Below are 248,268 nucleotides of genomic sequence, written 5' to 3'. Positions count from 1 at the left end.
CTGCCCTTGATATCCAATGGTCTTACCATTACTGAATCGCCCATCATCAACATCCTTGGGATTACCGTTGAACAGAAATCAACTGGACTCATCACATAAACACAATGGCTACAGGAGCAGGTCACCCCCTCAACCACCTACACTCCAGCAAAAAAAAAGTTCCAGAGTATCCAGCCAATTTTTATAACTATGCTGCATCTCTATTCATAACAACATCCTAGTAAGTTTTTTCTGAACCCTCTCCATTTAATAATATTCTTATAACTATTCTCAAACCTCTTCTGCTTCCCGGATATGTTCACATTATTTTCGAAGTGTGCACAATATATGCACAATACTCCATCTGATGTCTAATTAAAGTTTTACATAAATTCATCTTCAGCTCCTTTCTCTTACATTCTGTACCCTCATAATAAAGCCTAGGATGCTCTCTCCATCTACCTTTAATGATTTATGCACACGTACGTGCAGGTCACTCTGCTCCTGCACAGTATTTAGAGTAACATCTTTTACTTGACACTATGCAAATTATTTCTACCAAAAGGTATCACTTCTCACTTCTTCACATTAGCAAGTTGATAATTTGGGCAGATAGGTGGCAGATAAAGTTCAATGTTCTTTTGGAGGTTTCTTTAATCTGCAAACTTTGAAATTATCCTCTGTGACATGCATTGGGCAAAGCAAAGTTCCCAATATTGAAATCTATGTACCTCACTACAAATCTTCCTCCAGCCTGAAAAATAATACTTAACCGGTACTCTGTTTCCTATCACTCAGCTATTTTGTACCACATCTACTGTTGCTTTTATTCCATGAGCTCTAACTTTTCTCACAAATCTGATGTACAACATTGTATGAAATACATTAACAACACTACCCTCATCAATCTTCTAGTTATCTCAAAAGAGTGTGAAGATATTTAAACACGATTTTTCCTTATGAATTCCTTGCAGGCTCTCCTTAATTAACCATGTGACTAAAAATTCAATTCCAAATTATTGTTTCCAGAAGTTTCTGCACCCCTGAATTTAAACTGACTGATCTGTAATTGCTGGGCTTATCTTTACACCTTCTTTTGAACAAGGGTCTGATGCTTGTAATCCTGTGGTGCCCAAAGGCCACTTCCAAGACTAAGAAACTCTGAAAAACCATGGCCACTACTTCTGTACTTTCCACTTTCATTTCCTCAGTACCCTTGGATGCATCCCATCTGGTCCTATTGCCTCAACAACTTTAGGTACTAACAATTTATTCAATATTTCTAGTGCCTGAATTTCTTTCTCTGTTGCCTTGGCCTGGGTAGCATTGGTTTGCTCGGTAAAATATTTAACACCTCAATAGCCTAATTTCTTCTCTTACTATTTACGGCTTATAGGAGATTGAGATTCCCTTTCTCATTAGCTGCCAGTTTTCATTCATTATCTGACTTTGCTCCTCTTCTTTGTAGATAGCCCACTGTTTAGTTATAGTTTGTCCCATCAACCTTTGGCTCTATCTATGTAGCTCAATCTGTTCGTGACCCAGAGGTTACCTTTCTCCCAGTTCATTATTCTTACTCTGGATTGCTCATTGTTCATTTGCACCATCATGCAAAACCTTATGATTCAACGATCGCAGTCTATTAAATGATCCCAAGTGACATTTCATTTACTTGGCCTATCTCATTCCCAAGAACCAGATCTAGCAATGTGTCCTTTCTCATTGGACTGGACACAAATTGCTGTAGGAAATTCTCTTGAACACAATTTATAACAGTTGCCTCCTCTTCCATTTTACATTAATTATTTGAATATAGTCTAGAATAGTGGTAAAGTCTCCCTTTAGACTTTTAATGTTTGCTGTGATCCATGTCATCTGTACCTGTAACTCACCAGTCTAATTGTCTATATTTGGTGTATTCACAGTAATTGCTATGCAGAATATTTCTATCCTTATTTCAACTTTATCTATTAACTTACTATCCTCTATTGTTGTGTTATCTGTCTCTCACAGTATTTTATGCGCCCTGGTATTCCTCTCTGATATTCTTTCTCCTTGCTCCCATACCACTGAATTAGTTTAATCCCTCCACAGCATTAGAAAAATGCTGCACAAGGAACTCAATCCCAGTTCTGTTCGGGTCCATTTTCTCTAAAGCCTCTCCCAGTGTCCCTGAAACCTCAAGCCCTGCCTCCTGCATCAGCTTTCCAGCCACATTCATTTGTCTTATCTTCCCATTTAAGTGCTAAAATCAATGGAGCCGGGATCAGGAACCCCTCAAAGTCATTTTCTGAAGAGACTGGTCAGCCCCACACTCTGTGTGGAGTAGTATGCCTAAGTCAGAATGACATAGGAGTACTCCAGTGTGTGTATGTTTCAGCAATTCTAAGTGAATTTTATATGGCATGAGGAGCAATCTGGATATTATTTACTAGTGAGATTCTAACAACTAATTTTCATGCTAGCTCCCTAACTTCTGACTGCAGCAGTACATTTCCTTCCTATCCACACTGGTATCAATATGCACCATGACCTTTGGTTAATCACCCTCCCCAAATTGTGTGTCCTGCTGCTGCTGTGACATTTTTGAGTCTGGCACTAGGAGACAACATAGCATTCTGAAGTCATGTCTGGAGCCACAGTAGCATGTGCCTGTTCCCTGCTCATCTATGCTCTATCCAATGCAATTCTTTGCTTTGCAGATGCAGCACAGAGACTCCAACCTGGAGCTCATATTTCCGCAGATGGTGATACTGGCTGAACATGCTAATTTGAGTTCCATAAAATGTTCATGAATCCCTCACCAACATTCCACATGCCTGAGCTGCCATGCTTTAAGTTGTACTTTTAGACTATTATTATAAACTAATGATTAAAGAGTAGAAAGCAGAATTACTCCCCAAACAACTCCCCTTGGACCTATAAATCGGATGCTTAAGGGTAAGGGTGAGAACCAATTCCTACAGTACAAAAATGGTTTTAAAAATAAAGCAGCACCTCCTTCCAATTCTCTTTTAACTCCCTCATCTCACCCACCTCCTGGCACCTGTTCAAGTCACACTCCATGTTAAATCGCACTGGGACACTATATGTTTTGAACTGAAAAATTTTCTGAGTCCCCAGTTAAAAAAACAAACATTTTAAATCAGCTTCCTTAATTAACTGTTGCTATCAAACAGTTTATAGTGGACCTTTATCTGAGCATGACCCACCATTTTAAGTTATACAGAGTTTAGTTAAGCTGGAATTATAAAGACATTGTAATTTTATTTATGCCAGGTATTAAAATCAAAATGATATCAATATAATTCTCATGTTCACTGTGCCCCTCACAGGGCAGACTCTAATACAGAGGAAGGAGCTCTTCAGTCACAGGGAGAAGGTGACTGAGGAGGATGCTTGTAATAACTTTCCATGTGGCTGATAACAGGGCAATTCCGGTGTAGCTACTGCTGTTGGGCCTATCACTTTTCTTGAAGGAAGTCACAATTACGGCATTTCTGAGATCTCCTGGCATACTTGCCTTCTCTCTGATGTGGGAAATGAGGTCATGTAATAATATTAAATAGTGCTTCTCTACCGTATTTTAAGCACTTTACTGGGGACCTGACTTGCCCCTGATGCCTTGTTGTTCTTTAGCTGTCGAATGGCCTTTTCTATCTCCAGGTTGCAGTTGTGTTGAAATGGTGATAAGATGAAGTAAGGATATCTGTGTTAAAGACAGTCTCTCTCGAGGAGATTTTCAATGTGCTCCATCCAGCCAGTGTTGACAGCTTGTCTACCTCTGCCTCAGAGTCTTGGCCAGCATGGAGTTGGGCTTGGGTGTATGGATCATATAGTCTTCATTATGCTAAAAGCATCAGGCACGTCATGACTACCAGCTAACCGCTGCATCTGCTGTGCTCTCTCCATTCACCATTTCGTCAGAGGATTTTTTTGCTGGGCCTCAGCCTTCAGCCATTTCTGGAGCTAATTTAAAGTTTTCAAGATGAGTTGCTGTTTCAAATTCAAAAATGCACGTGTTTGTGACCCAGTAAGTAACTCACGGACTGTCCGACTGAACACAGTCTTATTGCTTTATGATTGAGTCAGTAAGCATCTCCTCGTAGATACATATTGAGGAGACCTTGAGGCAATCAAAGTTCAGTGAACACTCTATATCACTAGTAGCCATCAGGATGGTGGTGGTGTGTGGGCAGGATAGTGGTGAGGTGTGGGCAGGATGGTGGTGAAGTGGGGGCAGGATAGTGGTGAAGTGGGGGCAGGATAGTGGTAAGGTGGGGGCAGGATAGTGGTAAGGTGGGGGCAGGATGGTAGCAGGGTGGTGGTGAGGTGTGAGCAGGGTGGCGGTGAGGTGTGAGCAGGATAGTGGTGGTGTGTGGGCAGAATGGTGGTGGTGTATGAGCAGGATGGTGGTGGTGTGTGGGCAGGATAATGGTGAGGTGTGGGCAGGATGGTGGTGGTGAGTGGGCAGGATGGTGAGTAAGAATTTGTACTTGCAGGGTTACATTGTACTTTGCTCAAAAACTACATGAATTCATGTAAAACTCCGTTATCTCACTTTTTAAATTAGAATCAATCTAAACTTCATAGCATAGGCAGAGACCACAGGGGGCCAACACCTTCAATGTATTATCTAGCTAACACCGTTGTTAACAGCTAACCGGAGAATGCAACTTCTTAAAAAAAGGTTTTGTGATTTACATATGAAAAAATTAACAGATGAAAGGCTTAACAGACAATCAATTTTTTAATGTATAATTTCAGTTACATCACATTGTAACTTTTTGCTATAAATTCTGTGTGTTAGGATTGAGCCCTCCACTACCACCTGATGAAGGAGCAACGCTCCGAAAGCTCGTGTGCTTCCAATTAAACATGTTGGACTATAACCTGGTGTTGTGTGATTTCTAACTTAATTATAACCACATTTTCCAGCACCTTTGGCACTGTTATAGAATGACATCACAATAGTGAATAACCATTTAAAGGCAGAGTCCAACAATGTTAGGCTAAACTAGGTTAAACCTGAAACAAAACTAATTTTCACATTGGCTAGATTTGTTTTGTGAAACAGCTGTTATCTTGAGGAAGTTAAAATGAAGCCTGTCAAGTTGAACAATACAATATGGTAAGAATACTATATACAGTGGTTGGTATTGAACTATTGGCTATTAAATAAAAAATTACAGCCAACTTCCATAGGTCATCGAATGAGCCAGCAACAAACTATTACAATGAACTATATTAGCATACACAATATGAGAAAAAAACATTAAAAACTCTTTCCAGTTACCAATAATAAATTGAAACAAAAACTTGCATACAATAAGGAAAGGTTTCTCATAATAATAGTTCATTCTTTAACAGCAAAAAACTGAATTAAATTTTCTGTCTATTTCCATTGCTTAAAAGTTAAAATCCCTATATTGCAGTGCTGAGAATTGGAAAATATGCACATATAAAAATTTACTATGAATAAGCAAAAGCATGTAACCAATCTCCACATTAACAGCATCTCATAAATCAAATTGCACATTGTATTTTTAGCAGCATATTTATACCAATTAAGGCATGGGATATAATAAACAGGTGCAACTTCGAACAGTTTCTCTTTTGAAACATCTCCTTTTTTACTAATATATACTAAATTTACATATTGACAGAAAATAGAATTTCATTCTAACAATGGTGGATCTGAGAGACTGATACCAGGTGTGGCATGAAACTGCTACAGCTTACTCATATGTTCCACTTTGGTGATATGCTTGCAGTTTATTGTTGTTTTGCAACGACAAGTAAAGTCTTGAATTATCAGTTCACAGCTTTAGCGATTTCTTTAGGGATGCCAGATTCGTTTCACTGACAATAGTGAAAATTTCAATTACCACAAAATCTGCCAACACTTGGAGTGCTGTTACTTGCTGGCTGATCATATTCTGCTTTGCCATTCTTTGAATAATTAGTAACACCTTGTGGTATTTTATAAAATACACTACAAGGGTGTAGTCCATTACCGTTAGGAATGTTGGGTTCAATGTGAAAATCAGTCACTTGAGAAGACAAAGGTGGTTTTGTTAAAGATGTTACTGGCACATTATAGGAAGCTTCTTTTGAGCATTGATTCTTTCTTGTAGAAGAACTGAGGTGTTGCACTTTGTCAACAATTGGGGTTGCATATACTGGTTCCTGATTAGTTAAAGGTTCTGCATATTCATGTTGGTTTTCAATAAGTGGGATGACATAATGGCACATTGAATCTGTTCCACCAGTTCCATCATTATCGTCTGTGTCGATTGGTTTAAAGGTGGAGCCTTTTCTCGCCACTCTTACTGTTCCAAACATCACGGAGAGCTGGTAATCTTCAAAACAAAGGCCAAATCAAACACTTAGTGCATAATTTCACTCCTCCATACTATTCCACACTGTAAGACAACATTTCTCAGCCTTAATACACAAATAGATTTTAGAGCTGTTTTAATGGTTATTGTTTATGGGACTTGCCAAGAAAGGAATTCTGTACATTGTATAAGCAATTGCGATCTCAAAAGTATTATAAGTACTTGGGTTTCAGCATGCAGCCAGTAAAAAATGCATAAGTTTACTTTGGTTTTATCAGTTTAAGGATGTGGGCTTCACTGACTGTGCTAGCATTTTTTTGCCTATCCACACTGGGCATGTGATTAGTTTCTTTTTCTAGTTTTTTTAAAAATCCAGTCTTGAGGCTGCCAGTTTTGAGGAAGTGTACCTGCACAAACTTAAATAAATAGGCTTTCAGGGTGTCTAAGTTCACAATAGTTCCTTTTACCTGATGAGTCACTCCTGACAATGTCAAGTTTCTGCAAGATCTCCTTTTCATGGCTGTAGTTAATGGTAAACTCAGTTGACTGGGGTCTTTTGAAAGACTGTTTGAATTGTTTCCAGCAAGCTGCGTTAAATAATATGAATATTGTTTCAATTCATTTTAAGTGAATGAATATTTGAAAATATTGATTGATAGAGAAGCAAATCATTGACTTGTGACATTGACTCAAAGATTCCATGATCAAGTACTGGATCTACAAACATAGCAGCTCCAAAGAAAGAGGCATAGGTTGTGAGTAACTCATGGAAACATGGTAGGGGAGGGGAGAATGGAAAAAAGAAAGGAAGGGAGGCGATGGCCTAGTGTATTATTGCTGGACTATTGATCCTGATAATGTACAGTCCCACCAATGCCCTGTATACTAAAGCATACCATCCTTAATTTATAAGACCATAAGACATAGGAGTGGAAGCAAGGCTATTTGGCCCATCGAGTCCACTCTGCCATTTAATCATGGTTGATGGGCCTTTCAATTCCATTTACCCGCACTCTCCCCATAGCCTTTAATTCCTTGCCAGATCAAGAATTTATCAATCTCTGCCTTGAAGACACCCAATGTCCCAGCCTCCACTGTGCTCTGTGGCAATGAATTCCACAGGCCCACCACTCTCTGGTTGAAGAAATGTCTCCTCTTTTCTGTTCTAAATTGACCCCCTCTAATTCTAAGGCTGTGCCCACGGTCCTAGTCTCCCCGTCTGGAGGAAACAACTTCCCAGTATCCACCCTTTCTAAGCCATGCATTGTCTTGTAAGTTTCTATTAGATCTCCCCTCAACCTTCTAAACTCTAATGAATACAATACCAGAATCCTCAGCCGATCACCATATGTTAGGCCTACCATTCCAGGGATCACCTGTGTGCATCTCCACTGGACACGTTCCAGTGCCGGTATGTCCTTTCTGAGGTGTGGGGCCTAACGTTGGACACAATATTTTAAATTGAGCCTAACTTGAGCTTTATAAAGTCTCAGAAACACATTGCTGCTTTTATAGTTCAATCCTCTTGAGATAAATGACAACATTACATTTGCTTTCTTAATCATGGACTCAACCTGCAAAACAACTTCAGACAATCCTGTATTAGCACTCCCAGATCCTTTTGTAGTTTGGCTTTATGAATTTTCTCGCCGTTTAAAAAAATAGTCCATGCCTGTATTCTTTTTTCCAAAGTGCAAGACCTCACACTTTCTAATACTGAATTTCATCAATCATTTCCTGGACCACTCTCCTAAACTGTCTAAATCTTTCTGCAACCTCCCCACTTCCTCAGTACTATCTGCCTGTCTGGCCTAACTTCGTATCATCGGCAAACGTTGCCAGAATGCCCCCTGTCCCTTCAGCCAGATCATTAATAATATAAAGTGAACAGCTGCAGCCGCAACAATGTACCCCGTGGAACTCCACTTGTCACCGGCTGCCATTCCAAAAAAGAAACTTTTATCCCAACTCTCCACCTTCTGTCAGATAGGCAATCCCCAATCCAGGTCAGTAGCTCCCCTGAACACTATGGGCAGCCTCCCGTGAGGCACCGTATCAAAGGCCTTTTAGAAGTCTAGGTAGATAAAATCCACTAGGTTTCCCTGGTCTAACCTATTTGTTACCTCTTCAAAGAGTTCTAACAGGTTTGTCAGACATGACCTCCCCTTACTAAATCCATGCTGACTTGTTCTAATCAGATTCTGCACTTTCAAGAATTTAGAAATCTCGTCCTTAATGAAGGATTCTAGAATTTTACCTACAACTGAGGTAAGGCTAATCAGTCTATAATTTTCCATCTTTTGTCTTGACCCTTTCGTGAACAAGAGGGTTACAACAGCAATTTTCCAATCATCTGCAACTTTCCTTGACTCCAGTGATTTTTGGAAGATCACAGTCAGCGCCTCTGCTATTCCCTCAGCCACTTTCCTCAGAGCTCTAGGATGTAACGTATTGGGGCCAGGAGGTTTATCGATTTTTAGACCTTTTAGCTTTTCTAGCACTTTCTCTTTTGTAACAGCTACCATACTCAACTCTGCTCCCTGACTCTCCTCAATTGTTGGGATATTACTCATGTCTTCACTATGAAGACTGACATAAAGTACTTATTAAGTCTTCAGCTACTTCCTTATCTCCCAGCACTAGCCTTCCAGCAGCAATTTGGAGTGGTCCAATGTCTACTTTTGCCTCTTGTTTGTTTCTTATGTATCGAAATAAACTTTTACTGTCATTTCTAATATTACTGGCTAGCTTACCTTCATATTTGATCCTTTCGTTCTCTATTTCTCTCTGTTATCCTCTGTTTGTTTTTGTAGTCTTCCCAATCTTCTGATTTCCCAGTGCTCTTGGCCAGTTTATAGGCTCTCTCTTTTTATTTGACACATTTCCTGATTTCCTTTGTCAGGCATGGCTGTCTAATCCCTCCCTGGATAATGTTTCTTTTCTTTGCGATGAACATCTGATTTATGGCCAATTTCTCTCATAATGAAAGATAGCATCTATTTAGTTTTCTTGACTACAGGCTATACCTGCAAAATAACATTTTATAATTCATGCATAACCCCTAACTCCCTGTACAGCTTGGAATTCTGCAATTGTCCTCCATTTTAGTCATTCTCTCCTTACTTATTCTTCCTGCTGAGGTGAACTACTTCACATTTTCCCACATTTATCCTTCATTTATTAGAGTTTTGATCACTCGCTCAAACTATCTATATTTGTCTGCAAATTCCTTATGTCTGCATCACAATATACTATCCTACCTATCTTGGTGTTGTCCGCAAATTTTAGCTAGGTAAAAACAAGGACTGCAGATGCTGGATTCTAGATTAGAGAGTGGTGCTGGAAAAAACCAGCAGTTCAGGCAGCATTCAAGGAGCAGGAAGTTTAGCTACCATGACATGGCCCCTTTCCGTTAAGTGATTGTTGTAAATCATAAGAAATAAAGGCCCAGCACAGACCCCTGTGAGATTCCTCTCGTCACATCCTTCCAATCATTCCCATTTCTCCACTGTATACTGTTAACTCCTCATTCCCTCGTGCTCTTTAGAGGCCCAACACCCACTTTACTTACTCTCTTACATTTTAAATATCTGTAGAAATTCCTGCTGTTTTTACATCCCAGGATCACTTTCCTGCATACTCTTAGTTGATCCTCCTTAACCTTTAAATCATTTAAAAAATATTTCGACTGAACATCTGACCTGCCACTCAGATTTGCAATTTTTTTTTCTTAAAATTTATGCATTAACTTCTTTAGTTGATGGGTCCTTAAGGAATATATTCATTCTGAGTAGTTTAAAATACCCACCTTAAAAATCTGTCAGTGTGTCTTTATTGATCTATCCCTGAGGCTAATATCCCTGTTCATTTCAGCCAGATGAGCTTTTAACCCACACAGTTGTTCTTATTTAGGTTTAAAATACCAGTCTTAGCTACAGTTTTCTCCCTTTCAAATTGCATATGACTATTAATTCCATTTCAAATTTTTGTTTCTAGAAGCTTCCCCACTGCTGAAGGTGAACTAGCTTCTCTGTAAATGCTGGCCATGTCCCTTATACTTCTTGTTTTAAACAAGAGCATTAACGTCTACAATTCTCCAATCCAATGCCCACACTGTAAAATTATTTTGTTGGCCATAAAGTTCATTGAGAAATGCAAGTCCAATATCAATGTATTTAGTTCTTCCTAACCTGTTTTTTGACCAAAGGTGCCAGTATCTTGTGTCTTCCTTCTGCAAGGTAATAGCAACTCTTAAAATTACAACAAAATAGAACAACAACTGATTTTTACATGACAAGAAACAGTCTCCAAGACTACTTTGTAGAATGCGTAACTGGAGAAATAATATCGGCCAAGTATTTGTGACTTTATCATCCTGCAAAAGAAACAGATCTAGACCAAAGATCTGCCTAGACTTTAAAAAAAAGCAACATGTTCTCCTCATGATCTTAACTAAAAAAGATTTTCTAAATTAACATTCCTGTAGTAAATATAATACACTATGGAAGAAAACATTAAAATTGTTTCATTGGGGACTGGGATAAGGAGTAGAAAAAGTGAACGGTAGTGAGAAAATTCAGACTTGAAATTCTTATTTGGCATGTGTAAAAGAATATTTAATAAAACATGAATTATATGCTCATTGTAAACTATTCTCCTTCAGTCAATTTATGAAGTTATGGAAAATACTGGTTAAACTTTGCAGTCAGTTACTTTCTTAAACTCTCGATAATGTAAATTCCTAATATTATTAACTTACTTTTTTAAACTCTTGAAAGTGTAAATTCCCAATATTGTAAGTACTACAAGAAGTACAAACGGAACCACAATGGCTATGAGTAATATTCCTGAACGGGGAGAGAAGAAAAATAGGTAAATCATATAATTCCTTCCTGGATCTAATGGTCGCAGCATTTTTCTCAAGAATTATGGTTTCACACAAAACAATTATCTTATCAAAGCAAAAAGCATCAGAAAATCAGAAACCAAATCTTCATAGCAGAAAATTTCTGACTGAATCAAATGCTCATTTGTCAATAAATTTAAAATCTCTGAAATGGTCCATTTTTAGCTGAACTGACAATAAGATGAGCACTGATCCCTGGAAGTTGGTTAACGTTCTATCAGTTTATCCATCCATAACTCTGATGAAATATCCTTAATACAGCCAGGGAAATATGACAACATCCACTTATACACCTTCTCTTAGAGTTCTATGGTCACCTGCTGGCATTTTTGCAGTAGACCGGGAGAACCCTGGCCGAGTTTCAGAACTTCAAACTTTAATTTTAACAGAAAAAAAATCTTATATAACATCCATGTATTTATGTTACAAGCTCACCAATTCAGGCACAAAGCCCTGACAATCAGTTGTTTAACCTGACTAAAATAAGCGAAGAAAGAGATTATACTAACATCTTACCACAATTTATATCTTTTGTAATTACACGATCTGTACTGTTCACATTTTCTTTGTCCTGTATGTCAATAGGATGAGTAGGTTTTTGTTTATTACCTGTAATTGCTAGAAAAATGCAAAACAATTTGTCTTATTAAAATTACACAAACTTAATTACATCAATTCTCAGTTAGCAAATGCAGATCATGTTTCCTTGCAAGGGTTACCTCACATCTGTGGTGTTCAGGTGGAAAAACCCACATATCCATTACACAGAGATAACAGGTAAACATGTAAGTGATAGTGATATTTTAACTTTAGCTAGATCTTTCCTCTGCTCATTAATACTAAGAGCACATGTTTGATAAAGATAATTCACCATCTTCCCTACATTTTTCATTTTATTTTGCTTCTTTTTGATGACGCTATTCATTCATTTCCCCAATCTCCTCCTTTCTCAGCTGCATTTATGATTCAACGGTCTTGTTTTCAAAGAAGGGTTGGAATTCCAGCAGTATTATCTTATGTAATATTAACATTGGAACACTGAATGCGCACTGATATCTGATAATTTAAACAAATAGACTAATCCACCATTAATGTTATGAATGCATGGATTTGGGGTGAATAAATACTATTAATTAAAAATTGAACAGAAATATTGACATGGTTGATATCCAATTAATTTTTATCAACAGAACACTTTTGAAGAAACGTTACTAGCTGATGCTCAGCATCGCTGTGCGTGGAATGTCAAGGCTAAATTTGGTATTTGGTTGAAGCAAGGATAGGGAATATTTGGACCCTGGTGGTACATAAGAATGAAGGTGGAGAATAACAGTAAGAATTGAAAGTGCACAAGGTGCATGGGAGAAACATGGGAGGCTTGAAGGGGAGAGAAAGGGTATGAGAGTACAAGGGAATGAAGAGGAAAAACATGATGGGGGTGGGGAGAAATGGAGGAAAGATGGTGAGGCAATGGCATACTGCTATTATCACTAGACTATTAATTCTGAGTCTCTGTAGTGTTAGAACATAGAACAGTGCAGCACAGGAACAGGCCCACGATGTTGTGCTGAGCCTGAAGTCTAATTAAACTAATTCCTTCTGCCTGCCCTTGGTCCATATCCCTTCATTCCTTGCATATTCATGTGCTTATCATGGGCTTAAATGCTCCTATTTGTATCTTGTCTCTACCACCACCACCCAGGTAGTGCATTCCAGATTCCTGCTACTCTGAAATAAAAACTTGCCTTTCACATCTCATTCGAACTTTTCCCCCTCGTAATTAAATTCATGCCCCTAGCATTATACATCTCAACTCTGGGAAAAAAATTCTGACTGTCAACCTTATCAATGTACCTCATAATTTTATAGATTTCAATCAAGACTCCCCTCAGTCTCTACTGCTCCAGAGAAAGCAACCTGAGTTTTTCTTAAAGTTCATACCCTCTAAATCAGGCAGCATCGTGGTAACCTGTTCTGCACCTTCTCCAAAGCCTTCACATCCTTCTGGTAATGGGGTGACCAAAGTCTTATAAAGCTGGAAAATGGCATCCTGACTCTTGTACTCAGTTCCCCGACCAATAAAGGCAAGCTTGCCATATGCCTTCTTTACCACTCTAACTTTCAGGGAGCTATGGATTTTAACCCCAAGATCCTTCTATATGTTAATGCTGTTCAGGGTGCTACCATTAACTGTGTACTTTTCCTTAACATTTGATCTCCCAAAACGCAGAACCTCAGTTACTTGGATTAAACTCCATTTGCTATTTTTCCACCCATATCTGCAACTGATCTTGTTCAAAGCCTTACTAAAATCCATGCAGACACTATCCACTGCACCACCTTCATCGGAGGACCAGGGTTCAAATCCTGTCATGGCAGATGGTGGAATTTGAATAATGTTTTTAAAAAATCTGGAATTCGAAATCTAATGACGCTTAATAACCTAATGAGACTTAATGATAGGCAGAACAGCAGCCCAGTGCCTCATGGTGCCAGGGACATGGGTTTGATTCCACCCTTGGGTGACTGTCTTTGCGGAGTTTGCATATTCTCCCTGTGTCTTCGTGGTTTTCCTCCAGGTGCTCCAGTTTCCTCCCTCAGTCCAAAGATTTGAAGGTTAGTTGGATGGACCATGCTAAATTTCCCACAGGGATGTGCAGGTTAAGTGGATTAGCCATGGGAAATGTAGTGTAACAGGGAATGAGGTGGATCTGGGTGGGATGCTTTTGGGAGGGTTGGTATAGGTTCAGTGGGCTAAGTGGCCACATAGAGCACACTGTCGGGACTCTATGAAGTGGAAGGTAACCTCTCCTTCCCCGGACTTGAATTCCCCGCTCAGGAGCCCACCCCAAAAATCTATCTACTTTTATCTTAAAAATATATAAAAGTATTCAAGGCCTCTGCTTTCAGGAAGAGGGTTCCAACCCTTAGAAAAAAAAACATTTGCCCAATTTCTGCTTTGAGTGTCCAATACCTGATTTGTGACAATCAGTCTCACAAGGAAAATCCTCTTCATAGAATCAGTCTTGTTTCAATCAAGTTACCTTTCACTCTTCTAAACGCCAACGGAAATAAGCTTAGCCTATCCAAATGCAGCAACACCTAGATAATATCCAGGTTTGGGCCGACAAATGGCCATACAAATATCAGTTCTTTTCCCTGGGGTGGGGGAGTTTAGAACTAGAAGGCATAGGTATAGGGTGAGAGGAAAAATTTAAAAGGGACCTAAGGAGCAACTGTTTCATACAGAGGGTGATGCAAGTATAGAATGAGTGGCCAGAGGAAGTGGTGGAGGCTGGTACAAGTACAACATTTAAAAGGCACCTGGATGGGTATATGAATAGCAAGGGTTTAGAAGGATGTGGTCAAAGTGCAGGCAAATGACTCTAGATTAATTTAGGCTAGCTGGTTGGTATGAATGAGTTGGACTAAAGGGTCTGTTTCATGCTGTACATGTCTATGACTCTAATAACCATCTCTGAAAGGACCTAGCTCTAGGCCTTGACATTCAATGGCAATAAAATCACTGTATCCCTTACTATAAAGTTGGGGGAGGGGTTTACAATTTACTAGAAGGTGAAGTGGACTATTCATATAAATACAGTGGTTATAAAAGCAGGGCAGAGGCTGTGAACCCTGTTGCGAATAATTCACTTCTTGATTCCCTGAAACCTGTCCACCATTTACAAAGGAGTGGAATGGAATGCTGCCCTCTTGCCTGGATAAGTACAGTTCCAACAACATGCATGAAGATTGAAATTATCCAGGATAAAGCAACACTCTTGATTGGTGCAACTTCTATATACATTCACTCCCTCCACCAGATATGCTCAGTAGCAGTGGTCTGTACTACCTACAAGACGCACTGCAAAAATTCACCATAGCTCCTCAGACAGCACCTTCCAAACTCCTGACCATTACCATCTAGAAAGACAAAGAAAGTAGACACATGAGAATATCATCACCTGCAAGTTCCCGTCTAAGCTACTCATTCTCCTGTCTTAGAAATAAATTGCCATTCATTCTGGGATGTTGGGTCAAAATCCTGGAACACCCCAACAGCATTATGGGTCAATCTACAATATTTGGACTGCAATAGTTCAAGATGGCAACTCACCATCACCTTCTCAATTCTAACTAGGGATTGACAATAAATGCTGGCTCAGCTAATGAATTAATAAAATAAACTTTTTCCCATAGGAATAACCTAATAATTCTAGGGATTAGTCTAGATTAAGGGCGGCACGGTGGCACAGTGGTTAGCACTGCTGCCTCACAGCGCCAGGGACCTGGGTTCAATTCCCGCCTCAGGCGACTGACTGTGTGGAGTTTGCACGTTCTCCCCGTGTCTGCATGGGTTTCCTCCGGGTGCTCCGGTTTCCTCCCACAGTCCAAAGATGTGCGGGTCAGGTGAATTGGCCATGCTAAATTGCCCGTAGTGTTAGGTAAGGGGTATATGTAGGGGTATGGGTGGGTTGCGCTTCGGCGGGTCGGTGTGGACTTGTTGGGCCGAAGGGCCTGTTTCCACACTGTAAGTAATCTAATCTAATCTAAAAAAAAAAAATCTACTAAATTTTGTCTGAACCGCTTCAAAAGTACTTACATCCTTCCTTAAGTTGACCAATACCATGCACAACATTTTAGATGTGGTCTCACAAGTTATTTGTATAACGGAAATATAACTCTCTACTTTTGTATTCAATGTCTTTCACAATAAGTGATTAGATTAGATTACTTACAGTGTGGAAACAGGCCCTTTGGCCCAACAAGTCCACACCGACCCACCGAAGCGCAACTCACCCAGACCCATTCCCCTACATTTTATCCCTTCACCTAACACTATGGGCAATTTGGCATGGCCAATTCACCTCACCTGCACATTTTTGGACTGTGGGAGGAAACCCACGCAGACACAGGGAGAATGCAAACTCCAAACAGTCAGTCGCCTGAGGCGGGAATCGAACCCGGGTTTCTGGCGCTGTGAGGCAACAGTGGTCTGTACTATGCCGCCCATAACATTCTATTCATTTTTCTAATTATTTGCTGCACCTATATACAAATCTTTTGTGATTCATGTATGAGGACACCTAAATCCCTCTGCATCTCAAAACTCTGCAATTTCTCACCAATTAGATTATATGTTTCAGTTTTATTCTTCCTCCTAAAACAGACAACTTCACATTTTCCACACCATACTGAATTTGCCATACCTTTGCCCACTCACTAAAGCCCTATATATTTTTAAACCTTTTCACAATTTACTTTCCTACCCATCTTAATATTGTCAGCAATAGAACTTAGCAACCATCTCTTCCTCTAAGTCAGTTATATAAATTTTAAACAGTTGAGGTCCCGGCACCACTCATTACATCTTGCCAATGTGAAAAAGACCCATTTCCTGTTAGCAAGCCATAATACTATTTGGGCCAATACGCTTCTCTCTACTCCACATTTGATCACTTATAGGAGCTTGGGTGAATATTGGCTGCCCGTTTTGGCTGCTTTACAAAATATTTCGATGTTACTTAATAAGCAATGACACTTTTAAACTGCATCAGGATGTGTGAAATTAAAGTTCTTAAAAGTGGCAGGTCAGCAATATTTGACAATCTTTATTGCATTTTTTGAAGAGGTGACCGAGGTAGTGGTTAAATGAATGTATTTGATTGTTGTTTATATGGACTTTAATAAAGGCATTTAATAAAGTCCCACATAACTAAGGTAGCAGCCCATGCATTTGAGGGAAAATTACATAGCTGGAACAGACACAACTGGGAAACTGGTAGGCAGCAGAAACTAGGAATGATGGGTGTGTACTCAGATTGGCAGGATGTAACCAATAAGGATCTGTGTGAGGACCTCAACTATTCACATTATTTATTAATAATTTTGGTAACTGATTTTGATATAATGTTAGGCAGCATAGTAGATAGCACAATGTGTATGATAGCACAAAATTATAAAAAGGGATATTAATAGACGAGATGAACAGGCAAAATTGTGACAGGTGGAATTTAATGTGAGCAAGTGTGAGGATATCATTTTTGGACCGCAAACATGACAGATTAGCGTTCTGTCTAGATGGAATGAAGTTAATGCTAAAGAGACTTGGTTGTTTAGACACACAGATCTTTAAAATGTCATAAACAAGTGCAAATACTAATCAAGAAAGTTAATGGAATATTGGCCTTTATATTTGAACGATGGGGTATAAGGATGCAAACGTTATGCTGCAGTTATACAAAACCTGGTTAAACCCCAGCTGGAATATTGAGAGCCAATTTGGACACCGTATCTTAGGAAGGATATATTTTTCTAGAATTTAGAAGGTTATGGGGTGGTTTGATTAAAGTCTTCAAGATATTAATAGGAAAATACAGGATAGGTAAAGATAAACTATTTTGACTGGTTGGAGATTGTAGAACTAGGGGACATAGTCTGAAAATTATGGCTAGACTGTTCAGAAGAGATATTTGGAAGCACTTTAGCACACAAAGTCTGGTAGAGTTTTGGAACTCTCTTTCACAAGTGGCAGTTGATGTTAGAACAATTGTTAGTTTTAAATCTAAGATCGATAATTTTTTGCTATGCACAGGTTTTAAGGGATATGGGCCAAAGGTAGGTCTACTGAGTTCGGTAACAAATCAGACAGGATCTTTATATAATGTCAGAACAGGTTCAATGGGCTGAATGGCCTACTCCATACTCAGGATCAATCTATCAATCAATCTTTGGTTGCTTCAAATGACAGTATGTCTTTTCTTAGAATGAGGGGACAGAACTGTTCCCAATACTGTAGCATCTGATTCGCACCTGGTATGGTTTGAGCAAGATCTCTCTATTTTTATACTGCATTTCATTTGCTTTCCTGGTTACCTGCAGAACTTGGATGTTAGCTTTTTGTGAATTATGCATGAGGACCTCAGATTCCTTTACTGCAGCTTTCTGCAGTATTTCCCCATTTAAACAATATCCAGCTCTTCTACCTATCTTCTATTAGTATGCCAATCCTCCATCTATGCTAATGTACTATCCCCAATGCCATAAACTCTTATCCAATTAAGTTGCCTTATGAGCAGTACTTTGTCAAATGCCCTTTGGAAATGCAAATATATTTCAACTCCTGGTTACTCCTTTATCTACCCTGCTTGTTACATCCTCAAAGAATTTTAATACATTTTTAAGACAAAATTTCCTCTTCGTGAACCCATACTGACTTTGCTCGATTATATTTTGGCTTTCTGAATGCTCTGTTACTACATCCTTTATAATAGATAACTAACATTTTCCCAACAAAAGATGTTAAGCTGGCCTATAGTTTATTGTCTCCCTCCCTTTTTGAATAGGCAATTCAAACATTGCCTATTCGAATAATAGGCAAGCTTTATTTGTCTTTAAACTGCTTCGTGTTAAGTACTGTACAAATATAAATTCTTCCTTTCTAATGGTCTATGAACATCAGATTAAGTCACAAGAACATTCAAACAGCAGGATTAATGACTATAACAAAAAAACTGCAGGTAAAGATCGATTATGTGCCAACATATTTCAAAACTACACATCAAAGTGCTTTGATCGGATTTGGTTGAAAAGATCTAGTCAATTTCATGCCAACACACCCTTCATATTTTGATTTCAATCCAAATGTTCTCACATTGTATTTGCTGGCATCTTATTAACTCCACTTTCATGTCTATTCTCTGATTCCAGCTTTGAGGAATGACAGGAATGCAACATGCAAAGATGGCAGGGATGAAATTATTGTGGGTCAGTTGATTGACTGTTTTCCAATCAACCAGTTACATTGGCTGTCTTCTAATCCTCGGAAATGTTTCCATAAGCTAAGTATTCTTGGGAGATTATTTTCAAAGCATTCACTATCTTTGTAGCTATTTTCTTTAAAAAATCACAGGATGCAACCCATCATGTCTAAGGGATGTATTGGCCTTTAGACCCATTAGTTTCCATTGTACCTGTTCTCTGGTGATAGTTATTGTGTTTATTTCTTTTCCCCTCTTTTAGGCCCTTCATTACTTCACACATTTATAATGCTATTATGCTTAACTGTGAAGACTGACGAAAAATATTTGTTCATCCTCTCTGCAATTTCCTGGCTCCCCATTATTAGTTCCTCAGCCTCATTCACTCAGTGTCCAAAGTTCACTGTTGCGTTTCTCTTCCTTTTTAGCTAGTTGAAGAAACTCTTATTATCCATTTTTGCATCACTTGCTAGTTTGCCTCAGTTTATTCATCATTTTATTGGTACTTACTGGTTGGCTTTTAAAAATTCCCCAATCTTCTGATTTACCACCAATCTTTGCTTGTTATATGTTTTTTACTTTCAATTTGATGTTGTTTTTGTCTTTCCTGGTTAACCATGGCTGGTGTATTTTCTTCCTAGAATCCTTCCTCCTCACATATATCCTTGCTTTGCATCATGAACTATTTTTCCTAAAGGTTCATCAATCATCTGTTCTGTGAAACTCCTTTCCCATTCGACTTCAGCGAAATGTATCTGCATTCCCACATAGCTACCCTTATTTAAGCATATAATGCAGTTGTTTCTGACCCAACTTCCTCATTCTCAAACTAAATTCTCCCATGCTATGAACACTGTTCTGAGGAAATATTTTACTTTTGACATTATTTATAAAACCTGTCTCAGTACACATTACCAGATCCAAATTCACCTGATCTATGGTTGAATTCCTAACATATTGTTCTAGGAAACTATTCCAAATGCAATTTATGAATTCTTCCTTATGGCTTCCTCTATCAATTAGATTTTTCCAACCTACATGATGATTAAAATCACCCATGATTAATGCAATTCAGTTTAGCAAGACTTCATTACCTTCTGATTTATTCTTCGTCCTGTAGAACTACTACCGCTAACTGATCAAAAACTTCACCTATCAGTGTCTTCTTTTCTTTGTTATTTCTTACCTCCATTCATTTGGATTCTACATCATCTAACCCATTATCATTTTGTGCTAAAGTAATAATTCCATCTTGTACAAACAAGGCCACCCCACACCCTTCCCATAGAGACATAGAGATGTACAGCATGGAAACAGACCCTTTGGTCCAATCCATCCATGCCAACCAGATATTCCAACCCAACCTAGTCCCACCTGCCAGCACCTGGCCCATATTCCTCTAAACCCTTCCTATTCATATACCCAGATGCATTTAAATGTTGCAATTGTACTAGCCTCCACCACTTTTTCTGGCAACTCATTCCATACATATTCTGTGTGAATATGTTGCCCCTAGGTCTCTTTTATATCTTTCCCCTCTCACCCTCAACCTATGCCCTCTAGTTCTGGACTCCCTGACCCCAGGGAAAATACTTTGTCTATTTATTCTATCCATGCCCCTTATGATTTTATAAACCTCTATAAAGGTCACCCCTCAGCTCCAGGGAAAACAGCCCTAGCCTATTCAACCTATCCCAATAGCTCAAATCCTCCAACCCTGGCAACATCCTTGTAAATATTTTCTGAACCCTTTCAAGCTTCACAACATCTTTGCAATGGGAAGGAGACCAGAATTGCATGCATATCTTGCCTGTCCTTTCAAAGGTCGCAGACCCTGAATGCTCAGTTCTTAACTTTGATCTCAATATAATTATTTCAAACTCTCATCCTTAATAATGTAAAACTAACTTGTAGTTTTGCTAAAAAGCTAAGAAGCTATTAGTTGCTTTTAAACTGCTTAGAGTCAAGTACTGTATAAATGCAAATTCTTCCTTTCTAATGGTCAATGAACATCAGATTAAGTTAAAAGAACATTCATACGGAACAATTGATTACTATAATAGAAAAATTGCAGATAAAGTGATTTAAAAACATCGATTTTGTGCAAATATATTTCAAAACTACACATCAAAATGCATTGATTGGATTTGGTTGAAAAGCTCTAGTCAATTTCATGCCAACACACCCTTCATATTTTGATTTCAATCCAAATGTACTCACATCTTATTTGCTGGCATCCTATTAACTCCACTTTCATGGCTATTCTTTGATTCCAGCTTTGAGGAATGACACGAATGTAACGTGCAAAGATGGCAGGGATGAAATTATTGCGGGTCAGTTGATAGTAATCAGTATTGCCCTTAAATATCTGCAATTAACATTAACATTTATTTATTCTCTTTTGTGAAGAGCACTAAATACACCCTAAATATAAGTCAATTTTCACTAAGCATGAGACATTGGCAGCTGTAACTTTAGAACATAATGAATTGCTTACAGCAATTTAATATTTGAAAACAGAGAAATAATAAATAATAATAAATAGCCTATTACAACAAATATAGATTTACAAGAGTGTTTTTTAAAAAGATGATGTTTAAGCAAAATGCAGTGAAATATTGAACTGCTATGATCAGCTGAGATTTCCAAATTGTTGGGAAATATATTTTCCTAAGCACACTTGCCTGTCCAACATTATTGTTGCTGTCTTTGTAGATCTTCCATTTTTGGCCATCTTTACTGAAGGATACCTTATAAGTTTCTACATAAAAGTGAAAGCTTGGAAGTGTGGAACCTGTGGTTATGATTCCTGAAAAGATCACAAAATAATAAATATAGCACTTTCATGAAATATTATTTCTGCCTATAAAAATATTCATGGTGAATCTACATGGTTCACAAAAGAGAAGACAGAAAAATACAAATTCTTTTTAACATTGGTTTTTATTAAAGATTTCCAATGGAGTCATATTGCATATAGGATTATCTTCACATTCCAATCAAATTACAATAATCTAATTACCAAGTACATCCTTGATCTTCCCTAATCCATGATTTAATTCTGACCTTGGTATACAATTAGCATACAACACTCCAGCATATGTTAGCCATATTTTCTTCATTCTCTTCTCATTCTATTCCATATTTAGCTAAAGTTCAATTAAATCCTAACACTTGTATTTTAACACCATAGCTTTTTTTTTGCAGAGATCACATTCACAGCAATTAGAATGGGAGGTTGGGAGAGATGGTTGATACTTAATTTCTTAAGCATTGTCCAAATAAAAAGGACATTAGAAAATTAAACATTCTTCCACACTTAAAACTTTTTCCAAGTTACTTTTCAGGAATTTAAAAAAAACATACTGGAAGGATTCACGAAGGCAGGCCACATTTGTAATGAAAGGAAAAATGCTGATGTTTCAGGCACAGCCTTTCATCCAAATATATACTTTCTGGTTTTGTTTTAGGAAACATTTCATAGGTTTTAAAATTTTTGTTTTGTCAGAGTTTATAAAAATGTAGATAACTTGCATTAACAATGCAATATTTGATAGTTGATTTTATTTAACCGTTGGCTTTGTCAATTAAAAAGAAATTACAATTGGGCAGCATGGTAGCTCAGTGGTTAGCACAGTTGCCTCACAGCACCAGGATCCCAGGTTCGATTCCAGCCTCAGGCTAATCTCTGTGTAGAGCTTGCACATTCTCCCCGTGTCTGTGTGGGTTTCCTCCTGGTACTCTGGTTTCTTCCCATAGTCCAAAGATGTGCAGTTAGGTGAATTGATCATGCTAAATTTTCCACAGTGTTCAGGGATGTGTAGGTTAGGTGCATTATCCATGGGAAATGTAGAATTATAGGTTACGTGGATGGGTCTGGGAGGGATACTCTTTGGAGAGTATGTGTGCATTTGTAGGGCCAAATGATCGGTTTCCATACTGTAGGTGTTCTATGTTCTATAGAAAGACATTACTTGAGCCAATGTGTTAGTGTTTATCCTCTACATGAGGATACCAATGTGATATCTCTGTGCATTTATCTAGCTATTCTTTATTTTTCAATTTTCATTTTATTAAATGTTGCTATGGTCTCCAATAACTCTTCAATAGTGTATTCAACAATCTCACATCTCTGGATGTAAAGATTTTTCTCCTTCTGTCTGCCCAAATCTCTCCAGAATTAATCATTACAGCTTCCTCAGTTTATTTCCCACTTATTTAGACCCTTTCATATACTCAGCTTCAAATTACTATGATCATGGCAATACCATGTGAATAAAGCAGCAATTTCACTGATACTGTGAATTTTCTATCTTTGCTACAAAACACAAACATACCTGACACGTTATGCTTAATACAAAACAAAAACAGAAATTGGTGGAGAACCTCAGCAGGTCTGGTAGCATTTGTGGAATGAAAGCAGAGTTAACGTTTCAAATCCAGTGCTCCCTCTTCAGAGCAGCACTTTTTGAGAAGTTCTACAGAAGGGTTAGTGGATTGAAACATTAACTCTGCTTTTTCTGCACAGGTGCTGCCAGACCAGCTGAGCTTCTCCAGCAATTTCCGTTTTTGTTCCAGATTTTTAACATCCGCAGTTATTGGTTTTATTTCAGTGCACTACTGTACAAAGTCTACCTTGGAATGTGATTCAACCACCATTAAACGCTTGGTGTAAGACCAGGAGATGATTCCTTAAGGCAGCATTTTTACAGGATAACTATTCAATTGAATGGCAATATTAACTGGTGTGATTTTTCACAGATGAATTTTTTTTTTGCTGGAGAAACTCAGCAGGTCTGGCAGCATTTGCAGAGAAAAAAAGGAGTTCTGTCACTCTCAGGACTTGCTTTACATTACTTGGATCTGGAAATTGATATTGCGATTTGGGTTTTTCCATTATTGTCTTACAACAAACTCACTAAACAATATTTCACAGGATCACATAAACAGAACTTTACGAGTATTAAACAGACCTTATAGAGGTTTATAAAATCATGAGAGACATGGATAGGGTGAATAGTCAAGGCCTTTTCTCCAGGGTAGGGAAGTCCAAAACTAGAGGGTATAGATTTAAGGTGAGAGGGGAAATATTTAAAAGGGACCTAAGGGGTAATGTTTTCACATAGAGAGTGGTGAATGTATGAATGAACTGTGTTATGGACCAGGCCAGACTCCCTCAAAACATTTCAAGGAGGCAGCCCAGACCCTAACTTTTCTCGTTGTTTTAAGCAGGTGTCAAGTGGATCTTCCAGGGGTGATGCAGCTGGCCCAACCATTCAATTTTAAACAAAAACAGAATTTATTTACAGACTACTAAATGAAACACGAACAAAAGAGAACTAAATTTAGAATAACTTAACCTAACTGAAAACTTAATCGACTCTATCGCAACTTAATGATGCTATTACAAATACTTGCAACATCTCCGCAAACACCTCCTTGGCAAAAAAAAAGGGTAAAATCAAACACAGGTTCTTACAGGAGAGATGTCAGAGAGCGAGGATCAGCATGGAGCTGCTTCTCTGGGTCCCCAGCTAAAACTTGACCAGCAGCTACAAACAAAATAGCTTGCTAAAACCAACGCAAACCAAGCCCAACCCTGAAATGAGAGAACTGGCCACTCCCCTTTCATTGTACAAGTGTTTTAAAAAAAACACTTCAAAGCATTTTCAAGTAAATATTCCCAGACATAACAGACCCCCTTTACAACCCCTCTGGGGGGAAAAAAACAAGGACAACATAACCTTGTTAAAGGAGCAGCACCATCACAAACTGCCAGAGAAAATGGTGGGCGGTTGACACAATTACAACATTTAAAAGGTATGGATAAATGAATAGGAAGGGTTGAGAGAGATCCTGGTCAAATGCAGAAAAATGGGACTAGATTAATTTAGGATATCTGGTTGGCATGGGTGAATTGGACCAAAGGGTGTGTTTTTGTGCTGTACATCTGTATGTTTCTCAACCAAATGGTACTAAAAGTGTAAATTTTGCTGGTATTTATAATGGTATTCATGTAACAGTTTGAAAAGAAACAATTCCCTCAGAAGCAGTAACAGACCTTCTTATCCTATTATATATACTAGAAAAAGCAAATTCAATTGCTTTTGCTTATGAGACCAATCATTTAGTTATTTGTTTACAACTCTCAAAGAACAGTTTTCCCTGCTGTTCACATGGTGGAAGGAACGTTTTCTCCCATTTTCTTCCTGATTCTACAACAAAGTAATTTATAGATTACTCCTAGTTGCACATGTTAGTGATACAACAATGAAAGAATAAGACAGATGAATGCATGACTCAGGAGTTGATACAAATGACAGGGTTTTAGATATTTTGACCACTGGGACCCTTTCTGTGTACAAGTGAAATGGTCAGCACCTGAATCAGAATTGGAGCAACATCCTGGTGGGTAGGTTTATAACTGGGAAGACCCTAACCTAGTTCAGCAGGGGAGGACAGATAGGGCTTAACATAATGGGGATACAGTATAATATAGTAAAGAAATTAGGAGAGACAGAGCTCAGCCATGATGCAACTCAATGGAGTAAGATGAGACTTGATGGCCTGTATTTTAATACTAGGAGTATGATAGGTAAGCCTGTAGAGTTAACGGCATGTATTGACACATGTAATCTTCAAGTAAGACAGAGGACGTGTTGCATTATTAATTAATTAAAGAGTCTCATTCTGTAGTAAGCAGGGATGTTCTTTTAAAGATCTTCAACTGAACCTTTGTGGGTGGAATTGTAGAATAAAAAAGGTCAGTCACACTATTGTTGTTTTATAAATCCTCAAACAATAAGTGGGCAATAGAGGAGCAATTCATTGAGGTGTGTAATACCAAAATTTCATTTGGGGATTTCAAATTTCCAAACATTATTTGAGATAGTCGTAATGTAAAGGGCTTGGAGAAGGTAGAGATCTTGAAATATATTTAGAACAGCTTTTTATGTTAACACATAGAAGGCCCAGTGCAGAGCTGGACCCAATTCTGGGGAATGAAGCTGGAAGGCTGGTTGAGATGGCAGTGAGGGAACATTTAGCAACCACAACACTTTAATGGAAATAACAGAGACAATCTGCACAAAATGGTCTTGGATCGGGGAACGCAGATTTTATTTTTTAAATTGGACAGGATCCAGCCAGAGTAAACTAGGATGACCAGTCGATTAGTACACCCAAGTTGTGGGAAAAACTACAGCAACACAGTGTGGAATGTGCAAAAAGGAGGAAAAGGGGGAGAGAACAGATCCTTTAGGGGGAAATGTAGAGCAACAAATCAGGAGAAGCCTGATTGCCTGACAATATTCAGGACAGGATTAGAAGGGAAAAGCAGGCTTGCAGATGGGGCACAGGGAGAGCAACTCAGGAGGAGGCCCTAGTGGAGTATAACAAGTTCAGGAGGGAACTTTAAAAAAAAAAATTAGGATACAAAGAGGGAGCATGAAAGAACCCTGGTGGGTAAAATGATGAAGAATCCCAATAGCATGGGATCCCAATCCCAATAAGGCGGCATGGTGGCTCAGTCGTCAGCAGTGCTGCCTCACAGCGACAGGGACCCAGGTACAATTCCCAACTCGGGCAACTGTCTGGGTGGAGTTTGCACATTCTCCCATGTCTATGTGGGTTTCCTCCGGGTGCTCTGGTTTCCTCCCACAGTTCAAACATGTGCAGGTAGATGAATTGGCCATGCTAAATTGCCCGTAGTGTTAGGTGCATTAGTCAGGGTGAATGTAGGGGAATGGGTCTGGGTGGGTTGCTCTTTGGAGTTTTGGTGTGGACTTTTGGGCCAAGGGCCTGTTTCCACACTGTAGGGAATCAAATCTAATCTAAGCATATAAGTATATTAAGGAGAAGAGGTTAGCCAAGGAAAGAGTGGGTGTATTTGGGACCAAGTGGACAATCTCTATGTGGAGCCAGAGGACACTGGTAGAGTATTTAAGAGATTTCTTCACTTCTGTCTGGGGGAAGGAGATGTAGATACAGAATTCCAGCAGAGCAAATGTGAGGTTCCTGAGCAGATTGACACAGGGTATGAGGACGTGTTGTTTTTGGCAGGCTTAAAAGTGAATAGATAGGATAGTGAAGAAGGCGTTTGGTATGCTTTCCTTTATTGATCAGAGTATTGAGTACAGGAATTGGGAGGTCATGTTGTGGCTGTACAGGACATTGGTTAGGCCACTGTTGGAATATTGCATGCAATTCTGGTCTCCTTCCTATCGGAAAGATGTTGAGAAACTTGAAAAGGGTTCAGAAAAGATTTACAAGGATGTTTCCAGGGTTGGAGGATTTGAGCTATAGGGAGTGGCTTAACAGGCTGGGGCTGTTTTCCCTGGAGCATCGGAGGCTGAGGGGTGACCTTAGAGGGGTTCACAAAATTATGAGGGGCATGGATAGGGTAAATAGACAAAGTCTTTTCCCTGTGTTTGGGAGTCCAGAAGTAGAGGGCATAGGTTTAGGGTGAGAGAGGAAAGATATAAAGAGAGACCTACGGGGCAACTTTTTCCACGCAGAGGGTGGTACATGTATGGAATGAGCTGCCAGAGGAAGTGGTGGAGGCTGGTACAATTGCAATATTTAAAAGGCATTTGGATTGGTATATGAATAGAAAGAGTTTGGAGGGATATAGGTCTGGTGCTGGCAGGTGGGACTAGATTGGGCTGGGATATCTGGTCGGCATGGACAGGTTGGACCGAAGGGTCTGTTTCCATGCTGTACACTTCTATGAATATATGAACAAATTCCCAAGTGTGGATAATTGTATCTCAGGCTGCTGTGGGAGGTAATGGTGGGAATTGCAGGAACTCTGACCCAACTGTTTAATTCCTCTGCCCACAGGGAAGGTACCAGAAAATTGCAGTACGGCTAATTGGTTTCCACTTTCCAAGAAGAGTGGTAGAGATAAAGCAGGGAATTCCACACCAGTGAGTCTCACATCAGTGATGGGACAATGTTAGTGAAAATTCTGAAGGAGAGATTAGACAGGCAAGGTTAGATCAGGGATTGTCAGCATGGCTTTGCCAGAGGGAGGTCATGTGTCAGAAATTTGATAGAATTTTTCAAAGAGGTGATCAGGTGTGTAGATGAGGGTCATGTAGTTGATACATCATATAGGTTTCAGCAAGGTCTTTGACAAGGTCCCACATGGGGGATTGAGAAAAAAAGGTAAAAGGACTGGGTAATTTGTCAAAACGGATCCAAAACTGTCTTAGAAGTTGGAGACAAGTAAATGATAAAGATGCGAATGTGACGGTGGCAAATGGAGTAATGATAAGTAAGTTTGTGGATGACATGAAAGTGAGGATTTGCTGGTGGTTGACAATGAGGAAGAAGGTTACAGGAGATTGATCAGCTGGAAAGATTAATAATAGATGGAATTTAACCTTGAAAAGTGGGAGGTGATGCACTTTTGATGAAATAACAAGACAAGGGAGTACAAAAAGAATGGCAGGGTACTAGGAAGCTCAGAAGAACAGAAGGATCTTGGAGTGCTCATCCACAGAAGGTGGGAGGACACAATAATAGGAGGTTACCAAGGCATACGTGACACTTGCTTTCTTCAATTGAGGAAAAGATTGTAAGAGCAGGGAGGTTAGATTGGAGCTGGACAAAACATTGGTTAGGCCATAGCTGGAGTATTGTGTGCAGTTGTGATAACCTCACTAAAGGAAGGATGTGATTGTGTTGGAGAGTGCACAGAGGCGGTTCAGCAGGATGTTGCCTGGGATGGAATGTTTTAATTCCAGAGAGGCTGGATATGTTTATGGTATTTTCCTGAGAGCAGAGAAGATGGGGGTGGGTGGGATATGACTGAGGTCTGTAAGATTATGAGGGGCAAGGGGAGAGTGAATAGGAAGCAGCTGTTCCCCTCAGTTGAAGGGTAAATAACAAGGGGTCATAATTATAAAGGTGAAGGCCAAGAGGTTTAGAAGGGATTTGAGGACACCATTTTTCACCCCCAGGATAGTGGGAGTCTCAGAGGCACTACCTGGGGAGGGTAGTTAGAGGCATAAACCTCACATCCTTTAAAAAGTGCCTGGTCGAGCACTTAAAATGTCATGACATTCATAGGTATGGGCCAGGTGCTGGAAAGTGGGATTAGATAGGCCAGTGCGGACTTGATGGACCCAAAAGGTCTCTTCTGCGATACATTTGTTTTTGACTTGAAAGAACTTCATTAACACTGCCTCGAGACATATTTTCCCACTAGCAGATCTCCAATGGCCACTCTGCTTCTTTAATTCAAGACCATCAGCAAAGCACTTCAGAAATCATAAACATTAGTTCCTACCAGAGGTAAAAAAATGAGGTCTGCAGATGCTGGAGATCACAGCTGAAAATGTGTTGCTGGTCAAAGCACAGCAGGCCAGGCAGCATCTCAGGAATAGGGAATTCGACGTTTCGAGCATAAGCCCTTCATCAGGAATGAGAGAGAGTAGCCAAGCAGGCTAAGATAAAAGGTAGGGAGGAGGGACTTGGGGGAGGGGCGATGGAGGTGGGATAGGTGGCTGAAGAGTTTCTGTGCAGAGGAGATGACCTGGGGGGTGTAGTGAGAGAGAGACTCATTGAAATCCTTGTAGAGGGAGGAAGAGAGCTTCTTCAAGGAAGGCATCCTTGCAAGAGGATTCGCAGTAGGTTAAAATCTTAAAACCCTTCTGAACACTATCCTTGTGCTGACTGAAAGAGTGTATGGTCTATGGGATATGTTTCCTCAGGCAAATCTGTGATCTGGAATGAGGATCAGAAAACAAAATGGAAAAAGCACAAACCAAATATGTCGATGCCCACAGCCTATCCATTCACCATTGGGTTGGGATGGGGAAAGACTTTCAAACCTGGCCTTAAAAAAATTATGGTAATTCCACACCTCACACCAAATCAAATGCTTTATAGTTTTTGATTTCCACTAAGAATCACCATAGTATTAAGTTTTATTATATACTGAGAGGACCAGAAATTGATCAATTCATGATGCTGGTTAAGTGCTAATAATTTATACATTTGAAATGAGGATCTTTGAATATTATTATACTCACTCAATTTGCAACATTATGATTTCAGTATTTACAATTTTAAGGGTGAATTTATTTTAAATTTTAGTTAATGCTAAATCTTACAATAGTAGGCAACGGGATTTCAGTCAATCTTGTTTCAGTGTGACACGTTAAAGCTTTAAATTTATTTGTAATATTCATTGAACAAATTTGGACACTTGTTTTAGACTGAAGAAACTCTTGGTTGCTATGATCCACCAGGTAAATATGAGTGAGTGTACTTATACAATCATGTAAGCAGCATCTTTCTTCACTAATTTTAGGAGCACAGCTATTAGACAAGAACACCATAAGAAATAGGAACAGCAGCAGGCCATTCAGCCCCTCGAGCCTGCTCTTCCATTCAACAGAATCATGACTAGAACAATTCCACATAAATTTATCACCCTTTTAGAATGAAAAAGTTACTTCATGGTGATCAATAAAAATGCATGCTTGTCATCAACTACATTTGAACCAGCATATATTTTCAACATCAATAATCTAGAAAATATTGACTAAACTCTTATTTTGTATAATTAAAAATGGAAGACTAACCTGTGAGGCATTTCCTGTCTCCTAAATCTATTTGGAGCCACTGCTGGTTCTCACCTTCAGCAGCAGCCCAGCTAGGTCCTAGAACATTAAGTCGTGCTTTGTTTGGTGACCAACTGAGAGTTTGACCATTTGCGTCTGTCCGTTGCCAGAATGACGTGGCATTGATCTGATGTTCAGCAATGTGTCCCAATTCCATTCCCAATGGTTGATTACAACCTAAGTAATGATAAGATGCATATATGAGAAAAGTGTGGAATTGGTGTTCAAAAAGAACATGGACTGATGGACATTAGCCAACTGGATTATTGTAGTAGAATCTAGTTTTAACTCAGTTTGCACCGAGGACTAGATAGTGGGCAAATATTACACCATTGAGAAAAATACTGAACTCACATCATTCAACGACTCCTGATAGCTACCACAATTACAAGTTTGACTTTATTCATATACACAAACGCATCTTTGTAGAGAATTGTGCCAACCCTCCAGTGTCTCAACATTTCATAGGTTATGTGGAAACATTCCTGAGGATTTCAGAGGTTGTACTCTGATACCTTGTTTTCACCATCATTATGCATAATGAGCAAGAAATGGAACAGTTTGGTTAGCACATTATTCACAGTTGTCTGTCCTTTCTCTTATTGGCTCTTGGATTCTCTTGCGCCTGTAAACCATGGGATAACTTATCATTTATGAGGAACAGTGGGAAATAATTCACTCAGTAACCAAACTGCCTCAACATGCCTCCTGGATAAAACAAGTCTGACGAAACGGCCGAACTCACTATCTGCCTCTGGCAAACTCTTCCTCAAAGTCAGCTTGTGGCAATTACTGCAGTCCAGTTGAGCTTACCTTAACCGGATTCCTCAGATAGACAATAATTGCTATTGGCTCCTTAAGACTTGTCACTGCACTCTTCACTTCTACATTAATTTTACTCAAATGAATAAAGACCCTGGACCAGTCCAATTCAGGCCATCTCAGCTATGGATCCAAAAGTATCCAAGTCACACTTTCACTTCTAGAATCTTCCCAAGCCTACATGTCTTAATGAACATTAGTTTATCATATTGATAACTCAAATAGCTAAAAAAAAAAGTCCCCAGCAGAATGAGGAGGTGATGCCCTTTAATGGCACAAGGCTACCACATAATCTTTGGGAAATAAGAGTTTAAATGGGGTATGGATGTACAAATAATTTCAGGGAACAATGCAGGTTGACTAGGTTGTAAAATATAGCAACAGTGCATTGGAGTTCAGTTAAGATGATCAGACTTGAAAAGCCAAGAGTTATTTTAAATTTGTACAGAATCTTAGAAAAGTGAGGCTTGGCCAATATTCGTTCCCTCACTCAATATTTGAAAAAACAAATAATTAAGTTCTATCGCATTATTGTTTGAGAGAGCTTTCTGTGCATGCAATTGGCTGCTGTTTTCAACATCACAAGATGAACTACACTGCAAAACAAAGTATACTTAACTGATTATAAAACGCTTCATGACATCTTGAGATTATAAATGATGTTTCATAAAGATATCTTGTATATATAAAGATGCACTAGAGAAAGTGCAATAAAGGTCTGCAAAGATAAGGTTAGAACTGAAGGCAGGATTTCCCCGTTTTCAGCTGAAGTGTTTTGGTGAAAGATTCACGGATCCAGTCTTGCATGGCTCAGAGTGACTTTTCTCATACAATCATCTGCTCCTCACCTTATTACGAATGCATCAAAGTGACTCAGCAGCATTTTTTTAATACAGCTGGAGAGGTGGAAATGCTCATCGCTGGCCGGCCTTTCCGGCATTCACTCTGTGGGCAATATATCTAAAGCCCAGCAACCCGCCACTTCAGATGTTGCAAGTCAGGAACTGGCTCTCACGTTACTATCCCCAAGAATATGGCTCAGAAAGGCAGGTTGGTTCCCTGGAAGTCAGGGACCTACAGGCCCTGATGCATGGAGTAATGGAGACTAGCTACATTTTTTCCAGCAGAGGTTTTAAAACCTTCACTTATTCAATGTGGATGTCGCTGGCTGGGATGGATCATCCTAAGTACCCTTGAGAAGGTGAAGGCGAGGACATTGCAGTCCACATGTAGGTAGACCCACAATGACATTAAGGAGGCAATTCAAGGATTTTGACCTAAAGATACTGAAGAATCTGAATGAGTGGCCTGGAGAGGAACTTGTAGGTGGTGGTGCATCCATAATATCTGCTGCTCTGGTGCTTCTGGATGGAAAAGGTTATGGACTTGGTATGTGCTATCTAACACCTTGGTGAATTTTTACAGTGCATCTTGTTGATAATACATACAGCTGCCACTGAAAGTTGCTGGTGAAGGCAGTGGATATTTGTGGATGTGGTGCCAAATCAAGAGACTGCTTTGTCCTCTATTGTGTCAAACATTTTGAGCGTTACTCATCCAGGCAGGTAGAAAGTATGCCATCACACTTCTGATGTGTGCCTTGTCGATGCTGGACAGGCTTTAAGGAACCAGGAGGTGAGATGCCTCTGATCCAACTCTTGTAGCCACTGTATTTATATTGCTAGTCCAGTTCAGTGGTCAATGGTAACCCACCAGATGCTGATAGCAAGGGAATTCAGTGATGGCAAATCCATTTAATGTCAAGTAATGGTAGGAAGATTCTCTTTTGGAGATAATCATTGCATTTTTGTGGTGCAAATGTTACTTGTCACTTGACAGCGTAAGCCTGGTTATCCTTTTGGCTTTTTTAAAAGATCTGGAGAGCGGCAAGTGCTGTAAATCAGAAATAAAAACAAAAATTGCTGGAAAGCTCAGCAGGTCAGGCAGCATTTGTGGACAGAAATCAGAGTTAATGGTCTGAGAAAGGATCATTTGACCCAAAACTTTGATTTCTCTCCACAGATGCTGCCAGACCTGCTGAGCCTTTCCAGTAATTTCTGTTTTTGTTATTGTCCAGGTCTTGTTGTATTTGAACATGGACTACTTCATTACTTGAAAAATCATGAATTATACTGAATATTGTGCAATCATTGGCAAACATCCCTATTTCTGACCTTATCATGGAAAGAAGGCATTGATGGAGCAGTTGAAAATGGTCTGGGAGAAGGCCACCTTGAGGAATTCCTGCAAGTATGACATGGACTGATTGACCTCTAAGAAACAAACTGTCTTGTGTGCCAGATATGACTCCAAACAGCACAGAGTTTGCTCTCTGATACCCACTGATTCCAGTTTGGCTAGGGCTTCATTGAATGCGGCATTGATGGGAAGAACTGTCATTTTCACCTCATCTCTGGAATTCATCTCTTTTGTCCATGTTTGAACCAAGGCTGTAATGACGTCAGAAGTTGAGTGGCCACAGGCTAAACCTAAACTGGGTGTCACTGAGCAGGTTATTACTGAGCAAGTGTGCTTAATAGCACCGTTGATGACACCTTCCATGACTTTACTGATGATCGAGAGAAATGTGATAGGACAGTAATAGGCTTGTTTGGATATGTGCTGCATTTTGGATACAGAACATACTTGGACCATTTTCCACATTGTCCGAAAGATGCCAGTATTTAGCTGGAACAGCTTGGTGAGGGATAGGGAAAGTTCTGGAGCACAAGTCATCAGGATTATTGCCGAAATATTAGTGCAATGAAGTCTATCCCCAGATCTGAATGGACCTTTGGACTGCCAGTTGATAAGCCCTTTGACCATTATTGGACAAGACTTTGGAACTGAGCCAGGTCCATGCCCTGACTGACTTTGCAGGTCAACTCAAACTGAGCAAGGCTCAGCCACCGGTCTGAAATTTCCACGGTGGCCTGACCAACAGAACTGTCATCCCAGGATTGGTTGCACTTGACCCAATAGATTGACTGCAAGGATATAGATCCATGGAATCTAGGAAGTCAAAGTGTCTGACTGACTGTGACCAATCGCCTGGATTGGAATCAGACAAACTTCTTTACATAATGTAACAATGCCCCCTCTTTCATCAGACTGCACCCTTTTGACTTTCAGACATAGTCACTAAGTTGAAGCAATGCACAGTGTTTGCCATTTAAGTTGCTGGGGCATACTGTAGCTGTGATATAGTGCCATACAGCAACATGTCCACTCCCTTTGACAGTTCTTTGCTCACCACCATGACCAGCTGGATACCTTTCCCACTGCACTAAAAGACAAGAAAGTGTCAAGTTAGAAATCAAGTTAAGAGCTAGAAGATGTATCCTTTGTAGATGCCTGAGAAATGGCTTTGTCACTGTGTATAACATGATCCGACAGAAGTTTTCAACTTATAGGTGACCCTTTACTCCAATGAAAAGTGTGAAGGGCTGGAGTGGTGTAACAGTTTATCTGAGTGCCACTGTAGGTGCAGGGAGGCTGGTAGTTTGCTGCTACCAATTTGTCAACAAAAGCTTAATGAAGATAGCAGCCACACAACATGGGAGTGTGCAATACATAATGCTGGAGACACAGATAGATGATGCCAGGACTAACATTTAGTGAGCCGTGCCTGTCAGGTATCTGCTTCATTTTTACATATCGGTGTTTAGTTTCTCAGGAAGAGGAGGAGATTTGGATATGGCAAAGAAACAAGGTGAGTGTGGCTGATGACAAGACACAACGCATAAAAATAATCATAAGAATCTGAAGTTGTCTTTCAAAGCTGGAGGGGAAAATTGCAAAACCTTTTCCTGACATCCAGGTTCAAGATTTCTACACTCTTGAATTTTGTAAACTTCCTCAGCATTGCAGGGAGGGGAAATACAGCCTGAAATGTTTACAATCAGGGAAGGGTGAACCAACTGAATCTCTTCTCTACAGAAGATTGATAGGTAATCTGAAAGAGTTAAATTATAAAGGAGATTTGACAGGGTAGACAGGGGTGAGTTGTGGCTATTTGTGCACAGTTGAAAACCAGATGGTCCAAATTTAAGGCAGTAACTAGTAAATCCAATCAGGAGTTCAGGATAACTCCCTTCTCTATTGGTATAGGAAGTTCACCACACAGAGCAACTACCACAAACTGCATAGATGCCTTTAAGGGCAGCTGGTACCTGGGAATAATATGCTGAAATGTTTCAGTGAAATAGGGGTGGGGGAAGCTCATATAGAGTAGAAACAATGAGATCAATCCACTAAGTCAATTGACATTTACATGTGCTATAAATTCTTTGTTGATCTTTTAAAATCATTCTTCTGTATTACTTTAGCAAATATTGTTTCAGACTGGCATTATTCTCATTTGAGTTACATCAAATCTAAACCTGTACGGAAAAACCTATTCAGCACTGGATGGAACCATCAGTGTGACTTCGAATAGATTTTCTGCAAAGAAACCAAGTTGGTGATAGTCTCCAGGAACCCATACACCCACTGAGAAGGTAATCAAGTCCCAGTGTCCTGCAAACCACAACTACCACACTGAATATTTATTGGTTTTTGCTGATCCTTTTACATCAATGTCCTTTTTAATTCTGCTGTTAATGTTCTGCACAGGAACAGCTCTTGAAATTTAATAAATAAGGACCTCACCAAAAAAAAGCATATTCTGATATTCATTATTTTATGACTAGACTGAAAATGATGTGATTGAAAATTCAAACTATTACATCTTGCTTTCAGATAGTAGCAGCCCTGAATGACAAAACTTCAAGCAGCCTGTACAGTGGTAAAGACTGAACAATATCAATTTCTAAAATTAATCTATAACCATTGTTTCCTGATAGCAGTTGCAGTATAGTTAACGTTAAGATAATTGATGCTGTGCAAGAAAGCAAGCTTTGCCGTGGAAGGTAACAGTAGTCAGCAAGTTTCATCTGCAATTTTTTTATACACAACCTTTTGACTTTATGCACATGAAAATGTATTTGTCACACTCAGTTCAATTCCATAGTCTCTCTGGAGAGAATCATTCTTAATTTTTCTCATCATTTGCCCACGAGGTTTTGCACCATTGGCATATTTATCAAATTACAAAAACTCAGTTGCCAATCATTCACATTGCAAACAGATTTCTGCAAAGATTCCTGTGGAGCTGCACTCTCGCCAACTTGTCTTCAACTGCCACATCAGTTAGACTACTGACTATTCCACAAGCTTTAAGATGTTTTCATGAGCCACACATGAAGAAATTTGCATAAGGCTTTCTGAAAATATGTTACATAAGAATAACAGTCATAAATTAGCATTCTTAACTCCTCAAAGCACTGCAGAAGGCTTTTAAGTTATGGTGCATTATGTCTCAAAATGAGGAGTAGAATTTCTCAGTGGTGTTCCAATAGGTTTGCAGGTGGGAAAGGGCCTATAGAATTCCTCTGATGACCATCCTAGCACCCTTTGCTTCCTCTTGACTTCTTTGCAATTTTATGTGAGTCAGGTGAGGCCTAAGGCGGCCTATAAGCCATTGTCCTAAGTCAGGCTGTTAAGTGACCTAATAATTGCAGCAAAACAAATTAGTATTCATCCAGTATTGTTTCTAATTTTGTAGGCAAATTGTACTTTAGTTTTAGAAGTGAACTTCCCCTGAAAGGGGGGAACTTTTAGAATGATTTTAAGTCCTTTCTGTGATTATAGTTTATCCTGACCCTTAAGTGAACACTTCATTCTGCAGAAGCCAGTCCAAAGCTGGTCTAAGCTCCTGATGGCTTGCTTCCCTTTTCCACTTGTCAAATTCAAATCCATGAACTGACTCTGGTGCTGATGGTTTCTCTGGACTCCTTTCCTTGAGTCAAAGGCTAATCTTCCAGCTTCATTTAAATCTTCCTGGAATTGGTCTTTGCAATCAAAGCTCTTACCTATATTTTATGTGGTAAACAATACACATAGGCTGCCTCTATTCCTCCACTCTCTCACCCTCAAATTCTCATTTGTCTTGTCTGAAAGGTTCAAGAACATTCTAGGGAAGTCCTAACAAACATTACATCACAATAGCTTTCCATTACCTGTTTCAGGGGTGGTGTGGTGGCTCAGTGGTTAGCACTGCTGCCTCATAGCACCAAGGACCAGGTTCAATCCCAGCCTCAGGTGACTGTCCATGTGGAGTTTGCACATCCTCCCAGTGTTTGCATGGGTTTCCTCCAGGTGCTCCAGTTTCGTCCCATAGTCCAAAGATGTGCAGGTTAGGTGAATTGGCAATGCTAAATTATCCACAGTGTTTGGTGCATTAGTCAGAGGGAAATGGGTCTAGGTGGGTTAGTCTTTGGAGGGTTGGTGTGGACTTGTTGGGCTGAAGGGCCTGTTTCCACATTGTAGGGAACTGAATCATTTCCCTTCCACATCCACAGCAATGTGAATCACACATACTTTGTATCTAGAACAAATGCTGATTAACTACCTTCTAAATCCAAGTCCATTCTTTCTTGGAATGAGTAGAATCATTCATGAAATCTGATATTCTTAACAGCTCATTGTGAGACTTGGGAGACCAAATGACTATACAAAGTCATCACAGATGCCCTTATTCCAGAACGTGAATATCTTGTACTTTCTTCCCAGGATAAATAACCTGGGTCACACTTTAACTTTTCGATAACCAAGCAGTCCAAGCTTATGTCAGGGAAGAAGTTAGAACTGCTCATATGACCTCCTTCATTCCTCCATTTTACCCAAAATGAAGAGTCATTCACAAACATAACAATTTATAAAGTTAATATTTTTAACAATACTAGCTTACCATTAGTGTTAAACACAATCCGTTTATCTGACAGAGATCCACTGAAAATGCAACAAGAGGAGGAGAAATATTATTACAATATATTTTCAGTCAGACATTTAAATAAAGTAAACATAAATGACTTCTACCCCAAATGGTAGCTTGGGCTCAGTGCTCTTACTCTTTTGTAGCTTCAAACCTTGCTACAGATTTCAGTGCACAATCTAAGACAACACTGGAGTGAAATACTAAATAAATTTTGACTGCTCTTTTTCTTTTCCTTTCTTTAAGGTAACGAGAGACAAAGATGTGTTGGCGTAGAATTACTTTAAGCGGAGTTACTCTGACTGTAGTGATTCCCTGGGGCAGATGGCACAACAAGCAGTTATCTGCAAAGTCCATGCGTTGCTTGGCAACAATATCAATGAGGAAATCTACAAGGGAGTGCTGATAGCAACCTGGAGTACCTTCTGCCACTGAAGAGTCAATGTAAAGCTGTATAGCTCTGCTTGAAGATTTGTTGCACAAGCTAATTATTCCCAATCTTCTAAAAAAATTATTACTGAAAATGATACATTTGATTCAATTCTCAACAACAATTTTTGATTTCCAAGTTGCCTTGGATTAAGGGGCTGTGGGGAGAAACTAAACATTTCAATTTATCTTAAAATATTTTGCTACCACAATAAATTTATTTCTTCATTAACAGATTTGAATCTGAACTTGAACTGAAACAAAGGAAACTTATTACTTACTCTTTTGACAAAACACCATTTGCCAGGATACCTGGATATCGACTCAGACCTTTATGCTGAACAACGTCTATATTGCCACCTAGTCTGTCTAGTATTACACCAGCATGAATGGCAGCTTTGCAAAGGGGTGACGTCTGAAAGAAACAAAGTTAGTTAGATGGGCAACTTCAATGTGCTAATAAATTTGTTATTTCATTTACAAAAAGGTAAACAAATATTTCATAATCAAAGTTTCCCATCATTTGCATTATTCTGTTTTTGACCATGATAAATCGATTCTTGAGATCCTGGGACTACCCTCATTGAAATAGGGACAGTTAAAGGGAAATCCAAAGTTGGTGAAGAATTTCAGTCTTGCCAAAGGCCTCATCTCAGTGGTAACACTTCACCTCAGAAACTTGAGTTCGAGTCCTGCTCTCGATACTGAACCAATAATTAAAGTTTCACTCCCAAAACAGTACAGAGGGGGTGCTGCCATTTAGATGAAACATTAAATCATAGCATAATGTGCATTCTAAGGGGGGGGGGGGTGAAAATATCACACATTTGATTAAGACTAGGATTACACCTCCTATCCTGCTCCCACTTTAACAAATATCAATCCACCTACTGGTTTCCCGGAATGGTGACGCACAGTTAGGAAATCTCAGTTATATCGCAACCTCTGATACATCTCCTGACCTACTCCGCATGTACAAAAGTTTGCTGAATTACAAATATTAAGTTGACTCCTCATTTGTGTCAGCTGCTAAATTACTAGACAGCTGACAGGATGAGTAACGATGACCTTTGTCTAAACCACAACCTGTGGCTAAGAACGCCACATTCCAACTATCTTGTGTGGGAAGAACTGGCAATGAAGTATTGCTGAAACATTCACTCTTGACTTTGTTTTCTCTAGAATTTCCTACTCCAATGGTTATGTTCCTGATCCAGGAACACCTCAAATTTAAAATTCTCATTTTTTTTTTCTAAATCTCTCCATGTACTTCTCTATCCACAATCTTCAATCCCTATGATCCTCTGAGACATCTCGAATTCTTGTGTTTTATGCAGCCCAGGCAAACTCTCTCTCATTCCTGATGAAGGGCTTATGCTCGAAACATCGAATTCTCTATTCCTGAGATGCTGCCTGGCCTGCTGTGCTTTGACCAGCAACACATTTTCAGCAATGCCTCCACATGCCTTACTTTTAGGCCCTGTTATTCCCTCTGCCTTCCTCTTTCCCCTTTCTTAAGGAGAATCCTTAAAGCTTACTACAAAAACAAGTTGTCACGAAAGAGAAATTTGACCTGAAATATTAATTCTGTTTGCAGATGCTCTCTTGTCTACTGAGTTTTGGCAGCTTTCCTTTTGTGTTCAGTTAATTATTAAAATGTACCTTGCTAACCAATCTTTTGGGTGTTTCTCCGAAACACTCATCATGTGGATCTGTGATGGATTTTGCAATAGTTTACTATTTTAAAAGGTGTCATGAAAATGTAAGTTGATGTTGTATTTAAAATATTATTCACCTTGTCAAGGCCCCTTGGCGTCTTGTATGTTCCAACGAAGTCAGCTCCTACACTGCTAAACTATAGCAGGAAAAATCTAGCCTGAGCATCCTTTCTCATAAGCCAACCTGTCCATTCTATGTTTTAGTCTGGTAAACATTCTCTGTCCTGCTTCCAACACATTCACAAGCTTCCTAAAGTGAGGTGTTCAACAGCACGAGATGAAGTCTCACCACTGCTTTGTATAACTGAAACATAACCTTCCTACTTTTGTACCAATCCTTCTCACAATAATTTATAATATTCTACTAATTTTCCTAACTATTTGTGGTACCTCTGCACTATTATTTTATGATTCACTGACTAGAACACCCAGATTCCCCTCTATCTCAGAGCTGTGCAATCTCCTACCGTTTGGAAAATAAGATTCTTTTTATTCCTGCGAAAAAAAATGACCATTTACCCACATTATACCTCATATGCCAGATCTTTACACACTCACTCAACATACCTCTCTCCTTTTGTAGCCTTCTTACATCCTCTTCACAGCCTACCTTTCTGCCTATCTTTGATCAATTGCAAAACCTGGATCAGTTTCGGTATAGCTTTGAGCTCCCCATCATTTTATTTTCATAAGCAGAATCTATGAAATGTAACAGTTAGAGAATTAAAAAGTAAAATTTTCTCATTTGTTACTCACATGCCTATATCCTTGAGAAAAATCACCAGAGACTTCTCCTATCACAGCTTTGCAACCAGCAGGACAATTCTTGCTAAAACAAACATGAAAAGTATCAAATTAATTTGTTTCCCTAAACGGCAGTATAACTGGAGGTCTGCTCCAGGTTTAGAATCAGAAAAATTCCAACAGACAGATTACTATGCTTTAAAATGATCATCATCCACAAAGATCTACTCATGTAGAAGACACTGCAACTCACTCGTCAAAGATGACATTAATTACTTGGCCTGAAATGTAACTCAAGGTTTGTAACAGGCTAAAACAGTCCTTGAGTTTAAAACTTGTCTACACAAAGTACTTGGCTGAGATTCTAAGTTTGAAATGTCTTGGATGTGAGGAACAATAGTTTTTTTTTTAAAGAGATTGGTAAATAGGTTTCTATCAGAAATTGCTTCAAAACATACTTCTTTAAAAGGACTGGCATTCTCCCAATCTTTCCATCTCAAAGCAGATAATGTTACCTTCCAAAACTAATGCCTGTAAAATTTCCTCCTTTACTTTATGATGAGAATTCCATTCCATTGATAAACAGGCTCTTCAATCTGTCTATCCAATTTCCTGCACTGCCATTCACTTTTTTTCCCTGCCCTATCAAATCCATTATATTGTTTCCTCGTGTTCTTTCTTTTACACCAACAGCTTCTATCCTTTACCATTTAGGTATGATCCCACAAATGTTTCTTCCACTTCATTTCTTGTCAATTTCTCCACCATCCCAAAACCTGCTCCCCCACCTCCCAGAGCTGCAAGAACTGTGAACAATGATTCCCTTGTATTTCTTACAATTTAATGCGATGCATTTACCATTCACAATGTGGTCTCCCTTGCACAGGGTAGATCATTTACCAAACACCTTGCTATGGTTCACATGAGGCCTTGAGCTTCAGGTTGCTTGCCATCTTAATTCTCTATCTCACTCAATTCTGACTTCAGCCTCATACACTGTTCCAACAGAGCCCAATGCAAGCTTAGAAACAGCACATCACTTTTTGATTAGACACTTCATAACTTTCTGAATGCTATGTGGAGTTCAACAATTTCTTCAGGGAATAGATGCTCACATGAGCTCTGTCTGTTGTTAGAAACACTTTGTCGAGATCTACCTTTTTTTTAAAACTTGCAGCATCACCATCATTTTCCACCTGCAACACCCTTTTATCATTTAGTCACACTTTCCTACCATTCTATCACAGATTTCCCTCACTGTTCTTTCCTCCAATCCTCATAACCTTGGCTCTGCATTTGCCTATGATCTGCAATCTTCTTGCAGTTCAAATGAAAGCTAACTGGAAATGTAGACTCTTCATCCCTCCCCTCACCCATTTACTCAATGGTGATTAGACCTATCAGGTATTTCCACTAATTTCTGCTTCCACCTCAGTGATTTTTTTGTGGTAGATGATGTAGCATTCACTCAACTCTTCACTATATACGTGGGTCACTATATAGTGATCACAATATCCAAATTAATCCAAACTTAGTACTTTAATTTGCTTAGATGCGAGCTATAAAGCACACATATTCTGAAGCAGAAAATGTTTCAGAGAAAGCTCAATTAGTCTGACATTTCAGTAAAGAGTTTTAAATAAGTTGGAAGCATTTCTCCACGGTTGAAGAGTAAGAGGGAAACAATAAATTCATTAAAATCTGGCTTGATTGTCTTTGAGGAATCACGAATGTTTACATCGCAAATGAAGGCCATTTTGTCTCCCGTTTCTGTATTAGCCCGCAGAACGACTCACCAAGTGCCCTTCTTTTCCTTTTCCCCAGCAGCCCTACAAATCTTTGGATTTCAGATTAAGATCCAAGTTCCCTTTTGAAAGCCTCAGTTGAACAGCTTGTGAACAGGTTGTTCATTCCAGATCCTAACCACTCACTGCATCAAAACATTTACAAGTTGCCACTGCTTTCATTGCCAATTACTTCAGATTTGTACCCACTGGTGCTTCAACCCTCCATCAACAGGAACAGTTTCACCTACCTATTCTATTTTGTACGCTGATCAAATTTCCATTCAGACTTCTTATCTCTATGGGATAAGTCTGGGCTGTTCTCCATCTTCACACATGTCCTGGGGCCATTCTCATGAATCTTTTCTCTATCCTTTCCACTTTCTTTCTAAAATGTTTGCTTTTGTATTTTATACACATATCAGCAAAGTCCAGGCTACTGTAGGTTTTATTAACTGTGCTTGCAATCTGTCCTGCCAGCTTCTATTATTTATGCAAATATATATCAGATCCCATTGCTCCTGCACCTCCTTAGAATCATAATTTTCAAATTTTCTGTTACCTATGTCTAGTCACGAAAAATCACTTCTCGGTGCTAACTTTTACCAGAGTTTAGATTAGAGTGGTGCTGGAAAAGCACAGCAGGTCAGGCAGCATCCAAGGAGCAGGACGATGCTGCCTGACCTGCTGTGCTTTTCCAGCACCACTCTAATCTATACTCTGGTTTCCAGCATTTGCAGTCCTCACTATTGCCTAGTTAACTTTTACCAGCCATTTCACTTCACCAACCTGTCGTTAACCTTTTGAGGTTCGACACTGTATTCTTCATGGTCCACACACTTGAAAGTTTTGTACCCTCCACAAATTTTGCTGTGTACATTGAGGCCATTAATATCGATCAGGAAGAACAGACATCCTATCACCGATCCCTGGGGAACTCCAATATATACCTTCCTTCAATTTATAAAATAATTGCTTCACCATTAATTACACTTTACTTCCAGCCTCTCAGCCAATTTTCCATCCATTCACTGGACTTTTCATGCTTCTACCAGGTAATTACTTTACTCATGTGAAAATGTTCGTCTGGTACCTCAGAGTTTTGAAAATTACTGCCAGAGATCCGAATGTCTTCTGCCTTACCTGCTTCAACAGCCTTGGCCACATGTCATCTGGGCTTGTGGATTTATACACTATGGGGCTGCTAAAACCAGTACTTCATCACTCTCTCTATGTTAAATTCTTTTATTATTTACACAGTCCTCAACCCTGATGTCTATACCTGTATCCTCCTTTTTCATTGTGAAGACTGATGCAAAGTATTCAGTGAGTACTGTTCACATCCAGATTACCTCTATGACATCCAGTGGGCCCAACTCTTTAACTTTGTGTATTTCTCCCTTTATCCTATCCACCAGTGCTTTTTCATGCACTCTCTTACCTTTCCTAACTTCCATAATTACCCCCTTGAACTTTTTATACTCCTCCTGGAATTCTCCATTATTGACCCCTCAATATCTGCCATAGCTTTGCTATCTTTCTTAATCCTAATCTTGACATTTAAGGAACTCTGGTCTTGGATCCACTCTTTGACTTTGAGGGAATATATTTGTCCTGGTACTCTCACGATATCCCCCTTGAATGCCTCCTAATTCTCTATAAGACAGTTTTATCTGCACGTGACTGCTCCTAGTTCACTTGCATATTAATCCTTAATAATTAATGTTAATAAAATTTACCTTTCCTCAGTTTAGATTATTTTTACTTTTGGCCCATCCTTATCCCTTTCTAAAAGTAAACTAAATCTAGCTAGGCAATGATGACAGTCTCTAAAATGCTCCCCAACTGATATGCCTTCATTCTGCCCCAGCTCATTTCAAATTTAATATCCAGAGCTGACCCCTCCCTTCTTGGGCTATATACTGGCTAAAAACGTTCTCTTGGATGCAATTTAAGAATTTTTCCCTCCTTATTCTGCACACTATAACTACCCCAGTTAATATCAGGCTCATTAAATTTTTATGCCATTCCTTCCTTATTATTCTTAAACTTCTCTGAAATTTGCTTACATATTTGATTCTCTATCTCTCCTTGACTATTTAGAGTCTTACGGTGACACCCAACGGAGTTTGTCCCTTTTATGTATTTCTTTTTATTTCTACTCACATGCTTTCATTTAATCATCAAATAAAAGCCTCCTTACTGTTATAATTGATTCCTTGATTGCAAACCCTCGCCTATTCTATCATCTGGTCTATCTTATCTGAATGTTTTACAACCAGGAATGTTGAACTACCAATCCTACCCATCTTTCGGCCAAGTCTCAAACATAGCTATGATATCACACTCCCCAGTGTCTATCTGTACCCTTAGTTAATCTACTTTATTCCTCAAACACCTTGCATTAAAATGTACTCCATTTAGAATTGAGATGAGCAAGGCCCTATCTAACCAATATTTCCTTTGCATCCTCACTCACTTGAGTTTTAATTCCATCTGAATCACTTGCTCCTCTGAACTACTTACAAGAATCCAAGGTCCCTGACAATTGAGTTAAATCTAAGCCAACAGCATTTGCAAACCTCCCCACAAGGATGTTTGATCCCGTTTCTTCTCATACGTAAGCTGCTCAATGTGTACAGTTCCCACCTCTCTAGGAACAGTCCCATTGCCTCAGAAATTTAAATCCCTCTCTCCTGCAACCTCTCCTCATCCAGACATTCATCTTTCTATCCTTCTTCTGTTATACTCAATTCTGCATGGTACCAGGAGTAATCTTGCTTTTTGATTTATGACCCCTAACTTCCTATCATTAGTTTTCAGGTCCTCATTTCTCTTTCTTCTGATCTCACTGTTCCCAACATGGACCATGACCTCTGGTGTTTCACCTGTCCTCTTCAGAACACCCTATAACCATTCCATTCCATGACACCCTGGACCCTGGCAACAAGTAGGCAATGAACCATCCTGGAATCCCATCTATAGCCACATAAGTGCCTGCCTACTCTCCTCACTGATAAATCTCCTACCACTGTTGTCCTTCCACATGTTTTCCTCCCTGACTCTGATCAGCTGGACCACCTACAATACCTAGTTCTGGTTTTTGGCTGGCCTCCGCAGAAAAACCTTCACTCTTAGCAATTCCTAAGGCCAAGAGATAGTTTGTAAATGAAATGCAATCAGGGATTCCCTCACTACCTGCCTTCTGCCTGATGGGCATCCATCCCTCTCTGCCGGTAGGTTTTTAAGCTGCAAGGAGAGGATATCCTGAAACCTGTTATCCATGAATCTCTCAGCCACGTGAATGCACTACAGTGGTCTCCAACAGGTGGCACCGCCTGTTCATTGGTCATCCAAGAGTGACCAGCATTTCCCACGTAGTGCAGAATGTGCAAATCACTAGCTGGAGCTTCCCCTTAACAAAACAGAATACACACCATTCGGCTGCTCATAGAATTGTAGAATCATAGAATCCCTACAGTATGGAAACAGGCCATTTGCACCAACAAGTTCACACTGACCCTCCGCAGAGGATCCCACCCAAACCCATTCCCTATTACTCTACATTTACCCCTGACTAATGCACCCAACCTACACATCCCTGAACACTGTGAGCAATTTAACATGGATAATTCACCTAACCTGCACATCTTTGGCTTATGGTGAGAAACTGGAGCACCCAAAGGAAACCCATGCAGACACGGGGAGAATGTGCAACCTCCACACAGATAGCCACCTAAGGCTGGAATTGAAGCTGGGTCCCCGGTGCTGTGAGGCAGCAGTGCTAATCACTGAGCCTCTACGTTATGTTAGTCCTACTTAAGTACAGACTAAAACATTTTTTTTTTAAGATTACTTACAGTGTGGAAACAGGCCCTTCGGCCCAACAAGTCCACACCGACCCGCCGAAGCGCAACCCACCCATACCCCTACCCCTACATATACCCCTTACCTAACACTATGGGCAATTTAGCATGGCCAATTCACCTGACCCGCACATCTTTGGACTGTGGGAGGAAACCGGAGCACCCGGAGGAAACCCACGCAGACACGGGGAGAACGTGCAAACTCCACACAGTCAGTCGCCTGAGGTGGGAATTGAACCCAGGTCCCTGGCGCTGTGAGGCAGCAGTGCTAACCACTGTGCCACTGTGCCGCCTCTTCTTCTTGTTCAGGTCTCGAGTTCTTCCAAGTCTGCTGCCAGTTTGTCTGCTTCTCTGTGAGAAACCTCACCCTTTCCTGCGTCTCTCACTGACACTGACTAGTTGTCACAGGGTCCTCACCTTGCCCACTGCTCTTCAACACAAGAGAACATCTGAGCATGGAGATTATGCTGGAAGTGTATAAAATGCTGGTTAGGCAACAACTGGACAACCATGTGCAGCTCTAGTCAGCACAATACAGGAAAGATGTGATTGCACTATAGAGGATGCTGAGAAGATTTACCAGGATATTGCCTGGGCTGCAGGATCTAAATGTGAGGCAAGATTGGATTGGCTCCAATGGTTTTCTTTGGAGCAGTGAAGGTTTGGAGGGGTAATAAAAACAGGAAGTGCTGGAGAAGCTTAGCAGGACGTGTATCATTTGCAGAGATACATCGTTAATGTTGAATCTGACTGATTTACTTTGCTCTGTAATCCATTGAGTCTTCTTTGTGCTCTTTCCTACAGTCCTGGCAGCAAACATCAAGTTCTAGGCACTGCCAGAACTGTTGGCAGAAACTCCAAAGGGGTACTTCATTTCAGTGAGGGGGCCACAGAGTCTGAGGAAGTCTGACTCGCTATTAACTTAGCTCACCTGTGGTGCAGGAGGGCTGCCATTCAGGCTTCACCAAATCAGCACCTGAGGGGCTGTAATAAATGCTACATTAAAGACTTGTGAGCACATGGAATAAGAGGGAGAGTTGCAACACAGGCAAGAATTTTATGGGGGATGTCGCCAAAACACTTTGCCCTATGTAGTTGCTATCCTTCTTATAATTGAGCACACAAGTCTGTTATGTAGCACTTGATCAAATGTCTTTTGGTAGTCCTTATCCTCACATCAGCAGAATTATCCTCATCAATACACGCTGTTACCGCATCAAAAAGACTCAACCAACTTAGTTAACCATGCTTTCCCTTGAAAAGTTGTATGTTGGTTTTTCTTAATGAATGGCATTTGCCAAAATGACTGTTAATTTTGCCCAAGTTATCACTTTGAAAAAATTCCCCAATGAGGTTAAAATGAGTAACCTATAGCTGGGCTCATTTTTACATCCTGTTGTGAACATGTATGCCTTCAAGACATTAACAGGAAAAGACAGGGTGGATAAAGATAAACTATTTCCACTGCTTGGAGATTCAAGAACTAGGGAGCACAGTCTGAGAATTAGGGTCAGATGGTTCAGGAGAGATGTTAGGAAACACTTCTGCACACAAAAAGTGGCCGATTTTGAAACACTCTTCCACGAATAACAATTAATGCTGCACCTCCTGCACCATGTGAATTTTAATTCTGAGAGAGATTAATTTTGTCAATCAAAAGGTATTAAAGGATGTTGGTCAAAGGCAGAGAGATGGAGTTTGGCCAAAATCTAACTGAAATGCAGAACATGCTTGATAGGCTGAATGGCCTACTCCTGGACCTCCTTCCCCATCGGCCCAGTCTTCCAGCATCATCCAAGTCTCCAGAAGACTAGAAAATTATGGCCAGTGGCTCTGCAATTTTTACTATCACTTTTCTCAGTAGCTTTGGATCTCTCTCATCCAGTTCTGGTGTTTTATCAAATTTAAGTACAGATAGCTTATGAAATACCTCTTCATTCTAAATTTTAAATGTTTCAAGTGTTTGAGCTACCTGCCAGTACACTGCAACCTGGGCAGCATTTTACTTAGTGAAGACAAATGCAAAATATTCATTTAATCCTCAACAGTGCCCCTGTCTCCATGAATGAGAAACAATCTCGCTGAAACATACAGAATTCTTAAGGGGCTTGACAAGGTAAATGCTGAGAGGATATTTCCCCTCATGGGATAGTCTAGGACTAGTGGGTATAGTCTCAGAATAGAGTCTCAGCATGTTTAACCAATTTAAGACTGAGATGCGGAGGAGTTCCTTCTCTTCGAGGGTTGAAGGTCTTTGGAATTCCTGATGAAGGGCTCTGGCCCGAAACGTCGAATTTCCTGTTCCTTGGATGCTGCCTAACCTGCTGTGCTTTAAGCAGCAACACATTTTCAGCTCTGATCTCCAGCATCTGCAGACCTCACTTTTTACTCTTTGGAATTCCTTGCCAAAGAGAACTGTGGGAGCAGAGCTCTTGTGTATATTTAAGGTGGAATTGGAAAGAATGTTAATCAGCTAGGGAAATCAAAAGGAATCTTGACATTTATTGCAAAAGGACTGGATTCTTAAAGTGAAAAAGCATTGTTACAATTTTAAAAGGCATCAGTGAGATTACACCTGGAGCACTGTGTCCAGTTTTGGTCTCCCGACTTGAGGAAGAATATGGTGACAATGGAGGCAGTTCCAGGAGATTCACCAGATTTATTCCAGAGACGAAAGGCCCTTCATAGAAGAAGCAGTTGAATAGTTTGGGCTTGGATTAACTGGAGTTCAGAATAATGAAGGGAGTTTCATGGAGTGTATGAAATGCTGAAGGGGATTGATAAGATGGACATTGAGTTGATGCTGCCTCTTGTGGGTTGGTCTAGAATAAGTAGTCATAGACATTGAGTGAGAGGAGGGAGGCTCAAAACTGAGAGGAGGAGAAACCACTTCTCTCAGAGGGTTGTGAATCTGTGGAACTCACTGCCACAGAGTGCAGTGGAGGGAGAATCAATCAACAGATTCAAGAAAGAAATAGATATGTTTCTGATGAAAAGCAGGATAAAGGGCTATGGGGAGCAGGCAGGAAAGTGGAATTGAAACCAGAATAAGATCAGCCATAATCATGTTAAATGGTATAGCGGGCTCGAAGGACTGCTTATTGCCTAATCCCACTTCTAATTCTTCTGTTCCCATCAAGGGTTACGGAAAAAGGACAGGAAAATGGACATGAGAAATGGTGGATCAACCATGATCCTACTGAATGGCAGAACAAGATCAAGGCGCTGAATGGTCTACTCTTTGTTCATTTTTTCTTATGGACTTAGTATCGTCCAGGGAACTCCAGACTTCCTGGTTCATTTCCTTACATGTGAAAGCTTCATGACTATATTTGAACTCTCTCTTTCTCAAGGGCAATACTTTCTTCAGTTACAAACTTGACTGATAATTTTTCATCCAATTTATGAGTCATCGATTTTGTAAAATTCTTTCACTGGATATGGGTGTCATTGGCTATGCCATGATTTATTGCCATTAAGATGATGAGCTGGCTGCTTGAACCACTGCAGTCTATTTGGTGTAGGTATCTAGTCAATGACGTTTGGGATGGCTTGTTGGAATTTTGATTAAGCCAAAGAAGGAACACTGACATACTTGCTAAACAGGATGGAGACTGAAATCAGAGGAACTTGCAGGCAGTATTGTTCCCATGTAGCTGCTGCCTTTCTCTTCCGAATCATAATGGTTATCAGTTTGCAAGGTGCTGTCCAAGGCACTTTGGTGAATTTCTTGTACATGGTAGACACTGTGGTTACTAAGCATCAGTGGCAGAGGGAGAGAATATTTATAGATTTGGATTAATCAAGCAGACTGTTTTGTCCATAATGATGTCAAGCTTCTTGAGCGTTGTTGGACCCGCACTCATTTAGCAAGTGGACTGCATTCCATTGCACTTCTGGTGCATACCTTGCTCATGAAGGACAGGCTTTGGGATGTCAGGAGGTGGGTTACACACTGCAGGATTCCAAACCTCTGATGTACTTTGTCCTTTTTAATTTACACGTGGGATGTTGGCATCGCTAGCTGGCCAGGAGTTCATTTATTGCCCGTCCTTAATTGCCCTCGAGAAGGTGGTGGTGAGATGCAGTCCACATGCTGTAGCTCGACCCACAATGCCCTTAGCAAGGGAATTCCAGGATTCTGACCCAGCAATACTGAAATAATTGTGATATATTTTCAAGTCAGGATGGTAAGTGGCTTGATGAGGAACTTGAAGGTGGTGAGATGCCCATGTGTCTGCTACTCTTGTCCTTCTAGATGGAAGTGATCATGTGTTTGGAAGGTGCTGTGTGAGGAAATTTGGTGAATTTTTGCAGTGCACACTGCTGCTACTGCTTGTAGGTGGGTGAGGGAATGGATGCTTATGGATGTACTATTAATGAAATGGACTGCAATGTCCTGGATGTTGTCAAGCTTTTTGAATGTTGTTGAAGCTGTACTTATTCAGGAGAGTCATACTCCTAAGTTGTGTCTTGTAGGTGAGTTACTCATTGCAGTATTTCTAGCCTCTAACCTGCTCTTGTCGCTACATGACGTGTCCAGTTGAGTTCGTGGTCAATGGTAACCTCCCAGGTGTTGATAGTGAGGCATTCAGTGGTGGTAATGTCATTGAATGTCAAGCAATGATGGTTAGATTGTTTCTTAATGGTGATGGTCATTGCCTGGCATTTGTGTGGTACAAATGTTATTTGCCTTTTGTTAGCCCAAACTTGTATATTATTCAGGTATTTCCACATTTGGATGCGGACTGCTTCAGTATCTGAGGAGTCATGAATGGTGATTATTAACAAACATCCCTCCTTCTGACATGATGGAGGTTGTATTATTTATGAAGCAGCTCTAGATGGTGAATCGTAGAATACCATTTTACCCTGTTGAAATTGGCTTTCCCCGATTAGTTATTTTTAAATTATTTTGTAGGATGTGGATATTTATTATCCATCCTTGACTGCCCTTAGAATGGTGTTATAAATCACACAACACCAGGTTATGGTCCACAGGTTTAATTGGAAGCAGTAGCTTTCGGAGCGCTGCTCCTTCATCACAGCAACCTGATGAAGGAGCAGCGCTCTGAAAGCTAGTGCTTCCAATTCAACCTAGTGCTTCCAGTTGGACTATAACCTGGTGTTGTGTGATTTGTAACTTTGTACACCCCAGTCCAACACCAGCATCTCCAAATCATGACTTAGGATGATGGGTTATGAACCCTCTTCTTAAACTCTGCAGCCCATTGGGAGGTAGGTACACTCACAGTACTGTTTGGAAGGCAGCTTTAGGCTTCTGACCTGGTAATAGTAAAGAACAGCAATACATTTACAAAGCAGGATGGTGTGTGGATTGGAGGGGAACTTGCAGCTTGTGGCATTCCCATATATCGACTGCCTTGGTCTTTCTAGGCGTCAGCAGTCTCATGTTTGGAAGGTGCTGTTGAAGGGGCGTTGGTTGATGCAGGACATTGTTAGATGGTAAACACTGCTGCCACTGTGTATCAGTGATGTGAGGGATGAATGTTGAAGTTTAGGGATGAGGTGACAACCAAGTGGGCTGCTTTAATCAGTTGCTCTTTCTCTGGGTATTCTTCCTTGCCATTCTCCATAACCAAATTCACAAATAAATCTTACAATGCAACGATCATTGTCCTTGAGATTTTCCTGATTGCGACTTGACCCACTTGATCCTCCTCATTCTCATGAAAGAGTTCGAGCAATGTCTGCTTTCTCATTGGACAGGAGTGGTATTACTGCAGAAAATTTACCTGAACACAAGCTAGGAATTCTCTGCCCTTTACACAATGAGGACATGATGCCCAAGTTGTAGTGTCACTAGATTACAAATCCCACTAGCTGATGTTCTGGGGACATGGATTCAAGTTCCACTAGGGCACTGATGGAATTTGAACTCAATTATTAAATCTGGCAAATAAAGTTACTTTTAATAAATTTTGACCATGACACTTATCATCAATTATTGTAAAAGCCCATTCTTTTTGTTTTTTTTAAATTTAGTCTACATGTGACTTGAAATCTACAGCAATGATTCTCAACTCCTCTCTCTAATAGTCCAGGCAAACCATGCAGTTCAAGGGCAGTTGGAATAGGCAACAAATGCTTAGAGACCTTGATTAATACAGTCACTGGACTGAGGAGCGGCAGATGGAGTTTAATTTGAAAAAAACACGGGGAATTGCATTCTCGTAAAACAAACAAGGGCAGGACTTATGCAGTTAATGGTAGGACCCTGGGCAGTGTTGTAGAACAGAGACACCTAGGGGTCCAGGTACATAATTCTTTGAAATTTGCATCACATGTAGACAGGGTGGTTAAGAAAGCGTTTACATGCTTGCCTTCATTTGGGTATAGGAGTTGTGATGTCACGTTGAAATTATGCAGAACATTGGTGAGGTCACTTCCGGAGTACTGAGTCTAGTTCTGGTCACCCTGCCACAGGAAGGATATTATTAAATTGGAGCGGGTTCAGAAAAGATTTACCAAAATGTTGCCGGACATGGAAGGTTCGAGTTATAAAGAGAGGCTGGATAGACTAGGACATTTTTCACTGGAACATAGGAAGTTGAGGAGTGATCTTAGAGAGGTTTACAAAAACATGAGGGGCATAGATAAGATGAATAGCAAGGGTCTTTTCCCTAGGGTGGGGAGTTCAAAACTAGAGGGCATATTTTTTAAGATGAGAGAAAAAAATTTACAAAGGATATGAGAGACAATGTTTTAATACAGAGTGTGGTTTGCATGTAGAATGAACTGTCAAAAGGAATGGTGGCTTCAGGTACAGTTACAACATTTAAAAGACACTTGGATAATACATGAATAGGAAAGATTTGGAGGGAAATGGGCCAAACATAGGCCGGTTGGGACTAGTTTGGTTTTGGAACATGGTCGCCATGGATTAGTTGGACTGAAGGATCTGTTTCCATGCTGTATGACTCTATGCCTCTATAATATCCAAATCTCTTATAAGTTAGAATAAATTATCAGTATCCCAGTCTAATTTTGAACAATTAAAGACCCTATTATATCTACTGTATAATTTTTCCACTTCTCTGTAACTTCCTTGCAAATTTATTTCCCTACATCTTCCCCATTACCTGGTGGTCTATAGACGACACTGAGCAATGTAACTGCACCTTTCTTATTTCTTAGTTTCAGCCAAATAGATAAATTATTTCTTCAAGAATGTTCTTTCTCTGTAGCACCATTAGTTCTCTGAAATCATACTGCCACCCTTCCCTTCTAATACATCCTTAGTACCTTGCATCCACGAATACTTAAAAGCCAGTCCTGCTTCTCTTTGAGCAAGGCATCTGTTAACATCAAAACTAATGACCCCATTCTGACCCTGACCTTCTCACCACCTTATCAAGTTGCAGGTTCAACCTGATATTTCTTAAATTAATGCAGAAAACCATGGAAACTCAATTTTCACTGATTTAAGTTGTATTTCTTCATGCAATGTCTTGCACTTTTTTGGCCACTTTCCCATCTAACCGTGACAAAAATAACTAACACAACCATTTGAAACACCCAGCCAAAATGTCATAATTAATACTGCAGAATAATATACAGAAGAAAGTAAGTATCTATTCAGAGAAAAACAGTTGATTTGAACCTTACCTGAACTGTGGCTCATCATAATGGTTTCCTTTATCCAAACAGGTAATTAGATCTGCATAGAATAAAAATCTATGTCAATGCACATTATAATTCCAGCCTGTACTACAGCTACAACGACCTTTGAAAGTGAAATATCAAATCAGAATATCTTTTTACAAATCCATAATGCATAACACATAACGGAGGGCAGTTAATTAAGTCAACTGTGTATTTTATTACATGGGGATTCTACTGTTAATGATTCCACCCACTTCTCTGTGAATATAAAGTTAATGAGTTCAATAATTTAAAAATTTTAATTCAACCTCATTTATATTTCAGAGACTGCCTACACTATTTAAAAACTGTAAAACAACTGGAATAACTAAACAATGTGACAGTTAAATAATAAGACATCACATTTGACTAGATTACTGGTACATAAATTGCCAACTTTCAGCATTTACATTACGTATTATCACAGTTGCACCAATATTAGTCATTCCTATGAGTGGACCTCAGGTCCCTAAGATTTGGAGTATATTGTTTGTTATGGACCATACCAAAGTTCCTCAAAATATTTTGAGGAAGGTAGTCCCTAGTCACTAACTTTTTCTTACTTTAAAAGCAAATGTGAAGTGCTGCGTTTCAGATACAACGTGACTGGTCACACTACTCGATGGTAAGCAAAACACAATTTATTCAAACATTATAGTTAAAATACAACAAAAGAAAAAAGAACTTAAAATAACTTAACTCTACTGGAAAACATAACTGAATAATTGATATAGCAACTATTACTAAGTAACTATCCAAAAAAGTAACATTCAATCAACAGCCCTTGGCAAAAAGGCAAATTCAGAAATCAGATTTTCTCACATGCAATGTTCACATTGGAAGAGAAACCCCAACTTCTAGTTGTGACCAAGAGGGGGGAAAAAATAGCTTTTACTTCTTCAAAATTCCAGCAACTTCTGCCGAATCTAAAATCTAAAGAAAAGCTAGAAATCCTGGCATGTAAGAGCAGCCCACACTCATCCAGTATGCTTCTTTGTTCCAACTTTCAAAAATACCTAAGGCCTTATGAGCTGTTTATGTTACCACAGGCTTCACGCCGCCTTTTGTTAAATCGCTCTCTTAAAATAAACCAGGACAAAGTACGCCTCTTAAAGTCACAGCATTGCCACACTTCCATTGTGTAACAATTTGTCAAATGACAGTATAACCTGGGATTTGTTACTATTAAATATTTTTGTGAACTTTGCCCCTGCAATCTCATACGTGTTACCACTGTTCTGTATTCTTAAGCCCAAAGTGAAACACTGAAATGGTATATATATATTGGTCTAACCAGTCCATGCCAAACATTATCCCAAACTGAACCAGTCCCACTTGCCAGTTCCCAGCCCAAATCCCTCCAAACATTTCCTATTCATGTATCCATGCAAATGTTTTTTAAACATTGTAACTGTACCTGCATTCACCAGTTACTGAGGAAGTTCATTCCACATGCAAACCACCCTCTATGTAAAAATAAAATTGCCCATTATGTCTTTTTAAAATTTCTCTCCTCTGAATTTAAAAAAGTGCCCCTGTAGTCTTGAAATTCCCCATCTTAGGGAATAGACAAGTACCATCAACTCTATCTATATCTCTCACTTTATAAACTTCTATCAGGTTACCTCTGAACCTCCTACACTCCAGTAAAAAAAAAGTCCCAGCTTATCCAGCCTTTCTTTATAACTCCAGCCTTCCATACCCCACAACATTCTGGTAAATCTCTTCCAAACTCTCTCCAGCTTAAACTCTCTCTTTTAAGCTTTGCACCAGTGTGTTCGTATGCTTGATACTGTGCCTGTGTTATTTTGCTCAGGGTTAACACCTGGTAATAGTCTCTGTACTGATAGGGTATACATTGGATATGTACACTGTGATTAGAGAAAGGTATAAGCTAAAAATAGCATTAAAATATTTGTTGCGACCCACAGAGTTCATGATTCATCCCTCACCTGGCCATTTACACAGTTCAAACCTGAACCTTGTTATGCAACATGTCTACTCTAAAAGTGAATACATTTTAGAAAATCCTTAAATCTCAAAATAACTTCAAATAAACAGCATTGATGTGGAAAACTGATAAAGGCAGATTTGGAATTGATGCAAGCAAATTTTTCAGTGTACAATCTGACAGCACAGAGATGATTTAAAACTGGGTGGAAGAGACAAAAGCATTCATGTCATTTAGGAAACACTGACAGACAGTACAGTCCCTTTCTGACAAAGTAAAGAAATTGGTTAAGTGTCACTCTTCATTTCAATTCTGTTACGATCTCAACCAAGATAATTATCTTCAACCATACATTAACTAGTTTAAAGTAAGTTAAAATAGTTAATAAGTTCGGCTTAGGACATTCAACTATTTGACTTATATGTAGAAAAGACTGTCATTCATTTCACAGAATCTATAACTTGAAAGTGAGCAGTTCAGCCAATTGAGTTCACAGTGATCCTCCGAACAGCATCCCAGACCCACCTCCTTACTCTATTGCTGTAACCCTGCATTTCCCATGGCTAATCCATCTAGTTTGCCCATCCCTAGACACTATGGGCAATTTAGCATGGCCAATTTACCTCCGCTGCACACCTTTGGACTATCGGAGGAAACCGGAGCACCCGGGACACAGGGACAATGTGCAAACTCTACCTAGTTGCCCGAATTGAACCTGGGTGCCTCGTGCTGTGATTGCTGGTTGTCTTTTAAAATCATTTTACTGAACCAAATAAAATATTTTTTAAAAAGTGCTGGAATCAAGGTAATCCTTGATTTTTAATGTCTTACCTGGATGGCTACTTGTAGCATATGACAGTAAGAATCCACGTCCTGATATATGGGAGCCACTTTTAAACTGAATGCTTACTTCATTGCTGTCTATGTGGATTTCTCTGGAGTCCAGGTTTAGGCTTCCACAATAAGTACCTATATATACATAGAAAACTATTTAATGACACTTACATTAGTGCAAATTTACATTCTTAAAATAGTATTTGAATACATAATAGCCACAACACTTCAAATAATCACTGTAAGGCATTTTGAGGGCCTGGTAAAGTGTGGCAGAAACATTAGCTTTTCTTTCTTATTGGCGCGTTTACTTTTTAAGCAGATTTCTGCATTATGAAAAGCACTGAATTTCTCTTAGAAAGGATTTATAATTTTAAAAGGGTACCTGCTAAAGAAGATAGAATGATTAATTTTAGACTGAGCTAACAAAACAGGTTGCAGGTTTTCCCGCACTATAAACATCCAGGATTCACAATTAGTCAAAACTGGTCCACTTTATATTACTTCCTCCAATCATAAAGCAAGAACTTCCAAATGTAAACAACTTCAACAAACAAAAAAAAATCTACATTCATTAAATCTGATATAATTAGATTTGGATTATAGATTATATTTGAACATTCTCTTTGTATGTCATAAAAATAAACTACTTCTAATGGAAAAACAATACTGATCACTGGCACAGCTTTATTTGAATTTCTCAGCATTTGACTGTTTTTAAAAATGCGCTTAAAAATATGGCATATTACAGCAAAATATATCATCATCATAATGTGCATGTGCAATTATAGGATATTAATTTTTAGTTTCACTATGTGGTAAAATGCTTAGAGTTGTTTTAACAAAAAGGGAAGGAAGGAAACAACTTGAGCTGCATAGACATGATTTTTAAGATGACTGCAAAAAAACACTTGCCTGCAAGTCACAGCCACACAAGTGAATTTACCACGGAGCATGTTTGGGCAGTTCGCCTGCAAAGTTTCATACCTGCAATTGATTCAACTCTCTTAGAAAATACACACAAAAACAATCAAAGGACAAAAAGCCACCAGACACCTTGACAAGGACAAAGCAGATCTATCATCACTAATTATACAAAGAGTGGCTGAGGACACCCCCTATCTGTTTCAATGGCATTTTTAACAGCTTTCACAGTGTCAGATTAAAATGCCTTAATTGATACAGATTGTCTTCAATATGTGACAATAGTCAGTTAGCATATGCCCGAAACCCACACTTACGAGAAGGGATTTTTATAATAAAATGCAGGAAATCTGAAGTAAAAACTGAAAATGCTGGACTCAAAATGTTAACTTTGTTTCTCTCTCTACAGATACTGCCAGACCTGCTGCATTTCTCCAGTATTTTGTGTTTTTATTAGCTTTGATTATAAACTTCTAACAGGCAGCAACATTCAAGATGACCTGCAATATCGAACGGTAACATTAGCTGCCTCTTAATACATTTATCTTTAAAGTTGGTCCATATTTCTGTTACAGTTTGGAATACATCACAAGACTTAAAGAATTCTACTTGAAAGGAACTTCATATGCCACTCCGAACAAGGTCGGATTAGAGTTTAAAAGAGACTGTTTTCAGACAAACAGCAGCTTGCATGTCCCAAAACATCACTGGAATTTGAGTCTGACTCTGTGTTGTATGATTCAGGAGAGTTTTACCTATTAATGGCCCTTATATTTTTAACTGAGGGAGCTTTTCAAAAAAAAAGCAAACTCTCCACTTAATAATTCATGAGATTTAGCTTAGTATTGTCAAGTTCATACCAGTTTGGGAATTTAAATAATCTTTTTAAAAAATCCATTTGCGCTATAACCAACCCCAGGATTGAAAGGGAGTAATGTTATCAAATGCAATATAATCTGAATGATTGTCTAATGCCAGATAATAATTTACATATTTGGCAAACAATATTGACAATGTGATAACCTTGCAGAGAAGATTGGAACTGGCATTTCTGGTAATCACCACAGATGTTCAAATGATTATCCATTTGCATGCTAACCATATGCATATTAACACATTCAAGCTTTTTATTTGCAGCAGGTTGCAAATTCACACTGAAGAAGTTCTTTTGAAACGTAGTTACTGCGAGCTTAGTGAATACAATAACATTTTGCTTACACGAAGGATGGATACATACAGACTCCTCCTCCCACCCCACCCAACAATTGTCTGCATGAATGTGTTTAGTTAACGGATAAATCCAGTCAACAATCAAACAGAATTCCAATTCTTCAAACACAGTGAAATAGCATCTTGAACATTCATGAGAAAGGAAAGAGGAGGAGTCAGTTTAACATCATATTTGTCAAACTGCTGGAAGTTCAATCACTTATCATGCTCTACTTGATCTGGAAGACTAAAATCAGCAATCATGTAACTTTCTTTTTTCCAGAGAGAACATGTCCATGCTCAAGTTATAACTTTGTATGGATCTAGGGGATGGCTACTGACAAAGCTGAATGCTGAATACAGGATTAAAGATAGGATTCTTGGCAGTGTGGAGGAACAGAGGGATCTTGGTGTTCAAGTAAATAGATTCTTCAAAGTTGCCACCCAAGTAGATAGGGTTGTTAAGAAAGCATATGGGCATTTTGGCTTTCATTAACTGGGGATTAAGTTTAAGAGCTGTGAGGTTTTGCTACAGCTCTACAAGTCCCTGGTGAGACCACACTTGGAATATTGTGTCCAGTTCTGGTCATCCTACTATAGGAAAGATATAGAGGCTTTGGAGAGGGTGCAAAGAAGATTTACCAGGATGCTGCCTGCACTGGAGAGCTTGTCTTATGAAGGGAGGTTGACTAAGCTTGGACCTTTCTCTCTGGACAGAAGGAAGAAGAGAGGTGACCTGATCGAGGTATACAAGGTAATGAGGGGCATGGATAGAGTCAATAGCCAGAGACTTTTCCCCAGGATAGGGTTGACTGGGACGAAGGGTCATAGTTTGAAGATATTAAGAGGAGACATCAAAGGTAGGTCCTTTACACAGAGTTGTGAATGCATGGACTGTGTTGCCAATGATGGTGGTGGAAGTAGAGTCATTAGAGATATTTAAGCACCTGCTGGATATGCACATGGACAGCAGTGAATCGAGGGGTGCCTAGGTAAGGTTATTTTATTTTACATTAGGATTAATCCTCGGCACAACATCATAGGCCGAAGGGCCTGTTCTGTGCTGTACTTTTCTATGTTCTAAAGCAGACCATTCAATCAAATGAATACATACTGGAGTAACTTATCTAGTTCCACTTCTTTGTCGTTTCCTAATAGCCCTGCAAGTTAATTTTGATCAGAATATTATCTAATTCCTTTGGGAAGACTGAAATTGAAACTGCCTCCAGCACACCTTCAGGCAGAGTACTTCAGACTCGAGCCAAAAGCAAAACACTGTGAATGTTGGAAATTTGAAAATAACACAGACTGCTGGAGAAACTCAGCAAGTCTGACAGCATCTGAGGAGAGAAAAACAGAGTTAACCTTTCAAGACGAGTATGACACATATTCAGAAGTGCAGTCTCTCCAGTATTCTCTGTGTTTGCTTAAGATTCTAACCGACATAAAAATACTTCATGGTGTCATTGTTTCTTTCGCCAATCATTTTAAATCACTATCCTGTATCCTCAACCATTCCATTAATAGGAACAGTTTCGCCTCATCTGCTCCATCCAAATTGCTCATCACGTTGCATGTCTCTATTAAATGTCCTCTCAATCTTCTCTTCACCTTGAAAACAATCCTACTTAATTCATCAGAAGCAGTGTTGCTACAGTGTCATTCATGGCCAGTGAGGTCAGGAGCGGGTCTCTCACATTGGCGTGGATTGGGCCCCTGAAGATGGCATGGCACGGATTGGGAAACCTGGAGCAGGACTCTCCAGGCAGCACGGCGTGGGCTGGGAAACTCCGGAGCCGGACACTCCCAGCAGGATGGTGTGGGCTCGGAAACGCAGTGCGGGACACTCCCAGGAGCATGGTGTGGGCTGGGTGACCCAGAATGGGATGGTCCCAGCAGGATGGTGTGGGCTGGGAAACTCTGAGCAACACTCTGGCAGTTTTTTCTAAGTGAACGTGAATGGAGCTTATATATGGGCGACAGTAAACACTTTTCACCGTATTTTATATTGAATGCCTGTCACAGGAAAGAATATTCTAATTCATTCTAAGGTAACTGGAGTTCCTGATTGCTACAAATATTTGCTTGATGAGTTCCGGCACCCTCTCTTCCAATCTTTCCTGAAGTACTCCAGTTGAGGGCAAACCATTACAGTATCCAGCTTCACCATGAATTCTCACGCTCTGGTATTATCTGCCCCAGTTTATAAAACTCAGGATTCCTGCCTTGCAGGGTGATTCAATGATTTGTATTGAAATATTTCTGGTTCCCACTGCTCCTGCACCATATTTAGAACTTATTTATTTATATCACCCCTCCTCTAAACCTTTAATCCTCTTAAGCCCTATAAGTGTCACTGCTACTTAAATGTACATCAGATGTTTTGGTTGAGTATCAATTGAGCAGACCATTAGATTACAAATTCCTCCTGATGGATCAGATTTGAACATTGAAGGAATGAGTTTTTCGGGTAGCAAAGGAACAAATGAATTCAAGTGATTTCTTGTCATGGACTTACATAAATGTTTGTGTATTCAATTAATTTAATACTCTGTTCTGCCAAACACTTGTACAGTATAAATAAATATTTCAGATGGTTCTCCATTATTTTCACCAGCTAAAGATTCAGCATGGAAGACTGACATACTGCAATATTTACAGAGCATGTTGGGAGGTTGAGCTGATTAGTTTCAGATTGAGCTAGCAAACCAGGTTGCATTGTTTTCCTGAACTAGAAACATCCAGGAACCACAACGAGTCAAACTAGTTGCACTGCCGATAACTTCATCCATTTGCAAACCCAGAGAGTCTAAATATAACCAACTTCAACAGACAAAACAAAAACACTTATTATAAATTATTTAATTAGATTTGGATTCCAGAACTTGAGCGTTCTCTCATAGAAGTACATCAATTCTAATGAAAGAATGCTGATCACTGACCTGGCTTGATAGTGAAATTCTCAGCACTTGGCTATTGGAACATTATGCATAAAAATATAGAATATTGCAGTAACATACATTCCAATTATGTCTTCATGATGATGCGTCAGGTGAAATTATGCAATATCAATCTTTAAGGTTCCTCACTTGGTATATTGCTCAGGGTTGTTTAATTTAAAAGAGAAAGAAACAACTCGAGCTGCAAAAGAACGATTTCAGGGAAATGGTGCTTGGATAATGGTTACCAACTACTTTATCTTGTTATATTCTTCCTTAAATAGTACTCATTCTATCGTGGAAGGCAGATCACAAATGAATACAGAGATCAAGAATTAGCAGCGCAACACACTTGAGCCCAGTTATAAACTGTTTCATTGATCATCTTCAGACACAGAACAATACTAGAGATAGGGGTAGTGCTGGGTCAATAGCAATCTTTCAGTAACACGATTGAGACTCCATATCACCAGACAAATAATTACAAATACCAACTGAAGATATTCGACTTGGTCAACAACTTGAGTGAGATAAGATGCAGATGATTCCATGGGACAAACCAATCTCCACACACCCAGGTCATGGTCAAGAAGAAGAAACTGCTGGTGCAACCATCCAGGAAAGCATAGAAAAGAAAATCACTACCAATTGGAAAGTAATTGCCTGCTCCAAAAATCCAGAATATTGCAAGGAACAAAGTGTTTATTTCAACAGGGCAGCTGTCATCCATAATTGACATTTACAAGATTGAAGATGCCCTCGATGATATTATAGGACAACTACCTGCGTTAGCAGAGAGGGGTTCCTTAGCTCACAAGGTTAACAATCCTCCATATAAGGGAATGGGCCAACTACAAAATTTACAAGGAATGATAGGGATGTATCTAAGAGATAAAAACAAATCTTACAGTAGAGAAGTGCTGTAGATAGACCCACAATGTTATTAGAGAGGGAATTCTCGGATTTTGACACAGGGACAATGAAGGAACGGTGATATATTTTCAAGTTCAGATGGGGAGTGACTTGGAGGGGAATTTGCAGTTGGTGGTGTTGCCATGTATCTGCTGCCCTTGCCCCTCCAGATGGAAGTGGTTGTAGGTTTGGAAGGCATGCCTGGGGATCCTTGGCAAATTTCTGTCGTGCATGTTGTAGTTCGCACACATAGCTGTTACTGAGAGTCAGTGATCGAGGGAGTGGATGATAGTGGCTGCAGTGCCAATCAAGTGGGCTGCTTTGACCTAGACATTATCAAGTTTCTTGAATGTTGTTGGAGTTACACTTATCCAGGGAAGTAGGAAGTATTCCATCACACTCCTGACTTGTGGTTTGTAGAGGGTGTATGGGTTTTGGGGATTCAGTAGATGAATTACTCATTGCAGTGTTCCTAGCCTCTGACTTGCTCTTGTAGTCACTGTGTTTATACAGTGAGTTCAGTTTCTGGTCAATGGTAATTCCCCAGATGTTGGTGGTGGTGGGGATTCAGTGATGGTGATACTATTGAATATCAAGGGGAGGTGGTTTAATTGTCTCTTATTGGAGATGGTCATTGTCTGGCATTTATGTGGAGCAAATGTTATTTGCCATCTGTCAGTCCGAGCACATATTGTCCAGATCTTGTTGCAGTTGAACATGCTCTGAGGAGTTGCAAATAGTGCTAAACATTAGGTTGTAAGCCTACTTCTGACCTTATGATGGAGGGCAAGTCATTAATGAAGCAGCTTAAGATGGTTGGGCCCAGGGCGCTATTCTGAGGACCTTCTGTAGCGATGTCCTGGAGCTGACTGACCACAAACCATCAACCACAACTGGTGGAGTGTTTGTCCCTTAGTATGTATTGACTCAAATTAATCTGAGTGTTCCCAACTGGAAGCCATGGATGAACTGGAAGACCCACTCCCTACTGAAGTCCAGGTCTGAGGCGTTCAAGTCAGGTAAGCCTGACCTATACAAGATATCTAAAGATGATCTTCGCAAAGCCATTAGGGACTGTTAGGGTTGCCCATGACAGAGCAGCACAAAATGCCCCACCTAACTCTGCAGTAATGGCTGACCGTAATTGAGAGCCTTGGGAAAATATTTTCTTAATGTAGTCTCAGTAAGGTGGACATTAGCAAGACTGTTTAATCAAGGTTACTGGCGAGGCTGGAATGTACAGTTGCACGTTCTTATACAGAAAAGGATATTTTGCACTAAGAAGTTGTTTCTCGAATTTTTTTAATCAATCCGTTTCAATATCAAAGTGGATTTTAGTTAGGGTTCTTCACATAATCATAGATATAGATTCCATGATAGCTGTAGATCCACATATAGATGAAAAATCACCAAATGATTCAGCCAATAGAAATGCCCCCCCCCCTTTATCACTGAAGTCATGGCCAGGGCTGGACCAACAGCCTGCCCATCTCTGCACCAAAGAGCCAATCACACAGGGATAACCCAGGGTCATTGGCAGATGATAGGGGTCCTGCACTCTAAGCTTCAATTGTATACACTCTGAAGGTTTTGTGTGCCTCACTACGAAAAACAAAAATCTGAAGTTGTAACAAAGTTGTACCTGAAGCTACCACCGGACTTTGACTCTCCTTCGAAAATGAGATCTAACAGCGATGCCAAGAGACGATATCAGACTAGTGTCCCAGACTAACCACACAAACACATAGTGACTGTACCAAAGTGTATTTCATACAATGGGCTCCGGATGGAGTCCCCAGCTGTGCATTCAAATCCCGTGTGGACCAGCTGGCGTGAGTATTTGCAGACATCTTTAATCTCTCTTTTCTATTATGTGAAGTTCCCATCTGCTTCAAGAACACCACTGTCATCCTGATGCCAAAGAAAAATTAGGCATGTGCCCTAATGACTATTGTCCTGTGGGTCTGACATCTATTATTATTATGTGCTTTGAGCGGTCACTATTGACACACATCAATTCCAACCTCCCAGATTACCTTGATCAACCACAACTTGCCTGCTGTCACATAAGTCCATGACAGACAGCATCTCCTTGGCCCTGAACTCATCCCTGGAAGATCTGGATCACAAGAACACCTATGTCAGATACCTATTTATTGATTTTGGCTCCCCCTTCAACATCATCATTCCAATAAAACCTACCTCCAACCTCTGGTGCCTCAGACTCTGCAACTGGATTCTCAACATCATGACCCAAAGATCGCATTCAGTAAAGACAGGCGACAACATCTTCTCCACACTAATCCTTAACACCAATGCTCCACATAGCTGTGTACTCATCCCCTTAGTATGCTCCTTATACACTCATGACCATGTGCTCAACTTCAGCTCTAACTCCATTTACAGATTTGGTGATGGCCAAATTGTGGGTCAGATCTCAAACAATGACAATCTCTTTCCAGTACTCGGTCTTGACAGTTTAATGGAAATGTGTAAAGACAACAATCTTTCCCTCAATGTCAGCAAAATGAAGGAGCTGGTCATTGATACAGACTGGTGTGTGTACTCCACTCCATTTGTGAATACAATGTGCTGAGGTGGAGATAGTCAAGAGCGTCAAGTTCTGAGGAGTAAATATCACCTACAATCTGTCCTGGTCTATTCACGTAGAAACAACAGTCAAGCAAGCACATCAACGCCTCTACTTCCTCAGAAGGTTCATTAAATTCAGCACATCCACAACAACTCTTTATTTTTTTATAGACGCACCATAAAAAGTAGCCTATCCGGATGCATCACTGCATGGTATGGTAACTGCTCTTTCCGAGTTCAAGAAATTACAGATAGTTGTGAACACAGCACAGTCCATCACTAAAGCTAGCCTTCCATCCCAGTTATACTCTCTTCAATCGGGCAGAAGATACAAAACATATGTCAACAGATAAAAAGAACAGCTTCTTCCCCACTGTTAGCAGATTTATGAAAGGACCTCTTAAATATTAGAGCTAACCTTCCTCTGCACCTTCTCTGTAACTGTAACACTATATTTTCCTTTCTGTTCTAATATCCTGATGTACTTATATAAGGTATGCTTTGTCTGAATAGCACACAAAACAATCCTTTTAATTTCGTCTCCACACATGTGACAATAAGGACTCAAATCAAATCAAGTGATTCCAGTTTTGCTCAGGCTCCTTGATGCCATGCTTGGTTCAACATGACCTTGGTGTCAAGGCCAGTCGCTGTCACCTCACATCTGGAATTCAGCTGTTTTGTCCATATTTGAACCAAGGCTGTAATAAGATCAGGAGCTGAGTGGCCCTGGCAGAACCCAAACTGGGCATCACTGAACAGGTTATTGCTCAGCAGATGCTGCTTGATGGCACTGTTGATGAGACCTTCTAGCATTTTACTTACAATTAAGAGTAGACTGATGGAGCAGTAATTGGCTGGGTTGGATTTGTCCTGCTTTTTGTGTAGAGGATATATCTCGGCAATTTTCCACATTGTCAAGAAGGTGCAGTCTTGTAGCTGTAGCAGAACAGCTTGGCTGGGGTGTGGCAACCTTTGCTGCAGAAGTCTTCAGTATTATAGCCAGAATTTTGTCAGGGCCCAAAACCTTTGTAGAGCCTCCAAACATCACGTGGAGTGAATCAACTCGGCTGAAGACTGGTATCTGTGATGCAGGGAAGCATTGGAGGAGGCCGAGATAGATCATCCACTCAGCACTGCTGGCAGGAGATTGTGTAAATGCTTCTGCCTTATCTTTTGCACTGATGCGCAGCTGTCTTCCATCATTGAGGATGGGGGTATTTTTCGAGCCTCCTCCTCCAGTGAATTGTTTAATTGTCCGTCACCATTCATGACTGAATGTGGCAGGAGTGCAGAGCTTAGATCTGATCCATTGGTTGTAGAATTGCTTAACTCTACCTATAACCTGCTGTTTGGTGTGTAAGTCTACCGATTTGGTAATTTCATCAGGTTGACATCATTTTCGGTGCTGCTCCTGGCATAATAATAAACCAAAAACCGTGGATGCTGGAAATTTGAAACTTGAAACTAGAACAGAAATTGCTGGAGAAACACAACAGGTCTATGGAGAGAAAGCAGAGTCAACAATTTGGGTCCAGGCACCTATCATTATAACACATACTCTGGCATACCCTCCTGCATTCATCATTGAAATGGAGTTGTTCCCTTGGCTTGATGGTAATGGTTGAGTGGGGAAAATGCTGGGCCACGAGATTGCAGATTGTGCGCGAATATAATTCTGCTGCTGTTGATGGCCCACAGCAGCTCATGAATGCAGCTTTGAGTTGGTCAATTTGGCCAAAGGGTGATTCATTTAGCACGGTGATAGTGCCACACGACTTGTTGGTGGGTATTCCTAATGTGAAGGCAGAACTTCATCGCCATAATGATTGTGCAGTGGTCACTGTTACCGATACTGCCATGGACAGATGCCTCTGCAGCAGACAGTTTGGAAAGAACTAGGCCAAGTATGTTCTTTCCTATTGTTGGTTCCCTCACGAACTGTCACAGACCCAGCCTAGCAGCTATGAGCTTTAGGAACCTGACCAGCTCGATCAAAAGTGCTGCTGTCAAGCCACTCTTCGTGGTGGGTATTGAAACCCCCCATTTGGGGGGCATTTTGCACCCTTGCCACTCTCACTGCTTCCTTCAAGTATTGGTTAACATGGAGGAGCACTGATTCATCAGCTGACAGAGGACAGTGTATGGTAACCGACACCTTATTTATGAGACTGCATGGGGTCTGGAGTTAATGTTCAGAACTGTGATGGCAACTTCCTCCCTCTACATCATTGTGCCATCTCTTCTGCTGGGTGTGTCCTGCTGGTGGGACAGGACATACCCAGGGATGGTGATGGTGGTGTCTGGAACATTGTCTGTAAGGTATGAATATTCTGTGAGTATGAATATGTCAGGCTGCTGCTTGGTTAGACTATGAGACAGCTCTCCCAATTTTGACACCTGCTTCCAGGGGTTCATAAGGAGGTGTTTGCGGGCTCGACAGGGCTGTTTCTACTGCTGTCTTTTCTGGTGCTTTGGTCAATGCCAGGTGGTCCATCCAGTTTCATTTCTTTGTTGAGATGACACAGTGGTTGATACTGAGAATATTAGCTGAGTTTCTGGATTAATAGTCCAGTGATAATAATAAAAATTATGAGCTAATTTGTTTTATTCACAAGTTTACATACCTGCCACAGGCTCAAACAAACAGTGTGCCTATATTAATCAGGCCAGAGGTCAAACACGAAGTGCCAAATTTCTGAAGGAGATCAGCAAACAAATAGCCACTTAGAATTTCAATGTCAGCAAATAATATCACGAAGTAAACAACATATGACTAACATATCATATTTGACTTGGTGGATAATAATGATGAGATCAACAGCACTCATCATTAGCATGGATTAAGTTAGATAGCAGCTTCTTCATGATATAGAGTCAATTGCAGCAAAAATTGAGGTGGGAAAATTGGCGAGCAATTGAAGTCGATGACAGGGCAATTTAGAACACATCTGTGTCAACTGGAATTTTCCAATGTGCAGACACGTCCCAAACAGCAGCCAAACCAAAGTTCAGCAAAGTGGCCCTTCAGGGCGTGGCTCAAATCCCATAGTAAAGGCCATGCAACTAACACTTGTACAAATTAAAGATCACACAACACCAGGTTATAGTCCAACAGGTTTAATTGGAAGCACACTAGCTTTCGGAGCGACCCTCCTTCATCAGGTGATGAAGGAGCGTCGTTCCAAAAGCTAGTGTGCTTCCAATTAAACCTGTTGGACTATGACCTGGTGTTGTGTGATTTTTAACATTGTACAAATTCGTTTTCTTCTATCTCCTTTCTCTCTCTCTCGCTTTCCCCTTTTGTTTGCATTAACAGCTCTTATCTCAGGAAATGAAGATACTGATGAGTCATTGCCTCCTATTGGTTCTTCAGTTTTGGAAGTCAGCCAACCAGCCTTAATTTTAGATAGCAAACATCCCCTTTGGTACAATCCAGTCAAATTCAATGTTGGATTACTGGACAATTTACACCGAACATGAGGCAGCGCAACCTACATTTGACCCCAATGTCAAAGTAAATCTTGTCCCTGATGTGCAGATAACCTAAGGAATCCAGATGGGTCTGTCAAAAATCCCTACTTTGACTGTATGCTGTGTTGCAGACTTTGCTGACAAACTCAGTATTAAAGTGAATCCTAATCACTTGAACTTACACAACAAAAACTACTGATGTTAGAATTGGGCAAAGCAACTGATTGTTTAAATCTCAGAATAGGTAATAATTACTTCTGAATGATCTATGAGTCTGAAAACTAATTTTAAGAGTGTCAAGTGAAGTACCTCAAGAAAATTAATGGAGGTTTTAACAAAATTATAACATAATTTTAATTATTTTGTCATCACTTAATTCCATCTGTATTTTCAAACCTATATTTTGGTTTCTGTAAATGATTTAATTACAACTTAGATGTGCCATCTTATAATTCCTTATACTTGCAAATTTAGAATTTGCAAGTTGGATTTCCAATGAGGAAGAGTCCAGATGCAGGGGAGTGGAGGTAAGATTGTGTGCTCAGAAAACATCATTGGTTCCCAGTGCCTCAAGGGATGCATTTACACTTTCAAAGCTTTGGGGGTGGGGGTTGAGGGAAGCTGGAGAACATGGCAGTGTGCACAGATGCAACTAATTGTTTGTAAAGCTCAGCAGATTTGGGAGCATCTGTGGAGAGGTATCAGAGTTAATGTTTCAGGTCCTCAAGGAAGGGTCACTGGACCCGAAACATTCACTCTGACTTCTCCTCACAGATGCTGCCAGTCCTGCTGAGCTTTCCAGCAATCTCTACGTATATTTCTCACCTGTGACTATCGATGATACAAATATCTCAGCAAGGAGCCCAGCAATCACTCCCTAGTTTCCCACAGAGTTCTAGGGTACACCTGATCAGGTCCTGAGAATTTATCCACTTTTATGTCATTGAGTCAGAGAGCTGTACAGCATGGAAACAGACCTTTTGGTCCAACCCATCCATGCCGACCAGATATCCCAACCCAATCTAGTCCCACCTGCCAGCACCCGGCCCATATCCCTCCAAACCTTTCTTATTCATATACCCGTTCAAATGCCTCTTAAATGCTGCAATTGTACTAGCCTCGACCACTTCCTCTGGCAGCTCATTCCATACATGTACACTCTCTGTGTGAAAATCTTGCCCTGTAAAACTCTTTTATATCTTTCCCTTCTCACCCTAAACCTATGTCTTCTCATTCTGGACTCCCCAATCCCAGGGAAAAGACTGTCCATTTATCTTATCCATGCCCCTCAATTTTGTAAACATCTATAAGGTCACCCCTCAGCCTCCGATGCTCCAGGGAAAACAGCCCCAACCTGTTCAGCCTCTCCCTATAGCTCAAATCCTCCAACCCTGGAAACATCCTTTTCTGAACCCTTTCAAGTTTCACAACATCCTTCCGCTAGGAGGGGGACCACAATTGCACACAATATTCCAACTGTGGCCCAACCAATGACCTGTACAGCCACAACATGACCTCCAATGCCTGTACTCAATACTCTGATCAATAAAGGAAAGCATACCAAATGCCTTCTTCACTACCTTGTCTACCTGTGACTCCATTTTCAAGTGGTAATGAACCTGCACTCCAAGATCTCTTTGTTCAGCACCATTCCCTAGGACCTTACCATTAAGGTGTATATGTCCTGCTAAGATTTGCTTTCCTAAAATGCAGCAACTTGCCTTTATCTAAATTAAACTCCATCTACCACTTCTCAGCCATTGGACATTCTGTGTTTCAAGACGTCCAGCACCCCCTCCTCTATAATATGGACATTTTTCAAGATGTCACCATCTATTTCCACATTCTATATCTTCCATGTCCTTCTCCACAGTAAACACTGATGCAAAATACTCATTTAGTATCTCCCCCATCTCCTGTGACTCCACACAAAGGCTGCCTTGCTGATCTTTGAGGGGTCCCATTCTCTCCATAGTTACCCTTGTGTTCTTAATGTATTTATCAACTCCCTTTGGATTGTCCTTAACCATATTTGCCAAAGCTAATTCATGTCCCCTTTTTCCCCTCCTGATTTCCCTCTTAAGTATACTCCTATTGCCTTTATAATCTTCTAAGGATTTATTGGATCTCTCCTGTCTATACCTGGCATATGCTTCCTTCTTTTTCTGAACCAAACCCTCAATGCCTCTCATCATCCGGCTTTCCCTATACCTACCAGCCTTTCCTTTCACCCTGACAGGAATATACTTTCTCTGGATTCTTGTTATCTCATTTCTGAAGGCTTCCCGTTTTCCAGCCGTCCCTTTACCTGTAAATATCTGCCTCCAATCAGCTTTTGAAAGTTCTTGCCTAATACCGTTAAAATTGAGTTTCCTGCAATTTAGAACTTCAACTTTTAGATATGGTTTATCCTTCTCCATCAGTATTTTAAAACGAATAGAATTATGGTCGCTGGCCCTAAAGTGCTCCCCCACTGACACCTCAGTCACCTGCCCTGCCTTATTTCTCGAGGGTAGGTCAGGTTTTGCACATTCTCTAACAGGAACATCCACATACTGAATCAGAACATTTTCTTGTACGCACTTAAATGCCTCTCCATCTAAAGCTTTAACACTATGGCAGTTCCAGTCCATGTTTGGAAAGTTAAAATCTCCAAACATAACCACTGAATTATTCTGACAGATAACTGAAATTTCCTTATAAATTTGTTTCTCAATTTTTCACTGACTATTAGGGGGTCTATTATACAACCTCAATAAGGTGATCATCCCTTTCTTATTTCTTAGTTCCACCCAAAAGGACTTCCCTGAATGTATTCCGAGGAATATCCTCCCTAAGTATAGCAGTAATGCTATGCCTTATCAAAAATGCCACTCCCCCTCCTCTCTTGCTCCTTCTTTCTGTCCTTCCTGTAGCATTTGTATCCTGGAACATTAAGCTGCCAGTCCTGTCTATCCCGGAGCCATGTCTCTCTAATTATTATAATGTCCCAGTCCCATGTTCCTAACCATACCCTGAGTTCATTTGCCTTCTCTGTTAGCCTCTTGCATTGAAGTAAATGCAGTTTTATGTATCAGTCCTACATTATTCTCTGCTTTGTTCCTGCCTGCCCTGACAATTTGACTTGCTCTTTTTCCCAACTGTACCAGTCTCAGATTGATCTTTTTCCTATCTCGCAGGGTCCCTCCGCCCCAACATTACTTGTTTAAGTCCTCCCAAGCAGTTCTAGTAAATCTCCCTGCCAGTATATTAGTCCCCTTCCAATTCAGATGCAATCCATCCTTCTTGTACAGGTCATTTCTACGCCACAGAAGTCTCCTGCATTACCTGCCTTCCCCTCATACCTTTCCTGGAGTGAACCCATCTTACCTGACTGTATCTGCAGTTTTTTACCCCTTCCAATAACCGCCATCCATCTCTAGCTGTTTCAAATTCCTTACTGCAAGAAATTCCAATGATCGCAAAATGTGAACCCTTCTCTCCTGCACCAGCTCCTCAGCCATGCATTCATTTGCTCTAGGAGAAAGTGAGGACTGCAGATGCTGGAAACAAGAGTTGAAAAATGTGAAGCGGGAAAAACACAGCAGGAATTCCTGAAGGGCTTATGCCTGAAACGTTGATTTTCCTGCTCCTCGGATGCTGCCTGGCCTGCTGTGTTTTTCCAGCATCACATTTTTCAATTCATTTGCTCTATCCTTTTACCCCTACCCTCACTAGCTCATAGCACCATGACTGTTCCTGATACTACTTTCATTTTTAAATTCCTGCCTAACTTCCAATATTCTCCCTTCAGAATCTCATCCTTTTGCATCCCTATGTTGTTAGTTCCAATGTGCACAATCACCTCCTGCTGGTCCCTCTCCCCATTGAGAACATTCTGCACCCTCTGAGGTATCCTTGATCCTGGAACCAGGGAGGCAATACATCATTTTGATTTTTCCTTGTCTGTGCCTCTGTATAGAGAGTACTGTATCACAATTGATCGCGTGGAACCTGACATACCCCTCTTTACATTAGAGCCAGTTTCGATACCAGAAACTTGGCTGTTTGTGTTTCATTCCATCACCCTCCTTCATTTTCTAAAACAGCATACTTGTTTGAAATGGGGATAGCCACAGAAAACTCCTGCCCTACCTGCCTACCCCTCCTACCTTTCCTGGAGTTAACCCATCTACCTGACTGTATCTGTGATTTTTCTTTCCCCCTTCCAATAACTGCCATCCATCACACCCCCAGCTCTTGCAAATTCCTTATTGCCTCTAACTGCCACTACAACTGATCCATGCGATCTGATAGGATTCTCAACCAAAAACTCTTCCCGCAGACATAATCATCAATAACATGGAAACTCCCTAAACTCCCACATCCGACAGGAAGTGCATATCATTCGAAAGGCCATCCTTGCTCCTTCACAATCTACAGACCCAGAAAATAGCACCATAGTTTTGCTCTTTTAAAAAAAAGTGCTCCAGTACTTATGTTTTATATTTTTAAAATTTAATCAAGAGACAGATCTCATTAAAACATATATTCAAGAAAGAAGCCACTCTTCTCTCTACTGTAGACTTACAGCAAGTTAACACCTAAAAACTATGCACCTATCTGTTCCTGTTCTGAGAGCTCCCCACATAGGTTCCTCCAAGATCAACTGTGAATTTTACCATTTGTTAACTTTTCCTGGAGGCACTCCGATATCCAGAGATATATGAACTCAAACAGCAAAGACAGTAACTATATTGATTCACTGCTATGTTAGTTAGCAGTGTAGGTTTCTTTCTCTCTCTCTCTCTCCCCTCACTGACCATGTGGTCACTACCTTTTGTCCTTTTCAAAGTGTCGTTGTTTTGATCTTTTTCCCCAAAGTTCCTAAACAATTCAACAGCATACAAAACTGTAATTGCTGCTCCTTGAATTTGACGAAATCACCTGGAACACCTAACATGCCTCAAAAAAGGAGTTAGAAATGACACAACATCAGGTTATAGTCCAACAGGTTTATTTGAAAGCACTAGCATTTGGAACGCTGCTCCTTCAACAGGTGGTTGTGGAGTATGATGAAGGAGCAGTGTTCCGAAAGCTAGTGCTTCAAAATAAACCTGTTGGACTATAACCTTGAGTCGCGTGATTTTTTAACTTTGCACACCCTGGTCCAACACCAGTATCTCCAAATCAAAAAAGGAGCAACTCTTACAACCAAAACCTTTTCCAGTTTAAATAAACTTCAGTGATTGTGTAATGGGTAAAAGAAAACCTTCAAGTGTATGTAAGAACACATCTGGATATGGAAAGAGAGAACAAAGTGACTTACAAGACCTTTTCAGAGGGGATTAAAATTCAGCCAAATTTCTGTAGCATCACATGGAGGCCAAACTAGATCAAGATGCCAGATTTTGCTTTTTTTTAAAATGGGTTAAGGGTTGGAGCGGCTGCTGCTTGACTTGCCTCTGAGTCACCCTTCCCAATTTTGCCACTCGCCCCCACACGTTGGTATGGAGGACTTTGCCGGGTCCATAGGGCTGTTTCTGCCATTTCTTGGTTGATGTCAGGTGGTCTGTCCAGTTTCATTGCTTCATTGAGCCATTGTGACTGATACAACGGAGTGGCTTCCTGGGCTATTTTAGAGGGCAGCTGACAGTCAACCACATTGCTGTGGGTCTGGAGTCACATCGGCCACACCAGGTAAGGATGGCAGATTTCTTTTTCTGAATGACATTACTGAGCCAGATGAATTTTCCCCAACAATCAGAATGGTTTCCTGGTCATCAGTAGATTTTTTATTCCAGTTTTTTTAAAAATGGAATAATTTTGTATTAAGTTTCTGTATGAATCGTCTAACATTAATATCACCAGGCCATCACCTCCACTTTTTAAACATTATTTTAAATAAATACATTAAATCAATATCTAATCAATTTGTGATTGCTTTTTATCCCTGAAATTGGTGTTTACTATTGTGAAAAACCTTGCCTTTCTGTTTCTGCTGATTGCACATTCCATTTGAAATAAAGGCCAACATTCCATTGGCCTTCCCTATGACCTGAACCTGTATGCTGGCATTTTGTGATTCATGTACAAGGAGCAGAACTCCTTTGGGCTTCAACTTACTGCAATCTTTTTCCATTTAAATAATGTTCAGCTCCTCTATTATTCCTGCAAAAGTGCACAACATCACATTTTCCCACATCATATTCCATATATTCAAGATGGGAGTTTTAAATATTCGTGTATCAATGGGATGAAAGAATGAGTGGTGATCTTATTGAAACATGAGTGTTAATGGGACTGAATGAGGTAGATACCAGGAAGATGTTTAGTCTTCTGTGGCAGACCAAAACTATGGGACACAATTTAAAAATAAGAAGTTTCATTTTTGAGACAAAAATGAATTTTTTTTTCTTAGATGGTCATTAGAATGTGAAATTCTCTTTCCATAATGGGAATGGAGGCTTGGTCTTTAACTTTATTCAAGGCTGTGTAAGATAGACTGAGAAGAGAGTCAAAGGTTATGGGAGGCAGTTAGGTAAGTGGCTTTTTATATCAGATATAAAACCAAAAAAAAAACTGTTTGTTGAGCTGGTGGATTCCGCGTTGGATGTAGAATAGTAGAGGCCCTCCACACATTTGGGAAAGGGAGGCCTTGAGCTGAGGGAGGGATGAAGAGAGGGAAGGGAGGTGCCTTTGCATTGCCAAGAGGGTGGAACAGAGAATCGGGAGAGAGAATTGGTTGTGGAGGCATTGAAGGCATTGCAAGTATGGAGCATGAAAGGTGGGCCCAAATTTGGACGGTTTAAAATGTACCTGTAGGCCTTGAGGAGTGAGATAATTGGGAAGCCAACAGCTGTAGTAGCGAGTTTGTTTCATTGTATGGTCAAAGAATTGAAGGGCACTGAGGCACTGTGGCAGTGAGGAAAGGACTCACTGAGTGTACATCTGAGGGAGACCAAGAACTTCTTCAAAGTGAGCATCCTTTGAAGAGACATTGCAGTGGAACAAACTTTCATCTCTGTAAGATAGGTAAGTGGAGCTGAGATCACACAATCAGATTAGCCATGTTCTTATTGAATGATGGAGCAGGTCTGAAAGGCCAAATACCCCAGAGTTTCACTCTATCAGAGATTAGTGAGCTGCTGCTGCATCCACCTCCAAGTAGCGCTGCATATCACTTTTCACGAGGTTGCTCACTCTCTCAAGGAAGGAGCACACATACTCAAACTTCAGCCCACTGACCAAGATAGATACATAGATGCTTCCATTGTCCACCAATCCACAATATCTCTGGGAACTCCATCATATTGGAGGAAATCTGCCAGAGAAAGATCCCCTTTGTATTCGGGGGGGTCAACTTTTGACTGGCCGAACAGCCTTTTTGTGTGGTAGACCTCTGTGACTGTGACCCAAGGCCCAGACATCTCCATCCAGGGAGCATAACTGTATTTATCCTCCCTCCTCTAAGGGGCACTGACAAGGGTACTCTCATTCAGAGTGACCATTAAAAGATGTCATGTCACTAGTTCATACAGCAAAGATATTCTCTCTGCTTCCCTCGCCAATATTTATCCCTCAATCAGGAACAAAAACAGAAATCAGTTACAAAAGCAGATCATTCCCTCATTACTGCTTGTGGCATCCTGCTACATCCAAACTGACCACTGAATTGAATTGAATTTGCTTTGCTGTCACATGTAATCAAATGTGTACAGTGAAAAGTCTATACATCACCATTTGCAGCACCATACAAAGATACCTTGGTACAATCCTTAGTTACAGGATAGAGAAAAGAAGAAAAAAGTTACGTCACAGCAATACACAGCATAACCATAGGTCAGAAAAAAAACAAGACAAAAAAAAAAGACAAATATCACAGTCTCTCTCCAAAGGCTCTCCACAGCAGGGCACCTCCATGTGGTCTGAACGCTGGCTGCTGCCATGCTCTACAATGGGCTATCTCCACTTCCACACCGGGCCACTGCACCCCTGTTCTGGTCACTGCTGTCCCTGCTCCTGTCTCTGGCGTCTCCACCGATCTCACTTCAGAGGCCGGGGCTGGGAGTCCGAGGCTGAGAGATAGGAGGAGAGAGTGAGGAAGAAAAGAAAGAGTCGCAACCAAACAGGTGGAGCTGAAGAGCTCCGGCTAGAGCCTCCTACTCCACTGCAATCTTACCAGAGTTTGTGAACAATACGACAAAGAATGCATTTCATTCCTGATGAAGGACTTTTGCCCGAAATGTTGAATTTCCTACTCCTCAGATGCTGGCTGACCTGCTGTGCTTTTCCAGCACCACTCTAATCTAGACTCTGATTTCCAGCATCTGCAGTCCTCACTTTTGCATTTCAAAAAGGTACTTTGTGAACTGTAAAGCCCTTTGACCTAACTGGAAGTCATTGCTTTATAAATGCAAGCTTCCTTGTTTATTTTTCTTGAGTCTTTTATTAATCATTCAAACATCAAGGTGAAAACAATGACTGTTTATTAATGAGGGAACTGATGAACATCTAAAGTAAATCTTATCACAACAGGACTTGACTCAGCATCCTTCTTTCTCACAAGTAAACAACAGGAGTCAGCAATAATTTGAACTCTTCAGCAGTACCTACCATTAATTCCCTGAATATAACTCATTTTCAGAAGGATTTGTGAATGATCCACAGGAACAGTTTAACATCATCACTCTGTCCCACTCCTTTATTCACCCCATTAGATTGGAATGATCAGTCCATCCAGTTTATCCACGCACTGACTTTCTCCTTTCCTCCTTCTGCCTCCAGACCTAGCTACAGGCAGGGAATTAAATATTTCTGGTTTTCAGTATGAATCATACCTAAATGCTTCCTGAAATATGACACATGCCAAAGTTTCTCAAACTTCATTCACAACGTAGTACAAATAGGTGTTCCAGGTGTTCAATAAAAGGTAGTGAGTAGCATTCTAAAAAAAATGTTTTGCTCAAAGTGCCGGTCTGAGGTTTGAACACTGTCCTATCGGTCGTCATGGCCTTGCCACCTTTTGATTTGATGATAGGTTGTTTTATATTTTCTAACCAATTAGAGTCATAGAGTTGTACAGCAAGAAAACAGACCCATTGGTCTAACTTGTTCATGCCGACAAGATATCCGATATTAATCTAATGCCATTTGCCAGCATTTGGCACATATCCATCTAAGACCTTTCTACTCATATACCAATCCAGATGCCTGATAAAGGTTGTAATTGCACCCACCTCCACCACTTCCTCTGGCAATCCATTCCCCACACACACACCATCCTCTGCATGAAAAAGTTGCCCCTCAGGTCCATTTTATATCTTTTCCTCTCTCACCCTAACCTATGTCTTCCCCTAGCCTGGGGAATAAGGCTTTGGCTATTCACCCCATCCCTCATGATTTTATAAATCTCTATAAGGTTACCCCTCAGCTTCTGACACTCCAGGGATATTACAACACATTTGTGGAGCAGTGGGACTCGAACCTGGCTTAGAGGCAGTGACTCTACCATTGTACCACAAAGATCATTTGGTAAACATGAATAAATTAATCTCTAATGCTGGATTTTCAGTTACATTATCTATTTTTCTATGATGTTCAAAAAGTGAGATTTTGAAAATAACAGAAGGACAGATTAACTTTTTGAGGAGGTCGAATCTTGCTGGTGTATGATGCCCCAGGTTCCAACCAATCAACATAAGAGGCTCTCGCATTTGTGGGAGCCTAGACAACAATGGTCAGCAGGTTTTTCCTCAACCAGGACAACACCAAATATCAATAGATATCATTGTCCAACTGGAATCGAAGTTGGTGAATAGGGCAGAAACACAAGTCCACCAACTTGTCAATGTTCTTTCAAAGTTCCACACCGACTTCCTCACATTTTATGATTCTTTTAGGATTTGTACTTTGAAATTGGCCCAGCACACTGGTTGGGTTTGGGAGGGGGGATGCTCTTCGAAGGCTCAGTGCAGACTCGATGGGCTGAAGAGACTCTTTCTGTACTCCACGGATTCTATGATTGGCCTTGCAATCGCTGGGATTACCCTGACAACGTTTGTTAGAAGAAGGTTGAAATGTTTGCAATCCTTCAGGCCTCTGAATCCTTCCTCGAGTCCAGGGATGACTGAAAGATTGTGGCCAGTGATCTAAAGTTTTTACTCTCACTTCCTTCAATCTCCTTGGACGCATCTCATCCAACACTGGTGCCTTACCAACTTTAAGTACCAACAACCTATCCAAGAAGTCTTCCTTGTAAACTTTGAACCTCCTCTGTCACCATGGCCTGGGCGACACCCTCGTCTTTTGTGAAGACAGATACCAAGTATTCATTTAACACCTGAACTCTGGCAGCTGCCTTCATGTGTTAACCTTCTTGTTGGTTTTGAAGAAGGGTTACCGGACCTGGAACATTAACTCATTTTTCTCTCGACAGATACTGCCAGACCTGCTGAGTTTCTTCAGTTATTTCTACTTTCATTTCTTTTTTTCAGTGTTTGATACTCTCCATTCCTCCTTTAACCACTCCTAGTGTTTCTGTGCCGATAGAAGATGAAGGTATTTCCCTTTAGGTTAGCTGCTAGTCATCTCCCATAATTCCTCTTTGCTTCTCTTATTTGGTTTTCCACCTTCTCCCTAAACCTTCAGTATTCCTGTTGATTCTCAATTGTATTTCCAGCTTTACACTGGTCATAATCAAACATTTTCTTTCTCCTGGTAATTTCTACCACCTTTGTCATCCTGGGAATTCTGGATTTATTTATCCTACCTTTTCCATTAGAGGGAACATATTTCACTGTATCCGAACTGTTGCTTTTTACAGGTAGCCCATTGTTCTGTTATAGTTTTTCCTGGCAACTTCTTGCTCTAGTCAATCCCGCTCAACTCTTCTTACTCCATTAGAGTCAGCTGTCATAGAGTCATAGAGATGTACAGCATGGAAACAGACCCTTCGATCCAATCCGTCCATGCCGACCAGATATTCCAACCCAATCTAGTCCCACCTGCCAGCACCCAGCCCATATCCCTCCAAACCCTTCCTATTCATTTACAAATCCAAATGCCTCCTAAATGTTGCAATTGTACCAGCCTCCACCACTTCCTCTGGCAGCTCATTCCATACACGTACTACCCTCTGTGTGAAAACGTTGCCCCTGAGGTCTCTTTTATATCTTTCCCCTCTCACCCTAAACCTATGCCCTCTAGTTCTGGACTCCCCGACCCCAGGGAAAAGACTTTGTCTATTTTTCCTATCCACGCCCCTCATAATTTTGTAAACCTCTATAAGGTCACCCCTCAACCTCCGACGGTCCAGGGAAAACAGCCCCAGCCTGTTCAGCCTCTCCCTGTAGCTCAGATCTTCCAACCCTGGCAACATCCTTGTAAATCTTTTCTGAACCCTTTCAAGTTTCACAACATCTTTCCGATAGGAAGGAGACCAGAATTGCATGCAATATTCCAACAGTGGCCTAAATAATGTCCTGTATAGCCGCAACATGACCTCCCAACTCCTGTACTCAATACTCTGACCAATAAAGGAAAGCATACCAAATGCCTTCTTCACTATCCTATCTACCTGCGACTCCACTTATAAGGAGCTATGAACCTGTCCTCCAAGGTCTCTTTGTTCAGCAACACTCCCTAGGATCTTACCATTAAGTGTATAAGTCTTGATAAGATTTGCTTTCTCAAAATGCAGCACCTTGCACTTATCTAAATTAAACTCCATCTGCCACTTCTCTGCCCATTGTCCCATCTGGTCCAGATCCTGTTGTAATCTGAGGTAACCCTCTTCGCTGTCCACTACACCTCCAATTTTGGTGTCATCTGCAAACTTACTAACTGTATCTCTTATGCTCTCATCCAAATCATTTATGTAAATTACAAAAAATAGTGGACCCAGCACCGATCCTTGTGGCATTCCACTGGTCACAGGCCTCCAGTCTGAAAAACAACCCTCTACCATCACCCTCTGTCTTCTACCTTTGAGCCAGTTCTGTATCCAAATGGCTAGTTCTCCCTGTATTCCATGAGATCTAACCTTGCTTATCAGTCTCCCATGGGGAACCTTGTCGAACACCTTACGCAAGTCCATATAAATCACATCTACTGTTCTGTCCTCATTAATCCTCTTTGTTACTTCTTCAAAAAACTCGATCAAGTTTGTGAGACATAATTTCCCACGCACAAAGCCATGTTGACTATCCCGAATCAGTTCTTGCCTTTCCAAATACATGTACATCCTGTCCCTCAGGATTCCCTCAACAACTTGCCCACCACCGAGGTGAAGCTCACCAGTCTATAGTTCCCTGGCTTGTCATTACCGCCCTTCTTAAACAGTGGCACCACGTTTGCCAACCTCCAGTCTTCCGGCACCTCACCTGTGACTATCGATGATACAAATATCTCAGCAAGAGGCCCAGCAATCACTTCTCTAGCTTCCCACAGATTTCTCGGGTACACCTGATCAGGTCCTGGGGATTTATCCACCGTTAACCATTTCAAGACATCCAGCACCTCCTACTCTGTAATCTAGACATTTTGCAAGATGTCACCATCTATTTCCCTACAGTCTATATCTCCCATATCCTTTTCCACAGTAAATACTGATGCAAAATATTCATTTAGTATCTCCCCAATTTTCTGTGGCTCTACACAAAGGCCGCCTTGCTGATCTTTGAGGGGCCCTATTCTCTCCCTAGTTACCTTTTTGTCCTTAATATATTTGTAAACCCCTTTGGATTCTCCTTAATTCTAATTCTAAAGCTATCTCATGTCCCCGTTTTGTCCTCCTGATTTCCCTCTTAAGTATATTCCTACTTTCTTTAGACTCTTCTAAGGATTCACTCGATCTATCCTGTCTGTACCTGACATATGCTTCTTTCTTTTACTTAACCAAACCCTCAATTTCTTTAGTCATCCAGCATTCCCTATACCTACCAGCTTTCCCTTTCACCCTGACAGGAATATACTTTCTCTGGATTCTCGTTGTCTCATTTCTGAAGGCTTCCCATTTTCCAGCTATCCCTTTACCTGCAAACATCTGCCTCCAATTAGCTTTCGAAAGTTCTTGCTTAATTGGCAAATTGGCCTTTCTCCAATTTAGAACTTCAACTTTTAGATCTGGTCTATCCTTTTCCATCACCAGTTTAAAACGAATAGAATTATGGTCGCTGGCCTCAAAGTGCTCCCCCACTGACACCTCAGTCACATGTCCTGCCTTATTTCCCAAGAGTAGGTCAAGTTTTGCACATTCTCTAGTAGGTACATCCACACACTGAATCAGAAAATTGTCTTATACACACTTAAGAAATTCCTCTACATCTAAACCTTTAACATTATGGCAGTCCTAGTCTATGTTTGGAAAGTTAAAATCCCCTACCATAACTACCCTATTATTCTTACAGATAGCTGAGATCTCTTTGCAAGTTTGTTTCTCAATTTCCCTTGGGGGTCTATAATACAATCCCAATCAGGTGATCATCCCTTTCTTATTTCTCAGTTCCACCCAAATAACTTCCCTGGATGTATTTCCGGGAAAACTTCCCTCAGCACAGCTGTAATGCTATCCCTTATCAAAAATGTCACTCCCCCTCCTCTCTTGCCTCCCTTTCTATCCTTCCTGTAGCATTTGTATCCTGGAACATTCAGCTGCCAGTTCTGTCCATTCTTGAGCCATGTTTCCGTAATTGCTATGATATCCCAGTCCCATGTTCCTAACCATGCCCTGAGTTCATCTGCGTTCCCGGTTAGGCCCCTTGCATTGAAATAAATGCAGTTTAATTTATTTGTCCTACTTTGTCCCTGCCTGCCCTGACTGTTTGACTCACTTCTGTTCTCAGCTGTACCCGTCCCAGATCGATTCTTTCCTCACTATCTCCCTGGGTCTCCCCCCCCTTACTAGTTTAAATCCTCCCAAGCAGTTCTAGCAAATCTCCCTGCCAGTATATTAGTCCCCTTCCCATTTAGGTGCAATCCGTCCTTCTTGTACAGGTCACTTTTACTCCAAGAGAGATTCCAATGATCCAAAAATGTGAATCCTTCTCCCATACACCAGCTCCTCAGCCATGCATTCATCTGCTCTATCCTCCTGTTCCTGCCCTCACTAGCTTGTAGCACTGGGAGTAATCCAGATTACTGGAGGATCTCCTTTTTAAATTTCTGCCTAACTCTCTGTAATCTCCCTTCAGAATCTCAACCTTTTCCCTTCCTATATCTTTGCGTTCCAATGTGGACAATGACCTCTTGCTGGCCCCTCTCCCCCGTGAGAACATTCTGTACGCTCTCTGAGACATTCTTGATCCTGGCACCAGGGAAACAACACACCATTCTGCTTTTTCTCTGCTGGCCACAGAAATGTCTGTCTGTACCTCTGACTACAGAATCCCCTAACACAATTGATCTCTTGGAAGCCAACGTACCCTTCGTTGCATTAGAACCAGTCTCAATATCAGAAACTTGGCTGTTCATGCTATGTTCCGCTGAGAATCCATCACCCCCTACATTTTCCAAAACAGTATACCTGTTTGAAATGGGTATATCCACAAAAGACTCTCACCCTTCCTGGAGTTAACCCATCTATGTGACTGTATCTGAGACATTCCCCCCTTCCAATAACTGCCATCCATCACATACTGTTGCTGTTGCAAATTCCTCATCGCTTCTATCTGTCTCTCCAACCGATCCACTCGATCTGATAAGATTTGCATCCAACAGCATTTATGGCACATATAATCCTCAGTAACCCTTAAACTCTCTTCAAACTCTCACTTCTGACAAGAAGTACATATCACTGCAAAAGCCATTTTTGTTCCTTCAAATCTACAGATCCAGAAAATAACTCTGTCTTATCCCTCTACAAACACTGCCCCAGGTTAAATTAATAGCTATGGCTTATATTTTAAGTTTAATCAAGAAACTTACCTCCAAAAACTTACAATCACGAAAGAATCCACTATACTCACTACTGCAGCCTTTCTCCTGGACAGACTTAAAACAACAATTAACTTATCTGATTCTGTGCTGTGAACTTCGTCCAACAGTTCCTCCAAGATTAGTTGTGAATTTCACTGTTCCACCAATTGATTATTCTCACTCTGAATTGTTGCATGTCATTCTCCATCTTTTAAAACAACAATCATTACGGGTGGCACGGTGGTTCAATAGTTAGCACTGCTGCCTCACAGCACCAGAGTGCCAGGTTCGATTCCAGAACTCGGGTATCTGCCTGTGTGGAGTCTGCACGGGTTTCCTCCGGGTGCTCCGGTTTCTACCCACAGTCCAAAAATGTGCAGCTCAGGCAAATTGCCCATGTTAAATTGCCCATAGTGTTAGTCGCATTAGTTAGACGGAAATGGGTCTGGGTGGGTTACTCTTTGGAGGGTCAGTGTGGAGTTGTTAGGCTGAAGGGCCTGTTTCTACACTGTAGGGAATCTAATCTAATTTATTTCTGAAATGTTCCTTCAGACACTTGATCCACTTGGCTCATCTCATTTCCAAGGACCAGGCACTACAATACATTACTTATTGTTGGACTGGAACACAGAGTCATAGAGATGTACAGCATGGAAACAGACCCTTAGGTCCAACCCATCCATGCCGACCAGATATCCCAACCCAATCTAGTCCCACCTGCCAGCTCCCGGCCCATATCCCTCCCAATCCTTCCACTTCATATACCCATCCAAATGCCTCTTAAATGTTGCAATTGTACCAGCCTCCACCACATCCTCATTCCATGCACGTCCCACCCTCTGTGTGAAAATATTGCCCCTGAAAATATTGGTCTCTTTTATATCTTTCTCCTCTCACCTTAAACCTATGTCCTCTAATTCTGGACTCCCTGACCCCGATATATCCTGTCCATGCCCCTCATAATTTTGTAAACCTCTATTAGGTCACCCCTCAGCCTCCGACGCTCCAGGGAAGACAGCCCCAGCCTGTTCAGCCTCTCCCTTTAGCTCAAATCCTCCAACCCTAGCAACAGCCTTGTAAATCTTTTCTGAACCCGGTCATGTTTCACAATATCTTTCTGATAAGAAGGAAACCAGAATTGCATGCAATATTCCAACAGTGGCCTAATCAATGTCCTGTACAGCAGGAACATGACTTCTCAACTCCTGTACTCAATACTCTGACCAGTAAAGGAAAGCATACCAAACCCGCATTCTTCCTTATCCTATCTACCTGCGACTCCACTTTCAAGGAGCTATGAACCTGTACTCCAAGGTCTCTTTGTTCAGCAACACTCCCTAGGACCTACCATCAAGTGTATAAATCCTGCTAAGATTTGCTACCCCAAAATGCAGCATCTCACATTTATCTAAATTAAACTCCATCTGCCATTTCTCAGCTCATTAGCCCATCTGATCAAGAACCCGTTGTAATCTGAGGTCACCTTCTTTGCTGTCCACTACACCTCCAATTTCGGTGTCATCTGCAAACTTACTAACTATACCTCTTATGCTCGCATCCAAATCATTTATATAAATGATGAAAAGTAGTGGACCCAGCACCGATCCTCCAGCTCAGACTTTTTCTTAGTCCTCCTCACGGCTTGTACAAAATAGAAACCAATACCTTAGGTCCCTAATACTAAATATGAGAAACTGATTTTTACATTATTGATCATTGAAAGAACAGCTGATCTTTGCAGTTGAGCCAAGAATAAATGCTTAGCCAATAAAGTGGAATACAACAAATGACTTTACATAAGCAAAATATTGCAGATATTGAAAATCTAAAACACAATCAGAAAAAGTGATAAGTATTCATCAGGTCTGGTGACACTGGTGATGGTAAACAGAATTAACACTTCTGGTTGACGGCCTTCCATCAGAACTGGGAAAAGTATGAAATGTCTGTTTCCGTCCTGTACATCTCTATGATGGATTAAGATGTGGAGATTTGGAAGAAGGGTTTTTGAAAAGGGCAGATCGGTATTAGTATGGAGGGCAGGAAAGACTACGTATAACAAATAGTTTCATACAAGAACTGGTATTAGAACAGACAAGCATGACAAACAAAGTCCAGTGATAAGGGCAGGGTAATGATTTGATTATTGGAATAATATGGTAATTTAGAGAACATGCATCTTGAAATTAACAGAAATCTTCAATAAAATTAATCACAAAGCCATCAGATTCCGAGTAAAATCCCTACTAGTTCATTCTTTTCCTTCAGGGAAACCAATCTGCCTTTCCAGATCTATACATGAATTTAGTCCCTCACTAATCTCCTTAACTTTTGACTTGATCTCTGAAAGCCAACACCACCTTCTCAGGGGAAATATGGGTGGACAATACATGCCAGCTTTGCTAACAACATTCACTGTGGAAAAATGAATGTACTGAAAAAAGATTTAATGCTGACAAAGGGTCACCAATCCGAAAGGTTAACTTAGTTTCTCTCTTCGTAGATGTTGCCAGATGTGTTGAGCATTCGCAGTTTTTACTTTTCAATTTGAAGAAATTACAGTAGTTTGTTTTTATATCAGATTTGAACATACCCATTTCATAGTGTTCCACACATTTGCTTCAAAAGGCAGACAACTAACTGCACGCTGATGAGCAAAGAAAACAGCCGGGCCTGTTGATTCAAAGTGTTCGCTGACTAATGGAAGGTGGGGGTTGGGTAGAAGCTAATACCAGTTAATTATCAAATTGAAGTAAGTGTAAAGTATCAGGAGAATATGCCAAATGCTTATTCTGACATGCATCGAGTCTGACTGAGTCATAAATCACTGTTTATTAAACACAGTTGGATACATTTGATTCGGTTCAATTCCACAGTCACTTTTTCTCCAGGCTGAAAAGCGATATGAATAAATTTAGATTAGATTAGATTACTTACAGCGTGGAAACAGGCCCTTTGGCCCAACAAGTCCACACTGACTCGCCAAAGTGCCACCCATCCAGACCCATTCCCCTAACGCTACGGGCAATTTAGCATGGCCAATTCACCTAACCTGCACATTTTTGGATTGTGGGAGGAAACCAGAGGAAACCCATGCAGACACGGGGAGAATGTGAAAACTCCATACAGAGAGTCGCTTGAGGTGGGAATTGAACCCAGGTCTCTGGCACTGTGAGGCAGCAGTGCTAACCACTGAGCCACCGTGCTGCCCACAAACTTTAATTTGAGAAAAATTTGTAAAATCAAGAACAGTCTATCTTTAAGAGGGAGTACATGTCAAAGCATGAATATGAAAACAGCCTGTTTTTGGGTGGAAACACAAAGCTATGTGTTTCCTTAAATTTGCAAACTAACTGAGTGACAAATAATTTTAAAAGTACCAAGTTGAGTGTTGCTGTAAGCCTAGAAAAGTGGTAAAATAAGTCCCTTTTCCACTTTTTAACACTTCTGCATTAAAGAGCTGTGCCCATGCACATGCAGACCAATCTAACAGTTTACCTGTTTTGGGTTTGTGCATAATATTTCCCTAATAAATGGCCATGTGCATATGGTTGTAACTTTTCACAAGATGGGAGAAATCCTCACTTTAGTAAATCAATAATGAAACGCAGTCAAGTTCTCTGCAGCATCTGACTGGCTGCAAAATATAGGTGGTTATTGAGGTAGGTGATGAGAAAGGGCACAAAGAATCGCAGCTTTCTCTGATTTTTCTCACCCAACCTCCAATGCACAATCCATCCATCAACAGACTCAGTGCAGCAAACCATACAAAGTGCATTAGAGTGAATCATAGCTGAAGCCCTTTTTATAGCAGTAGCTGCCATATTACAGTCAGTAAACACAGTTCGAATCTCCCAAAGCCATTAAGTTACAAAGCTACTGGGTGAAGGCAAGAGTACAAATTAAGTTGGTGCCTAGTGGGTAAGAGGATTGTTTTGCCAGATGGGCAAGGAAGAGACGTGGTAGGTGGATGTGGGGGTATAGGGCAGATAAATTGTTGAGGGGATGGGTGACAGATTAAGGGGGTAAGTGAGGGTGTCAGATGGGTATTAGATTAGATTATGATTTGATTCCCTACAGTGTGGAAACAGGCCCTTCGGCCACCAAGTCCACACCAACCCTCCGAAGAGTAAACCAGCCAGACCAATTCCCCTACCTTCTTTTTACCCCTGACTAATGCACCTAACACTACTGGGAATTTAGCTTGGCCAATTCACCTGATCTGCACATTTTTGGATTGTGGGAGGAAACCAGAGCACCCGGAGGAAACCCACGCAGACACTGGGAGAATGTCTGTGTAGAGTTTGCACAGTCGTTTGAGGTGGGAATTGAACCCGAGTCCCAGGTGCTGTGAAGCAACAGTGCTAACCACTGAGCCTGTGCCGCCCCACAGTGGCTCAGTGGGTATACTGGAAGGTAGGTGGATGAATGGAGAGGGTGGTATGGGTTATAGTGGGGAGCACAGGGAGATGAGAAGCAGGAAGGTCTGAATGAATGAAAGGACTGGGGTGGTCAATTTTGTACAGTTACTCAGAAATCTGCACAGATTTTAATTTCACCATCATTTCCTGGGTAACTGGATAACTCTGACAATTAACATGGTGTTGGAATCTTTTTGGAAGGTTCCATACACCGGGTAATTGCCTACTGAAAGTTTAAATTTCCCAGACAATTACTATATAGGTCAGCAAGTTGGGGATTTCCAAGGAATTTGTAATGTACCTTCCAAGGTAGTTCCATTCCTCAACTATGTGCAAACTGGAAGTCAGAATAAATATTTTGCATGGACAGTGGTTAGAATGTGGAATTTTCAAACACAAGAAGCCAAGGACAAACTAGAAAAGCAAATGAGACAGAATGGAAAAGAAGACATCTTGACAGATTGAGGAAGAGTGGAAAGAAGCTCATGTGGAGCATAAGCACTGGTGTGAAGCGCCTGGACCAATGTCTGTTTTTTACATAGACAATAATACTCTATAAAAAGGAGATCTGGAAAACAAGTACAGATACAAATAATGCATTTGCCACAGGACCATATATGAAATTTACTTTCTAAATGATTTAATAATGTAAAAGATAACCTACTAGGTGTCACAAGCTTCATTCTGTTCCAAAAATTTCAAAGTAGTCAAGCGCAAAATACTGAGATTAGTCAAGCTATTTTTGTCAGGCAAACAACCAGCAGTTAAAAGTGTGCATGAACCTAATCATGGGATCAAATGGAATTAAGTCATAATTCCAATGAAAACAGATATTTTATCTCACGTGAGCTTGAGTTACTGCCAGAGGTGAGTTTGGGATAAAGTCACAGCCACCTTAAAACTCAAATTAATCACATCATAAATGTTTCGAAGAACAAGGAGCATTTCACATGCAGATTCCATTCGAACCACACTGATCAAGTTAGGTTTCCTTTTGCAGTCAGGCATTAAACCATTAGCTGTCTGGGTGCCTCAGTCCACACTTTGCCCACATTAAGCATTTATTTTTACAAAATGCTTAATGTTTTGATTTTCTGGTTATTGAGAAGAAATGTCTTGATATTCAAGAGGGAAAAAAAGCTCTATAACTGAAAGTTTCCTATTTGCTTTACTGTTGTGTGTGCCATTAGGAACTTCCTAAAAGGAACTACAAAGCAATTGGGTTAGTATTACACAAGGTTGATCATCATGCTAAAAATATTCTGCTTTTGCATTTTTCACCCATGACTAAATTTTACTGAGTAATTTTAATTGAATTGATGATCAAGGACATGTTAGTCTCCACCTGTGAGGGAATATCAAAAATGAGGTGGGCATCAACAGATGTTTCCAATGCTTGACACATCACAAATAGATGCTAACAGTTGAACTGTGCATGCTAACCTGCTTACAACACAAAATTAAAACAAAACGCAGGTTTTGGGTCATATAGGATTTGCTTGATCGCTGGAAGCTCTTGCAGTGAACATGAGCAAGCACTGGTAAAAAGAATAAACTCTAACAATACTCATTTGGCTCCAGATTCAGCTCAGTGCAGGCATCTCTTACTTTAAAACATTGGTTATTTAAACAATGAACAATTAAAAATAAAAACCCTTTGAAGTTTTCACTCCATTTTTGTAAACCTACTCCAGTCTGAATTTGTAAGTAATTGTTCTTCAGTGAAGTCAATTAATACCTCACTTGAATCAACCGCTTCAGGACAGGCTTGTCATTTACTGGATTTGAACAATTACAGTCATAATCTTACCACATTCAGTTATTGAAGATGATGTTTTTTTGAAGATTTTGAGGTAATCAGAGGTACACTGCAAATCTAGGTCTCCAAATTTGACAAAAATGTTCTTTCCTTCAGGCACTTGGATTTGCCACTCACACAAGGTATGGTTTGGGTAGGTTCCAGGATAATTCCTTGATGTCAACGTCCCACTGTCAGGGCCTAACAGCGTGTGACCACATCCATCTCCTGTTAAAACAGGCCATTAGTCAAAAAATGAAATACTTGACATTGTGTGTTCTTTTCTAGATTTTGGTAGACTTTATTTTTCTCTAAATACTAATCTATTTAAAGGTCATTTAGCATGCAGTCAAAAATCAAACTTCATCTAGTTTGTGTCCTGGGGCAAAGGAGGGATTGGAATGACATTTTAAGTGAGCTATTCAAAAGCATTTTAATAATAAATTATATATAAAATGATTCTTAATTGGTGGATAATACAGTACAAAAAGTGCTATCACAAAAAAAATTAGGAAGAAACCTCTTCAATCTAAACTCTATCCAAATTCGCCGAAAAAAGGTAGCTGCCATTGAAAGCAATGCACCTCCCCTAACTGAATCTCAGTTGGAATGATTGCATGGAATATTTTGGAATACTGGTAGTTCCTTTATAATGTTATAGTTGCGTTCTAGTGAAACCTAGCTTAATTTAAAACAAAAAAAAAATCGCTTAATAGAAATAATGGGGCTTTGGGAAAAGTGGGGTTGGGGCAGACCAGCAACAAATATCATGCACAATCGCTCAAAAAAATCAGCCAAACGTCTAACACAAAGTGTAGCACAGTCTGAAATGAAGGTTGAAATCATATTTATTAATGAAACAAAAAGTAAATTTAACACAGTACATTTAAAAAATGTAAGAAAGCTGCTCTCTGTACAGTAGCTCTCACAGAAAGCTGCTCTATTGGCAGCTGACATTGGTGCATGCACAGAATAAAGCACACAAACCCAACCCCGCTCGAATTATGTTGCTGTGAACGGAGGTAAGTGTTCCAGAAAATACCGTTCCCTAATTCTTCAGCAATGTTATCGCTAAAACAGGCTGCCAAAATGCACATTATCCCAGAACTACCTGTAGTGTATTCATGTTTAACAATCTACTTTTGTACCCACACCAGAAATGGAATGAGTTTCCCCAAAATTCCCCTCAACTAAAATTATCAATTTCCCTCAGTGGTATACGTTGTTAACCACTAAAAGCCGGGTGAGAAACCTAACTTGAATAAATCAAATACTTGATGCCAAAACTACTAATTAATCTTACTACAAAAAAAAAAGTACAAGCTGAGGCAAGTTAAATCAAAATCATAGCAGATCCAAATATTTCAAACAGTTCACTCAGATAAAAGTAAGTATGTGTTTGCAATTCTTAAGTGTACTTTTCTCTAAATCCTTGTGAAGTAGTTTTTCACGTACATGGCACCATTGCTCCACAGAATTCTAAATTAGTATACACCCTGGAAATAAAGTTGCACTGAATGAAAACAGTAAGAAGCGACAGTAATGTAATAATATCCTGTCCAAGATACCCCCTCACTTATAATTTTAAAACTATTCTTTTGTTTATTCCTATTTTATATAGGTTATTGGTAATCAATACAATAATTTACAGCAGTTTGGGAAGCAGGGTCGGTTGGTGTTCAAACTCTGCAGTAGAGTCTAAGAAGCTGGGATACATTGCATCAGACCTACAGCACATTCACTGGCAGGAAGCATGTTATTTCTAATCACAAATTTACAAAAGCAGTTTTGATTAGAAACATGTAAGTACATAACAGAAAAATGTAACAAGAACTTTGCAGCAGGGAGAAAAAAAAAGAGCTTGGTAGACAGGACGTGGTATTGAAAACAAGAAAGAATGGTCAACATAGAGAATTGATTTAACAGGACAGAACTGAATGAATTGATCTAACAGAACTATTCTGAAATAAAGCTTATATATGTTGGGAAGAGACAGAAATTACATGTTTAGATTTATATACCTGAGGTGGAAAGAAATGTGTGGTGGGGAATTTCTGAGATTAGATTGTTAACAGCTGCTATATTTAAAAATTATTATTAAAAGAATCCTATTTTTCAATATCAGCGCCTCTGTATGCAACTGGTTAGGCAGTTTGGACCAGATCCAAAGCGTACCAAATCTACTGTTTTCCCTACCAAAGAACTTCACATTCATTATGGCACAGTGATAATGACAGAAGTTTCAAGCCACACCAATGGGTGTGGTGGCTATGGAGGTGTCAAAACATGTCCAAACAGAGGGCTTAAAAACAAAGTTCTTCTGAACAGTGGTCACTGGGAAACCTGACAACCAATCTGCACAAAGCAAGATCCAAAAAACAGCAATGAAATAAAATAATTGACAATTGTTTTAATCATAATGAATGAGGAATACACGTTTGCCAAATGTTGAAGATAACTCCCCAGCTCTTCAAGTGAGGTCTCAGAATCTATAATACACAAATAACATGGAAGAGAGGCCTCAGTTTAACCTGTCATCTATGTGACCGGATCTTCAGTTGTAGAGCATTCTCTCTAGGGGAAAGATATAAAAGAGACCTAAGGGGCAACTTTTTCACGCAGAGGGTGGTACATGTATGGAATGAGCTGCCAGAGGATGTGATGGAGGCTGGTACAATTGCAACATTCAAGAGGCATTTGGATGGGTATATGAATAGGAAGGGTTTGGAGGGATATGGGCTGGGTGGGACTAGATTGAGGTGGGATATCTGTTCGGCAAAGACAGGTTGGGCTGAAGGGTCTGTTTCCATGCTGTACATCTCTATGACTCTATGCTGTGGGAAAGGGTTTATTGGAGAAACATCAGCAAGAAGAACCCAATTTGTCTGAAATTCTGCTATCAACAGGAGCCAAAAAAGAGCAGGTCGCAAAAATGAGAGCAAGGAGGTCAACTAAGAATTTATGCAGGAGGAGATGCCAAAAGGACACAGAAGGATCTAATCATCTGAACATTGGAATTTTAAATTAGGGTGATGAAGAATAAAGATGAATCATTGGAGGATGTGACAGATGGGAGGCCAGTAGGAGTGGAATGGGTAAAACCATGTATAAGGATGACGAATGCCTGGTTTAATTACACTGACGATAAGAAAAAAGGAGGGGCAGAGGCAGGCAATTTTACAGAGCTAGAAGTCAGCAAGAGCTGATGGACAAAGGATGTGGTTTGAAACTGAGTCTGAGATGGAACAAAATTTTAGATTTCTCACAGACACAAATCAGCTGGATCCTGTCACCAGGGAACAACAGAGGTCTAGGCAGGGGTCCAAAAAGATGGCCTCCAGATGTTCATAACGCAACACAATGCAGGTAAAAACAGAAACTGCGGGAGACACACAGCCAATGCCAGTGGAAAGAGGAAGGTAGGAGTAACATTAGACTAGATAGATTAGATTAGATTACTTACAGTGTGGAAACCCTTCGGTGACGCGCCGAAGCACAACCCACCCAGACCCATTCCCCTACATTTACCCCTTAACCTAACACTACGGGCAATTTAGCATGGCCAATTCATCTAACCTGCACATTTTTGGACTGTTGGAGGAAACCCACACAGTCACGGGAAGAACGTGCAAACTCCATACAGATAGTTGCCCGAGGCGGGAATTGAACCCGGGTCTCTGGCGCTGTGAGGCAGCAGTGCTAACGACTGTGCCATTGTGCCGCCCCAACACTTCAGTTCTATGCTGAAAGATCACTGACCAAAAACACTAATCTGACCTTCCCCTCCACACAGATATTGCCTGATCTACTAAGAGTTTTCAATATTTTATCTTTTATTTCAGATACTTAGTTGAATAAAAAATAACAATAACATCATACAGGCAGATTTCTGACTGATACATGTACAGCTTCCCAACTGTCTTCCCATGACTCCCAGACTTGTTGCACTGGATTCAGAGGGCTTACCATGGGCCAGCCCCCTAGACTGTAGAGGTACGACCCCTCACTGTGACCACCCCAAGTGGCTGAATGACAGTGGACTGAAATCAAAGGCTGCCCTTGACTTAATTGTACCAGGACATATCCTACCTGACTTGATGGAGGGTTAGAGCCTCTTTAGACTCGAGACGTGGCCATTTGCTTGATGTGCGTGCAGTTTGTTAGTGTATGTGGCAGGCATGTGATGCAGGCGTGAGAATGACATAGCATGGTGTCATACAGCAACACGTATAGTTCCTTTCACTGATCACTGCTGCCAACCATGACAAGCTATCAGCTTTCTGTTTGCATTAGGATGCACAACAAGGTGAAGGTAGTGTGAAATATGAGGCTTTGGTGACAAAGCGCAAAAAGGCAAGGCAATTCTCAGCATCCAATTTCTATCCGACAGTTGGGAGAAAGGGAAATTGCATATTTATTTGGAGACATGAAGTAATAACAAGGCTGTAAAGGAATGATAATCCAAACAAGTTGGCCTATTGCCACTCACTAGTGAGAATCTCCACTTTTCATTGTTAAGAAGGTCCACATTGGACACTTCACTTGATTTTTTCCAACTTCCAAGCCAAGGCCCACGTCTTTCAGTGGTTGGGAAAATTACATCCCGTATGTCTAAATACTCTCAGGGATTCTCACCCATCATTTTGATCATTTATTAATTCCAAATGTGCATTGATTAACCAAAATAATTGCCTAAGGAACAGATTTCACCAATTATCAACCTGGGGGATGGAGGAAGGTTGAACAACAAATGAGAATAATACAAACTTGTAGTATGATCAAAACTAGATACAAAAGATAAAATGTTTATACTTCATATTAAATATTACAGAATACTATTGTTGAAGTACTTACAAATGACATTAACTCAACGCGTCAAGAGGACATTCCAAGATGGCCTGCTGCCAAGTCCTCAGCATAACTACCAATGCCAACTTGATCCCACCTATATGAAGTTTAGATGCACTGCAGGCAGCAAATGCAGCTGGTCCCATTAACATTCCAGCAACGGGACTCAAGGCTTGCACATGAGAAGTAGCTGCATCCATAACTACTCCAATACAAGTACTGCAATGCGATCTATTCAATAACATACGTACCTCCCAGCTCCATGCTCTATTGAGGTGAGACGAACTTAGTTAGAGAAAAAAAAGGACTGCAGGAACATTGAAAATGAATACTTATTACAGCATACTGAGCAAAAGTAGGACATTGTGAAATCTCGGACCATCATTTTCCAATCCTCTCTGTCCAGAGGCTTTATGTCACAGTACTCAAGGATTGCTCATGTTATACCATTGATTATAAGAGGAGGAAGGAGTGAACGAAGTGATTACATAACAGTCAGCAAAACATTCAATTAGAGGCCGAAAAGCTGGGATACATTGCATCAGGCCTGCAGCACCATCACTGGCAGGAAGCATATTCTTTCTAATGACAAATTTACAAAAGCAGTTTTGATTAGAAATGTAGACATGTCAGAACATAACAGAAAAATGTAACAAAATGAAAAAGAAAGGTAACAAAGACTTTGCAGCAGAAGGAAAAAATGCTTGGTAGGCAGGAAGTGGATATGGATGCAGGATTTGTAGAAAACAAGGAGTAACAGTCTAGAAAGCAGATAATTGATTTGAATGTTCTGTTTGTAAAGCTGATGTACATTTGGAAAAGAAAGAAATTACATGTTTAGGTTTATGCAGCTGTCGTGGGTGAATTTCTGAGTTTAGATTGTTCACTGTTACTATATTTAAATATTACTGTAAAAAGAATCATATTTTTCAATATCAGTGCCTCTGTATATAAACCGATGAGCCAGTTTGAACCTGTATCTACAGAGTATCTATATCTATGGTTTTTCCCCAACCAAAGAATTTTGCATTCATTATGGCACAGTGGTAGTGACAGAAGGTACAAGTCACACCAATGGATGTGATGGCTATGGAAGTGCCATACCATGTCCAAACAGAGGGCTTTAAAACAAAGTTCTTCTGAAGAGTGGTCACTGGGAAACCTGGATCCAATCTGCATAGAGAAAGGTCCAGCGAATAGCAATGAGCTAAAAGAATTCACAGTTGTTTTAATAATAATGGTTAAGAAAGAAAAAAATTCTGTACAGTTTTCATTATACTACAATAAGTTCATAGGAAGATATAGGAGCAGAATTAGGCCATTCGCTCCATCAAATCTGCTCCGGTATTCTATCGTGGTCGATATAACCCTTACCACCACTTTCCTGCCTTTTCCCCACAATCCTTCAACCCAATATTCAAAACCTGTCCAACTCCTCCTTAAAGTTACTCACTGTCCTAGTATCCATTGCGCTTTGGGACAGCGAATTCCACAACCTTTTGAGAGAAGTACTTCTTCCTCAACACTGTTTTAAATTTGCTACCCTTTATCTTAAGGCCTCTAGTCCTAGAATGCCCCACAGTGGAAGCATCCGCTCCATGTCTATTTTATCCATTTTTTTTATTATGTCGAATTCCTCAATTTGATCTCCCCCCATTCTTCTAAATTCTAGAGAGTATAGGTCTAAACTGTTTAATCTCTCTTCATATGACAAAGTCCTCATCTCTGGGATCAATCTAGTAAACTTCCTCTGAACTGCCTCCAATGACACTAATTCTTTCCTCAAATAAGGGGACCAAAACTGTGCACAATACTCCAGATGCGGTCTCACCAATGCCTTGTACAGTTACAACAATATTTCCTTACCTTTATATTCTATTCCTTTAGCTATAAAAGCCAACATTCCATTCACTTTCTTTATTATCTACTGTACCTGCATGCTAGGTTTCTGTGACTCGTGAATGGGGACATCCAGATCCCTCTGCACCGGAGAACCCCAAAATCTCTCCCCTTTAAGATAACAAGTCTCCTTCCCATTTTTTTCAACCCAAATGCAGGACCTCACACTTATCCACGTTAAACACCATCTGCCACATTTTTGGCCCTTCTCCTAACCTATCTATAGCTATTGTAAGGTTCTTATTTCCTCATTGCAATTTACTACACCAACTATATTTGTGTCATCCACAAGTTTGGCTATAGAGCTTTCTATCCCTGCATCTAAGTTGTTAATATAGATTATAAATAGCTGGGGTTCAAGGACCGAACCCTTGGCATTCCACTTGGTCCATCTTGCCATCCAGAAAAAGAACATTTTTCCGACTCTGCTCTTCTGTCCATCAGCCAGTCAACTATCCAGGCTAATAAATTATCCCTAATTCCATATGATCCAATCTTGTAAATTAACCTTATGTGCAGCACCTTATCAAACATCTTTCAGAAGTCCAGATTTTTATACCCCAGGATACCCATTATCCATTTTGTTTGTTATCTCTTCAAAAAACTCTAGCAAATGAGTCAAACATGCTTTGCACTTTATAAAACCATGCTGACTCTGATAGATAGCGTTTTGACTTTCCAAATGTCCTGATACTGCTTCTTTGTTAATTGATTCGAACACCTTCCTAAACACAGATTTAAACTAACTGGTCTGCAATTTCCCACATTTTGTCTCCTTCCCTTTTTGAATAAGGGTGTTAACTTTAGCATTTTTCCAATCCACTGGAACCTTTCCCATGTCCTGGGGATTTTGGATTATTGTAATCAATGGATCCACTATCTCCACCACCATTTCATTTAATACCTTAGGATGTAGGCCACCAAGCCCGGGGGTCTTGTCAGTCCTCAATCCTAATAGTTTGCTGAGTACCTTTTCCTCATCATTGTTGATTGTTCTAGGTTCTACCCTTTGTATAGCCTCTGACTTGCCCATTCCAGTAGGAATGGTACTATTGTCCTCCACTGTGAAAACTGAGGCAAAGTATTAATTTAGCATTATTGCCATTTGTGTTCCCCACTACTAACTCTCCAGTTTCATCTTTGAAGGGGCCAACATTTACCTGAGCAACTCTTTTCCCATTCATGTATCTACAGATGCTTTTGCTAACCTTTTTGACACTTTGTACTAGTTTTCTTTCATAATTTACTTTAGCTCTTTTTATTAAAGTTTTGGTATCCCTTTGTTTATGTTTGAAAGTTTCCCGATCTTCCAACCTGCCATTGGTCTTTGCAATGTGGTATAGCTTAATTTTGACTTTACATTGTCCTTGATCTTCTTGTTTAACTGGTATTATTCTCATTTGTTGCAAAGGTGAAGAGCAAGGTTGGTCTGTTTAGGCAATGCTGAATGACTACAGAAATTGAGGTTCTGGGGAAGAAAAAGGAGGCATACTTCAGGTATAGACAGCTGAGATTGAGTGAATCCTTAGATGAGTATAAAGGCAGTAGAAGTATACTTAAGAGGGAAATCAGGAGGGCACAAATGGGACATGGCATAGCTTTAGCAAGCCTATGACTCTATAAGTCAGGAGTGTGATGGGATACTCCCCACTTGCCTGGATGGATGAAACTCCAACAACACAAGAAGCCCAACATCACTCAGGTCAAAGCAACTAGCTTGGCTGCACATCCACAAATGCCCACTCACTCCCACCACCATCACTCAGTAGCAGCAATGGGTATCATCTCCAAGATGCACTACACAAATTCAAAGGTCCCAAGACAACACCTTTCAAACCCATGACCAGTTTCATCTAGAAAGACAAGGGCAGCAGATACATGGGAACACACCACCTGCAAATTCCACTCCAAGCCATTCACCATCCTGACTTGGAAATATATCACCATTCCTGCAGTGTCAACCTACATACAGCACAAGGACTGCAGCGATTCAAGAAGGAACCTCACCACCACCTCTCAAGGGCAAATAGGAGGGGCTATAAATACTGGCCCAGCCACTGATCCCCACATCTTGTGAATGAACAGAAATAAACCCTCCTCTGACCTCAAACCTAATTTTCCACTTGTGGCTCAGTGTCAATTCCTGTTTTAAAATTGCTCCCACGAAGCAACTGAAGATGAGTTACTTTGTTGAAAGTGTTAAATGTACATTGAGTTGGTTTAATATTGAAAGGATTAACAACCAATTGTGAAGAAAGCAGGTCATTAATCCTTTATTAAAACATGGATCAATGGCAAGGGTTGTAAAATAATGCTGTGTACAGGATGTTAAAGTACTCACATTGCTGTGAAACATGTCACTACATGTTTGTGTGACAATTGGTGGGTGGAGAGAATGTAATCTTTTGTAGTTGGGTCACACTATGCACATGCCCAGTCCCAGACCGGTGTTTGAGGACATCAGAGATAAACTACCCACCATCAAGGAGTCACCTTCCTGTGCCTGGCCAGCAGAACCCACATCTCCCTCTGACCTCCCATTGGTCAGCTTATACATCCATGCTTGCCTTGCCAGTGTGTCCCTCAGCCAATGGGAAAGTCAACACACTCTTCATCATTCAATAGGAAAATTCTTGATTTGTAAGCCAAACAACTTCCTCTTTCCCAATGCCACCAATTACATTTTGCTGATCAACCAAGTATTGCAATGGAATTACATTTGATTTGTTCACTTTCCCTGAGTTGCTCCCAGAAATGGTTGAGGAATTAATCATTAGTGCGTAGAGAATTGAAAACTCTGAGGAAGAGACTGTGGAGGACAACATGTTCCTGCCGTTTACTGGAGCAAACCTGGACCATATGAACAGGCAGGGTCATTCAGCCTGCCCAACCATTCAATACAGTGATGGCTGTTTGAACATCTCAATGCCTTTTACTTCCCTCCAACCTAATAACCTTTTACCCCATTGAATAATTAGAAACTAGAAACATGAGCAGACCATTCAGCTTTCAAGCCTGCTCCGCCATTAATGGTGTCCTATCCTGTATTCCAATGCCATTTTCTGCTTTCTCTCAATACCTATGGAGGTCTGTTGTATCTCAAAATTTATCAGTCTCAGTCTTGAATATATTGAGTGACTTGGTCTCCATACCTTTCTATGGTAGTGAACTCTGAGTCGAGAAATGCATCCTTTTCTCAGTTCTAAATGGCCCCACTTCCTGATGCTGGATCCCCTGGTTCTATACTCCTTAAACAGGGAAAATATCCTGCTTACATCCAATTTGTCTAGCCCTACTAGAATTTTATCCATTTCAATCAGATCCCTATCTAAATTGCCCGTAGTGTTAGGTGAAGGGGTAAATGTAGGAGAATGGGTCTCACCACCCCAGAATCAATCAACAGATTCAAGAAATAAACAGCTATCTTTCAGATGAAAAGCAGAGTAAAGAACTCGGCGGGTCGGTGTGGACTTGTTGGGCCGTAGGGCCTGTTTCCACACTGTAAGTAATCTAATCTAAAGTGAATGCATTTTTCCAAGTTAAGTCCCAGCTGCCATGTTCTTCCCATTCATTAACCCTGTCGAATCCTCCTGAGGCCTTTTAATGCCTTCCTCACAACATACATTCCCATATAAGTACTTTAACACGACAAAATGACATTTGAGTCCCACAATCCTGAGAGACCTTTCCAACCTTCCGATTCTAGCATAGTTCCTTGAAAATGGAGTTGCAGGTAGACATGGTGGTGAAGATGACACTTGGCACACTTGCCTTTATTGGTCAATGCAGTGAGTAGAGGAGTTGGGCAACTGGGCAGGATTTAGTTGGGCCACTTTTAGAATTCTGCATTCAGTTCTGGTCTCCCTGCCACAGGAAAGATGTTGTGAAACTTCAAAGGGTTCAAAACATTAAGAATGTTGCCAGGATTGGAGGGGATGAGCTACAGGGAAAGGTTGATAGGCTGGGGCATTTCTCCCTGGAGTGTCAGAGACTGAGGGATGACCTCATAGAGGTTGATAAAATCATGAGGGGCATAGATGGGGTGAATTGCCAAGCTTTATTTTCCTCAGAGTAAAGGAGCCCAAAACTGGAGGACATAATTTTCAGGTGAGAGTGTAAAGATATAAAAGGAATCCGAGAGGTAATTTTTTCATGCAGGGGGTAGCGCATATATGAAACGAGTTGCCCTTGGATGCTGCCGGAACTGCTGTGCTTTTCCAGCACCACACTAATCTAGACTCTGGTTTCCAGCATCTGCAGTCATTGTTTTTACCTATGGAATGAGTTGCCAGAGGTGGTGTGGAGGCTGTACAATTACAAAATTTAAAAGGCATCTGGATGGGTACATCAAAAGGAAGGTTTAAGAGGGATATGGTCTAAGTACTGACAAATGGGACAAGATCAGTTCAGGATATCTGGTTGGTGCAGACCAGTTGGACTAAAGGGTCTGTTTCTGTGTTGTATAACTCTATAGAGTTAAGGAGAATCCAAATGGATTCTATAAATGCATAAAAGGCAAAAAGTAACTAGGGAGAGAATAGGGTCCTTTAAAAATTAATTTGGGCATCTATGTGTGGAACCATGAAAGATGGGAGAAATACTAAATGAATATTTTGTGTCAGAATTTACTACAGAGAAGGACATGAAAGCTAGGGAACTTGGATAAATAAATAGTCTTGATACGTGCCCATATCATTGATGAGGTGGTGCTGGAGGCCTTAAAACACAAAGATGGGTTAAATCACAGAATCCCAACAGTATGGAAACAGGTCATTCAGCCCATCAAGTCTCACACCAACCCTCCAAACAGCATCTCTAGTTAATCCACCTAGTCCGCACATTCCTGGACACTATGGGGAATTTAACATGCCCGATCACCTGACACTCAGATTTTTGGATTGAGGGAAGAAACCAGAGCACCCGGAGGAAACCTACATAGATACTGGGGGAATGTTCAAATTCTACACAGACAGATAATCCCCAGGACCTGATCAGGTGTTTCCCAGATTTTGTGGGAAGCTAGGGAAATAATTGCTGGGTCTCTTGCTAAGATATTTTGTATCATTGGCAGCCACTGATCAGCTGACAGAAGACTGCAGGGAGGCTAATTTTGTGCCATTACTTCAGGAAGGCAGTAAGGAAAATAGACCAGGGAGCCCATGTCAGTCGTGGGTAAGTTGTTGGAGGGGATTCTGAAAGACAGGATTTACCTGCATTTGGAAAGGCAAGGTCTGATTATGGATAATCAACATGGCTTTATGCATGGGAAATAGTGTCTCACTGACTCAATTGAGTTTTCTGAAGAGGTGACAAAGATGATTGATGAAGGCAGAGCAGTAGATGTTTTCTGTATGGACTTCAGCAAAGCATTCAACAAGGTTCAACATGGTAGACAGGTTAGATCACATGGGATCCTGGGGAAGCTAACCAATTGATTACAAAATTGACATGACAGTAGGAGACAAAGGATGGCGTTGAAGGGTTGGATTTCAGACTGGAGGCCTGTGACCAGCGGTGTGCTGGGTCCACTGCTTTTGTCATTTATATGAATGATTTAGATATGAATATTGGAGGCATGGTTAGTAAGATTGCAGATGACACCAAAATAGGTGATGTTGTGCACAGCGAAGATGATCAGATGGGTTAATGGTCCGAGGAGTGGCAGATGGAGTTTAATTTAGATAAATATGAGGTGTTGCATTTCGGTAAGGCAAACAAGAGCAGGACTTATGAAGGGCTTACGCCCAAAACGTTGAATCTCCTGCTCCTCAGATCCTGCCTGACCTGCTGCTCTTTTCCAGCACTATACTTTTTGACTCTGACTCTTCAGCATCTACAGTCCTCACTTTCCCTAGGACTTTTACAATTAATGGTACGGCCCTGGGGAGTGTTGCTAAACAAAGAGACCTCAGGATGCAGGTGCACAGGTCCTTGAAAGTGGAGCCTCAGGTATGGTGAAGAAGGTATTTGATAGCCTTTCTTTATTGTTCAGTGCACCGAGTGTAGGAGTTGGGAGGTCATGTTGCGGTTGTACAGGACATTGGTTTGGCATATTGTGTGCAATTCCGTCTCCCTCCTCGAGGAAAAATGTTATCAATAGGTAAAACTTTAAAATATTTTTAATTACCCTATTCAGACACATGGTTATGACAAACCTCTGGGGTAAATGGGACTTGAACTTGAATTAGGGACACTACCACTGAACAAAGTATTTTTAAAAATCAACCTATTCAAATGTATTATGATATGGTCAGCATGGGGTGTGAGTATGGGATCGAGGTATATGAGGGGGGTGAGGAACAGAGGACTATTTCTTGTTTCATTAGTTTTTTAAAATTAAATTGTCTATATTGCTAGTGCAGGGAGGCAAGTTTTGCAGCCAGCCTGCATTCACAGCCAACAGACTCTGCCCTGATTTCAGGGTGAGCTGGTCTGTTTCCAGGAAGTTATGTCACCTTGGAATGAAAAGCTGACCTTGTTGGCTAGTTTTTCTGCCTCAGGAGAGCAGCCAACATAATCAAAGACCCCTCCCACCCCGGTTATACACACTTGCAATCGGGCAGAAGATACAAAAGTTTGAAAACACGAATCAACAGATTCAAGAACAGCTTCTTCCCCACTGTTATCAGACTTACAAACAGACCTCTCATATATTAAAGTTGATTTTTATCTGTACTTTCTCTGTAGCTGTAACACTATACTCTGCATTCTGTTCTGTTATAGGTAGTTCTCGGATAACACACATTCGGCAGCACGATTTGCTTATAACATTGGAGAGGAATTAAGGCATAGAAGTTTTCAGAACACTTACCTCTGTCCACAATAGTGCAATTCCAGTGGCGATCATTTCACGTGCTTTGTTCTGCGCATGCGCCAATGTCAGCTCTGACAGAGCAGCTTTCTGAGAGAGATACATTTGAGCAGCTTCTTGTGAAAGGTACACTACTCCTAGATTATCACTGTTTTTGAAAAAAATAGAGGGACATAGTGAGAAGAACGTTAGCCAGAAGCATCCTGGTGATAAAATTGGGGTGATGAATGGAAAAATACGGCTATAACTTTGGAAGAGAAGCTAGATATGAGAAAGTGTTTTTGTGACCTAGCCTGTTTAAACAGCAATGAGGAAGTTTACCTTACACACCATGATGATCCTCTGCCCCTGTGTTAACAATATTTTTAAAATGTACTGTGTTAAATTTACTTTTGTTTCATTGATAAATATGTTCTAAACCTTCATTCAGACTGTGCTATACTTTGTATTAGACCTTTGGGTGATTTTTGAGTGATCGAGAGTGATTCTTTTTTACTGGTCTGCCCCGAATCCCACTTTTCCCATCGGCCCCGATACTTGTATTAAGCGATATTCTATTAAGTGAGGTTTCACTGGAATGCAACTACAGCATTATAGGAGGACTACCTGTACCCAGATGTACTTATGTAACAAAATACTTTTCTGTATCTCAGTACATGTGACAATAATAAATCAAATCAAATTAAACTGGGGCCAAGAATGATTTTGTCTCTGTTCTCATGACCTGGGAACAAAAACTTGAGCCAATACTTTTAAAAATATACGCACCACTTTATAGACTACAAAACTACTTCTTAGCAACAGCCATGTCATGACTTAGCCTCAAAGTTGAATTCTCCAGCAACGAGCAAGGTAGAACAATTACATTTAAACTTCAATTACAAAGATGGTTTGGTAAAACTTCACTGAACAGCTTTTGTGCACATGCACAATGTTGAAGCACTGTGTAAGCATGTGAAACTTCCCAGTGCTGGTAGAAATATTGTAGTAAGCCTTCACATTGAAGTCGGCTGGTTTTTTTTTTAGATTAGATTAGATTACTTCCAGTGTGGAAACAGGCCCTTCGGCCCAACAAGTCCACACCGACCCGCCGAAGCGACAACCCACCCATACCCCTACATATACCCCTTACCTAACACTACGGGCAATTTAGCATGGCCAATTCACCTGACCCGCACATCTTTGGACTGTGGGAGGAAACCGGAGCACCCGGAGGAAACCCACGCAGACACGGGGAGAACGTGCAAACTCCACACAGTCAGTCGCCTGAGGCGGGAATTGAACCCAGGTCCCTGGCGCTGTGAGGCAGCAGTGCTAACCACTGTGCCACCGTGCCGTGGTTGGACAAATAAAATTGAATCAGCAAACACAGTTACCTGTAAACAAACACAACTGGAGATATTTGTGCAAGGGTTAGAGAACATTCAATTTATTGAAACAAAACAGGAAGTGCAGGAAAAACTCAAAGTCTAGCAGCAACTATGGAACGAAAACCAGAGCTACCAACTGTCTCTGGCTACATTTGCACATTTTGTATTTATTTGGGAGTTTAATTCACTGCACTTCTCTTCCAAGTATGCCCATCTTAAAGATGCCCTACTCAAATGGGGTTTCGATTTGAAGCTCTCCTCCAAGATCCTCAACATTTTGCTTTGTGTGCTTAATGCTATTTTATAAATCGAGTTTGCACAAACAGCTTTAACTCACACTGGTAAAGGTCAACATCCTGTCCTGATAAATGATCTTGGGCCAGAATGTTGTAACGATGCAAACATGTCAATAAAAACATTCGGAACAGTACTCTATTAAATATCATGTAAAATTCAAATTAAAGGTATTTCAACATAAATTAGCGAGAACACTTTTGGGGTGAAAAAAATAATATTTCACTTAAAATTGCTGGAATTTGTGGTCACATTTTTGCTGTCTTTGCTACCTCTCAAACCAAGTCAAAGATAGATTTTATCGTGAGTGCACTGTTTACGGACCTGGAAAAGGATAAAACAGGTAGCTTTCGAAATGTGTCAGATTAGAAACACAAGAGGATCAATGAAACCTGAAGTTGTCTATTCATGGAGCATCTGCATACCATAAACAGCTACAGAAAATAAATCAATATACTCATGGGTGCAGATCTTTATATTGAAAGTGCTAAAATACAAGTGGATAGAAATTGTGTTAGAGCTAAAGAAAGTCCTAGTTACATGATGTTTGGAGCACTTTGAGCAAAGATATATATTGGCAATTTAGCAAAGGTCACCTTAGCGAAGATATATTGGCCTTGCAGTGTATGGAATTTAGAATGTTCAGCAGTGATTCAAGGGAACAGATGGGCTAGAAGAAATTATTTTCACTGGTTGGACAGGACTAGGAGACATGGTCTAAAGGTTTACAGCCAGACAATTCAGGAGTAAGATTAGGAAATACTTCTAACAGACTTTGGATGTGGGCATTTGGAGCTGTCTTTGAAAAATAACAATTCATGAAGCATCAATTTCTAATTATAAATCTGAGACTAAAAATACTCTGGTTCACATAATTCTGAGGGCAAAGGCAGGTACAAGATATTGCCACAGATCAACCACAATCTGATCAATGTTCAAAAGGATTTGATAGGTTAAATAGCATAATCCATTATGTGCTACATGCTCGTCAGAGGGGTGAAGTTGAGGAGTATAATTGCCTTTTTTTCTTCACTGCATTTGAATTCATGCCCCAAGGAGAACAATGGGTCATTATCCCTCTTTAATATTGATCCATGAGGTTGCTTCTTGTGAACAAATGAACGGCCAAAGGAATATGCTGTTTAACACAGTCTGCCAGTATTTTGAAATTTTTAAATGAAATGTGACTTTACTTCAGCACTGCTCCAAACTGGAATGGCATTCACAAAAGGATCCAACTAGTGTCTGGCTGTAAAACTCACAATCGTGTCCAACATTAGATGTGATTTGGCATTTGGACATCATTTGACATGAGTCTTGACGTGAGCAAAAGCCCACCAATGTTGAAGACCTCAGCTGGAATGCCATTAGGCTTTGGTGCTTCTCATCTGCTTGAATGCTTGTTGCAGCTTTCCCATTGTGATGGTTCACCTTGGATTTCATCACAGGATACTGGAAATAGTCTGGAGAATAATCGGCTGCCATTGCTTACTTTTGTTCCAGAGATCACATATTTCTGCATATTTTTCCACAAACCAGTTATGGAAATGACAATATTCGAACCCATTAGACTGGACAAATGTATCTAGTGCAGCTAACTCTATTTGATCCAACTGTTCTGAAATGCATTTGGGTCGACGAAGATTTTCCAGATTGGCCATGAACTGCCCCATATTAGATTCCTAACGCCATGCAATAATGTTGTATTGTATACTATTTGCCGGATCCCATGCATCAGCTATCCAATGTTAGCAGTATTCTCCCAGGCAACCTATGCCATGAGCAAATGCACTGATAGAAATACTGTGGTAACATGATTACTTCCTAGGTGTCCTCCATTTTGACTTGCGCTTGTATACTGTTCCCTTCATCATCTTGGAAAAATATCCTGACCGTTATTTTAATATTGGTTTGGTATGATCCCAGTTGGTAATAATACTGAGGAAAAAGGAGGATTATTATGATTGTTAGAGGTCAGTCATCTCAGCTCCAGGACATCCTGCAGGAGTTCTTCAGGGTAAATATCCCAGGCTGAAGGATCTCCAGCTATTTCGTCAATGACCTTACTTCTGTCATAATGTCTGATGTGGGGATGTGGACTGATAATGATACAATGTTCAGCACCATTTGCAACTCCTCAGTCCATGTCCGAATACAGCAAGGCCTAGATAATATCCAGGCAGGCTGACAATACATTTGTGTCACATAAGCAGCTGAGACTGACCAACTCTAACAAAAGAGAACCTAACCATTGAACTTGACATTCAGCGGTATCACTGAATTCCCAACGACAGAACTAACATTAAACAGAAAATGAACTGAATTAGCCATATAAATTCAGTAGCTGTGAATCCTGCAGCAAGGATTCATATTCTACAGAGCAGATCCACCACGGACAAGGGAAAAATTAGATATGTGATGGAATATTCTCCCCAGCCTCAAGAACATGCTGGAAGCTTGACACAGTGGCTCACTTGATTGTTTGTGCATGTGGTGTCATTCAGTTCCTCCAGCCCAGAGGCATCAGTGTGAACAAGATCTACACGATTTACTGTAGCTATTCAACTGGGCTCTTTAGGCAATGCTTTCTAAGCCCTAACACTGCTATCCAGAAGACCTAGGGCAACAGATACATGGGAACAGGACCATTTCCAAGTTCTAATCTAAGCCACTCATCAACCTGACACAAGAACACATCACCATTCCTTCAGTGCTGCTGGTAAAATCCTGGAATGCTCTCTCTAACAGCATTATATAGATACCTACACCAAATGTACTGCAGCAGTTCACAATGGTAGATCACTGCCAACCGTTCCCCTGAAACTCAAGGCCCCCCCCCACCCCTCAGACAATTAGAATGGGCAATAAAAGCTGGCTCAGCCAGTGAAGTCCTTCTCCTATGATTGAGTAAAACAAAAACCAAGTTTGTTGACTATCCATTGTTGGGACTGAAGTCTGAGAAATTACAATTCTTTAAATTACTACTGAACAAAATTCTTTCAGTTTGTTGCCATGGACTATGGAAGCAATTCAATGAATCTTTTCCAAGTTTGCCAATAAGGGTTTTTCACAAATCTGAGTGTCTCAATTTGCTCAATTCCAATAAGCTGCACACATCTAACCAAATACTCCTGGTTTGGAAGTTTAACAAACTAAATCATTCTGCTGAGATAACTAGTTCCCTGAACTCCTTCTCAGACATAAATTAATATTTCTTCTTAAGTTAACCCTGAATTAAACAAGTTGGTGGATCCTAAATTCTTCTGAACTGAAGAAAAATAATGACCTTAAATGTTCATCCAAACTGTTGTAAACCCAACAGATCTTTCCATTAATACCACAGGGGTTCTTTAGTCACTCACTTTCAGGTTTTTACTAGCTGGATTTAGGTAGCTGTTATAAAAAGGTCATTCTTATCTTATTTTGCTTTTTGAAAAATAAACCCTTTACAGGAGTTAACTATATCCATTTGTCACTATCTTGAAATCCAACTTTCAAAAGGTGACATTTATATATATTCGTGCCTTTCATCACAATACAATCGAATAGTACAGTCCAATACATTACACATAGACTGGCAATCTAGATGAAAAGCATTTATGATTTGTAAATAAAATTGAGCAATAAGTATGATTGTCAGACAGGGAATCTCAATACTCATTTACAAGGTATTTGTACTTTAATCCTTTTTGTATATTTGTTGATAAAATAGTAAGACAAAAAAAATGCAAGAGGTTCTTTGGTTGTGTTTATTATTGGCTTTCTTATTAAAATGCACGTAATACATTGAAAATATATATTTGGACTGCAGAAACAGTGGCAACAATACAGACAGAGGATACTTGCCAATATGAGCAAAATGAATTGCTACTGTTGGTAAGGAAACCCGACAATTAATTAACAGCTCCATTAGTGCACATTATGTAAAAGGAAATCACCATCACACCACAGTTTAGTTGACAAGTGGGGAAAGATCTGGTATGCATGGGGCAATCACTCAATGTCAAAAGTACAACATGCAATTGCTGAGCAGTGTTTTTTCCAAAATCACTGAATCTGTACTAAGACATATTGGCATGCTGCAATCATTACAGAATTCCAAACTGAATCCAAAAAGTTGGCAATTTTTTGTACTGAATAGTGCTACTTGTTAATTCAAATACTTTCACATATACAATATAGGAGACATCTTTTACTAAAATTATTGCATTTTGCTAGTATTGTGTTGCTGTAGACACACTGCAATTTCTACTGGGTAGCACTATCAGTGAATTATAGTTAAAGGATAAAACCTTTTGAAATTTAAAAGATAAGTCACTTTGTCAGATCAACTGGAGTTGGGCAACGTGTGGCCTTACCAGCATCATCTACATCCTGTAAACAAAGGAAACAGTGACATTAGTCTTTCAATAGAAAGTATTAAAGTAAAATTTGAAAACCTTTTACTTTAATACCTACTGTGAAATAATAAAAGATTGCATTAACAAATTTTATTAGGCAGTCGCTCGAGACCAAGGATGTTGTAGTACAAATGTTCATCACTGTATGTTCAGTACAGACTTTATCCTTAAGGTTAGGGAAGTACACAATTCGTCTTAGGCCTACAAACAATTCCTTTTTTGTAGGAAATACACTCCAGATTTGACTCAACAGTGAGCATTCTGTTCAATTAAAACATTATAGAGAACTTCCAACATCTAAATTGGTCATTCAACCAAGTTTATATGTTTTTGTTGATCCTCTGTGGGCTGCAGCCATAATCCAATGGGCTAACTGAGTTTCCTCAGCCCTTTCTACCCTAAAAGCCCAAATCAGAAATGCATGTAAACCATGTCTGGTGTGATGTATCTGCAATAAAGGTTAACATTCCACAACCAATCCAACCTTTTTCCTTGTTGTATTGCCATTCATTGATTTGCCATTTTAATTTACACGATGTTACAATTTTAGATATTTATTGAAGGATTTTTCAATAATTGCACACTAATTGTGATCAGTTGACTTTATCCACTTTGACATTGAAGTTCCTCCAAAAGAAACATCAACCAATAAGTTTCAATTCCATTGCAGCTTTAGCACTGTAAAAGTTCCCAAAGTAATTCATAGAAGCATAACCAAATTTAATACTGAACCCCATAAGGTTATATTAGGACAAGGAAAGATACAAGTCTTATAGGGGAACCGAAAAAGAATGAGAGTGACAGGAAAATTTAGGAAGGGAGTCTTAGACCACTAAGGCATTCACAGCAGCTGATGTTGGAGCAATATACATCAGGGCTACATAAGAGACCAAATTGGTTTTATGTGAATCATAAGGTAAATATTTCCTTGAAAATGGAGTTGCAGGTATACAGGATGGTGAAGAGAGCATTTAGCATGCTTGTCTTTATTTGTTAGTGCACTAAGTAGAGGAATTGGGATGCTATATTGTGGCTGTACAGGACATTGTTGAGGCTACTTTTAGAATACGATTTTGGTCACCCTTCTATAGGAAAGATGTTAAATTTGAGAGAGAGGTTGAAGAAAGGATTTACAGGGATGTTGCCAGGACTGGAGGATTTGAGCTATAGGCAGAGGCTGAGTGGGTTGGGGCTTTTTTCTCTTGGAGTTTTGGAGTGAGGGGTGACTTACACAGGGATATGGATAGGGCGAATAGCCAAGGTCTTTTTCCTAGGGTGTGGGAAATCCAAAATGAGAAGGCAAAGGCATAAGGTGAAGGAGAAAGACATAGAAGAGATCTGATGAGTATTTCCTTTCAGGCATAGGGTGGTGGAACTTGAAACAAGCTACCAGAGAAAGTATTGGAGGTGGGTACAATTTTAATATTTAAAAAGCATCTGTACGGGTATATGAATAGGAAGGGTTTAGTGGGATATGGGCCAAATGCTGGCAAATGGGACTAGGTCAGATTGGGATGTCTAGTCGGTGTAGGTGAGTTGGACTGAAGCGTCTATTTTCATGCTGTACGGCTTTGTTAAACATTATTTGGTAATGCTCCAGTCATTAGAACATCAATTGTGTGAAATAATTGAAAGCTGTTGATTGCAGGGTTGGAAGAGTTTGCAGAGTGTTAGTGTGGATTTTCTCAGGGACTGCAAAATGATCTATTAATGGTAGCTTTTGAAAAAATAAATAAAACTTAGCTGGTATTTCTTCAGTTAAGCTGAAGCACAGTAATCGAAGGAGATCAACTTCTTGTTTTTACACATAGATTGTATAGAAGAGAATTGCAATATTAACCAGTACTGAATGTGTTTGCTATTCTATTTATACATGCTATCACTTAAAAGAAAAACAATCTTACACAAAAACTGCACTATTCCAGCCTTTTGTTTTCTCTCAAAAAAACAAGCATTTCCGAAATACAGACAATCTACTGCACCCATTTAATTTGAAATGGTTTAAACATGTGGCCCAAAGCAACCGAATCAAAACTGTGAATGCTGCAAAAACAAAGACAGATATTGCTGGAAAATCTCAGCAGGTCTGACAGCACCTGTACAGAGAAATTAGAGTCAATGTTTCCAGTCCATTTCTGTAAGTTCAGAAGGCGAGTCAGTGGACCCAAAACCTCAACTCTGATTTCTCTCCAGAAATGCAGAGCCTTTTCAGCAATTTATGCTTTTAGCTCTTTTTGATAGAAATGTTGACAAAACTGCACTGGCAAAGGCAATGTGCGCATACAACTTTACAATTTCTTCACTTGGCAATGCGTGTGTACAAAATAATAAAGACCATACGTTCAATTAACATCAAGGTTGCTCTAGATCTACTCCCTGAAACATTTATTCTGCAGTACACCAGGCACAGTCATTATAATAAAGTCAATTTCCAACAGGAGTTATTGCAAAGAAAATCTGCTTGAAGAGATTTCCGAAACTGAATTTAAAACTTAGAATTCGGGAGGAAATTTCTAAAATAAACTTCACAGTAAGCGACGTAGCACTAATATGTAACTTGCGTATGAGTGCTGAAAGAAATTAACACTAAAATCGCAAGCAAGTGAACCCTTCTAATCCCACTAGCTGGAAATAGGCAGATTTTTCTTTATTGCTTTCTATTTCTAACGTCCTTGCTTGTGAGGGGGAGAAACAGGCTTCAGTGCAGAACAGACCTGCTCAACACTGACCCTATTGGAGCAAGGTATTCCAACATTCAGGAAGTAACATCGGAGCCAGGGAAGGGGAGGGGGATACCACATGAAAAACAATTAATGGACACATTCGGACATTTCAATGAAGTTACCGTTTCTAAATACTGGGGGAAGACATCAAGCTTTGGCTAACACGCTCGGTGCATGCCTGGTCAGACCCACCCTCTTCACTAGGTTTCCCCAGCCCGCACTTTGTGCTCAGTCTGTATTCGGAGAAATCCCCCCCTTTTAATTGAACTTCAACCAAACTTTCACTCACCCCGTCCCCGTGGTCCAGTCGATTTCGCTGAAGAAAAGGAAATCTCCACCAACAAGGTCCCAAGCCTTAAAGCACACAGGACGGGCCACATTATCATTGACTCCAGAAGAGAAGAAAGCGCGGCGGGACAAAGATTCCCTGGAAGGATCTGGCAGGTTTCTCTGTGCGGGTTGGGTGGCGCAGAGCTGTAGGCGGGACATACTCATTCACTGAGCCAGAGGCTCCACCTTCTTCAGTCAAGTTACAGCCGGCACCCTGTGAGCTTCATTGTACAAATCTTCCCTGGCCTGTGGTAACCAATCAACCCAATGCAAGCAATTGTGAGGGTATCCGTTTTGGACCACAACATCACAGATCAGGGTACTTTCTAGATGATATGAAGTTCAGTGCAGTCAATGTCCAAAGTTCTGGTCCCCACGCTATAGAAGGAACATGGAGGCCCTAGTGCAAACTAGATTCACCAGGATGTTGCCTGGATTGGAGAGGTTGGACAAACTTGGATTATTTCCACTTGAGTGTCAGAAGCTATGGGAGGGTGGCCTGATAGAATTACAATATATAAAATTATGAGAGGGGTGCATAGTCAGAATGTTTTTTTTCTCCCAGGATGAAAATGTCAGAGACAAGGGTTTGAGGTGAGACTGGGAGGTTTAAAGGAGATTTGTGTCAATTTTTTTTATGTGCAGGGTAATAGGTGCCTGGAATCCACAGTCAGGGGAGGTGGTGGAAGCAGATATGATAGCAATGTTTAGGAGTTATTGAGAGATACACATCAACAGGCAGGGAATAGGAAATATGGGTCAAGAGTTGGTGCTGGAAAAGCACAGCAGGTCAGGCAGTGTCCAAGGAGCAGGAAAATTGACGTTTCAAGCAAAAGCCCTTCATTAGGAATGTGCTATGAGCCAAGGGGGTGGTGAGATAAATGGGACGGGGGAGGGGGGATTGGGGCTGAGGGGGAGGTAGCTGAGAGTGCAATAGGTAGATTGAGGAGGGGGTAATGATGATCGGTCAGAGAGAAGGGTTGAGTGGATAGGTAGAGAGGAGGAAGGACAGGTCGTGAGGGCTGTTGGATCTGTGATAAGGTGGGGGAGGGGAAACTGAGGAAACAGGTGAAATCCACATTGATGCCGTGGGGTTAGAGGGTCCCGAGGCGGAAGATGAGGCATTCTTCAATAGACAATAGGTGCAGGAGTAGGCCATTCTGCCCTTCGAGCCTGCATCACATTCAATATGATCATGGCTGATCATCCTTAATCAGTGTCCTGTTCCTGCCTTATCTCCATAACCCTTGATTCCACTATTCTTGAAAGCTCTATCCAACACTTTCTTAAATGAATCCAGAGACTGGGCCTCCACTGCCCTCTGGGGCAGAGCATTCCACACAGCCACCACTCTCTGGGTGAAGAAGTTTCTCCTCATCTCTGTCCTAAATGGTCTACCCCATATTTTTAAACTGTGTCCTCTGATTCAGGACTCATCCATCAGCGGAAACATGTTTCCTGCCTCCAGAGTGTCCAGTCCTTTAATAATCTTACATGTCTCAATCAGATCCCCTCTCAATCTTCTAAACTCAAGGGTATATAAGCCCAGTCACTCCAGTCTTTCAGCGTAAGGTAGTCCCGCCATTCCAGGAATTGACCTCGTGAACCTACGCTGCACTCCCTCAATAGCCAGAATGTCTTTCCTCAAATTTGGAGACCAGAACTGCGCACAATACTCCAGGTGTGGTCTCACCAGGGCCCTGTACAGCTGCAGAAGAACCTCTTTGCTTCTATACTCAATCCCTCTTGTTATGAAGGCCAACATGTTATTAGCCTTCTTCACTACCTGCTGGACCTGCATGCTTACCTTTATTGACTGGTGTACAAGAACACCCAGATCTCTTTGTACTGCCCCTTTAACTAAATTGATTCCATTTTGGTAGTAATTTGCCTTCCTGTTCTTGCCACCAAAGTGGATAACCATACAGTTATCCACATTAAACTGCATCTGATCACTCACCTAACCTGTCCAGGTCACCCTGGAATCTCCTAACATCCTCCTCACATTTCATCCTACCACCCAGCTTAGTATCATCAGCAAATTTGCTAATGTTATTACTAATACCATCTTCTATATCATTAATATGTATTGTAAAAAGCTGCGGTCCCAGCATGGATCCACGCAGTACCCCACTGGTCACTGCCTGCCATTCTGAAATGGAGCCGTTTATCACTACTTTTTGTTTCCTGTCAGCCAACCAACTTTCAATCCAAGTTAGTACTTTGCCCCCAGTACCATGTGCCCTAATTTTGCTCACTAACCTCCTATGTGGGACTTTATCAAAAGCTTACTGAAAGTCCAGGTACACTACATCTACTGGATCTCCCTCGTCCATCTTCAGAGTTACATCCTCAAAAAATTCCAGAAGATTAGTCAAGCATGATTTCCCCTTCATAAATCCATGCTGACTCTGACCTATCCTGTTACTACTATCCAGATGTGTCGTAATTTCATCCTTTATAGTAGATTCAGCATCTTTCCCATCACTGAGGTCAGACTAACTGGTCTATAATTTCCTGCTTTCTCTCTCCCACCTTTCTTAAAAAGTGGTACAACATTAGCCACCCTCCAATCCACTGGAACTGATCCCAAATCTATAGAACTCTGGAAAATAATCACCAACGCATCCACGATTTCTCGAGCCACCTCCTGGGATGTAGACTATCAGAACTTATCAACCTTCAGACCTAACAGTCTCTCTAACACCAATTCCTGGCAAATATAAATTCCCTTAAGTTCAGGTCCTTCAGCCACTGTTACCTCAGGGAGATTGCTTGTGTCTTCCCCAGTGAACACAGATCTGAAGTACCAGGCATCAGGTAGTTAGGAAGTGGTGATGGAGGAGACCCAATACCTACATGTCCTTGACGGAGTGGGAGGGGGAGTTGAAGTGTTTGACCACTGGGCAGTGGGGTTGGTTGGTGCGAGTGTCCTAGAGGTGTTCTCTGAAGCACTCTGCAAGTAGGTGTCCTGTCTCCCCAATGTCGAGGAGATTGCATCGCGAGCAACGGATACAGTAAATGACATCTGTGGAAGTGCAAGTGAAACTTTCACCACTCCCTTGGCTCGCAGCCTCATTTCTGATAAGGGGGCTTTTGCCCAAAATGTCGATTTTCCTGCTCCTCGGATGCTGCCTGAGCTGCTGTGCTTTTCCAGTACCACAGTCTCAACTCTAATCTCCAGCATTTACAGTCCTCACTTTCGCCTAATAGGAAATATGGACCATGTGCAGGCAGACGAGATTAGTTTAGAATTACATTGTGGTCAGCACAGACATGGTGGGCTGAAGGGTCTGTTCCTGTGCTGTGTTGTTCTATGTGTCATGTTCGATGCAGACTTGAAGGTTCAGGTGCACAGATCTTTAAAATGTCATGGACAGGTGCAGAAAATAATTGAGAAAGCTAATAGAATGCTGGCCCTTAAATCTAGAGGATCTGGAATACAAGGCTGCAGAATTTATGCTGCTGTTATGCAGGATTCTTGTTCGCCCCTGCTTGGAGGACTGTGAACAAATCAGGGATATATTTGCATTGGATAGAATACAATGTAGGTTTACAAGAATGATACGTGGACTTTAGGTATCGAGTGATTGTGCAAATTAGCCTGTTTTCTCACAAATTTAGAAGATTTAGGAGTGATCTGATGGAAGTGTTCAAAATATTAACAGGAAAAAAAACAGAATAGGTAAAGATAAACTACATCCACTGGCTGGAGTTTCTTGAACTGTGGAGAATAGTCTGAGAATTATGGCTAGATCGTTCAAGAGAAATGTTAGGAAAGTTTTGGAGTATTTGACCAGGGCATGTTGATGCGACATCTTTGTCATCTTCAGGCTGATCGTTGGGCCAAAGTGTCCTGAGGCTAGGGAAATGTAATCAATAAGCAGCCAGATATCCTCCAGGGTATGTGCTATGACAGTACAATTGGGCTCAAACAAGAGTTCACGTGGAGACTGATCAGGAACCTTTGTGTAAGCTTTGATCATTTGCAAATTGAAGTAGATGCTGTCACTCCTGAATTAAATGTGTGCTCCTATGTCAGGACCCTTGATTCTGGAGCCAATATTCAACCTCATTTGGTGTCGTCAGTGACAGTAAAGACATCTGATGATGTACCACTTTGTATCACATTACCCAGCGTGAAAAAAACTGAATGTCACTGATCGTCCTTTCAAGGCAGCCACAGTTTGTACAGAAACTTCCACAGATGATCCTGCTTCCCCTTTGCAAGAACATTTCCTGTTGTTGAGTTAAGTGACATTTCACCATGATTGTTACAGATAGACTTACTTCCTTCCTGCTTGCAGTGATGAAATAGGGGGCATCTTTTGAGGCTTGGAGCACGGAGCCCTTGTCCCAGATTAGGGAGAAGGTCCACTGAGGTTCCTAACCCCAAGTACTCCTGTACTTAGTATTTCAGATGAGATGCCATCACTTCTGGTGACTGGCCTAAAGAAAGCTGTTTTACAAACTTTGTGACTTCCACTTGAGAAGAATCAAGAACAAACACTTCCAGAGTATGGTGCTGTGGAAATGTTTCAATTGTAACCAGAAATTGTTATTTTGAACGGTTACTGAACTGTTCCTTCCAATGAGAGATTACCTCATGCCTGTTAGAAGGTGGAAGGTGATCGTTGTCAGCTGAAAGGCTGTGTGTCACTGTTCTGTTTTTGAGGCCATAGACCTTCATTTGGGGCCTTTTGGTATTTTCAGTTGAAGTTGTTCAACCTTGTTTCCCCACTTGGTTCTTCACCTGTCTTGGTTTGGCCTTTAATGTGTGTTTAGTGTGATGGTATCTTGTGCTCCTTGCTTGTGATTTGTTTTCTGTTTTTTAGATTTGGAAGTATTGTACATTTTGTCTCTCAATTTTGTTGTTATCAAAACAGTCTTGGTACTTCTCTATAATGAATCCTAAGACTTCAGATGCTACGCTGCTTTAAATTTCCAGAATTTTCAATGGCAATATTGCTCTCCAGGATAACAGCAATTCCTGTGGCTAAATTGTGTTGCAGGTCTTCTTTTGACCATCTGTTTAAGGACAGTTACATCAAGTTATGTTTGTAACCTTTCTCAGTGCCAAAGCCCCTTGGATTTTATCTTCAAAGGCACAATATTCCTGAGAAGCCAATGGTCACAGAAGCATTCTGTACCACTAAGGGAGAAAGTAGAACAAGTGTATTTGAGATCTCTCTGTTGTTGAAGAAGACTCCAACATGAAACAGTGTTTGGATATGGAGTAAATGGATATTGTTTTAAGGTTGTCTGCAGGCAGATTATGTTTGTAACCATTAGGTGAAACTTGCTGTACTTAGAGAGCATGAGCTGGATGTTGCTCTGCCAGTACTGTGGTGTCATGGTTCTCCTCTCAATGTATTATAGTCTGTGCCCACTCAGGCATGAAAACAAATATAGTGATTGTAACGAGGTCAAGCAAGTGGACCACATAGAATATGAGTTCCCTGATTGGGGCTGTTAATTTGGTCCAGGGAGCCCTGGCTGACGGATATAAACAGGAGTGTCAGAGTTACTGGGTCGAGAGTGTGGTGCTGGAAAAACATAGTAGGTCAGGCAGCATCCATGGAGCAGGAGAGTAGACATTTCGGGCATAAGCCCTTCATCATAAATGCTTGCTCAGATGCTTCCTGATCTGCTGTGCTTTTCCAGCAGTACACTCTTGACTCTGATCTCCAGCATCTGCAATCCTCACTTTCTCCAAGTGTCAAAGGTTTTGTTTACTTTGGGAGCTGGCTCTGAGGGAGTCTGAACAATATCAAGGAATCGCCACATGTAAGTAAAGGTGACCTGGTGACAGGAGTGTGGAGTTATTTCAGTAGTGATGAGAGAGAAGAATCCACTGTCTTTGAGTTGAGGTAAGCATTTCTGGCATCATACCATTATTTAAGATGTTTGACTCATTCAATCCTGTAGTTGAAAACTGGGCCTAGTTTATGGGAAAAATGTGTTATTTTGTCCAGACAAATGGTATTGGGACAGATGAAAAGCAATGAGTAATTCTCTTGACTGTTCGTGGACCCACAGCCTTTTTGGTTATTAGGAACCTAACACCAGATACTAAAACTTTTTAAGAGTTGATGGATTTAGTTAAGGAATATTACAACCCCAATCTCCCTCTAATTCTGAAACATTATCTGTTTTACTCAGGAAGTCAAGAAGGAGGGGAATTGGTGTTGGGATTTTTTACTCGGTTAAGATGACTGGCAGAGGCACGTGACTTTGGTTTAACCTTTAATGAGATGCTGAGAAACCATTTGGTATGTCGGATTAATGATGTAACCGTTCAAAAGTGCCTACCAGCTAACGTCCAACTGGACTTCAAACACGCACTGTTTTGTCATTGAAAAATGCAGTACCTGGAGCATAATGAGTTACAGGGTATTCTGACGGAAGTGGGCAGGCTCGACAGGGCTGACTGAGCTTGGGGGACATTACTTGAATGAAAGCAATTGTATAGCCTCACTCAGGAAATACCCTGAACAGTGAGACCCAAGGTCCGCCCACAGCAAAATCCTAAAATAAAGTTAATCCTCAGCCAAAGATTCACATTTTCTTCAGGATGCTGAAGACAAGCCATTGAGGTTGCTACTGGTATGCTGACTCAAGGCAACAGAAGAGTCCCATGGGCCTGAGTTGAGTAACATAACTCACAAACCGGTATCCCAGGAGAAGGCACACCTTGGAAACTCCACCCACATCTCGTTTTGAACATTTAAATTACTTAGCAACACTCAAATCAGAACCAATCAAAATAAATGCCTGGTTAAATGGTCACTTGGTTCTAATGGAGGTTGATACTGGCACAGCTGAATCAGTGATTGCAGAAATAGACTTTAACAAAATTCGGTCTGGACTCATTAAGTTTGCGTAAGCCTTGGATAGACTGAGACCTATACCAGGAAACCTTTATAGATTAAGGGTACAACATCAGTTCCAGTCTTCTATAAGAAGCAGCTGGCTCAATTACCATTGATTGTAGTAAAATTGAGTCCAAGCCTGAATGGGTGAATTGGTTTGAAAAAGATTCATCTTGCTTGACTCAATATTTTTCGATTAGTAAATGGCTGCCTGAGTGAAGACCTAATTAAATACATAGACGTTTTGCAGAAAGTTTTAGGGACTGCCAAAGGAGCCAAGGCCACCTTGCATGTCGACCAAAAAACAATTCCACAATTCAGCAAGGCCTGCCCAGTGTCATTTGCCTTATGTACTAAAATAGAGGCAGAAATCAGGAGGCTAAAAAATGAAGATATCATCAAACCAGTACACTTTGCGGAATGGTTGTACTGATTGAAAAGCCTGATGGGTCGATTTGTGAGATTTTAACTGAACGGTGAACTGCTTCTCCCAGCTGGTTACATACCCAATTCCTTACCATGGAGGACGGTATTTTATTATGGGGAGCAAGAGTGATTGTCCCGAGTAAACGGTGCAACCAGATATGGGCTGAAATCCACCAGGGTCACCCAGGGGTATCCAAAATAAAGATGTTGGTGAGAAGTTATGTCTGGTGACCAGGATTGGATGCAGACAAAGCCGCGTTGGTGGGGCAGTGCCCAGAGTGCCAACAAGGATAAAAATTACCAACAGCAGCAGCGCCCTCACATTTGTTTTATTGGCTGGTTTAAATCCTAGACTCAGTTACACGTCGACTATGCAGGCCCTTTCATGGGCTTAGCATTTGTAGTCATTGTGGACGCCCACTCAAAATGTATAAAGTTAATTTGAATAACATGGGGATGACACTAGAAATGCTGTGAGCATCTTTTGCAATACACGGGATCCGGAAGTGTTAGTCACAGGCAACGAACCATCATTTACCAGCAGGGAATTCGAGTATTACCTAAAGTCAAATGGCATTCAGCATGTAAGGTTAGCTCCACACCATCCATCGTCCAGTGGTCTAGAGGTAACAGCAGTCCGAACTTTGAAGGCAGGCTGAAAGAAGCCTATAGCTTCATTAGCTACCAAACTATCATGGTTCCTATTTAATTATCGGATCATCCTTCATACAACTACAGGGATAACTCCAACAGAGTGGGTAATGGGGAGAAGACTCCACACCAGGTTAAACCTGATCTTCCTGGATCTTGTGGGGGGGGGAGGTGAAACCACATCAAGAAAGTCAATGCTGGACATGAGAGTCCTCTAAGTGAGAGAGAGTTTACATCAACTGAAAAGGTTTTGTGCTAAAACCACGGAAATGGCACTGCATGGGTAAGAGGTAAGGTCAGTGCAAGGTCAGGTCCTATGATGTACAAAGTTCGAGTAGGTGAGGCAATCCTGAACAAGGACATAAACCACATGAAAGCTGCAAACTCACGAACGGGGTGGAGCAAAACATACCCAACCCCTCAGTTCAGCGAGAAAAGCTGTCAGAACCCATGTGTTCACCCTCTCCGTCTGGCATTGACGAACCCTTGGAGTCTGAGATGGACACAGTGGGTGTCACAGCCTTGATGCCTTTACTGCCTGCAGAAGAAGATGAATTTCTTCCGAAACTCTCCGGGCACAGGACACGGTCTATGATCTGACACACACTGCCTGTATCCGAGGCTGAGTCGGAGGAAATAGACATGGTGTGAAAATTCCCCAGAGGAGGCTACAAGAAAAAGTACAGGCCTACATCCCGGGACTCAGGGGGAAGAGAGAGATGTAGTGATTGTAACGAGGTCAGCCAGGTGGAGTTCCTAGAATAGGAGTTCCCTGATTGGAGCAGATTACCAGCCCTATTCAGGGACCCCTATCTGGCAGATATAAACAGGAGTGTCAGAAGTTCTGTTCAGTCTGAGAGCTGGCTAAATAAAGGGTGAAGGGATACCAATCTTGTGGAATGATTTCACCAATAATAAAGAGTTTTTCCTAATTGTGGTTGGGCGAGCGGGCTCCCTAACTATCTCGCTGAGGGCATCATAGAATGCTTCTTTGACCATGTCTGTATGTGTCATTATTGGAGCATTGGTGTTCATGAGTGTTGTATACTGATTACTGGCAAGATTCAAACAAGAAACCAGGAGTCAGTCAGTGATTCCTGTAGGAAGTGAGTCAAGCTTGTGTGCTAGTTTGAATTGAACGGCAAATACTATGCCTCGGTCTAGGCTGCTCTTTACCTGAGACCCACCATTCCTGTGGAAGGTGTCACCAGTCAGAAGCTGACACTCCCCAGTGAGCCTGGGTTTGTTTAGGATGTTGAAGCCTTGCAGCTGTGAGGGTTGTTCTGCAATCTGATCTCACATTGGTGTGTGGAAGCACTCTGATATTCCATGAATTGAGCTTCATTTGATGGCTCTTTACATTTTGACTCTGTGAATGGATGACCAGCCATAATCAAAGGCAGCAGGGTGTGTTTAAATTGGCTTTTCTTCCCCTTCTTTAAACTGGGTGGAGCAGCACTGCAACTGAAAAGATCTGCTCTGTGTTGCCTGAGGTGGATCCAAGCTCCACATTTGGCCTGATGTGTCAAGGGCAGGGTTACGGCTGAACACTGCTAGTAGCATCCTCTACCTGTCCCGCCTTCACTTGGCCATTGCCTCAGGATTGGTGTCTCTTTTGCTTTAACTGAACAATTTGCAGAGGAAGTTACAGACAAACTTGCATATTGAGTATATTTAATTGTGCAGACCCTCTGCTACTCCTCCCTACCCAGGGACCAAGTGTGCCACAAACATAGCAGCGGAAAGGCTATAAGTCTGATGTAGGAGTTCTCCTTCTCCTGGAGGTTAAGTATCCTACTTTAACATCACCGCCCATTCTACTGGCACTATATCTGGTCTTCTGCACTGTCAACTGGTATATACCACACTGGTTAACCCATAGCTCGGGGCTTTCATTCATTTCTTCACTCCCTATGAGGAACAGATCTGGAAGGACTGGACCACTCTGTGGGGAAGCACAAATCTCCATGTTCCAGCAACAAGCAAGACACACCGTTCGTTGTCATGTAACTCTCCCATTACCTGCACTGTGCATTTAATGTTAACATGCTCCAACTTAAACCAGTTTGTTGCCACATTCTCCCTACTGTCTCCTGCAGGTGGCAGTGGTTCAGAAGGCCAGTCAGCAAGACATGCCCTCTTCTATCTCTGAGGAAAAGATGGATGTCTCAGAGGAAGCATCAGCAATGCTTACATCTCAGTGGGTATGTTCTCTATATTACAGTCAGGCACACCTCTGGAGAACATTTTCACTGCCACCTTTCCATAACCAGCCAAGGAAGAATTGTCCCAAGTTGCTGGCAGTCAATGAAAGGTATCCCTTATCCACATGTTCAGCAATTTCAGGGATTTGTAAAAATGCACTCCAAGGTGCCTTCGTTCTTCGGCACTTCAAGATCTCCTTATTTGATTCTGTGCCAAATTTTGTTTGATAATGTTCCTATGAGATTCCTTGAGACAATTTGAAAACAGGTACTAACAGATTCGAGAATGGCTTCTTCAGACTTATGAACAGATCTCTCATATAGTAAAGTTAATATTTCTTTGCACCTTCTCTGTAGCTGTAACACTATATTCTGTATTCTGTTCCATTACCCTGATATACTTATATTAGGTATCATTTGCCTTGATAGCACACAAAACAATACTTTTCACTGTATCTCAGTATGTGACAATAATAAACCAAATCAAGACATTTTACAATGTGAATTGTGTTATACAAATCCACTTGGATATTGTTTAGAATCTGGTGAATTGGTTGACGATATGATTAAGTTTCCATTGATTAAACAATGCTAGTTCTGCAAAATGTGAGTGGAACAAAATTTTTCTTAAGCTTATTTTTGTAAACTTAAAATAAGAGTATTTTAAATAATCATTGTACATGCATAGATTAGTAGTAATTAATTATCTCAAAATACTGATTTTAACAGACTCAGTGTAGAGTGTAATACACAGGCTGAGTTTCTGCTCTCAGCTGGAATCACACAAGATCAAGCCACACAAGATCCAGATAGAATCAGAGTGTAAAGGGTGTTACTGTTATCCACTTCAGAACAGTTGGTTGAGATTTATGCTGCCAGAAGCCAATTCCAGTAAATTTTTGTGATGGAGCACAATGGTAAAGGGAAGGCAGTTAGGAAAGTACAATAGGAGAAAATAATCTTTGGTGCATTTATAATGCAGCAACTGATTTGAGACAAGCAGCTGCAATGTTAGTTCAAGCCAGACGGTACCTTGTTTATACTGCTTGATTCCATGTGGAATTCTGCCCAGAAGCAAAACCTGCACTAGCATGCTTACACACATTTGTAAAGCCTTTCTCTGTCTGTCCCACCATTTGAAATGTTAATGTTTAAAAACAAGAAAGAAATGATCTATTTTAATCAATTCTTCATAATTTTAAAATATGTTAAAGGGCCCCCTGCGTACTTTATACTCCAGGTGCTGGACTTGCCTGTATGTGATATCAAACCCAAAATAATAGGAGACTGTTTCCACCAATCATGAGACCTACACTGGTACCTTTCAATTATCTTTAATTACATTGTAAAATTGCACCAGCGGCAATCTTATGTTTTTAGCAACTAGTATAAATTTAACCAAATTATGTATTTATTCTAGCTAACTTTTTGCCTATCCATATAGTGTGGATAACATTGAATAATTTAATGCTTTTAGCGTCATAGAGTCCTACAGTACGGAGACAGGCCCTTCAGCTCACACTGGTCCATGCTGACCAAAATGTCCGCACTTGGCCCAAATCCTTCTAATCCTTTTCTATCCATGTACTTAGCCAAATGCCATTTAAATGTTGTTAATGCACCCACCTCAACCACTTATGTTGGCAGCTCATTCCATATGCTAAGTCGATTGAATGCAAGTACATGCGGGTCCTGTGCCTCCTCCTCTGCTGCTCCATCACCACCTGATGCCTGGAGGAAGAACGCCTCATCTTCCGCCTCGGAACACTTCAACCCCGGGGCATCAATGTGGACTTCACCGGTTTTCTCATTTCCCCTCCTCCCACCTTACCCCAGTTCCAAACTTCCAGCTCAATACTGTCTTCATGACCTGTCCAACCTGCCAATCTCCCTTCCCACCTATTCGCTCCACTCTCGTCTCTGACCTATTACCTCCACCCCCACCCCCATTCACCTATTATACTCTTTGCTACCTTCTCTCGCCCTCCTCTCTGACCTGTCACTTCCATCCCCAACCCCATTCACCAATTATCCCTACCCCTCCTCTTATCTCTCCACCCTGGAGACTCCCTGCTTCCATTCCTGATGAAGGGCTTTTGCCCGAAACGTCGATTTTCCTGCTCCTCGGATGCTGTCTGACCTGCTGTGCTTTTCCAGCACCACTCTAAATAAACTCTGGTTTCCAACATCTGCAGACCTCACTTTTGCCAAGAACTTTTAAAAGCTGATTGGGCGCAGACGTTCGCAAGTAAAGGGACGGCTGGAAAATGGAATGCCTTCAGAAATGAGATAACGAGAGTCCAGAGAAAGTATATTTCTGTCAGGGTGAAAGGAAAGGCTGGTAGGTATAGGGAATGCTAGATGACTAAAGAAGTTGAGGGTTTGGTTAACTAAAGGAAGGAAGCATATGTCAGGTATAGACAGGATAGATCGAGTGAATCCTTAGAAGAGTATAAAGGCAGTAAGAGGGAAATCAGGAGGGCAAAAACAGGACATGAGATAGCTTTGGCAAATCTAAAAGATTCTCCTTTAATGCATGAAAGATTATTAATGACAAATACATTAAGGGTAACTAGGGAGAGATTAGGGCCCATCAAAGGTCAACAAGGCAGTCCATGTGTGGAACCGCTGGAGGTCGGGCAAATACTAAATGTGTATTTTGCATCAGTATTTACTGTGGAGAAGAACATGGAAGATATAGAATGGGGGAAAATAGATGGTGACATCTTGAAAAAAATCCATATTACAGAAGAGGAGGTGCTGGATGTTTTAAAATGCTTTTTGGTGGATAATTCCCTAGGACCTGATCAGTTGTACCCTAGAACTCTATGGGAAGCTAGGGAGGTGACTGCTGGGCCTCTTGCTGAGATATTTGATCATTGATAGTCACAGGTGAGGTGCCGGAAGACTGGAGGTTGGTTAAGGTGGTGCCAATGTTTAAAAAAGGGAGTAAGGACAAGCCAGGGAACTATAGACCTGTGAGCCTGATGTCGGTGTTGGGCAAGGTGTTGGAGGGAATCCTGAGGGACAGGAAATACATGTATTTTGAAAGGCAGGAATGATTAGAGATAGTCAACATGGCTTTGTGGGTAGGAAATCGTGTCACAAACTTGATTGAAGAAGTAACAAAGAGGATTGATGAGGACAGAGCGGAAGATGTGATCAAACGGACTTCAGTAAGGCATTCGACAAGGTTCCCCATGGGGGACTGTTTAGCAAGCTTAGATCTCATACAATACAGGGAGAACTAGCCATTTCGATACAGAACTGGCTCAAAGGTAAAAGACAGCGGGTGGTGGTGGAGGGTTGTTTTTCAGACTGGAGGCCTGTGACCAGTGGAGTGCCACAAGGATCAGTGCTGGGTCCACTTCTTTTTATCATTGATATAAATGTTTTGGATGTGAGCACAAGAGGTACAGTTAGTAAGTTTGCAGATGACACCAAAACTGAAGGTGTAGTCGACAATGAAGAAGGTTACTGCGGAATATAATGGGATCTTGATCAGATGGGCCAGTGGGTTGAGAAAGATAAATATGAGGTGTTGCATTTTGGGAAAGCAAATCTTAGCAGGACTTATACACTTCATGGTAAAGTCCTCGGGAGTGTGGCTGAACAAAGAGACCTTGGAGTGCAGGTTCATAGCTCCCTGAAAGTGGAGTCGCAGGTAGATAGGATAGTGAAGAAGGCATTTGGTATGTTTTCCTTTATTGGTCAGAGTATTGAGTACAGGAGTTGGAAGTTAATGTTGCGGCTGTACAGGACATTGGTTAGGCCACTTTTGGAACATTGCATGCAATTCTGGCCTCCTTCCGATCGGAAAGATGTTGTGAAACTTGAAAGGGTTCAGAAAAGATTTTTCATGGATGTTGCACGGGTTGGAGGATTTGAGCTATATGGAGAGGTTGAGTAGGCTGGGGCTGTTTTCCCTGAGGCGTCGGAGTCTGAGGGGTGACCTTATAGAGGTTTATAAAATCATGAGGGGTGTGGACAGGATAAATAGACAAAGTCTTTTCCCTGGGGTGGGGGATTCCAGAACTAGAAGGCATAGGGTTAATGTGAGAGGGGAAAGATATAAAAGAGGCCTAAGGGGCAACGTTTTGACGCAAAATGTGGTACGTGTGTGGAATGAGCTGCCAGAGGAAGTGGTGGAGGCTGGTACAATTGCAACATTTAAGAGGCATTTGGATGGGTATATGAATAGGAAGGGTTTGGACGGATATGGGCCAGGTGCTGGCAAGTGGGACTAGATTGGGTTGGGATATCTGGTCGGTATGGACGAGTTGGACCGAAGGGTCTGTTTCCGTGCTGTACATCTCTATGACTCTATACCATCTTCTGTGTATATAAAAAAAGTTGCCCCTTAGATTCCCCTTTATTCTTTCCCATCTAACCTTAAATGGGCAGCCTCTGATCCTTGATCCTCCAAATCTGGGGAAAAGATTAGTGCACTCACCCTATCCATGCCTCCGTGATCTTATACACTTCTATAAGATCCCCTCTCAGTCTCCTATGCTCTGAAGAACAATGTCCTAGCTTATCCAACCTCTCCCTATAATTCAGACCATTGAGTCCAAGCAACTTACTTGAAAATTTCTGCTGCAGTCTTTCGAGTTTAATCACATCCTTCCTACAGCAAGGTGACCAAAACTGAACACAATACTCCAAGTGTGGCCTCATCAATGTCCTGTACAGCTGTAAGATAACTGCCTAACTTCTGTAGTCAGTGCCCTGACTGATGACAGCCAGTGTGCCAAAAGCCTTCTTCACTGCCCTGTCTACCTATGACCCCACTTTCAGAGGACCATGCACCTGAACTCCAAGGTGTCTCTGTTCCATTTCACTCCTTAAGGCGCATTCACCATGAAATTCTTACCTTGATTTGAGTTTCCAAAATGGAAGACCTCACACTTATCTACATTAAAAATAATTTGCCATTTCTTGGCCCACTTGCTCAGCTGATTAAGGTCCTGTTGCAATTTCTAATAACTTTCCTCACTGTCCACAATACCCCATACTTTAGTGTCATCTGCAAACTTACTAATCATGCCTTGTACATTCTTATTCAAATCATTGATATAGATAACAAACAGCAATGGGCCCAGCACTGACCCTGAGACACTCCACTAGTCACATGCCTCCAGTTTGACAGACATCTTTCCACTATTACTTTCTGCTTCCTACTATCTCGCCATTTGTGTATCCAATTTGCCAGCTCCCCTGGATTCTATGCAGCCTAACCTTCTAGAGCAGCTGACCATGTGGAACTTTATCAAATGCCTTACTAAACTCCATAGAGCCTACGTCTACCGCCCTGCCCACATCAACCTTCCTGGTTACTTCATCAAAGTTCCCACGCACATGCTGACAATTCTGAATCAATCCCTGTCTTTCCAAATACATTCATTTTGATATGCCCAACACCTCCTCTACTGTGATATGGACTGTCCCCAAGATATCATCATTAATTCTTCCAAATTCCCAAGTCTTTCGAGTCTTTCTCCATGATATCTTCCATTAATGTTGATATCCAAATTCAAATTCACCCCAAATTGTAGTGACAAATAACTCATTTGTGAACTATTAAGGAATATTAATATCAATTTTCTTTCCACTGGACAAGTATCTTTTGTGTTCTTATTGGGACAGTAATCCCTCTGTTGAGTTGTCAGAAAGATCAAATAGTTAGAAATATAATTCTAAAGCAGAAACACAAGAAGTGCCCAGCTCCGGAGAGAAATCTATCCAATAAGCATTGTCCTTGTTGGCCTATTCTTTGCTACGTGCCCAGAACTTCAGTATTTCTTTTAACTGGCATCTTATACATTTTCATGAATTACATGCTGGTTTTCAACTCATTGATCTTTTGGGTAGGGTTAGAGGGTGTGGTAGCTTTTCAAACACATAATCGCAGTTTAACACAGACTCTTGATCCAGGATTTCACTGGACCTTTAGCCTCTGTGTCACTGTGGGGGAGTTTGGGGAGGGACATTGGGAAGCTTGCTTCCATTTGGTCAGCATGATGGCTTGAGACAACTTTCTCCCCTACTAAGATTACAGGACAGCAGCTGTGGCCATTGAAGAGGGAGGTCTCAAAGAATGTCCTCATGCACAGCCAAATGATTTTACTGTATCAGAGAAACATCTGCATCATCTCTTCAATCTGGACAAAGGCCATTTTAGGAGCAGCTTTCAGGAAGGGGAAGGGCAGGTCCTTCTATTTCGGGGTTTGGGGGTTCCATGAGGGGACACTCAGGTCTACTTGGAAAGAAGGACACACGGAATGGGATTAAGCTGTTCTAGGGTAGGATTGATGAGTGATAGAGTGACATCTGTGGTTGAGGAGGCAGACACCAGGGGACAGAGACAAAGGAGTGAGGAATGAGGGGCAGGAGGGTCACCAAGGTGATGACTTCAGCAAAGAGTCCACCTCTGAAGAAGATGTGAGATGAAGACTTCAGAGCATCCCTGCTGCAGGTAGCTGTGACTGGCCAGTCAGATGTTTACTGACCTGTGTGTCCTTATTGAGGGTCATCTGAGGATTTACAGGAATCATTGTCTTGGTTTTTCTGTTGCTTTAAAAATCAAAACACCAGCAGATATCAGGATCAGCACCATGATATATCACAAAGGTGTTAGACACTCTGTTTGAGAAGTCAAGGGATGACGTTGGATCACAGCATTTGGGAGCTCAAAGTGAGTAGGGTCTGTTGCCCTTGCTGGATTCTCTTGGGGTGGGGAAACAAATCAAACCGATCTTGGTGTGTTAGACGAATGGATTGGGCTCTGAAAACGGATAATTAATTGAGAAACATATAGTATTATGTACGTTGACAGATCACATGCTGAACATACATTCTCATTATTCACACATACAAAATAAACTAATAGTGAAGCCAGTGATGAAAGAAAGAGACTAGATGTTTTAGTGCACCACAAGATAATTCACCGTATGGTGATGCAAAGTGCACATTTTGTTTTCTTCCACAAAGGGTTGCCAATTCTGGTTTGATTAAATTCCTGGAAACCTGATCATTTGCCATTTGATCCGTGATGTTTAGTCATGTGACATTGATCACATGACATGTGCCCACTATTTTCATGTCACTAAGCCCTGAATAAAATATTTGACCCTTCCTTTCATAGTGAGCTGGATTATGTAAATTGTAAATTAAAGAAAGAACCAAAACATTAAAAGCAAATCTTCAGGATGTGAAATTTGTTTGTGAGACATTTCTCAATGAGAAACATCAAGTAAATATTTCTGAATCAATTAGAACATTTTCCAATATGTAACCTTGAAAAATGATTTCATACAATTTTATGACCTTTGTCAACACAGTATTTTGGCCTCTTGCTCCCAGAAGTTCAAAATAATTCAGATTCAATATGCTCCAGCTTCATCGAGTGCTTTCTTGCTGCACTCCATGTGGTTGATGATCTGATACCTTGTTGCCTGGCACCTGATGACAATGCAGTCGTCAATGTGGCGCCCAAAATGTATATTTGCATAACAGTTTATTCCTAGCCCTTTACAAATAATATGGAAGTATAACATCCCTCTTTATGTCTCTGTAACAGGATAATTGCCCCAATCCAAAGAAGATGAAGAATTGATTATTACAATTAAGAGATGATTTAAAGCTTGCTTTCTCTTCTGAAGAAAATAATATTTGTACTCTAACCTAGATGATAAAATGGTGTGCCTCTTCTTCTGAGCCTTTGTCTTTACTTAAAGTGGTTGTGAATTGTTTCAAGTAAAAAATGAGGTCTGCAGATGCTGGAGATCACAGCTGCAAATGTGTTGCTGGTCAAAGCACAGCAGGCCAGGCAGCATCTCAGGAATAGAGAATTCGACGTTTCGAGCATAAGCCCTTCATCAGGAATGAGATGCTGCCTGGCCTGCTGTGCTTTGACCAGCAACACATTTGCAGCTGTGAATTGTTTCAAGTCTATCACACAGTCAGGACTTGATTTAAGAGCACCCTCTGCTGGGCTGACCCCTCATCAACCGTTTGCCACTTTCACTATCCAGCAATAGCACAGAATAGTCATAGAGTCATGCAGCACAGAAACAGAACCTTTGGTCCAACTCTTCCATGCCAACCAGTTTCCCAAATTGAACTAGTCCCACTTGTGTTTGTTCCATATCTGTCTAAATCTTCCCTATTCATGCACCTATCCAAATGTCTTTTAAGTGTTGTAATTGTACCTGCTGATATCATGCTGATCCATCCTATTAGAATGCAAAAAATAAGCGCCATCATGGACAATATCCCCTTTCACATGTCTGCATGCATGGCCATGCAGCTGTCTGGAATGCATCATGCATTGAAACCAACAGCTCATACAGAAACTGGCGGAGAGCATCAAATCCCAAGAGGGAAATTCAAGCTGCAAGTGAGAGTGAGAGATATTGGAAGGGCAAAGAGCTGAGGAGAGAGTGAATATCTAATTGGAGCAGCAGCAAGGGTGAGACAAAGGGAGTCTGTGATTGGAGGGGCACTAAGCTCGAGCCAGAGGGAAGGAGAGGTCCATCCAGAAATTAGCAGTGTGTCTGGAGAGAAAGGTGGGAACTGCGGAGCCGGAGAAATCTTTAGAGTCCAGTGATAGACTGAGACTGAGAAGTTGAAAGTGCTCCTGATTCCTTGTTCGAGGGCTGTAAGATGGGAACAAACATGGCAAAACTTCCCAGTAGTTGGTGATTCTTTGAAGGTGGCTGAAGACGATAATGCTTGTGGAATGTTTGACTGCCAGCCCTAAAGTAACAAGACATAAGATGTTCTATTTTAGAAAGCTAGTTGGTGAAGATTGGGACCAATCCAATATGGATCCAGCTGACCCTGTGTATTTCACCTTATTGATTTACAGAGGTAGATATTACAAGCATAGTTCTAATGCAGCTGTCACCATTTTTAATGTGTTTTCTTTGAATATTCATTCATGGAATATGGACGTTACTGCCTAATCCAGAACTTATTGTCCATCTCGAATTGCCCTTGATAAGGTGAAGATGAATCACGTTCTTGAACTGCTGCAGTCGATCAGGGGTAAGATGCCCTCAACACTGAGTAAGGAGGAGCCCTAGTGTTCAGGTACAAAATGCTAGCATATTGTTAGAGTGCAAATGATGTATTAATTTTTGTTATAAGTGGATTAGAATTAAAAGAGTAAAGAGATATTACTGCCGTTGTATAGGACATTGGGAAGGCCACAATTGAATACTTGGTGCAGTTTTAGTCTTACTACGTGTTTGCCCGAGAAGAACTGCAATGAAAATCACTAGACTGGTTCCTGGACTGAGAGGATTGTCCTATGACAGGAAATTGGATAGACTAGGCCCACATTCCTGATGTTTAACACCAAGAAAAATGCAAAAATATGAGAAGATTTATTTTATTGGTCATTTGTTTTCTTCTTTAAAATTTCTATAAATTAATTGTTATAACTAGAGCATTTCTACCTATTGTGACTGTCTAACAGTAACTAGTTAGAGCATCCTGCATACCTCTTCAAGCAAGGGATGTATTACATTATTGACTGATTACCATTAAATAAGTAAGTGTTTGCGCACTAATCTGCAGTAGCAGATGAGAATATTTGATTTATTTTCATATGTAAGTTAGTATCCAATTAATTTTGTGACTATTTATCATGATAATTTTCATTGACAACCACTCAGCCTGTGTCAGTTGCTCAGTTGTTGAATATATTTGCAAACATTGAGTGCATTAATCATTTATTGGTAAAGCACACAAGATGATGTCTGTGACCATAAGATATAGGAGCAGAATTAGGCTATTAGGTCCATCGAGTCCACTCTGCCATAGCTGATATGTTTCTCAACCCCATTATCCTGCCTTCTCCCTTAGATCCCTTTAGTAACAAAGAACCTATCTCTGTCTTAAATGCATTCAGTGATTTGGCCTCCATTGCCTCCTGTGGCATTGAGTTCTACAGATTCACCACCCTCAAACTGAAGGAACTCCTCCTCGTCACAGATCTAAACAGTCATTCTCTTCACACTGATGTTGAGTCCTCGGGGCCAAGTCTCTTCTACTATTCGAAACATCTCCAAGGGCAGTCTCTCCAAGCCTCACAGTATTCTGTAAGTTTCCTTGACAATCGCTCTCACCCTTCCAATCTCCATTGAGTATAGAGCTGCAAATGTGTTGCTGGAAAAGCGCATCAGGTCAGGCAGCATCCAAGGAGCAGGAGATTCGACGTTTCGGGCATGAGCCCTTCTTCAGGATTCCTGAAGAAGGGCTCATGCCCGAAACGGCGATTCTCCTGCTCCTTGGATGCTGCCTGATCTGCTGCGCTTTTCCCGCAACACATTTTCAGCTCTGATCTCCAGCATCTGCAGTCCTCACTTTCTCCATTGTCCTCAGGGTCCTCAACTGCTCCTTATATGACAAGCCCTTTACTCCTGGGATCATTCTTGTCAACCTCCTGTGGACCCCCTCCAACACCAGCACATCTATCCTTAGATAAAGGGCCCAAAAATACTTAATATTCTAAGTGTGGTCTGACCAGAGTCTTCTACAGCCTGAGCTGTATGTTTCTGCTCTTGTATTCTGTGAATTATTGACTAATTTAATCAATTTCAATTTAGTTTTCACAAAACGAGTATTAAATATTTTTAAAATTTAATCCATATACTTAAATACTTGTTGTCTTTCACCCTGAAATGGTGATCTAATCAATTCCAAAATAAGATATTCACCAATGATAACTTCAGGGAGCATCCAGTGAACAAGGATCATCCAAAAACCAAGAACGCTTTGTTTTCCAGAGTGTGATTGTTAATGATGTCACAAAATTCCATCAGATAACACTTCACCCAACTTTCATAGCTTAGTTTGTCAGCATAACTATTCTAGAACTTGTCCAGATAGAAACCAATTTGGGATAGAATCTTCCTAGGCACTGACTGACATGGACATTGGCAAGAAAGTTGGGAGGATTGTGTGAGATTGGCAGCGAGGAACTTCCCACTATCGAGAACAAAAATTCCCATTTTCCAATTAGTAGTTGAATGGTAAAATGAGATTCTCACAAGTAAGTAGTGAGAGGTCTATTTGCATGGATTAGTATGCATAACCTTCCTCATTTTTACTTCATATCACCTCATTGACGTACAATCTCTCATTCTACTACCTGCTGGATAGAAACCAGACATTGACTCTCCCCAGCATTAAAGTAAGAGTGGTTACGTTGTGATGAAAGCTTGCTACTTGCTCCTTCAGACCTCCATCAGTCACTAATATCCTCGGGCACTCTTCATATGGCAGGAACTAAATGTCTCCCTCATCTAGCAGACCTCTAGATCAACATCTGCAAATTTCCTCTGACTAATATATCTGGGGCAATTGACAGGAACCATGCAAGGCATCGATGGAGTGCCTTGACCTAGTGCGTGGTACAGAGATCAGGAACCCAAAGTGGTTCTGCCAGTGGCCAACATGTCCTCTTGTGGCAAGTGGGAGAATTCAATGAGTGGGGTATGACTGGAACACAGTAAGTAGGCAATGAGATGAGTTTGGCAAATGCGAGAAAACTCACTAGAGCTCACAGAGGGAAGTCCACTATGAAACTCACTGAAATTGACACTTCGTGAATTCTGGCAAGATTGGCCAACTAATTTAAAAATATCATTGAAGATCGACAAACATAAGAAATCGGTCACATGACTTTCAGAAAAACAAAGAATTTTCTTTTTAGGAGGTGACATGACATTTCACATTCTCGGACAAGAAGAGATTACCTTTCATTGTAAAGTTTCAAGTGCTTGCTGCATTTCTTTGTTAATCTTTAAACTTGACCATATCGATGTACTGCTGCCAAACATCCAAATTCAACTGTAAACTTGATGTTATACAAAGCTGTTGTGGCTGTGTGTTAAAGTGCACCGAGCTTTGTTTACCTATCACATTTATGCTTGTTGACCTTAATAGGCTCAAAGTTAAGTAGTGCCTTGATTTAAAAATGATAGTACTTGCTTTCAAGGAAGTGTCAGCCATGGCTCAGTTGGTAATACACTTATGAATTCCAAAATTCCAGGTTCAAGCCCTGTTGTGCATAGCTACAAAACTGAAGGCTGCCACTCAAGGGAGTACCACACTGTCAGACATACTGTCTTTCAGGTAATACATTAAACTGAGGCCCCCTAATGGCCTCATCTATTTACAAGTGGAAGAAAAAAACTATTTCGAAGAAGAGCAGATGATTTAGGGTCATAGAGTTGTACAGCACGGAAACAGACCCTTTGGTCCAACTCATCCATATTGAAAAGATCAGAAAGGTGGCCTTTGTGTGGAGCCGCAGAAAATGGGGGAGTATTTAGCGGAGTGCCACAAGGATTGGTGCTGGGTCCTCTACTTTTTGCTATTTACATAAAAGATTTGGATGCGAGGATAAAAGTTACAGTTAGTAAGTTTGCAGATGACACCAAAATTGGAGGTGTAGTGGACAGCGAAGAGGATTACCTCACATTTCAACAGGTTCTGGACCAGATGGGCCAATGGGCTGAGAAGTGGCAGATGGAGTTTAATTCAGATAAATGCATTTTGGGAAAGCAAATCTTAGCAGGACTTATACATTTAGTGGTAAGGTCCTAGGGAGTGTTGCTGAACAAAGAGACCTTGGAGTGCAGGTTCATAGCTCCTTGAAAGTGGAGATGCAGTTACAAAGGATAGTGAAGAAGGCGTTTGGTATGCTTTCTTTTATTGGTCAGTGTATTGAGTACAGGAGTTGGGCGGTCATGTTGCGGCTGCACAGGACAGTGGTTAGGCCACTGTTGGAATATTGCGTGCAATTCTGGTCTCCTTCCTATTGGAAAGATGTTGTGAAACTTGAAAGGGTTCAGAAAAGATTTACAAGGATGTTACGCAGGTTGGAGGATCTGAACTATAGGGAGAGGCTGAACAGGCTGGGGCTGCTTTCCCTGGACCATCGGAGGCTGAGGGGTGACCTCATAGAGGTTTACAAAATTATGAGGGGCATAGGCAAAGTCTTTTCCCTGGGGTGGGAGAGTCCAGAACTAGAGGGCATAGGTTTAGTGTGAGAGGGGAAAGACATAAAAGAAACCTAAGGGACCTAATTTTTCATGCAGAGGGTGGTATGTGTATGGAATGAGCTGCCGAAGGAAGTGGCAGAGGCTGGTACAATTGCAACATTTAAGAGGCATTTGGATGGGTATATGAAGAGGAAGGATTTGGAGGAATATGGGCCAGGTGCTGGCAGGTGAGGCTAGATTGGATTGGGATATCTGGTCGGCATGGACGGGTTGGACCGAAGGGTCCGTTTCCATGATGTTCATCTCTATAATTCTATGACCAGATATCCTAAATCAATCCAGTCCCATTTGCCAGCACTTGGCCCATATCCTTAAACCCTTCCTGTTTATGTTCCCATCCAGATGCCTTTTAAATGTTGTAATTATACCAGCCTCCATTACTTCCTCTGGCAGCTCATTCCATACATGCACCACCCTCTGCGTGAAAAGGTTGTCCCAAAGGTCCCTTTTAAATCTTTCACTCTCACCTTAAACCTATGCCATATAGTTTTGGACTCCTCCATCCTGGAAAAAGACTTTGGCTATTTACCCTATCCATGCCCCTCATGATTGTATAAACCTCTAGAATGTCACCCCTCAGCCTCTGATGCTCCTGGGAAAATAGCCCCCTGGTGTCCTGGCAAATATTTATCTCTTAATCAACGTTCACAAAAACAGATCATCTGTTTGTTAATGCTGCTTGTGAGAGCTTGTAGAGTGCAAATTACCCACTATACATTTATGTTGTAACAGTATCTACACTTCAAAAAGACATGTTGGAATGTCCAGTGATTACAGAAAATGCAAAATAAATGTTAGTTTTCAAGTCTTTCTCTCAAATTCCTCCATGACTTCATCCAGACAGAGCATGCTGGAATGCTGGAGGAGTGAGAAGGGGAGAAGGGCACCTAACTACAGTCCACTTCTGACCAGAACATTCAGGGAACAATCATTCCACAGAGTGTGAATTCTTCGATCTGATTTCACTATTGGTCAAAGCAGCGAATCTCCTGTGGATGGCGCCAGATTCAAAGTCATGTCAGAATCGAGACAAACAACACTCTGGAACCTGCCTGACTTTTGTGGGCTGCTTTTTGTAAGTCCTGCTGAATGTTATCCCTTCACCATTGACTGCAAGATTATGGGCCATTACTTTCCTTCCCACCAGGTTGCTCCTGCTCTGTAAGCTCTGTTACCTTTCTTGTGGAAAAGAAACATATGATTATTTTGACTCCAGACCACTCTTCCATTTTGAAAAACTAAAATTGTGATCAACCTTCTGGCTTCTGCATCCCAGCCCCTTTTAAGGTGAAAGTAAATCAATTAAATCGCAAAGTTCTATTTTCTCTAGACCCACTGAGCTTCAAGTTAGAAATAAATTTGTTCTGAATTTCCCAGTACTATCCACCACCCTCGAAGTTCCTGATGCTGTCAACAACCACATCAAGTATATTGCTTTGAAAATTATAAAATCCTGTAAGACAATTTTCATAATATAACTTCCATTAAATTGTCTCATAATTAAAGTTGACTTTTGTCTTGTTGTCTTATTTCAATGTGGCAATGTAAGGTAGAGATTTATGTTTAATTTTCCCACTCCAATGAAATTAACAAAATATATTATTTATCACATTTTTTATTATGATTGAACTTTATTATGAGTCAAGTGTCTTGCCAAAATATGTTAGTAGTGGTGAGTGGTCTCACGATATAAAAGATGCTGAGTCTGTAGATGGTGCTAGAATTGTAATTGGGATGATCAACTAATTATAATGAAACAGCAACGAATGTTTTGTGGTTGTCCCCAACTCCACCTTCAACAGCACGCATGTATTTATTTCAGATTGCTCTCACTTATTGTCAAACAGGAACCTGTCACAAACACAGACAAACACAGGTGGGCGGCATGGTGGCACAGTGGTTAGCACTGCTGCCTCACAGCGCCTGAGACCCGGGTTCAATTCCCGACTCAGACGACAGACTGTGTGGAGTTTGCACGTTCTCCCCGTGTCTGCATGGGTTTCCTCCAGGTGCTCCGGTTTCCTTCCACTGTCCAAAGATGTGCGGGTTAGGTGAATTGGCCATTCTAAATTGCCTGTAATGTTAGGTAAGGCGTAAATGTAGGGGTATGGGTGGGTTGCGCTTCGGCGGATCAGTGTGGACTTGTTGGGCCGAAGGGCCTGTTTCCACACTGTAAGTAATCTAATCTAATAATATGAAACATCCTCTAAATTCAGAATTTGAAAATGTTCTTCTGTCAACCACGCAGATCTGCTTAACTTGAGCAATGAATGTGATTATTGGTGTAATGGTTCACTGTCACTAAAGAAGTAACCTGGAGAGATATGAATTCTAAGGAACCACTTACAATCTATGGAAAGACTGGATTCGGTAGACTGCAAGTGTAATGATTGATTCCTAGCATGACTGAGACAAGTGTTAGCACCACTTACATGTGATTCTGAATACCAAAGTCAAACTTGATTTTTACTTTCGCCTGATGAAAATGAAATCTAGCTGATCATTGAGCTCTGTATGCCAGTCCCCCAATCTGCTCTCCTTTTCAACAATATTCCTCTATTCCTTCGCCTCTGTGCAGTAACTCATCCCAAACAATGATAAGCAAAAAAAACCCATAGGATTTAGGAGCAGAAGCAGGGCATTGTGCCCCTCAGTTCTGCCCTGCTGTTCAATGAGATCATGACTAGTCTGACAATAGTTAATGCCACTTTCCTGCTTTTTCCCTTTAGTCCTTGATTCTCTCACTGAGTCAAAACCTGTCTCTCACATCCTTGAAGATATTTAATGATCCAGCTTTAACAGCCCTCTGTGGTAAAGAAGTTCACTGGCATCTGAGGTGAATTTTCTAATGCCACTTTTCACTTTTCATATCATTAAATAGACACCTGAGATTGTGAATGCATTTCTGAGGTCATTGTATGTTGAGTGAGGTGGAAGTGCTCACCACTGCTGTGACTTTCTGGCTTACACATCACTTGCACCATATTTAAAGCCAAACTACACACAACTTTAGATGCTGCAAGGTTACTAATTCCTCATGCTGTGGTGCCAACACTGAAAATGTTACAGATGTTGTGATCCTAGCTGCTGGACAAGTCAGATCTCAGAATTATACTTGGCTCAATTGGTTAATGTGGTGGCCAGACATAGAAACATTATCACACGAGACTGCGAAGTTTCTTTTATAACAGAACACACAAAAGACTAAATCAAAAAACAACAAGGAGCCAAGCTATCTAGATATAGGAGACAGTTTAGAAAATTCTTACACTACACTGCAAAACAAAGTTTTAACCTTTTTTTTACAACATCATTAATTTACAGAATTTTAGTTCCAGTGAAATTGCTCAGAAATATTTAAGCTCTACGGAACCTATCTCCTCCTATGAACTGTAATATCTTCTTACATGAACACTTACAAAACTGAGAACTTAACCTTGCTCAGCTTCTAATAAACTGCAGACTTCTAACCAAAGTTTTACAAATTTAACTCATCAACTGAGGTAACTTATCCCCCTTAACTGCATTGCAAAAGGACTTTTCTAAAAGATAAATTGCTTCTGATCCCAGCCAGATTGCATTCAGATTTCCTAAACAATCATTGGGTTTTTGAAACTAAAATCATTGACTATTCCAAACTGAAAACATGTTTATGGTCTTTCATGTTTACCATACCTGTCATAAACAACTTTAGTATAATAATTTTAATAAGTAACACCACAAGATCATAAGATGTAGGAGTAAACATAAGCCAAATTACTCATCTATTCTTCTTTGTCTTTAATGTTATTATGACTGATTTGATAATCCTGACTTTCCTTCTTTTTCCCATGATGTCTGATCCCTTTCTTAATTAAAAATCAGTCAATTCCAGCCTTGAATATACTAAATGACTCATCCTCGACAGCCTGCTATGGTAATAAATTCCATTGATTCACTACCTTTTGAGAAAATAATTTTTTCTTCATCTCTGCCTTTTTCTGAGATTATGTCCACTGGCCCTAGACCCTCACACAAGGGGGAAAAAACTTTCCATATCTACCTATCAAGCCCCCTAAGAATCTTGCATGTATCAATAAGGTCACTTTTCATTCTTTTGAACTCCAATGAGTTTAATCCCTCAAACGCTCCTCATAAGAAAATCCCTCCATATCCAGAATCAATCTAGTGAACCTCTCCATAAAAACAGAAAGAACTGCAGATACTGCAACTCAGAAATGAAAAGAGAAATTGCTGGACAAGCTCAGGCAGGATTGCCGCATCCGTGAAGAGAAATCAGAGTCAACATTTCAGATCTGGTGACCCTTCCTCAGAATTTCTCAGGACTGTTTTCAAATCCAATATTTAAATAGGGGGACCAAAAATGTTTGTAATATTCCAGATGTGGTTGAACCAGTGCATTATATAGTTGTAGCAAGTCTTCCTTTTTTTACGTACTGCCCTTTTGAAATGAAAGCCTCTTGAAATAAAAGTTAATTTGCCTTTCCTATCATCTGCTAAACTTCGATGGTAGTTTTTTTAAAGTCATGATTTTGTGTTTCTATTAACACTGCAAGGGGTTGTAGTCACCTGCTGTCTAACACACACTGGATTAGGTCACAGTTCCAGAAGGAATATCTGACTGAAATTTTTCTCAAAGAGAGGAGCCTTTACAACAGTAACCAATGGCCAAATGCCACTATTTTGAAAGTCAAACCCTAAAAAGCACATTTATTTGTGTGTATGTCACACACCTTTCATCATGCAAAGGAAAGATAAGATAGTTCACCATTTCAGGAGTGGAATCTGGAGGTGCTGTTGCAGATTAAGGCAGTATTTTGCCCTGTTGATTGCTAATGGACATCATGCCAGCAGATCCAGCCAGCCTGGACAAAATTTGCAACACAGGTCAGTGATGTGCCCTGAGTCAGAAGACAAGCTGAGGAGTGCAGAATGAATTTAATGGCCTCCTGTGCTACATGGAGAAAGTGACACCACCTCTACTACCTGACACTCACAGGGCCCCCACTCAGTAACTTTGCTTTGCATGTGCATTCCACTATGCCTCATAGACTACTAATCTCACTACAGCATCCATCATGTCCACTCAATAGCTCGCACCCATCTCACTCTTCAAAACTGTGCGTGCTTCCTGCCATGTGCACTCCCTACCTACACCTCACACCTGGTCTGCCCATGCATGTTTACCGGCTATTCTTACATCCAGTTCCATCAGGTTCAATGCCCTATTTGTCCTTGGTCTCATTGCAGAAAAATAAATGGCCCCATAACCAGGTCTAGAGGACCAAGAATGCCTGGGAAGTGGACATCTGACAACTCACTCCCTCCAAGGAAAAACAAGGAGAAGAACAGGATTACCTATGTGGAAGTGTGGAGGTGTTTTCCAAGGTTCGCTATGGAGGGACTGACCTATGAGCGGAGGCTGAACAGGTTGCCACTGCACACACTGGAGTTTACAAGAATGAGAGGTGATCTCATTGAAACATATAGGATTCCTGTGAAGCTTGACAGGGTAAATGCTAGGAAGATGTCCTAGGACTACAGGGTACAATCTCAGAGTAAAGGGGTGTCAAATTATGATTAGGTCTACAGGATTCTTAAGGGCAGGGTAAGCAGCCAGAAGTAGCGATACACATCGATACTAATGACATAGCTAGAAAAAGGGATGAGGACATGAGAAGAGAATATAGGGAGTTAGTTTAGAAGCTAAAAGGCAGCACGATCAGACTAGTAATCTCAGGATTGTTACCAGTACCGTAGGCCAATGAGGCTAGGTACAGAAAGCAAGTGCAGCTGAACACGTGGCTGCACAATGGTGTAGGAGGGAGGGGTTCAAATATGTGAATCATTGGGATACCTTCTGGGGAAGGTGGAACCTGTACAAGGAGGACAGGCTGCACCTGAACTGAAGGGATAACAATAAGCTGGGTGGGAGTTTATAAGCGCTCTTCGGGAGATTTTAACACTACTTTAGCATGGGGATAGGAAACAGAGCTACGGATCGGAGGATGAGATAGCTGGTGCACAGGCAGATACAGCGTGCAGAGAGTCTGTGAGGAAAGATAAATGGTTGATAAGGAAAAGTTGCAGTCAATGTGATGGGTTGAAATGTGTCTATTTTAAGTCATGAAGTGTCAGGAATAAGAGTGATGACCTTAGAGCATGGATCAGTATTTGGAGCTACCATGTTGTGGCCATTATGGAGACTTGGATATCACAGTGGCAGGAATGGTTGGATATTTGAGGTTTAGATTTTTCAAAATGAATAAGAAGAAAAGTAAAAAAACATGGGGGAGTGTAATTTCTAATCAGGGATAGTATTACAGCTGTAGAAAGGGAGATTGTCGAGGAGGATTTGTCTACTGACTCAGTATGGGTGGAAGTCAGAAATAGGAAAGGAGCAGTCATTTTATTGGGAGTTTTTTTCAGACACCCCAATAGCAAGAGACATGGAGGAGCAGATTCCTAGGCAGATTTTGGAACAGTGCAGAAGTAACAGGGTTGTTGTCATGGGTGACTTTAACTTCCCTAATATTGACCTCCTTGGTGCAAATAGTTTGGATGGAGCAGATTTTTTTCAGGTATATCCAGGAAGGATCCTTACTCAATATGTAGATAGGCCAATTACAGGGGAGACCATATTGGATTTATTGCTTGGTAATGAACCAGGTCAGGTGTTAGATGTCTTACTGAGAGAATATTGCGGTGATAGTGATCACAACTCCCTCCCTTTACTATTGTCGTGGAGAGGGATGGGAGCAGATAATATGGGAAAGTATTTAATTGAGGGAAGAGGAATTACAATGCTATTAAGCAGGAACTGTCGAACATAAATCAGGAACAGATATTCTCAGGAAAATGCAAAATAGAAATGTGGAGGTTGTTTAAGGAACACTTAAGCAACTGAAGCAAGGAACGGATGGTAGGATGAAAGAACCTTAGATACAAGAGATTATGTAACATCTAGTCAAGATGAAGAAGGAAGCTTAGTTAAGGTTGAGGAAACAAGGATCAGACAGGGCTCTAGGGGGTTACAAGGTAGCCAGGAAGGAACTGAAGAATGGATTTAGAACAGCTAGGAATGGGCATGAAAACGCCCTAGTGTTTAGGATTAAGGAAAATACCAATGCGTTCTACACCAATGTGAGGAACAAGAGGATGGCCAGACTGAGGGTAGGACTGATCAGGGATAGTGGTGGGAACTTGTGCCCGGAGTCGGATGATGAAGGGGAGGTCCTTAATGAATACTTTACTTCAGTATTCACTAGTGAGAGGGATCTTGTCATTTGTGAGGACAGCGTGAAACAGGTTGATGTTAAGAGGGAGAATGCGCTGGAAAGGTTGAAAAACATGAAGATAGATAAGTCTCCTGGGCCAGATGGGATATTACCTGGGTTACTACAAGAAGTAAGGGAAGAAATTGCTGGGCCTTTGGCAATGATGTTTGCATCCTCACTGTCCACTGGAATAGTGCCAGATGATTGGAAGGTGGCAAATGTTCTTTCCTTGTTCAAGAAAGTAATAGGGATAACCCTGTGAATTACAGGCCAGTAAGTCTTACATCGGTGTTGGCAAATTATTGGGAAGGATTCTGAGACACAGCATTTATGATTACTTGGTTAGAGATAATCAGCATGACTTTGTGATGAGCAGGTCATGCTTCATAAGCCTCTCTGAATTCTTTGAGGATGTGATGAAGGTAGAGCAGTGGATGTGGTGTATATGGATTTTACTAAGGTGTTTGACGAGGTTCTCCATGGTAGGTTCATTCAGAAAGTAAGAAGGCATGGGATACAGGGAAATATAGAAAACAGAGGGTGGTAGTAGATGGAAAGTATTAAGCCTGGATCTCAGTGACCAGTGGTGTTCTGCAGGGATCTGTTCTGAGACCTCTGCTCTTTGTGATTTTTGTAAATGGCTTGGATGAGGAAGTGGAATCATGGGTTAGTAAGTTTGCCAATGACAGAAAGGTTGGTGGAGTTTGGATAGTGTGGAGGGCTGTTGCAGGTTGCAACAGGACATTGACAGGATGCAGAACTGGGTTGATAAGCGGCAGATGGAGTTTAACCTGGTGTGAAATGATTCATTTTGGAAGGTTAAATTTGAATGCAGATAATACGGTTAAAGGCAGGATTCGTGGCCATGTGGAGGAACAGAGGGATCTTTGGAGCAATATCCATAGAACCCCCAAGTTGATAGAGTTGTTAAGAAGGCGTTTAGTGTGTTGGCTTTCATCAGCTGGGGAATTGAGTTTAAGAGCTGTGAGGTTAAACTGCAGCTCCATAAAGCCTAGTTAGACCACACTTGGAATATTGTGTTCAGTTCTGGTCACCTCATTATGGGAAAGATGTGGAAACTTTAGAGGGGATGCAGAGGAGATTTACTAGGATGGACTAGAGGGCATGTCTTATGAAGAAACGTTGAAGGAGCTATGGCTTTTCCTATTGGAGCAAAGAAGGTTGAGAGATGACTTGATAGAGGTGTACAAGATGATGAGAGGCATAGATAGAATGGATGGCCAGAGACTTTTTCCCAGGGTGGAAATGGCTATCATGAGGGGGCAGAATTTTAAGCTGATTAGAGGGGATGTCAGAGATAGGTTCTTTACACACAGAGTGGTGGGTGTGTGGAATGACTGACAGTGCTGATATTAGAGTCAGATACATTAGGGACATTTAAGCAACTCTTGAATAGGCACACCGATGATAGTAAAATGTAGGGAATGTAGGTTAGTTTGGTCTTACAGTAGGATAAAAGTTTGACACAACATCAAGGGCTGAAGGGCCTATACTGTGTTGTACTGTTGTATGTTCTATTTTCAACAGTTACCTGATTGCTATGTTAAGTGGTGGTAATGTTTGAGTATTACAATATAAAGGGCAGTTTCTGGTTTGCAGCAGCTAAAGGCAGTATGCAGCTGGGTTTTAAACATAGCGCAAGCAGCATTAATCCTGAAGTGCCAGCAGTGAGGAGCACTTACACTTCTTCAGCCACATGAGAACGGTGACATGTAGCCTGGTTGTATAACTCATGAGGCGCAGACTGGAACATTGTGTGAGAAAAGTTATTGTGAGCCATGGCGGACCGAGCACCAGGGATTTCACTCAACAAAATTCTTTAACTCAAAATTGGGAAATTACTCCCAACACGTTTAAAATGGAATAAGGAAAGTAACTATTTTTTGATATTTTATCTGTAATCTCCCTTCAGAATCTCATCCTTTTCCCTTCCTATATCATTGGTTCCAATGTGTACAACGACCTCCTGCTGGCCCCTCTCCCCCTTGAGAACATTCTGCACTCTCTCTGAGACATTCTTGATCCTGGCACCAGGGAAACAACACACCGTTCTCATTTTCACTGCTGGAAGCAGAAACGTCTATCTGTACCTTGGACTAAAGAGTTGCCTAGCACAATTAATCGTTTGGAACCCAACTTAACTCTCATTACCTTAGAACCAGTCTCAATACCAGACACTTGGCTGTTCGTGCTACATTCCCCTGAGAATCCATCACCCCCTACATTTTCCACAACAGCATACTTGTTTGAAATGGGGATAGCCACAGAAGACTCCTGCACAACCTGGTTGCCTCTCCTATCTTTCCTGGAGTTAATCCATCTATCTAAATGTATCTGAGACTTTCCCCTCTTCCTATAACTGCCATCTGTCACATCCCCTTGCTCTTATAAAATCATCATTGCCTCTAAATGCCTCTCCAACCGATCCATTCAATCTAAATAGATTCGCAACCAAGGGCATTTATTGCAGATATAATCCTCAATAACCCAAAAATTCTTCCTAAACTCCCACAGCCGACAAGAAGAGCATATCACTCTATTAAAAGCCATTTTTGCTTCTTTCAATCTACAGACCCAGAAAATAGTACTTATTCCTCTATGAAACACTGCTTCAGATTAAATTAATACTAATGGTTTATATTTTAAGTTTAATCAAGAGAAATAGCTTAATAAAACATCTAATCAAGAAAGAACCCACTCTACTCTCTACTGCAGACTTATTTTAAGGTTGCACTTAAAATCCACTTATTTGCTTCTGTGTTGTGACCTCTCCCAGACAGGTTCCATGGGGCGGCACGGTGGCACAGTGGTTAGCACTGCTGCCTCATAGTGCCATGGACCTGGTTTCAATTCCCGCCTCAGGCAACTGCCTGTGTGGAGTTTGCATACTCTCCCTGTGTCTGCATAGGTTTCCTCTGACATCCAAAGGTGTGCAGATTAGGTGAATTGGCTATGCTAAATTGCCCGTAGTGTTAGATGAAAGGGTAAATGTAGGGGAATGGATCTGGGTGGGTTGCTCTTCAGAGGGTCGGTGTGGACTTGTTGGGCTGAAGGGCCTGTTTCTGCACTGTAAGTAATCTAATCTAAAAGATCCATTGTGAAGTCCCTGTTTTTTTTAATTTTCCCAGACTCTCTCCCATGTTCAATGATACATGAATTCAACAGCACTGCTGACTCTGTCAGTTAGCAATGTGGGTTTCTTTCTCACTCTCTCTCTTTCTCTCTCTCTCTCTCTCTCTCTGTCTCTCTCTCTCTCCCCTGCTTTTGAGAAGTGGCAGATGTAGTTTAGTTTAGATAAATGTGACTTGCTGCATTTTGGGAAAGCAATTCTTAGCAGGACATATACACTTAATGGTAAGGTCCTAGGGAGTGTTGCTGAACAAAGGGACCTTGGAGTGCAAGTTCATAGCTGTTTGAAAGTGGAGTCGCAGGTAGATAGGATAGTGAAGAAGGCGTTTGGTATACTTTTTTTTATTGGTCAGAGTATTGAATACAGGAGTTAGGAGGTCATGTTGCGGCTGTACAGAACTTTGGTTAAGCCACTGTTGGAATATTGTGTGCAATTCTGACCTTCCTATCGGAAAGATGTTGTGAAACTTGAAAGGGTTCAGAAAACAATTACAAGGATGTTGCCAGGGGTTGGAGGACTTGAGATATAGGGAGAAGCTAATTGGTTAGGGCTGTTTTCCCTGGAGCCGTGGAGGCTGAGGGGTGACCTTATAGAGGTTTATAAAATCAAGAGGGGCATGGATAGGATAAATAGACAAAGTCTTTTCCTGGGGTGGGGGAATCCAGAACTACATGGAATAAGTTTAAGTTGGGAGGAGAAAGATATAAAAGGGGCAACTTTTTCACTCAGAGGGTGGTTCATGTATGGAATGAGCCGCCATAGTAAGTGGTGGAGGCTGGTACACTTGCAACATTTAAAAAGCATCTGAATGGGTAAATGAATAGGAAGGGTTTGGAGGGATATGGGCCAGGTGCTGGCAGATGGGACTAGATTGGGTTGGGATATCTGATCAGCATGGAGGGGTTGGACTGAAGGGCCTGCTTCTATGCTGTATACCTCCATGACTTATGGAAACACAATTGCTGAACTTTAGAATAACATGCAATGGAATCATTGAGTGTTTTGATAATCTGCTTAAAAGCAATATGCTTTCTGCAAATTAGAACTCCCTGATTAAGATTCTGTTGTTAGTAAATACCCAGTAATATTAATTTACCATCAGTTCAAGCTAAGGTATTGGCAACATTGATTTTATATTACAAGTTAACCTAAATAAATGAAGACTTCCTAAGAATCAAGTCCTCTGTTATCACTGAGATTTACGTTGCTTAGACACTTCCAAGTGAGTAGTAATATATTCAATGTAAGTGCTATGTGCACACTGACCAGTCCTGTATGGTTCATTCGAAAATGGACTGGCCAATATTATCAGGTAAACTTTTACAAAAAGTGCTACTTTTGAGAGGTTTTTAAGTATTACACTCTGATTACTATAAAAATTATTAATCAATAGATCTATTATGCCAATATTATTGTCTTCTCAATTGTGAATTGTCAATTTAACATTGGTAAAGGAAAGAAATCTGAGAGTTGTGTGGCATTTTTCACTCATCTCGGTGACCTTGGCATTAAACTTCCTAATTGTGCAAAGCAAGGCAGAAAGATTGTATCTCGTTTGTTTTTCCAATCAATCCACAGGTAGTTTGATGTAGCGAAAATACTCTCAGGAAAGATGAGTGCATCAGAGCAGTAAGAAGTGATGTGGAACGTGTCCTGTAGCACCAGCATCTGCACCTGGCAGGCTGAGTATGTAAAAGGAACATTCCAGCTCAGAGTGGCAGCTGTAAATGTAATTGGTTTGACAGAGAACTGTGACACAGTAAGAAAATTACTCTGTGAGATCAATGACTGTTAAAAACTAAAATACTGCTCTGATTGCATGAATGCGTGAGGAAATGTCATTAAAAAACTCTCATTTAAATAAAGCCTATTTCCAATTAAAATAAAATTGCTGTTACAATGATTTTAATGGATAAATCTTCACTTTTTTTGAACACTGTAGTCTAACAAAAGCATTATTTAATTAATAACATGAGTGATTGTACTTTTACGTCGAGAACCTTTGGAAGTTTTCATTTATTTATTTACTGCAAATTGCAAACATACAATTTTAATAAAAATGCAAGGGATTAATTGATGGGATTTAATTTCATTTGGGAACTAACCTGCTTACCTTCAGAGGTGAACTGCCACCCAAGAAATCCTGTTACATTACAGATCTGTCGCACGTGAGAGATGCCAACCAATTACAGAGGAGCAGTTTTCCACTGCCAACAGTATCCAGTGGCCACTGCTGGTATTGCAGTCAGCCTGCAGCAGGGATTGACATTGGACCCCCAGGAAATAGGTAAGTTGAGCTCAGTCAGGGAGGCACCAATGAGGAGATAGAGACGAGGGAGAATCATTCTTTGGATGGGAGGGTTTCTTAATTGGGGTCCCTCTGATTGCACTGGGAACTCTGACATGAAAAGCCCTATATCCCATCAATATTTTCATGGCCTGGATCTTGCCCACTATTGATTAAGTATCAACAACAGAAGTATGGAGCCTTTAAGTGGACGCTTAAAGGCTTCAACTGGCCTTCGAGTGGAAGGCTGTCCTCCAGCCACCCCATACCTGATTTATTTGGAGGGAGATTTGAGTTCAGCAGGATCTCCATTCTGCCTGAACGCACAGCCACCTATCTCCAAACTGCCTCAACGGTGGTGATATGGAGGGGGAGGGCATTAAATTCTGGACTTACTATTTCCTTTGTGCTTCTTTGATTAAATGAATGCAGAAGTAAAGGTATGTCTTTTTTTTAGGGTATGACACAATTTCCACATGACGTCCCCAAGTCTGTACTTTTCTCGAAATATATTTCAGCTTTCTTATTTGATTTCATTTCGTTGCAGTGACTAGTCATGAGTCTACTCTCAGTCCAGATCTTTTTTCCAGTCTTTTCATTAGCTTATTCAATACATTTAATTAAATATGTACTCATTTATTCTTGCAATATATATTTGCCTGTAGCAAATCTACAAAGGTCCATCCACATGCAATTGTTATTGAGGCTTTTCTTCAATCCTTCACCAGACTGTACTGCCTTTCCTGGTTTACCTGAAAGATTATTGTCTTTTCAGAAACAGATCTCTTATGTAGGTAAAATAGAGTAGAGGTTTCAGTACCAGTCCTCAATATTATAATCAAACAGATTGGTTGTATAGACCTTGAATATCTCTGAAAAGAAAGATGTGTTGTTAAAACGTTACATCACAGACTCATCCTGACAAAAACATGAATGCCATGGCTTTCCCAAAAAGTGCAGCCACCATGAAGTACTGCTCACTGATAACATCATGAACACCCCCATATAATTGAATTGTCTCATGGCCCTTGTTTTCCAGTTATTATTGATTATTAAGTAATTGTGAATACTTCTTTGCTTGCAGATTGGGATGAGGATGCTATCTGAAATATCCTGCACTCAGGAGAAGTATACTCTCTGGTGATATTCTATATTCCATACAGTAGTGTTCTGCAGTACAAGTGATGAAGATGTTTCCCTTAGCAAAATCACGTTGGTCACTTACTTATAAGTATGCAGGGAAAACTATCCATTAGAAAGGTCCAGCAAAATTACAGTTTCATGCCAGCAATAAGTGGCCATTCCTACTTGCCTTGATTGATTTGTTTGCTAGGGCAGTTAGGAGTCAACTGTGTTGATGTTGGACCTGAATCAAATACAGTACATGCCAAGTCTGATAAGGATTGTTGGCTTCCTTCCCTAAAATACATAGTCATACAGTTGAGTCTCAATCACTATCTGATAGCCGCATGATCACTTTACTTAAACCTTACCAAAAGAAGCTAAGACAACACAATATGACACCATATTTTCTTGTGTTTTTATGATATCATAACAGTTTCTATTTTGTGACTGGCATGCTATTCCTGGCAGATAAAATGCTTTAACTACCTTTTTTTTTAGCTGGTATCTTCTGAGTGTTCCGAGTTCCTGCATGCACATGAACTGGAACATATCTATCTTTTGGAAGAATCACAACCACTTTCACTGCTGTTGTACTATTTTTGCTAGATGAATGAATTAGCTTAAATGGAGATGGGTGTAAAAGAGCTATAGATTTGCCATTGTCAGGTGGCATATTTCCAACTTCCGTTATTAAAGGACTTAACATTTTAACTGCCATGTCAGGAAACCCGGCTTTCAGTGCAATTAATTTAAATGTGCAATTATTTCGCCCTTTTGGTTTTGCATCAAGGGCTGGCATTTTTTTACACTGATCATTATTAACAAGTTAAACTGAAAAGCTGATCAAAGGGAATGCGGTTCTGATTGCGTGTATAGTTAATTTCATCTCACATTTCTTTTGTAATAGATGGTGTAGCTAACATAAGCATTCGAATATTTGACGTTCAGCCTGTTCAGACACTCATGTAACATTACACTGAAACATTGTTCCCATTTACAGATACAGATAGGGACAGCTGGTAACAAACAATGGAGCGCTTGTCAAAACAACCAGCTTACAAAGATGGTTTGCACGCTTGTGCCTTACAGGCCTGCTGTTTAAAAACCTGAGGAGTCTCTTATGCATTGAACCAAGTACCTCTTATTTAAGGTGTCCATGGGTAGGTAGTGGATCTGGGAAGATGCTGCACCCGCATTATTTCTTCAGGGCTGAAGGCTGACAGTGATAAAGCGGTATTAAATGGTTGTTTTGTCTTTATTTTGAGTAGAAATGAAGAAAGGTGCCACGGACCATGAAAAGTCTGAATTCCTGAAGGAGGCAAGCTTGATGAGGTAGAAGTGGCTCTATTACTAGCATGCCTCTGTTTTTTGACACATGAATGAGGGTTGTTGCCCTGTGAGGGAATGTCTTTCATCTGAACGTTTTACGTTGTGATCTCCTGTTCACCGAGTTTTAAGTATGGTGAAAGGGAAGATGAGGAAAGTAGAAAATGCTGCTTCTAGGTGATTCTTGGTTTATGTTCATACAGTGAGAGCAGGAACAATGCCAACAATTATTTTTAAAAATTAGTTTGCTTTAATTTTGTAGTTTCGCTCTATTTGATTCTGATGTGTCACCTTCAGTTCAGTGGCAATTATGGTGCCCAGTGTAGATATGCAAAAGAACTGGCGGTGTAGTAGTAAAATTGCAAGCGAATCCATGTCTATTTTTCCTATTTTATGCTTTATCGTTATTTACGTGACAGAATGTATATTAGAAGAAATCAATTCATGGATTAAATGAAATCTGATGAAATGTATTCTAGTACTACCTGACAGAGCTGTATACCCTCAACCCTCTAATCATCCCACTGTGTAAACCTGATTCCAAAATATTTTGTATTCTTTTACAATTGCATGTCTACATTTGCAGGTAATAATGTCTGCTATGGGAAGTGGAATTATAGGAAAATTCAGGATAGCCAGTCTAGCCTTGGCAGTGTGGAAGTTATCAGAAAGAATTCTCAGGGACAGAATTTATCTGCACTTGGAGAGACAAAAATTATTCAGGGATAACCAGCATGGATTTAATAAGGAAAAGATGAGTTTAACAAATTTGTATACGTTTTTTGAAACGGTAATCAGCAGTGTCGATCAGCATAATGCATTTGTCGAGGTCTCCATGGACTTGCTCAAGGCTTTTGATGAGGTCCCCCATGGCAAACTGGTTAAGAAAGTAAGCGTCCATGCCATCTAAGGTAAAATGGCATGCTGGATCCAAAACCAGCTGAGAGGCAGGAAAAAGGTGGTGTTGGTAAATGGAGGTTTCTGTGACTGGAAGTCTGTTTCTAGTGGGGTTCTGCTGTGCTCAGTGTTAAAGAACTTGCTGTTTGTGGAGTACATTAACGATTTGAACTTGAATGGAGTATGTAAGATCAAGAAGTTTCCATATTACGTGCAAATTTGTAGGGTAGTTAATAGTGAAAAGAATAGCTGTAAAATGCAGGAGGATATAAATGGACTGGTCGGTGAACAAAGTAGTGGCAAATAGAATTCAGAAAGCATATGAGATACTTGCCTTTATTAGCTGTGGCAGAAATTATAAAAGCAAGGAGTATATCCTGGAACTATGTAAAATGCTGGTTAGGCCACAACTGGGATACTGCGTTCCCTCTTTACAGGAAGGATGTGACTGCAGTAGAGAGAGTGCAGAAGATATTTATCAGGATGCTGCCTCTGCTGGAGGGTTTGAGCTATGAGAAAAGTTTGGATAGACTAGGGTTGTTTTCCTTGGAGCAACATAGACTGTGAGAATTATTTCAATCTGAATAAGATTGTAAATCCTTATGAACAACAAGAAATTGTATATGGTGCTCCAATGTTCCTCCAAGTAGATGGATTTGAAATATTTTTGTGATAGATTTCCTTGAATCTACCTGTAACTGATTGAAATAAAAGTAATTAAAGCAAGTAAGCTGCTGTAAGCATACATCTGCTGTGATAGAAGGATTGAATACTGTGGAAAAATAGTCCATAAATTTTGAAAACAATTTCATTAAATAGGAAATGTCTTTGTATTGAGAGGAAATTTTCAAGCCCTTCCAGTTTGCCTTATGGGGATTCAAAGTTTTCAACATGACAAACTCTATCTTCACTTCCAACTTTAAAGAAAACAGGTTATGCTTGGGGTTTTAGTTGTTACTTTGCTCTCTGGATGCAGGCCTGTCTTTTAAATATCTCAATTAGGCTGTGAGTCTAAAGACTTAGCTTAGAAGTTTAACTCTGGCCGGGCTTATTTCCAGGGCCTCAGTAAATTTGATAGGTAAAAAGAGGCAGAAATAGCTAGATATAATAAGGTAAGTACCTTTACAACTCTGCTTGTGGACCAAAGGAACAGAAATGTTTCTTTCTGCTCCACTAGCCTTACCATTTTCCATCCCTGAGATCTGATCCTCCATTGATCCACACCTACCCACTTTGTCCAGATTGCCTCTCTTGGATATTCAACATCAGTCTGTAAGAATCTCACACTGGACCCCTTAATGTATGACTCAGCCCCCAGCTTCCCTGTCTTTTGCATTCCCTTCCTGAGAACTGATTTGCTTCTCAGCCCAAATCATTAGGACCTCAGGGCCATCTGTATGTTCAGATTTCCTTATTCTCCCACCATCCCTTTCCTTTCAGTTACAACCTGAGCATAATGCGGCAATATGAAAAAAAACCCAGCTACAGGATGCCAATACTCAAACCATTCTTTGTCCACCTTAGTGGAACTAAAACAGACACTGCTATAAATACATAGTTAAAAATGTAATTTACTTAGTCGTAGAATCATACAGTTTCCTCTTTCTTTTAATAAAGAAACAGAAGCTGGAATAGGCCATTCAGCCCTTCAAGTCTATTAGATCATAATTGGTCTTCCCAGGCTACAATTTTTCTTTCATGCCAGCTCCCTATAGCCCTCAATATTAAAAAAATCTATCTACCACCTCTTTAAATGCTTTCAGTGATCTAGCCTCCCAACTCTCTTGTGCAGAGATTCCCAACATTCACTAACCATTGACAGAAGAAATTCCTCTCTACCTTAGTTTTAAATGAGTGTTCCCTTGTTCTGTAACTATGTCCACTAGTTTGAGACTCCCTCATTAGGTGGAAACATCTTCTCAACATCAAGGACCCTCAGAATCTTGCATGTTTCAATAAGATTACCTTAGATTTTTGTAAACTCTCATGGTTTAAAGCTTGTTTAACTGTTCTTGATAAGTTGTCTCAGGAATCAGCCTCGTAAATCTCTTTTAAATGCCTCCAATGCCAGCGTATCCTCTTAAATTCAGATACCAAACTGAACACAGTCCTCCAGCTTCAGCCTCAATAAGAGTTGTGCGGTCTTAACAAGACTTTCATATTTTAAACTCTAAGTTTCTAGCAATAAAAGTCAAAATTTCATTTGCATTCTTAATTACTTGCTGCAATGCCAGTTAATGTTTTGTGTTTTATGCACAAGAACAGTCAATTGCCTCGAGGCAACATGTTTTTGGAGTCTGCCTTTTGATTCTTCCTACCAAATTGCATGACTTCACACTTTCCTACATTAAACTCCATCTGGCCACTCACTCAACCCATCTACATTCCCTTGTACATCCTTACCACAACATGCCTTATCATCCAATCTTGTATCACTAACAAATTTGGATACATTACACTGTGCACCCTCCTCCAAGTCAGCAATGTAGATAGGATCAGGCCAAGGTCTGATCCATGGAGCATGCTACTAGATATATCTGTCCAACCTGAAAAAGACCCATTAATCCTGACTCTCTTTCTTTTACCAATTGGTTCCTGTGCTGTGTGTGAAGATATTTGCTTTATTTCTTCTGTAGTGACTTCAGCTGGAGAAAACTGCTCAGAGGTCAAGCCAAACAGAGATTACAAAAAATGGCACATTTCATATTTGCCAAATATTTTAGAAAAATATCAGGGGGAAGTTTTATTACCAAAACACACAAAGCCAAAATATTTGCATTATTCATTCAAGAGTTCTTAGTTCTAAAGAGTAACAGCTCCTTCAAAGTTAGAATAATTTAACTAAATGCAAAAACATTCATGATATGATGATGAAAACTTTCATCATTTATTTTGACATCCCCTTTTATTTTTCTCACTCCAAATATCTTCCCTATTTGTCGCATTTTTACTATTGGCTGCTTCCAATCCTTCTCATTGTTTGCATAACATTGAGCTTTTGGTCATTTTAAACAAACGGGTTTTTCAAATATAGAATACTTCTTGGAAAAAGCAGATTGCATTGCAAGATTGTGTCAAGCTTTACTTTCCTGTGAAAACACAACAGGTCGATGTGATGTGGCTTTTGTGTGGCTGCAGATAGTTACTATTGCTCCTGTTATTGTATGTTAATTGGCCTCTCATTTCTAGCCTATGCCTCTAGCTAGCAGAATGTGAAAAGAGAGAGAAGTGTATAAATCTCTTCCTGTCGGTGCACAGCCTCTTTAACAACGGATTCTCAGTACTGCCTCTTTGTGACACATACAAAAACTGAGTCTTGTTATGATCCAAGAATAAAGCTTCAGAGATAAGGTTTCACCCCCAAACATGCTGTTTACAGACCCATAGATAGAATGACACTCCCTAGCTCTCAGGCAACAAACCCCCAGCTCTGGGTGAACAGCCTTATAGATTCTTCTTGAGTTAATGGCTAAATGAATAAACCCTGACAAAAGAAAGTCTGAATTACAATACATAGATGGACTTGTCTCTGACAGTGTAATCTTTCCATCAACTCCTGCAACCAAAGAACTGCTGAACATTCTGCTTGCATTCTTTTCGACTCAACCCTGGAGGCCGAGAGGTGGACCTTGATGATTGGATAGAACTTGGTCTCCAGAATTTTTTTCTCAGACTTGTGCTGTAGAGAGGACTCTCCAGTTTCTCCACAGAACATTAACACAACACAGAAAAACAGCAATAAGCAATAAACCCACTCAACTGGGTTAGAGAATAGATGTTATGAATTGTCTCCGAAAGTGGGAGAGACTATCATATCCCACTGGTTAGCCACAGTCACCCTCAAGTCAGTCATCTCCCAAGTGTAAGGTGCTGACCTGCCACAATCCATCTGCTTCATTGGGTGCTTGAGACTTAGAGTCACTGTCCAATGAAAAGACAGAAGAAGCCTACTGTTTGATGAATTGCAATGTCGGAACCACATACATCAGATTATCAGATGAAGAAGGGTCACTGGACCTGAAACATGAACTCTGATTTCTTTCCACAAATGCTGCCAGATCTGCTGAGATTTTCTAACAATTTCTGTTTTTGCTTCAGATTTCTAGCATCTGCATCTCTTTTGTTTCTTCACCTAATTCAAATAGAACTTGACAGGTTGAGCTTCACTTCCTAACAAGAGATCAGACTTGTTGAGAATGGATCCCTCAAATATAAAATATTATACACGTATATGACAAGCGAAGAGTCCTGAGGAAATGATTGTGTGAGTAAGGTATAGGCTTTGCTGTAAGGAACTCACTATTCTAAATCATGAAACCCCATGCAAAAGGCTCAGAATTTGTTCTCTGAGATCAAACAGGGACAATTAACCTCCTGAATATCTGTACCCCAGCACTATGCTCCAAGTCAGATTCAAGAGATCTTGTCAAGAGCTTGATACTGCTATCGGCAGAATCCCTTTTATGGGAACACCTTTACCCAGTGTGAGATTTTAACACAAGACCATATGCGAATCATGAGGCAAACTCCTTCTGCCTTGGATGACAAGGCTTAAGAAAGACAAATGAGAATGGACAGAGAACACTTGAGCTGCAAATGTGTTGCTGGTCAAAGCACAGCAGGCCAGGCAGCATCTCAGGAATAGAGAATTCGACGTTTCGAGCATAAGCCCTTCATCAGGAATAAGAGAGAGAGCCAAGCAGGCTAAGATAAAAGGTAGGGAGGAGGGACTAGGGGGAGGGACGATGGAGGTGGGATAGGTGGAAGGAGGTCAAGGTGAGGGTGATAGGCCGGAGTGGGGTGGGGGCGGAGAGGTCAGGAAGAGGATTGCAGGTTAGGAGGGCGGTGCTGAGTTGAGGGAACCGACTGAGACAAGGTGGGGGGAGGGGAAATGAGGAAACTGGAGAAATCTGAATTCATACCTTGTGGTTGGAGGGTTCCCAGGCGGAAGATGAGGCGCTCCTCCTCCAGCCGTCGTGTTGTTGTGTTCTGCCGGTGGAGGAGTCCAAGGACCTGCATGTCCTCGGTGGAGTGGGAGGGAGAGTTAAAGTGTTGAGCCACGGGGTGATTGGGTTGGTTGGTTCGGGCGGCCCGGAGGTGTTCTCTGAAGCGTTCCGCAAGTAAACGGCCTGTCTCACCAATATAGAGGAGGCCACATCGGGTGCAGCGGATGCAATAGATGATGTGTGTGGAGGTACAGGTGAACTTGTGGCAGATATGGAAGGATCCCTTGGGGCCTTGGAGGGAAGTGAGTGTGGAGGTGTGGGCGCAAGTTTTACATTTCCTGCGGTTGCAGGGGAAAGTGCCGGGGGTGGAGGTTGGGTTGGTGGGGGGTGTGGATCTGACGAGGGAGTCACGAAGGGAGTGGTCCTTGCGGAACGCTGATAGGGGAGGGGAGGGAAATATATCCCTGGTGGTGGGGTCCGTTTGGAGGTGGCGGAAATGGCGGCGGATGATACGTTGTATGCGGAGGTTGGTGGGGTGGTAGGTGAGAACCAGTGGGGTTCTGTCTTGGTGGCGGTTGGAGGAGCGGGGCTCAAGGGCGGAGGAGCGGGAAGTGGAGGAGATGCGGTGGAGGGCATCGTCGATCACGCCTGGGGGGGAATCTGCGGTCCTTGAAGAAGGAGGCCATCTGGGCTGTGCGGTGTTGGAATTGGTCCTCCTGGGAGCAGATGCGGAGGAGACGAAGGAATTGGGAATATGGGATGGCGTTTTTACAGGGGGCAGGGTGGGAGGAGGTGTAGTCCAGGTAGCTGTGGGAGTCAGTCGGTTTATAATAGATGTCTGTGTTGAGTTGGTCGCCCGAGATAGAAATGGAAAGGTCTAGGAAGGGGAGGGAGGAGTCTGAGACAGTCCAGGTGAATTTCAGGTCGGGATGGAAGGTGTTAGTAAAGTTGATGAACTGTTCAACCTCCTCGTGGGAGCACGAGGCAGTGCCGATACAGTCATCGATGTAGCGGAGGAAAAGGTGGGGGGTGGTGCCAGTGTAGTTGCGGAAGATGGACTGTTCCACATATCCTACGAAGAGGCAGGCATAGCTGGGGTCCATGCGGGTGCCCATGGCAACTCCTTTAGTTTGGAGGAAGTGGGAGGATTGAAAAGAGAAGTTATTCAGGGTGAGGACCAGTTCAGTCAGTCGAAGGAGGGTGTCAGTGGAAGGGTACTGGTTGGTGCGGCGGGAAAGGAAGAAGCGGAGGGCTTTGAGTCCTTCGTGATGGGGGATGGAGGTGTACAGGGACTGGATGTCCATAGTGAAAATAAGGCGTTGGGGACCGGGGAAGCGAAAATCCTGGAGGAGGTGGAGGGCGTGGGTGGTGTCCCGAACGTTTTACTCAGAGAACACTTGAGCTTTACTGCTAATACCAGATTTTTTTTAAAGTTTAGAGTTTACCGTCACAACGCAAACCATTGTCCTGCAAAGCAGAAGTCTAGCACAGACAGTAGCCCCTTTCTGTTTGCGTAACAATTGGAAGCTGGTGTGACTGACAGACATATTTCTGTACATAATAAATAAAGTGAAGACAATTCCAGTATTTGTTTAGAATAGGTTTAGATCATTCTGCAGCTAAGCAGCAGCCAGGACAAAGAATGGCAGACTGAAGAGTTATAAACACAGATCTGGAATTTTACAACATTGGAATGTCTCCTGAACTATTAAAAAATGGCAGATAGAATTAAATTTTGGGTTTGTTGTCCTCATTACTGGTGCCCTAATTTTCACTGACACGTGGTAAGAATGGGGCACTAATATCATTTATTGTATCCGTTGCTCCCAATGCAATCTCCTCTACATTGGGCAGAGCGCTTTAGGGAACATCTCCGGGACACCCGCACCAATCAACCACACCGCCCCATGGCCCAACATTTCAACTCCCCCTCCCACTCTGCCGAGGACATGGAGGTCCTGGGCCTCCTTCGCTGCTGCTCCCTCACCACCAGACGCCTGGAGGAAGAACGCCTCATCTTCTGCCTCGGAACACTTCAACCCCAGGGCATCAATGTGGACTTCAACAGTTTCCTCATTTCTCCTTCCCCCATCTCACCCTAGTTCCAAACTTCCAGCTCAGCACTGTCCCCATGACTTGTCCGGACTTGTCCTACCTGCCTATCTTCTTTTCCACCTATCCACTCCACCCTCTCCTCCCTGACCTATCACCTTCATCCCCTTTCCCCACTCACCTATTGTACTCTATGCTACTTTCTCCCCACCCCCATCCTCCTCTAGCTTATCTCCCCACACTTCAGGCTCTCTGCCTTTATTCCTGATGCCCGAAACATCGATTTCGCTGCTCCTTGGATGCTGCCTGAACTGCTGTGCTCTTCTCGCACCACTAATCCAGAATCTGTTTTCCAGCATCTGCAGTCATTGTTTTTACCTTTTTATCTCCTAGCACCTCTAATTTTCATAGAATTGAGCCACATTTTACATGACTCATAGTTACTGGATGTCAGAGAAGTCACAAATCACAGTTTGGATTTATGAATGATTTGGTAGGTTGGGTGGAAGTTGGAATGTCTTCAGTCCCCTCCATGCTGCCATTCCTCCTCCAAGTCTCCTCATGTCAACACACGACCTCTCCCTACTCCCAGTGACTCCTCATACACTCCATGTTGACTCCTGGCCCTTCCATGCCTCTTCACCCTCTAGACAAAGCGTTCGGAACCAATGAACTCTATAGTAACAATCGCATATGTGCAATTGAAAAAAATATTCATTCTCCAATATTTTTTGGAAAAATAAACTGCTATTCCTATGATCCTATCAAACACTATTCATAAAGATGTTTGATTGAGAACCCAGATTCAAAAAAGGGTTATCTGAGTGAAAGTTTAAATGACTGGTAAGGAATGCAGAATTTGCTTGCTTGAAATCTTTGCATTTATAACTAACTGTCTTGTGGTGTCTTTCATGAATGTTGAGTAGAACTTTCCCAGCCCCTGAGCAACGTGGGCAAAGGTAAGACAGTAGTGAAAATAAGGTGAGATTGGAAAAATTAGATTCTCATCATCAAGAAAGAAAGGGTCCAATTTTCAACCAAGGTTTTAACACTTAGGTGAGAGTCATGCTAATGAATGGTGAGGAACCCATTTTGCATGCATTAACATCTCATTTTAACCCAATCTCAGCTCATTTTTATGAGGTGTCTTAAGTGAGTGAGTAGGAAGTGCAGAGGGCAGGAAGGGTTAGTGATTATTGGATGAGGTCTGGCATAGGTGCCAACCATTGAGGGACATGCATACAACATTGAGCATGGTAGATCATGAGCTTTGGTGGGGAGGTCGGTGCAAAGCAAAAATAAAGAGTCCATAAGGTAGCAGAGAGGAAATGGTGACTCACGTGCATGACAGGTGGAGCACAGCAAGTCATTCTAAGACTTGTATCATTCTTGTGTATTCTTCCATGCGCACCCAAGTATATACACACTTCGGACCAGGTTGGCAGTGCTTCACATAGTGCATTGTTGGATTTATAATATGGTGTCCGTGGCATGAATGTCAGAGGGAACCACCACTGGTGAGCATTTTGCCACTGCGGAGTGAGAGCTGCATCATGGAAGCATGGGGCATATTTAATGAGGTGAGTGGCGAAAAATGAGATGTGTACTAAGATATTTTTAAAAAGTATCTGCAGAGATCGTGGCTGCACTGGTAGTAATCTCTTAAGAATCCTGAGACTGGGGACAAGAGCCAGAGAAACTTCCTATGTAATTCTTTTATTCAAAAAGAGAAAGAGACAAAAAAAATGGTAACTGTAGACCAGTTAGCTTAATATATGTTACCTGAAAAATGTTATTCTAATACGATGGATGTAATAGCAGAGCATTTAGAAAGGTATGCTATGATTCAAGCAGAGTCAGCATGTCTGACAAAGTTACCAAAATGTTTTAAGGACGTGACAAACAGGATAGGGTAAAGGAAAGTAGTGAAAATTTGGATTTTCAGAAAGCATTTGATAAGATTCCACACATTACTATTTAATATCATAACAGCCTGTGGTTTTGGAAGTTGAATATCAGAATGTTGTATATGAAGGAGTGGCTAACTAATAGAAGGCAGAGATTAGATTAGATTAGATTACTTACAGTGTGGAAACAGGCCCTTCGGCCCAACAAGTCCACACCGACCCACCGAAGCGACAACCCACCCATACCCCTACATATACCCCTTACCTAACACTACGGGCAATTTAGCATGGCCAATTCACCTGACCCGCACATCTTTGGATTGTGGGAGGAAACCGGAGCACCCGGAGGAAACCCACGCAGACACGGGGAGAACGTGCAAACTCCACACAGTCAGTCGCCTGAGGCGGGAATTGAACCCAGGTCCCTGGCGCTGTGAGGCAGCAGTGCTAACCACTGTGCCACCGTGCCGCCCTGAAGAGTTGGGACAATGGGAGCATTTTCAGGATGGCAACCAGTAACTAGTGGAGACAGACTCTACTGGAGGAATGACTAGCGTGAGAGAAGAATAGTTTCAGTAGAGTGCAAGGATATCAAAGTGAGGGTGTGATTGAGCAGATTGGTGGGTATAGAAATATGGCAAGTAGAAACATGGCTAATGGCTGATAGCTAGGTATTTGTTAATTCAGCCGCAATTTGATTGCAGAGTGGTTGTCTGGCGGGGTGGGTGGAGGTTGGGGCTGTAGCCACAGGTTTTTTGGAAGTATGGACACAGATAAAAACAGGGTTTGAAGTGGAAAGAGTTAAGATAATGGAGAGGGTTACAGGAAGTGAGGGGAGATGGGCTTATTTGTAAGTGACTCAATGAGATATATCGGACAGGTGAGCTTATATGGTTAAGGGAGTGACTGTGAATATAGAGAGCTAAGGTTATTTGGAGAAATAGAATGAGCATCTGTGAATATCTGCAGGTTTACATCTTTGCATGAGCATCTAGTGTGCCAGGTCTTTGGTTAAGTGACAGTTTGTGTACGAACTGTTCTTCCAATAGAATATCTGGTGATATCTATTCCTTGTACATACTCTGATGGCAATCGTGAGATTGGTTCATTCTACAGCCAAGGGATTCCATCTGTTCCATTTGCCCCAGCTCCAAGTCACCCATAACAATTAGGACCTGGGGAATACCCAGTGAAAACTTTATTTTTTAAAACATTCATTCATGTGATGTGGGTTTTGTTGACTCTGCCAGTATTTATTACCCATCTTTAATTGCCATGAAGAAAAACTGGTGATGATCTCAGCAGTCCATGGACTGTAGCTGTACCCACAATGCAGTTAGAGAGGGAGGGCCAGGGTTTTGACCCAGCAAGTCTGAAACATTAGAGATCAGGATGACTTGGAGGGGAACGTGCAAGTGATGGTATTATTGTGTTCGCAATCCTTGTCCTTTTAGGTTATAGGATTCATGAATTTGGAAGATGCTGTTGAAGGAGCCTAGGTGAGTTGTTGCAGTGGATTTTATAACATCTTAGATATAGTGCACATTACTGCCACTGTGAATTGATGTTGGTGGGAGTGAACATAGAACATGATAGGTGGTTTGCCAATCTAGGACATTGCTTTGTCCTGGATTGTGTTGAGCTTCTTGAGTGCTGACTACATTGACAGCAGGAGGAGGCTCTCAGCCCTTCAGTGCACTTCATCCATGTGGTTCTGAGGCCAGCAGTCGAGCATCCTATCTGACAGCACTCTGCACTAGTTAATCTGCGTGATTCCCCACAGTGTTTCAGTTTGCAGTGTGAAGATGGTACCAGCTAGCCCTCCCCATTTACCGGGGCTGGGAACTGGCACTGACACATGCTGGCTTGCCCGAATCAGTGGCTGTGTTAACACAATCTATTCCATATAGTTACATTATGACACACATGTCAGCTTTACTGTTCAGCCTCTTGATTTTGTGTTGTCCTGGTTCCATTTTCTTGTTTTTGTGATGAGAAAAATACAAAGCAAAATTCAATTCAAAACTGCATAGATAAACACAAGCTGTTTCTAAAAGCCACTCTGGAATTTCAGAGAATAAAGAGGGTAGGGAGAGATGAATGGACAGGACTCCTCTGCTCTTATGTATTGTGCCCCTTCTTAATACTTCCACATAAATGTTCATGCACTTCACAACATCACATATAATGCATTTCAATACAAGGCCTGTTGATGGTATGTCAGTGATTCAGCATTTAGCATTTGTTTTTTCTGTCTTTGTTGACCTGAGGAGCAGTATGTTATTACTGCCAGTGAGTCAAAACTAGGCAGTATCCTAGTTCTTTCTGTGGCATACACAGTTAACGAGCAGCTAATTGTGTAATTAGCTGCACTCAAGGGAAGTCTCCTTTCAAATTGGTAATGTTTGATTTGATTTGATTTATTATTGTCACATGAACCTAAGTGCAGTGAAAAGTTTTGTTTATGTGCAGTACAGGCAGATCATAACATAAAAGATCATAGGGTGATTGACCAGAGCAAGGATAACAAAATTACGGCTGCAAAGGTGAACAAAAGTCAAGGTCAGCGTTAGATTTCAAATTTGAGAGATCCATTCAGAAGTTCAATAACAGAGGTTTGACCGGGGAGTATGTCTAGTGGCAACGATTTGAACCTATTCCACTCTGTTAATGCTGATTTTGACCTGTTAAAATTAGCCTGCTGGACAGTGGTGCATTTGCAGGTTTGGACCATATTATTAAGCAGGACAACATTCAGAAAAGATTTACCAGGAAGTTGTCAGGAATGGAGACTTTGAGTTACAAGGAGAGGCTGGAGAGACTGGGACATTTTTCACTGGAGCATAGGGGGTTGAGGGATGATCTTATAGTGGTTTATAAAATCATGAGGGGTATAGATAAGGTGAATGGCACGTTTATTTCCCTAGGGTGGGGAATTTAAAGACTAAGGCGGCATACCTTTCAGGTGGGAGGACAAAGATTTTAAAAAGACACGAGGGGCAATTTTATATACAAAGTGGTTCATGTGTGGAATGAACTTTGGGAGGAAGTTGTGGATGTGGGCACAGTTACAATGTTTAAAAGACATTGGATAGATACATTAATAGGAAAGGGAAATGGGTCAAGTGCAGGCAGGTGGGACCAGTTCAGTTTGGGATTATGGTCAGCATGGACAGGTTGGACTGAAGGGTGTTTCCATGTTATATGACTGTATAATCATCCCTGGTGCCACTCAAAATCTCTGGTAAATCTTCTTTGATTTTATGTGTTGTCCATTAAATAAAATGGTTGGGATTACTGAGAAAAAAAACATCATTAAAGCTAAGAATTAGCAGGTCGCTGTTGAATTAAACTTTGTTGGCAAGACTTTGACTTGAAACCAGCATACTTCAGCTGTGTGAATGGTGGTGCAAATTTATCAGTGTTACAGGATACGCCCCGTTAAGAAGTATTAATGTGTAGGTTTACATGACTCAAAGTGGACCACCTGGGCAAGATTACCTGCTGAAAAGCCCTGCAGTAATTTTTGAATACTGCACTCAATGAATAGGAAGTGCATAACTGCAGTAATTTGTAGAACTACTACCCTTGGCTGCAAACTTGCTGTTGCTGGAAAACATTATACTAACAGCATTTTACAGGATATGATATGCAAATAGATAAGGGAACTTGTAAACAAATTGAAGGGGTTTAAGTGTTATTTGAACCTCTCCCTAATCAGTGCTGAAGTCAAGGTTGACAGATGTTTAACACAACATGTTAAAAACCTGTGCAAACGTTAAAATCTGCTTCAAAAATATTGTTAAAGAGACTCTTAGAAGTTTTCTTGGTCTGCAAACGTATTAATATTACAATCATTATTCATTGATGTTCAAATTAACATCTGCCCATTAGGAATGAAGTTCATTTATTTTAATTGCTGAAAATGGAAGGATGCCTAACAGAAATGTTTTTTGTTCATCTGAACCAAGACGAGTAATGCTTGCTGATTTTACTTGAGGTCAGCATGAGTATAAAATGGAGAACACAGTTTTATCTTATTCCACACTTTCATCACTCCTTTTTAAACAGTATATTAGATTAGATTAGATTCTCTACATTGTGGAAACAGGTCCTTCGGCCCACAAGTCCACACCGACCCTCCGAAGAGTAACCCACCCAGACCCATTTCCTTCTGACTAATGCACCTAACACTATGGGCGATTTACCATTGCCAGTTCACCTGACCTGCACATCTTTGGACTGTGGGAGGAAACTGGAGCACTGGAGAAAACCCACACAGACACGGGGAGAATGTGCAAACTCCACACAGACAGTAGTCCAAGGCTGGAATCAAACCTGGGACCCTGGTGCTGTGAGGCAGCAGTGCTAACCACTGAGCCACTGTGCATTAAGGCTATGTAATATTAGTAAATGGTGTCATTATGATACTTACCATGATAGAAGTAGATGTCTCTTTGAAGAATACAAACATTGAAGGTAAGGGGATGAAAGCAGGGGTTTAGGGATTTTGATTGAATTTGGAGGTACAACATAGATTATCATCCCAATTGTTGCAGAAAGTTAGCTAATTCCCATGTGAGAAGTTGACAGGTTGAAACAGAGGTGGGGGAAGCCAGATGATAAGGATATTGATTGGGCTAGATGATCTGTAGGCAACAGTATAAGACCATAAGACCATTAGACATAGGAGTGGAAGTAAGGCCATTCAGCCCATCGAGTCCACTTCGCCATTTAATCATGGCTGGTGGGCATTTCAACTCCACTAACCCGCATTCTCCCAGTAGCCCTTAATTCCTTGTGACATCAAGAATTTATCATTCTCTGGCTTGAAGACATTTAGCGTCCCGGCCTCCACTGCACTCCGCGGCAATGAATTCCATAGACCCACCACTCTCTGGCTGAAGAAATGTCTCCGCATTTCTGTTCTGAATTGACCCCCTCTAATTCTAAGGCTGTGCCCACGGATCCTAGACTCCTCGCCTAGCGTCCACCCTTTCCAAGCCATGTATTATCTTGTAAGTTTCTATTAGATCTCCCCTTAAACTTCTAAACTCCAATGAGTACAATCCCAGGATCCTCAGCCGTTCCTCGTATGTTAGACCTACCATTCCAGGGATCATCCGTGTGAATCTCTGCTGGACATGCTCCAGTGCCAGTATGTCCCTCCTGCGGTGTGGGGCCTAAAACTGAACACTGTACTCCAAATGGGGCCTAACCAGAGCTTTATAAAGTTGCAATAAAGTAAATTTGTGTTCTGCTCCCTCTGGTCCATTTATGAAGGAGTCATCAGAGTTAAGATTGTTGGTTAGATGACTTATTGCTTATTTGCCCAAAATTTCAGTCTGGGTCCTATTATGGCATCAAGCCCTGATGTATATATTTGAACAGTTTCCTGTGTAAAATTGACAGATATGTTGTGCACTCAGTTTCACCAGCATCAGGTGAATCTTGGCATCCATGTGATAGTTTTGGATTGACAGATGTCCAGTTGGCTTGCAAAGTGCAGTCAACGGTCAAATTAAAATTTCCCACAATAACTCTGAAATAGATCTACACAAACCCAGACACCAGGCATGAAAGATTTGAAATTTCAACTAATTTATGCTAATCATTTCCGCGTTTTACTAGAGAAGTAACCAATTCAAAAATATGACATTTGAAAACTATTCTGTTAGAATTATTGATTTGTAATATGAGAACTAGCGGACATCCAGTGCTTTTGTAGAGATTTTCCGAACCAACCTGTTCAGAGATTTATGACACATCTCTGGAGCAGATAGGACTTGGACATTGTCCCGCAGTAGGGACTTATGGTCCAGTAGCAGGGACATTACCACTGCACCACAGGAGTCCTTTCCAGTGCTTAGTACTGGTTTTATGTAGCATTGAAAAGGTAGCTAGAAGGAAAGTCATTAAACAGTTATTCTAGGTAAGATGCAAATCAATGATTGGTATGGACTAGTAACAAGCATGGGATAGTGGTGCTGGTAGAGATATCTGACATGAAGAGGGCTTCACTTTTGTGTTTTTTATTGGTTCTGAAGGCTCATGACCTGAATAAGTACAGTACTAAAATAATATTCAGATCACTGCATTATTAGGAATATAAGTTTTATTACCATTCTGATCATGACTTGACGAGTTAACACTCAGCATCTGTGCTAACTCCACTTGCAAGTATTGTTCGTAAAGGACAAAAATGGATGTGACTTTGTTTTGTTCACATGGAAGCTTCCCATACCAACCATCCAGGCAAAGCTTTGGTCCTGTTCACTGAGGGGCATAATTAACTTACTGTGATAATCTGCAGCTAACTTGCATTTTTTTTCAACAAATTAGCTATAATTTATAAGGAAAGAATTCAAAGGTCAAAACACTTCAACAAGTTACTATTTAATGCTTTGTGTTACTGTGTCACCCAGTGGCATGTAAGGCTTCATGGAGTTTTCAAATTTAAAAGGGAAAAATTCTCTGCATTTTTACTGTCATAGAAATGCATCTAAACTATTGAGAGCAGATGGGACTAATGTTACAACTCCTTAATCTAACTTTCCAGGCTTTATGCATGAGACTACATTTGAAATTAATACAAAAATAAGGATCAGAATAACTGCTGTCATGAAGTTGTAGTTTATGGTCTTTTAATTTTTAATCCCATTGACTGATTTACTACCTAGAGCTTTGATTAAAAGATAAGAGAAATTTGTTTTAAAGTTGCTCCACAGCTCACCCTATCTACAAAATAACCTAAGTTTCTAAAACCTTGTGACATGTTTAACTGCACACCTCTCTAGATAGTTCTTCTCCAGAATTTCACACTTACCATTGTTTGAACTATCTAGAAAAAAATCCTAAAGACTACAAAACAACAGCTATTTTGTCCACTATAACAAACAAAATCTATTAAGACCAATTGTGCAAATGGCATTGAAGATCTATGATCTGTTTATAGTGATTGGAACTAGGTGGACCGCGTTGACTTGTTTTTGTTGTAACCTGGGCCAGTCAGGAAAGCCTTGGCTGACCAATATAATCCAGAGATTGTGGGGGGCTTTATTTCCCCCTCCAACTCTACTTTGATTTAATCCTTGCCGTCCCCTCCCCTTCACCTTTTTGATCATGCAGCATTGCCCCTTGATGAGAAGAACGTTGCTTGTCATTGGCTACTCTGGTGTTTCCTTTCTTCTTGGTGGTGGAAATTGAATAAAGATTTGTACACCTGGTGTCTTTCACTGTGTCTCACACCTGCACACAACATGGGTGCTAGGGAAAATATAAGCACTACCGCAGTTAAGCGGTAGTATGGGGATAAAGAAATAAAAAAAATATAATCTGGAGATTAAGGAGTGTTTCATTCCCCTTCCATTTCTATTTTGATTTAGTCCCTGGCATCCCCCTCACTTTTTTGATCATGCAGCATTGCTGTTTGATATGAAGGGAACTGCTTGTCACTGGCCAGTTGGATGTTTTCTTTCTTCCTGGTGGTGGAAGTTGAATAAAGATTTGTACACTTGTTGTTCATTCACTGTGTTTCACACCTGCACACACACATCATGGGAGCTAGGGAAAATATAAGCACTACCGTAATTAGGCAGAAGCGTTGGGGTAAAACAAAGAAAGAGAAAATATAAAACCAGGAGATTTAGAATCTCCTCAGTTTAGGGCACTGACTCTGTGCTGTCTGGGCCACAGTCAGTGTGCTACTGCTATTGTTAGTTCCTGCGTTTTGCAGGAGGAGAGTTTTCTTTTTCTTTCTCCCATTTTCCAGGGAAGATATTTCTTCTTTTAGTTTTTAAAAAAATATATATACATATAAAATCTGGAGACAGTGGAGTGTTTTATGTCCCCCACAAACTCGATTTTGATTTAATCCCTGCCCTCCCCTTCACTTCTTTGACCACACAGCGTTGCTCTTTGATGAGAAGGACATTGCTTGCCACTGACCACTCTGGTGTTTCCTTTCTTCCTGGTGGTGAAATATAAATAAAGATCTACTCACTTGTTGTTCTTCACTGTGTCCTGCACCTGCACACACATAAAAAAAGGAAATAATATATATATAACCTGGAGATTGTGGAGTGTTTTATTTTCCCCTCCAACTCTATTTTGATTTATTCCCTGCCTCCCCTTCACTTTCTTGATCATGCAGCTTTGCCCTTTGATGAGAAGGGTTCTGCTTGTCACTGGCCACTCCGGTGTTTCCCTTCTTCTGGTGGTGGAACATGAATAAAGTTTTCTGCACTCTTTTTTTCACTGTGTCCTACACCTGCACACACACCACATGGGTGCTGGGAAAATTAAGCACTACCGCTGTTAGGTGCTACTGTGGAGGTTTTATGTAAAGAAAGAAAAGAAAGTATAATGAGGGGATTAAAATAAGCACCAGTAAAACATGTATAATCAGGAGATTGTGGAGTGATTTAATTCCCTCTACAATTCTATTTTGATTTAATCCCTACACGCCCCACCTTCACTTTTTCGATCAGTTAGTCATTGCCCTCTGATGAACAGGGAACTGCTTGTCATTGGCCACCCAGCAGTTTCCTTTCTTCCTGTTGGTGGAATAAGATTAAAGTTTTCTGCATTCATTTTTTTTTCAAAGTGTCCTACACCTGCACACACACAACATAGGTGCTGGGGAAAAATAAGCACTACTGCTGTTTGGCAGTAGTGTTAGTGGAATGAAAAAAATTAAAAATATATTATCAGGATACTGTGGATTTCCCCTCCAATTCTATTTTGATTTAATTCCCTCCCCTCCCCTTCACCTTTTTCACGTAAGCATTGCTCACACTAGGCTTTGTTTGTGACTGGGTGTCTTTTCTGGTGGTGGAATGTTAATAACATAATTTTTTAGATTAGATTACCTACAGTGTGGAAACAGGCCCTTCGGCCCAACCTGTCCACACCGACCCTCCAAAGAGTAACCCACCCGGACCCATTTCCCTCTGACTAATGCACCTAGCACTATGGGCAATTTACCACTGCCAATTCACCTGACCTGCACATCTTTGGACAGTGGGCGGAAACCAGAGCACCCAGAGAAAACTCACACAGACACGGGGAGCATGGGCAAACTCCACACAGAGGGTCGCCCGAGGCTGGAATCGAATGTGGGACTCTGGTGCTGAGGCAGTAGTGCTAACCACTGAGCCACTGGCAGTTAGTATTTTTCACTGCATCACACACACACACACACACACACACAACCATGGCTGCTGAGGAATATGAGTAGTACTGCTGGATAGGAAAAAAAACCCCAGGAGATTAGAATCCCCCCCAAAAATACATTTTATATATGTATATATAGATTGTGGAGTGCTTTATTTCCCCATCCAATTCTATTTTGATTTAGTCTTTAGCCTCCTGTTCACTTTTTTACACATCAACATTGCCTACTCTGGGCTTTGTCACTGATCCATTGGTGACATGGTAATCTTTCCTGGTGGTTGAATATTAATGAAGTTATTTTCACTTGATGTCTTCACTGTGTCTACACCTACATGCACATACACATAGGTGCTGGGGATTATAATCAAAAACAAACCATTATTTCCCCTTCCAATTTTATTTTGATTTAGTCCCTACCCTCCCTAAAGGAAAAAAGAAATATAACCAGGAGATTAAAAATCTCCTCAGTTGCAGACTGACTTCATGCTGGCTGGCCACTGTGCTGTGCACTAGTAAATAAAGGTTGCTCGGTGACAGGACACCGGCCTCTGGGCAGTCATTTCACTGTTTTAATCGCATCTCGATAGCTTTGACAATGGGAGACCAAAACACCTTTGTTAACACAAATTGCTCTCATTGTGTAACAATAGTCAACTACAATATGACTGAAATTTCCCTTATGAGAAGCAATGATTATAGCCTGTAGTGTTGGTTATAGAAAGAGACAATATCAAGAAGGACCAAAGAGGATTGACTTAATAAGATCTCTCACTCAACAAGTTTTAAAGTTCAGGTTCCATTTCTAATATAAATTAGAATACATTAGGTTGAAAGAAAAATTCAAAATAGAATAAAAATTACAACAGACCTCAAGTGTTATCATTCCTGATGAAGGGCTTATGCTCGAAACGTCGAATTCTCTATTCCTGAGATGCTGCCTGGCCTGCTGTGCTTTGACCAGCAACACATTTGCAGCTTCAAGTGTTATAGCACCCACTTTGGAAAAGTCATAGAGTCATAGAGATGTACAGCATGGAAACAGACCTTTCACTCCAACCCGTCCATGCTGACCAGATATCCCAACCCAATCTAGTCCCACCTGCCAGCACCCGGCCCATATCCCTCCAAACCCTTCCTATTCATATACCCATCCAAATGCCTCTTAAATGTTGCAATTGTACCAGCCTCCATCACATCCTCTGGCAGTTCATTCCATACACGTACCACCCTCTGAGTAAAAAAGTTGCCGCTTACGTCTCTTTTATATCTTTCCCCTCTCACATTAACCCTATGCCCTCTAGTTCTGGACTTCCCCACCCCATCCTATCCATGCCCCATATAATTTTGTAAACCTCTATAAGGTCACCCCTCAGCCTCTGACGCTCCAGGGAAAACAGCCCCAGCCTGTTCAGCTTCTCTCTGTAGCTCAGATCCTCCAGCCCTGGCAACATCCTTGTAAATCTTTTCTGAACCCTTTCAAGGACTGATTATAGTTAAAAGAGTGTCTTAGAGGAGCAACTAGCTTGGTCATAAAGTCAGCAGAATTTCAAGATCAACAAAAGAACCTCAAATACTATAATATTGTTAACCAATTAACTTCACGTTCTCCTAACTACACCACCCCATAACAGTTTTTTTTGCATGCTAGTGTGTGTATGCTTCACTTTTGGAAAGGTTTCCTTTTTAATAAATTTTATAGTTTACTTGAGTGAGTTTACAAAAAACTATTTCTTTAATCTTGGTCAATTTAAGATATCTGTCTGTCTTTTTTTTGCATTGCTTTACATGTAACCAGATATATTTTGGGTAAAAAAATGCACATCTTTAAAATGAGTTAAGCTCTGTTATAAACAACATCAGGAGTGAAAGAGAGGAATTTATTGATTCCTCAGAACTTGGTTTTACATCTGCTATTTCAACCACAAGAGTTCCTACACTAGGGTGAGATAATTAAGATAATTTAAGGATTCTATCCATCGAAAAGTTAAAAGAGTACAACGTGACAGGACGAGTTAGGGTTCTGTTCAAAAGCAAGGAATGCTGGAACCCCAAAACTTGTGGCCAGACATTTGGATTTGAACCTAAAGAAACTGAAACTGTCAGGCTCATGTTAGGAATGGCACAACTGGAGCAAGTTAAACTGGAGAGAAAGACAAAGTGAGATGGAGAATAGAGAATTCAAGGTAATTGAGAAAGGGAGCAAGCTTTCCAAAAGGAACAGGTCCTCTGTGTCAACTGAAGAAAGCTTTGGTGAGAGAACCACCACTAGCTTCACATAGAGTACTGAGTTATTCAAGGTTCCCCATTTAATTCCTAAATTTGATGAGAAAGTAATAGAGGCCTTCTTCATTTCCTTTCAGAGACTGGCAAAGCAGTTAAAGTGCTAGAAGACAGCTGGACCTCAACAGGTCCAGAGTAAATGAACCAGCAAAGCTCACAAAGTTTACTCCCTATTGCCTGACGAAAGTTCAGCAAATTTTGAAGTGGCAAAAAATGTTATTCTAAGTATGTACAAACTTGTGCCTGAAATTCCATGCACTCAAAAAATGGCCTATCTAGCAATACATTGAACTTACAACGCTCAAACAGCTCACTTTGCACTAATGGATAATAGAACTTAAAATCAAATCCAAATATATATCAATTCCTGTGAAATAGTTTTTGAGTGAAACCATTCAAAAGATTCACTCCTTCTTTCTATCAAAACTCATATCAAAGGATAAAAGGTAACAGGAGTCAGAAGGCAGCAACTCTGACTAACATCAGGAACCTCACATAGAATAGACGGAGAGGGGGGAGAGCTACATGTCCTGAGACAGATGAGAGAGAAAGGAGAAGACATGAATGAATGCCATCTTGTAAAATGACAAATCCAGTTGGGAGATCTGCATGAAAGCCCATCAGATAAATTCCAACGTGGAAAACCTTGCAAATTTTATTTTTTTAAAATTTGCACGCTAAGAAACTCTCAGGGAATCCAGCGCCAAACTGACATTTTTTACAGCATTGAAGGTGGTCAGTGTCTGTTGACGCTTGGTTGCTGGCCAGGATAATTACAGGAGTTTGTGTTTAAGGAAAGGTGACTTCTGACTGTTTACACCGCCAGCAAAGAGCTCAGCATCCTCTTGGACACCAGTTGCTCCCAACCTTTTCTAACAGGAAAATTGAAGGACTTTCCACTTAAGAACAGGTTATGTTGGTAAAAGACATGGAGGCGCCACAGTTATACCTAATATAGTATCACAGTGGAGTGAGCTTATTATGGGACTGGTAACTTATAAATGTCATACCAAGCTTATGCATTTCAACTTTGGCCTGACTAATAGCTCATATAGTTTTAGCAAAACTCTCTGCTGTTATATTCCATTCCCTTTGAAATAAAGACCATTATAGGGGTTTATATAATCATGAAGGGCGTGGATAGGGAGAACAGCCAAGTTCTTTTTCCTAGGGTAGGGCAGTCCAAAACTGGAGGGCATGAGTGTAAGGTGAGCAGGGAAAGATTTAAAAGGGACCTAAGGGGCAACTTTTTCATGCAGAGGATGGTGCATTTGTGAGAATGAGCTGCCAGAGGAATTGGTGAAGACTGGTACAATTACTGCATTTAAAGGCCATCTGGATTGGTATATGAATAGGAAGGGTTTAGAAGGATATGGGCCAAATGCTGGTAAATGGGACCAGATTAATTAAGGATATCTGATCAGCGTGGACGAATTGGACCAAAGGTTCTGTTTCAATACTGTACATCTCTATGACTTTATGCTGAACTCAGATGATAACTTTTTGTGATTTATGCATGAGGAGTCTTAAATCCCTCTGTCTTGCAGCTATCTGCAATCTTCATTAAAGTAATATTCAACTTCTCTCTCCTTCCTGTCAAAATGCATAGCCTCATATTATAAAGTAGCAAAATAAGAAAATAAAAAGATACTAATCATCATTTCATTACTATACTCCTGCATTATGCAGCCATAAGTATCAGTGTTAAGAACTTTCACTTTGGACTCTTCAAGATGGCGGCGATTCTGTAGAACTGCTGTGGACAGCTCTGCCTAACGGCCAAGGCATTCTGGTGTTTTTTTGCCATTGCTGGCCAACCTATGTGGTGGAATTATTAGTTTAAAACCTTACAGAACACATATTTGTTCATATTTGGGAGTGGGAAGGATGCCAAAGGGAAAAGAAGCAAGCAAACAGCAGCAGGGAGGACACTCCCCTGCACCACCTACCACACCAGAGACTGCAACAGCAGCAGCCTCTCCTGATCCCCCTGGGGACCTGACAGACTCACAGAAATTGGCTGCAGCCATGGAGAGACTTACCTTGAAAGTTGCGGCTGCGATTGAGGAGATCCATGGGGAGATTCGTGCCCTGGTCCAACCTATTGCATCCATGCTCCAGAAGCATGAACAGGAGACCCAGGGCCTCGGGCAGAGGCTGGAGGAGGTGGAGGGTCGAACTAAGGTCTCGGAAGCTGCAATGGAGTCCTCATCCAGACGGATCAAAGTGCTGGAGCGAGAGGTGTGGATCTTGCAAGCCATATCAACGACCTCAAAAATCGAGGTTGGAGCGCAAATCTCCGAATAGTTGGGCTCCCTGAAGGTGAGTAGCCAGTCAGTTTCTTAGAAAGCTGGCTGCTGAAGTTTTTGGGCCTTCACATGGAGTCCAGCAGGCTGCAGATTGAAAGGGCATATCGGATTACAGTGCACAGATCAGGGCTGGTGCAGCATCCCTGCCTGGTCCTAATGCACTTCCACTCACATAAGGACAAGCAAAAAGTCATAGAAGCTTCAGATCCCTGGGAAAAGATCCGCAGGTCAAAAATCATGTGTTTCCAGGATTTCTCAGCAGCTGTAAAGAAGTCCTTTGATGAAGTTAAAAAGAGACTGAGGAACCTGGGCATCCAGCACTCCATGGGATACCCTGCAGTACTTAGTTTCAGCCATGAGGACTCAGTTTATACATTTGACTCAGCGGATAAAGCTAAAATCTTTGTGGACTCTTTAAAAAAAAAGACAGATTGGCCTGAAGAATATGGTTAATGTTTGTTCTCTTTTCTATATTTCCCCATGTTTTCCTTCCTTTATTAATTCCTTTCTTTCTCCTAATAATTTCCTTTTTGGAAAGGGGGGAAAGACTTTGGAATAAGTTGTTCCTTTTTTTTTAATAACTGGATTTTCGGATGGGAAATTTTGTGGATGTTCTTTGTTGTCTCTCTCCCTTTTTTTGTTTGTTCTGCTTCTCTTTCAGTCACAAGTAGGGGTGAGATGAAGTCAGGGATGGGTGGAACGCTCATCCTGACTTTATCTTTTGAGTTAAGGATCATCTCCTTGGTTTTTTCTGGCCTAAGGCTGGGGCACAGTCCAGGTTTGAAGGTGCTGTGAAGGAAGGGATGAGTAGGGTAAGTGCCCCTATGGGCAGGGGGAAGAGTTTTTCATTCAAGGTCCTATTGCTGGTTTTCTTTGCAGTTTTTTGGTAGTAATAGTCATTTATAGTTATGGTAGAGTCGTTTTTGTATATGTAGTTTTTCGATTCTATAAGTCTTTATTTATTTATGCTCAGTGTTTTGTAAGCAGGGCTTTCCCTCCGAGGGGTTCAAGAAGCTCTCAAAGGGGATATGGCTAACTGTCTTATTAAATGGTGCACCTGGAACATTAAGGGAAGTCATTTGCCTATTAAAAGGAAAAAAGTGCTTTCTAGCCTTAAGAGGGAAAGGGTTGATATTGCTTTATTGCAGGAAACCCATCTTGATGATGGGGAACACCTGAAATTACAACAGGGGGGTTACGACTGGGTATTCTTTTCATCCTTTACTTCTAAAAGTAGGGGAGTGGTGGTACTTATCCAAAAAAATCTTCCATTCACATTATTAGAGCAGGTGAAAGATGAGCAGTGATGGATTGTGATACTTAAAGTCCTGATACATGGGGAGGAATATGGCATTTTAAATGTCTACTGTCCTCTGGCGCATCCCCTCAAATTTTTGATTAGTGCTTTCTCTAAGTTGAGTGCTTTTGGAACACAGCACATTATTATGGGGGGGGGGGGATTTTAATTGTCTTTTGGATCCGACAGTGGTCAGGATGCCTTGTGGATCCCCAACTATTTCTTCACAGGCCAAGCTGGGAGCTGACTTATGCGAGAAGTTGGGGGCTGGTGGATATTTGGAGATGTCTTTACCCTACCGCCAGGGATTTCACCTTTTTTTCAAACCCACATAAATGTCACACAGGGATTGACCTCTTTCTGGCTCCCTCCGCCCTTCGTGATTCGATTATGGGATGTAAAATTGGGAATATAGCTATCTCTGATCACGCGGCAGTGTATTTGGAGGTTAAGGCCAAGAATGAAGGGCGAGGTTTGCGGCACTGGCATTTGGACCCCTTTCTCCTTAAGGATTCCAAATTTGTGGAATACTTTTTGAAGTATCAACTCAGGCACGGCTAGTAGTCCGTCCAAGCAATGGGAGACTGCTAAGGCCTTTGCTAGGGGATTAGCTATTTCCTATTCTGCTAGACGGAGACACCAGAAGGAGGAACAGCAGCATCTATTTGAGACGCGGTTGAAAGCCACGGAGGCAGCACATTTTGTGCAGCCTTCGGTGACTCAGGTACAGTGGATCACGGCCCTCCAGGCTGCCTTGAATTCAATACTGACACAAAATGCATAGAAAGAACTTGCTTTTGCTAGACAGAGGGGGATAGGCCAGGGAAGTATTTAGCATACCTGACTAGAAAAAAACATGCTCCCCAATCCATTACTGCAATCAGAGACAGTGCCGAGGCCCTTACATATGATGCTGAAAAGATTAATGAGGCTTTTCGGAGCTTTTAATCTGTATTGTATCGGTCTGAAGGTTGCGAGGACAGGAGGGCTAAAACGGAGACCACTTTTTAAGAACCTGGACCTCCCAGGGGTAACCTTGGAACAGACCTCTCTCCTTAATGCCCCATTGACAATTCAGGAAATACAGGAGGCAGCTAGGCAACTTCAGAGTGGGAAAGCACCTGGCCCTGATGGTCTCCCGGGTGAGTTTTATAAGGAGTTTATAGGGATTCTGTCAGGGCCGATGTTGGAGATGGACAATCACTCCTATATGCATCATACCTACCACCATCTTTGAGAGAAGCTAATATTTCATTAATTCTTAAGAAGGGGAAACTTCCTGAGGATTGTGCCTCATACAGGCCAATCTCTCTGTTGAATTCAGACTTCAAGATTCAGTCCAAGATCCTGGCGCTGAGATTGGAAAGGGTGTTGCCCCATATTGTTAAAGAGGACCAGACAGGCTTTATAAGGGGCCGTAGGTCCTCTAATAATATTAGAAGGTTGCTGAATGTGGTCCAGGTTTGTCAACAGCGATTGATTCAGGGATTGGTGATTTCCTTAGATGCAGAGAAAGCATTTGACTGGGTGGAATGGCCGTATCTTTTTTAAGCCTCAGAACAGTTCGGGTTGGGTGAAGTCTTTGCTAGGTGGGTGGAGGTTTTATATCGCCACCCTCTGGCCGCGGTCATCACCAACGGGGTGAGGTCTGGGAATTTTAGGATTGGTGGGCGTAGTCAGCAAGGCTGCCCCCTCTCACCGTTGTTGTTTACGTTGGTGATTGAGCCGCTGGCCGAGGCCATTCGTCAGAATGTCTACATAACTGCTCCGGAAGTGGGATCAAAGGCACAGAAGAGTTCACTGTACGTGGATGATGTCCTTCTGTTTTTATTGAACCCAATCACCTCCATACCCCATTTGATACAATGTATCAATTAATTTGGGGCTATTTCAGGATATAAGATTAACTTTGCAAAATCGGAGGTTATGCCTTTGGGGAACCTTAAGGGTGTGCCAGAAATTGCAGGTGACTCTAAGTTCCCTTTTAAGTGGTCACGGGCAGGGTTCCGGTACCTAGACATTTGCATTACCCCCAAGTTTAATCTGTTATTTCGGACTAACTTTACTCATTTGCTCGACAATATTAGGCGAGAGCTCCAGAGATGGGAGGCTCTTCCAATTTCATGGCTGGGCCGAATATCTCTCATTAAGATGAATGTCCTTCCTCGTTTGCTTTATCCCATGCGTATGCTCCCTATAATGTTTCCCAGGTCAACGCTGCGGAAGCTTACGGGGTGGTTTGGTTTCTTTGTCTGGCATCATGGGTGGCCCCTCATCAAACTTACTAAATTGCAGTTGCCTCAAGGAGGGGGAGGAGTTGATTTCCCAGGTATCAGAAGGTATCAGTTGAGTTCCTTGCTGTCCTTGTCTGTGACTGGGGGTAGGTAATGAGCCAAACTCAATATGACTGGATATTGATGCCTCCCAGGCAAAGTGCCTTCTTATTAACCTATTGTTCATGGAAAAGATGAGGACAGTTATGGACCACTGCCAGAACCCCATTGTCATTAGTTCAGTCAAGGCATGGAGGGCGATGTGTCAGAGTGAGGGTTGTTTATCCAAGACTTCACCACCTACACCTATAGCTGGCATGCCAGGGTTCTGACCAGGGATGATGGACTCAGGGTTCAAACTATGGCCAGCAAAAGGAATTTCTAGTTTCGGAGACTTGTTTGAGGGGGAGGTTATGATGTCTTTTGTGCAACTGAGCTGCAAATACGGGTTGCCCAGCAGAGATCTTTTCCGTTTTTTCAGGTTAGGGATTTCATCCAGAAGAAGACTATGCCTCTCACTGAGCCCTATAAGCCCGATACAGAGAGATTGTTGGTACGTTCCACAAGCACCCTTTCGGTTAGTGCCCTCTATCGCCTGCTGGGTGGCAGGGCCTGGCAGGATATTAACTGGTTATGTGAGGTCTGGGAGCAAGAGCTGGGAGTGGAGATCTCTTCTGAAACATGGGAGAACATATGGGAGAATACTCGAAAGATCTTAATCTGTAACAGGACATGTGCTACACAGTTAAAAGTTCTGCACAGGGCTCATCTGGCACCAGACCGTCTGGCGAAGTTTGAAAAAGGGGCATCTTCAGTGTGCCCCAAATGTAAAATAAGTGTAGGTACTCTTGCCCATTACCTCTGGAGATGCCACAGGCTCCATGTTTATTGGAGTGCTGTGACGGGAGAGATAGAGAGGGTATTAAGGACTGAAGTCAAAGTAGACCCGATATCTCTCCTCCTAGGTCTACCGAATTTACCATCTTTGGACGGGCATGGGAAGAAACTATTTAATTTTCTTGCACACTGTGCACGGAAGAATATTCTGATGAATTGGGTGTCTGAGAACCCGCCGGGCATGCTGGGATGGCAGAAATTAATTATGGAGCACGTTCCCTTGGACTTTTTCACAAACGTGGTGCACCACACAACAGACCATTTTTGTTAAGATATGGCAGCCCTACTTGAGTTATTTGGATACAGATTTATCAGTTATCTTAACTAGGGTGTTTGTTTAACCAGGATGATTAGATTTGTCAAGCCCTGGATCCTGGAGGGGGTCTCCCGAGTTAATACAGGTATATATACAATGCTCCCGTTCCTTTGTTTGGGAGCCTTGCGCCAAGCATAGCTGATCTGTATTTTTGTGTTTTTTTTTGCTTTTCTTTTTTTGGTGTTGCTTTGCACAGTGTTAGGGTTTGCTTTGTATTATAGAGTAGGTTAGTAGTTAGTAAATAGTAGTTGTATTGTAATTTGTGTTTTTTTTCTTTTTATTTAACTACATTTGTGATTGATTGTTTTTTCAATAATTTTACATGTTTGTAAAGTTTTTAAAAATTGCTAATAAATACATTTACAAAAAAAAAAGAACTTCCACTTTGCAGTCACAGGACAGGCCAACCAATAGCTCCAGTATGCTTATGCTGCTTGCAGACAGATAGAATCCCATTGTATTTAGTGAGGCCAGCTCTCCTGTTTATTTTAACAGATTACAAATCTATAATGTTCCAAAGCTTTCTAAATGTTGGAAGAAACAGAACACATTCATGACAAAGATGAATAACAAGCCCCATTAGGAGAAACAGAATGAGCCCCCTTCTCTGTAAAAAGATTTAAAGGACATAGGGGCTATTTTAACAGGGGATTGAATACACCTGCACAAGCTGAATGGCAGGGATACTTTAGGGTTGGAGTTATTTTAAGCAAGCAACCAAACAAGTGACTAATGTCTTTTTTTTTCCGGCAATGACAGTTGAATTAGGATCCTAAAATGTACCAGCAGGAAGAGCAAGGTAAATCTCTTTCCACAGCCGAGTGAATTCAGGTGTTAGAAGAACTGAAACTGATACCATTCTGAGAAAAAAAAGGACAACCTGAACTGCAGAAACACATCCAACTAAAAGGATTAACTCAACATTCTGCAGCTGGAAATCTGTGACAGTCAGGAATCTCTAACTAACTTTAGATGACTTAAATGTGCCTTTCACTTAAAGCAGGGTTACCTTCGAAAATATTCCCATTGTGACACAACACAGCATGAGTTTTAATCAATTAACAAGCTCCTCAAAATTAGCCAACAGACTGTAAAGCTAAAATTTTGATAAATATTTAAGCTTAGCTCCTGTATAATGATACAATTGTGCCAACTGTAGTGATCAACAATGCTGTTTTTGAAATTGAAAGTGATTTTTATGCTTTATTGCACCTGTCAAAAATAAATGACATTATTTTGAATCCTAAAGTAAGTCCTGCTCAGATTGGCAATAATCTTAGCTAGTGATGTCAATTTGCACTATTTTAATTCATCAGTGCCCTGGTGTGACAATTTTAGATTTTATTTCCCCAAATCCCAATGAGTTGTTAATTTTAGTTTTGTGCTGAGAGAAAGCTTTAAGCTGACACCAGAATGTTCTTATAAGAGGGCCAGATAAGCTTGGACCAAAAATTCATTAAAAATCTATCTTTTCCCATCTCCTACCATCTAGATCCAAAGATTCAATACAGGTTGTCCATCTCCCAACTGCAGTCAACAATAGTTCAGGATCAAGAAAAAAAACAAAGAGAAAACTGCTTCAGTAACACAGGAGACCATGCCTTCACTTTATTTTGTCAAATGTTTCCATAAATCTCTGCCACATAATACGCACAGGTGAATGCAATAGTTGCTAGTCCTTGACTTACTTCACCTCATCATTGGCAGCTTCAGCAGCTTTAAGCTCTACAATTCTCTTTCTTATCCCCTTTGGCCTTCTTACACTTTTTCCTTTTTTCAAACTTTCCTTAAAATCTATTGCTTTTGGTCTTTGGTCCTGCAGATGGATGAGACCTGATCTAACACCCTGTTCGGCTGGATCCAAGTCCTTTATTGAATTTGCTTGAACAGTTGTTAGGGAAGAAGCCTTTACAAGTGCAGAAATAACCAATATCACTGGAAGGATTGGCTATATAGTGAAAATTCCAAATATCAGACTTCCCACATCCTCTTTTCAATTGAATCCTGTGTCCATCTAGTCAACTAAGGTGCATTATTTAGCTAAGGATAGAAGCATAAAATCACCTCAGGGTTCCAGGCTGGTTTGGGTGACTTGACCCCTGAAGAACAACAATCCTTAAAACAACATTTTATTACACTGTGCCCTTTTTACAAGGAGGATAGTTAAAACATTTTAAACCCTCTCTCAGTTGAAGCTCAACACTATGTGACAACCTCACTTTCTGTGCCTGATATTCCAACACATTTTCCATGTCAGGTGTCCTAGATGTTTCTCAGTGACATGCTAATGTCCACTGGCAAATCAGTTAGGGACCCCAGCAACTTTGATGAGATTGTGAACAAATTTTCACAATACAAATATCTCGTCACTAATTCTGTGATTTAATCTGCTGCAGATTTTGGGGCCATTAATTGCTTCATTTTTGTGACAATCAGCATTGTTGATTCTTGAAGACTATTTGGTATTTTGCTTCCCTACCTATAACGCAATTTGCTATTTTCCCATTTGCAGTTTAAAGATAGGTCCAACCCCAAAACTTTAATCCATAAATTGTCTTTTCAAATGTTGATGAGCCAGTTGTACTATTCCAGTACTATTGATTTCATTTTCTAGCTTATGAATGTAACAGACAAAAATGTTTTCCTAAAGGCACTGTCTTACTATTGGGATGTTCCATAGTTGCCAGGTGTGTACAGTATATATTCAAGTAATCATTCTTCATTTTTCAGCTTTGATATATGTTGGAAATCTATTTGACCACAGGGGACATTACAGCTGTGTTCTATCCTGTCCATGCCTAACATTTCAGCACTCATGGGGGTGACTTGATGGTGATCAGCCCTGTGAACCCTGTTCATTCCCCTCTCTAACCCAGTAACATGGTAGCAAATTGTAGCATTCCACTGCTCTGCTCAGCTCAGGTCAGCTGACCCTGGGACCTTCCTTGTCAGCATTATTCACTTACTCACTGCCTTGACTAAGACTAATTTTCTTCCAGTAAAATGTGACTATAACTGTAGACTGTAGCCCTGCATGATACTGTGCTGATGACAGCTTATGACATATACCTGTAATCATTATACTCATTGCACCTACATTGGGAACACTGTTTATATATCTATGTGTATGCAGAACAATAAGAGTATCTAAGGCAGTTCCAATTGAACAAAAATATTGCTTAAAGTGTTTTTAAAGAAATTGAGGTGTGACATTGTGACAAATGGGAAAGCAAGAATGATGAACTATAAGAGAGGAGAGCATGGTGGAAAGATTGTGTTACAGTGCAACAAACTTTGGAGATCATTATCTCCTGTTCTTCTTGGTTGTATTAGATGACAAACTATGTGTTTGCCTGCTTTAGACCTCACAAAACTGCGTGCTTGCACTTGATGTGTCAGTTAGAGATGTAAAGAGTACTGAATTTGTTTTACCAGATTCCAATCTCCTGCTGAATATCCACTCTTGCAAAAAATGACAAAAGTCTTCTGCCACTTCCCAATTTAATCTCTTATCTCCTCGTCTCCCAATGAACTTTGGGAATATGATTCTATGAGATTCCCAGCTGCTCCAGTCTGCACTTCATTGGTGAATGAAAAAATGTGCATTAGTGAAAAATGAATCTGATTACATTTGCACATATACATTTTGCAAACGGTAATGATCAGGAATGAGAAGGTTGGCTAACTATTCTGCCTATTGGAAAACAAAAGGACACAGGACTAATTCTAATACTCCGATACCTTCCTAACTGTGCATGAGTAAGCCTTCCAGACCAGTGTGGATCAGTCCCAGAAAATGTAACAAATTAACTGACTGGATCAGTTAGTGAAATAACAATGTAGACCAGACCAGAACTGGAAGTGTAAAAAAATGATCACTGGCATGTTGTGCCCAAGGAAGTTGCACAGAAAGAAGGAAGTAAGATCACGATTAGAGTGGACAGCCAATATGGATGATTGCAGTAGCTAAGAGGCTTAAGAATGCTTGAGTTCTGGATGGGTATATTTTATACTGAATGGAGGTTTAAATGATAAGGAGAGGTGAAAGACAGTAAATACAGAGGAGAGGATTTCCAAAAAAACTGAAGATAGATGGTGGTAGAAACGTGCAATGTTGCAATGGTGGCAATAATGGTGGCTGTCTCAGTGGATGTGCAGCCAGAACCGTCTCTCTGATTTGTTATTTGCATTCTTTCTAGCAGTGAAAACTCTGGAGAACATTTGAAGGTAAATCTGGGGTAGTTCAGAATTTCCATGCACCCTGATCTGTGCTGCATACAATCCAAATATCAGGACTGGCAGGATTATAAGGATGACAACTTGCTGCCCCATTTTTTGAGTCATAGAGTTATAAATCATGGAAACAGATCCTTTGGCTTGACTCTTCCATGCCAACCAGGTTTCCCAAACTAAACTAGTTCCATTTGCTTGTGTTTGGCCCATATCCCTCGAAACTCTTCCTATTCATCCACCTTCCCAAATATCTTTTAAATGTTGTAGTTATGCGAACATCTATGACTTCCTCTGACAGTTTATTCTACACACCAACCAAAGTTGCCCCACTGGTCTCTTTTAAATCTTTCTTCCATATAAAAATATACCCCCTATTTTTGAACTCCCCAAACTGGAGAAAAATCCTTTGCTATTCATCTTATCTATCCCCCTCATGATTTTATACATCTCCATAAGGTCACCCCTCAACCTCCTACACTCCAGTGAAAATGTTCCAGCCTATCCAGCCTCTCCTTATATCTCATAAACTCCAGTGCTGGCAACATTCTGGTAAATCTTTTCCGAACCCTCTACAATTTAATTATATCCTGTCTGCATCAGAGCAACCAGAACTGTACACAGCACAACAAAAGAAGCCTCAACAATGTCCTGTACAATCTCAACACGACGTCCCAATTCTTTTACTCAATGTCTGAGTAATGAAGCAAGCGTGCTAACTTGAGCCTTCATATTGAATGCCCACTTTGCTACAGGGCAAAAACTGGAGCCATGGCAATACAAGCAGCGCATGATGCTCAGCATCATCGAGGCTAGCAATGGGAGAAATACTTTATATTGATACAATGATATGCCATTCACAAAAATCATCACATTTCTGATGGGGACAAGAGTAGTCGTGGACTCAGTGTGCTGTCCTTACCTCACATCTTTCCCCTACAAAATCAAGTAATACTTCTTGTCACAAAAACTCCCAGGACATTTTACCCTGTAATTTCAAATTGAAGTCAAAAACAAACAGATGTCACAATGTCACATTTCAAATACTACCATGGAGTTTTTCAATTGTTAAGGATTGCTTGAACACTTTGGAAAAAGAAACAGCTTAATGAAAAAGAGATTGCATGAAATGAGTGTACTAATGAGAGAAAATGTTGTTTCATAATGCCCATCATTGTGAGAACAATACCATTTTAATTTAAAAGCTAATTCATTGAAAGTCAGTGAGTAATGTTGACCTTCATAGTTGAGCTTCCCTCAAAAAAAAGGATCCTTTACAATAAAGGGATTCTTCCATTTGGTTCAGCTTTTATTCATACAATCTTTACAATTTGTACAGAATAGGAAATTCGTCTCACAAAGATCCTATCTGGGATTGTCCTATCCAGAATTTTAGAATTAATGTTGCTTTAATCAGTGAGACCGGTTAAATGGTATATAAATCTGATTACTGAGTACTCACAGCCTGTTAAACCTTCTTTCTTCAAAAACTTTATCCGTAAACAAAGGTGCATCTTTACTTTGACACATGCAACAGAATGATGGTGATTCACAAATAAGTGCAAGCTTTGAAAGGTATACTAAAGGCTCTATTTTCAAAAGATTACTTTTTCTAAGTACCTTTACTGGACATTGAAAAAGTGTGAAAGACCCATGTTAGGCCAATTTTATTACGGAAATATGTTCAATGCATTTCAATGAACTCCCTTTACCCACATTGTAATGTAAATGCTAACCTCATTTAATAAATTGTTTGACACTTCTATTGAGCATTCATTCGATATTGATGCACTTAAAATATAATGTAGATTTCTGTCATTGGTAATTTCAACTAAAACGTGCAACAGTTAATTACAAGTCATGTTTAGCTATGCACTATTGATAAAGACATTCATTTGCAAAGCATTCCTGACAGATTTCTGTAAAAATCACGTACCAACATGTTGTACAAGCAGAAGTGAAAGCTCAGCATTTATCTTCAGACGAAAACAAATTCACTCTTCCTCAAAGTTTTTAAGTGTAATGTTACTAGTATCTTTATAGGTAGCAGTACCAATCTTCTCAACTGTAACAGTTTGTTTCTTAAATGAGAAATTTATAAAAACACTTTTGATGCATGTATGGAGCAATAAATGGAGCAATTACTATATCTTTCCATATTCCAAGCAAGATTAAAAAAAAGCGTTGAAAATATTTAGATGGTCTGGAGCAACTGTGGAGAGAGAAACAAAAATTAACATTATTGGTTAAGGACCTTGCCTCAGACATTATCAAGAACTCGGCTCAACTTATCTCCTGTTCTACCAAGATGCCCTTTATTTTAATTTTAATTACTATGAGACTTCAAGATGTTTATCTCATAAATATGCCTAGCTTATTGCTTCACTTCCTGAGACTGAACAATTCAGCACAACAGTGCATTTCAAGGTGAGAATTGTGAGTTGCCCTTTTTCCAGTTGTTAGTATTGGCCTAGCAATTATAGACCGGTCAATTTAACTTCAGCGGTGAGGAAAGTTCTAGAAACAACTACTCAGGATAGAATTAGTAGTCGCATTGAAAATGGTGGATTGGTAAGGAAGAGCAACATGGATTTCCAAAGGGAAGGTTATATTTAAATAACTTGCCGGAGTCTCTTTGGAAGAGGCAACAGAAGTTGGTTTGAGTATTGCATTTGACATTCAATGCAATGTCAGAGAGCTGACTTGTGTTATGGACCAGACCAGACTCCCTCAAAGCATTTCAAGAAAATAGCCCAGACCCTAACTTTGCTGTTTGTTTGAAGTAAATGTAATGCCGATATCCCAGGAGGGATGCAACTGGTCAAACCACTTAGCTTTAAACAAAACAGAATTAATTTACAAGATTACCGAATGAAAAACAAACAAATAAGAACAGAATATAAAATAACTTAATCTATCTGAAGACCCAACTAATCATCCTAATTTAATGACACTGTTCCAAATGCTTGCAACAATCCGCATAAACACCCCTTGGCACAAAAGGTAAAATCAAACACAGGGTCCTCCGGGAGAAAGAGAGATGGCAGCATGGAACAGCCTCTTCCATGTTTGTTGGATCAGCCTCAAACTGCCTGACTGCTTTCAGTGAATAGCCAAACTGTCAAAACCAAATCAAACCAAACCAGAGAGAAAGCTGAGCTGGGAGAACTAGCCAGTTATCTATTATTGTACAAGTGTTTTTTTTAAACCTAAAAGCTTTTTGCCTGAAGCAGTATCTGTTAGCTATAATCAAATTGGCCCTAAACCTCACCCAAGCCAGATTTGTTTGGAATCACTGTTTTTATGACCTCCTGAAAAAAACCCAAGGACAACATAACCTTGTTAAAGGAGCAGCATCATCACACTACCACCCTTAAAAAATGTGAACCATCAGTAACCAAAAATGGCTTCATTTTAAAACCTTTTAATCTTAAATTGTTAGTAGACTACATTACGTAGACAATAATCATGCAAACATGCACTACTACATTTTGTTTCAGTCTATTTTGTTCCTGCCACCAAATGCCTCCATTTTTCATTCAAGTCTTGACAATGCATTGGCAGTCACATTTTCTCGTCCTGCCACATACATAGTTTTCAAAGTGAATGGCTGTAACAACAAGAGCAATCAAAACAGTCTGGCATTTTTGTTCTTAAATTTCTCCACAAACTTCAATGGGTTATGATCAGTATATATGATCGTCTCGGATATGTTACGGATAACATAAACATTGAAATGTTGTGACGCCAACACCAAGCTCTAAGTTTCCTTCTCAACTGTCAAGTACTTCTGCTGATGAATGTTCAATTTCCAGGAGCAATACCCGATAGATCTTCCTATTGTCTTGTCGTCTTCCTATCTTCTTGTCATCTTCCTGCAAGAGCACATCACCAAAACCCACATCACTTGCATCAATAGCCACCTTGAATGGCTTTGTGTAATCAGGTGTGGCTAATACTGGGGCAGTGGTTAACACAGCTTTCAGACTATCAAATGCCTTTGGACAGTTCACTGTCCATTGAAACTTCTTGCCTTTCTTTAGCAATTCTGTGAGTGGACCAGTGCACTGCTAAAATTTGGTACAAATTTTTGATCAAATCCACTCAATCCCAGGAATCGTAGTATGCTCTTTTTGTCGATAGTATGGGAAACTCCCCAATTACCGTGGGGAGTTTTGTGAAGCCATTTGTCCCTGTCCAACAACATGGCCCAGGAAGGTGACTTGCCCTTTGGCAAATTCACTTTTAACTAAATTTATCACCAAACCTGTCTTCCAAAGTTGATCGAACAAGTCTGATAAATGTTGCAAACGTTCTTTCCATGTGTGACTAAAAATCACCAGGTCATCAATATATACAACACAATTGGGTAATCCAGTCATGACCTTATTGATTAGTCTCTGAAGTCTGGCTTGCACATTTTTCATACCAAATGGCATGACTTTAAACTGATAGAGTCCATTACAAAAGCTGAAATTGCCTTGGTTTTTTTCAGACATAGGTACCTGCCAGTATCCTCTGAGCAAGTCCAACTTAGAAATATAAGTTGCTGGTCCCACCTTTGCAACACAGTCTTCCAAATGCGGAATCAGATATGCATCAGTCTTTATAACTGCATTGACTTCGCAATAGTCTACAAATAACTGTTTTTGGCACCATCCGATTTTGGCACCATTACAATTGGTGAGCTCCAGTCACTGTAACTCACTTTGATTATGTTGTTTTGGTGCATAAGTTTCATCCCCTTTTGAACCTGTGCCAACTTTAGAGGGTTATGCCTAGAAGGATGTTGCTAAATCAGAACAGCATCTCCTTTATCTATATCATGCATAATTAAGTTAGTACTTTCCAGCTTATTTCCACATATCTCCTCATGTGATAGTAATAACTCTTTCAGGTTATTTGTTTTCCTCTGGAAGGTAACTCAGTACTTTACCCCAATTTTTGACCATTTTCTCATTGTCCAGTTTGATTTGAGGAATGTCCAATGCAGAATCCTCTGAACGTGATGCTTCCCTCTGTGCTGTAATCAATAATACAGCCTCCTTTGGCTTTCCTTCCCAATAAAAATACATTTTGAGCATAGTCACATGACACACTCTGAGATTTCTTTCTGTCTGGAGTCCTTATCAAATAGTTTACCTCACTCAATTTTCTTTCAACTTGATAAGGTCCACTCAACCTTGCTTTTAAAGGTTCACCTATCACTGGAAGTAACACTAACACCTTATCCCTGATAGCAAAATGGTGAGTTTTTGATTCCTTGTCTGCTACCTGTTTCATTATATGATGTGATACTTTTAAATGCTGTCTAGCCAACTACGCCGCTCTATTTAATCATTCCCTAAAATTTGACACTTAGTCCAAATATGTATTCTTTGAATCTTGACTTACCAATTTCTCCATAATCAATTTTAGCAGTCCTTTCATGTCCAAAAACTCAGTCAAATGGATTGAATTTCATTGATTCATTTGGTGCAAAACTGATCACAAAAAGCATAAATGGAATTCCTTAATTCCAATTATCTGGGTAGTCTTGACTATAAGCCATCAACATGATCTTCAATGTTTGATGCCACCTTTTTAGTGCTCTCTGTATCTCTGGATGGTATGCTGTAAATTTGAATAATTTTATTTCTAACCTGCCCATAACTTCCTTGAATAACTATGATGTAAAGTTTGATCCTTGATCTGATTGTTTCTCTGTGGGGTAGTCCATATCTAATGAAAAATTTGAGTCATTCCTCTCCAATCCTTTTACCTGTGATATTGCATTATGGAATGGCCTTTGGAAATCAAGTGGACACATCCATTATTGTTAACAAATATTGATTCTCACTTTTTCTTTTAGGTAGGGGCCCCACGCAATCAATTAAAACTCTTGAGAAAGGTTGCTCAAATACAGAAATGGGTAGTAAAGGTGCAGGTTTTATTACTGCCTGTGATTTTCCAATTACCTAACATGTATGACATGTCTGGCAAAAATCAACTGCATCCTTATGTATTTCAGGCCAATAAAAATGTCCGTGTATTTTAGCTTAAGTATTTTCTCACTCCTAAATGACCCCTTAGTAGATGCTCATGCACCATTCACATCATCTCCTTTCTATAACCCACTGGCAATACAACTTGATGAACTTCTGCCCATTTCTCATCTGCCTGAATATGTGATGGTTCCATTTCATCATTAAGACATAATTTTAAGATAATAACGTGCAGGGGTATTTGGATTATTTTTCTGTGTATCCCTTTTGATACAATTGCTTTAAACTTTCATCTTTCTGCTGTAACTCAATTAACTTATCGGAGCTAGGAATGGCTGCTTTGTCATCTATCTGTTCCTGCTTTGTCTCTGACCAAACAGAGTCTCTGCTAATTCCACTTCATCTTTCTTACCAGTACTTGTTGATCTCTCCACTTGCAACTGATGACTTTGTGACCTCATTATCACACAGTCAGGGAAAATCCCAGAATATATGTCCTGCAATAGTTCAGTTGCCTGAACTTCTATTGGCTTTTCAACCACATTAGGTAGCACTGCTACCTGTGAACCAGTTATATCATTAGCAAGGCTAAGTTGTATTCCTGGAGCTGAGAGTTTGCCCAGTACACCTACCACAACTTCTCCACTCTTCACTGGACACTCTAACCTCACTCTACATAATGAAATGCTTCTTGTATCACCGTGAATTCCCATTACTAGCACCTTTTCTGGGAATAGTCCTTCAGAGTTACATATCTCTTCATCCTTCAACATCACAGATTGAGTAACCCCTTTACCTGCTGCTCCTGGCCGATGCAAGTAAACTTTATCTTTGTAGATGTATGGTTTAAGAAGATCTGGCACTTCCTCCTTAACCAACCTCTGACCAGCTTGTACATTCCAGTGCAGCTTTCTAGCCTCCACTGTGCTTTCCATTATCATTCCAACAAAATTCACTGGCTTATCCTGTTCTCCTACATTTGGCTTCCCAGTACTTTTCCTAACCCACTACCACTGTGATTTCATGAGACCTATTTTATTTCAGTGAAAACACCAGAGCTTTTTAACTTTTCTTTTCCCTTCAAGGGTTTCCTTTTCACCCTGTGGTAAGTTATCCTTATGATCTTCACTGAGATCTATCTTTCCCGTTCCATGCGAGGATTCTCTATTCCCTAATTTCTATCCCTCATGGGTTGAAATTTATTTTGGAAGCCAAAGTTTGATTTATGGACTAACTCTAATCTTGCCAGTTTAAACTCTCTGCTCTTCCACATGAGTCCTCACTACTTCAGAAAGTGAATTTTTGAACTCCTGTCGAAGTGCCAATTTCTGAGGTTCAAATTCCCTCTCTTTTTTTCCTTTCCTCTCTCTCATAATATCTCTCTTTCTCTCTTTTTTTCTGCTTGTGCTGCTAAAGCAATTCATTATTTTATTTTTCTTCTGCTTTTAATCATATTCATTTCTGTTGCCCCTTCCTTGTCTTTTGCCTCTAACTCAACCTGCTTCATTTTCAATTGAATTTTTCCATCTCTAAAGATTCTGATAGCATTTCCAGCAAACTTAAATGCTGAGCTATTGTTGTAATTATCTCTCCTTCCCTCACGGAAGGAGGCAGCTCCAGCTTCGCTTGTCTGCTAATTCCAGCAGCCTGGCCTTTGACACCTTTTGTAAAAACTCCAAAGTCACGTCTTCCACTCCCAGAAAAGTCTTGATGACTGAAAGAGCCATTGCTATTCCAAGCACTGTTTAAACCAAACAAATTCAACAGTCGTACCAAAAGACACTAATACCTACCAATAGCTGCCTTTGAGTCCAACAAACATGGTCCCAGTTTGGGACTACAGGATGGCGTGGTGGGTCAGTGGTTAGCACTGCTGCCTCACAGCACCAGGGACTCAGGTTCAATTCCTGCCTCGGGCAACTGTCTGTGTGGAGTTTGCACATTCTCCCCGTGAGTTTCCTCTCACTGTCCAAAGATGTGCAGGTTAGGTGAATTGGCCATGCTAAATTGCCCGTAGTGTTATGTGCATTAGTCAGTGGTGAATATAGGGGAATGGGTCTGGGTGGGTTAGTCTTTGGAGGGTCAGTGTGGACTTGTTGGGCCGAACGGCCTGTTTCCACACTGTAGTGAATCTAATCCAATACATCCCAGATGAGTCCCCAGTCTTTTATAGACCAGGCCAGACCCACTCAAAGTATTTTAAGAAAGAATCCCAGATCCTAGCTTTGCTAATTGTTTTAAGCAGGTGTAATGCCAGGAGGGATGCAGCTGGTCAAACCATTTAATTTTAAACAAAACAGAATTTATTTAGAAGATTACCATATGAAATATAAACAAAACAGAACAGAATACAGAATAACTTAATTTATCAGAAAACCCAACAGATTATCCCAACTTAATGATGCTGTTTCAAATACTTGCAACAATCCTCATAAACACCCCTTAACACAAAAGGTAAAATCAAACACAAGGTGTTACAGGAGCGAGAGAGAGAGAGAGAGATGGCAGCATGGAACACGCTTTTCCATATTTTTTGGATCAGCAGCCTCAAAGTGCCTGACAGCTTCCAATGGACAGCCAGATCTAACCATAGAACATAGAAAAGCTGAGCTGGGAGAACTGGCCATTCCCCTTTCATTGTACAAGTGTTTTTTTTAAAACTTAAAAGCCTTTTGCTGGAGGCAATTTCAATTAGCTATAATCAAATTGACCCTAAGACCCACACAAGTCAGACTTTTTGGAATTACTGCTTTTACAACCTCCTGAGAAAGGAACCAAGGACATAATAACCTTGTTAAAGGAGCAGCATCATCACAACTTGTGAGAAAAAGGAATATATGATAGAATGAAAGGGAATGTTGCAACTTAAACACAAAATTGGTTGAGTGATAGGAAATAGTCAGTTGTAGTCAATGGATTTTTTTGAGCTGTAAGTAGTTTTTTAATGGAATTTCCCAGGATTGGTTTAGTTTTTACCAATAAATTTAATCATCTATATTTTGTGTGGAGGAGACAATTTCAAAGTTTGTGAATTGTACAAAATTTAGCAGCATTATAAACTGAAAAGGATTGTGTAGAACTCCAAAAGGATTTTTTTACATAGAGGGTGGTTTGTTTGTGGAATGAATTTCCAGAGGAAATAATGGATATTGGCACAATTACAACATTTAAAAGGCATTTGGATAAGTACATAAAAAGGAAAGGTTTGGTGGGATATTGGCCAGGAGCAGGCAAATGGGACAAGTTTGCTTTGCGAATATGTTCGACATGGACTGTTTGAACGAAAGGGTCTATTACCGTGTTGTATGACTCCATGACCCAATGACATAAACAATGAGGTGGAGTGAGCAGACATGTGGTCCATGAGGTTCAATGCAGAAAGATGTGATAGGATTCACTTTAGTCGGAAGAACATGGATAGACAATACAAAATAAGGGGCATATTTCTTAAAGAGTGCAAGAGCAGATGGACCTGGGTATATGTGCACAGATCATTGAAGGTAGTGATGCAAGTGAAGAGAGCAGTCTACAAGTCATATAGCATCCTCGGCATTATTAAAGTGGCATAGAGTACAAAAGCAAGGATATTATACTGAACTTATATAAGACACATGTTTGACTTCAGTTGGAGTATTATATGCAGTTCTGCGTGCCATACTACTGGAGAGAATACTGAAGCAATATACAAGAATGGTGCCTGGGCTGAGAAACTTCAGTTATGAAGATAGATTGAAGAAGTTGGGACTATTTTCTTTGGAGAGAAGGCACAGGGGAGATCTGATAGACATTTTAAAAATCATGAGAAGACTGGACAGAGTAAACAAGGGTAATGCTTGTAAAAGGATTCAGAATGAGGGGGCACAAATTTAAAATTATGTGCAAGAGAAGCAAGTGTGAGGTTGGAAAACCTTTTTCACACAATGAGCAATTGGAGTACTGAATGTACTGCCCAAAATTGTGGTGGGGGCAAGTTCAATTGAAAGGGCATTGGATGACTTTTCAAAGAGAAACAATTTGCAAAGGTATGGAGAAAAGGCGGGAGAATGGTGCTAAGTCATAATGCTCATTTGGAGAGCAGTGCAGACATAATGCACCAAATGGCCTTTCTCTGCACCATAAAATTTATCTGATTCTATAATGTTATTTTATCTGCCGAGACTTATTGTCACAGCCTCCGTTTATTTGGCATTTTAAGCATAGCATTTGGCATTTTATATCAGGATTACACTTTGGTCTGTCATCTTGGCATTCTTTCATCTGTATAAGTTGAATGTCCCGCAGCAAACCAAATCCATTGGCTTTGCAGTTGGACTCGACTGTTGATGGCTGAAAAGTGGTAGATTCTGCCATAAATACCCTAAGTGAAGCTTTATCAGATTTGTTTTGGTTTTCTGTGTTGGGATCAGCTGCCAAGCCACTGCTTGATATGTTTCCACAGGTTGCCCCACAGGTAATATCCCCAGTTTTCTCTGATGTCAGTTAGTAATTTCCCAATGCAGTGCTTAGGGCCTTCTTTTCACATTTTCAATCATTCTTGAATTGGGGCTTTTGGTATTTGTACTTCTGGTTATGGATACATCAGCATACAGAAAATTCTTGGGTACGTGACCATCTTTAATTCTGTGAATCTTTCTGAGACAGTGAAGTAACTCTCAATATCTTCTAACTTTCCAATACAGTTCTCCATTGTAGAATAGGAAATACAATACCTGCCTTTTTCCCTCCTCTCTTCTCACTTTCAAAACTCCAAACACTTATTCCAAATGAAACAGCGATTTATTTGCGTTTCTTTCAGTTTAATTTATGTATTTCCTGCTCTTCATGGTCTCCTTTATCATATGAAAACTGAATGCAGACTGCTTTGCGGTACATTTGCATTCAGTCCACAAAAATGAGCTTCCTGTAGTTGGCATTTTAATCCTTGACCTTGCTCCCACTCTAAGGTTTCTGTCCTGGGCCTGCTTTAGTTTTCCAGTTGAACTGAATTCAGTCTTCAGGAACAGTATTTCATCTTTCAGCTTAGTGTTTTACAACCTGCTGCACTCAATACAAAGATCAACAACTTTACACCACATCCTCTGTCTCCATTTTCCTTCTTTTTCTTTACCAGTTCTGTTTTTTTTTAATTTCTTTGTTCATTTATTTTGCACTCGGATTGCTGATATCTAGCCATTCACACTACATATAGACACATAATCATTCCCTTTTGCTTTTGTGCCATGAAAGCCATGAATTCGGTCCAACACATCCATGCTGACCAGATGTACTAAGTTAATCTAGTCCCATTTGCCAACAATTGGCTCACATCCCTCCAAACCCTTCCTATTCATATACCCATCCACTTCCTTTGGCATTCCATACACATACCACCCTCTGTGTGAAAGAGTTGCCTCTTAGGTCTCGCACCCTAAACCTATGTCCTCTAGTTCTGGACACCACCAACAACATCCCCCCCCACCTCTGCCCTCCCACTCCCTGCCCAACCCCAGGGAAGAGACTTTGTCTATTTATCCTGTCCATGATTTTATAAACCCCTCAGCCTCCGATGCTCCAGGGAAAACAGCCCCAGCCTGTTCAGCGTCTGCTGAAAGCTTAAATCCTCCAACCCTGGCAATGTCCTTATAAATCTTTTCTGAACCCTTTCACGTATCGCAACATCCCTCCTTCCCCATTATTACCTTCATTACACATGGTTGCAACCTGTAACATTCTTCTGTTTCTACAATGCTGATGAAAGTTCATTACTAGGAAATATTAATTCTGTTTTTCTTCACAAATGCTGAATTTTGAATATTTGCATAAGAACATAACAACTATTCCTGGAAAGACATCCAGGAAAGTTTTTTTGGGTGGAACTGATAAATAAGAAAAGGATGATCACCTTATTGGGGTTATACTACAGACCCTCTAATAGTCAGATGGAAATTGAAAAACAAATTTGTACGGAGATCTCAGTTATCTGTGAGAATAATAGGGTGGTTATGGTAGGGGATTTTAACATTTCAAACATAGACTGGGACTGCCATAGTTTTAAGGATTTAGATGGAGAGGAATTTGTTAAGTGTGTACAAGAGAATTTTCTGAGCACTTTGGGGCCAGTGACCATAATTCTATTCGTTTTAAAATAGTGATGGAAAAGGATAGACCAGATTTAAAAGTTGAAGTTCTAAATTAAGATAGGCCAATTTTGACGGTATTAGGCAAGAATTTTCAAAAGCTGATTGGGGGCAGATGTTCGCATGTAAAGGGACAGCTGGAAAATGGGAAGCCTTCAGAAATGAGATAACAAGAGTCCAGGGACAGTACATTCCTGTTAGGGTGAAAGGAAAGGCTGGTAGGTATAGGAAATGCTGGATGATTAAAGAAATTGAGGTTTTGGTGAACAAAAAGAAGGAAGCGTGGATCAGGTATAGACATGCCAGATCGAATGAATCCTTAGAAGAGTATAAAGGCAGTAGGAGTATACTTAAGAGGGAACTCAGGAGGGCATAAAGCGGACATGAGATAGCTTTGGCAAATAGAGTTAAGGAAAATCCAAAGGGTTTTTACAAATACATTAAGGACAAAAGGGTAACTAGGGAGAAAATAAGGCCCCTCAAAGATCAGCAAGGCGGCCTTTGTGTGGAGCCGCAAGAGACAGGGGAGATATTAAATGAGTATTTTGCTTCAGTATTTACTGTGGCAAAGGACATGGAAGATATAGAATGTAGGGAAATAGACGGTGACACCTTGAAAAATGTCCCTATTACAGAGGAGGAATTGCTCGATGTGAAATGCACAAAAGTGGATAAATCCCTGATCCGTTGTGCCCTAGAACTTTGTGGGAAGCTAGGGAAGTGATTGTTGGGCCTCTTGCTGAGATATTTGTGTCATTGTTAGTCAAAGATAAGGTGCCGAAGACTGAAGGTTGGCCAACGTGGTGCCACTGTTTAAGAAAGGTGGTACGGACAAGCCAGGGAACTATAGACCAGTGAGCCTGATGTTGGTGGTGGGCAAGTTGTTGGAGGAAATCTTGAGGGACAGGATGTATTTGTAAAGGCAAGGACTGATTAGGGATAGTCAACATGGCTTTGTGCATGGGAAATCATGTCTCACAAACTTGATTGAATTTTTTGAACAAGTAACACAGATGATTGATGAGGGCAGAGTGGCAGACGTGATCTATATGGACTTCAGTAAGGCATTCGACAAGGTTCCCCATGGGAGACTGGTGAGCAAGTTTAGGTCTCATGGAATACAGGAAGAACTAGCCAGTTGAATCCAGAACTGGCTCAAAGGTAGAAGACAGAGGATGGTTTTGGAGGGTTGTTTTTCAGACTGGAGGCCTGTGACCAGTGGAGTGCCACAGGATTGGTGCTGGGTCCACTACTTTTAATCATTTATATAAATGATTTGGATGTGAGCATAAGAGGTATAGTTAGTAGGTTTGCAGATGACATCAAAATTGGTGATGCAGTGGACAGTGAAGAAAGTTATCTCAGATTACAACGGAATCTTCGTCAGATGGGCCAATGGGCTGAGAAGTGGCAGATGGAGTTTAATTCAGATAAATGTGAGGTGCCACATTTTGGGAAAGCAAATCTTAGCAGGACTTATAAACTTAATGCCAAGGTCCTAGGGAGTGTTGCTGAACAAAGAGACCTTGGAGTGCAGGTTCGTAGCTCCTTGAAAGTAGAGTCACAGGTAGAGTCACTAAGATAGTGAAGAAGGTGTTTTGTATACTTTCAGCTGCAGCTGTACAGGACATTGGTTAGGTTACTGTTGGAATATTGCATGCAATTCTGGTCTCCTTCCTATCAGAAAGATGTTGTGAAACTTGAAAAGGTTCAGAAAAGATTTATAAGGATGTTGCCAGGGTTGGAGGATTTGAGCTATAGGGAGAGGTTGAGTAAGTTGGGGCTGTTTTCCCTGGAGTGTCGGAGGCTGAGGGGTGATCTTATAGAGGTTTCTAAAATCATGAGGGGCATGGTTAGGATAAGTAGACAAAGTCTTTTCCCTGAGGTCAGGGAGTCCAGAACTAGAGAACACAGATTTAGGGTGAGAGGGAAAGATATAAAAGAGACCTACAGGGCAATGTTTTCACTCAGAGGGTGGTATGTGTATGGAATGAGCTGCCAGAGGAAGTGGTGGAGGCTGGTACAATCGCAACATTTAAGAGGCATTTGGTTGGGTATCTGAATAGGAAGGGCTTGGAGGAATATGGGCTGGGTGCTAGCAGGTGGGACTAGATTGGGTTGGGATATCTGGTCGGCATGGATGTGTGGGACCGAAGGGTATGTTTCCATGCTGTACATCTCTATGATTCCAACTAGGAACAGGAGTAGGCCATCTGACTCTTCGAACCTGTTCCGCCATTCAATAAGATCATGGATGTTCTTTTGTGGCCTCAGCTCCACTTCCCCGCCCTCTCACCGTAACTCTTATTTCCTTTACTGATCAAAAAATTATCCATCTTAGCTTTAAAAACATTCAATGAGGAAGCCTCAACTACTTCACTGGGCATGGAATTCCACAGATTTACAACCCTCTGGGTGAAGAAGTTCCTTCTCAATTCAGGCTTAAATCTGCTCCCCCTAATTTTGAAGCTGTGCCCTCTTGTCCTCATTTCACCCGCCAGTGGAAACATCCTCACCTCCTTCTATCTTACCTAATACCTTCATAATTTTATTCGGTTCCATAAGATTCCTCCTCATTCTTCTAAATTCCAATGAATATAATACCAGTCTACTCAGTCTCTCCTCATAAGCCAACCCTTTCATCTCCAGAATCAACCTAGTGAACCTCCTCGGCACCCCGTCTAGTGCCAGTACATCCTTTCTCAAGTAAGGAGACCAAACCTGCGTGCAGTACTCCAGGTGCAACACATCATGTTTTAATAAAATCTGGAAGAACTGCGGATGCTGCAAATCAGAAACAAAAACAGAAATAGCTGGAAAAGCTTAGCAGGTCTGGCAGCATCTGTAGAGAAAAATCAGACCTGAAACATTCGATCTGAAACATTAACTCTGGTTTCTCTCCACAGTTGCTGCCAGACGTGCTGAGCCTTTCCAGCAATGCTTGTTTTCATTCTGTTTTAATCTGCTCAAAACTCTTACTATCTATTGATAAACGTCTATCAGTTGTATAGAGGTGGGATTTATAGATAGGTTAAGTGAGTGAGCAAAGAATTGACAGATAGAGAATGATTGAGAAAATTTGAGGCAGCCCTCTTTGGCTGGGAGATCAAACACCAGAATATTATTTAAATAGAGAGACAGCAAAATTAGAGAGGGACTTGGATGCCTTTGTAAATGAATTACAAAAAAGTTAGCAGATAATTGAGGAAGATAAATAGAAATTTGACTGTTATTGTATGAGGGGTGGAGTATAAAACAAAGGAACAAAAACAGAGGTTGCTGGGAAAGCTCAGCAGGTCCAGTAGCATCTGTGAAGAGAAATCAGAGTTAATGTTTTGGGTCTGGTGACTCTCCCTCAGAACTGATGGTAGTGAATAAAATGTCAGTTTATATGCAGAAGATAGGGTGGGGGAGGGGTAAGGAGTAAATGATGAGTAGGGATAGAACCCAAAGAGAGAGAAGACAGTTGGAAAGACAAAAGTGTGGATGATGATCTGGCTAGTAGGGTGACTAGCTGTTAATGAGAATGTTAGTGACTAACAATAGGTAGTGTGTATTGGCAGACTACGTGACAATAAGGCCTGGTGTGTGGAGTAGTGGGCTCAAATGTAGGAGAGTTCAAGCCCTATAGTTATTGAACTCTATATTGAGTCCAGAGGGCTGCAGGATTCCCAAATGGAAAATGAGCATTGAGCTTCACTGGGCACTGCAGTAAGCCTAAAACAGAGATGTTGGTCAGGGAACAGGATGGTGTGTTAAAAACTCTGGAAGCTCAGGGTATTTTTTGCGGGCAGAGTGTAGAATGTAAAACTATGTAAGCCTTGCTTCAACTATACAGGATATTGATGAACCTGCATATAGAATACTATATATATATTTCTGGTCTGGAGGGACGAAGTGGAATAGAGACAATTCAAGTAAGATTAACAAAGGAGATTCCTACGATGAACAGGTTGTTCTATATGAAATGGTGGTCAGGTTGGGCCTAAAGACATTGCAGTTTAGAAGAATGAAAAAATATTTTATTGAAACTTGAAAGATTCTAAGGGATCTTGACAGGGTCGATACTGAGACGATGTTCTCAATTGTGGGGGATGTAGAATTGTGGGGTACAGTTCAAAAAACAATGGATCTCTCATTTAAGATGGAGATGAGGAGGTTTTTTGTTCTCAGAAGGTTGTTAGTCTTTGCCATCCATTTCCACAGAGAGCACTGAAGACTAGGTTGTTGAATATATTCAAGGCTAGATTAGACAAATATTTGATTGACAAAGTTGCTGGGGGGACAGGCAGGAAAGTTGAGCTAAGGCCACAGTCAGATCAATTGTGATCTTTTTGAAACACAAAATATGCTCAATGTGTAGAATGCGTTGCCTGCTGTGCTTTGACCAGCAACACATTTGCAGCTGTGATCTCCAGCATCTGCAGACCTCATTTTTTACTCAATGTGTAGAATGGCCTACTCCTGCTCTTATTTCTTATGATCTAATGGCTGAGAGGGATGCTTTGAATTCTATGATGAGTGTCTAATCTCTGAGAAGTAAGGTATACAATGCAACTTACATTTTTGTCTTCAGCATAATAAAACACCTCATATCACCTTCGTGAGGCACCAACCCAAGATTGTGTAGTGACAATAGAAAGGTCAGAGGTAGTATTCAAAGGCACGATCAAAGAGGTGGATGTTGGGGAGGTATTTGAAATGAGTGGAATGATGTAGTAAAATTGAACTTTTTAAAGAGAATGTTGCAGTGTGGAGTGAGTGAGTAAATATGCTGCATTTTTGACAATTGTCTGATACTCAGTTCAGGAATTCCAACCATGAATTTAACTCCAAAAACAGTGGTTCAATTTATATTATTTACCTCCACCAGAGGTTTAGATTCAAAGTGGAATGTATGTTAATTTTATCACGTTTTAATACCTGCATCATATCTGGACATTTTAACACATAATGTTGGCACACAGAGTGATGTAAACTGACCACAGGAATTTGTGCTACATCAATCACTTTGCTATTGAATTCGCATCTGTCAATCCTAGCTCTTTACTGACATGAAAATGGACAGTCCTGACAATTGCTCTCAGCACACCTTAACCTCACACCTCACAAATCAACAACCCATCATCTCTTCAGTATCTTCTTTTACATGAGTGTTTCCTCTCTTTGCTGAATGTGCTTTTTCAGGTAGTTAGTGTTGTTCTGCATCATTAGGCACACTGTGTGTATCCTCTGTATAGATCTGAAAACATAAGCCTGGGGTGAGGTTTTAATGGCAGGGGTGGATGACATTCAGCTCTTAGGTATTCCAGGAGCAGGAAGTAATGCAGATCAGTTTACTGCCTAAGCAAGAGCTTGTTTGTTTACTAGTTCCATCGCTGATCCTGCGTTTCAGGTGTTTAAAAAAATCCACTCATAGTAAGATTGATCTAAACTGAGAGCTACTTAATTTTATTTCACACATATTTAGGTATAAATTTCAATCGTTACCGATCCATTCAATGTTGCTGGTTAACAAAGTTTAATGCTGCTGTGAGATCTCAGACAATATTGTAGCATTTGAGATGTCGTAAACTGGCATTGATTTTTATAGTTACAGATATAACTGGATGTTTAAATGCTGGTGGATAACAGTGAAGTTTGGCTTCAACAGCTGAAGAAGCCAATTTGAGGACACATTGACCATTATGGAACTCAAAATACATAAGCAGTGGAGGGCAAATTCGTCCCTGACAGGAGTCAAAGGACTTGGGAACATTCAATCGTTGGAACAGTTAGAACCTGAAACACAATGCTTCATTAATCATAAGTTGATTCTCTTCTACTTGCGGCTGATGAGCCTATCAGGAGTGAGTCTGTGAGAGAAGCATCCTGTGATTGGAGAAGTAGTGAAGAGATGAGTGGAGCTATGAGCATGTTTGCAGAGACTGGAGCAAGCAGGGCTGGATGAAGTGGGACCACTGAGGTCAAGGTACTATGACCAGAGAACAGGGGAGGTGGAAAGATGGGCTGCAACACTGCTGAACTGGGAGTCAAGCTAGTTTGTTGAGGAAAGGGGTAAAATAACTGTAATTGAGGGGGAAAGAGGTGCAATGAGAAAGAGAGGACCTGCAAAATGTGGGAGAAGTACTGAAAATGGAGGGAAGAGCAGAACAGACTAGGGGATTTGAACTGCAAAATGGAAGAGAGGGACTGTGAAGGTGTGGAGAGGAGCAACTAAGTAAGGGGATGGGGAGAAGATTGTAAAGACAGTTTTAAACCTTTCTGTAATGGAATAGTATGAATGTTAGTATTGTAATGAACACTGTTATATGGATTCTTTAAATTTCAAAATTATATTCAGTTTTTAAATTTCAAAATATACTTTATTCATGTATACATTTATATATACACTTCTGTACAGTTGCATATCAAGGAAACAAACAAACATTGGAGTTTAACTGTATCCAAGGCGTCACTTACTAGTACAAGGTTATATCTACATACATTTGGGGCACCGTGAGGGTCTGAACAGACCCCCATTTAACTTCAGCAGAAAGACCTTAGACATTGGTCATTCGCTGCTGCGCCTGGGTGGCAGCTGCCCCAAACTTTAGTGTGTCCCTTTGATCTAAGATTTAAAAGTAATTTGAGATAACAAGTTGGGCAAAGTTTTGTTTCTATTGTTACTATGAGTTTGTACCATAAGAAAATACCTGCTTAGCCTAGGCACGCGATAATATTTACTTAGCTGTACTTCAAGAATATTTACTTGAACTACAACACTGGTACAATTGATGGAAAGTTTGGAATACTTCCGTTGAAAATACCAACAAAATAACAAGAATGATATAAACCTCATTGCTAATTATGTTTTATTTTATCACACTTCGGTTTGATCAGCAGTCTTGATAGGAAAAAATTATTGAATCCCTCAGGCATGCTTCCCTTTTTTCCCGTATCAACAACATACATCAATTTAAACATTTACAAGATCACTGTGCAACATAAGGACTATTAAATTCTAAAAATAGGTGTTATAATATTTCATTGAGATAACATTTGCTAATAATTCACTTTAGATGGAATACATCTATCAATGTACATTGCTGCCTACATTAAGGAAGTCATTTGTAACATTAAAATGCAAATATTGATTAAAATATGCTACACTATGAATGAAAAAATGTATTTACTGCAATATAGAGACAGATAATTACACATGATTGAGAACATGACTGACAATCAGTTATATAAATGTCCCTTCCAGCACACATGTCACACAACTTTGTTGATGTGTCAGCTTTGTTAACAGCAGCCCTGCCTCTGAACTAGATGATTGTATGTTCAAGGTCCAAGTTGGAGGGATGAAAATTTGAGCTCTGGTCTACATTGAATACTTTTCAATGTATTGTTAAGAAGAGACAGGGATGTTGGGATTTGTGTATTGTGGTAGATTTCATTCCCCAGAGAGAAGAGGAAGCAGAGTCATTGAATATTGTTAAAGTTGAATTTGAGAGATTCTTGATTGTTTGGGATTAAATTGGAAGGCCATGTGAAGTTGTACTAATGATGTCAAAGTCACATGATTAAAGGAGTGACTGCTGGATTGAAACTGAAAATCCTACCTTGTCTGAAAATAATGCATGTCTAAATCAAGCAGTGAATAATGAGATTTTGTAGAAGGTTTCATGAACTCAGTCAGTGTACTTAGACCCCAAACACTGAAGAAAACATTGACAAGCAAGAAATATAGAGCAAATAGGGGCCACAATCAGCATTTTAAATACTGACTCATGCTCCTCTTCCTAATTTGATGTCTGTATGAAGTGATAGATTTCTGGTCTATCAGGGAAACAAGGAACTGTGGAGACTGAGTAGGAAAGTGCAGTTGAATCTCAAGATCAGTCACAATTATATTGAATGGCAGACCTGGTTTGACAAGCTGGATGGTCTGTTCCTGTTCCAGTCTATTGGATTGAGTTCTTGTGAATACTTCTTAAATATACATGTGATATAATATATATAATATACTCTATATATATTTACAATCAATAATTTCTGAATAAGTTAACTATTATTATCGAATATTTCTTCTTACAAACTGGAAATAACTCAAACTTAACTGTGAGCAGCAAAGGGATAGCTTAACACAAAGTTATGTACTTGATCTGTAAATGCCAATTGGTTGTATATAACTATTTGCTACATTGATGTTCAAGTCAAAACAGGAGAAACGTGAATTAACTATTAACTGATTATTAACTAAAGGCACCAAAAATTCTTGTTACATCATTGGCCTCTTTTGAAGGGAGGATTATATACTATGGAGAAGAGCCGCAGAAAAGGAACTGAAATGGTCTCCAAAAATCACTCCAACAATCTTCAACAAACACTCCTGTAAGTAAAGCAATTTAAAGAAGAATACAGTGTAATTTCAAATTGACTGCTGATTAACAAACTTTCATTCTATCTCATCAGCCAGAGGGGCATTTAATTGAAATTGATAAAGTGGGGGAAGGAGGTGGAGATGTGATGTAGGAGAGAGGATACAATTGTATTGCCACTGGGATGTATTCTAAAGCTAATGCCCTGGCAAGCAATAGGGTAGGTGGTGAAGTTTGAATTCAGTTCATAAATATAGAATTAAAGGCTAGTCAAATGGTGGTTATGAAACCATCTGGTTCACTAATATACTTTAGAGAAGGAACATCTGCCATTCACATGTGGTCTGGCCTGTATGTGACTCCAGTCCAGAAAAATGGAAGTCTCTCAATTGCCCTCTAAAATGGCCTCGCAAGCCACTCAGTTGTACCTAACCACTAGAAAGTCTGAGGAAAGAAATGGATTTGGGCAGGTCACCTGCTATAAACCCTAGCATCAGAAACAACAATGGTGCACCTAGCCCTGTATCCCTTGCCAAATCTTTCTTACTAATGTCTGGGACCTTGTGCTAAAATTAGGACAGCTGCTGCACAGACCAGTCAAGCAATAGGCTGACATAATCATTCTGATGGAATCATAACTCATAGAAAACATCCCAGAGACCAACATCATCATCAATGTAGAATATTCCTCAGGTATGCCTGAGACATAAAATAAAAATGGGACAAATACAACCCAGCCCCATTAGTTATCAGCAAAGTGACAGATGTTGTCATCAACAACGCTATCAAATGGCACTTTCTCAACAGCAACCTGACCACTCATGGCCCACAGAACACATTACAGCCTTGGAGCAAATATGGACAAAAGTGCTGAACTCAGGAGGGAAAATAAGGATGACTGCCACTGACATCAAGATGGCATTTGACCATGTATTGTTTAAAAGGGCCTTCAGCAAAACTGGTGTCACTCAGAATCATGAGTAAAACTCACCACTGGTCATAACTAACACAAAGGAAGATGTTATGGTTTTTGTTGGGCATTTCTTTCAGCTCCAGAAAATCTCTGCAGGAGTTCCACAGGGTAATGTCCCAGGTTTAACCATCTTCAGATGACCTTCCCTCTACCATGAGGTCAGAAGTAAGATTTACGCTGATGATTGCACAATGTTCAACTCAATTTGTGACTTTTTAGACACTGAAGCAGTTCATGTCCACGCAATAAGACCTGGCAACAATGTGACACATAACATTTACAATAACTGACCATTGCTCCTTGACACTCAGTGGTATTATCATAATTAAATCCTCACTATCAACATCCTCAAGGTTACCGTGGACCACAGACTGAACTAAACCCGAGGTTTAAATGCTGTGGATACAAGAGTAGGTCACATGCTGGGAATTTGGCAGTAACTTAGTTCCAAACTCATTAAAACCTGCTCACCATTTACAAGAAATGAGTCAGGAGTATAATGGATGCACTCTCCACTTGTCTGGATGAGTGCAACTCCAACAACAAGCAGGACAAAGCAGTATGCTTGATTGACACTTCAGCATTCATTACGTCTAACACAGCCATACAGTTTGAACTACCTAAAAAATTCACTGCAACAACTCATCAAGACTCTTGAGACAGCACCTTCCAAATTCATGATTATTATCACCTGGAAGGACAAGTAAAACAGATACGTGAAAACCCCACTACCTGCAAATTCCTCTCCAAGCCACTCATCATCCTGACTTGACATAATATCACTATTCCTTTGCTGTCACTGGGATCAAAATCCTTGATTCCATCCCTGACATTAGTGTGAGTGTACCTGCACCAAATGTTTTGTTTATTCATTGGATATGGACATCATTAGCTAAAATTTATTGCCAACCCTAATTGCTGAGAGTCAGCCACATCGCTGAGGGTTTGGAATCACATGTAGGCCACACCAGTTAAGGATGGCAGATTTTGTTCCCTACAGTACATTAGTGAACCAAATTGTTCAGAGGAGAAAAAAGCAATCCACAATGGTTTCATGATCATCATTCAATTCTTAATTTCAGATTTTTCGAACATCAAATTCCACCATGACAAGATTTGAACCCAGGTCCCCAGAACATTGCCTGACACTCTGGATTAATAGGAGAAGGGCTTATGCCCGAAACATCGATTGTCCTGCTCCTTGGATGCTGCCTGACCTGCTGCGCTTTTCCAGCAACACATTTTCAACTCTAATAGGTAATTGATAATACCACTAGGCCATTACTGCCCCTTGTGGACTTCAGTGATTTAAGAAGGTAGTTCACCAGTAGCTTTTCAAGGACAATTAGGGATGGGTAATAAATACTGGACTAGCAAGCAACACACACAATCTATGAATGAATAAAAACAAATTTGGTTTAATATCAATGGTGAGGAAATATTGATGTGCTCAATCATATTGTTTAATGCTTGAAGGCTGACAAGTGATGTGCATAGCGGGTAACTGGCACCAATTAAAGTCTCTTCCATTCTGCCTGTTTATGGATCTGTCAGCCTTAGCACATTTTTTTAAAGATTATGGGGAGCCTCCTGCGTATTTCCCAGGCCAATGGTGAGTGTTGTTACAAGAAGACCAATAGCCAATGTTGTGGTGGCCCCTGTTCCCTGTAGGCCATCTGCACATCCGTTCTCTATCTCTTACTTAACATTACATCACCCTAATTAGACTGGTTGAGGTTTGACAGCTGGCTCTGTTCCTTGGTTGCCTTGATGCATATTTCTGCATTTAAGTCTCTGATATGCCCTGGTGGCATCTACCAGTGATGTCTGCTGTGGTGTATGTTCCTTTTCCTTTCCCTTGAGTTTGGGAATGGGGTATTGTTGAACCTCTTTTTCTTTCCCTGGAACATTACTGCCACCAGGTGGTTGGTCAGCTTCTGCTATGTTCCCCTGAAACTCTTACATGAAGTGAGGCTTCACCTTCGAACCAGTTTTTTGGCTTTACCCTATCATCTTTTGTCCCCTTCCTGGGACATCTCTGGCCTTCTTTTGCACCTAGTGGGCTAGCTCCGGCCATGTTAACTCATTCGGGATCTGACCCAACCTTTCCTGACTCTTTTAGCTGGATTTCAGCTCTTTCAATTTGTATAATCATACATAAAAACCTTTGGATTAGGAGCAGGAGAGGGCTATTCAGCCTCTCACCTTGCTCTGTCATTGAATAGATCATGGCTGCTTCAATCCTGATCTCTCTGCCATTCTGCCTTTTGCCATTTGTATTGTTTTTCAGCCTCTGGATCCTCTTCAGGGCTGTCCGTTTCTGTATGAGTGTTTTAGTTTGCTTTCAGCTAAATAGTCTCCAGAAGGAAAACAAAACAGTAAAACTGACAGATGTGGCATACTTGTCAGATTCATCTTAGATATTTCAAGATGGAGGTCCACCATGACCAGTACATTAATTTCCCAGTATTACGGTTTCTTTCTACTGTTTTTTCGCTCTGGGTTTTCTGAAAGAGAAATCTATCCCTGGCACTGATGAACTTGGGATACCCCAGTGGTTATCAGATCCATAATGAAGTAAAATTTGACCAGTGGCACCTCTCTACTCTTTCCCATGAGCGCTTTCATCAGTAAGCTGAAATTGAATTTGCTTCCTGGTGGAAAATCTTTTATTTATCCACCACAAGGTTGACAACTACCCCGTGTTTTGAAGAGTAATGTTTTCTCTCTCTGGCTGTTTAAAACAGTTAGTGATCATTGTTCTTTTGAACATGACCTTCTTACAACTAATTTGGTCAGCAGTCATAACTGCTATCTGCCTGGACTCTGAAATCCTTTGCTCCTCTACATGAATCTGAATTGGAAAAGGCAGGGAGTTTTAATTCTTTTTGAGAAGTTTAGCCTCCCAAAATTTTTGGCGGCATTCTCAATTTTAAGTGCTTGTACCCATTGGTGAAAAATTAGCTGCTTAAGCCATTCCTATGCTAGGCATGTCTCGTCAAGCCTTTTCTTAAAGTTGCAGGATTTTTACCTCTCTGCTTCTGGTATGAACTAATACACACTACATATAGTTCTTTTCACTGCCTCACATCCCTCTCATTTAAAAGGGGATAACTGTGGGTTTTCCTTGTCTGTCTGCCCTGAGGCAGCTGAGTCCATCACTGGACTGGCCACTTCACCCACTATGCCAACCTTTCAAATGACATAAAGAAGGTGATGACCACTTCCTCAGCAAACAAAAGGGGGAATACTTGAATACTTTAGTTCTTAAGCTAACTGTTTAGCTGTGGTTTCCTCACCAAAGTTCCTCCACAACTCAAGCCATTTCAATTTACTCTCTCTTTTAATTTAGTTCTTGGAATTTTCTTTCTTATTTTCTTTTCTGCCTTTCTCTTCTTTCTTTTCTGCAATTCTCCTTTTTTTGCTGAAACTCCATTTCTAATCTTAACAGTTACAATTCTATTGGTCACAGTCAGGGGGTCTCTCTAATGACAGTCCAAGAAGTTGGCAGTGGTCAGTCTTACAGAGCCATCACAAGCAATCAGGGCAATCGTGTAATCACCAGTCAGGGAGCTGCAAAGTCAGCAGTCAGGCTCTGATCAGAGATGTCCAGGGCTGCTCTTCAAAGTCAGTCAGTGATCTGGGTCAATACACTCCTTGGGGTCTGTGCAATGATCATTGAGGAGGGTGCAGGAAAGGTGTGATGTTGGGGAAGTGGGGTCAGAGGATGTCACTGCCTCAAATCAATGCTGGGGGCAGACAAGGCAAAAGCAGGGTCATGCGTTGAGCTGAGACAAGGATGGTGACATGTTGAAGTCAAGTTATAAGATTTAGATTACTTATAGTGTGGAAACAGGCCCTTCAGCCCAACTGACCCTCTGAAGAACAACCTGCCCAAACCCATTCCCCTACATTTACCCCTTCACCTAACACTATGAGCAATTTAGCATGGCCAATTCACCTAACCTGCACATTTTTGGACTGTGGGAAGAAACCGGAGCAAACCCACACAGACACTGGGAGAATGTGCAAACTCCATGCAAACAGTTGCCTGAGGTAGGAATTGAACCTGGGTCTCTGGCGCTGTGAGGCAGCAGTGCTAACCACTGTACCACTGTGCCGAGACAAAAGGACAGTGTGACAGCATTGGTGGCTATGGTAGGCTGCAGAAGGAAGGGCTGGAGGTGTTATTAGCAGTGACCTCCACTAGAGCACCAGAATGTGCACTGTTAAGGTGTTATTTCAGGATTGGGGGCTCAAGGATACCTTTTGGAGGAAAGTTCAATATATTGTGTCACTACATGTGGGAATAGGTGGAAATGGAGATACCTGGATAGATGGGTCAGTAGTTAGCACTGCTGCTTCATAGTGCCAGGAATCTGGGTTCAATTCCACCTTTGGGTGACTGTGTGGAGTTTGCACATTTTCCCCTTGTCTGCGTGGGTTTCCTTCAGGTGTTCCAGTTTCCTTCTATACTCCAAAGATGTGTAGGTTAAGTGAAATGACCATACTAACATACCCATAATGTCCTGGGTGTGAAGTTTAGAAAGATTAGCCATGGGAAATGCAAGGTTACAGAGATAGGATAGGATTGGATGTGGGTCTGGGTTGGATATTCTTTGGACAGTTGGTGTGGACTTAATGGGCTGAATGGCCTCCTTTCACACAGTAAGGATTCTATGAAATGGGCTGTTTGGGTAGAATCACAGCAGCATAGATTGCCTACAGTGCGAAAAGAGGGTATTCAGCCCATTGAATCTGCACCAACACTCCGGAGAGCAAGGAAGCAATGGGCTGGTTGCACAGAAACTGGAAGAATGGGAGCAGTCTTCCGAAGTGGAGGATTTTGGGGAAGAGGAAGCACTCTGTGTGCATGACAGAGCACAGCTGTGTCAGGAGCTCCAAGCTCGACATAACCTGATTGACATCCAGTTTCAGTAGATAGAGCTGACAGGAGTAGACCATCAAGTATAAAGTAGTCATTGGTTATGCTGCCAGCACTATGTCTGCATTGTGGGGTATACTGCAGGCTTTTATTTCTATTTACATTTGGTGGTTGAAAATAAGAATTCATGTTTGGAGTGATCCCACAGTTTGCTTGGATGTAGTTTCCTGACTGGACAATAACAAGGTGTGGATTCCAGTGGCCATTAGGGACAGAGTAGATATGATGTAGAAAGGGTGTTGAAACAGGATGCAGTGAAGAACAGAGCATCCAAGGAGCAGGAAAAATCGAGATTTCGGGCAAAGCCCTCATGAAGGGCTTTTGCCCGAAACATCAATTTTTCCTACTCTTCGGATGCTATCTGACCTGCTGTGCTTTTCCAGCACCACTCTAATCTTGACTCTGATCTCCAGTATCTGCAGTACCCACTTCCACACTGTAGTGAAGAACAGGTATAGTGGTTAACAGCAACAAGGTGAGAGAATGGGGTTGTCTGTGCAAGGGATTATCAGCTATACCGGTCGCTATGTTTCATAAGCAGCTCTAACATCACATTGTCAGTGGGGCACAACACCAGATTCCTAATGTCTGTCTGAGTGCACAGTGGTCTTTTGAAAATGGGTGCTGGGATGGTGGCCTTTTCATGGATATTAGATTAGACTACTTACAGCGTGGAAACAGGCCCTTTGGCCCAACAAGTCCACACCGACCCACCAAAGCAACCCACCCAGACCCATTCCCCTACACCTAACACTACAGGCAATTTAGCATGGCCAATTCACCTAACCTGCACATTTTTGGACTGTGGGAGGAAACCGGAGCATCCGGAGGAAACCTGCGCAGACTCAGGGAGAATGTGCAAACTCCACACAGTCAGTCGCCAGAAACCTGGGAATTGAACCCAGGTCTCTGGCGCTGTGAGGCAGCAGTGCTAACCACGGTGTCACCGTGCCACTCACAAACAACTTGCCATATCTGCTGAGTGGCAAGTTGTTCTGGAAACAGCACTTAGCAATGTGAGGTTTGAATTGGGTAAGAGGGACATCATTTAGATGGGGCTAGTTAATACATTTATGCATGTGTTTGGCAAGCAATAACAAGAGACAAAACAGCAGTAGCTACACCAGAATTTCCCTGTTATCAGCCACAGGTGAGGTGGCATTGCGGCTCAGTGATTAGCACCGCTGCATCACAGTGTCAGCGACCCAAGTTTGGTTCCCCATCCTCGGGCAACTGTCTGTGTGGAGATTGCATGTTCTCCCCGTGTCTGCGTGGGTTTCCTCCGGGTGCATGCATTTGCGGTTTCCTCCCACAGTCCAAAGATGTGCAGGTTAGGTGGATTGGCCATGGAATATGCAGGGTTACAGGATAGAATAGGGGGATGGATGGGTCTGGATGGGATACTCTTTGGAGGATCAGTGTGGACTTGATGGACCGAATGGCCTGCTTCCATATTGTACGGATTCTATGATGTCGTTAGGCCTTATGGTGAGAATCTGTTCAAAACCCTTGATACAACTACCACAGGCAAAACAAGCGTGGCTTGGCTCCCTGTCCTTCATCCAATTATTCTAGAATACATGCCCCAGCCTGCTTCCTGCTGCCATCTTAGTGAAAACCCCAAGCCAGAATGAGGTAGAAAAGGCCATTTGACAGCTAAATATATTGGGAGAAGGTGGAACCTCTGCCAAAGGACTAAAAAAAGGGTAAAAAAAGCATGATTAGAGTGATTGCATTACTTCATTTTCCTTATCTGCAAAGAGGAGAGCGTGCCAGGGGTTTGCTGAGATGCTGAATGTGACCAGCTTAAGAAAGATGAGAAATCCAGCAGTAGTAGCCACACTGGAATTTCCCCGTTATCAGCCACAAGGAAAGTTATCACATGAATCCTCCTCAGTCACCTTCTCTTTCCAGAGTTGCAATGCAGATTCAGCCCACTGAGGGGCTCAGGGGCATAATAGTCACAGCACAGCGACAAGACAAAGGGAAAGACATCAACGTTTGTATACGATCTTCTTTGATCTCTCTAAGGCCTTCAACACTGTTGGGATTTTGCAGGATCCTCCTCTGTTTTGTTACCTTAAATGTTTGTCTCCATCTTTTGCCTGCTCCATGACAACATGCAGCAAGATCCGAAGCAACAACAGACACAATTCACATTCGCAGTAGGTTAAGTAAGGCTGTGCTATCACGCTGATGCCTCTCTTCAACTTCCTTGCTACCATGCTCCACTGCATCCTCAATACACTCTCAGCTGGTGGGAAGTAATTTACAGAACAAATAGGAACCTGTTCAATCCTCACCATTCGGAGGCCAAGTCCATTTCATCCTCTCCGTTTCATCTTTTGTGGATCTATCCACAACTGGGGAGCACTGTTTTAAAATGAGGGGTTATCCTTTCAGGATAGAGATGAGAAATGTTTTCTTCACAGAAAATTGTATGACTTTGAAACAATCTGTCTCAGAAAGCAATGGATGTGGCAAAGGTGGCAAGAATCTTATTAGGCAACGAAATGAAAGGGTTTGGAGTTGATGGAAATTGTGTGGTTTGGAACACAGATACAGAACCCGTACTCAAATTGGCTTGAGGGGCCGAAAGATCTACTTTTCTCATATGTTCATACATCAGTGAAAACCTTTCCACTGATGTTTGTGTCTGCACCCATTTGATGGCTGAGAGCTGCGAGCTATTGTGAGGCCTTACATTAAATATTTATAACGCAAAGGCCCTTTATCAACCTGTCTCCATATCAGTGCCTCACCCCCCATCACCCACCCCAGTTATCAAAATCTATGAGAACATGGCCCACTTTCCATCTGTGACCTGCTGTTAGCAAGGCCGAACATTGACAACAATGCTCAACACAGCCATCAGTCACCTGAAGAAGAGAATGTTTAAAGATTAGGACCTCAAATCTGACACATAGCTCATGATCTACAGAACAGTTGTGATACCCACCCTCCTACGTGACAGAGACTACGTACAGCAGGCATCTCAAAACGCTAGTGACGTACAAATATTGCTGCCTCTGCAAGATCCTGCAAATCAGTGTTCTCACTCAGCCCAACACCCTGAGCATCAAAGCAGCGACCACACACAATTAGTTCTGCTTGGCGAGCAACATCATCCACACGCCAGACGTGAGACTCCTCAAACAAGCACTGTACTTGGACCTGACACATAAGCCTCTGCAGCGTACAGGAAGTGCTTTGAAGTATGCTTGAGAAACTGCAACATCCCATCCAACACCTGGGAAACTCCAACCCAAACCAGAAGGACAGCATCTGGGAAGGACCTTGAGGTTCATTGCTGCCAAAAAAAACCGAAGTCAAGCATCAACAGAGAAAGGAGAGACATCCTACCCTTCCACTTCCCAAATAATGTCTGCCTCCCTGTCCCCGTGACATAGAACACATTAGCATTGAGCTTTTCGATCACTTGAGTACTCATTTCTCAAAGGAAGCAAATCATCTTCAACTACAAGTGCCTGTCTAAGAGAGAGGGGAAGATAATCTGAATTATGAAAAATTAGGAAAGCAAATTAGGAAAAATTGTTGAGAAGATAAATAAAATTACAGCAACTTAACCAATTGCAGCAATATAACTGAAAATTCACTGGTTAAAGTAACAGGTGTTGGTTATGTTCCTTTTTATCATTATTTGGTTAAAACAAATTAAATGCTTTAAAAGAGTTGGTTTTCTATTTCAAACCTCGCTTGTCAAGGATCAGTTGATTTTCCTAGAGGTTATTTTTTAAGGGTAATTTATCACTGTTAAAGATTTGTGTGTAAAGCTCTGCATAACCTTCACTTATTTGGACAAATGATCCCGACAGGTTTAGAACCGTTTCTTTGCATAACACCACCTAATTGGCAAGGTCAGTTTGTGGTAGAGTGTGTGGTTACTACATGCCAGCAATAATGTTCAAATTCATTTCTCAAGTTTCCCTTTTGGGCAGAAGGGAGATTTATTGTCATGAGTTAAATGCTGAACTGCATATAGGTCGAGAAAAAAATTCTAAACAAGCAGCTGTGTTGCTATGATTCACTTTAATGCCACAGGCATAATACCTATTAGTCACAAAGTATATTGTTTAATTGACTTAGGTTAACCAAGTCCTAAATCCATGTCAATGAAATGCAATGGAAACTTTTTAATTGTTTGTTAATTTTGATCCATTTTTAAAAAACAGAATAAACCCAAATATTTCTAAACAGGCCTTCCAGTTTACTCAAGTCCATTCCCACAAATATCCCAGGAACATTTATAAAGAGAGGATGATCTGCCAGATTTCACTGGAGTGTCTTCACATGCAGCAGTGACCACCCCTGATGTAGGCAAAATGCCCACAAAGGTGAGAAGGGCCCCTGAATCAGACACGTAACTAACTCTCAGTCAGGCAGTCAGCAGGCAGCTCTTTTGTTAGTTTTTTCTTCCCTGGCAAATGGGCCCCCTGAAGGAAAGGAAGCTGTGAAGCGTACCTGCACCATTTTGCCACTCTTCCTGTATCCCAGTCCATTACCAAGGGGCTGGCAGAATTCCAGCCAAAATATACGAACTTAATTAGACAAAATACAAAATAATAGGTCATATAAAAATTCTGAGCTGAAAATGTGTTGCTGGTTAAAGCACAGCAGGTCAGGCAGCATCCTAGGAACAGGAAATTCGACGTTTCGGGCCAGAGCCCTTCATCAGGAATGAGGAGAGTGTGCCAGGCAGGCTAAGATAAAAGGTAGGGAGGAGGGACTTGGGGGAGGGGCGATGGAGATGTGATAGGTGGAAGGAGGTCAAGGTGAGGGTGATAGGCTGGAGTGGGGTGGGGGCGGAGAGGTCAGGAAGAACATTGCAGGTTAGGAGGGCGGTTCTGAGTTGAGGGAACCGACTGAGACAAGGTGGGAGGATGGGAAATGAGGAAACTGGAGAAATCTGAGTTCATTCCTTGTGGTTGGAGGGTTCCCAGGTGGAAGATGAGGCGCTCTTCCTCCAACTGTCGTGTTGTTATGTTCTGCCGATGGAGGAGTCCAAGGACCTGCATGTCCTCGGTGGAGTGGGAGGGAGAGTTAAAGTGTTGAGCCACGGGGTGGTTGGGTTGGTTGGTCTGGGCGTCCCAGAGGTGTTCACTGAAGTGTTCCGCAAGTAGGCGGCCCGTCTCCCCAATATAGAGGAGGCCACATCGGGTGCAGCGGATGCAATAGATGATGTGTGTGGAGATGCAGGTGAATTTGTGGCGGATAAGAAAGGATCCCTTGGGGCCTTGGAGAGAAGTAAGGGAGGAGGTGTGGGCGCAAGTTTTACATTTCCTGCGGTTGCAGGGGAAGGTGCCAGGAGTGGAGGTTGGGTTGGTGGGGGATGTGGACCTGACGAGGGAGTCACGAAGGGAGTGGTCTTTGCGGAACGCTGATAGGGGAGGGGAGGGAAATATATCCCTGGTGGTGGGGTCCGTTTGGAGGTGGCGGAAATGACGGCGGATGATACGTTGTATGCGGAGGTCGGTGGGGTGGTAGGTGAGAACCAGTGGGGTTCTGTCTTGGTGGCGGTTGTAGGAGCGGGGCTCAAGGGCGGAGGAGCGGGAAGTGGAGGAGATGCGGTGGAGGGCATCGTCGATCACATCTGGGGGAATCTGCGGTCCTTGAAGAAGGAGGCCATCTGGGCTGTACGGTATTGGAACTGATCCTCCTGGGAGCAGATGCGGCGGAGACGAAGGAATTGGAAACATGGGATGGTGTTTTTACAGAGGGCAGGGTGGGAGGAGGTGTAGTCCAGATAGCTGTGGGAGTCAGTCGGTTTATAGTAGATGTCTGTGTTGAGTCGGTCGCCCGAGATAGAAATGGAAAGGTCTAGGAAGGGGAGGGAGGAGTCTGAGACAGTCCAGGTGAATTTCAGGTCGGGATGGAAGGTGTTGGTAAAGTTGATGAACTGTTCAACCTCCTCGTGGGAGCACGAGGCAGCGCCGATACAGTCATCGATGTAGCGGAGGAAAAGGTGGGGGGTGGTGCCAGTGTAGTTGCGGAAGATGGACTGTTCCACATACCCTACGAAGAGACAGGCACAGCTGGGACCCATGCGGGTGCCCATGGCAACTCCTTTAGTTTGGAGGAAGTGGGAGGATTGGAAAGAGAAGTTATTCAGGGTGAGGACCAGTTCAGTCAGTCGAAGGAAGGTGTCAGTGGAAGGGTACTTGTTGGTGCGGCGGGAAAGGAAGAAGTGGAAGGCTTTGAGTCCTTCGTGATGGGGGATGGAGGTGTACAGGGACTGGATGTCCATCGTGAAGATAAGGCGTTGGGGACCGGGGAAACGCAAATCATGGAGGAGGTGGAGGGCGTGGGTGGTGTCCTGAACGTAGGTGGGGAGTTCTTGGACTAAAGGGGACAGAACCGTGTCGAGGTACACGGAGATGAGTTCAGTGGAACAGGAGCAGGTTGAGACAATGGGTCCGCTGGGGCAGTCAGGTTTGTGGATTTTGGGCAGGAGGTAGAAATGGGCGGTGCGGGGTTGTGGGACTATGAGGTTGGAGGCGGTGGATGGGAGATCCCCTGAGGTGATGAGGTTATGGATGGTCTGGGAGATGATGGTTTGGTGGTAGGAGGTGGGGTCATAGTCAAGGGGGTGATAAGAGGAGGCGTCCGCGAGCTGGCGTTTGGCCTCAGCGGTATAAAGGTCGGTGCGCCAAACTACTACCACGCCTCCCTTGTCTGCCGGTTTGATGGTGAGGTTGGGGTTGGAGTGGAGGGAGTGGAGGGCTGCACGTTCTGAGGGTGAGAGGTTGGAGTGGGTAAGAGGGGTGGACAGGTTGCGTCGGTTAATGTCGCGGCGGCAGTTGGCTATAAATAGATCGAGGGCGGGTAAGAGGCCAGCACGGGGTGTCCAGGTGGATGGGGTGTGTTGGAGGCGGGAGAAGGGGTCGTCAGGGGGTGGGCGGGAGTCTTGGTTGTAAAAGTAGGCACGGAGGCCCTTTAGTTTGGAGGAAGTGGGAGGATTGGAAAGAGAAGTTATTCAGGGTGAGGACTAGTTCAGTCAGTCGAAGGAGGGTGTCAGTGGTCTTTAGTTTGGAGGAAGTGGGAGGATTGGAAACCTTTAGTTTGGTGGAAGTGGGAGGATTGGAAACTTTAGTTTGGAGGAAGTGGGAGGATTGCCATGGGCACCCGCATGGGCCCCAGCTAAGCCTGTCTCTTCGTAGGAGTTGCCATGGGCACCCACATGGGCCCCAGCTGTGCCTGTCTCTTCGTAGGATATGTGGAACAGTCCATCTTCCGCAACTACACTGGCACCACCCCCCACCTTTTCCTCCGCTACACCAATGACTGTATCGGCGCTGCCTCGTGCATCCACGAGGAGGTTGAACAGTTCATCAACTTTACCAACACCTTCCATCCCGACCTGAAATTCACCTGGACTGTCTCAGACTCCTCCCTCCCCTTCCTAGACCTTTCCATTTCTATCTCGGGCGACCGACTCAACACAGACATCTACTATAAACCAACTGACTCCCACAGCTACCTGGACTACACCTCCTCCCACCCTGCCCCCTGTAAAAACACCATCCCATATTCCCAACTCCTTCGTCTCCGCCGCATCTGCTCCCAGGAGGACCAGATCCAATACCGTACAGCCCAGATGGCCTCCTTCTTCAAGGACCGCAGATTCCCCCCAGACGTGATCGACGATGCCCTCCACCGCATCTCCTCCACTTCCCGCTCCTCCGCCCTTGAGCCCCGCCCCTCCAACCGCCACCAAGACAGAACCCCACTGGTTCTCACCTACCACCCCACGAACCTCCGTGTACAGCGTATCATCCACCGTCATTTCCGCCACCTCCAAACGGACCCCACCACCAGGGATATATTTCCCTCCCCTCCCCTATCAGCGTTCCGCAAGGACCACTCCCTTCGTGACTCCCTCATCAGGTCCAAACCCCCCACCAACCCAACCTCCACTCCCGGCTCCTTCCCCTGCAACCGCAGGAAATATAAAACTTGCGCCCACACCTCCTCCCTTACTTCTCTCCAAGGCCCCAAGGGATCCTTTCTTATCCGCCACAAATTCACCTGCACCTCCACACACATCATCTATTGCATCCGCTGCACCCGATGTGGCCTCCTCTATATTGGGGAGACGGGCTGCCTACTTGCGGAACGCTTCAGGGAACACCTCTGGGATGCCCGGACCAACCAACCCAACCACCCCGTGGCTCAACACTTTAACTCTCCCTCCCACTCCACCGAGGACATGCAGGTCCTTGGACTCCTCCATCGGCAGAACATAACAACACGACAGTTGGAGGAAGAGCGCCTCATCTTCCACCTGGGAACCCTCCAACCACAAGGAATGAACTCAGATTTCTCCAGTTTCCTCATTTCCCATCCTCCCACCTTGTCTCAGTCGGTTCCCTCAACTCAGAACCGCCCTCCTAACCTACAATCTTCTTCCTGACCTCTTCGCCCTCACCCCACTCCAGCATATCACCCTCACCTTGACCTCCTTCCACCTATCACATCTCCATCGCCCCTCCCCCAAGTCCCTCCTCCCTACCTTTTATCTTAATCTGCCTGGCACACTTTCCTCATTCCTGATGAAGGGCTCTGGCCCGAAACGTCGAATTTCCTGTTCCTAGGATGCTGCCTGACCTGCTGTGCTTTAACCAGCAACACGTTTTCAGCTCTGATCTCCAGCATCTGCAGACCTCACTTTTTACATATAAAAATTCTGTTAAGTTCAGTTACTAGGGTCTAAGAATCATGTGGTTTTGCTTCCCTTTTGCTAATGGTGAGAGACAGTGAGCCAACGGGTTTGCTTGAACCTCATCACAGCTAACAATTCAGAAGGTGACAAGTGAACAAAGATTGCAGGTGAAACGAAATCTGAGTCTGTTATGACTTACCCAGTCTATCATTACTAAACCAAGATTGGTGGAAGCCATTCCTTCAAGATGCAGTCAAATATTTAGGATGAGCAATCCAGTGAGACTATCTTTCAAAAATATCACTTACCCAGGGAATAGAGTCACAGAGTCATTTTTTACAGCATGTAAAGAGGCCCTTCGACCCATCATGTCTACACCTGTCATCAAACATCCATCAACTGTAACCCTACTTTCAAGCATTTGGCTCATTGCATTGTATGTTATGGCATTTCAAGAGCTGATCTAAATAGTTCTTAAGCGTCTGAGGGTTTTTGCTTCTAACAGCCTTTCAAGCAATAAGTTACAGGTAGTTAAAAATCCTCTGGCATAGAAGGATGTTCCTTAATTCCCCTCTAAATCTCCTGCTCTTTACCTTAAAACCACGCCCCTTGGTTATTGACACTTCTACTAAGGGGAAATGTTTCTCTCTATCTACCCTATCTATTCTCCTGAGAGCTTTATACATTTCAATCAGATCTCTTTCAACTTCTCTTTAAGGAAAACAAAGCTTATCTAGTCTCTCTTGTCCAGGTAACGTTTGGGAGAATCTCCTTTGTGCCTGCTCTAATCCAATCACATCCTTCCTATCACGTGGTGTCCAGAAACACAACAGTTCTCCAGCCGGGGTCTTACTAATGTTATGTACAGCTCCATCATAACTCCCTTGCTTTTATATTCATTACTCTAACTAATAAATGCTGTATTAATCAGCTTATGCACCTGTCCTGTTTCCTTCAATGATCTATGGACATATACACCAGATCCCTTTGACTCTCTGGACTTACGAATGTCCTATTATTCACTGTGTACTCTCTTGTTTTGTTAGCCCTCCAAAGTGCATTGCCTCACACTTTCCAGGATTAAATTCCACTTGCCTCTGTTCTACCCATCTATGTTTCTAAGATTTTAGTTCTTACAATTTAACACACCACATTTTTTATGCCATCTATGAAGTTACTGATCTTGCTTCCTATCTATCTAGATCATTAATGCACACACCAAACAATAAGGGACCCAGCATCAAACCCTATGGTTGACCATTAGACAAAGTCTTCCAGTCATAAAACATCTTTTGACTATTACCCTCTGCTTCCTGCTACTCTGGCAACTTTGGATCCAATTTGACAAACTTCCCTCGATCCCATGGAATCCCAGCTCCTTGAACAATCTACCATGCATGGCGTTGTCAAGAGGCTTACCAAAGTTCATGTAGAGTACATCAACTGCACAACCCTCATCCACATATCCAGTCAACTACTTGAAAAGTTAAATCAATTTTTTAAGTCATGATCACCCCCTTTCAAAGTCATGCTAACTATCTTTGATTAATCTTTGCCTTTCCAAGTGGAGATTAATTCTGTGCCTCAGGCATTTGTTTCATAGTTTCCCCACAACAGATGTGAGATATGCCACTGAATTGTAGTTTCCTGGTATATTTCCATCACAATTCATGAATCATGGTGGCATATTGACTGTCCTCTAGTCCTCTAGCACTGTCCCTGTGGCCAGAGGGATTTGAAAAATAATGTTAGAGCCCCATGGAATAGAAGACAAGTCTTGATGTATTGTGGCCCTTTTGTAATTCCATGACCAGCTTTGATTGTAGATAGTTGTCATGATCGTTGTGGCCTATTAAATTCAAGAAAGGTCATGCAAACAGAACAAGAATGGCCTTTGTTTCTGCGGCGGGAGTGGGAAAAGCAGAAACCAGGGGCTCTCAGGAAGGTAAATTCTCTATTTAGAACATTACCAGAGAGCAGAGGCTTCTGGGACTTGCGCCCTTTCCCCCCTTCCCCACCATAGGTACATAAGTTGGGTGTTTGCTGGAGAATTCGGGGTATAGATGTTTCAGTAAAATCAGGGAAGGTGGGAAAAAAGGGGGAGAGGTGTGGAATTGTTAGTCAAGGATGGTCTTAAGGTGGCAGAAAGGACGTTTGATGAGGTAGTATGGGCTGAGGTTAGAAACAGGAATGGAGAGGACACCAATTGGAAGTTTTCTATAGGCCTCTGAAAACTTCCAGAGATGTAGAGGAAAGGATTGCAAAGATGATTCTGCATAGGAGCAAAACGAACAAGGTAGTTGTAATGGGGTTTTTAATTAGATTAAATTCCCTACAGCATGGAAACAGGCCCTACAGCCCAACAAGTCCACACTGACCATCCGAAGAGAAGCCCACCCAGACCCATTTCCCTCTGACTAATGCCCCTAACACTATGGGCAATTTAGAATGGCCAATTCACCTGACCTGCACATCTTTTGGACAGTGGGAGGAAACCAAAGCAAACCCACACAGACACAGAGAGAATGTACAAACTCCAGACAGACAGTCACCCAAGGCTGGAATTGAACCTGGGTCCCTGGTGCTGTGAGGCAGGAGTGCTAACTACTGAGCCACCATACCATCTTTAGCTTTCCAAATATTGACTGGAAATGCAATATTTTGTGTACTTTAAATGGATCAGTTTTTGTCCAATGAGTGCAGAAGGGTTTCCTGACACAGTATGTAGATAGGCCAACAAGAGGTGAGGCCACATGGTATTTGATACTGGGTAATGAACCGGGCCAGGTGTTAGATTTAGAGGTAGGTGAGCACTTTGGTGATAGTGACCACAATTTGGTTATGTTTACTTTAGCGATGGAAAGGGATAGGTATATACCGCAGGGCAAAGGTTATCGCTGGGGCAATCATGATGCGATTAGGTGAGATTTGGGATGCATAGGACCAGGAAACAAACTTCAGGGGATGGGCACATTTGAAATGTGGATCTTGTCCAAGGAACAACTACAGCTTGATAAGTATGTACTGGTTAGGCAGGGAGGAAGTGGTTGAGTGAGGGAACAGTGTTTTCTAAAGAAGTTGAATCTCTTGTCAAAAGGAAGAAGGATGCTTATGTAAACATGAAACATAAAGGTTGAGTTAGGGCACTTGTGAGCTACAAGTTAGCCAGGAAGGACCTAAAGAGAGAGCTAAGAAGAGCCAGGAGGCGACATGAGAAGTCTTTGGCAGGTAGGATCAAGGAAAACCCTAAAGCTTTCTATAAGTTTTTTGCAAGGTTTGTGAAGGTTTGTAGCTCAGGTTGAGGTTTAGGGTGTAGGTTTGCTCGCTGAGCTGTAGGTTGGATATCCAGACGTTTCATTACCTGGCTAGGTAACATCATCAGTGGCGACCTCCAAGTGAAGTGAAGCTGTCGTCTCCTGCTTTCTATTTATATGTTTGTCCTGGATGGGGTTCCTGGGGTTTGTGGTGATGTCATTTCCTGTTCGTTTTCTGAGGGTTGATAGATGGCATCTAGATCTATGTGTATGTTTATGGCGTTGTGGTTGGAGTGCCAGACCTCTAGGAATTCTCTGGCATGTCTTTGCTTAGCCTGTCTCAGGATAGATGTGTTGTCCCAGTCGAAATGATGGGTTTTTTTTTCTCTGTGTGTAGGGTTACGAGGGAGAGAGGGTCGTGCCTTTTTGTGGCTAGTGGGTGTTCGTGTATCCTGGTGGCTAACTTTCTTCCTGTTTGTCCTATGTAGTGTTTGTGGCAGTCTTTGCATGGAATTTTGTAGACAACATTGGTTTTGTCCATGGGATGTACTGGGCCTTTGAAGCTTGTTAGGTTTTGTTTGAGAGTGTTGGTGGGTTTGTGTGCTACTAGGATTCCGAAGGGTTTTAGTAGTCTGGCTGTCATTTCTGAAACTTCTTGATGTATGGTAAGGTGGTTAGGGTTTCTGGCTGTGTTTGGTCTGCTTGTCGTGGTTTGTTCTTGAGGAATCTGCGGACTGTATTTTTTGAGCATCCGTTCTTCTTGAATACATTGTATAGGTGGTTCTCCTCTGTTTTCCGAAGTTTGTCTGTGCTGCAGTGTGATGTGGCTGGTTGGAATAGTTGGACCAAATGCTTAACTACACCAGCAACCATCCCAACACACACAAACGAAGCTGTATCAGAACACTATTCCAACCAGCCACATCACACTGCAGCACAGACGAACTTCGGAAAACAGAGGAGAACCACCTATACAATGTATTCAAGAAGAACGGATGCTCAAAAAATACAGTCCGCAGATTCCTCAAGAACAAACCACGACAAGCAGACCAAACACAGCCAGAAACCCTAACCACCTTACCATACATCAAAGAAGTCTCAGAAATGACAACCAGACTACTAAGACCCCTTGGAATCCTAGTAGCACATAAACCCACCAACACTCTCAAACAAAAACTAACAAACTTCAAAGTACATCCCATGGACAAAACTCATGTCGTCTACAAAATTCCATGCAAGGACTGCCAGAAACACTATGTAGGACAGACAGGAAGAAAGTTAGCCACCAGGATACACGAACACCCGCTAGCCACAAAAAGACACAACCCTCTCTCCCTCGTAACCCTACACATGGAGAAAAAAACTCCACCATTTAGACTGGGACAACACATCTATTCTGGGACAGGCTAAGCAAAGGCATGCCAGAGAATTCCTAGAGGCCTGGCACTCCAACCACAATGCCATAAACATACACATAGATCTAGATACCATCTATCAACCCCTCAGAAAACGAACAGGAAATGACATCACCACAAACCCCAGGAACCCCATCCAGGACAAACATATAAATAGAAAGCAGGAGACAACAGCTTCGCTTCACTTGGAGGTCGCCACTGATGCTGTTACCTAGCCAGGTAATGAAACATTTGGATATCAAACCTACAGCTCAGTGAGCAAATCTACACCCTAAGCTTTCTATAAGTATGTCAGGAACAAAAGAATGACTAGGGTAAGATTAGGGTCAGTCAAGGACAGTAGTGGGAAGTTGTGTATGGAGTCTGAAGAGATAGGAAAGGCGCTAACTGAATAGTTTTCATCAGTACTCTTACAGGAAAAAGACATTGTTGTCAAGGAGAATACTGAAATACAGGCTATTTAGACTAGAGAGGAGTGAGTTTCATACTGAGGAGATGTTAGCAATTCTGGCAAGTGTGAAAATAGGTTAGTCCCCTGAGCCAGAGGGGATGAATCCTCGGATTCTCTGGGAAGCTAGGAAGGAGATTGCAGAGCCTTTGGTTTTGATTTTTATGTCATCATTGTGTACAGAAACAGTGCCGGAAGACTGGAGGATAGCAAATGTTACCTTGTTCAAGAAGGGGAGTAGAGACAATCCTGGTATTTATAGACCAGTGACCCTTACTTCAGTTGGGGGTAAAATGTTGGAAAGGATTATAAGAGATAGGATTTATAATCATCTAGAAAGGAATGATTTGATTAGGGATAGTCAACACGGTTTTGTGAAGGGTAAGTCATGCCTCACAAACCTTATTGAGTTCTTTGAGAAGGTGACCAAGCAGGTGGATGAGGGTAAAGCAGTTGATGTGGTGTATATGGATTTCAATAAAGTTTTTGATATAGTTCCCCATAGTAGGCTAATGCAGGAAATACAGAGATATGGGATTGAGGGTGATTTAGTGGTTTTGACCAGAAGTTGGCTAGCTGTAGGAAGACAGAGGATGGTGATTGATGGAGATGTTCATCCAGGAGTTCAGTTACTAGTGGTGTACTATAAGGATTTGCTTGGGGCCACTGCTGTTGTCATTTTTATAAATGACCTAGATGAGAGCTTAGAAGGATGGGTTAGTAAATTTAGGAATGACAAAGATGGTGGAGTTGTGGACAATGTGGAAGGATGTCAGATTATAGAGAGGCACAGATAAATTGCAAAGCTGGGCTGAGAGGTGGTAAAAGGAGTTTAATGCAGAAAAAATGTGAGGTGATTCACTTTGGAAGAAGTAGCAGGAATACAGAGTACAGGGCTAATGGTAAGATTCTTGGTAGAGTAGATGAGCAGAGATCTCGGTGTCCATGTGCATAGATCCCTGAAAGTTGCTACCCAGATTGATAGGGTTGTTAAGAAGGCATACGGTGTGTTAGCTTTTATTGGTAGAGGGATTGAGTTTTGGAGTCACGGGTCGTGTTGCAACTTTACAAAGCTCTGGTGCAGCCACACTTGGAGTATTGCATACAGTTCTGGTTGCCACATTATAGGAAAGATGTGGAAGCATTGGAAAAGGTACAGAGGAGATTTACTAGGATGTTGCCTTGGAAGGAAGGTCTTATGAGGAAAGGCTAAGGGACTAGAGGCTGATTTCTTTATAGAGAAAAAGGCTAAGAGGTGACTTAATAGAGACATACAAGATAATCAGAGGGTTAGTTAGGGTGGACAGTGAGAGTCTTTTTCCTCAGATGGTGATGGCAAGCATGAGGGGACATAGCTTTAAACTGAGGGGTGATAGATATATGACACATGTCAGAGATAGGCTCTTTACTCAGAGAGTAGTAAGGGTGTGGAATGCCCTGCCTGCAACAATAGTTGAATCACCAACATTAAGGGCATTTAAATGATCATTGGATAAACATATGGATGATAATGGAATAGTGTCAATTCAGTAGACCATAGATTGCAGGTTGGTGCAATATTCAGGGTTGAAGGGCCTGTATTGCACTGTAATTTTCTATGATCTGTGGTCTATGAGAAGTTCTCCATAATATTCATAATGACCTGAGCAAGGTCTTCAAAACAGTCAACTGTGAAAGCTTCTGTAAGATCCTGCACAAATATGTTTCCCTAAAAAGATGATCAGGGTCATTTCTTCATTTTGTGATAGTGTGATGACAAGTGTGATGCCGAATGGAATGCTCTCAGATTTTTTTTATGTCACCAGTGCCCTAAATAAGATGGTATATTGGTTCTGTTTTTCATTGGTTTTCCCTCTTTCTTCCTTCATACATTCAAATATTTCAACATGGGACACCTACAGTTTCAGTTATGTCACAATTTTTGGAATTAGACAGCCTTGCAAATGTCCTCACTATATCTTACTGAACTCTCCTTATTAACAACCTACACTTGTGTTTGTTTGGACATGGAAGGTATGCAATTTTGGTGCCCACTTTGTTGGCAGGACCCTGGACATTCTGTTGGAGAGGACAGTGTTCAGGTGAGATCTCCTCTTCACCCAGGACCAGCCGAAGATGCCACAACACTAGACAATGCCAATCTGGTCTGAGGCTACAATCCAGGTTAGAGCACCATGGCTCAGTAGTTAGCACTGCTGTCTCACAGTGCCATGGACCCAGGTTCGACTCCAGCCTCGGGCGACTGTCGGTGTGGAGTTTGCACATTCTCTCCATGTCTGCGTGGGTTTCCTCCTACAGTCCAAAGATGTGCAGGTCAGGTGAATTGGCCATGCTAAATTTCCCATAGAGTTGGGTGCATTAGTCAGAGGAAAATGGGTCTGGGTGAGTTAGTCTTCGGAAGGTCAGTGTGGACTTGTTGGGCCGAAGGGCCTGTTTCCACAGTGTAAGGAATCTAATCTAACCTAGCAATGGAGAAATCGACAGCAATGTCTGGAGAAATAGGCAGCAATGTATGAAAGAGGTCAATGTTTGTCTCCACTCCACTGGTGTAAGTACTCTTCTCTTCAATACCTCACGCTCACACTATCTTTACCACTGTGCCGACCTCCCACCAATTCTCATGCATTACCACTCTCACTATTGCCTGCAACATTTTCCCTCATTCACTGTCACCCATCCCAGCCCCGTGGCACCATTAACCTTGCATGCCCTCAGCACTGCCCATTCAATCGGACACCTCCCCGGTGCACCAAAACTAACAACTGACTCACTCAATTTTATCTCCTGAATTATTTATCTCTCTCTCATTCCATGAGGAAAACGACCTCTGCATAAGCACAAAGAGTGAAGACAGGTGATGAGTTGTCCGGCAGCACGGTGGCACAGTGGTTAGCACTGCTGCCTCACAGCGCCAGGGACCTGGGTTCAATTCCCGCCTCAGGCGACTGACTGTGTGGAGTTTGCACATTCTCCCCGTGTCTGCGTGGGTTTCCTCCGGGTGCTCCGGTTTCCTCCCACAGTCCAAAGATGTGCGGGTCAGGTGAATTGGCCATGCTAAATTGCCCGAAGTGTTAGGTAAGGGGTATATGTAGGGGTATGGGTGAGTTGCGCTTCGGCGGGTCGGTGTGGACTTGTTGGGCCGAAGGGCCTGTTTCCACACTGTAAGTAATCTAATCTAATCTAATATCATTCATCTCCTCACCCATTATGCCATAGCATCCTCACTCTGATGGCCCCACTTGGCTGGCTGACTGTGTCCAAGCCTCTGGACTCGTATCAGAGGCTACCCTTACCTTATTGAACTCCTGAGCACAGGCTATCTCTATTGGCTTGAGTGAGGACTGTTGATAGGAGAAAGTGAGGACTGCAGATGTTGGAGATCAGAGTTGAAAGTGTTATGCTGGGAAAGCACAGGAGGTCAGTCAGCATCCGAGGAGCAGGAGAATCGATGTTTTAGGCATAAGCTTTTCCAGCACTACACTCTTGACTGAGGACTGTTGACAACCATGACAAGATTCCAAGTTATTTCACTGAGCTAAATGGCACAGCAATACAGTGTGCCTGGTATCTCTGGCTCGGGGGGCAAAATGCATAAAGCTACATGGAGCAATGCAAGGCAGGGATGCTGTGAGCATCTAAGTAGGCTCAGAGTGAGTGAGTGTTAAGATATCAAATAAGGAACCTGGAGGTACAGTTTGGTCCAATCCATTATCTGTGTTTGTGTCCCAAAGCACACATTGTCCTTGCAGCAGAGTTACAATGATAGTTACAATGCCCAAGGTGCATTGTTGAAGTGCAGAAACATAAAATAAGTGAATTGAAGTTGTGCCATGAGGGTTGTTAAAGGTTGAACATCAATGACTGTGGATGTATGTGGGTGGTGCCCATTGAGCGTGCCCTGAGATTTCAGTGCCCGGTGTCCAACATGGATGTCCTTTGGAGCAATTGGTGAGTTGGGGAAACAGGTACATGCTCTAACTTCTATGTCAAGAATGATCAAAATCTACTTTATTCAGCACATTTAGTAGGATAGTAAACTGTATGTTAATGAGACAAGTTATGCTGAAAATAAAGCATTTAACAGCTTATCATCCTTGATAGGCAACTTACCACTGCTAGTGAGAAACTTGCCTCACCGACAGGTAGATCTTTAAAAATGCAGCATTAAAATAGGCCTCACTCGACTTATTGAATGATTTTGTCACTCAGGCACCTATATGATTACTCTATGGGGGCTATATTAAAACAAAGACCAAGATGTAGCAGGCAATGGTTCTGTATGAATGTTTGGCATGAACAACACACAAGTGTCACATGAAGTGGTTAGATGCATTCCACCTTCAGGGCTTATCTGTAACATCAAATATCAGGACATCATCCCGAACATGGAAAATCTTGTAAGATACCACATACCTGGTACTGAGAATGTGTTACCACACCTTAGTTTCACTGGGTTGGCCAATTGGTTTGCAAGGAGGATTTCTGTGCACCAGAGATGGTTTTCTATGGTAAGTTAAGCACATGTTTGAGACTGTGTTCAGAGATCAGGGGAAGCATGTTGGGGTCAGGAACTTTGGATGGGGTGAAGGAGTTTAGGGGTGGAAGAGACCAGGATCTGGAGGTTTTAGAGAGAGAGAGAGAGAGAGAGAAAGAGAGAGAAAGAGATTTCAGGCCTAGTTGCTCTTGCTTTCAGGACAGTGAATGATACTTTCTTGGTGTGCAGGTGACGTTTATTGCTGGCTGTGCTTGAGCAAACCAATGTTGCACCTTTGGCAACTTAATAGACCAGCTTACACTCGAGTTTCAGGTTAATTCTCATAGGTTTTGGTCGGAGCTGTGACTCCAGGAGCTGAATTTGAAGATGAGCATGGTTAACAAGCCTCAGTTCTCAAGATGCATTTTTACTATTCAATCCAGTGATATTTTCCTTCAGTTTCTAGCACATTCCGGCCAGTTTCTTTTTGATTAAAATGGAAACAATTTGGAAAGATTTATGGAGACAAAATTGATAATAAATTTCTCTTGTGAGTAGTGCTTAAAAACCTTATAGTATTTGCTTCAGAACCTTTACACATTTTAGTGGGAAAGCAGATGGACAGTTTTCATTTTAATATTAATTAAATTAAGCCCAAAAACATATGCACTAGTTGCAGGTTGAAAGGGCAGATGAGAATGAGGAGAGAAGCAAAAGGAATTAGCAAAGCAGAACAGGATGAAATGTAGAATAGAAACAATGAGAAACAACAACATAGAGATATCAGAGACCAGCTAAAGAATGGCTATATTTTCTGATGTACCAAGTGCAATCTATTTTCATGTTTATAGTAATAACATTGTAACTGGGAACAGGTAACTGTGTGTAAATATTTCCAAGTGAGGGAAGACTAATTCACACATTACTTTTGTTATGTCTTAAATTAAATTTGATCTTGTCTTTTAATACTTGCTTAATGTGTGGTATAAATGGAATGCATAATGGAATCAGAGGGACATGACAAGCATTCCACTTGTGGTAGTCAGCACTTACCAGGTCAGCCCATTTGTGGGATATAAATTGTATCTATAACTGCTGTCATGTTTTGAGATTATGTGCCCATTTTTGCCATGAATACAATCCATGCTGAAATGAAGCTTGTCTGGCAAGTAGTTTTCCACCATTAGTCTCCTGTGGGGTAGGCCATCTACTAATAGGGAAGTTACTTAGCCCATTCAGTTGCAGCATTTACTCATTCTGGAGACATGTAGACATTTGGTCTTGATAATTTTCTTCATTCCCTGCAAGTCTTGGGAAGGAAACATTTTAATTATCAGCAAACACCTGCAGTCAGATGGGCAACAGAAAAACTGTGAGAAGGAAGTGACTTCAGCGAATTATCAGTCAATCCATTTCTTTCTAAGTTAAATAATAATTTTCATCAATTTACTGAGTGTATTTGTATTCTCTCTTTTTGTAATACAAAAGGATATTAAATGACAATGCCAAACTCATGTTCTTTATATTTTACATATCATGAATATGGTAATGTATGAACCATAGCAAATAATGCCTCTCCTATTGTTAACTCAGCCTAGCTTCAGAAAGGTTAAAGACAAAGAGGTCTGGTTGAGCCTCCAAAAGAGCTTTCTTGCTATACTTCTGAGCCCCATAAAAATACTATCAGATACAAAATAATTGGTATCAACATCCGTTAAAAAGATGAGGTGATTCATCAGCTTAAGGGACCAACAAACAGTACCAAATCCGAGGCAATACTTGCAGAAAACCTGAACAAATAGTTTGCATTTCCTATTGGATCTATTTTTAAAGAATTTGTCATTCTTAAATATTTTAAGTAAAAAAAATCAATAACCCTAAATAAAGTAAGTCATTCCAGCTCTGTGCAGAACAGCTGCAACAGTGATGATGTCCCATGTTGTTGATGTGCTGTTTGTGAAATGGTGACAAGCTTCACGCAAATGAATACAATAAAGAGGAAAAATTGAAAATGCTGAACATCTGAAATAAAATAAAACCTGAAAATTCAAGTTAGTTAACGTTGGTAAAGAAACATTTTATTTATTCTTGTGCCATAAGAATATCTCTGAAGGCTATGAAAATAAATAAATGCTCTTCATTAGTAGCATTACAGAGATGGTAATATTTTGATGACCACTTTAGAGACCAGGTATGAATCAATTGTAAAAGTGTGGGGCACATAGGTCAGGTCAAATGACAGCAGTAAAGGTAATCTTCTCTAAGAAACTAGTCTTCAGCAGTAGAAAGACTCCTATCCAGTGTTATTTACAGGTTAATTTCTGATTGATGTTTGGCTATTAACTTCTTGAATTATTCAAATTTGCTAAGACTACATGGTGTGGCAGGTATTGAAGGGCTTTCTGACATGAAGGGTTATGCATAACATAGACATAATAATAGATATTCCCGTTGTGATACAGTATGTCTTGGAAAATGATTCAAGGTCACATAGAGCATGTCATGTTTCTAGAAGTTGGAGGAAAAGGATTTGGGATAGTTGGGCTTTCAGCAGGACATTATGTTCACCCAGCTTGTTCAGGGAGTAATTTTCTTACCTGAACTTCAGCGATAAACAGTGATGAATCCTTACTGAAGCGTGCCCCCTTTATGCAGTACATTGTCAGTGGCTGTGAAAGGCGAGCATGCCAATAAACTTGAATGCACTAATTTTCTTCCAGGCTGGAACTGGAGAAATTAGTAACAACATACAGTTTGCCACTTACTGTTGCATTTGGGAGACTAATGAGATTTTCTATTGAAAGAAAGGTGACAGCATTTAATTCTTTCTTGCTAGAGTAGCAGGTAGGGTATACATGTGGTTATACAAGTATTACTGGCTTCCCCTAGGTGGAGGAAGCAATTGATGGTTAGCACTTCACACTGAGAGCACCACATGTCAACTCAGAGATTGGAGGTACCACAACTGAAAGGAACTCCACTCCCTGAATATCCAGTTGGTGTGTTCCATACACAGTGCCTCATAGAGAAGCGCATCTGGAAAGTTGGAAGTAATCCCTTTGCTTATGTATCAGTTTACATTGCCACCCAAATTGAGGTACCACACAGACAATGGAAATATAAAGGATAACAAGGATATCTGTTAACCACATGATTTATGACTTAGTTTCATTATCCATCCACCCCTTTCCAGCATATATAAAATGAAAGCCATGCTGTACCACATAAAATGTGTTTGAGCCGACAATTAGCATGCTAAATCAACTCCTACAGTGCTTGGACTGTGCAACAGGCGTCTTGCAATACTCAGTAGAATGCGTATCAAGGTTCATGGTGTTTTGATGTTGGCTTCATCATGGTGGGACAACCCTTGCAACCAGCTCTGTGAGGGACAGCTGACGAGCAAGAGGAAAAGTTCAAAGAGAAAGAGCAGGAGCAGCAACATTCTAGGCAACTCTCTGCTGGCCGCTCTGTTTGTGAATAACTTATCCGACTGTGATTCGGGTAAAAGCAACTCCAAATCCCCATTCAGCAGCAGCCCACACCTCCCTTACTGGGCAGCATAATGCTTGATTGACAACAATAAAATAAATTATTGTGTGATAAACATTCCAAAACAAATAGAAAATTTAATCTGAGGTAGTTGAATGATGCTGCGATAATGATAATGATAATTAAAAATAATTACATAAAAACATGGCAATCAATATAATAAGCAACAATTAATTTTTAATACTGTCAAACACCCTGTCTTATATTTTTAATCCTTTTAACCCTGTCACCCTTTGGTAAATCTGTACTGCACCTTCTCAAAGATGTGATGACTGACTGCAGTACCCTGAAGGTATCTAAACAACCCTGTTCAGCTGTAATATCACTTCAGCCTTTGCATTCCACCTCTCTTCAGATAAAGGTTAAAATTCCATTATAACTCTTCTGTTGTGTTCTGTCTTGCAGCAAATATACAATAAGTGCTTAAGGGACATGCTCATGACGTTCTCATTGCATGTGAGCCAATGGTACAAAGCTCAGGCTACATCTTACTGAGCTCTGTCCCTCTTGTAGCATCACCTACAGACAGAAGAGTGCTATAATACATCTGACCTGCTTAGCTTGAGCCCAGACATGAAAGTGTTTGTAATTGGAGTGTACATATGCAAATTCCAGAAACAGTAATCAAAGTTCATTGAATTCTTCAGCATGTGACCCATGTCTCATATTTATGTTTATGTCATGAGAGCCAATACAGTATGTTAGTTGCAAATCCTGTGTGTCTCACCACCTCACATTATATGTATATATTTTTTAACCTGTCCACTAGCTTGATATAATTCCTGTACTTGAACATCTCACTCTTTTTGCTTATCCACAGCAGTGCCTGGTCTAGTGACAGTAGGAAGAAATGTCTGAGAGTCTGTGCTCAGCTCCTGCAGGTTTAAGATTGGTGCACTACACAGCAACTGCCTCATTCTTAATGGTGAGGTTTGACTACAATGTCATGGCTAGAGCTGAGAGAATGATGCTGTTATGAGTATCCATATGGGTCCTGTCAGTCTTTTGTAGGATGTGTTGAATATTCCTTATTCCAGTCCTACTCAGGCCTCCTCTCTCCAACTCTTCCCTCTACATCTATTACGGTATTTATGCCTTTTTCCGCTCTCACCTAGAAATGGAAAAAAACCCCAAATTTTTGCTTTCAATCGCCAACTTTCTCTCACCTTCACATGATCCATCACATTTCTGACAAGTCCCTTACCTTCTTTGGCTTCTCAGTATCTATTTCTGAGAGTAGGATACTTACAAATGTTCATTGTAAGCCCATCATCTCTCACAGTAATCTTAATTGCATTTTTTCACATCCTGCTTCCCATAAGGGCTCCATTCTATTCTCCCACTTTTTCCATTTCTGTTTTTACATTTGATGATCAAATCCTCCACAAATTATCTTCCTTTGTCCTCAACCAATAGTTGCTCACCATTGTGGTTGACAGGGCCTTGATCCATTTCCCTCCCTCCCAACATTGTGACAAGGTTCCATTTGTGATCAATTTCTAGCTCAACAGATCCTATGTTCAAAGGATAATCCTCTATTACTTACACAACAGCCAGCATAATGCCAGCAGTAGTCACATCTTGCCCTCCTCTTTCTGTGTCAGCATTCTGACTATTCCTTTCCTAGTGCACTGCTCTATCACCTCCTCTTCACTGATAGCACCTTCCCATGTATTGCCAGGAAGTACAACACGTCACTGATAAAGAACCCAAACTCTCCTTCCAGGTAAATGCTCTCCTCTACATTAGCGAAACTAAATGGAGATTGGATGACTGCTTTGCGAGACACATCCACTCTGTCCACAAGCTTGACATTCCAGGTCCTGAACTTCCAATTGCTTGGTTTATTTAACCTTTTTTTCATGCTCACATATATGTACTCGGCATGCTGTAATAGTTCAACTAAGCTCTTTTACAACTTTCTAGATTCAATCTTGAATTCAATGCTTACAGACATGAACTCTAGTGTTCATTTTGCCATTAACGCCAAGTCTATACCAATACCCTGTTTCTTTACTACAACCATAACCACTCATTTGGTATTTTCTTCCATGACATAGCTTTTAATCTCTTCTGTGCTCTAACCTAGACCTCCACTTTTGTTCCATCTTCACCTCCCTCCTTCTAACAGTAGAATACCCATCACAGTTCTGTCTCTTCTCCATGCCAAAGAAGATGCAGAATGAGAGCAGCAGATGATGAGATGCAACCAAACCAATTGTTGTGCCAGCAACGCAAGGTGCAGAGCTTCGAATTCACTCACCGCCATCACAGCTAAACAAAGGCAGGAGTGGTCAGAAAATGATCTTATTGCTGAAAATCGTGCCCCTGCAGCGATTCCAAAGAAGAGACATATTTAACTCCAAATATTAACTCCGATCCTTTTGTCATAGATGCTGTCATACCTGTTGAATTTTTATGAGATGTTTTGCTTTTATTTCAGATTTCTAGAATCTGGAAGTATTTTCCGTTTGTTACATTAGTTCACTTTCTATTGTACCACTTGCCATGCTTTGCTGACTTAGTTTTGCCAATAATTTGTATATGGAGCTCTCTAATTGTTTTACCTAAGGTGTTATCACTTCAGGAAAAAAGCCACAAGCCAATATATATCTCTTGGGAACATCACTCATCCCATCCTATTGAAGGGAGCACTATTTTGCATACTCTGTGACTCCTGTTATTAAAAACAATTCACTGTTCAAGCCAATAGCTTTCACTTTTGTTAACTTTTATGTGTGTGATGATAGGTATATGAAATATATTATCATATTTGGAATTTGGATTGTTTTAAGAAGAGAGGCATTTGAATGTGGGCCAGTGGTTTGATACTTCTAAAAAATACAAATTAGAATGTTATTCTGGATCACTGATCTAAACTTTTCAGTTCCAAGACTTGGGAGAACCCCTGGATGTTGATAGAATAAGATGTTTAAACTTTTGGATTTATAACAGAAAGTGCATATACATTAAGCCATAATGTATATGAAAGCACAAGAACTTTTAGTTGAGAAGAATTAAAGTATCAAATTCAGAAGTATGTTTTTAGCTTTCCTTCAAGCAGATGTTTGTTCAATTCGGAGGAAACCAGCAGAGTTTTTTCTAGTTTGCAAAGTCTTTAAGCCCAGAGAGTTTGTTATGTTGAAAACATTTAGTTCATCTGTGAGAAGTTTATGCCGTCAGGCTCAGAGAGGAATCATAAAATTGTCGCTACAGTTCAAGGGAAAGAAACTGGAAGAAGTCAGTTAAGTGGAAACGTAAAGAATTAAGGTAGGAGTATAGTTTCTCTGACATCAGTCTGGGAATTGGATAGTGTTGAAATACTTGTGTTAAAGTTGTTCTAATGCCAAGATATGGATAAACAGCTGTGTTTGTCTTATATTTCTGTTGTGCAATAATCTTAAGTTCTGTTGTTAAAGAACATTTCCAGCATCTTTTTTTATGCTTCAATGATTAACCATCTTGTTAACTAACTAAACAATAAACAAGATACATATGATCCATCAGGCCAGGCCTTACTTGTCCAAAATTACCATCAGCTACTCATAACAGATGGAACCTTGTTGCATGCACATCTAAAAGTTCATAGCCTACTACTGCTACTTCATTGTTGGCTCATCACAAAAAACCTATGCATTATTTATCCCTCACAAATCTATTCTATTTCTCCCCAATCATCTCAGAATTATCCAAATGCCCAGTCATGCTATTTGCACTAACAGTTTCTAGTGACTTCACCACAACTGACATTAAACTAAAGGCCCCAAATTTTCTAGTTTATCTTTCATATCTTCCCTAAATAGTAAAGTAAATTGGCAATTTCCCAATTTAGTTGTGTCTGCATAATGGAATTACACTCTGTGCATTATGTTGTCATTAATTCCATATTGGGCTATTTTGGTCAGCAGGGACCATTCATTAAATCAATCTCACTTGGTTTTGATAATCTCTTGCAGAATGTGTGCGTGCATGTTAATTTTTTACATTATCTTAACTGGCTTTGAATACATTTTAAAATAAGTTATTGTGATGTTTTAGAGAGAGTTCCTGTATTTTGATTCAGCGACAGTGAAGAAATGTCAATATATTTCCAGCTGGGAATGGTGAGTGGCTTGGAGAGGAACTTGTAGATGCTGATGGACTTTTGCATCTACTGCTTTGTCTTTCTAGATGGTAGATATGGTGGGGTTTGCAAGGTGCTGTTGAAGTAGCCTTGATTAATTGCTGCAGTGTGTCTTCTAGGTTTATACACTGCTACCAGTGTCAGTGGCTGAGGGAGTGATGTTTAATGTGGTGGATTGCTTTGTCGTGGACTTCTCTATTCTTTTTGATGCTGCACCCATCCAGGTAAATGGTGAACATTCTCCTGACTTGTGTCTTGCTGATGGTGGAGATAGCAAGGACTACCGAGTCCATAAAATCTGGAGCTGGAGAAAGCACAGCAAGTCTAGTTGATTAAGGATCTTGCCAGAAACATCAACTCTGCTGCTCTTCTGACGCTGCTTGACCTACTGTGTTTTTTTTCCAGCTCCACATTTTATGGACTCTTGTTGATGGTGGGCAAAGTTTGAGAATCAGGAACTTGTTTCTTTCTTTTTAAATGGTCCCTATGTATCTGCAAGGAGTTCATACAATACCCCTAGGCAATGCATCACCAATGTGTCGGGTAGTTGGCAAGCTTGTAACAGAACACAGATCCCTGAAAGTTGCCACCCAGATTGACAGGGTTGTTAAGATGGCATACAATGTTTTGGCCTTTATTAATAGAGGGACTGAGTTCCGGAACCAGGAGGTTATGCTGCAGCTGTAAAAATCTCTGGTATGGCCACACTTGGAGTATTGTGTCCAATTCTGGTTACTGCATTATAAGAAGGATGTGGAAGCTTTGGAAAGGGTGCAGAACAGATTTACTAGGATGATGCCTGGTATAGAAGGAATGTCTTATGAGGAAAGGCTGAGGGCCTTGAAGCTGTTCTCGTTAGAGAGAAGAAGGTTGAGAGATGACTTAATAGAGACATACAAGATAATCAGAGGATTAGATAGGGTGGACAGGGAGAGCCTTTTTCTAAATATGGGGGTGGCAAACACGAGGGGACACAACTTTAAAGTGAGGGGAGATAGGTATAAGACAAACGTCAGAGGTAGTTCCTTTACTCAGAGAGTAGTAAGGGTATAGAATGCTTTGCCTGTAACAGTAGTAGATTCACCAAGTTTAAGTGCATTTGAGTCATCATTAGATGGGCATATGGACGTACATGGAATAGTGTTGGTGGGATGGGCTTCAGATTAGTATGACAGGGCAGTGCAACATCGAGGGCCGATGGGGCTGTACTGCACTGTAATGTTCTATGTTCTATGTTCTAACCAGCCTGATTTTCCTTCCATTCAAGTTGCAGTGTAACTCCTGCCATTTAAATCCATGAACAGAAAGTCAGGCCTATTGAATGGCTCAACATTGGATGTCATTTTTTTCTATTTTTTCAACGTAGAAATTTCTCAGGTGATCTTTGATGGGGCCGGGAGGAGTGGTGGGGAATAGGATCGCACTTTAACACAAATGATCCCATTATCACTCTGAGTCTGCCATTTAAAGGGAAAGTGAATTGACATCTCAGTCCAAAAGGCAGATACTTGGCAGTTAGAAGTCAAAAAGTTCTGATTAGGATTGAGCTGAGTGGCTAAACGGGAAAACAAAAGGACAACAGACATTCCTAGTTCACATTTGACCATGATGCTGAATTACAATAAGCTTCAGCTCCATGCAGCAGACGAATTCGATGTTTCTTGGGAAAGACCAATTTTAACTTTGGTATATTTTAAGTGGTGACAATCAGTTAGACTTTCCAAAAGACTGTGAAACGGAAATCAGCTGCTCCCTCCATCTCTCTCAGGTCACGTTTCCATTGTCCCAGTCTAAGACCATAAGAAAATAAGAGTGGAAGTAAGATCATTCGGCCCATCGCGTCCACTCTGCCATTCAATTACGGCTGATGGGCATTTCAACGCCACTTACCCGCACTCTCCCGGTCTAACTTCATTCCCTCTCCTCACCATCACAACCTAGCAACTTGAAAACATGGTCCTGAGCGTCCTCCGCCCGACTGGGAGCAGGTAAACCCTATTGCTCCTTGCTCTAGCCCCACATTACACCCAGCCATCCAGCTAATGTTTAGGTGAGGGGCTGCCGGGCACTGAACAAGCTGCCTGTGGGGGGCGCTGTTTGTGCCCAGTGTTAACCAACTTCTAGTCAGCATCGGGATAGTGGGCTCGGCTAGCTTTTAAAACAGAAACAGAAATTGCTGGAGAAACTCAACCGGTCTGACAGCTGGTGTGGAGTGAAAAACAAGAGTTAACATTTCGAGTCCAGTGATCCATGGCCAGATCCGAATCGGCTGCTCTGAAGAAGGGTGACTGGACTCGAAACGTTAACTCTACTTCTCTCTTCACAGATGCTGCCAGACCTGCGGAGTTTCTCCAGCAGTTTCTGTTTCTGTATTGTACTGCTTGTCACATGCATATGTTGTGAATGTGAAATTGAGTAACTTTGTATATCCTGATATGTGATTTAGGGGAGAAATAAAACAAACCTATAGCAATCAGATCCAGGAGCGGGGCCTTCTGCAGAATTGTCTGCCTACAATTTTCCCAGCTACGCTGCTGCTCAGTAAAACAGAGCAGTGATGGTAAGCATACCACGCAGCAATCACCTCAACTACCCTCCTGTTTATAAACTGCCCCCAAGTTAATTATCTGTGGAGCAGTCTTGTAACTTAAATTCTAAACTTTATGAGGGCCCTTTGTCACCCAGAGGGCGGTGGGTATCTGGAACTTACTGCTTATATGTGTGCGAGAGGCAGAAACCCTCATAACAGTTAGAGGTATTTGGCTGTGCACTTGCGATGCTAAGGTACCCGCAGCTGTGAAATGGGATTAGAATGTGTGGTTGGTTTTGACTGATGTAGATTCAATGTCCGTTTCAGTGCGATAAACCTCTACTCTGGGACTCTACAACTCCTGGAAGTAGGAGAAAGTGAGGACTGCAGATGCTGGAGATCAGAGCTGAAAATGTGTTGCTGGAAAAGCGCAGCAGGTCAGGCAGCATCCAAGGAGCAGGAGAATCGACGTTGCAGGCATAATTCCTGAAGAAGGGCTTATGCCCGAAACATCAATTCTCCTGCTCCTTGGATGCTGCCTGACCTGCTGCGCTTTTCCAGCAACACATTTTCAGGTCGCTTCTGGAACTGAACAGTAGACACATAGTGTAGTTTAACGCTGCTTTGGTGGCGATAGAACTACAGCATAGATTTTGATTGGATCGAGCGGTGTATCGAATGGACGAAAGGTTTTCCGCATGTTTAATGTTTACATTTATCAACACAACGTCCGAGTGATTCAGATGAGAAGTGCTGAGATGTCAGGAAAAAAAATCAATATTGACTTTACAGATATCCGTTTGGGTGGAGAGATGAAAAGTATCTTACAGCAGGCTTTAATTTACAGTTTGTCTTTCCAAATGAACAACGACCGCTTTGAGTGGAAAGTTCAGCGGGTGTCTTGTAGCTACATTCTCCCGATCACTTTGTTTGCCACAGTCCGTTTGTCTAACTCTGTACATCCTCATTGGTGAGTCAGGGGGCGGGGAAGAGGGAGAGAGGGGGGAAAATAAAACTATGGTAATAATTAAGCCAACTCTTGGACAGTAGCGAGAATTTCTGAGAGGGTCCATCGCGGTTTATTAAATTTTGTTCAACATTTTCAGAATGACACTGTTTTACGGCGCAGTGGTTTCCCTGAGCTGTTTTGTTATTGGAGCTGACCGAGCGAATACATTCCCGCGTGAAAAGCTGACAAACGATCAAAATAACCTATCTCACCGTCTTCGGGGCTACACGCGAGATATTTGAAACCAGCCCTCGCATACTGAGTGGTCATGGACGGCTCAGAAAATCGGACTGAATCGAAGGCAGGAGCAATTTTAACTGGAAACGACATGGCGTGTTCTTTTGTGAAGCGCAGCTGTAATACAGTGTTGTCCTGTAGTACACCATGCCATCCGAGATTGCCTGCTCGGTTTGAAACGTAAAGCTGGACCAAGAGGTCATTTCTTGCAGGCCACCGTGCTGCTTCGGCCGCGCTCCCTTTCCTTTTTAGGGTATGCGGACTGGGTGGTGGAACTGGCTCTCTGACTGACGGCCCTACTCCAGCCCCAATTAGCACCCAATAATTTATTAGTTTCTACTTTCAGATTATGCGCTAACTTTCCAAATATTCCAGCCATGGAAACATTAGCCGGCGAGTGCTCCCTCTCAGATAGCAGGCACCTTGGAGCGGATTCATTTCACAGGCCCTGGGAAAAGGCGGCTATGTCTTCTCAGTATCGTATCCGGGTAAAATTTCAAAAAATGCCGCACTTTCAGGGATTTGTCAACATGCTTTCTGCACCAGACACAGAACTGTGATGGTGTAAAGTCACATCATTCCTAATGCCACGGGCGGCTCTGTTAACAGGAAACAATTACAAGACACATTTCCATCCGATCTTTTTTTTCACAATTCCTTCTGGAAGTTTGTATTCAACTCAACTCCGGCCAGTTTTATTTCTGTAACGTTCATATCGACGTTAGATTCCAATCTGATGGGCTCTCCGCGGCCTGAAATTGACATTTGACCGGCGGTAATTCACGGCTGGGCAATTTCAGATGAAATCTTATTCGGAGTCAGACGCCCTTTATTCCAGACCGTTCCCAGTGAGGCAAACCACACCGAAACACTTGGGAGTGATGGGTTAGGCAAGAGTCGGTATACCAAGGAAATAATGACAGAAACATTGAGGGGACACTTCTGACCTGGGCTCGCGATTTTGTGAATGGGGAAGTGGGTGGGCGGGAAACGGTCCGGGGGGTACCGCCGACCAGATCATGTCATGTACACATCCCACAGCCGACATAACCGAGATCGGCAGGCCTGACAGACACAGCGGTATATGGCCGCTTTCATCCCCGTTGTAATCCCCTGCTCCCCAGATGAGAAAATACCGAATATTACGCACAGACACGGAACTCAATTTAAAAGCAATCCCTCCCCCTCAACTGCCCAACTTGTTCTGTCCCCAGTTAAACAGAGTCAGGCTGCGAAGGAAGCTTCCTGCAGCTGATATGTCGGCAAACAGTCGTTTCAAAAATCCTCAGTTGTTAGGACAGGAGCTGGGGGGTAGAGGGAGAGACATGCAGCTCAATAACATATACACGCAAACGCAGGACCAGCAGAAACACATAAAAGATCTAGTCAGTGGAACAGTCAGAGAGAAAGAACCCGTCGGCATATGAAACCTTGAGGAGGAAGTGAGAAACATTTATTGTCACTATAATGAAAGACCCGAGCTGTAGAGAGGGGACAGGGCCTTACTCCTTGGAATAAGCCCCACGGATCTGCTGGTAGTTAGTCCTCCCCTCACTGCTGTCTAGGCGGTATCCAACATTTCCTTCTCCTTCCCAATCGTCTCTTAAATAAATCACTTTTGTTAGAGCTGAAACAAGACGTGCATAACTAATGTATGTCTCCGCGCGGACATTCTTTAATGTACAATATTTTGGTTGGACGGTCTACCAATTTGCTAAACCCCAAAACGGCAGGAAATGTCCACAATCCGGCTCCCGGCGTCAATTCACTTACTCAAAGTTTAATAAATGAACACACATGGAAATAAAGTTAACACATATTCACACTTGAAAACGAGCCGTGTCCGAACAATACAATTTTATACAGTCTCTTTTTTTCACAGAGGTATTTGAACTACTTGTATTCCGTCAATGAGCAGACTCAGCGTGTTTTGATAGTTACAAAACGATTCTCCAGAACAGCTTAAAACAAGGGAGGCAAACACAATAGAAAATGAAGCCACGCAGAATTTATCAACTGGAGTTCATCATCAGAGAGAAAAAAATATCCTGGTGGAACTTGAAATTGGCATCGACCCCCCTCCCCCAAAAAAAACACAAAACCGTTGGTTTCCTCCGCTCTGAGAGATCTTGGAGACTGGCAGTCCCACACGGACAGCTGCTGGAGTACCAGCCGCGACTGAACACGTGTGAGTATGGGGGAAAAGCACCGACTTAGCACGCAGAGTGGGGCAGTGTAGCCCAGTCAAACTGCCCATTTTTAACATGAAACATTTGTCACGAGTAAACATTGATATCGTAGTCCTGTCACAATCAACACTGAAAACAAAACTGCTTGCATTTTAATCTCGGCGAGCAATTTGGAGTCTATCAGAGGGTCCCAGTCACAGTTAGTCCAGTTTTATGAGTCCGGGACGCACATTCAGGGTAGAATTGATCAAGTAGAACTTGGTTCAGCCGCCTGGGTTATTTTTTGGTGAAAAAAGAATGATTTTTTTGTTGAAAAGGCTCAAAACACCCCAAGACCGCTTCTTCTTGTGACGTCCCTCTGATGATCGGAGTCTTGTCCTTTCAATGTAGACAGTCACATTCAGTTTTCCGCAGTTTGTCAGCCAACTTGTTTGAGAAAATTGTAGTTTTAAAAATAATTCGTTTGTAATTTTGTTTTGATTGAAGCGTTTTGCTGTGTTAAACACTCAGCTTACCAGAGGTCCACCACAAAGGGGGTAACGGCGAGCTGAAACCGAGATCAAAATCTGTTACACACTGTACACAGAGGAAGAGAAATGTTTCAGGTAGGAAATACAGGGAGCCGAACGAGGTAGATGGTGGAGTGCTCTAAAACCAGTAAAGATCCTTGTTTTTTTCCTGGTGCGCCACACCTGAGAATGTAAAAAACAAAAAAAAAATGGAAAGGATATATAAGCAGAACAGAGACAGAGTTACAGTGTTAGAGTAACGTTCTGAAAGTTGGAACATGTAAGGCATTGAAACAGATAGAGAGAGCACCCACTGTAACACGCGCGAGGTTAGGATAATTGAGCAGGGTATACCACAAGCCGAGAGGAATAGAGCGCATGAGTACAGAGCAGAGAAAGAATTCACTTCTCAGTTAAGTGCTACCGAAACACATTACAAATCTGTTTCGGTTTAATAGTGGAAGAAATATACAACACCTTCGTTTCGCGTGCTTAACATAATGAAATATCCGAAGGCGGGAAGCTGATGAGGCCTTTCAGATCCACCTATCGTCATTTAAACTGAAACATCGTTAAATTTGTTTTAGCTTGTTTCGAATTTCCTTTCACGGCCACAAAACATGCAAGTTAAAAAAAAGGCTTCGCTGAAAACCACAGACATAAATCCCAACATTGTCAAAGTACACCCCTGCTGTAATGTTCACAGATAGCTCAGATATCAAGCTGAAAATATCATAAACATGTCTAAACAGTTCGTGTATCACTTCCTCATGGAACATAAATGGAGAACACAAATGTCTTGCCCTCTGCACGCTGCAATTAGCGCTTGTTGTGAAGTTTTGCCGATAATTAATCGATCTGATGAGGATCAAATACATAGTCCACACACCCTTAATATTCCTCAGATCATCCAAATGTATCAGTGGGAGGATAAACTATATCGAACTGTGAAAATAATTCTGAATATCCAACCAAATTGATACTTCTCTCTAACCAAATTTCAAAATATAACGTTCAGTCAACAGTGAGATGATATCGAGAAATCCTAATGAGCCGAAACCGAAAATCCCTGCCATTTTTCTGGTTCAAAGAGCTAATTATCTGCAGCCGGGACGTAAACTCTTGCAATTTAGGTTATTAAGTAATTCTGATTGCAAATTCAGAATGCTGTGTGCGGCTTCAACAAATGTTTCTGCAACTGAAGCTATGTGATGGGGGTATTGGCTGACTTTGAACAGTCGAGTTGCATGGCATGGACTAAATGAAACAGCCGCCGGATGCGCCCCATTGGCCCCGGGGTCTATCTCGTTCCCTTGAATACTTCGGTATTTTCTAAGCACATCGCTCCTAAATGTGTCCATTTTGGCGGGGTTTATTTTTTAAAAATTAACAAAACATTTGCTCTGTATTATTTATACCTGTCTACAACATTCGGTGAATTATAGTCTGTCAGTCACAAACGAACTGTTAATAACATATATAATTGGACGTTTCTCTGCATTTTTCTTATATAGTTAACAAATCGTGTTAACCTAACTTCTGTAGTGGGGAAAATGCTTGAATCTATTGTCAAGAAAGAAACAGCAAGATATCTCGACAGAAGTTGTCCCATTGGGCAGACTCAGCGTGGGTTCATGAAAGGCAGGCCATGTTTAACAAATTTACTGGAATTCTATGAAGACATTACAAGCATGGTGAACAATAGGAACCCAGTAGATATGGTGTATCTAGATTTCCAAAAGGCATTTGACAAGGTGCAGCACAAAAGCCTGCAAGATAAAGGTGCACATCCTTGACAATGTATTATCATGGGTAGAGGATTGGTTAACTATCAGGAAGCAAAGAGTGAGAATAAATGTGTGCATTTCTGATTGGCGATCAGTGACTAGTGGTGCACCTTAGGGATCAAAGTTGGGACTGCAATTATTCACAACATGCTTAGATGATTTGGATTTGGGGACCATGTGTAGTGTGTCAAAGTTTGTGGCTGATAGTAAGATGAGTGGTAGAGCAAAATCTGCAGAGGATTCTGAAAGTTTGCAGAAGGACATAGATAGTTTAAGTGAATGAGCAAAGGTCTGGCAGATGGAATTCAATAAAACTGACGATTATGTTAACAGTAAAAATTGCAGCATGCTGCTGTGCAGAGAGACCTGGGTGTCCTTGTGCATGAATCAGAGAAGGTTAGTTTGCAGGTGCAATAGGTAATTAAGAAGGCAATGGAATTTGTCCTTCACTGTTAAAAGGATTGAGGTTAAAAGCAGGGAGGTTATGTTACAACTGTATAGGGTGTTGGTAGGGCCACACCTGTGTGCAGCTCTGGTCTCCTTACTTGAGAAAAGATGTACTGGCACTGGGAGGGGGTGCAGAGGAGGTTCACTAGGTTGATTACAGAGTTGACAGGTTTGGTTTATGAGAATACACTGAGTAGACTGGGATTATATTCATTGTATTTTAGAAGAATGAGGGGGGATCTCATAGAAACATATAAAATTAAGAAGGGAATAGATAACACAGAAGCAGGGAGGATGTTTCCACTGGCAAAGTGAGACTAGAACAAGAGGGCATAATCTCAAAATTAAGGGGAGCAGATTTAGGACTGAATTGAAGAGGAATGTCTTCACCCAGAGGATTGTGAATCTGTGGAATTCCCTGTCCAGTGAAGTCATTGAGGCTTCCTCAGTGAATGTCTTTAAAGCTAAGCTGGATAGTTTTTTGATCAGTAAAGGAATTAAGGGTTATGGTGAGATGGCGGGTAAGTGGAGCTGAGGCCTCAAAACAACCAGCCATGATCTTATTGAATGGCAGAGCAGGCTTGAGAGTCCAGATGGCCTACCCCTGCTCTTAGTTCTTATGTTCTTATGTGTTATTCAGTTTTTGTGCATTGTCATTTACTCCACATTTGTAGTCATACGTCTACACCCATAGTTTAATTTATGTGGTAGAATTCTGTTGGATACTTGCAACAGAGCTATTACATTGACAATTGATAAGAAACAATATAAGAATCAAGTTACAACTACTGCAAAATGTGCATTCGTCTGAGATCCAAGTAAGTTTAGGAACAGAATGGTTTTGTCTGTTAACACATTATGATGTCATATTTAAAGCCTGTGTTTCAATTAAAAAAAAGAACAAATATCTCCTTTCTGTGCCAACTACATAACTTAAGTAAATCGCCATGATATAATCCCCACATGTTTCAGAGGCACACGCTGTTCATGCTTTGGCACATTTCATTCAGAAGCCTTAGAATGGCTGTGTGGAGCAGTGGGCATTCTTGTGAAATTGGGATTAAGGGGCACTATTGTGCCAGAGAAAAAGGATCTAACCTGTGATTGAGTTGACGCTGGAACACACAAGTCTGACACTGGCAGATGGCAGGAACACCATTTGCCTGCAGTAATACAATTTATAACAATTGAGTGTAACTTTGAAAATAATTCAATATAAATATTCAATTTTTTCTTGAATTTAATCAAATAAAACATGATATGATATAAAACATCAATAAAATGTCGCCATTATTGGCCAAGTCACTGAGGTGGGAAGTCCTTTTGTGCATGTACCATTCTGAAAGTAATGTTATTTCTTAGGAGTTGGCTTGATTTTATGAACACATTAAAACAATGAGACTGCATTTAGTAACTGCTTGACTGAATAAGGATTTGGCCGTATGTTAGCCCTTTGCTCCTGTTATACCTTTATAACCTTCATTGAAATGTTTTTAATGTGTGAAAGATGGATATTCCTGATTATACTTGAATTCCTATGCCATAAAATTTAAAATGTAGCTGCATGTTGAGCCAAACTCCCTACATACTTCCAAACAAATGATTTAATGTGAAGAGTTGCTGGTGGTATAACATCAAGCTAAAGGGTATTTTTGCATCTTTAGTTTATTCTGTATAACAAAATTGCTCATGAAAACACTTCAAGTCTGTTCCTAATCATGAGCCCAAATCTCTGAGGTGTACTTCTGACACACAAAGCTGAAGCTGGTTTTACATGATATTTATATCTGATACAAAGTGTATAGACTGTCTTAGTAACAACACTGTAATGATACTATAAGTACTCAATTATTGTAAATATCTGTTAGCAGTGCAAAATATTCACCTCAAGTTATCAATGATGATCCATTATACAAGATTGATGTTTCCACGAAACAATCTAATTCAATGAAATTCTACACTTAATCTATCTTTTAAGAAAGTAAGGATTTGTTTGGCAAAAAGGTAATCTAAGTATATTTAGAGAATCAGTGAAACCACATCACGTTAATTCCCTGGATCACCTGAGACACTGCACATTATTAAATCAAAGCTTCATGAGCTGATTGTTTAATTTAGCTCACAGCCCTACTTTCCTTGTTCATAACACAATATATTGATATTTTTCAGTCTAAACAATATTGTATTGATCAGGACAATTTTGTAGGATGGACAATTCAGCTCTCAAGGTTTCATCACATTTTCCTTCCTAATTAGTATTCTTCTACAAATCAATTCTTGAATGCAAAGGTTTTCAGTAACAGTTAGTACTGCCAAGGATAACATTAATTTTTCATTGTAACATGTACTATTATTATTTGCAAACAGAATAATACAGCTTGACCGACTATTAAGCATCATTGTTCCTGACACCATCAGGCCGATTTTCATTTGGAAATCTCATTGAAAAAGTAAAGAATGCCCAGATTTTCATTAAAATTTGCTGCTCCTGTCTCCACTAGAACAAAACCTTTCATTTCTTTGTTCAATTTATTTCAATAAAGGCTATGGTTTCTATTCAGGTTACATCAGGTTTGTCTATAAAAGGATTTTTTAATGATTACGATTTTCCTTTTATATGTGCTCAATCAATACCAATCAGTAGCACATGAATATAGATGTGTTAGTTTTTCCAGACTCATGGATAGGATAAATAGACAAAATCTTTTCCCTGGGGTGGGGAGTCCAGAACTAGAGGGCATAGGTTTAGGGTGAGAGGGAAAGATAAAGAAGAGACCTAAGGGGCAACGTTTTCACACAGAGGGTGTGGCGTGTATGGAATGAGCTGCCTGAAGGAGTGGTGGAGGCTTGTACAATTGCAACATTTAAAAGGCATCTGGATAGGTATATGAATAGGAAGGGTTTGGAGGGATGTGGGCCAGTTGCTGGAAGGTGGGACTAGATTGAATTGGGATATCTGATCGGCATGGACAAGTTGGATCGAAGGGTCTGTTTCCATGCTGTACATCTCTATGACTCTCTAACTCTACAATCCTTTTCCTCCTGAAGAAGTACTTTTAGTACCAACATAATAGGAATACTTTACTGAAGTATTGCTTTTATCTGCATTTTATTTAGTCATTGTTTGAAATAATGTACTCACTAGTATTTAATTATTTCCTACTTAAACTAA

General features: G+C 41.1%; 2 protein-coding genes across 2 annotated transcripts in view; both read right to left on the bottom strand.

Moving 5' to 3' along the window:
• Positions 1-4,710: 4,710 nt before the first annotated feature.
• Positions 4,711-152,381, bottom strand: dcbld1 (discoidin, CUB and LCCL domain containing 1). Its single transcript, XM_060854824.1, has 16 exons — positions 152,258-152,381; positions 148,856-148,885; positions 90,423-90,638; positions 57,244-57,381; positions 54,426-54,477; positions 41,159-41,231; positions 38,966-39,099; positions 38,232-38,272; positions 30,581-30,796; positions 21,671-21,795; positions 21,207-21,354; positions 11,743-11,844; positions 11,080-11,167; positions 10,511-10,551; positions 6,788-6,907; positions 4,711-6,341 (listed from the first exon to the last, which is right to left on the bottom strand). The coding sequence occupies exons 1-16, from the start codon at positions 152,379-152,381 to the stop codon at positions 5,860-5,862; spliced, it is 2,130 nt and encodes a 709-aa protein (XP_060710807.1). The 3' UTR covers positions 4,711-5,859.
• Positions 152,382-242,004: 89,623 nt separating this feature from the next.
• Positions 242,005-248,268, bottom strand: part of vgll2a (vestigial-like family member 2a) — a 13,476-nt gene continuing 7,212 nt past the window's right edge. The window contains exon 4 of the mRNA XM_060821136.1: positions 242,005-242,900. Coding sequence (XP_060677119.1) covers positions 242,860-242,900 — 41 coding nt within the window. The 3' untranslated portion in view covers positions 242,005-242,859. The remainder of the gene's footprint in view (positions 242,901-248,268) is intronic.

Source organism: Hemiscyllium ocellatum, chromosome 3 (assembly GCF_020745735.1).
Source record: "Hemiscyllium ocellatum isolate sHemOce1 chromosome 3, sHemOce1.pat.X.cur, whole genome shotgun sequence".
In the NCBI taxonomy this organism is placed as follows: Eukaryota; Metazoa; Chordata; class Chondrichthyes; order Orectolobiformes; family Hemiscylliidae; genus Hemiscyllium; species Hemiscyllium ocellatum.
The sequence above is the reverse complement of the archived record's forward strand: the minus strand, read 5'-3'. Positions and strand labels throughout refer to the sequence as shown.

Coding starts and splice junctions, on each gene's coding strand:
- dcbld1 (XM_060854824.1), bottom strand. CDS start 152,381: ATGGACGCTTACTTTCTTAACCAGTTTGCCATGGGGGACCTCATCAAA. Junction 11,845..21,206: donor AGGATGCCAGCAAATAAGAT/GTGAGTACATTT, acceptor GCATTTTTCTAG/CAATTACAGGTAATAAACAA. Junction 10,552..11,079: donor ACTTTCAAGAGTTTAAAAAA/GTAAGTTAATAA, acceptor ATTACCTTGCAG/AAGGAAGACACAAGATACTG.